Here is a 288,358-nt window from a genome sequence, read left to right on the forward strand (position 1 = left end):
ATGCAGAACAGCTGGCACAAGACCGCCAGCATTGGAAAAACCTGGTTCATCTGGTCGGCTCAACGCACAGGGACGGGACCCCCCGACCTTCGCTGGAGCAATAAGTAAGTAAGTAAGTCATCATAGCACTATCGTTATTTTATCCATGTGTGGGATATTTGTTCATGATTTGTTCCGTTACAGCTAATTATTGTCCTGTGTTGTCTTCTTTTAATGTTTTGTTCAGTTAGAGCTAGTGTCCCACTGTTACGGATAATGTTCCAACATATTCTGCATTGTCTTTCTTTTTTGTTTTTGTTCAGCAAAAGCTCGTGTTCCAACATATCCTTCATTGTCTTCCTTTCATGTTTTGTGTTCAGTCTGAGTTAGTGTTTCACTGTATACTGTAATTTCTTACTTCCATGGGTTGTTCTGTTAGTCAGTGTTCAAACACATTCTGTATTTATTTCCTCGCGTGTTTTGTTCAGTTAGACTTAAGGTTCCGATATATCCTGAATTGTCTTTCGTTCTTGTTTTTGTTCCGTTAGAGTTCCAAAGTACCCAAACGTTCCTTTAATGTTTTGTGCTTAGAGAGAGCTAATTGATTTTCCAAAATATTACGCATCGTCTCATTTTTTTTTTTGTTCAGTTAGAGCTAGTGTCCCAACATATCCCTCATTGTCATTCTTTCATATTTTTATTCAGTTGGAGTGGTCCAACCATGGACGAAACCAGCCCAATTTTAGAGGCGTTCAAGCACACCCAAATTCAATCTCAGCCCCCCCCAAAAATTATAGCATTTTTAAAACTTTAATTTCCTTAAGAAAGGACAGGATGGGCTTAAATATGATGATAAATCGCCTGGGTACTGTCTCTTGCTGTGTATTACGGTGAAAGTATGTTATAAAGTGGTTATGTTGAACAACCATTTTACCACCAAACACCATGAGTTTTTTATTATTATCAACAGATATTAGTCCTCATTTTATCTGCATTGAATCGAATGCAACATCAAATGCGAACCACAAAGTGTCATGGGGTGTTCCTATATGGGAAGTGGCACTCCTGAACAATGTTGAATGATCCTAAATCCCTTGACGTGAAATGAAGAAAAAACAAAAAACAGCCAGACACTCTGGGTGCTCAGCACCCCCAAAGCTCTGAACCGAAAATCGCCCCTTTCCTTTATGGTTTTGTTCAGTTAGTGCACCCGCATTATACTTGATGGTGTCGTTGTACTTTAACCAAGTGGGAATGTTTCTTGTTTCGTCCTCCTTTCATGTTCTGTTCTGTTGAAGCTAGTTGGTTATGGGACATTATGTACAGTAGTTGTTGTAGTTGTTCCCTGTGTCCTTTTAATTTCGTTTTTTTTCCTCATTTAGAACCGGTTGGTTCTCCTCCTGTCATGTTTTGCCTGTTTATACCTAAATAATGTTCAAACATATTTTGTGTTGATTCTAATATTTTGATAGGGTCCCTGCATTATATTTAATGGTCTTGTTGTCATGGCACTCTTGTTGTTCGGTCCACGTGTGAGAATGTTTATTGAGTCGTTTTACTTTTATGTTTTGCTCTGTTATAGATTGTCGGTTTTGGAACATAGTGTTGTTCAATCCACAAGCGTGTATGTTACCTGTTCTCTTTTTATTCTGTATTTTGTTTAGTTATAACTGGCTTGTATTCCAACACACAACGCATTGTCTTTCTTTTATATTTTGTTGAGTGCAATTAATTTGTGTTCGAACATATACTGCATTGTTTCTCACGTAATGTTTTGTTTATTCATATCTAGTGAGTGTTTTAATATTATGTAACAGGGATGATGTCTTTGAATTCAAAATATTCTAATAAATGTCACTGTTCTGTTCCTGCACACTAGGGGTCTCCAACCATTTCCTGTCCTTAGGCGGCTTCATGTTGGAGACAACTGCTGTACACTATCCCAAACCGTTTCCTTTCCTGTAAATAAAGCTTTTTCTGAAGTGTAATTTTGTGTCTACATCCATGCGATCGATCTAAAAAAGGAATTTTTCCAAATATGTACAAGTAGTGAATAGTTACAGATTGCAGACTTGATGCTGAGCAAGTAGTCCTCCTTGACTTCAGTGAGCAACAGGTTGAGCGTTTCGTTCTGAGTCTTGAGGTGATTAGGCACCTTTCTCATGATGTTCTTCACCCAGGAGTCTTGCAGAGGAGTTAGATTCTCCAAATTGATGCCATTTTGAATGTAATGGTAATATTTCTGTGACAAATTGTTACAAATGTTAGCCAAATGGACATTAGATAGATAGATAGATAGATAGATAGATAGATAGATAGATAGATAGATAGATAGATAGATAGATAGATAGATAGATAGATAGATAGATAGATAGATAGATAGATAGATAGATAGATAGATAGATAGATAGATAGATAGATAGATAGATAGATAGATAGATAGATAGATAGATAGATAGATAGATAGATAGATAGATAGATAGATAGATAGATAGATAGATAGATAGATAGATAGATAGATAGATAGATAGATAGATAGATAGATAGATAGATAGATAGATAGATAGATAGATAGATAGATAGATAGATACTTTATTTCATCCCCGCAGGGAAATTCACATTTCCAGCAGCATCCCTGAACTGAGAACAATACAATAATAAAGCAAAAAGAATACAATATACAAATACCCAATATGACGTGCAAATGCCCACTGTAGCGTGTTATATAGAATATCTAAATAGTGCTACACAGAATACTTATTGGAATAAAATTTGGTAATATGCAATGTAGGGGGTGTGGTTTAATTATCTGCAGTTTTACAGTTTTTCTCAATTGCTTTAGTACTGTAAGGCATTCAACTGTGGGTTAGTATTCTGATTTGCATTGTGGGAAAAGTCACACAGATATAAACCGCCCCTGCTCCCCCTCCACTTTTCCTTTCTCTCTCCTACTACTCCAGCTGGACTACACAAGAAACAACCTAGCTGTGTTAACGCACTAGAAAAAACTTATCGTTGAAAAATTACCTGTTTGCAATGCCAAAAAATAATGCAATAATGTTAACTCATGTGCATTGAATCTCACAATATCTCTAATTAAATTATTTAAAGTGATTAAATTGCCTGAAGTGGCACTGGGCGTGAGGTTTGATGTTATCTTTAATTTGTGAAACAAAAGACACTACGTGGTAGCCAGGAGGCCGTACCTGACGCCTCACACCAAAAATTGATTTCTGTTGTAGACAACGAGGGTGCAAGACGGACAAGTTTACTGAGAGATCAAATGTTCTGATCCAGCCAATGGCAAGCAAGGAGAGAGAACATATTGCGTACAAGAAAGTCTCTTTTAGCAAGAAACGAAAACGTTTTTGGGAGTGAGCCGCCAGCCAGCCAGGTTTAAACTGAACAAGCAAAGCAGCAAGAGACAAAAAGTCCTACTGGAGCCATCAACCTCAAAGGCCGAACCTGCTAGCTAAAAACCACAGCTTTAACGCCTTGCATCCAGTGATTCTGGTCTCAACCTAGTCTCCAGGCTTGCAGCTCTACTGCCTGGATCATCACATAAAGTTCAAGCAATGGTTACAGGTATTAATTGGTGCGGTTAAAGGGGAATTAGATCAAATTACAATAACGCCCAGTTGCCTTAAATTCTATCTACAGTAAAAAGTTAAGCCGATCACGTTGTTTTTCTATACAAATGATGCCAGCCAAGCTCCCAACTTCTAGCTTTGTTGTCTTTATCGTATCCTTATTTTGTTTTGTGCTCTATTCAGTTTCCTCTGTATATAATTGGTAAATAAAATTCCTTAAATCCAAGAGTGCGTGTCTTGATTTAAGTATGTTGAAAAAAATTCACTTAAAAATGTTGTGTATCCAATCCTTCAGATTAACTACAAGGTTTTTCATCAGTTTTCCTGATTTAAACACGTATTGTATATGGTGCTCCTAAAAGGCGAAGCGAGTTTGAAAGAATGAACTCGCCTAAATTCGGTGCAGTATGTTTCTCAAATAGCCTTGGAATAAGTCAAGTCGTCATTTTTATTTGTATAGCCCTTAATCACAAAGAGTTTCAAAGTGCTGCACAGGTTGTTGCACAGATTATTAAAACAACACATTGAACAAGTAGCAAAGCATCATGGATTACCTGCAAAGGTTTGAGATCAAAATTCTTCCAAAGTCTATCGCTCAAAATTAAAGGTGTCAATTAACAAAGCAGTTCTGTCCAAGTCCTTGTTTCATTCTATACCGACACAACAGTCAATTCGGTGAGACACGTTCTCAGTCACGCCGGTGGAAGGCTTTAATGCTGAAGATGGTTTACCTAAGTTTTTATGATAATTGTAAATTACAACTTTGAGTGTGAGAGATTGATTTCAAGTGACTGGACAAGAATCAGATTACACCCCTGTGACGTTGCCTTGCAGTGCCAAGTAGAACAAGAAATACAAAACACAAAATATAAAATATCATTGAATAAAACATATATACTGTATTTTGTATGTAGCATAATTGTAAAGAAAGTATACAGTATCATAATAACTGTTAGATTACATCCCTATTTTGTTGGCAAAAAGTGAAGAATGATGGACGACGCGATTCATCTCCTAACTTTTGGTTGCACGTTTTTACCAGCCTCAGTTGTTGTAAGGCCATGGTTAAGAACATGGTGTGATCTAATTAGGAACTCGCCTATATCCTCCGCCTCTTCCGCCCCGTCTTCCAAATCTTTCACCAGGCAGCCTCACACCTCTTCCCCATCGTATTTTCCCCGGCTGTTGACCACGTCCAATTCCTTGTCCTTGTCAGACATCGCAAGATTGAGGTCTGCTCTAGCTTTACTCTACATACTTGCCAATAGGAACATGCACCTTGGACCTATCTCAGAGTACCAACTGGTCATTGGTTGATCTGATGGTTACCCTTCTACTTGTTAGTGAGAGAAAGCTATTTACCTGGTAGCAAATTATTCATTCAAGACTGATTTCGAAAATGAGTTAATGACTACATGTTGCGGGTGGTGAGACGATTGAATAGTGACCCATGATAATCCATTGTGACCAACATGACACATGCAGCTGATATTGTAAGAAACAGCAGAGAATTGTACCAAACCATTCGCATGGATGTATAAAAAACATCTACAACTTCTTCAAGGAAATAAGAAGCTGCTTTTTGCATGTGCACTAGTGATACAGTGTTGTGAGAATGCAAAAAGTAGTTTTGAGAATTTCAAATCTGATCTGAGAAACTTACAAAAGCAATGGAGAAATACCGTCATTGATTATATTACCTTTTCAAAGTCACTCTTTAAAGTGTCGTCAATTTCATCATCTGGCAGTTGGTGTTGTTGGCTAAAAAATAAATAATGATTACAAATAAATCATCGTTTTTATATGGTAACCTACCATATGTATTTGACTAGACTCCTCCGTAAACTCCGCCGTTTTTTAATGGGGAGCATGCGGTCATCGTTGGAGGGCCTTTTCATGAGACATCGTCCCAAAATGGACTCTTCGCCCATAGGCTCGGCACAGACTAAAGAAAAAAAAATATAATATTTAGAAATATGAAAAACAAAATAACAATATATAAATATCCATCCATTATCTGTGCCGCTTCTCCTCAGTAGGGTCAGGGGGGTTCCTGGAGCCCATCCCAGCTATCTTGGAGCAGTGGGCAGGGGAGACCATAAACTGGTTGCCAGCCAGTCGCAGGGCACACAAAGACAGACAACTCACTCGCTCATTCACACCCAAGGACATTTTAGACCGGCCAATTAACTTGACATGAAATTTTTTGGGAATGTGGGAGGAAACCGGAGTGCCCGGAGGAAACCCACGCAAGCATGGGGAGAATATGCAAACTCAGATGGAATTGAACCCTGGACCTCCGCACCGTGGGACTGTGCGCTAACCACCCAGCCGCCGTGCCGGGCAATAAAATAAATGTATAGAATCTAAATATTTAATGTTTTTTTTCATCTACAATCCAGAATATCATGGGCTGCTTTCAGCCCTGTCTGCACCATGTCTAATGTCTTGTAAACCATGTTCACTCCATTGTTATCAAAGACATTAAGTACATTTCTAATTCGTATAGAACTAACTTTCTCCATCTGCTCCAGTAGACTCTGAATTAAGATTTAGCCGAGGTGAAAACGAAGGTCTCGATTCGGTCCACATCTGGATTTTGTAGACCCTCTGAAAGACAGAAAAATTATGGAAAACGGGATCAGAATTTACCCAGAAAGCATTTTTGCGCGTGTAACTTACTAGGTCATTTTTGTGAGCTTCTAATCTTCAGAAAATCCTTCATGGACGCCACTCAATATTCAATGGATTAAAAGCCCTAAAACGTAATTCAAGAGTTTTATGTTTTAAGATAAAGACAGTAGGCCCCTGGGACACGGTGTCTCAGTCTAATAAGATTCTCAGTTTACAGATGGGTTTTCGGCCACTCAATATAGCATATTCATACTTTACAACATCATCAACAAATTATTGCCCCAAAACTTTGTGTGTTTTTGGGAACTGTGAGCTCAGATGTCTGTTTGCAATCAACATATTAAATGCTGTTCTCAAACCACACGATCTATCCCACTTTTAATTAAAAGTTAACTTTTTAGGAATGAATGAATGAATGAATGAATGCATGAATGAATGAATGGCACTTTATTTCGAACATGATAAAAACAAGACTACAAGTCCAAAATCAAAATAACAAAAAACATGTAACATGCCCAAAAAGCAATAGAAATAAGCATATGCTTATTTAATCTTACCCCCGGACTTCCTTAATAATTGTTTTATTGCTAGATCTCTTGTGTATTTACATGTAACAGACCCTCATGAATATACACATTGACATTGGTTCTGTGGATGCACAGTCACTTCATCATCATCATCACCACCATCACTATTTTCACCGTCATAATTCTCATCATTGCTGTCTCCAAAATAAAAACATAATTATCTATATTTGTATAATATTCGTTTTGACTAAAAAAAGAGCGCCGACAGATACATTTCGATCAAGATTATGAGCAGAATCTGCTGTTCGTTAGAGAAAAATACATTTATTTTACCGGACACAAACCTGTTACTATGGTAGCCAGAATAATCAAAACGCTGGTCTAATACTTATAAGTAAAATAACAAGACTTCCCCCACTTTAAAGTAAGTTATGTATCTTAAAAATGTTTTAAAACGCTAATTGTTTACTAATAATGCAATAAGAGTGGCGACACTTTTTGACACTTATTATGAGTGATATATTTTTGTTCGTAAGAAAAAAAAAATGTACAGTACTGGCCATTACAAGTAAAACAACTCGATATGCTCCATTTTAAGGTAAAAGTGGGTTTAAAAAATACATATGATTTGTTAATATACAATTTAAATATAATACATAAATACATAATTGAAAATAGCAGAATCTGTTGTTTAATCTTACTGGCCACAAACGAGTTGCAATGGTAGCTTAACAAATCTTTTGATATACATTACGGTATGTATATATTTCTGAGGGAGGGGGTTGACCAATACTTACGGTTGAAAGATCAGAATTTACCCCATTTTTAATCAAAACAAATGCTTCTTTATAAAACGTTTTAAAACACTCGTTATCCTAGCAACGGAGAATTGCATGACTAGAAATGGAAGAGACTGACGTCGAAGATGCGTTTTTACCCAGGAAAAATAGTTACTATGGTAGCTAGTTAAAACAGAACACTGTAAAAGCTTACTGGTCCGAAGATAACACAATCGTGTCAAATTATTTTCATGGACATACGTGTGAAAAAAAAAATCGAAAAACAATTTTAAAAAAAAATGCTTTGCAGTTATAGTATAACAGTTTGAGAGTTGTTTTACTCAACTATTCGAGGAGCAAGTAAATGCAGCAAAAATCAGTGAGGTCCAAGTCAACACAGTGAAAAAAAACTGAACACCTTTTAAAAGTCAACTTGATTAAAAAAAAAATCAAAAATGCATTTCAAACGTGACGTTCGTAAAAATGTATCAAAAACGCATACTTCAAAGTCCAAAAGCAGAGAAAAGCGAGTAAAAATATTACGTTGCGTTCAGGTGAATCACGGCAAAATATAGGTGACGTCATATTGATATATAATATATATCGTTTAAAAATTAGAAAGTGACTAAAATGAGCTTATAGTTTAGTGTATTTTGACTCACGTGTGTGTGGTGATTTGGTTGCAGAAAAAAGGGGGAAAGTTTGCAAAAAAGTTGTTGTCATTCAGACATTTCGGGACGGATTCCATTTGTGTTGCCATGGTTACTAAACGTCAACTTTCTAAAGTTTGTGTAAACGACAACTTCACAGTGACACTTAATTGTGCAAGCAGGAAGAAAACTTCCAAATAAACTTAAAAACCTCTATAGTTTAATAGTTAAGGATATAAATAATGGAGTTGGAGTTTATGGCATGAGATTATGGAAGCCCATAGGTGCCAAAATACAATACGTTTTTTAAGATCTCATCTCATCTCATCAGCCGTACCGCTTATCCTCATTAGGGTCGAGGGGGGGGGCTGGAGCCCATCCCAGCCATCTCCGGGCAGTGGGCAGGGGACACCCTGAATTGGTTGCCAGCCAATCGCAGGGCACACAGGGACAGACAACTCATTCGCTCATTCACACCTATGGACAATTTGGACCGGCCAATTCACCTGAAATGCATGTTTTTGGATATTGTATCTTATTATATTTTGTCACTCATTAGACTTCCATTGTATAAAAAAACAAAAACACCTTTTATAATATCTTTATACATAACAGTTATCATTTTGGAATATGTACTTACTACTCTTCAAAATATATCAATTGAATAGTGCAGCGGCTTCAGGCTATCCAGTTGATTACTCATCATAACAAAATATTAAATACATATTTATTTTTTCTCTTGATGACTTTTTATAATTGAGACCTAAATTACAAATTACATTAACATTGCAATTTTGATCTGCCTGGCTGCCTATTTATTTGGGCCTAGGAGGAACAAAATGTAATATTTATTTTTTAAATAGTGTATTTTATTGTGTTTTTTTGGCACTCTTAGGCTTCAATACTAAAATGGCTGACCCCAGGACAGGGAAATAACGAATAGATTATGCTGCCATAATAATAAACTCATGAACACAGTAACACAAATAAAATGCATTCTGGCAATCTTGGGATTCCATTTAAGATCTGAGAAATTGGGGCGGCAGTAGCTCAGGAGGTAGAGCGCTCGTCTTGGGAACAAGGGATCCCAGTTCGAATCCCGGCTTGTCCATGTTACATGTCGAAGTGTCCTTGGGTAAGACACTGAACCCCTAATACGCCCAATGAGCAGGTTGGCGTCTTACATGGCTGCAATACAAGGCCGCTATTGGGAAATGTGAAGCACACTGTAAAGCGCTTTGGGAAGTCATTGACTTGAAAAGCGCTATATAAATGGAGATCATTTCATTTCATTTCATTGGCTACAATTTTAAAATAAGATGAAAGCAATATTCTTAAGAACTTGCTGAAACTGAATAAAACATAAACAACAACCAAAGAAGCCAGACATTTATTTTCTTTCTGCATTATTTTGAAATATAATTTGTATTTTAAAAAAAAAATCTAAGTTATATCGGGAAAGGTAGATTTATTTTCTAGGTCGTCTTCTTGCATCCTCGGTCGATAAAATGGAGATTTATGGGTCGGTCTGGAACGAGAACGGTGCGATTGAGGCATTTCACCTCGGGGGCGCCGGGTTCTGGCTTGATCTTGTATGTTCGGATGATCTGAAAGAAAAAAAAAGCTCAATGTAAATGATTAATAAGAGCATGAATAGCTTTCAAATCCCGCTTATTTTCAGGGAATTTCAGTAGCAGTGAGGTCCTGTTGACTTACTTCCCAGTGAATCGTGGAAACAAGTCGGTCACAATCAAACGAAATTGTGCGACCCCCAAAAAATAAAAACACTTTAACAACAAAACTTGATGCCCCTTCATTCACAATATACCGGTACTTAGCCTTAAAACTTATTAGGGCAAAGTGCTAAAATTCCTTGCACACAGTACGAAAAGCAAACCTGTCAAGCTCCAGGGCTCCATGCCCTTACAAAATGTTGTATTTTCCCTTACAAAATACATAATTATCTTACACAATATTTCTTTTTCAAACGTGTTTATTTATGTAGTTTAACATGTTATATAGTACATGTGTTTCGTTATATCATATATATTGTTAATTAACGTTTTGTTGTGAGATCCTGAGTTGCTCGACATGAACCAGGATTATTAGAAAAAAAGTTCAAAAATGAAGTCGCTTGGACGTTCACTCTAAAGGAAAAAATACATGCAAATACAAGTAGAATAATACATTTTCTTATTCAAATCGTTAATTCATTTTCTGCATTAAATTATTGTTTGTAATATACTGATTAGAGGAATAACCACAAAACTGTCTTTTTTCATTTTCTCTTTTTTAATTTCCTTTTTTTCTTAACTTCTTTATACAACAATAATAATTAGTAGTATAATGCATCAAAGCAAGGGAGCCGTTTGACAGCTGGCTCTCTTTAATGAGTTGAGCCGAAAAAGCCGGTTCTTTTCACTACATAACTACCACATGAAATCCGAGGCGGCAGATGCATGCGCACAGTAGCATCAAACCGCTCGCTTTGTTTGTAACAAAAAAAACAATACCGAGTAGAGGCTACCGCGGCGAACTCGTTTGACTTGATTGATTTGCCGTTTCGTCATAGTCGGTGTATACCGGATTGTACCCATAATTGACAAATTTGCCTTTTTCCGTACAGATTTTCTTGTACGTCGTACACGTCTTAGAATGCATAAACAAACGTACTTTGTACGGCAAAGACGTACAGGTTGACAGGTATGGAAAAGGTAGTGAGGGAACACGACCAAGTTGTGTTTCGCATCTATAGAAAATCTAAATACATTCTAATGAAACACATGAATGCTTAGAATCTTAGAAGTAGTGTCGTTGCATATTATGGCGTGGGGTCGAGTTGAGGATGATTTTGTCTTTTTTTTTCTATCACTGTTGGATCCGGAACACAACTGTCCTCTAGAGAGTGCCAACAAACAGATGAACAAGGGGACCCTGCACCTGTTCATCATTACCCGCACCTGACTCTAATCGGGAGATGAGAGTTTAATGACTGTGTCGACAGCAAAGGCGTGTACTTGCTTGCCTTTTTAATTTATGTTTTTTCACCCCATTTGATCGATACTGGACTTCCTGAACTTTGTCAGCCATGACATTTTTTCGGTGTGTTTTGTTTATTGTTTTCCTCCCATGTGCGGAGCGCCTTTTATTCATTACATATACCTCCAATGAACTCTTGTCACTCAGCTCAGAACTTCCTTATTGTGTCTAGAAACAAGCAGACCGACTGGAGGACACCTCATGATGATGCGCACCGGACTCTAACTGGGATAGTGGTATTCAAGGACTGTGCTAGCGCCAGAAGTGGTCGGTTTGTTGCTTGTCTTTTTGATGTTTCTGCTCGCGAAACTTCCTGGATTTTTTTCAGCCGTGAGTTTTTTCTGACCCGTGATTTGAGTTTATCGTTTTCTCGCTTTCACACTTGAGTGGAGGGCTTTATGTTAATTACCTTTGCCGCCAATAAACCCTTGTCCCTCAGCTTGTGGGTCTGCGCTTGGGTCTGCCTCGCCAAAACTTAACAATCGTGCCTATAACAGACATTATATTTTGCATCGACCCGATAGCTATTTGCTCGATGATTATTTAATGCACTTTAAAGATAATCATGTAAGATTTGTGTCCATTTGTGTATATGCAAAAAAACTATATACGAAAAGGAAAATGGACTAACTTGAAATATAACCAGGTACATTTCCAGCTCGGCAATCCTTCGCCCGACGCAGCTTCGCACACCGAAGCCGAACGGAATCGAACCGAAAGCGTTGGGCCTTTGCCGGCCGTCACGGAACCATCGCTCCGGCTTAAAAGTGAACGGCTCCGGAAACGTTTCCTCGTCGTGACTGATAGCGTAGTGGCAGAAGGTAAAAACTGTCTGTTGTGAAAAAGGAGAAAAATGTCTTAGTGGAGATTAAACCCGGTTTTGAGGAGACGACTCACGTTTTTGGAGAAGGCGTATCCACCAACGTGTATACTCTTTTCTGTCATGACTCTCGCGTTGAAAGGAACGACCGGATACATTCTGTAAGAAAATAAAACAGTTATTCTGATTATACAGTAGACCCCCGGGAAATGGCAACCCCGCCCTAAGACATTTTAACTTTAGGGTGTTGAATAAGTTGTTTTTGTGCCTCTTTTTACAGCATTTTCCCCAATATATGAAATCGACAACGAATTCCCTCGCATTCCCCAAAACTTTGCATTTTTCGTGTGTATGTCTCTGAGATCCCTGTCTATGAGTCGACGTCATAGGAGATGCTGGTTGGCTATTAGTTTGCATCATAGCATCATGAAATTACAGATATGTTATTGGCTGAACTCACTCCCACAATGCCTCTCTCTCTATTTTTCAGTTTAGAATCTCGTGTGTTTCGTAAAGACTTTACAAGTCTGCGGTACATTACTGTATTTTTTGTACTATTTTTATTGGATTGGCTATGAGTGCCAAAGCTTGCAGTGATGCTAAAGGGAGAAACAAAAAATGATAACCTTTGAGATAAAATTTGCGGTTATCAAGATACTGTATATGAAGAAGGAACATAAATTGCTTGGGAATATGGTGTAAGGAACTTTAATTTGTCTAGCTATGGGTCCCAAGGCTTGCAATGACGCAAAAGGGAGAAGCAAAAACATGATAACCATGAAAACAAAGCTTGGAATTATAAAGAAATATAAAAAAGCATGAAAATTCCTTCAGAATCTGTTGTACAAAGTTGAATTTGCAAAACAAGAACCTAACCATGGAAACGAAGCCTGCGATTATAAAAGAAGATATAAAGCAGACACATCAATCGCTGCTATTGCCAGGTGGCATGGCCATAACCAAATGATGATCAGGACTTTGAGACTTTTGTGATTAAGGACTACACAAATAAACATGACTTGACTATTATTAAAGGGGAAGCAATTAAAGCAAGAAAATCTTATAAAGGAATGAAAAAAAACAATTTCTTTTTTAATTTGCTGTCACCATCTTCTTTTCTCTCTGCATCCACTGACTACTCTACTGTACCAGCTCAGGTAATTTTAATGTTATCCAATTAAATGCTCGTATACTAAACGCAAATAATACTTACTATACACTATTAATATCTTGATATATTATATATCAAACGATTAATATTTTGTTATTTGAATATTTCTATCTGGGAGACTGGGGGTTCGGATAGGATTAGCTAATTAGCATTGGTTTCTATCCCCCTCTATAAGGCAATTGACCTTCGTGATCTCCCCTCTCGAAGGTCTACTACAAATGCCAAAAAACGAACCTTAGCGCCTCCTTAACGACAGCTCTTAAATACGGCATGTGTGTAAAATCCGCTGCAGATAATTTTCCATCTTCTATTTCTATTTCGGAGACTTCCTGATGAAGTTTCTCTTGGATTTTGGGGTATCGAGACAGGAGGTACAACGTCCACGTCAGAGTGTTGGAGGTCTGGAAAGAAAAAGGTTGACATGATGATCATCCGAACAACTTATGAACTTGGTTGAATTTATCAAATGTTAATGCTATAGGTCCCAATCCAAAAATTAACAAGCTATTGAAAAAAAAATTTGGACCAATTCAAGTTAAAATTGTGATAAATTTATTTTATCCGGAGGCACGGGGCCGGAGTGGTTAGCGCACAGCCACACAGTATGGAGGTTCAGAGTTCAAATCAAGCTACCGCAGCCTCCCCGTGTGGAGTTTGCATGTTCTCCCTGTGCTGGGCACTCTGTTTTAGATTCCATCCATTATCCTCAGTAGGGTTGCGGGGGATCTGGAGCCCATCCCAGCTATCTTCGGGCAGCGGGCAGGGGACACCCTTCACTGGTTGCACACGGAGACAGACAACTCACTCGCTCATTCACACCTAGGGACAATTTGGACCAGCCAATTAACCTCACATGCATGTTTTTGGAATGAAGGAGGAAACCGGAGTGCCCGGAGGAAACCCACGCATGCACGGGGAGAAAATGCAAACTCCACACAGGAGGTTTAATCTCATGACCTCAGAACTGTGCTGCACACACACTAACCACTGCGCCGCCGTGCTGCCCTCTGTTTTAGATTGTTTTCTTTTATTGTTTGTTTGAATTACCGTGTCCACCCCAGCTAAGAGAAGCTCGGCGATGCTTCCATAAACGTCTTTGTTGTCCATCTCTGCAGTGGACAACAAGTAGGTCAGATATTCTCCTTGCACGTTCTGCTTCAGCTCGAAACGCCTTTGAATGTCCTCCAACTTCTTGTCGATCAACGGTTTGGCTAAAATAAAGATAATAAAAATAATATGTGATACATATATATCTAATATGAAGCCATGAAGTTAAATCAAACTGGCTATTTAAACTTTGTGATGTCCAAGAGCAGACAGGAGAGCAAACAATCAAAAACAGGTCATAGCCGGAGACAGACAGGGAGATCAGGAACGGACAGATGGAAAACGGGAGCAAAAATACGGGACAGGCAGGAGTCAGGGTCAAAAAAGGCTTGCCTTGTATCAACAGAGGTTCGCAGACGGACTGACAACCAGAGTGACAGGACTGGGTTTAAATAGGGAGAGGGAGCCAATCAGAACCCGGAGCGGCTGGCGCCAAATGAGCAGGCACAGGTGATTCACATCGGTAATCATGACAAAATCAAACTGGGTATTTAAACTTTGTGAAGTCTTCATACATTTACCAAGCCAAAACCTTGTTAAAAGATCGCCCAAAAACCAGATAGGCCTGGGTTCTTGAGAATTTTTCATGTTTTCTTTTAATGATTCTACCAATTTTGTGTCAATAAAATTGCATCCCTGAGACTTTTTGGGACAATAATCCAGGTGTGGTCAATACACAGCCTGCAGGCCACATACAGCCCTTTAGGGTTTTTAATCCAACCCAATGAACGAAAATACAGGATATTTCACGACCAGAACGGAATAGGGACCCAATTGCGCAACGTTTACCACAAGTTTTATTGAAAGAAAGAGGAAGGGCTGCGCCCAAGGTCCGGTGTTCGCTGGACGCGGGAAGCAAGTCGCTCTGGCAATCAGATTGTGATCCGAATACGGAAGTGGATCTTCCGTAGCGAGCGATGGCGGTGTAAGGGACGAAAAAACAGGTCGGTAGCCGGGACAGGAGAGCAAAAACGTGGTCTGGGTCAGAAACGGGTCGTAAGCCGAGACGGGAGAGCAGACGTGATCGGGATGAAAAAACGGGTCGTAACCGGACACAGACGGGGAGAACAAGAACAGACGGGTGGAAAAACGGGAGCAACACAGGACAGGTGGGAGTCAGGGTCAAAAAGGCTTGCCTTGTATCAACAGAGGTTCGCAGATGGACTGACCAAAAGTAGAGTGACAGGACAGGGTTTAAATAGGGACAGGGAGCCAATCAGATAGCCCGCAGCGGCTGGGGCCAAATGAGCGGGCGCAGGTGATTCTAATCGGTAATCATGACATTATAACCCCAAGATATGGCGACCCAGCTTTACGATATTTTCACATTACTAAGATGTGAGACAAAGAGAGAGAGGGGAAAAACTAAGAGTAATAGAGAAAGAGAGAGATACAGAGAAAGGAAGTGGGAAGAAAAAGAAAGAAGATATTGAGAAAAAGAGAAGAAAAACAAGAGGAAACGGGAGAGAAGGGGAGAAATAGAAAAAGAGAGAGAGCAAATGAGAGATTAAGAGTTTGAAAGATAGGGGAAGAGAAAAAAGAATGCGGGAAGAGAAGATAAAGAGGCAAATACTGAAAAAAAGATAGAGAAAAATAGAGAAATGGAAAAGGGACAGAAAGAGGCAAAAAAGGGAGAGGGGAAGAGAGAGAGAGAGAAAAAGGAAAAAAAGTAGTTTGCAATAATCTGTGCTATGTGCAGCCCTTTGAGACTCCTTGCGATAAAGGGCTATACAAATAAACATGACTTGACTTGACATGTTTTTCAGCCCCTCTTGTTGGCATTTTTTTACTATAAGATAACGACAAAATAATTTCAAGTCTTCAAAACGTATCAAATTCCAACTTTGCAATGTTCATGCGGGTGATGAGTTGCAGCTCAAAGATGCTTCTCTGCAATTGGTCAACACTATAGAAAATACTGGTCTGCTATTGGTTCGTGTCACAACATTATGAAAATTCCAATATAGTAATCCCTCGGTTATCGCGGTTAATGGGGACCAAAACCACCCGTGAAAAGTGAAAATCCGCGAAGTAGCGACGCCCCTTAAAAAAATGCTTAAAATATATATATATATATTTTATTTTTTTTATTTTTATTTTATTATTATTTTTTTTTATACCAGCGAAGCTCTGAACCCATGAACGTGGAACCACGAACGTGGAACCACGAAGTAGCGACGCCCCTTCAAAAATGCTTAAAAAATAAATTAATTAATTAATTTAAAAAAAATTTTTTTTTTAATTATTTCAGATCCCAGAGTGATATGAAAGAGAGAAGCAAACACATGCTAACCATGGAAACAAAGCTTGTAATGATCAAGAAAATGAAGGAGGGACACAAATTGCTACTTTTGCTAAATTGCATGGGCGTAACTAATCGACAATCGGGATTACTCTTTGAAAGGAGGCGATTAAAGCATGGCATGACAAGCATCGCAATTGCAAGTATTAAGTATTACGGTCCCTGTGACTCCAAATCTTCACCCACCCCTGATGTCATGGCTTTTTTACCAAAATTGAAGATGCCTTCCCATCCGTCGATGTAGCGTCCCCAGTAGGGAAGCAGATCGCGGCTCCACTTGGGCAAGACCACTACGGCCAGGCTGTTGGAAAACATCTTGCCGATGGAGTCGATGAACTGCTGCGTACCTGCCGGAATGTCTTGCTCAAGAGCGCCCAATCGGGTCTCAAACAGTATTGTGGCTGTAGCTGTGTGAAAAAAAAATTCAATTCAAGTAGACAAAAAATAAGATCTTAGAAAAGGTTTATCTACAGAAAAGGAATCGGTATCAGATATTTCACAGAATAAGAACAAGAAAGTTTACTCGGATCTTCAGAATTAAATTACATCAGAGCTACTATAACACAGACTCGACCATGCAACCCTGCTGCAACGTAATTTTGAAATAATGACTAGATCTAAATGAACAAAACGTGAAAGGAAGAAGAGGTCGGGTGTCGTGGAATACCAACTATTTAAAACAGAAACAAAACACAAAATAGAGACAACGGAAGGAACGTCATCACGTGTGGATAGAACAACTACATAATGCTCTACTAAAAAACATCTCTAACAGCACAAAACATGAAAGAGAGACGACACAAGAAACATTCCGTCACAGGTACAGAACAGCAATGACATTGAGATGACAACAAGACCAAGAAAGGCAATGCAGGCACACTTAACAAGCTGTAACTGAACCAAACTGAAAGGAACACAACACAAATATTTTGTAACACTAACTCTAACTGAAAGAAACAAGAAAAAGGACAACATATATTATAGTTGGACACTAACTAGCTATAACTGAACGAAATATGAAAAAAAAGAAAACGCAGCATATGCACTCTCGTCTTCTGAATATAACAATAACGACAAAGCCAAGATGACGAGACCATGAAATATAATGCTAAAACATGAATTGGCTCTGACTGAACAAAACATGAAAGAATGACATCATAGATTATGGTGGGACACTAACTAGCTATAATGTTCCCTCTAAACTTCGTGGGTGCGCAATTGCGCACTGCCCAGAGTAGGCAATAGAACAAAAAATAAAAAAATACCAAATTGAAAAAGCAGTGAAGAGCTGGGAAAAAAGAAACAAAAGGACAAAAAAAGAGAAAAAAAAGAGCAGGAAAAATTCAGAAAAAAGGCCAGAAAAAAAAACAAAATTAAACAAATAAAAGGAAAGAGAAAATAGAGAAAGAAAAAGCAAGAAAAAAAGTAACAGCTGGGAAAAAATAAACACAATAAGATTTTTTTTTTAAAGGAATTTTAAAAAAAGTAGAAAAAAACAGGGAAAAAGAAGAAAAACTTTGTGTTGCATTTGAATAATTTCCAATTATATCAAGTCAATTTTGTTGCCACCATTGAACTTCCACTAAAAAAATGTAATTAAATACAGTTCTGTATCGTGCAACCAACTAAATCAGCCCCCGAAAATGTTAGTATTTTGCGACAAAAGATACCAGGGAAAAAAAACATGGAAATCTTGTGAAATAATTGTTGTCAAAACAAATGACGTTCGTCGGCCGTATAACCTTTGCAATAGTACATGAGTCAATTCATTCAAAAGTGAAAAATAATTTTTCATTGCAGGAACTCAGCAAAATGTAACTTGATGTCAAGTTTGGGACATGTTTGATAATGATTTAGTTGCCACACTTGGGATTGCTGTTTCTCACTGTTGTTTCAAGCGTTGCTCACCGACTTTGTGTGAACGCTCATACCTGCGGAAAATTAGAGGGAACATTGCCTATAACTGAACAAAAAATTTAAAAATGAAAACGATATAAAAGGATATATATATACTCTCATTTCCAGAAAAAAAGAATACAAATATTTTGAAACACTAACTCTAAATAAACAAAACATGAAAAGGAAGACAACACAGAATATGTTGAGACCCTAAGTCTAACTCAACATAAACTGGAAAGCAAGACAACTCAGAATATGTTGGGACACTGTTTAACTAACTAAATAAAACATGAAAGGGGGACAACTGAAATATTTTACAACACTATCTCCACAAAACATTAAAGAAACAACACAAAATAGGTTGAGACACTAAGTCACTCCAACTGAACACAGACAAGATAGAAAGATCACGGAGTACGTTAGGACACCACAGAACAAAACATGAAATGAAAAAAAACTGATATTCAAAAACCTGTTTTTTTAATCTATTTTTGGGGTACTATATTTTGATATGTCAGGCTGATTTAGAGAGCGCATAATAAAAAGGTCAAATGAGAGTCTTTAGAGGAAAAGACAAGAACTGTACCAACCTTCCAGTGAAAAGCGATAGAATTCATTGGACAAATTCATGACCAAATCTCCGGTTTGGCTACGGAGGCGTACGTAGCGTAGCCTAGCCATGAAGTCGACGACCACTGCGTTGAGGACCCCGCGATATAAGGCCGAATCTTTGGGGTGCATCATGCGCTTGTTCAACGCCGACCTCAGCTTGTACCAGGCCTCACCGTCTCTTAGAAACCAAATTGCGTAAAAGTCACAGAAAATAAGACAAAAAGCAAAACTGCATTGGATAGTTTCGCTAAAGATTAACCAAAGTTATAAGGGTTGCACAAAATTTTCGGAACTATGTTTTACATACCTGTCAACCTGTACGTTTTTGCCGTACAAAGTACGTTTATTATGCATTTTAAGACGTGTACGACGTACAAGAAAAACGCATATTTGTCATTTATGGGTACCATCCAGTATACACCGACTATCACAAAATGGCAAATCAATCAAGTCAAACGAGTTCGCCGCGGTAGCCTCTATCTCTGCATCGTTTTTTTTCATTGCAAACAAAGCGAGCGGTTTGATGCTACTGTGCGCATGCGTCTGCCGCCTCGGATTTCATGTGGTAGTTTGTGTAGTGAAAGGAAGTCCGTCTCTTTTTAGAGAACCAGCTTTTGCGGCTGAACTCATTAAAGAGAGTCGGCTCCCAAACGGCTCACTTGCTTTGATGCATTATATTACGAATTATGATGTTGTATAAAGAAGTATAAAAGGAGAACATGAAAAAAGACAGTTTTGTGGTTATCCCTTTAATCAGTATATTACCAACAATAATTTAATGTAGAAAATGAATTCATAATTTGGATAGAAAAATGTTTTATTCTACTTAAATATATTTGCATGTATTTTTTCCTTCTACAGTGAACGTCCAAGCTACTTCATTTTTGAACTTTTTTTTATAATAAACCTCATTCATGTCGAGCAACTCAGTATCTCACAACATAATGTTAATTAACAATATATATGATATAACGAAACACATGTACAATATAACATGTTAAACTCTATAAATAAACACGTTTGAAAAAAAAATATGGTGTAAGATTCTTTTGTATTTTGTAAGGGAATATACGACAATTTGTAAGGGCATGGAGCCCTGGAGATTGACAGGTATGGTTTTCTCTGCCGAAAATCACCAAGACAGTTATGGTTTCGGCTGAAAGAACAAAGAAAACTGAAGAAAAAACACTCATGTGAGGTGAGCCGTGTGAAACTGGCTTTCACTCGCGGTCGAGCTGGTGCACAACTGCTTATTTTACATGTTGAACTTAAAGGATTTTATATGATTGAATACAAGTTACATTTATTGAGTTTGACGCTCTAGTTGTTTACTGACTGTGCCTTTATTCAATGAGCAGTAAAGGTTCAGGACTCCCTGGTAGGAAATGTTGTTTACAGGAACAGCGGGAACGGGACGTAAGGCTGATAAGATAATCATAAGTGGAGCCGTGGGGCCACGTGGGGTTTTTCTCTGGCCCGCCCATGGGAGGAGCCGGCACACCAGCCGGCACACCAGCCTGCGGAGAGACATGGGTCGAGAGAAGAACTTGAGAAGATCGAGGGAGAATCGAGAAGGCTTGATGAAGACCCGAGCGACACTAATTCGGCTAATTTGATGGAGTTCACTTAGTTAAATTATTTAACAAATTAAATCTGCCTCCATGTGAAAATCTCGGCTATTCTTGTCCATTTTTTCCCAAAGAGAAACAAGCGCGCATTGTTAGGTGGTGTTCGGTTAATGGAGTCAGATAACTAATTCGAACAATTTGGTAAACCGTACATTTTTAATATTTGATTCCTAACACTACTTTTTTGTTTTTATTATGTATTTTCACCCTAGCTTGTGTGACTGCATTTCCAGCCCGCTCTCACACAACAGGACTTTGCTCATGCTCATTTTCTTTTACAAGCCGTTGTTTCTCGTGCTTACACAGTAAAAGGTCCGTATCCGAATCCTTTCATGTCTCGATAATCCTTCCAAAACGACATGTCGCCTCTTGTAGGGAACTTCTCATCACATCTCAAAACTTCTTCCAGGAGCTCGGCAGTGTTCACTGATACCGTCTTTAGTCCGTCCCTGTATATCGGCCCGTAGAGCTTCTTTTCATAAAGCTGAGTGAACACAAATTGTGAAACACCGTAAGAGAAAAGGACATTCGAAGAAATACGTTTGTCCCGTGTACTTTGTCCACAATCGGAGTAAAGAATGTACCGTAGCCTCTATCATCAATGTCACCTATCTACTGAAGGATTTTATACATTTGACTATAAAGGATTTTATGCGATTGAATACAAGTTACATTTATTGAGTGCAAAGAAGATTTTAAACGATTAGGCTTAAGTTCAATGAGGAGTGAAAGTTCAGGGCAACCTGGTATATGAACACCCTGCTATTTTGCTATTTCTCCCACTAAGAAATCATGAAGGGGTCTGAAATTTTCATCGTAGGTGCAGATCCATTGTAAGAGAGATAAACTACAAAATAAAGGCACAGAAATCACAATGCATGATTTTTCAACGATTAATTTGTGTGATACAGCTTTGCAGCTTTATTGAACACCTGAGAAAATGAATCTTAATATTTGGTACACCAGCCGTTGTTTGCTATTACATTGGTCAAACGTTTCCTGTAGTTTTTCACCAAGTATATCAGTCGGGTTTCTGGGCTGTCGCTGAGAAACTCTGAGTTTGAGCTCCCTCCAAAGACTTTTGATTGGGTTCATGTCTGGAGACTGGCTGGGCCATGCTAGAACTTTGATGTGCCTCTTACGGTGCCACTCCTTGGTTTTCCTGGCTGTGTACTTCAGGTCGTTGTCGTGTTGGTAGTCCCAGTCAGGACCCATCTTCAATGCTCTGACTCAGGGAAGGAGGATGTTCTCCAAAATCTCACAATACACGGCCCTAGGCATCCTCTCTTTAATGCAGTGCACTTGTCCTGTCCCATGTACAGAAAAACACCCCCAAAGCATGATGCTACCACCCCTATGCTTCAGACCAAGGAATGGTCTTCTTCGGATTGTACTCTTAATTTTTCTTCCCCCAAACACGCTCAGTGGAGTTATGACCAGAAAGTTCTATTTTGGTCTCATCTGACCACAAAACGTTCTCCCATGACACCTCTGTATCATCCAAATGGTCATATGCAAACTTTAAGCAGGGGAACCTTTCGTGCCATGCATGATTTCAAATCATGACGTCTTAATGTATTACCTACAGTAATCTTGGAAACAGTGGTCCCAGCTCTTTTCAGGTCATTGACCAACTCCTTTTGTGTAGTTCCGGCCTGATTCCTCACCTTTCTTAGACTCATTGAAACTCCACGTTATGATTTCTTGCATGGGGCTCCCCTCTGATTGAGATTGACTGTCATGTTAAGCTTCCTCCATTTTCTAATGATTGTTCCAACAGTGGACCTTTTTTCACCAAGCTGCTTGGCAATCGCTCCGTAGCCCTTTCCAGCCTTGTGGAGGTGTACTTTTTTGTCTCTGGTGTCTTTGGACAGCTCTTTAGTCTTCGCCAGGTTACAATTTTAAGTCTTACTTATGGTATCGGGTGGACATGTGTCTTTATGTTGCTAAGGACCTCAAACAAGTGCATCTGATTCAGGATAATACATGGAGTGCAGCTGGACTTTTAATGGGCGGACTAACAGGTCTTTCAGGGTCAGAATCCTAGATGACACACAGTTGTTCAAATACGTATTTGCAGCTGTATCACACAAATAAATTGTTAAAAATGCATGCATTGTGATTTCTGGATTTTTCTTTTTAGTTTATCTCTCTCACAGTGGACATGCACCTACGATGAAAAGACTGAGCTCTACAGGGCCCTGCACACATTTCTAAGAAGTAGAGAGGAGACACAACCCAGTTTGCCTTCAAATTTTATATAAAAACAAAATAAATGCTTAGAATCTTTCTAACCAGTCGTGTTGGCTGAGTGAATATAACAGTGTCATGTGACTAATTCTTGTGTTTTTCTTGTGCCTTGCGCAAATTACCAAGAGGTAGAGGAAACACGACCAAGTTGCGCTATTACTTCTGTAGAAATTCAAAATATATTCTAATGAAGAACACAAATTTTCAAACAAGCATTGTTGCTGATTTAATATTATAGTTTGCCGTCACAAGACTTGTTATGGGGTCCCTCCGGTGTTTTACGCACACTATAAAGAGGTTGAGAGGAGACACGACCAAGTTGCGCTACTACTTCTATAGAAAATCAACCTATATTCTTATGAAGAACATGAATTTTCAAGTATTGTCAGCTGATTTAAAATTATAGTTTGAGGGGACATGACCAAGTTACGCTATTACTTCTCTGTAAAATGAAAATATAATCTAAAAAGAACAATAAACTCTAAAAATATTTCTAACAAGTTGCGTCAACTGATGATGGATGAGCTCTCCAGTGTCGTGTGCACATTATGAAGAGGTCGAGAGGAGACACGACCAGTGTTCCCTCTAAGATGCGCGCGTGCGCAATTGCGCACTGCTCGCACATTCTCTGCGCACAAGAAAATCTAGCCAGCGCACAAAAATGAGGGCTCAAAATTACTAATTAAGGAGCGACTTAAGTCAAAGTTACAGTGCATGAAGGTAAAAATACACGGGTTCCCCTGACGTTGTGTCCTAAATGCGGTATTTTGAAGTCGAACGAAGTTGAGTAAAGTTAGTAGAGTATGTCGAGAACCGGCTTCTTCGGCTCGGCTCACTAAAAAGGAATCGGCTCTTTCGGGTCCTATACGGCTCTTCGGATTGTTTTTGCTTCTTTAATCCCAACATGACCAAATATTAAGTAAAATTATGCACAAAATGACTTCAAGGAAGGGGGGAATAGAACAAAAAAGAAAAAAATACCAAAATGAAAAAGTAGTGAAAAGCTGAGAAAAAAAGAAACAAAAGGAAGAGAAAAAAAGAAGGAAAAATTTAGAAAAAAGCCAGAAAAAAAGAAAAGAAAGAAATGTAGGAAAAAAGTAAATAGAGAACAAAAAGAAAAATGTAACAGCTCGGAAAAAATAAACACAATGAGATTTTTTTTAAAGGAATGTAAAAAAAAGTGGAAAAAAACACAGAAAAAAGAATAAAAGGTTTGTGTTGCATTCAAATAATTTCCAATTATATCAAGTGAATCTTGTTGCCAACATTGTACTTCCACTAAAAAATGTGATTAAGTACAGTTCTGTATCTTACAACCGACTAAAAAAGCCCCCAAAAATGTTAATATTTTGTGACAAAATATATCAGGAAATAAAAAGAAATGGATATCTTGTAAAAGAATTGTAAGAACAAACAACGTTTGTAGGCCGTACCGCCTTTGCAAGAGTACATGCGTCAATTCATTCAAAAGAGAAAAATAATTTTGCATTGCCGGAAGCTCAGCAAAATGTAACTTGATGTCAAGTTTTGGACATGTTTGATTATTAATTATCTTGCCACACTTGGGATTATGGTGGCTCACTGTTGTTTCAAGAGTTGCTCTCCGACTTTGTGTGAACGCTCAGACCCGTGGAAAATTACAGGGAACATTGGACACGACCAAGCGCTACTTATTTCAGCAACTAATTGATTATTTTCTTTTCAATCAGGCCTATAACTGTGACGTCATATTTGGCAGTTATCTGTTTGATACCCATCGGCCCAATAATTATCGTGCATCCCTAGTTACACAAGACTTTTATACAGCACCTGCAGCTCATGCGCCCGACTGTAAAATCCCTGAAACACCATCCGGTAAAGCAGCTCCAAAACGCTGACATGTGGGAGATCCTTCACAGTGAGAGTGCCGGAGTCGGAGGTGGTAACCCTCGACCTTTTGGAGAAGATTTTGGCCCAGGTCGTAACCCTTGACCCTCTGGAGACGATCCCAGCCAAGGTGAGCAGGCTCCTCTGCAACAGTCGTGCGGTAGCCATGCTGGGTAGAAAATAACTTTGTGCGTGGGAGTTTATATTACACTTAAGAGCGCCAAGGGAGGGGCTGTTCCACACAGTTTAACCCTAGCTTGGTCTGTGTAAAGGATCTGGTAAACACTCTGAAACAAAATACTAATTTTATCCACGCACATTTTTTTGTAATTATCGAACTTTCTGCAGAAAAAAAAAACATATCCATTGAAGAATATCTATATTGTAGTTGATCTTAATAACGTGCTTATCCCCTTTTGGTCTTCAGTTTTTTTCAGGGATAAAGCATCACTGCCTTACAATATTTTTACTTTTAAGTGTTTTTTGGCTCTTCTTTATGGCATTTTCCTCACCAGACAACATCAACAATTATTTTGTGTTGCAAAATACTTATCAGATTCAAATTTTGCAGTTTGTACATATGTGCCTCGTATTTCAGAGAGGCCTGTTTGCTATTGGTCAACACCTATAACATACTGGTCTGCTATTGGTTTGCGTCATTACATCATGGAAAATATAATACACAACTGGCTGAACTTACCTGCCATCACACCTTTCTCTTTATTCAATTCAGAATCTCATGCGCTTCATAAAAAATGTTTGAGTTATTGTGATATAATACTGTATTTTTGTACTGTATTTATTCCCTATGGGTTCCAATACTTGCAGTTATGATAAATAAGCATAAAAATGATAACCATGGAAATGTGCTTAATAAAGAATACAACGAAGAGACGCTTGGTAAGTTTCATGATTGTAACAAATGGATGATCGGAATTATTATTACAAATAAGGAGGCAATTAATGAAAAGGAAATATTCTTAGGGCATGACAATCCTCATAAATGGAAGTTTTTACCTTAGTTTCATATTTATTCTACTGTCTTGTCCTACGTCTGCATCCAACTCACTCCACGGTACCAGCTCACGTCACACCAAAGGTCAATCAAATTTCAGTCTGCCTTTACATTTATTGATAATGTTATTTGACCATATGCATGTATATTAAAGATGACAATTATTATGGTAGATGGTAAATGGTCTGCATTTATATAGCGCTTTTCATGTCAATGAAGACCTCCCAAAGCGCTTTACAATGTGCTTCACACTTACCCTTTCACACACACACTCACCAATAGCGGCCATGCAGCCATGCAAAGCGCCAACCTGCTTATTGGGGGAATTAGGGATTCAGTGTCTTGCCCATTCTATCTTAAGGTATTTTTTATCTGGGTCACACGGGGTTTGGAGCTAATGAGCATAGGTTTTTGTCCCCGCTATACGGCAATTTCATGTTGCAAAGGTCTACATCTCATTTTGCTGCAATACCCATAGTTTTCCAATAGATAGCACAATCAAATCAAATAAAACTATTGGTGACGGAAACTACAGTGAGGCCTTTGCCCATCCTCAGACCTGTTCATGCAGCTGGAATGAAGTTTATCTTACTACTTTGTTATTAAAATGGGTTACCATAGGTTTCGATCACCCCACTGTATGGCTATTTCACTATGTGATCCCCCCCTCAGAGTATATTATATATACTCTGAGTATATGTGGAATCCCGAAGTTTTACTGTATTGGGTTTAAGAAATCTTTTAACACTGAAATGGAAATGTCACATTTACTTGGGGGGGACGTACAGAAGCTTGACGGTTAATTTCAATAAGTCAAACAAACAATATGGTGCATGGATAAGAATCTCTATCGAGCTTTTATTTTGAAATCATCAGCGGACTTGCCTTGGAATGGATGCTGTCCCACTCAAAACTTTCAAAGCACACAAAATGAAGTTGAATATAGTTTTGTGCAGTAAGATCGTTCTTACTTTTCTTCCCTGATCATGTTTAGTCCTCAATTACAAACACGGAGTCATGAGTCATTCAAAATCCTCTTCTTCCTTTTATTCCTTCATGTGGGCGACGTTTGCAATGGATCCTGCAGGGTCTGTTTTATGCAACAGAAAGTGTCCTTGCACCTGAGCGGCGCTGATCTCTGCCCGAGCCGCCAGGGCGCACTTTGCAAATCGTTCCGCCTCCGAGACGTCCCGATCGGGATAAAAGCGTCGGAACATCTGGCTGAGCTGCCAGTGCGTGCAGTGGCCGATGTACTGCTTGAGATCCACGCGGCCGGGTCGGATCAGCGCCGAATCTAACCTGCGGGAAACGATCGAGGCGGTGTTGAAAACCGATGACGATTGTGTCTGAATTCTTTAAAGAATACCTGTCGATGTAATTGGTGGTCATGAATACGATTCTGGCCTCGGACGAAGCCACTCCGTCCAAAGAGTTTAACAGACCACTGAAAGTCAGTCTTCCCATTCCTTGGTAGGCTAACGGATCTGTTATGAAGGGGGGAAGAGTACATACATGAATGAATGAAAACTTTATTTCGAACATTAAAATAAAAACAGGACAAAAACAATGAGTCAACAACAAAATAATGTCACATGTTTGAAAAGGGGGAGTCAGAAGCAGATGTTTATTTTCCCTACCCCTTTATCTTCCCTATTAAATACATTTTACAAATCCTCTTCTCTTGTGTCTAATATAACAAAATCTCATAGATATACTTATTACATAGGTCAGATATCAATAATTATAATAATTACAATAATCACATATTTTATACATTACCAGGAATGCACGTTACCTATTGGGACGACACTTATAGGGCTCAGAACAACCAAATATCGTCGCAGTTATTGGCCCCATAGAAAAAAAAGACCCGATGATCAATCACTTGACGCCATGCTAAAATACTCAATACATGACTTGTTTGAAAGATTCTAAGCATTCATATTCTTCATTAAAATATATTTTTTATATAAGTACCGGATGGAGCACAACTTGGTTGTGTCTCCTTCGTACCTCCTTATAATGTGCAAGAGGCACCAGAGAGACATGATAAGTCACTTAATACCGCGCCCCAATATTCTATGCACTAAAAATATTTTAATCATTTATGTTCTTTGTTTGAATATATTTGGATTTTCTATAGAAGTAGTAGACAATCCGGTCGTGTCTCCTCTTTACCTTTTCGTAATGTGCACAAGGCACTGGAGAGCTTGGCCATGATCAACCGACACTACATATTGGAACGATTCTAAGCATTTTGTTTCTCGTTACAATATATTTTGATTTTTAAAAAAAATAATAGTTCTCGTCTACACTCTACCTCTCAATAACATGCAAAAGGCATTGGAGAATTTGGCCAGTATAAGCCGACCCTAGTAGCAAAAAAGATTTGAAGCATTTATGTTCCTCATTAGAATACATTTGGTCGTGTCTCTTCTCTACCTCTTCATAATGGGTGCAAGGCACTGGAGAGCTCGGCCCTAATCAGCCGACAGTACTTTTTAGAAAGATTCTAAATATTTATGTTCATTGGAATATATTTTGCTTTTTTATAGAAGTAGAAAAGAAAAATGTGGTCAGGTCTCCTCAATACCTCTTTGTAATGTGCACAAGGCGCTGGAGAACTCAGCCATAAAGAGTTGTAACAGGCTTCTAAACCTTTACCAAGTATCACTAAGAATATTAATAGCACAACTTGGTTGTGTCGCCTTTCTACCTCTTCGTAATTTGTGTGAGGCACTGGAGATCTCAGCCATGATCAGTCGCATGGTTCTAGCAGTTGTAATTGTTCTTAACTTTAGAGAGAAGATTGAGTTTTAGTAAATTTTTCGGATTTACTTCTTCTGTTTTTTTCTTGCACTCCTGCGTGTTTGTATGCAAGTACCATCTCATCTCATCTCATCAGCTGCACCGCTTATCCTCAGTAGGGTCGCGGGGATGCTGGAGCCCATCCCAGCAATCATCGGGCAGTGGGCAGGGGACACCCTGGACTGGTTGCCAGCCAATCGCAGGGCACACGAGGACAGACAACTCACTTGCTCAGTCACACCTAGGGACAATTTGGACCGGCCAATTCACCTGAAATGCATGTCTTTGGAATGTGGGAGGAAACCGGAGTGCCTGGAGGAAACCCACGCAAGCACGAGGAGAACATACAAACTCCGCACAGTAAGGCCGGGAGCTGGATTTGAACCCACTCAGGAGGTTCCCACGACCTCAGAACTGTGCCGCACATGTGCTAACCACTGCACCGCCATGCTGCCATGCAAGTACCAATTAGATCAAAATGAGCAGCTTGTTGATTTAGATTGGCAGTTTCCCAACCAAAACTACAATCGAGTGGATTAATGGCAACACAATGTGTTAATTTTGTGTATGCTTCATACAAAAAAATATCTATTTTATTCTATACATAGCATGCAATTAATAAAAAATAATGGTGTTGGTCTCCAGAAGCAGAATTTTATAAGTATCGGTAGGATTTTCTTTTCGTGTTTATCATGCATCCCTTAAAATTACAATATATGATAATAAGGCTAGCCTACATAGCCACCAATAACCAAAGTACTGTACTGCACAAGCTACAGGTGCTCCCCTACTTACGAAAAAACGGCAGAAACAAAGATTTTTGGGGGATTTTGAAAAATATCCGGACAATGCTCTAAGTTAGATTTGGTATTGTGGGCACGTTTTTCAGAGTACAGGATAGTACTGTAGTGTTTCTACCGGCGTGTGGCGCTATGAGAGGTCACCCAGCATCCACCCTGAAGAAGAAATCCGGCTTCCTCTTCCCAGTTCGTGTGTAAACATACTATACTGTATCTCCAGCGCGCTAAGAACATTTTTATTTTTAAATATCTTGTGCATCCATTCAATATGGTGTGTGTAAACTGTAAAGAAGAGGCAAGCTGTTTCTTTTGAAAAGAAAGTGAAATAAGAAATCTTGATGCGTTTGAGAAAATGGTTGTATCGCTTTTTTTCAGCCACTTTCTACCATGGAGGAGGAAGGCGCCTAACTCTTTAAGCCCATCTTCCAAAAGTAAGTTCAATTTAACTTAATGTATCTTTATAGAGCATATAATTGTATGTTGTTTTTTTTAAACAAAACAATTCAGGTTACTTATACAAGCCTTAAACATACTTATATAAACCTTAAACATACAAAATATAGCACTGAAGCAACTTACAAACAAACTCAACTTACGAACGATCATCCGGAATCTCGTTCGTAAGTAGGGCAGCTTTTGTAATGTGTAAAACGTGAAATATTGCGATTTATGAGCATTTATGACTCACTCTCTGTCGGAAGCAACTCCCGACTAACAAAAGCGGCATCCACATCCTCCAACAAAACGATGCTTTGCTGCGGCGCAACGCTCAGAAGATGGTTAAGTCGATCGTCCGACAGAGTGCGGTCGCTCAAGCTCATCAGGCAAATACTGTAACCAAGCTCGCCGGCCAGAGCTGTGCTGAAATTCAAACCTGTGTTAATCATCCATATATAAAAATAGGTAAAAAAAAAAAAAAGAACTTACATAAAACTGCTTTTTCCACATCCTGGGGGTCCATATAATAGATACCCTCTCCTGTAAGGGATGCCTGTGGGGAAAGAATTATTCATAAAATCAAGCACACCCCCAGGAAACGACATGAATCCTATCAGAGTTGAGGATTGCAGGATAAAACTGCTATAGAGCGGGGTACAGATAACTACAGTAGGTAGATAATCCATTCCAAACACAAAAACATGAACATTAAAATATAGTGTTTATTAGGTACTACTTAATGTGTAATATATGTGCATATGATTAAATAACACTATTAATAAATATGCATGTAAAGGATGAATTAAACTTAATTCATCTTGTGATAAGTTTATACTGTTTTCAATATTGGACATCTGAGGGGAGATTGCATACGAGGCCAGTTTTTTGTTTTGACTATTATTGCGCACTGTTGTTAGTTGCTTTGATTATTATCAATTTTTCATCAGTCATTGTCACTATCGGCCAATCATGTTGCTGTTCTTGGATAGCCTCACCCTTTAGGGCAAATCAGCTTTGTAACCTAAGGGATTTAAATAAAAGAAAGGGTTGGAATTTTGTATCTGAGGTTCTCCTTGCAAGTTAGTTCAAAATCCAATGATATCTTCTCAACCTATTTTCAGGGTCTACAAAAATTTAAACTCATCACTCTGGTGTGACGTGACTTGAGCTGGTACAGTGCAGTTAGCGGATGGATGCATGAGGGACGGGATGTTGGATTAAAACTATATCTGATTTTAAAAACTTCTACCTGTGAGGATTGTCATGCCTTTAGAAGAAATTGTTGCTTTAATAACTTTGTTATTTTTAATAATAGTCACAATCGTTGATTGGTTACAGCCATATTCCTTAGCGAGGTCAACCACTTTTGTGCCTTGTTCCTATTTCTTGATTATAACAAGCTTGTTTCAAATGTTATCGTATTTTGGCATCACTCCAAGTCTTGGGACCGATTGCAAATGAATACAGTACAAAAAATGCATTCTTGTATGTGCAGTCTTTACGAAGCACACAAGATTCTAAATAAATAAAAAAAATCGGGAGGTAGTTCCACCAATAGCATATCAGACACAAGCCCCAAAAGCAGACCAGCATTTTGTATGAGGTCGACCAATAGCAGACAGGCATATAAGTTTGAATTTTATACATTTCGGGCCCGCATTCATTTGATGTTGATGTTATATAGTGAGGAAAATGCTGTACATCCTATTCCACACCAATAATGAAAGTCATCATAAGGCAGGGACACTGTACTGCACTCCAAGTTAGATTTATGGGGTTCTTTATTGGTCTCATATAGAACAGATTTTTCCAGGGTTGTTCTTGTACTTATTTTGGGGGTTTATTCCGCAATCTGCTGGATATGAGGATTTTATTTTTCTATTTCCAGTTCCCTGGATACTCTTTAGCTCACACTGTCAGTTCAGAATTTTGTTGATCCATGAAACTGGCATCAGGGTTTTTTTTTTTTTTTAAATTGTCATCCTGGAAGGGGGTTACCTCATGTGCGGGCCCTTCTCAAGGTTTCTTCATTTTCCTCATGTTAAGGTTTTTGAGTTTTTCCTTGCCCTCATGTAGGTTTTAGATCAGGAGATGGTGTAATAGTAATCTGTGGTCTGAGCAGCCCTTAGAGACTCCTTGTGATTAAGGGCTATACAAATAAACATGACTTGACTTGAAAAGAAATCACAAATGTCATACCTCGATCTGTGTACCACTTGGGGTTCCCGATAAACTCCTTCACATCATCCACAATCCTTTCGGCCACACCGGAATCCAGCACCACAGAGGAGAGAGGTCTACGTCGCCGAGGGAAACCGAAAGGTCGCCACTCGGCTCCCATGGCTGTGTACATCACCGTGCGCCCTTCTTCTTGCTTTAGTGCCAACTCCCTTGCTGAAAACACCATCAGAACATTGTCTCACCTTACATCGTGAGAGGGCGACTGCAGTGTTTACCTTCTTGTAGGATATTGAAGAATATTTTTCGGTCCTGGCCCAGTGCCGTGAATGTGACGGACTCCCACGGGGTTCCCGTATGCATGTCAATCATCTGTTTCTCTCTGGTCCTCTCCACCCGGATCCACTTGTGGCCATACCTGGACAAGACACACTTTGATTCGTTTGCATTTATAACGATTTCACAATACGATTGTTTTACTACTACAGTTCACAGTGACCGGTTCATGGATTCCTTAACCACCTAGGTTGTGACGGTGTTTTGAGTCAGGGTTTGCTCCCCAGAGGGAATAGATAGTAAATGTATATATAAAGCACTTTTCAAGTAAATGAAGACCTCCCAAAGCACTTTACAATCTGCTTCACACTTACCCACTCACACACCGATAGCAGCGTCAGCCATGCAAGGCAACTGCCTGCTTATCGGGGGCATTAGGGGTTCAGTGTCTCGCCCAAGGATACTCCTACATGGAGGAGCCAGGAATCGAACTTGCGACCTCTTGATCCAAAGACGAGCGCTTTACCTCCTGAGCTACCTTGTTTAAGGCAGTATGTCCGATCCTTAATCGTGGCAACACAGTCTCTACTTTCCTGCCTTCCACATCAGCCCTTGCTGTCCTATTCGTGCGGCTCCTTTTGAGTTTTACCTTACCATCATGAAGGTTTTAGATCAGGGGTGGTTGGGTGTTGAGACTACTTGTGATAAAGGGCTATACAGATAAACCAGACTTGGCCTAAAGGAACCCTCGCAACCCTGACCCTTAAAAGGCACATTGGACCCTACGAACAACTGTTTTTGACTTTGCAGACGAAAGCAGTATTTCTATGGTCACATCAAATCATGTCTTGTAATCATTTTTGGGAGTATCGTGTTCCTGGAATGCAATGCTTTTCTCAGTAACAACTACTGCAACGCGTTATTAATAAAATTCAGTACTCAACTGTTATTTCAACATGTGTCTTTACTCAGCTACTGTTTAAAAGCAGATATTGTATTATGATGTCATCTGTTTTCCAACCATTTCTCCTTTGTTCACAAAGTAACATACCATACAACCCTCAATCTAAAAGGATGGGCATGTTTATATCCACCAACAAAATACAACTGGATACAGTTATTGTGGAGCTGTCTCAAGCTCAGAGTTTGAGAACATGTAATTGCATGGACTTGCTCCCTCGTATCTTTCAGATTTAATTTCCCCCTGTGTTCCGGTCCGCAGCCTTCACTCTGAAAAGGCTGGTCTACAATGCTCTTCCCCCTGAGATTCGATCTGCAACCTCAGTGGAAATGTTTAAATCTAAGCTTAAAACACACTTCTACTCTATAGCATATAAATCATCTATATTTTATGTTGATAATATGTGTATTATTTGTCCTCACGTAGGTCTTAGATGAGGGGATGGTGTCATAATAGTCTGTAATAGATTGCAATAGTCTTTGATCTGTGCAGCCCTTTGAGATAAACATGACTTTACTTGACTTAATTTCTCCCTACTAATGCTATGATATAATCCCTACTGTATATACTTGCATCCAAACCATATTTGAAACCAGTGGGTCAGTTTATATGTGCATATTTGGTTCTATGTCACCAGTAGCAAGTAGACAACGCAAGGGAAGGGGGCCTGGTTAATACGGGAACAACGAAATCAGTGGGCAAACGTAAGCACAGAATATATACGGTGAAGAGAGCTGAATTTAGGTATTTCGTATTTGTAAAATTATTAATGCAATATGCTATGCCTGGAGAATAAAGAAAACATAGATAGATAGATAGATAGATACTTTATTCATCCCCGAAGGGAAATTCACTTTTCCAGCAGCATCCCTAAGCTGAGAACAATCGAAAATAACTGAGAACAATCGAAAATAACACGGGAGCTGCTGGAGTGGCTGCCATTCGTGACGGCGCCGGAGAAACGATTCAATTTGAATCATGTACAAACAAACAATTGAATCATGTACAAGAAACGATCTTGGACATTATACAGAAATGGAGAAGGAAATCTGTGAGTGGTCTGAAGGCACAATGGATATGGAGTGTCTCAGCTGTGTTAGTTTGCAGGCTATTAAGATTGGACAAGCCTTCACAGACTGTTGTACACGTTTTCTTTTTCATTTATTACAGAAGCTATATTAGGATAGTTTTAGGGGGTCGGTTTCAATGTGGAGCAGCACAGCTGCGCAGTGGCTAGTGCGTGTGCAGTTCTGAGGTCATGAGATCGAACCTCCTGTGTGGAGTTTGCATATTCTCTCCGTGCTTCCGTGGGTTTCTTCCGGGCACTCCGGTTTCCTCCCACATTCCAAAAACATGCATGTCAGGTTAATTGGCCTGTCCAAATTGTCCCTAAGTGTGAATGAGCGAGTGAGTTGTCTGTCTCTTTGTGCCCTGCGACTGGCTGGCAACCAGTTAAGGGTGTCCCTGCCCACTGCCTGAAGATAGCTGGGATGGGCTCCGGCACCCCCGCGGCCCTACTGAGGATAAGCAGTGCAGATAATGGATGGATGGATAGGGGCTATATTCGGATAGTTTTAGGGGGTCGGCTTCAACGTGAGTAATTAGTATCTTGATACCAGGGTTGGGTAGGGTTACCTTAACTTGATCACTTTCAATTACTTTTGGATTACTCCAATACCAAATATGCTAATAAAAGACAAAAGAAACTAAATATGAATACAATTATGACTCACAACACATGGTAAGCTTTCTCTCCTGGCTTTGATCTTTTTGCTCTCCGGCACAACTAACATAAAATGCGACAGAAACAAAATAAAAACCTTCCAGCTTGCCAACATCAGTTTTGCCGCTCCATGTATTCCGTTACTCCCCAAGCCTGCACAAAATTTACTAATTTTATTCATATTTAGTTTATTTTGTCTTTTATTAGCATATTTGGTATTGGAGTAATCCATAAGTAATTGAAAGTAATAAAGTTAAAGTAACCCTACCCAACCCTGCTCGATACATACTTTCAGGGTACGTTTGGGTGTCAGTAATTTGGGGTATAACACTGTCACTTTATAAATGAAGTACCAATCAACTTTATCAAATGAGTTTTTTCACTTTTCTACTTGATATGTTGTAGTGTAGGGCAGCGCGGAAGCGCAGTGGTTAGCGCGTGTGCGGCAGTTATGAAGTCATGAGATCAAACCTCCTGAGTGGAGTTTGCATTTTCTCCCTGTGCTTGCGTGGGCACTCCGGTTTCCTCCGACATTCCAAAAACATGCATGTCAGGTTAATTGGCCGGTCCAAATTGTCCCTAGGTGTGAATGAGCGAGCGAATTGTCTGTCCCTGTGTGCCCTGCAACTGGCTGGCAACCAGTTCAGGGTGTCCCCTGCCCACTGCCCGGAGACAGCTGGGATGGGCTCCAGCACCCCCGCGACCCTACTGAGAATAAGCGGTACAGATAATGGATGGATGATGGAGTGTAAGCATTTGTGGACCTGACCAGATGACGTGATTCCCCGGACTAGGATGGAAGTCGAATTGGGTCTGGACGCGTCCGCTCTCGTGAGCCATGTAGGACGTCTCCACGCTCAAGTGCTGAGTTCGAGTGGCGTGCTTGGTGATCCAACTCAGGAGCCAGTGGTAGCTTTTGTCCTTGCTGGGCACCTCCAGGGTGATCATGTAGTGTCTGCGGAAAAACACCATCCCCACCTGGGCTCCTTTCCTGGCCAACGCTAAGGCGGTTCCGACTCCCACCAGTCCGAAACCAGCGCCAAAATAAGGGTTGTCCTTCAAACTGTCCAGAAGGTCTGACAGTGGCATTGCAGTTGTATTTAGTCCACCGAAGAGCTCACGCAACTATTGATTGTTTTAAGATATCATTTTGGTTGCTTCTTGTCCGACAATGAGCAAATTAAGTTGTTGTTTTTTTAACAGAATATTAAAAAGAACGTAAACATACTCTCCGGTATGTTATTAACTAGTGCGGAAGTATCGTGACGGACCCGGAAGTGACGCAATGTCGTTCTTTTAAGCATATCACGTTTAAATAAAATGTGCTTAATAATTTACCTCTTTTGTTGAGTTGAACATGAAGTATTTTTTTACTTGATTTATTTTATTTATTTGTGTATTTGTATGTTCGTTTTTGTTTATTTATTTATTTGTTTGTTTATTTTTTTTCTGTCCCTTAGAAAACTGTTAACTTTGTATACTTATTCGACTGTTTAATGCCAATTTTGTTTGTAAAGATAACATTTTTAATAAAGAGTTAAAAAAGTTTGGGGTTTTCTTTTCCTCTTCCTTTTATGTATTGCGTGCTTTTGTTGTTTATTATTAAAAATAAAATAAAACGTAACACCTTTTTGACTGTATAGTGTTCTTTACATTGTTCTGTTAAATAGTATGTGGTTTTCTTGTTCATTATTTAAAAAATACTGGATATTGAGAACAAAAGATGAAAGTGTAACGGTACCCAGATGGATGGTCTTTCTCCAGCGGGTGTTGCACATATGTTTTATATATTTTAGTTTTTGTTGTTGTTGTTGTTGTTTTACCTCATCTGCAAAAAAGATGATTAATGTCAGTCTCACACGACACCATTTACTTGTTGACATTAAGGATTATTTATTGAGCAAGTCTCATTAAATCACGTGAGGTCCCGTGAGACTTGGCCCAAGCACCCTTCGCTGACCTGTGAGACTTTGCCATCTAGTGGTGATATACTGGTACTTCACTTACTTTTTCCTGCTTTGCAAGACTCAATACCCTTAAAAATACTAATACACTTCCCCTAACAGTCAAATACGGAATTAAAGATACCGATATAGAGGCTACCACGGCGAACTCGTTTGACTTAATTGATTTGCCGTTTTATCATAGTCAGTGTATACCGGATGGTACCCATTAATTGACAAATTTGCGTTTTTCTGTACGGATTTTCTTGTACGTCGTACACGTCTTAAAATGCATTATAAACGTACTTTGTACGGCAAAACATACAGGTTGACGGGTATGGGATAGTCACATATTATTGTTTTTCTTTTGACTTTTGATGTGAACAAAATATTTTAAGTGGGTCTCGGCCAGGGTGCAATTTAGTATAGAACCGCCAGTGATTGTTTTTATGTAACGGGTGTAATAATAACTTTTATTTTATTGAAATTCCTGCTAAAATATGTGTATAGTTTTTGGTAAATGTCCTGCAATGCTGAGTCCAACAGTGCCATCTGCTGGTATGGGGTGGGGTTTGGTTTTGGCTTCTAACATGTGACCAGGAGGCGGGGTTTTGTCAGTTTAACCAGAGTACTACAAAGAGATCAAAGAGATCAAACCCAGCAGAAAAAGCTAATGTTGTGACTCATCCATTTGCAGAACTGTAATAATAAAAACCTCATCATCCAGTCCAGCGTGAATGTGGATCTTTGGTGGGACACGTACAACGCGGTTACATTGGTGCCGTGACCCGTGACTTCTATCAAACTCGCCGAACCGAGGACTGTCCTACCTGCCACATGAGCTCACAGTATTTGAAATTTTAGTTACATGAGCGATATTGTTTAGCTCATTACAGTGCAGTGTCACAGTGATACGAAGGCTGCTGATTTATTTTGTGATTTTGACTTATTTACATTTTTTTCTGTTAATCTTTGAAACATGTTTAATCAGAGCAATGTGTTAGCTCCACAATTTGACACACCTATTCACTTTGGCAGGGGCAGGGGCATGTTTACCCCCATCCCCTCTGATAATAGTTCTACCCCAGGTGGTGCGACACATAGAGTAGAGGCAAGTTCCAGTGTGAGCACCCATAATGCAGCTGACCAACATGCTAGCCTACCTTCACCTCAGGTCAGACCCACATCTACGCCAAATTCCGCGAGTGAAATTTCTGAGGGTTTAGCTGATCACATGACAAATATTATTCAGGAGATAGGACATAAATTGGCTGATAGCATATTCTCAAATATACAGTCACATAATATAGTAGCTCCTAACGCTGCTGCCACACAAGATGAAGCAAACAGATTGAGTCAGGTGGTAACGCAGAGAAAGGTTAAGGAACCGCCGTCATTTATTGGGGATGGCTCAGACTCAATAACAATACATGAGTGGGAAGATCTAATGAGGACATTTATAAAAAGGAGTGATGTGAAACTTGAAGAGCAAGCAGAGGAAATCCTTATACATTTGAGAGGAAAAGCTAAAGATGTAGTTAGGTTTAGCATTAGAAACAGTAATATAGACGTCTATACCCGCCCTGACATGATTTATAGTCTTCTCAGGAAATACTTTAGCTGTACCAAGTACTCTGCTGTCCCTTTAGCTGACTTTTATTCAACTTTGCCCAAAGACCAGGAAGACCCCTATGACTACTGGCTGAGACTAAACAGAGCAGCTGACCTTGCCTCTGAGTGCTTGAGAGAGCAGGGCAAAACATTTGACAACCCTGAAATAGAGGTTACTCGCATATTTATTAGGAACTGCCCATGCAAGGAACTGGCACTCACTTACAGATCAAAAACCATCGAAAAGTGGTCAGCATGTGAGGTACTAGAGGTGCTGAATGAATACCACGCTGAGAAGAGCTACAAAGCAGATTCCCTACAACAACCTGCGAATAGAGCGGAAATTGCCGTACACAAAGCTGAGGTGAACCATGGTCCAACCCTCGTGCACGAGCCACCTCAGACTTCGAGCCCACAGTATGTCTCTCTAACGGACGTTATTAGTATGTTGGAGAAAGTTCTGATACGTGTTACCTCGAACCAGTTTCAAGAGAGAGGGGGAGCTCCAACCAGGCGACCTGGAGCCAGAATAAATGGTTTCACTGCCAAGCCATGTATCATTTGCAAAGAAGTCGAACACAGTGCTCTCTCTCATTGCCGAGACAAAAACCTTTGCTTTCACTGCCATGCCCCAGGGCATTCTCGACGTGATTGTCCAGTGACGAAAGTTGTCCCGCTGCCTCAGGGAAACTAACTGATCTGCGCTTAGGGGAGAACAGTGCAGATCAACTGAGTATACCTCCCACCACTAATGTGAAGCCTGACATGCAAGACAATAAATCAATTTATGAGTTGTATAGCAACAAGATACCTCCATCGAAGAAGCTGATCTTTCAGGGGTTTCAGAGAATAGCGGAGACTGACGAACTGTTTTACACACCTGTACTTGTGCAAGAAGGCCCCACTTTCAGAGCGCTGTTGGACAGCGGGTCGATGGCTTGTACAGTAAGTGAGGACACAGCTAAGTACCTCCTGCAGCAATTCCCTGATATGATGAGTTACACGGCCGATGATTATGTCATTGTAGGCTGCGGTGGACACCAAGTTTCTCCCAGAGATATGTACGACATTCGCGTCACAGTTTACGGGTGCCAAATGATAATACCAGTAATGGTGGTGCCAGGCCAGACAGAACAGATGATCCTTGGCAGCAATGCCATCAAATATATTTTGACTCAATTGAAAAGTACTGATGGCTATTGGAGATTAGTTTCCACTCCTGACAACGGTCTGTCCGATAACCACAGTCAATTCCTGTCAATGCTTTCCAACACAGAGAGATGGAGAGGTGATTGCATTCCAGACAAGGTAGGGACAGTAAAGATCAAGAGTTGCGTGACGCTGAATCCACGGACCGAGTACGTTATTTGGGGCAAGTTACCTGAGTTGGCCGGGGCATCAGCGGGCAGCACAGTGGTCGTTGAGCCAACCCAATCTAAGGCTGCGCCCAGACAAGTCCTTGTCGGACGAGTTGTTACTCCACTCTGGGGAGATGGATGGGTGCCTGTTAAAGTCTTTAATCCCACGGACAGAGTTGTGGTGCTGAGAAGAAACAGGAAAATTGCAGATGTGTCTCCTTGTATCGCAGCGGAAGACCTGCCCAATGCAGAGGAGGTCAAGTGCAACGTGCAGAGTGTACAGAGCAAAGAGGTCCGACCCAGGTCAGAAGAGGACATGATGCGTGCATTGGAAGCTCTGGGACTGCAAGACATTGACCTGAAGTCATGTGAGGTTTCGCTGCAGTGTAAAGACAAGCTCCTTCATATCATCGAACAATTCGAGTCAATCTTTTCTCGCCATAAAATGGACTGTGGAGAGGCCAAAGAGTTTGTACATCGTATCCACCTTGTTGATGATAAGCCGTTCCGTCTACCCTACAGACGTATACCACCAAGTCAGTATGAAAAACTGAGGACGACTCTGAACGAGATGGAAGAGAAAGGAATTATTCAGAAGTCGACTAGCGACTATGCATCTGCGCTTGTTCTCATATGGAAGCGGAATGGAGAACTAAGGGTATGTACTGATTTCAGAAGGCTTAATGCAAGAACCATAAAGGATGCCTACCCACTACCGCATCAAGCTGATGCTTTGGCCGCACTTGGGGGAAATGCCTTTTTCTCCACAATGGATCTGACGTCAGGCTACTACAATGTCCCCTTGCACCCTGACGACAAAAAGTACACGGCATTCTCCTCACCATTCGGCCTTCACGAGTACAACCGGCTCCCTCAGGGACTTTGCAACAGCCCAGCAACATTTATGAGGATGATGATGTCAATATTTGGTGATCAGAATTTCATGAGCCTATTATGTTACCTCGACGATCTGATGGTGTTTGCCCCCACAGAGGAAGTTGCACTCCAACACCTGCAGATGGTGTTTACTCGCCTTAAGGAACACAACCTCAAGCTCGCACCCAAAAAGTGTTTTTTCCTCAGACGGACTGTGAAATTTCTTGGGCATGTCATCAGTGAGGATGGAATTCGGACTGACCCCGAGAAAGTGAGAGCGATAAATGACGTACAAGTCACTGATCTAATGGAGTCGGATGGCAAGACGCCATGCCCTAGTAAAATCAGATCTTTTCTAGGCATGGTGATGTATTTCCAAAGCTTCATTGAAGCATGTTCTGCGAAGGCAAAACCTCTGTTCAGGCTCACATCTGAATCTGGTGACAAGCATAAGCGCAAGAGAGCCCGCAAGAAAGGTCAAGTGAAGCTGACGCCTGCAGATTGGTCCGATGCATGCCAGAACGCCTTTGAAACACTGAAGCACGACCTCGTGACAGGTGTCACTCTGGCCCACCCAGATTTTGATGCGCCGTTTATTCTGGCTGTCGACGCATCCTTTGATGGGATTGGAGCAGTCCTGTCACAGCTGCCACCTGGTGGAAAAGTAGCCAGACCAGTCGCCTTTGCAAGTAAGACGCTCTCTCGCTCCCAGCTCAACTACCCTGCACACAGGCTCGAATTTCTTGCCTTGAAATGGGCGGTATGTGATAAATTCAGCCATTGGTTGAAAGGAAGACACTTTACCACGTGGACCGACAATAACCCACTTACATACATTTTGACCAAACCAAGACTTGATGCGTGTGAACAGCGGTGGGTAGCGAAGCTAGCTGCATACAATTTTGACCTGAAGTACATTCCCGGACCAAAGAACATCGTAGCCGACGCTCTGAGCCGTGAGCCATTTGTACGGTCATGTGTGGGTCATCGCCTTGTTACCGAGCCCTATACTTCGCTCTTGGACCAAGTCAACAGGGTGAACAACAGTACTGTGCAAGAGGTGTTCAGAGTATCCAACAATTGTCACGCTGTTGTAGACGAGAGTGCTGGGACATCAGACGAGTCAGTAAAAAGGGCAATTCCATCAGGCTCCAATGGTTCTGTGACATCAGAAGAGGTTGCTGCTGTCTTCAGTGCTCAGTCCACTGGTGGCGTGGGTCAAGTGATGGGAACAGACGCCAACTTCAATCTTCTGCAGAAGGGAGATCAGTCAACGGCACTCCCACAGAGTCAGCTTGTTGGTTTACAAGAACAGGACAACACAATAAGCAGGACCATGTACTTTGTGCATAGACACAAGAGACCTACCAGGCGTGAGAGAGCTGTCGAGTCGCCTAGTGTGATGAAACTACTGAAGCATTGGAGCAGACTCACCATACAGAATGGCATGCTCTACAAAATAAGGAAAGATCCTCACATGGCCAAGAAAATCTTCCAGTTTGTGGTGCCTGATTCATTGAAACAGAAAGTCCTTCAAGGTTTACATGACTCAGCAGGTCACCAAGGCCAGAACCGTACTTTGTCTCTGGTGCGGCAACGATTCTTCTGGAATGGCATGGAACGTGATGTTGTGAATTATGTCAAATCCTGTCAGCGCTGTGTAGTAGGGAAAACACCGGAACCACACAACCGTGCACCACTCAAGAACATAGTCACCTCTGAGCCTATGGAGTTGGTCTGTATAGACTTTTGGACTGCTGAGCAAGAGAACAAGTCTGTAGATGTCCTGGTCGTAACTGATCATTTCTCCAAGATGGCGCACGCCTTCCCTTGCAGAAATCAAACCGCCAAACAAGTTGCTCGCCGTCTGTGGCAGGATTTCTTCCTTGTCTATGGTTTCCCACGGCGTATCCACTCTGATCAGGGAGCTAATTTTGAGAGCAAACTGATCAAAGAGCTTCTAGAGATGGCAGGGGTGCAGAAATCCCATACCACTCCGTACCACCCCATGGGAAATGGCATCGCAGAACGATTCAACCGAACATTGGGAGATATGATCAGAACCCTTCCCCCTCAGCCCAAAGCAAAGTGGCCACAAATGCTGCAGCAGCTCACATTCTGCTATAACTGCACAGAGCATGAGACAACAGGGTTTGCACCGTTTTACCTAGTGTTTGGTAGGATCCCTCGTCTCCCTGTCGATGTCATGTTTCAACATGCTAATACCAATGATGCTGTTGTCAGCTACTCTGACTTTGTACGCCATCTGAAGAAAGATCTACATGAAGCTGCTCAGATTGTACAGAGGAATACTCTCAGAGAACAGACTCGTCATGCCAAGCTGTACAACCGTAGGGCCAAAGGATCACCTCTCGTCGTGGGAGACCGGGTGTTGATCGCCAACAGAGGTGTCCCGGGGAAACGCAAAGTTGCAGACAAGTGGGAGTCAACCCCGTATGAAGTCATATCAGGCAAGCCTGATCTCAATGTCTACAGAGTCAAGGATTGTCTGACGGGCAAAGAGAAGGTAGTTCACAGGAATTTGCTGCTCTCTGTTAGCTTCTTGCCCTGTGAGGATGATCTGGCCAGCGAATCTGAACACTCAGAGTCTGACGCTGCTATGCATGGAAGTGATGTATGCCCTGATTTACCTGACGCGGTTGAAGACAGTGATGTCCGTACAGTAAACTGGGTGATACAGGCAGGTGAAGAGCAAGTTCATCCAGAGGTAGAGGATAACTCACTAGACAGCAGATCTGATGCCCAGTCCGACTCTCGCAGTGTTGATACATCCAGCCGAGGAAGTCAGCACATCCCCGAACAAGATGTTGACCATACTTCAAGTGACAATACGGAAAGCCCATCACAGTGCTCTGAAAACATGATCCCTTTGGGTATGGGTCTCCCAGACGAGACCCCATTGAACACTGACCATCTGGACGCAGACTCCCCTGATACTGACTGTTTAGACTTGACTGCCCCAGACCTTCAAGCTCAGGTTATTTGTGCTCAACCTAACCGTTATGGTCTTAGGGTCCGCCAGTCCATCAGGCCTCCTAGTCGTCTTATTTGTCAGATGAATGACCATGTGGTAGGTGACAATCATCTGTCCGCAATATCTGCAAGTTCCTAGTTTAAGTTCAGTAGAGATGCACTTTCAGTTTGAGTAACAAAGCTTGAGTAAGAAACAAGAATTGTGCCTATGTGAGCACTTACAACTACAGGAACAATGTTTGATATTTCAGAGATGTAACAGGCATCTTTGAGTCTGTGCTTAGTTAGGAGTTTGCTCGCCTCCTTTCTTTTCACACTCCTTTTTGGGAGAGTTTTAGAACTGACATGCACTTCAGTTTGTTCCTTGTAATACTGTACCAGTTTTCGTGTCCTCTTTTTCATCAGTATTTGCCTTTTTGGCATGTGATTTTTTTTTCTTTTTAGTGTAGCACTCCCATATTTAGCAGAATTTCAGGGGGGTGTATGTAACGGGTGTAATAATAACTTTTATTTTATTGAAATTCCTGCTAAAATATGTGTATAGTTTTTGGTAAATGTCCTGCAATGCTGAGTCCAACAGTGCCATCTGCTGGTATGGGGTGGGGTTTGGTTTTGGCTTCTAACATGTGACCAGGAGGCGGGGTTTTGTCAGTTTAACCAGAGTACTACAAAGAGATCAAAGAGATCAAACCCAGCAGAAAAAGCTAATGTTGTGACTCATCCATTTGCAGAACTGTAATAATAAAAACCTCATCATCCAGTCCAGCGTGAATGTGGATCTTTGGTGGGACACGTACAACGCGGTTACATTTATACATTGTGTTTTAAATTAGTTGTTTGGACCCTGGCGAGAGACCACGGCCCGTCAATTTCCAGCATATGTGGTGACCATCTTTTCGCTATGGATGGGGTTGAGTGCCAGTGAGCCACCAATGTTCTACCTTTGTTTGACGTCATGAAGATAATGATTGTTGCAACGTCTTTTCCTTTAACTTCAATAAAAGACGAAAAATAATTCAACTCGCTTCATTCAATTTTGAGATATGTACCACACATGGTTTGGCCTGTAGATGGCGTTCATGCAATGTCTTGAACATTTATTGTTTTATACAGCACTTTTACGTTGAAGTTAATTCAATTGGCTTTCATATATGTTTTTTATTACGTGGCCTACTAAAAAGGACAAATCGTGAACTTAACTCTCTAGACCTAATCTAGGTTGGGGATTATGTGTGCTCAAATCTTGATTAGGAATTACTTAAAAATTGCGGAGATGCCAGCCAGTCCAATCCAAAGTAAATTGAATGCTGTTCTTGAACCGTTATGATAATATGGACGCCTTTGGCCTCTTTAAAAGGTAACACACGAAAGTTTTGTCCAATTCTGTGTAAAAAAAAACCAAAAACATTGCAAGTGAACTTCAAGCCTTCCCAAAAGAACAAAGAATTTTGTTTTGAGATTGGTTTTTCCTTTTCTTTAATTGTACCTTAACCTAGATTGTTTTTGAATTTAATTTTGATGAAGGAACCACACAAGGGAAAAATATACAAATTAGTTGAAAAGTACTCTCCTAGGTGTTACAGTACGATCGGAAAAGGGTCACAAAGATTCTTTGGTGTGACTTTTCGGCAATGGAAGATAATTTGGTGACGCTGCTGAATACTTTTAACGCCAGCGCCTCCTTGCAAAGGAGCATCACGCCAGCATCGACCCTGAATGTCGATGCTGATATTTTAAAGATGCTAACTGTTTGTTAGGCTAGAATGTTTCTAAGCATATGTTATGACCAAAGTTGATCAACACTACTATGGCTATAAAATTATTTATTTGAGATGAACTGTACTGTACAGAGAGAGACAATAGATCTTGATATACCTCGTCAATTCGTTTAGCAGCTGCTTCATCTTTGCCCAGGGTCCGTAGGCCTGACGTTTTGTGTGTGTGTTTTTTCTCTTTTTTGTGCGCGTGCGTGTTAACAGAAAAAATGTAAATAAGTCAAAATCACAAAATAAATCAGCAGCCTTCGTATCACTGTGACACTGCACTGTAATGAGCTAAACAATATCGCTCATGTAACTAAATTTTCAAATACTGTGAGCTCATGTGGCAGGTAGGACAGTCCTCGGTTCGGCGAGTTTGATAGAAGTCACGGGTCACGGCACCAATGTAACCGCGTTGTACGTGTCCCACCAAAGATCCACATTCACGCTGGACTGGATGATGAGGTTTTTATTATTACAGTTCTTTGTAGTACTCTGGTAAAACTGCAAATGGATGAGTCACAACATTAGCTTTTTCTGCTGGGTCTGATCTCTTTGTAGTACTCTGGTAAAACTGACAAAACCCCGCCTCCTGGTCACATGTTAGAAGCCAAAACCAAACCCCACCCCATACCAGCAGATGGCACTGTTGGACTCAGCATTGCAGGACATTTACCAAAAACTATACACATATTTTAGCAGGAATTTCAATAAAATAAAAGTTATTATTACACCCATTACACTAATATTGAATGATCTGAATTGGAACACACAGGTTTTTATTCTCGCCATAAATTCTTTGCAATCTAATGCCTGCAGATGAGTGTAGCATGGGCATCTCAGCTGGAACCAGGGGAGACAATAGCTTGAAGCCTTACCTGGTGCCTTGTCAAATTTGATCACAATATGAAAAACTAAACATATTTTACACATTTTTCTTAGGGCAGGAGAGCCGTTTCTAAAAGTGGCCATTTGGAGACAAAAAGTTTGCAACCCTAAATCCTCTGCTACTATGTATTTTACTGCGGCCATTTTTTAGACATTTTAAAAGAGTTGTAAATGTTTGACTTCCCTCTCCAGAAGTCATTCAATGATTGTACTCACTTTGAGTGAAAATGAATCAAAATTGGCGTTTGATATGTTTATGTTAGGGTTTAATTTGAATACACAGTGAATATCTGCCTATCGTTCTGTTCAGAATTTCATTGGCTGACCAAAGTTTCAATCATCATTTGAATCAGTTAATACTGGCTAAAGATATTCGGAACTAAAGGAGGCTATTTCGGTTTGATCAATTATCGGCTAATGCAGATTGTGGATCGTAAAAAAAAAAAAGCCTGCCATTGGCCGAGAGTGAAGTCAATCAAAAGGTCAGGGGGTAATGGCCGTATAGGAAAGTCTGTTTATTTGTAAACTGAATGTATGTGTTGAAACAAATAGATTGCTACAAGGAATGTCCGACGATGCAGAAATTCTTCTAGGATTTTTGATATCCGTCAGCACTATCGTGTTTTGGAATAAATATTTCACACGGTTGGATTCTATGGATTTTCATTGATGTAACAAAGCCATTTTCCCAAACATCCAAAGAAGTTGAAGACGGACAGGGGACCTCTGCTTTATAGTTTTTGTGTATCTTGTTTCAGATTGATTGTGATGTTTCTCTGAGAAGTATATTTTGAAATTTTATCATCATATCCTGAATCCCAAGCTTTCCAATGATATGTGGCAAGACGGATTTCAGTGACTGGTGACATCATACAGACACTTACAGCATTTGCTTCGCCTCAAAACATTTTGTCCTTGGATCTACACCAGGCCTGCCCAAAATCCGGCACATGATAACATTTCTACTGGGCCGTGGCCTTTGTCATGACATAAATAATATGCGGCCCGCCAGTTTTGTTGACTGCAGTATAAAATAAAGTAATACCAAGAAAGAAATTCACCATTTCGCCGGATGATGGCAGTAGCCCTTTGGCCACCTTGTCCTTGGCTTTCTGAGAGAATTTTAGCCCACCCCATTTCCAACATAACGACTGTCAATAAAAAAGGAAAGTTGACTGTGAGGTCCACCAGAGAATTGCAATCCTTAATGATGGGAGAAATTAGCTGAGGTTGACAGATATGCAAGTGCGTTCTCTGGTGTAGTGTTCCAGTGACACATTTGTAAGTATTGCGATACACAACAATGTACATTAGATTGAGTTTACAGTGTATGTATTGAAATGTTTTTATTTTAAAAGACAACATTACACATTAAATGACAAACAAATGTTACAGTATGACGAGCAGTGTCCCTTGAGGTCCAGTTTTCTGCCCCATAAAACCAAAGTTGTCATGGTTGTCAGTCTACTTATGTTGCTGGGAGGGGACAAAACACAAAACAACTTTTTATCAACAATATTTTGCTGATGGCAACAACACACATAATGACTGACAAATATGCTCACGATACACAAAGGATTAAGTTTGGGATATAAAAAAGAAGTTGACTTATACCACAAATCAATTACACCTCAAAAGTCTGCCCTAGATTGACAAGCAGAGATGATGGAAATGAAGGAATCTTTTACAAGTAATGAAATGCTTCAGATGACTACGCTGTTGTTGCTAACGGAGCTTCTATCCTAAGGAGAGAATTGAAATAGGCGTGGTCAGATCAAATGTCAAGAGAAAACATGCAAACAAAGTAAAAAAGGAACCTGTTGTATTACCCCATTCCACAATACTTAAAGGTATTTCCCAAACTGAAATGTATTTTATTTTTTAATTAGGCACAGAACGGGTAGTGTTCCTCCCCAAAATTTTGCAAATGCTGTATATGTTGATAGATATTCCACTGAAAGTTGAGCCATCTGGCTTGTTTTCTGTAGAGCTGTGACATTATTGAAGGAAAAAGACACTTTCAAAATGGCGAATACCATTAACACAACATATGAGGCCAGCTCCGAAACAGACAGCGATTGTAGTGAACGCCATTTGAAGACCACTCATTTCTCTCTGGAGGTAAGCGATAGTGGCTTTTCATTGTGGTATAATTTTGTCCAGCGAGCTCCCCGTTAGCTTTGAGGCTGCTGAGGGTGTTTCTGTTTGGTTTGCTCCCGTCGGCTGCCCACCGTGTGTTGTTTGATCAGCTAAAGTGGCATTAGCGCCGGTTTTGCCGTGCGACTAGGTTTCTTCCCGACTGTCTTCGCGTTTATCGCCGTATCCATTTCTTTTTCTTATTGTTGATTCCTGGTTAGCATAGCTGCTCACTGCATGGTTCTTGATCTGCTAACCAGGCGTTAGCGCCACTTTTGCCCTAGTACTTAGTTTGTTTATTCCCTGCTGACTTCGCGTTTGCCGCCACGTGTTTCGTTGGTTCCCCATTAGCCTGGGTGCTCACTCGCGTTTTTCCGCTGAGGCCGCAGCTGCCTTTGGTGGCTCAGTCCCGGTTAGCCCCCCATTGACACCTTTCTGTGTTTTTCTTGCCAGTTAGCCCTTTTTTGCTGTTTGCCCTTCGTTGTAGTATAACTGCATCCATCTGCAACAACAGCAAGGCATTCTCCACAAAAAACACCAAAACTTTGCTTAAAACACTCGTAACCTTTTCAACCATCCATCCATCCATTATCTGCACCGCTTATCCTCAGTAGGGTCGCGGGGGTGCTGGAGCCCATCCCAGCCATCCTCAGGCAGTGGGCAGTGGACACCATGAACTGGTTGCCAGCCAGTCGCAGGGCACACAAAGACAGACAACTCACTCGCTCATTCACACCCAAAGACATTTTAGACCGGCCAATTAACTTGACATGAAAGTTTTTTGGAATGCGAGGAAACCGGAGTGCCTGGAGTAAACCCACGCAAGCACAGGGAGAACATGCAAACTCCTCACAGGAAGGTTGGTAGCTGGATTTGAACCCATGACCTCAGAACTGTGCCGCACACGCGCTAACCACTGCTCCGCCTGCTGCTCACTTCTTCAACCAATTAACACATAAAACAAAATGGCGACTGGCCTAATAGAGTTCTGGCGTTCCTCTGATGTTGTCACAGCTCAGGATGAAAAAGACAAAACACCTTGTCTTCACAATTTATAATTGGAATATACCGTTGAAATATATATTGATTTTATGCATAAAACATGTACGATTTCCTTAATTTTTTAGCAATTTGGGAATACCTTTAACGGAAAAGTATAGACCCAGAGAATAGAAGAAAGCGTTAACAAAAGAGGGAACGTGTGTTAGCATTGCTTACAGAAAGATAGATCTGGGTCCTACGGTCATTAGCGTGTCCTTGTTGACTCTCCACCGACGAGTAGCTGGGAGGCTTCTCGGGCCAATCCTTCCCTCTGACCGCCTTGCGCCTACCACTGACCTCTTCGTCCGAGCTCCACGATGATTTATGGCGTGGAGGAGAGTAACTCCTCTCCCTCCGTTTGCTCCTGCTCCTCAGCTCCTCCATCAGGTCGTCCCGGCTGTGGGTACGAGGTCTTGATCCGCCACTGCTGCGCTCCCTACGGGTGAAGTCAGAGGTCAGAAAACCCAACTTAACCCGATGCAGGCCCGCAGGTATTATAGCTAGACCCAGCTCGAACCTGACCAATTAATTTGATTAACAGGACCGGCCTCGAAGCAAACCCCAATTTATGTATTTTATTTGAGAACTTTGGGGGAAAAGAGCTAATTTATCATACCAAATAAAGACAGTCTTTTGAAACAAAATCTTCCATATTTATTTGTGTATTAGGCGCATTCGTGTATAACGCAGACACTTAGTGTTTGATCGGTATGAAAATCTTTTTCATGTTTTCTGCGTTTTCAGGTTTTAAAGCCTAGCGGATTATATCACGTAGCGGAAGCATATAGATACTGAAAAGGAGGGGACCAAGTAATGAGCCCAGTTGAACACCACAGATAACACTAAAAAGCTAAGAGCTCATATCACCATACATCTAGCACAATAACTTCTACCTGAGAGGTAGGATTCAAGCAATCAGAGACCAATCAATTTTTCCAGCCCCTTCTCAAGATATTTTAATTTCCTCAAGCTGAGGTTTCTGAGTTTTTCCTTTCCCAGATGTAGGTTACAGATCAGGGGATACAGTAATGGTCGTCTGTGCAGCCCTTTGAGACTTTTTTAAGTAAGGGCTATACAAATAAACTTGACTTGACATGGAGAAAGTGCCGAACTTTAACCATCGGAGTACAAGCGAGATAGGTGACATAAGAAAAGACATAGGGTTTTATGCAATCATCACACTTTTAAGTTTCAGTTCCAGGGACAAATGTTGTGCATTTCACATGTTACAATGACAAAATAAATCCATTTTTTTCTTCTATTCTATTTTAAACATTGTGAAAAATGCCATTTCAAATATCTGTATCACTTTTTATGAGGATGGCGCTCTCACCTTTTACAACCAGAATTCATATTCTGTTACAACCAAAACCTTGTGTATAAACCACACGCTGAGTGATTTTTTTTTGCACAATTATTACAAATTAATACAGTAGGTTTAAAAAGGCTGTCCAAATATTTACATCTTTTGGATTTCGTTGTCAGCAGAGGATATATTAACCGAGCATTTCCCATCATTGACTTTTTTTTAAGAGTTGACGGTAACATTTTAAGGCTTTGCGTCATTTTGACAGATTGAAAATTGGGCCATAAACCACAGCAGCATTATGTTCTTAAGAATCTAAGGCGACACAAGCGAGAGCTAGGCAGAGAGACGAATAAGAAATCAAAGGTAAATAAAAGAACGAGGAACGCAGAAACTAGGTGAACCTGGGGCGAAATCAAATAGTCTCGGAGTTGCATAATTTCTGTAACCCATGTGAGACATTTCTAATTACATTCCTACCTCCTAAATGGGGAGCCAAAACATCTAGTGTATGGTCGGCAAGAGTAAAAGCGTACTTTTTTTTTTAATTATTCTTCTCTTTTTTTCAATAAATGTTTTAAAACCACAGAAGCAGTACCTCCTTAACTCATTCAAATGGGAAGTGCCGGTGCCAGCCCATTTATGCTATTTCGACTCATTTTTGAAGGCCTACAGAAAACTTTGACAAAAAAAAAAAACGTCTTTTTTGGAAAGATGTATTTTAAGCAGAACTTTCACTTCCGTAATTGTTTTTCGAATTCCCCTACGGGGATGAATAAAGTATCAATATCTAACTGTCTAAGCTCCGTTCTGTCACCACACTGCTTTAGTACGCCTACTCGTAATGTGGGGCCGCCCACAAACTCTCATTCGGCTGATACAGGAAGCAACATTTAAAAGTGGGAGCTCCATAGATGTGTGGACAAAGATTGTATTAAAGCCACTCCTGCCATTCAAGTGTTCATATTGAAATCATTCCCACTAGGCTTGACACTTGCTGATCAGCTGCACCAAACTTTAAGGAATAGTTTTTAAACCCTCAATGCTGCTGTAAAATTACCCTAAAATCCCAAACCAAGATGTACCTGAAGTAAATTGAATTCTGTTCTTGAACTGTTTGGAACATATGGAGGGTGTTGATCTCAGTTGAAAAGTAAGACTCTGAAATTTTGTTTCAACATGAAATGATCACTGCAAGTCCCACTAACATTGAGTAATCGGAGTTGGAACGCACAGACATAACTTTTTTTTCCCTCGACTGATTTTTTTTTTTCCCAATAAATGCCTGGAAAACAGGTGAGAAAATAGCTTTAAGCCTTACCAGGTACCTTGTCAAATTTGATCACAATCTGAAAACTAAACATTTTATTTTACACATTTTTCTAATGGTAGGTCTAGGCGTTTCCAAAAGGGGCCATTAAGAGACAACCAGATAACAGCCCTAAACACTTTGCAATTGTGTATTTTACTTTGGCCAACTTATAGACATTGCGAAAAAGTTGTAAAGATTGACTTCTCTCTCCAGGAGTCTATCAACAATTTGTGCACACTTGCGCGTGATAACCACACGGAAAAACAGATCCTGGGTTGCATTTACGCATGTTTATTTTCGAAAATTGCATCAAATTACGTTGGGAATTAATTGGGTAACTAATGTGTCAATACACATTTGAAACGGTTACTAATAGCAAAAGATTTTTGAAGCTGTAGTAGATCATGGCATTTCTTTTTTGGTTGTCACAAGCCAAGGACCATGAAAAGAAGCTTGCAATTGGCCAAGAGTGATGTCAATCAAAATGTCCAGGGGAAGTAGTGGTGAGTTACGCTGTCTTTATAGTTTTCGGGTATCTTTTTGCAGACCGATTGAGATGTTTCTCTGATGCATACATTTTGAAATCATATCCTGAATCACAAGAGGGTCAGCTTTCCAATGATATGTGGCATGACTGATTTCAGTGACGGGTGACATCGTACAGACACGTCTTCGTTTATAAAAAGTCAGATACGGCTTATGTATGTACAAAATGCACTGAGTGTGGCTTTTAACCATGCGCCCTATAGTCTGAATTCTATAGTATATATTTTACAGGGGTAGATTTACTGGACTCTCCTGAATGTAACCACACCATATTTGCGGGGAATTGAGTCATGAGTAGAATTCTAAGCATCTTTGGGTGAGTCATACCGGCTTTATAGTTTTTCGGGTAACTTGTTTCAGACAAATCGTAATGTTATTGGATATATCTTAAAATGGTCATCATATCTTGAATGCAAAGAGTATAAACTTGGCAATGATATGTGGCATGACGTACTTCAGTTACTGGTGACACGGTGAAGACACGACTTTTTACCAACAATCTGACGGCGGGCTGTCGGAACGTTAAGGGGTTGAAATAAAACAAAAACAAAAAACAACGTATTTTCACGTTTTAGCACTCCAGGGAAATACTTCTGAAAAGGCATTTATACGTTAATGCAATGAGTGAGTTAAAGATATAGCACACCAATTCATGAGAGAGAGAGACAAAAAAGAACAAAGATGGATGGGTAATCAAAACAAAAAGAAAGGCAGCGAGAGAGAAGCCTGGCCTGACTGGTACTTAAAAGATTGACATTTTAGACCGGACCTGGCTCAAGCTTACCTCTGGGTGAGGTGGTTCCCTCTCCCTCGCCTTGCATCCCAGTCAGAATCGTCACTGTATTCGCGCAGTGGCCCCCGTCTTGGAGGAGAGTAATCTCTGTATCTGCGTTCTTGTTGCACGTTCCTTCCAGAAGGGTTGGTACTACTGCTGGACTGGCTGGAGAACTGTACCCCCCTGTTAGGAGCACCTCCTCTTGCTCCCCTGCGAGAGGAGAAGCTGGGAGCACGTTGGACGATGGGAGGCAACGTGATCACCCTTCTCTCCGTGCCCCTCACACCCATCTCATCAAGGGCTGATAGCATACTTGGGGGTCCAGGGGTATAGGACACAATAGCGGGTGGGGGCTGAGGTTGAGCCACGTGTGGGGGTGCATTCTGAACCGGATGCATTGGCACATCCAGCCCCCTCATCTGATTTTCCAGGTAATCCAAGACTTGTCGGTTGCTTTGGAGGCTGCCTGCAGCGCTGCCGTTCAGAACGTGTGGCGGGGCGGCCTGCTGCGGAAGCATCACGGGGGACATTTGCATTGGCGCCATGGCAAAGTTCGGTTTGCCGGGGTCCGAGAACGAACCTGTAAAAAACGTAAAGTGCGGTCAAGCCTTTGTCCTAAACCACTCAGTAAGAGACTCTCCTTTTTATTGACATAATCAGAAATGTATGATGTGTAGGATGAAATTGTCCAACAGGCCGGGCTGTATGATAGGTATGGCTGGTGAAGTTCTAGTTAGGAAGTTAGGTTAGGTTTTAGTGATTAGGTAAGGTTTAGGTAGTCAGGTAAAGTTTAGTTAGGTAGGTTAATAGGTCGGTAGGTAGGTAGGTAGGTAGGTAGGTAGCTAGGTCAGGAGGTAGTTAGGTAAGGTTTAGGTAGGTAGGTAGGCAGGCAGATAGTTAGTTAGGTATGCAGGTAGGTAAGGTTTAGGCAGGTGGGTCATGTTGAGGCAGTTAGGTAAGGTTTAGGCAGTTAGTTAAGTATGCTGTAAGTAATTAGGTAAGGGGTAGGTAGTTAGGTAGGTATGGAAAGAGGGAAAGAAAAAATCAAGGAAAGAAACAAAATACGAAGGAACATAAACAAGGAAAGAAAGGGAAAGGAATAGAGAGAAAGACAAAAAGTCAGAAACATGGATTTGCCGCGTTTAGGCTCACCGTTGTACAGCAGGGGCACACCCTGAATCGAGTTGTTCGAGCTGATGGGAGCGTAAATTGGTTGGCCGTGCATCCAGGGCGCCATTGCTCTTTTTGCCTCACGCAGCATCCTGTGTTGCATCACAGCTACGAGCAAACCGAAACGGAATCTAGTTAAGTCTTTCAAATGATAATGCGGACAAAGCTAAAGTATAGCCATTCATTTATCATAGCTTGAGACAGGTAGGCAACTTTGACGCTTTACGTCTTGAGTAAATGCCAGCACGGTGCCCAACATGTGCTCTAGCATACCTTTTTCCGGGCAGCAGCAGGTCTTGGGACAACAAGGGCAGCGAACGTAGCAGCAGCACTTCTGTGGGCAGCATTGACAGCAACATATGCCCAAAAGGATGATAAGCAGCAATGCACCCAGGATGATTAACAGCACGGTCAGCCAGTCTGGAACAAATCACAAAATACTGTATTTTTATATACAGAAAAGCCATATCGATAAATATTGGGAGTAGGGCTGCAACTAACGATTAATTCAATATTTTGATTATTTTCTCAGATTTCATCCAAGATTTAGATTTTTTAAAATACAATTCTAATTTCCTTCTTTTTATTCAAACCTTAAAGTTTTGGACTGGCAAAAAAGTGCACAAAACAAAAGAATATTCTGTAATATAAAACAAATATTCCATTTTTCAAATAGCTTAACAATTAACAAAAATACATACACATGTATGCTATACACCAAAAAGTTTTTTTTTTTAATCGAGTGCAAAAAAAAAAGGCAATATCAGAGGACAATGTGAGTTCTTCGTTGGATCAAGAGGACCTCGAGCATCAAAATGTGGTCTTGAGGCACCGCCTGCCGAACCAAAGAGCTACTACAAGTTTGTCGCCGGATCAAGAGGATGTCGGGCAATAAAATTATAAAAAAACTCTTCCCGCCCCTGCCACCACCTCTTTGACCTGTTGCTCTTTAGTAGACATTACAAGTCCTATAAAACGAGGACTAACAGGCTGAGAGACAATTTATTCCCCAGGGCCATCACCACCCTAAACAAGCAAGAAAAACTGAAACTATGTATCTTGCGACTTATTTGTGAGTTTTTTTTTTATTGCGGCTGAATGTTATCGCAATACTTTTTATTGCATTACTTTTCTGATGTACTATTCTTTCATTTAACTATTATTATGACTTAGCCAGTCTCTTATGAATACTTTGTTATTATTTAAGTGTATTTATCCTGACAGTCCTTTATCACATTTTACCTTTAAAGTCTTTATTACGTATTTCCATTGCAAATCTCATTGCATACAAAGTTAAACAACGTTAATATCAACAACAATAAAGACACATTAATTGAAAATGTGATTTTAAGTCACCCTTTGATGGATCAAAGTGGTACTAAGACCATGTCTCCTTCGACGTCACAACAAAATTCAATGCACTCCTAATTGCATTGAATTAACATGCTGAGTAGACATAAATCGTACAACACAACGAATCAATGGTGACATTTGTTGCCAAACTTTAATCCATTTTTATCAATTTGTTGTTGCAGCCCTAATTAAGATGTGGGGAAAGTTCTCTTAGAGTATTTACTTCTTAAGAAAGTAAATCATACAGTTTGTATTTCATTTATTAATCATATGAGTGCTGTTTGTAAGATTAGCACATCCAGTATGTCACACGTCATGATATTAACATTATCACCGTGTTTTGGGTAGATTGCCAATATTAAAATGAGCTCACAAATGGGTAAAAAAAATTAATCATGAATGCTAAAAGTGATTGTGAAAAAATAATTTGAACTCCATAGCTGTAGCGCTGTCATCATAAGGCATTTCTGGAGATGATTAACTCCACACAAATAATCACGATTGACCAATATATTATAAATTTGCTTTACCCTTTCCATTATATGCTACTATAAAAGTATGAGCATGCTATTACGTACACTGTACACCTTAAAAAAGAAGAGCAATTTAATGGTCAAGAAATCAAATCAAGAAAAAAAATTATAACCTAACATACTGTTCAGTGCAGGATTTCAGCCTGTCAAAGCTAAAACCATTTGAGGTACAATGCACAAAGGAGATATCGGTCCGTGAGAACTTTGACTCAAGTTTTCAGCAATAAAGTGCAAAACTGAGGTGCACAGATTAGAAAAAATACTCTAGTTTCAATCCACACACATAATAGTAAATACAGCAGCAAAACAGATAAATGTCGCTTTGCTTTAAGTTACAAGATTTGAATACATGTCAAGTGAATGCATCTAAAAGTAGCACACAAATCTCTCTTTTTGAAGTTTTTAGGCTTTGAAAACAAAGACTAGTACACAGTGAAAATAGGTAAGTTACTAAGTAAACATACAGTTGCAGAGGGTAAACAAAAATATATCTTGGCCTTTTGGACTCATAGTTTAGTGTAATAGCTCTGTGTGACAATGACATTTTTCTAGTTGCTAGTAAATGTAAATAGAAATACAACACAATTGGTCACCAATAGGGGTGGAGAGAAAAGAAGACGGTAACCGCAAGTGTAAAAAATATTCGCGATTAGATCAATGTTATATTCGCGACAGCCCTACATGTCATGACAGTTGTTATAGTGAGATCCTCTGATTGGTGGTACAAAATATTATGTTCACTGTACAGTAGTTCAGTGGTCCACTACCTTTTCTGTATCACGGTCCAGTTTGATGTATGACAACATTCTCTTGGCCCGGTTCAACAATAACAACAATAAGCCTAAATCCACTGTGTAAACACTAGATCACTGCGGATGTAGATGACATGGAAAAAGGCATTAGATTTTAGCTCATCATCACACTATTTTTACTCATGGTACAACGTTGATGAATACGTGGGGCCATAATTAAAATAATTAATTGATAACGTAAACTATCTGAATGAAAACGGAATAATATGTTGTTTATAGTTCATAGTGTTCATTGTTAACATTGTCAATGAGTGATTGTATTCATGGCCCCACGTATTCAACAACGTAATATGATGAATAAAATAGTAAAATAAAGATGAGATACAATTGATTACCTTTTCCTATGTTGTCTACATCCCTACTGGTTTAGTGGTTAGGATTCGGGTGCTCAACACTGCGATCCTGGTTTGATTCCCCTTGCATCCCATGTTGTGCAAATGTGGTCTGTGATATTTTTTGGACTGATCAATCATTGCTCAAGTATACTATGGTAAGACCTGGTGAAAAACACAAACACCAAAACTTTGAGTTATTTTGTGGGTAAAACAAAAGTGCGTTCTATAAGGTATTGGCAAAAAATAAGGCAACTTTTATTCTTTTCTGGGCGGTCTGGTACCAATCGACCCACTAGTACCATTCCGCGGGCCTGTGGTTGCTGACCACTGCTGTAGTTAATGCTTTGTTTGGCTTATGCTATTAAAAAGTGTTTTTTTAATGGATGTGACGGGAAAATAGAATCACCTACAGTCATTAAACTAAAATGAAAAAAATGGAGGGAAATATAAATACATAGACCCCTCGCTACTTTCTGATTCAGTTATCACTGTTTCACTGCTTTGCAGATTTTGTATTGATTGAATTGTCTTCATTGTCAATGATATCTACGTAACGTGCATTGTATTTTTCAGCAGACAACACACAGAAAATGCAATCACGAGGGCAGGTTGTGTCCGTTTGTGTTGGGTGGGCGTGATTGTATTTGTGCGCAAATTGTGATAGGCTGGTACAGTGTATGCTGACAGTCAAACAGCGGGGCAAGCGCACAAGTCAAAATGGCCTCCAAAACAAACTGCGAAAACGCCACAACAGGAATTTGACAGAGACTGCAATAATGACTTAAGCCAAAAAATGGCATCAGGGAGTAGAACATTTCCGGATTCTATACAGAACCTTTAAGTAATGAGTGACGTAGACACATTTTAAGTTATATTTGTAAATATGGGATACAGACATTATTATTGTTTCAAATATTTTACAAAATCATAAAATGTCACACAGTGAAATAAAATGCATGGAAGAATTAGCTTTTGTCTGGAGATCAGGTTTAACAACTTAGTTTGATTTTTTTTTCTTTAAATATATGGTGTGGCTTTCGCTGACAAAAAAAAATCCCAATATTTGTTTTTTATGGGTCTTTGAGTCAAAAAGGTTCCAGATCCCTGCTTTAAAGCAGTGGTTCTCAACTGCCCTGACTTCAAGACCCACCATCTCACCCAAATTACTAGCTGAGACACAAATCAAGTAAAAAATTCCACTTCTAAAATGTATTGAATTTAATAGTTGTGCAGTTTAAATCAGGTGTAGTAGAATATACAGTTCTTTTTTTTCTTTTTGTTCTCTATTTACTTTTTTCTTTTGTTTCTTTCTTTTCTTTTTTTCTGGCTTTTTTCAGAATTGTTCCTTCTTTTTTTCTCTTCCTTTTGTTTCTTTTTTTTCCCTCAGCTTTTCACTACTTTTTCATTTTGGTACTTTTTTCTTTTTTGTTCTATTCCCCCTTGCTTTAAGTTATTTTGTGCATAATTTTACATAATATTTGGTCATATAGGGATGAAAGAAGCAAAAACAGCCTAAAGAGCCGTTTAGGACCCGAAAGAGCCGGTTCCTTTTAGTGAGTCGAGCCGAAGTAGCCGGTTCTCGAAAAACTCTACTGACTTTACTCAACTTCGTTCTACTTCGACCTTGACTTCAAAATACCGCATTGAGAACACAGGGGAACCCGTGTATTTTTACCTTCATGCACTGTAACTTTGACTTAATTCGCTTCATAATTTGCAATTTGGAGCCCTGATTTTTGTGAGGCTGGCTAGATTTTCTTGTGCGCGGAAAAGCTCTGTGTAGTGCGCAATTGCGCGCACACACGCAGCTTAGAGGGAACATTGAACCCATTACCTTAGATCTGTGCCGCACACGCGCTTATCAATAGGTAAATACTGAAAATTAACAGTAATTATTTCCACGTTAAACACTAACTTGGGTTTGAAGGAATTAATGGAAAATTGGGCATGTTTTTATTATCATCGCCATCTACGTTACAAAGTTTAATTGACTCACAGACTATTTTGCCAAAACAAAGGTCTGCGACCAACTGAAAACAGATTTGTGACCCACTTTTGCGTCCAGAACCACCCGTTGAGAAACACTTCTTTACAGGACTAATATGAAAGGGGAAGAAATGAATATCCTTAAGGCGGGATGCTTACGATACACGATGAGTTTAACCTCTCTATCAGAGTCGCCCGTAGTGTCGCCGGGAGCGTCAATGGAACAGAAGTACACGCCGTTATCCCACCACATTACCTCGGTGATGACCAGGTTAGCGTCTGTGAAGCACCAAAACAAGGTTTTTTCAAGAAAGCATTCAAACATGACTCTTAGGCTGCTACAGTTCAAACTTACTGTTTTGGATTGTAATTTTGCGGTTGCGGTATTCTGAACCCAGAATGGGCTCATTGAGGCCTCTCTTTTGGACCACAATGCGAACTGTGCGCTGGCGATCCGGGCAGTCGTTGGCAGGGTCCTGACCAAGCTGAAGTCCAGCCTGGTAACCTTCACGGACACACATTTGCAGCAAACACATTTGTCCAAAAAATGTAGCAGATGATACTTACACATTTACTATGTAGAAAGAAAATTACCGTTAAAAAGTAACTTGTTTCTTTCAATTTGCCATCTTCTTTGTGACAAAATTCAAACATTTTTTAAAGGCTTTCAAAGCGTCTTTTTAATTTTTCCAGTACCATTAAAATAAGCAATCCGGCGTGAATCATGTATTTTGCAGATCCACAATTACGTCTACTATTTACATGTGTAATATTTAATCTTACATGTTCATTTTAAGACATAATTTTTACATCTTGAGAAAAACCCGAAAAGTTGGTGGATTTAAACAATATGTATGTAAATATTTTCGAGACAAATCTCTCTCCATAAAGGTGTTGGATAAAATGACGGTAAAATGTAGGTTTCAGTTACAGGGAAATCTTCCCATTACAATTTACCAATGGGAAAGGCTACCTTAATTTTTTTGCATGGCTCATAATAAATAATTGATGCGGAACCCTTGCACTAAAAGACCTTATCCTCTTGAGCACAACCCGTAGCGAGCAATGACGCCTCTTAGGACAATGCCATACAAACTAACACCAGCTGCCGTTAATCACAAGGGAAGAAATTGCAAAGCACAGCCATCAAGAGTACAGTGTCAGCATCATTTTTAAAAAGTTGCGTGTAACATGGCAAACATTCCAAGCATTTACAAGCATTTCACAAAAATTTTCAATTATTGAAAACACAACATTAAAATTCAAGTATTTCAAGGATTTCAAGAACCCATACATACCCTGTAACTAGTTTGTCTAACAAAGGGCATATCTAAACAATTGGTAAACAGAAACTAAGCAATGGTGGCCGCTGGCGCTCCTTTGCATTTGTGGGGACCCATTAATGCACACATTTAACCCTTTGTCTATTTGTGACAAATGTGTTTATCAGTGAACACACACACACACATATATATTAGTTACAATAATTTTATGCTGAAAAATCGATTCTCAACTCCAGCTAGCAGATGTATTACATAGATCAGAAGAACTTGAGACTGGGTTTACATGGAGACAATAAATCAAACCCATAAACTAAATATTTTCAAACTAGAGTTATATTATGTCAAAACATATTGTCAATGACAATCTACCAGGCCACTTTCATAAGTGGCCGTCAATTCGATACATATCTGATCCTTTGGAATGAGACTGCTGTCTGAACGATCGAGATGCATTCATGCAACCTGCACTGCCACTCAGCACCCAGAAGTTTCACCGGACAGACGTAGCTGCCACCGCCCCATAAAACGCCACAGTCAAAATCCTGGTTCTCTTTCTTCTTAAAATGATAAAGTTGTACAATTGCTTCCTCCAGTAGCACAATAACTTTAAAATTGTTAGATTCACCCCTCAGTGACCATCCATGAGTCCTTCCGCAAACACTGAGGGCACGTGTCCTCTTTTGCGCATGCGAGTCACTTGTGGCGTTTACACATGAGATCACATACAAGTCACATTTAGTTGGAAATGTGAACAATCTCACACAAACATTGGATAGAACAAAATTAATCTGATTTGAGCACTAGGATTAGCAGTGTGACCCTAGCCTTAGACCCCATCATTATTGACACACAGGCAGACCTGGGCACTCCGGTCTTCGAGGGCTGCATGTCCTGCATGAATTTGGAGGTTTCTCTTCTTCAACTCAGGTGATACACATTATGAGCTTGTTAAGAAGCTGGCAGGAGCCTGTATCGGAGCAGAGAAACTTCAGCCAGGACATGCGTTGGGGACTGGAGTTCCCAGGTCTGGTTTAGCCAATCACGATGCAGGACACATTGCCCGCTAAAAATCAGTCAAGTACGCAATCGCGAAAAGTAAACCATGATATTGCGAAGGAATACCTTAGTAGCAGCGAGAAATTTTCACAAGCCAATATATATTGTGTGTATTTGTATTGTGCTGCTCAGATTTTTTTTAATTGCTGTTGATCACAAAAATGGAAAAAAATCAGATCAAGGTTCCAAATAATCCAGTAGTTCTTGCAGAAAGAGGCAGTAAGCAGGACTCACTTGTGGAGTAGTACTCGAGAACGGGGTCTTTACAGAAGGATTTGAATCTCCAAGTAACCAGCACATCCTGAGGGTTGGCAGAGGTGGAATACTCGCAGCGAAGGATCACAGATGCAAACAACATGGTACTTCTTTCCGTTTCCGGAACGATCACCTGGATACACAGCAGTTCTAATAGACAAAGAGAACAGAGGATTTAGAAATGATTCTAAGGTGTTTGTTCTGCGTGTTTACTCAACACTTTGATCCTCAATTCTGGATAGCTGCAAAAGTGACTGAACGGGTTTACACCCCATGACACCATTTCAAGAGGAACGTTGACAACTGACAGTCATCAAAGGCATATAACAATTAGATTAGTAGCGAGTCAAGAAAAAATGCACTAATGATTTTTAACACACAGAATAGAAATATGTATCGCTTGTTGCGGTAATATTTATACTGTGACTGTAATCAGAAACACAGGATTGGGTTGTCTTGTTCAGCGTTTCTCAAATCTTAATAGTATCAATGGTCCAAATTATAATATTTACACAGGAAAGGGTTCGTAAACCTTTTCATGGCCAAATTCAAACACTATTTATGAACTTTCAAAGCCAATTTTGCAATATCTCCAGTACCATTAAAAAGGCCACTGGGTGCTGTGTGTAGGAAAATGAACCAGAAAATTTGATAAATCCTAACCGAAATGTTAAACCAGCAGCTATAATTGAATGAATGGGACATTGAACTTGTAATTGAAACATGGTTTCTGTGGCCCATTTCTTTAGTGTTTGCTGCTGTCTCTGTCTGGCATAAAAATATATTTCACTCGTTACTGACTCAATAGGGAGAATCTATGTGTAGCAGATCGAAATAACTTTTTAAAAATATTTTGTTGTGGGGTTTGATCACTAAAATAAAATTGCTCTCTTGCACATACTTTGTGCTTTTTTGAGAAGTTACGATCCACAATCTTTTTTTCGCTGGAATCAACTGACCTTAATTGTGCCCTTCTACCTAAACAATGCGCGCACAGCTTGGCTACGTCACACTTGTAGGGGATAGGGCGCATAGTGGGCAATGACGCTTTACATGACAAGGCCGTAAAAACTAATGCCAGCTGCCGTTAATCACGAGGCAAAAAGAAATGTAATAGCAGACCAAAGCAACCAGAGAGCAGTGTCTGCATCATTTTTAAGCAGACTTGTTTTATTATTTCCTCATTTAATGCGTGGTCTATCGAGTCAGACTGCCGACAAACATGGCAACAATTTTCAGCATTTACAAGTACTTCACCCCAAATTCCAGCGCTTTTCGAAATCTTGACAAATTTCAAGCATTTTGCAAGGATTTTTAGAACCCTGATATAACACACAGCGATCACATATTACACAACCAATAAACCAACACCAAAGCAGATCCACAGCCTAATAGTGTGAGGAGCACTTTTTTCAGCACCTCACAGTAAAATGTACAGGACAAGATTAACAAAGACAATTATGTTAATTATTTTACCAAAATTATTATCCTCCAAGTACAACTGAAGAAGATTTGGTTGGGGATTACTGCACACAACAAAATTAAGTCTCGAATAAAGCTGGTGCTGTTTATTTAAAATAAGACGATTTGGCAATATCTGTATCGGATCTGTATCGATCTTTACTACCCTGTATTTACTTGGATTGGATCGATACCAAAAATCAAAGTATCGCCCACGCCTAATTCACATCTTATTCACCGATTTTTTTTTTTCTGTTGCCAAATGTTATTGCACTGTTTATACAAAATGATGATGCACCATTTGTCATTCACGAATGTTCTTATCCACTTTTAACTTAGGCCAGTCTCCCAATACCTTAAAAAGATGTTGTCTATTTATTTTGACATTCTTTTTTTTTTTAATCTCTTAAGTCTTTATGACGTGTTTATCCCAGAGTGCCATGTCCAATCTCGTTGCAAACAATGTTGACTACATTGCTATCAATGACAACGAAGACAATTTTGAATTCTTAAGTACAGTGATAAAACAAACGCATTTAACAGTTTAATCTACAGTTTTTACAAACTAAATGCAAGTTACTTTATAGCGTTTTTAGCTAATAGATCACGTGACCCAAGCTGCCTTGCCCTAGTTCCCACTGTTGATAATTAACTTTTAAGGCTCGACTGTTTACTTTAGGGAATTCTCCCAACATTCACGGCAGTCAAAAGAGGAAAAAACGGACAATGGCTGAAAAAAATAAGAGGGAATTAAGGCCGTCAAATATATTTATAAGGCTCACCTGCCGGAAAGTACAACAGCAGCAGAAGCGTCGCAGGTATCGAATTTCCCATCACAGCGTTTTTCTTCTGCCCTTCCGCTTTAGCTTGTTCTTGTTCCAAAGTCCGACAAAAATACCGTCAGATGGACTGTAACAGCATTTCGACATCACAGTCTGACATTTTCCCCACAGAAAAGATGTTTTTTTGAGTGTAATGTCTCTGAGGTGGAAACAAAAACACTCGTGTGTTCCCACAGGTGCACAGGAGGAGGCGGGTGAAAGACTTTTGTTCCACCCCCTCCCATCGTGACGTCAGCTAACTCTGTCTCCCACAATAACTGCAATCCCTCGCTACTTCGCGCTTGGGTTATCGCTGTCTCCTTGGTCAGAACTTACAACAATATTTGATAGATAGATAGATAGATAGATAGATACTTTATTCATCCCCGTAGGAAAATTCCCACTTCCAGCAGTATCCTTGTGTTGAAAATAAAACAATAATAAAGTAAAATGAATATAATACATAAATACCCAATGTAACGTGTTGATATAGAGTATTTAAATAGTGCTACATAAAGTACACACTGTAATAAAAATAGGGTAATATGCAATGTGCTGGTGTGGTTTAATGTAGGCTTTTACTCCCCCGGGTGGGGTTAAAGAGCCACATGGCATGAGGAATAAATGATCTCCTCAGTCTCTCCGTGGAACAAGACTGTGACAGCAGTCTGTCGCTGAAGCTGCTCTTCTGTTTGGAGAAGATGCTGTGTAGTGGATGTAATGAATTGTCCATGATTGACCGCAGCTTGTTCAGTGCCCGTCTCTCAGCTACAGTTGTCATTACAACATCATGTAGGAAGTGGTTAATGATTGATCAGTCCAGAAAGAAAACAGTAGAGACACACAAATAAATAATGTAGGTGTTTAATAATAACGATTGATCAATATGAACACGAAAAAACAGCCGAGTCACATTTGGGTGGTAAACTGAATTTTAATATCATATTTTATTGATCACAGTTTCATCTGATATTAGTAAAAGGTATGGTGACTGCGAATCCAACAAGGAAGGGACGGAGTTCTTGGTCCTCTCCTAGACCAAAATCCCCTCCACCACTAGGCTCCCTGCCTCCCTGACCGTCTTCTTTTCTTGATTGTAGATGTGAAAGACCAGCTTTACACTTCCCTCAAGGAGGGCAGCTGCTTTCCCATCACCAACTGAGGTAATACGTAGTAGTAAAGTAACAAAGATAATATTTTAAATGAATAACGACATATGTGAACGGGAGATCATTTATTTATCTTTTTATTTGTTTTATTTTCGTTTACAACGTCAAGTAGTCTCTGAAAAAAAATGTCACCTGTGGTAAGTCAGTGAAAATAAAATGTTGAGATACACTGAATTGCGTTATATGAAACATACAGTACAAAATTTAAAAATAATTGTCCGAAGTTAGCTGGGATGGGCTCCAGCAACCTGTAAACATCGGAAATGGATTGTACATGTAATGTATAAGCAGGGTTCGTACATCTTTTTCATGGGAAAATTCAAGCACTTTTTAAGGACTTTCAAAGCCAATTTTCCTATTTCTCAGGTAAAAGAAGAAATCCAATGTGAATTATGTATTTTGCAGAGGCACAAATATATCTGAGATATACTTATGCTATTTTAAATAATGCGTGAGCATTTATTAAGACATGATTTTTAGAAATTATGTATAGATAGATAGATCTCATCCCGTATAGGTGCTGGGTAAAAATGAATACAATGTAGCTTTTATTTTCAGTTGCAGGAAAATCTTCCCATTGCAATTTACAACTGGGAAATGCTATCTTAATTTATTTTGCATGGCACATAATACATGCCCATAACAGATTTGTAATCCTTGAACTAATACACATTTCACAGTGCCTTGTTTAGGTCTAGCATGCACCTGTCCTCATGGGGGTGACCCATAGGGGGCGAGGACGCTTCATAGGACAATGCCATACAAACTAATTCCAGCTGCCACAATCACGAGAGAAGAAAGCAATGGCAAAGTGAAGCCACCAGAGAGCAGTGTCAACGTCATTTTTAAATAGACTTGTTGAGAAACATGGCAACAATATACAGCATTTACAAGTACTTAAAATTTAAGCACTATTCAATTCTTGAAAACACAGCGTTAAAATTCAAGCATTTTCAAGGATTTTAAGCATCCTTACGAACCCTGTATATGGATTCAATAACATGAAACAAGGGTTGCAACAAAAACATTACATAATTTAACACAATATGCTGTCTTTTAATTAAAGCGTGACAAAAATACATTTCAGTGTTCAAAAACAGGAAAATCTGTTTTGATACATTACACAAATACAAAATAAACCTGAGTTGCACTTCAGCATTCAAAGGTGGCACTAACAAAGTCCTTCATATCTATTAAGTCTGTTGTATACCGTGTGGTGGGAAGGATGGCGTTAGTTCCATCAGGACAGCTGTGAAGTTATGATCACACTATGAGATTGTTTCTGCTCATTGGGGTGTTCTGTCCATGAAAGAAAGTGAAAGAAAGCCCCGTGTTAGACAACATGCATTCATGCTGTAGACCAGTGGGATGGATAGCAAAACAGGGTTTACGGTATTCCCAAATTTTTAAACCTGCAAAATATGAGAATATGGTACATGCTTCTTGCATAGAATCTATATATATTTCATCGGCATATTACAATTGTTTTCAGAGATAATGCATTTTTGTCTATATCATCTGGAGCTGTGACATCATCAGAGAAACATCAGTAACCTAGCAATCGCTGTCTGTTTCCGAGCTGCCTTAATAATGATAATAATAATAATCATTCTTTGTAACAATGTACACAGAACGAAATGTCGATACACCTGACCCGTTGTAGCGAGTCGATGCAGCCGCAGCCAGAGGGCGCCGCCATTATACCAATTAGGTATGTCTCGGTCGAGGCGCGAACCAGCGACCTCCCAGTCTCAAAGCTTACATGTTGTGTTAACGGTATTCACCAGTAACCTAGCAAGCCAGTCAAATTGTTTTACGTGTTAAATAGTCGAAAACGTCACTGGTGTTTTAAGCAAAATTTAGGTAGGGTTTTGTGGTTATGCCAAGCTCTTGTGTCGCAGGTGGATGCAGTAATGCAGTAACAAAGGGTGAGCAGCCGAAAAGGGGCTAACTGGCAAAAAATACACGCAGAGAGACACCAACAAGGGCCTAACCGGGTCAGAGCCGCAAAATGCAGCCACGTCCATCTTAGCAGAACAATGTAAGCTTGGCCGACCCAAAAATACGCATTGAGCAGCCAGGTTAATCAGAAACCAAGAACAAAAAAGCAGCTATCGCAACAAACGCGAAGCTGGCCAGGAGTAAACAAGGGACATGGCAAAACCGGCAGTAGGGTGGCCAAACACGGTGGGCAGCCAACAAGTGCCAACCGTGAACAAACCGGGAACAAACAAAATAGGAGAGCCCTCGGCAGACCCGATGTTAACGGGGATCCAGCCAAACAAAATTATACCAAACGCAACACACGAGGCGAAAAATACAAACGAAAAGCCACAATTGCCTACCTAAAATGAGAAGGCAAACATGGAACACACATTGTAACGGCGGCAGGTAAACTTATCCAACGAAGCTTTTGGAGCAAGCAAATCTGACAAAAAGGCCCTCCTGCAGCAGGGTAAGCAAAGTTCAATTTTTTCCAAGCAAAAATAAGCGATATGCAATCACTGTTCACTACAATCGCCCTCTGTTTCGGAGCTGACTTACATGTTGTGTTAACGGTATTTACCATTTTGAAAGTAATGTGTTCCTTTAACAGGGTTCGTACACTTTTTTCATGGCCAAAGCTAATTTCTAAGTTTCTCTAACATCATTAAAAGAAGAAATCTGGTGTGAATCATGTATTTTGCAGATCCACAAAAATATCTGCGATTTACATGTGCTATTTTTAATCTTTCATTTGCATTTATCAAGACATGATTTTTAAATCTTGAGTAAGTCAGGAATATATTTGTTGATCTGAAAATTACGTTTGTAAATATTAAATATAAATCATATAAGACGAATCCCTACCCATATAGGTTTTGGCTAAAATTACGGTAAAATGTAGCTTTCAGTTACAGGTTGTTCTTTCCATTACAATTTACCACTGGCAAACACTACCTTAATTGGTTTGATAACCTATAATAAATGTCTGAAATTGATACGCTATCCTTGCAGTAATACACATTTCAGTGCCCTTTTTAGGTATAGCATGCACCTGTCCTATTGGACGCAACCCATAGAGAGCGATGGCGCTTCACAGGACAATGCCATACAAACTGATGCCAGCTGCCGTTAATCACCAGGGAAGAAAGACACATCTGAATGATTCGCGTGGGAAAGGTAAACAAATAAAAACTTGTTCGACTCTCAAATATTATTAGTCAGCTGTTTGAATCTGAGTGGACCGTGACCTCTCTGGCAAATTTTATATAGGGGGCCAACTGAACCCAGCGACCATTCCCTAACAAAACTGACTTGGGCATGATGGAAAGGAAATACTCAGCCGATGAAACCTTGCATTTGGTTATGGAGGGAAGATCTGGACCAGAGGATTTATTTTTCCTCTGAAATCCCGGACTATTCCGATGAGGATTTTGAACATGATTGTTTGGCAGAAGGGGAGACAAACGGAAGAGGTTTCTGACGACGATGAACCAGGTGACAATAGGGAGGAAGAGGACATGGAAGAGGATCTGGGTGACAAGAATGTGCAAGATGATATGGAAGAAGACGTGAGTGGACAAACATTTGGTGATCCTTAAAATAAAAATAAAGAAATCATGCGGTCTCCATCACACTTTGTGCCTCTGGGCCAACTTAGTTCAGGATTGCATAAACCAAGAAATATGAAGGCTTCACTGCTTCCACACGTTGGTGTTTTCTTCTATTCATTTTGTTATGTGGCATTTAAATGGGCCACCGGCCATCGGCTTCTATGCGAATATGTAGGGTAATTTATACCTAGATAGTTACTTTTGGAGTAATGTGCTACTTTTCAGTGTCCGTAATCTGGGGAGGTAACTTAGTTGCTTTTTAAATAAGGACTGTATTTTCCGCACTATAGGGCGCACCAGGTTATAGGGCGCACCCCCCAAAAATAGTTTTTGGTCCTATATCTTCCATAGATAAGGCGCACCGGATTATAAGGCGCTACAATGGGAACGTCGACAAAACAGTCAGATGATTCAGTCAAACTTATTACCCCCTTAACATTCCCAAATATTGCAAAGAAGCAAATACGTGTCGTAGACACGCGCGGATGCGGTGTCCGTACGATGTCACTCAAATGCATCGTTTCAAATATCATTCGGAAGGTTAAAGTCTTGGGATTCAAGAAATGCCAACCATTCCTTAGTTTCTATTTTCTTTTTCGCTTGCAACTTTACTGTGCATATGACAATAAACACTTGGAATTGAGTTTAATTTAAAAATAGACACTCCATTCCATCCATTATCTGCACCGCTTATCACAGAAACATCGAGTTCAGTCTGAAACAAGATACTGGGAAAATATATAGCCAGAGTAGCTCACCGAAGTCGTTGTGTTCAATAATAATGTGCAGCCATGGTCCTCTTATATCCGTGAGTTTAGTAAATCCAGGAGAATAAAATATTTACAAATACAGAATAGTAAAAAAATGCTTTCTGTATGCCGTCAAACCACGTGCTATACGCATTCATCTTTTTCGGCCAATTGCAGGCTTTGTTTTGCCGCTTCAGCCAATGCCAGCCTGTAAATGATAAAAAGGATCCTCTCCTTGACCTCAGAATAACTTTAGCCAATAGTGATCGATTCAACTGATGATTGACACATTGGTTAGCCAATGAAACGTCGGTAAATAAATCCCAGCATACCACGCGGACTACTTGGCGTTCGGGGGAAAATCTAGTCGGCGGCTGCAAGTTAGTTGGAAGACTTTGCGATTTAATATTGATCCATAAATAAGGCGCACTGTATTATAAGGCGCATGGTCAGCTTTTGAAAAAAATTAAGACTTTTAGGTGCGCCTTATAGTGCAGAAAATATGGTAACTAGTGACTGTTACTACTATTTTTTCCGTAACGTGCCCAACACTGTATATAAATAATCCAAAGTACACCACTCACATGGGGCAGAGCTTAAACTCAAAGTTATCTAGCAATGCCATATATATTCAAACAGGGGGTTCAGACCCAAAAGTGGGTCGCAGGCCGTTGCCCTGGAAAAAAAATGCTAAGAAGAAAAAAGCACAGGGTCATTTACACTTTTTAAAAGTAGATGGTGATAATGCCCTGCTTGATCTCTTCATTCAATTTGAGATGGACTACATCTCATTTTATTGTGAATTATTTGGGTGTATTTCCTTTTCATGCCCATAATAATGGTTAAAAGAAAGTTAGTGATAAGGGTAAGGAAAAGTGGGAAACAGTAACAATGATCGATTCGAAGGAAGAAATCATTGCAAAATACAAAAAGGGTGTACAATTGTCTGCCATAGACGCGCTTCTGGAAGATACTGTAAATGGTTTAAAAATATTTTGTTTTTAGCTTATTACCAGAATAATAATCTTTATCAACAACATGATTAAATTATTATTGATGTTTAAGTACACGCTTTATTAACATTTAAAATTTATTTTAAAGCAGTTTTAGGGGGTCACTTATAGTTGATGTCATCGTATGTGTAAGTATATACGGTGCTTGGTCTTTCAAGTCATTTTGTTATTTAACAAAAAGGTGAATATATTGTACTATCTGTGATTTAGACTGCACAATCCTTTCATTGGATACATTTGAGATGTCGAAATGTTTTCTTGTTTGAGTCACAGCCTGGCATTGAGGTGGTTGGGTCCTGAAGTCAGAGCAGTTGAGAACCACTGCTCTAAAAAGATTAAAAGATTTGGAGTAATAGTGATGTAAAGGCTAAACTACAATTTCGAGGGAGAACAGATGAGATTTCCTCCTGCTACAAATAACTCACCAGGTTGCACCTCCTGTCTTTCTCCAGAGGCGGGAGGGGCATCCCTGGCTGGTGCCGTGGGTGCGAAGGAGCTCTCATAGTGGTTTCTAAGGTGTCCAAGCGCTCTGTTCTGAGGGGGTCTCTGGTCCTGTGCCTGTCGACGCTCCTGCGATAACGTTCCGCTTCACACTCGGAATACGGAGGCAGGGGGTCGTCCTCCTCTGGACGGTGGCTAGGGGAGCGGCTGTACAAGCTGTTACCGGCCTTGCCTCTGGAGCTGCCTTTGGAGGGAGTGTCGCTATCCTCATTGGGGCTTCTTTCCCCTCTCGCCTTGCTCTCCATCACGTGTGTGAGGAAAGCGCTGTCATAGTCCACGTAGCAAGGCTGTCTGGAGGCCAGCTCGCTGTCCCACGTGCCCCTTCTTTTCTGGCGGGGAATCGGAGGGCTTCTGCGGTCCCAACTGTCGTCTCTGTAGTGACGCCTTGGTGGAGGGCTGTAATCAGGAGCATCTGGAGGCTCGGCTCGACGGCTGCGGGAGTCGTAGGAACGCGCAAACTCCTCCAGCTCATCCAGTGAGCCGGTGCGGCCCCTCCGATTTAAAGTCTTTCGCTGGAAATCTTCTGAGCGAGCGTTCCACCTGTGGGAATGGACACGACATGATGGGGTCACTTGAGTAAAAAGACTTGGAATGAGCAAGTACCAATACAGTAATTCCTCACAAGGCTTGGGGAGTAATTGGATACATGTAATTAAGATAAGGACTGCAACAACGAACCGATAAAATCTATTAAGATCAATTCTTAACTCATTCAATGCCAGACGTTTTTCTCAAATTGAGAGAGCCGGTGCCAGACAATTTTAGCCATTTTAACTCATTTTTGAAGGCCTACAGAAAATTTTGTTTTGTAGCTATCTAGATAAATGAAGGTTTGAACCCTCATCTTTCACTTAAAAAGGGATGTCTAGCTTTTACTATTGTTTAGTAAAATTAGTTGAACAACATTAGGTTTCTTAAAAAGTTTTGTTTCTAAGAAAACTGAGACAAAACAGCTCTTTGTGAAGGGATGCATTACAGGCTTTCATTTTGGTGCTTTTTTGGCATTTGTGATACCTCCAATATCTAAACAATTCTTTCTGTAAACACAATGCAAGTGGGCAGCACGGCGGCACAGTGGTTAGCTCGTGTGCAGCACAGTTCTGAGGTCATGAGATCGAACCTCCTGTGTGGAGTTTACATGTTTTCCCCGTGCTTACGTGGGTTTCCTCCGGGCACTCCTCCCACATTCCAAAGACATGCATGTTAGGTGAATTAGCCGGTCCGAATTGTCCCTAAGTATGATTGAGCGAGCAAATTGTCTGTCCATGTGTGCCCTGCAACTGGCTGGCAACCAGTTCAGGGTGTCCCCTGCCCACTGCCCGAAGATAGCTGGGATGGGCTCCAGCACCCCCGCGACCCTACTGTGGATAAGCGGTGCAGATAATGGATGGATGAAATTTAAGTCAAAGTGCTTTATAAAAACATTGGTAAATTTATAAAAGGTGATATTCAATAAAGTACTTGCATTCTCCTCCAATGTTCTTTCTCTTTTTTTTTTTGCAGTTCTTACATATTTGCAGGTGTTTAGCATACATATGTATTTATTTTTGTCTATTGTTAGGCTATTTGACAAATACTTCGATTTTTTTATTGTTTTATATTACAGAATATTCTGTTGTTTTGTTGTTTTTTATGAGTGAAAAACTAATATTTAAATAAAGAGTCATTGATTAATAGATTGATTAATAGAAATAAATAATTGAAAGATTATTAATATTATTGTTAGTTGTAACAAAAGGAAGCAATTTTATTTTGATATATTGTATAAAAATATTTGGTTTTGAAGTAAGAAAAAAGTCACTGAAAGCAATCCATGGCCGATTTTGATTTTTTTTGTGTGCCCAGGGGGTTTGTACACCCTTTTCATGGCCAAATTCAAGCACTTTTAAGGACTTTCAAAGCCATTTTTTCAATATCTCTCCTGTGAATCGTGTACTTTGCAGATCAAAAAATATACTGTATCTGCGATTTACATTTGCGATCTTTAATCTTGCGTGTGTATTTAACATATGATGTGATTTTAAGCTATGGAGTAAATCGTGAATATATTTGTGGATCTGAACAATTTGTGTGTAAATATTTTTGAGACGAATCTCTCCCCATACTGGTATAGGTGTTGGGTAAAATGACGGTAAAATGTAGCAGGAGGTTCTTCCCTTTACAATTCACAACTGGGAAACACTACTTTCATTTTTTGCATGGCCCATAATAATTGTTCATAATTGATACTTAGTCCTTGCACTACTACACATTTCATTTGTGCACCTATCCTCTTGTGCACGACTCGTAAGGAGATGACACTGCATAGGACACCATATGAACTACATCAGCTGCCGATAATTATGAAGGAAATTAAGTCAAGTCATTTTTATTTGCATAGCCCTTAATCACAAAGAGTCTCAAAGGGCTGCACAGGTTATTGCACAGACTATTATTTCAGACAGGGCAGCATGGCGGAGCAGTGGTTAACGCGTGTGCGGGCACAGTTCTAAGGTCTTGGGAACCTCCTGTGCGGGTTCAAATCCAGCTACCAGACTTCCTGTGCGGAGTTTGTATGTTCTCCCTGTGCTTGCGTGGGTTTCCTCCGGGCACTCCGGTTTCCTCCCACATTCCAAAAAACATGCATTTCAGGTCGATTGGCTGGTCCAGATTGTCCCTAGGTGTGAATGAGCGAGTTGTCTGTCCCTGTGTGCCCTGCGATTGGCTGGCAACCAGTTCAGGGTGTCCCCTGCCCACTGCCCGATGATTACTGGGATGAGCTCCAGCACTCCCACGACCCTACTGAGGATAAGCGGTGCAGCTAATGAGATGAGATGATGAGATTATTTCAGACTATTATTACACCATCCCCTGATCTGGAACCAACATGAGGGCAAGGAAAAACTCAAAAACCTCAAAGTGAGGAAAATGAAGAAAAGAGAAGGGACCGCACATGTGGTATCCCCCTTTCAGGAAGAAATGCATTGGCAAAGTGAAGCCACAAGAGAGCAGTGTCTGCATCATTTTTAAGCAGACCTTTTGTCAAACATGGCAAACATTTCAAGCATTTACAAGCACTTCCCCCAAAATTCAAGAACTTTTAAAACTTTGAAAACACAAGAATAATATTCAAGAATTTTCAAGGATTTCAAGCACCCAAACAAAACCCTCTGCACCTTGAAGTCTGGAATATTGGGTATTTTTTCTCGTCTCTCCCGCTCTTCAATTACTGATTCAAATAGTCACTGTGTCCATTCTCAATTTCTACACAGGAAAACACACCTCCTGTCAAGTTCATCGTCGGAGTAGTTGTCTCTTTCCCGCTTATGTCGGCTACGGTGCTTGCGTGGAGCCGTTCTGAGCAAAGACCGGTCGTCAGCGTCTGCGATGGGCGGAAGTGCCTTGACTTGGACGGTGTGGTAGGTGTGTCTGAAATTCAGGTTTCCTCCCTCATGAAGAGAGCTGAGTTCTGACATGCTTCTGCCTGCAAAGACAAAGGCACCTCAACGTCAATATTGCTACCGTAATTTCCAGGACTGTAAGGTGCACCCAGAATCCCCTAATTGACCAAATATTCGAATGTGCGCCTTATAATCGAGCGCACCTCATACGTGGACACAGGGATATTACCATTTGTGAGGCACTTTCTCAAGGTATCTTATTTTCCTCACTCTGAGGTTTTGAGTTTTTCCTTGCCTGCATGTTGGTTTAAGATCAGGGGTTGGTGTAATTGTAATCCTGTGTAGTCATTTGAGAAATTTTGTGATTAAGGGCTATATAAATAAATGTGACTGACTGACTGAAATGCGTTACCATATTTGTAAATTACAGATCAGTCGGATGGATAATAATGGTGACAACGGAAATTGAACCAAACCAGATGCCAATGGTAAGAGCTCTGATTCCTAACCACCATTCAGTTAGGGACATTCGCTCAATTGCATCACAATGAATGTAATATATAATGTAACAGAGTAAGGATTTATTTTTTGCTGTGGATACTGTTTTGTAGTTTTATTTTTTTACTATAATTCTTCTTTGACCAATGTCAGTTTCTTTACACCAAAGGCGGGCAAACTACAGCCTGGGAGCCCGTAAAGCTTTTTCATCCGCTCCGGGAAATAAAAATGTAAAAGAAAATGACAATAGATATATATAAAATGGTTTAAAACCACTCTTGTCCCCCAGTCTCCTACATTGAAACAGACGCCTACATTTAAACTCACTTGATATGTTCATCATGTATTATTTATATTTATCAGGATTTTAATCAGGGCCGCACGGTGTATGAGTGGTTAGCGCATCTGTAGCACAGTTCTAAGGTCATGGGTTGAAATCCAGCTACCAGTCTTCCTGTTCTAGGTTCGGATGTTCTCCCACATTCCAAAAACATGAATGTCAGGTTAATTGGCCGGTCCAAGTTGTCCCTATGTGTGGATAAGCGAGTGAGATATCTGTTTCTGTGTGCCCTGCGACTGGCTGGCGACCAGTTCAGGGTGTCCACTTCCCACTGCCCGATGATTGCTGGGATGGGCTCCAACACACCCGTGACCCAACAGAGAATAAGCGGTGCAGATAATGGAATATGAAAGGTTTATTTATAGACAAAAAAAATATATAACTTACTGTACTTACTGTAAATGTCTACATGTTTATTCTTAAAATAATTACTGTATTTATTTGTCTATAACGCACATTTTTTGATTCCTACATAAAAACTCAAAGTTTGGGTATGCGTTATGCACAAGGTTTTACAATAGTTTTAACAGTTTATAACTGTACTGTATTTGTGCAATAATTGATCAGTTGCAAAATATCTCTGACCACAATCTCAATACATTGATTGTGACAAGAATTGAACTAGAGTCACTGCAATGAGAAGAACGAATGTTAACCACTACACCACCAGTGCTAAAGATGACATACGAAAGGCATTAGATCTTATCTTATTGTCACACTATTTTTATTCCCGGTACCAGAGATGACTGTTAGAGAATGAAGACAGCGAGTCTCTTTGGTGTATCTGATAATGAATCGGACTTTAAAAGGCCCTAAATACATACAATGTATATTTTATGTTGGTTTTGTGTCCATCGTTTACGTTGTCAATCAATGATTTTAACCATGGCCACAAAGTAGACAACCTTTGTTGTGTATGATATATATTTTAAGTTGAGAAAAAGTGAAACAAAATTTTATACCGATTCTTATGGAAAAATAAGGATTATTATACACGGGTGGGCGTTTTACATGAACAACTTTCTCCACTGTTTGTATTCTTTTATTTCTCCCTGAATGGAATGTGCAAAAAAATGAAGGAAAAAAAAAGATACAGTAATTCCTCGGTGATCTCGGTTAATGAGGGACGAACCACCGCTAGACGTATAGTGAGTAGAAATCTTTATTTTTTTCATTTTTTTATTACTCAAGAACAAACCCAATTTACAGGCTCAAGTATTTTTTAACAAACAAATGTACTGTACTTTATACAAATTTTTTTACAAAAAAAACTAACAACTGTACTGTCAAATTATTGTTAAAATTCGTTTTTACTGTTTTATTGCACAACTTTATGAATTAAAGACTTGATCCACTTCACTTTAAATAATAATCAGAATCCAGAACACAGTGCACAATTGAAATCCGTAAAGCAGTGAACCGACAATAACCGAAATGCGAAGTAGCGAGGTGTCTTTGTACAACATTTTGAAATGGCAGCAATGAGAAAAACCTAGATTATATTTACCTCATGTATTCCCGCAGTATCAAATTTGAGATTGCACACTTAGATGCAAATGAAATAAATCTTTTTTTTTTTCCCCTCTCTGCCATTTTTCCATTTTTTTAACCCAAAGCTGCCTGCTACTCAAATAGTTTGCCCACCCCTGCTTTACATCATAGTTGTTCATTATCATTTATGTCACTCACCTGCGGCTAGGTTATTTTCATTTGATGGAATAGGGGCTACCGTGGGCATCGAAGGAATTGAGGGGATGGTTGTTAGCTTGGGATCCACATCTGACGAACGAGCAAGTGGCACCAGAGTGGGAACCCCAGGAATGTAGTAGGGATACATTTGCACCTGAGCAGGCAGCGCACTCCTTGCCTTCTTCCCTGCTTCATACACTGCGTAAGAAACAAGTGTCAGAAAATAGAAAATCTTACTGAAATCTGGAAGCGATTTGTAAAGTATCGCACAGTGTCTGGGGCAGCAGCAAGTCTCAGGGCAACAGCAGCATCTCAGGTAGCAGCAGCAGGAGTGGGGGCAACACTGGCACCAGCAGATACCCATCAGCACCAGGAACAAAACGCTGCCCAATGCCACACAGCCCACGAACGTCCACTCTGAAATAAGGACAACAAGCATGTACAGATACACCCAAAAGACTGACATAACAGTCGGAATATGATAATCTTTATCTAAAGTGCCTTGCAAAAGTATGATGGTTTGATGGTGATTGTGCACTTTTTTTTCAGATCTTTCCAAGAGGTCTGGACTTTGGCTTGGCAATTCTAAAACTTTTATATTGTTAGTTTCGAGACATTACAATGGAGGGTTTGCTTTATGTTTTGGGTCGTTGTCCTGATTGGAGGTGAACCTCCGCCCCATTCTCAGGTCTCTTGCAGACTCTAACAGATTTTCTGTCAGAATTGCCCTTTATTTGGTTCCAGCCATCTTGTTATGAACTCTAACACTGGTTCTATTCCATGCTAAAGAAAATCATAATGCTGCCACCACTATGTGTGACAGCGGGGTTGGTGTTTTCAGGGTGATGTGAAGTGTTACTTTTACGGCAAATGTAACACTTAGCATTCATCCCAAAAAGTTCAATTTTGATCTTATCTGACCAGAGCAGCTTGTTCCACATGTTATGTGTGTCTGCCATGTGGTTTCTTGCAAATGCAAAATGGGCCTTTTTATGGTATTCTTTCATAAAGGGCTTACCAATTTTGTAAAACGACAAGAGCAAAAACATAGGTCAGGAGCCACAAAAATGTAAAAGCATTATGTAAGCCATACAAGAAAGGAAACACAAACTGTATTCATCTAAATTCTTTGGAAATAGTAAAGAATGTGCCCTCTTTTGTCCTACAGAAACCCTATATGTTTCCATTATCAAACATTTTTGAAAAAGCGCCAGTGAGCCACTGGGGCAAGCCAAACCCCGCATGTGTTTCAGACTTGTAAGTGGTCTATTTCTCAAACTACAAACTCTCGTCCTCTTGCTTGGTTGTACAGCATGATGCCTCCAACATCTCTTGTGTTCTGGTCTGTTTGTGCTGTTCTCTAAAGGGAGTAGTACACACTGTTTTAATAAATCTTCAGTGTCTTGGCAATGGAATAGCCTTCATATTTTAGAACAGGAATAGACTGTTGAGTTTCACACGAAAGTTCTCTTTTTCTGTCCATTTAGAGAGTTTAATCCCACCTACAAATGTGATGCTCCAGATACTCGATCGACTATAGAGGATCTTAGGCCCAAGCCCGGACGGAACAAGGCCCAAAATTCGGTTCCAGTTTAAATGTCAATCATTCGGTTAGGGTTTAGGCCGGGCTACTCTCTCGCTGACTTTTTTTTTTTTAAGTATTCACCTGTCATTTTTCAGCGCAGCATGTACACTTTGCAGCGCGCACCAGACCCAGAGTGGGCGCGCGGCTGGTGGAGGGGAAGAGGCCAAAATCACACTTCTTTCCTCCTCCCGAGTCCTCACATAATAAATATGAAAATTTGGGTTTGTTTGGCTTGGTCCCTCAAATGACGGTAATTAGTGGGGCTCCAATTAGGTCGAGCTTTAATACCAGTGGGCCGAGTCGGGCAGATGTTTTAGGCCTGATCTTAACTCTACTGGACTAGCTCAAAGAAAGATCAATTTTATAGCCTCTATAAACAGCTATTATAATTGTTTTAAGCTGTGCTAACATGATTGCACAAGGGTTTTCTATTCATCTATCCTAACGCACTTAGAAAACAGAATGTACTATTTGAACACTGAAGTGCTGTTGCAGGAAATGGGCTTTTAAACACCTATGTGGAAATAATTAAAAACAGAAATTTGCAGCTAAAATAGACATTGACCACATTACCAATGTATGTACTTATTGGTTGACCAACTGGCCAATTGCAGCAAAAACAAATGAAGCAGGTAAAATTGCAGAAAGAGCATAGAGCAGAAAAGTGTTGAAAATGTACCTGGCATAATCTCCACATCAAACTCAGGTAGGATATCGGCCTGCTCAGATGTCCTGCCTGTAGAGAGACGGAGATAAAGAGGGGAGGTCCGCAGAGGGAGCATGAAGCAAGAGTGCAAGTCAAATAAATTCAAGCCAAATTGGAAGCTCTTGCTGGAGAGATGCTCAGCAGAAATAATCAATAATATGCCAGCATCACTAATAAGGACTCTTTACATTTGCAAGTTTCCACATACACAAATGAAGCAATTGTTCCTATATGAATAGAGTTACAGCAACTAATATATTAATCGACAACCGATCGATGATCAAATTAATCGCTATTCATTTTTTTAAAAGCTTTAATAATTAAATACATTTTCGATAGCTTTTGGAGAAAAAAGTCTTTGACTCTTTGATGGTAAATATCTACACATATCTAATGTCCGTCATGATCTATGACCGATTGTCTGAAGTTGAATTAAAATGGAACAGAGGTTAGGTCACAAAACAACAGTGTTTCCCATACCATTGAAAGTCTCTGGCTGATGGTTTTATTTCTCCAACCAGAGTCTCATAAGCATATTTTTAAACATATATAAATGGAACGTTAATCAAAATTACTTTAAGATATCACATCTAAAAAAGCTCACAAATGCCCCTATTTTTGGTCAACTGGTTAATATTCGTGGTTTTGTCTTTGTCACTGCACTAATTTGTTTGCTGAAGTGACCATAAGACAAAAAGACTGAAAGGAAATAAAAAATACGTCAAAGCAGGAAAGAGATCCCGATTTGTCTGATTTTAATTATATGATGGGTTCCAAGGCAGAGTGCATTGTATATCACTAACTAAAGAACCCAAAACAGTTCCTTAAAGTTTAGGTGCATGGTGTTCCTAAATGCCAATATTCAGGAGAGACTAAGGATATTTTTCTTTTTGTTTTACACATTTGTATCTCTATTTTAGTATGTCGCTAGAGGTTCTGTGTTGTTTGATTCAACATTGGTTTAAAGTTGAATTGCGATTAGTTAAAAAAAATTTAATAGTCTCTTTAGAGCATTGAAGAGTTCATATTTTAATGGTTACTTTGTTGTACTGTCTATTTAGTTTTTCAGGGTTTCTGTGTTGCTTGACATTAAACTTACATAATATAAAAAGGTTCACATTTGAATGAGTTAGAAGTTCACTGAAGAGTGAAACAAATAATGTTATATTATAATTGATAATATATCGGTTAAGGCAGCAAAAAAAATCTGAACAGGTGTATCAAAAAAGACAGCTCATAGTAGTTAGCTAAGCTGAAAGAGTTGGGCAGTTCTCTAAAATAGCCTGAATAGCCCACACTAATAGGTTTCACCATACAATAACATACTTATCAACTTATATGGATTTCCCATATTTTACACTATTCTTGATCATTTCAAATTGTGTAAAACAAATAACAATTTCTGTATGTTTGTATATTAGTATTACTTTATTTAGCATTACCGTATACACGAAATATTGTCAGAATATTTTGACTATTTTCGTTTGGAGGGCCGGATGAAAAAGCCTGATGGGTCGCATGTGGCCCATGGACCGTAGTTTGCCTAGACCTGCAATAAAGTAAGCCTTACCCCTCCCCTATGTAAGGCAACACAACGCATTTAGGTTTATGTGAGAAAGGACAGAGAGGGTCTCTGTGAACATGCTTCATTAAAGACTGACCTAAAAGCAAAAATTGGCAAGCAGCAAAGGTGTTAGTCCACCAACTATGAAGCAACAGGCAAATTTTAAAAATTGTTAGTTGTCACGGTCTGATAAAATGTAATTGAGTCGAACCATTCATAAACTGAAAGATTTCAAAACAAAGAGAGTGGAGGAGTTATGAATAGAGTCAAGAAAGATGAAGGAATGTGGAAAGAGAGGTGAGAGCATAGTTGGCAAGGCAGAAGGCGTGAATGTTATAGTACAATGTATCCGCATAAAAAGAGATTTAATACAACTACAGGCCCTCCCGTAGTAACTAAAAATGCCATGAGTTTTCTTTATAGTGGATACAGTGCTCTTGCAAAAAAAAAAACAAATGCCCCATTTTTTTTCTAAGAGTCAACAACATGTGAGATACAATCCTAAAAATAGAAAAAAAAAAATGTATTAAACATTTTATGTTGCGCTAAGAAATAAAAAAAAAGAAAAGTAGGTGTTGCAATATTGACCCCCTTTGAGTTAAGTCTTTTTCGGTATGTCTCTATAATCTTTGCACATCTTGAAACAGAACTATTTGCCCATTCCTCCTTACAAAACAGCTCAAGTTCCTTAAGGTTTGCTGGTGATCCTTGTGCACAGCATTTATCGGATCTTTCAACAAATGCTCTATAGGATTGAAGTCTGGAGTTTGGCTTTGTCAATCTAACACTATATTGTTAGTTTTAAACCATTCTATTGTATATGCTGCTTTATGTTAACGGTCGTTGTCCTGTTAGAAGGTGAACCTGTGCCCCATTCTCAGTTCTCTTGCAGACTGCAACATATTTTCTGCCAAAATAGCCCTGTATTTGGCTCCACCCATCTTCCCATCAACTCTAACGTTCTTCCCAGTTCCTGTTGAAGAAAAGCCACCTCACAGCATGATGCATCCACCACCATGTTTGACAGTGGGAATGTTGTTTTAAGGGTGATGTGCACTTTTACTTTTACAGAAACATCTGACAATAGCACCTTGTTCCAAATGTTATTTATGTCTCCAATGTGTCTCCCTGCGAGCAACAAACAGATCTTTTCATGCTATTCTTTCAGAAAGCGCTTTCTTCTTGCCACTCTTCCATACAGGGTAGATTTGTACAGAGTACAACTAATAGTTGTCTGATGCACTGATTGTCCCAACTCAACTGAGTATGTCTGCAGGTGATTCAATGTGATCATGTCCCCCTTGGCTGCTTCTCTGATTTTTTTATCTTTGTTTGGTATGTTTGCAGTGGTTTTACGGTCTCGCCATTGTGATATTATTGGTCCCACAGTGCTTCGGGAGAGGTGTAAAGTTGCGAAATCTTTTATTCCATTCCTGATTTGAACTTTTCCGAAACTTTATCCCGGACCTACCTGGTGAGTTCCTCGGTCTTCATAATGCTGTCATAATGCTTCACAATGTTGTCTGTTAAGGTGCATTTAAAGTGAGACTTAATAAAATATAGGTGCACTCTGTCATTGTCAGTCATTTAAGTCAAAATTGGATGATTCAGAAGTCATAAGGGGACTTGTGAAGTCAGTTTGCTGAGCTAAGAGAACCTGGGGCCAATTTTTAGAAATACCTATTTTTCAGTTTTTTTTTTAGATGTAAATATAACAAACGGTTGAAATAATTTGGTTCCACTTCACTATTGTGTCTTATGTGTTGTTGATTCTTAGAAAATATTTTCAGTCTTTTTCCTTTAAGTTTGAAGCCTGAAATGTGGCAACATGACAAAATGTCCTTGGGGGGCAATACTTTCGCTATTCACTGGAGTGGAAATTTTCAACATGTACTCTTAAATGACCCAAATTTTGTCAAAATAACCCGAAATTCACAAATTTGAGGGGATATTTCTAACAAAATGTCTTAGTACAGTGGTTGATTTCAGTGCCGGCGGACTGCCAAGATTGCCGTATCAATTGCCGAGCTGCTACGTGGTGCCAGACATTGAATTAAAAACTGTCCTAGCTCAGGAGGTAGAGCGCTCGTCTTGGGATCAAGGGATCCCAGTTCGAATCCCGGCTCGTCCGTGTTACATGTCGAAGTGTCCTTGGGTAAGACACTGAACCCCTAATACCCCCAATAAGCAGGTTAGCGCCTTACATGGCTGCAAGGCCGCTATTGGGAAATGTGAAGCACATTGTAAAGCGCTTTGGGAAGTCATTGACTTGAAAAGCGCTATAAAAATGCAGATCATTTCATTTCATTTACACGTCCACAGTTTTTCAGAGTCTCTCAACTTGGCCTCCTCCTTCTGTTTGCTATACAACTGCTTCCTTTTGGATAGATCAAGGGTTAGCAACCCATGGCTCAGGAACTACATGAGACTCTTAGGCAATACCGAATGGCTCCCTGGCGCTTTTTCAAAAATCTTTACAAATTAACAAAAGATGGCAGATGGAAATAAATATTTTTTTAATATGGTTTCTGTAGGACAAACATTACACAAACACTCTTAACATTTTTGAATGCGGTGAAATATTGCATTTCAACTAAGAGCGTAACTATATAACAATGAGACATGAGGGAAGATCAGCTGGTACGAGTTCTTGGGTGGGAAGTAACGGGCTTGAATGTCGCTCTTTCACTGGTATCAGGTTATTAAAACAAGGGATACAGGTTGTCGCCTCAAATGCAGCAAATTCATATATTGTGACGTGAAGTCGTAACTCTCATAGTTGAACACCTGCCTCGAGAACTTCAATGCAAAACTTCGGGGAATCTATCCTCTACTTGTTTTCCTTTTCCTCCTGTGTTAAAGCTCAGCCTTGTAAGTCCAAGCTCTGCCCCTTTTAAAGCGGCAGCATCATAATGTAACTCAACCAATCATGACACCCCTGATTTTATCACAGAAGTCATATTAAATGGGTAAGAAGACAAACGTGCCATAGGCACTTATTTAATAACAAAGTAGCTGTTTTTATGAAGTGAATTCTGATTTTTGCCAGCATATATTTGCAATGATAATTAGGATCATTGTTTGTGTTTTGTTGCTAAAACCTAAGGATGTATTTTTTCTGTTGACGAGCTGAATAACGTTTTCAACTAATGAGGCGTTTTTCCTACCTAGCACCAGTAACTCCAAGTGGGCTTCGTCTGTTCCCTCCAAGTCATCCGAAACGACGACTTTGCAGAAATAAACTCCGCTGTCGCCCCACTGCACTTGCCCAATGCGCAAATCTGCTTCTGCACACAAAGATAAGAAAGCAGGTTTTATTATGAAATATTTGACTTGGAAACATATGAAATTTATGATTGACAACATTATCATATTTAAGTAACATGCTGCGTTTGTTACATTTAATCAAGTACCGTATTTTCCGCACTATAAGGCGCACCTAAAATTCTTAATTTTTTTCAAAAGCTGACCATGCGCCTTTATAATACAGTGCGCCTTATATATGGCTCAATATTAAATCGCAAGGTCTCGCAACTTACGCAACAGCCGCCGACTCGATTTTCCCCCGAACGTGGAGTACTCCGCGGTGTATGCTGGGATTTATATACCGGCGTTTCATTGGCTAACCAATGTGTCAATCATCATTTGAATCGATCGCTATTGGCTAAAGTTATTCGGAGCCTCGGATAGGCTAGAGGGCCGAAACAAACCCTGCAATTGGCCGAAAAAGATGTGTCAATCATCATTCAAATCGATCGCTATTAGCTGAAGTTATTCGGAGCCTCGGATTGGCTACAGGGCCAAAACAAACCCTGCAATTGGCCGAAAAAGATGTGTCAATCATCCGTTAAATCGATCGCTATTGGCTGAAGTTATTCGGAGCCTCGGATTGGCTAGAGGGCCAAAACAAACCCTGCAATTGGCCGAAAAAGATGTGTCAATCATCCGTTAAATCGATCGCTATTGGCTGAAGTTATTCGGAGCCTCGGATAGGCTAGAGGGCCAAAACAAACCCTGCAATTGGCCGAAAAAGATGACTGAATAGCAAGCTTGCTAAACTACGCCATAAAGAAACATGTTTCATTAGTCTGTATTTGTAAATATTTTACTCTCCTGGATTTACTACACTCACGGTTGTAAGACCATGATTGCGTATCATTATTGAACGGGAGAACTTAGGTGAGCTATGCGGCTTTATATTTTCCCGGTATCTTGTTTTAGAACGATCTTGATGTTTCTGTGATGAGTCCATTTTTAAACTAAATTCAATTCCAAGTGTTTGTCGTATGCAAAGTAAAGTTGCGAGCAAAAAAGAAAATAGAAACTAAGGAATGGTTGGCATTTCTTGAATCCCAAGACTTTAACCTTCCGAATGATATTTGAAACTACAGGGAGTGCAGAATTATTAGGCAAGTTGTATTTTTGAGGATTAATTTTTTTATTGAACAACAACCATGTTCTTAATGAACCCAAAAGTCTCATTAATATCAAAGCTGAATATTTTGGAAGTTGGAGTGGGGCTTTTTTAGTTTTAGCTATTTTAGGAGGATATCTGTGTGTGCAGGTGACTATTACTGTGCATAATTATTAGGCAACTTAACAAAAAACAAATGTATACCCATTTCAATTATTTATTTTCATCAGGGAAACCAATATAACAGCTCAACATTCACAAATATACATTTCTGACATTCAAAAACAAAACAAAAACAAATCAGTGACCAATATAGCCACCTTTCTTTGCAAGGACACTCAAAAGCCTGCCATCCATGGATTCTGTCAGTGCTTTGATCTGTTCACGATCAACATTGCGTGCAGCAGCAACCACAGCCTCCCAGACACTGTTCAGAGAGGTGTACTGTTTTCCCTCCTTGTAAATCTCACATTTGATGAGGGACCACAGGTTCTCTATGGGGTTCAGATCAGGTGAACAAGGAGGCCATGTCATTAGTTTTTCTTCTTTTAGACCCTTTCTTGCCAGCCACGCTGTGGAGTACTTGGATGCGTGTGATGGAGCGTTGTCCTGCATGAAAATCATGTTTTTCTTGAAGGATGCGGACTTCTTCCTGTACCACTGCTTGAAGAAGGTGTCTTCCAGAAACTGGCAGTAGGACTGGGAGTTGAGCTTGAGTCCATCCTCAACCCGAAAAGGCCCCACAAGCTCATCTTTGATGATACCAGCCCATACCAGTACCCCACCTCCACCTTGCTGGCGTCTGAGGCGGACTGGAGCTCTCTGCCCTTTACCGATCCAGCCACGGGCCCATCCATCTGGCCCATCAAGACTCACTCTCATTTCATCAGTCCATAAAACCTTAGAAAAATCCGTCTTGAGATTTTTCTTGGCCCAGTCTTGACGTTTCAGCTTGTGTGTCTTGTTCAGTGGTGGTCGTTTTTCAGCCTTTCTTACCTTGGCCATGTCTCTGAGTATTGCACACCTTGTGCTTTTGGGCACTCCAGTGATGTTGCAGCTCTGAAATATGGCAAAACTGGTGGCAAGTGGCATCTTGGCAGCTGTACGCTTGACTTTTCTCAGTTCACGGGCAGTTATTTTGCGCCTTGGTTTTTCTACACGCTTCTTGCGACCCTGTTGACTATTTTGAATGTAACGCTTGATTGTTCGATGATCACGCTTCAGAAGCTTGGCAATTTTAAGAGTGCTGCTTCCCTCTGCAAGATATCTCACTATTTTTGACTTTTCAGAGCCTGTCAAGTCCCTCTTCTGACCCATTTTGCCAAAGGAAAGGAAGTTGCCTAATAATTATGCACACCTGATATAGGGTGTTGATGTCATTAGACCACACCCCTTCTCATTACAGAGATGCACATCACCTGATATGCTTAATTGGTAGTAGGCTTTCGAGCCTATACAGCTTGGAGTAAGACAACATGCATAAAGAGGATGATGTGGTCAAAATACTCATTTGCCTAATAATTCTGCACTCCCTGTATGCATTTGAGTGACATCGTACGGACACCGCATCTGCACGTGTCTACGACACGTATTTGCTTCTTTGCAAGCTTCGGGAATGTTAAGGGGGTAATCAGTTTGACTGAATCATCTGACTGTTTTGTTCACGTTCCCATTGTTGCGCCTTATAATCCGGTGCGCCTTATCTATGGAAGATGTAGGACCAAAAACTTTCTTTTGGGGGTGCGCCCTATAACCCGGTGCGCCCTATAGTGCGGAAAATACGGTAACTTTGCATATACTCATACCTGCCATGGAGGTTTTGACAAACAAATCATATATTTATCTTATTTTATGCAGAGGTGGGTAAACCTTTTGAGGCTTGGGCTGTATTGATTGAAAAAAAAATGGCAAAAGGGAGAAAAAAGACATTTTTTGTATCTACCTATACAATCTTGAATCTGATAATTTGATAATACGAGGGAAAAATATCATGTAAGCCTATTCAATGTATCATATCATCCCTGTCATTTCAAAAGACATATCTCTGTTTTTAAGCTTTTTCTCTATCCTTAAATTGACATTCATGCAAAAAAATTGAAAAAAAAATGACACAAAAATTGAGACAGTTTCTGGCTCGCTACAACGGGTCAGGTGTATCGACATTTCGTTCTGTGTACATTGTTACAAAGAATGACAATACAAAGGAAATTATTATTATTATTATTATTATTATTAATAACAGCAATGATATGTATTCGTGGATAAAAGAAAATACGTAGCTGAGAGCTACTTTTGGTTACTAATTAGCACAAGTTTTATTTCCATTTCTAAATAGATAGATAGATACTTTATTCATCCCCGAAGGGAAATTCACATTTCCAGCAGCATCCCTGAGCTGAGAACAATACAATAATAAAACAAAAAGAATACAATATACAAATACCCAGTGTGACGTGCAAATGCCCACTGTAGCGTGTTTTATAGAATATCTAAATAGTGCTACACAGAATACATATTGCAATAAAATTCTGTAATATGCAATGTAGGTGGTGTGGTTTAATGTGGGCTTTTACTCTGCCGGGTAGAGTTAAAGAGCCTCATGTCATGAGGAAGAAAAGATCTCTTCAGTCTGTCCGTAGTACAAGATAGTGACAGCAGTCTGTCGCTGAAACTGCTCTTCTGTCTAAAATAACAACTTATCATGCTATTACTATGATGTGACTTTGTTATTACCACATTAATTATTCGAAGTAGGGTTAAATAGATTTAGTCAACCACTATAATCACTATATTATTTTAATAGAAAATCACTATGACCCAGCACTGGTGAGCTATTTTAAGAACAGGTGTGCTGCCAACTCAGTGGGCCAGATTATGTAAACTGTAAATATGTGAGGGCTGACTATTCGACATGGCATTCTTTAAAACGTCTTTGATAAATTCAGCCTCCGCGAAAGGTCTGCTGTGCTTTGCGATCAGCGTCACGACATTGTAGTTCGCCTTTGTCGCATTTACATTTGACCCGCAGGGTCTCGTAAAAAGGGGCTGCTGTGCCGTTAAAACAGCTTCCAGTTGCTTCATCTTTTCACAGTGTCCCTTTACAGTTAGCTATTTTTAGTCAGCATGTTCAGTCTGGCAGTGCCTTTTAAAATTAAATTATCTGCAAACAGCCAGTCTCTTGGCAAATTCGGCAGATGCTGTTGTTTTGGATTTCTGTGAAAAAATACTCAAATTTCCAGGAGCAACCCTTACAGTCAACATTCCATTTTGTATTTACAGTGGTCAAGTTGGAAATTGAGTGGGCTAAAAATGTCTCAGGAATCAACTGGTGAAATTGTGATTATTTTATATGACAGAGGCCGTGGGCCAGTAAAAATTGGATCACGGGCCGTAACTGGCCCCCAGGCTGTACTTTGACTTGGGGCCTTAGGAGCCCGGGGCCACAGCTTTGGCCCCCCCCCAGTGTAGTGCGATCAAAAACAAGTACTTAAAAAAACAAAAGGAAGAATACAAACTAGAGAGCCTAAAATGACCAAAAAGCCAGGTCAAGTCTATTCATGTTTATTTGTATAGCCCTTAATCACAAAGAGTCTCAAAGGGCTGTACAGATCAAAGACTATTGCAAACCACGGACTATTATTACACCATCCCCGGATCTAAAACCTACATGAGAGCAAGGAAAAACTTAAAAACCTCAACATGAGGAAAATGAAGAAACCTTGAGAAGGGATCGCACATTTTTGCCCAGCTTTTCTGGGTATCCATAGCAGCAAGATTGCAGATAATTGTGTCACCTCCCTCTAGGTGAGCCTCAAGTTATGTAATATCACTACAAATTTTTTGACCAATGAGTATCTTTAAAAAGGCATATTTATATAATAGTTCATGTATTTTTGTTTGTTATTTAAATCAATATTTGTTTTCAACAAATTAAGCTGTCAACCACTAAGGTGTTAAATAATAAACAGTCTCATTAAATATTTATTACTTTTTTTTTTTTACTATGAAAAGATATTTTCAAAAATAGGGTTTAAAAACACCCTGAAGTCATGCACATTCGTATATCATGTCCCTTTTTTTAAGCACTAAATTTGATAATATGCATTAAAAATCTTAAACTACTATAGGGGTAAGCTCAAGTCTTTTTTGCATGATTTTTTTGATAAAATCAAATGAATACTTGCAATTTTTTATTAATTATGTAAAGATAGTTGTAGCCAGAACAAGTGGACACAGAAAATAAGTGTGGCACTAAATCAAGATATGTTTTTTTTAATTAATACTTTTTTACTCACTATTTTATACACATTATCATTACATTTTTTAAATTTAGCAGGCTGGTTTCAGAAGCCCACCCCACCGACCGTAGTTTTCCCACCCCTGTTCTAACAGAACTGGGGTATAAAATAATAAAATGATGACAGCTTCAATTATACCACAAAAAGTGTTTGCATTTTCGGTAAGATTTATTTCCATATATGGTAACTATGAAATTACAATTTGGACAACTTGAGGATTGTTGAACCTTTTTGTTTCTATTGTTACCTGTTTATACCTGCCAAGATAAAGTTGGTGGGCCATGCATCACCCTCTGTTGAACACTATTTGCATATAATGAGATGTGTGTCTTGTCCTGATAAGGATTGGTGTGTGAAAGGGGTACATGGTTGAATAGAAGTCATAAAGTTGGGGGGAGAGGTCGTATTCATGGGTGGTCTGGGCCGATAGTCTTGTCAATACAAAAGGAATTATTTTAAGGCTTTGAAAGTGGGCCAACTAGTTTGCGAGTGACCGATCATCAAGAATTGCCTTCCAACAATTTTATTATAGGTTGGTAGGGTTACTTTAAAAATATAATCCGGTACAGTCACTACACTAACCACATGAAAAATGTAACCGGTAACGTAATCCGAATACTGCAATATTTCTGTTGCGTAACTAGTTTACTTTTGATTACTTTGGGATTACTTATATACCAAATATGCTAATAAAATACAAAATAAACAAAATATAAACCAAATAACAAAATTTAGTTTAAGATAGATGAACAATGTAACATTGAAAAATAAATAGAGGAAACCAACAAAAAAGTGCTCACATTTTAACCACTTAGTACAGACGCTCCCCTACTTACGAACATTCAAGTTACGAAAAACGGTAGATACGAATATTTTTTCAGGATGTTGAAAAATATCGGGACATTACTGTAAATTAGATTTTGGATTGTGCATCTTTTTCCGAGTACAGGACAGTACTTTAGTGCTTCTTTCTGCCGCTACTGTTGCGTGGCGCTGTAAGAGCTCACCCAGCATCCACCCCAAAGAAGAAATCCGGCTTCCTCTTCCTAGTTCGTGTGTAAACATACTAAAGTGTATGTCCAGCGCTCTAAGAACTTTGACATTTTTTATTGTTTAATATCTCTTGCATCCATTCAATATGGTTGGTGTAAGGTGTAAAAAAGAGGCGAGCCGTTTCATTTGAAATGAAAGTGGAATAAGAAAGCTTGATGCGGTTGAGAGAATGTTTGGATCGCTTTTTTTCAGCCTCTTTTTACCACGGAGAAGGAAGTTACCTAACTCTTGAAGCTCATCTTCCAAAAGTAAGTTTAACTTGACTTTACATATCGATCTTTAGAGAGCATATTATTTTATGAAATATTTATTTCTTAGTCCAGAAAATACAGGTTACTTATACAAGTCTTAAACATACGTATATAAACCTTAAAAATACAAAATATAGTACTGAAGCAACTTACTAACAAATTTAACTTACGAACGATCGTCCGGAACGTATCTCATTCGGAAGTATGGGAGCGTCTGTATATCTGTATAGTGTATTGAGCAAAAATATAATCTCTTTAACATGGCAGATAAGATATCCTTTCTTAAAGTTCAAATTGAAAGCACATCAAGAACCTCAAAGTGAGTGCACCGCTGCATGTGTGTGGAATAATGAGGCAGCAGAAAGAGAGAGGGGCGCGATGGGACGTGGCGACTGTAAACAAAGCTATTCCATACGTACAAAATAATAAAAAGAGTTCAAACTACACTACAGGGCACAATATGAAAATGTATTTAAATACAATTGTAATCCTGCAAAGCAATCCTTATTTGTACAAAATATACCTGTAATTTGATTACTTCTTTTTTTTTCTAAAACTGTAAAGGAATACAATTATAAGTTTTTGTAACGCTGTTACATTTTTTCTTTTACTCACCAGGCCCAATTATATTGCTATTATGTACGGGCTTAGTATTCAATCAAACAATAAATTACAAAAATGATGCCTAAATCAAAGGATACAGCAACAATAAATATGAAAAAGTGAAATTACTGTTTATGATGGAGATGTCCCTGTTCATGTAATGCTCGGCTAGCGTCAAGGAGGATCCCTGCGCCGATGCCACCACTCGAACCGTTCTGCCGCTGTCGGCGCAGTCTAAGTGGGATTTGTCGGGCGCCTTGGAGGATTGCGTGCCCAGCAGACGCTGAGGAAAGTTGAAGGAGTCGCTGGTACGGTCATGGCAGTAAGACTTGTACCACCACTGAACCACTGGCGCCTGTAATGAAGATGTCTGGTAGTGACACGGTAGGACCACCGACTGGAACAGCATGGCATACTGCTGCTTCTCCGGCACCATCACGTGCATGCCATCGCACAGGCTCACTAAAAAAAAACGGCATTACAATTAGAATTTATTGCTATCAATCCGATTTTCCTTTACATCAATGGTTCTCAACTGGTCTGACTTGAGGAACCACCATCACACCCTCATTACTAGCTGTGACCCAAATCAAGAATAAATTTTCCACTTCTCAAAATTATTGAATGATTGTGCAGTTTAAACCAGACATAGTAGAATATTCATCCGTTATCTGCACCGCTTATCCTCAGTAGGGTCGCGGGGGAGCTGGGGCCCATTCCAGCTACCCTCAGGCAGTGGGCAGGGGACACCCTGAACTGGATGCCAGCCAGTCGCAGGGCACACAGAGACAGACAACTCACTCGCTCAGTCACACCTAGGGACAATTTGGAAGGGGCAATTAACCTGACATGCATGTTGTTTGGATTGTGGTAGGAACCGGGGTGCCCAGAGGAAACCCGCTCAAGCACGGGGAGAACATGCAAACTCCACACAGGGAGGTTCGATCTCATGACATTAGAAATGTGCCACACACCCGCTAAACACTGCGCCGCCGTGCTGCCATAGTAGAATATATATTTATGTTTAAAAATGACCATCAAAACCCAAATAATATTCACTCAATTGGCTGTATTTTTAAAGGAACAGTGGGTAACATTTAATGCCTCCTAGTAGTACAAAAAACCTTCAATCAGACAAAATACCATTGATTTGAATAATAAGCAAAAAGACCGACCAATGTTAATTTTTATAAATATTCATAGGTCGAGAAATTTGTATTTCTTTTACACAGCTGAATCCGTACTTAGTAGTCGCCGACATGTTTGTCTGTTTTTGCTGCTACGCTGTACTAACTAAGCACTGATTTTCGTTCGCATTAGACAATACAGTGCCATCTAGTAGTTAAATATGACACAATGTTGATTATTTAACGCCCTTAAGTGCTTACAAATCTTAATTCATAACAAAAACAACCAATATTGATTTAAATAATAGGCAAAAATACATGAACTTTCATATGAACATATATTTTGTTAAATGCTGTATTTTCCAGACTATGAGTTGCTCCAGAGTATAAATCACACCAGACAAAAAAATGCATATTTAAAAAGGAATAAACATATATAATATAAGTCCCACCTGGATTTTAGAAGGAAACATATTTGATAAAATCCAACACCAAAAACTTACTGGTACATGTCAATTCGAAATAAAGATAAAAGGCAATTAGAAATTAAAATAAAATAGAGAACAACAGGCTAATTAAGTGCACTGTCTACTAAAGTCAATAATGTCAGTAGCAAGGTAACATATTAAGAGTTATAAAAAACATGCCTACGAAACCATCAGTCCTACTCCAGATCACTAAATCCATTGAAATATTCACCCCGTGTCACTGTCACCAGTAAACAACTCCCCCAACTCGGGAGGTAGCCGATAAGCAGCTTCCTCTTTTAGGTTGCTTACATCAGACTCAGTCACTTCTCTGCTTCTCGCCAACTCCCAGTTTTCTTTCTGCTGCTCAATTATCTTTTTTGGCTGTGTATTTCACCATTTGCACCTAGTAATCTGCAGAATATTATAGTCTTTTAGGGGCCATTTTTGTCCAGCTCAAACATGAACACAGACCTAGAGCGCCCTCTTGTGGTTTAATGTGAAAGTAACATGTGAAATGATATACCGGTAAGGAAATCAAGTAAAGTCACATTCATTTGTATATCCCTTACTTACAAAATGTCTCAAAGGATTACAGGACACAATCACACCATTCCCTTATCTGAAACCAATACCCGGGAAAGGAAAAACTCAAAAACATGAGGAAAATTAAAAAAAATCTTGAGAATGGGCCTCACAAGTAGGAATCACCCTTCCAGGATGAAGATTTTGCATTGGGTCACAATACACAGAACATAGTGAACATTAATAATAATAAAAATAAAACATGGTTAGTATGTAAAAGTTTTCCAATGCCAGTAAAATTGTCCAAAAAGTCCATGATGGCAAAGACGTTTCACTTTCACTCAGTAGCTTTAGCCATTTCTAACAGACTCAAGATGCACTAACATGATATGAAAATGTGCTACTGAGATGAATATATATTGCACAAAACACACTGAAGTATTTGTTCTCCTTTGTCTTAAACATAATAAAATTCATATTTCATAAATTTGTAACTCTACCATGCTCAACATACATAAGAAGAAAAACAAAAACTCTACCCTTGTTTTACTGTGAAATTGTGGGTTTTAACTTGCATTTGCAGGGCATTATCGCCATCTAATGTTAGGGAATGTTATTGACCCTCGGTTTTATGCAGAACATCATTTTGGCATGGCAAAGGTCTGCGACCCACTGAAAATGGGTCCACGACCAACTTTTAGTTTTCGACCCACCAGTTGAGAAACACTTCATTATATTTTCAATACAAATATTGGACGAGTCATCAACTCATGAATTAATCATATTGGTTCACTACCATTTCTGACAGTATTCTCGCAGCCTGGCTCACAAAAAACATTAGTGATTATAACAATAAATATAATAATAATTACAAGCTAAAATCTACTGTGTAATCACTGGACCACTAAGGATGTAGATGACATAGGAAAAGGCAATATGTTTTACCTCATTATCACACTGTCTTTAGTCACTGCATCGTACTGAAAGATATAAACCCAAAAAAGCACGTACTGAAAGATATAAACCCCAAAAAGCAGGACAAAGGAAAATACTCTTTAGTGTATATGACAACAAAGGGGTCTTTGAAGTACATTAAATAAATACATTGTAAATGTTAGTATTGTGTTCATAGTTTATGTTGTCAACAAATTATTTTAATCGTGGCCCTACATATTCAATAACGTGGTATCATAAATATACAGTGATAATAGTGGTGTGGTGCAGTATTTTTAGCTGGTCGGTAGCGGGCATTTGCCTTGAAAAAATAATGCTAAAAAAGAAAAAACAGATGGTCAATTACACTCCTTAAACAGTGGATAGCAGCGAAAATACCCTGCTTGATCACTTCTACCTGTTCAGTCAATCAGCGTGTTTGAGAGGGACAACATCCTATATTATTGTGATTTTGTCGGTTTTAGTTCTTTTTCTCCCCATAATGGAAAAGAGTGACAACAACGATCGAGTCGCAGAAGGATACAATTATGAAAATGTGTACGACCGTCTGCGATTGAAGCACCGCTGGAACGTAGAGTAAATGGTTTGAAAATGTTACATTTTTAGCTTTTTTTTTGCCAGAGTATTAATCTTTATTAACCACATAATCAAATAATTATCGATATTTGCGTACACATTTCATTAATTATATTTAATTTCTCTCATTATGTGTCCATTTTAAAGCAGTTCTAAGGGCTCGCTTATATTAGATGTAGGCTTATATGGGAGCATTTATGGTACTTGAAGTTGTTTTGGTTTTTCTGATTATTTGGTTCTTTTTTAAAGGCAAATATATATTCTACTATCACTTCTTTAAACTGAACAATACATTTGAGAAGTTGCATTATTTTCTTGATTTGGATTGCAGCTTGTCATAAGGGAGGAATGGTGGTTTCCTCAAGTCAGAACAGTTGAGAAACAGTGGTCTTGAGGCTAAAATTCAGTGCTCTCACCACTGCTATCTGGGTTCGATTCCACTTTTATCCAATATTGGTGAAATGTGTCAGGGATATTTTCAATCATTGCTTAGAGACGGCTTATGTACTACTGTAAACATTCGTGTAACGGGTACCCAAATTTAAGATATTTCTTGACAAAATAAATGGTCAATAATCATGAATAAATATTGTATACACAAAAAATAAGGCAACTTATTGTTCTTTCTGGCTTGGTACCAAACAACCCATAGCCCGGTACCAGTCAGCGGCCCCGTGTTTTAATGCACTAATGTCAAAAACTAAGGATAAGTGGCCATTAGTGACCAACCCCTTTTTAGGGAACCCACAATCAAATATATAGGTGATTTTAATGCTTAGTTTAATGTAATCTGGTCAGCCCAGAAACAAATAAAATAAACTCAAATGCAACTCTATTTTAACCACAGTCCCTTCAAGCAACCATTCCTCCACTTTTCACCTGAACACACAGAATCAGTAGATAAGTAGTCCAGTATCAAAACGAACGGCAGGCATTTGTTGGGTGTGTTGGGGGTAGACTAACAGGGTCAGGAGGGTTAAATTCCAATATGTGTGGGGGAAGTGGGCGCAATAGCAGAGGAGGGTAAAAGAGGAATGGGGGAGTCATCTTCGAGGTAGGCGGCGGATGGAGTGGGCAGACACTTGTTGTTACTTTCTGCTGTGTTAACTTCAGGAGGGGCAGGAAATCTCTGTAAACAACTACTAAAGGCAGGAAATGAAAAAAAGGAAAAAAAGCAACCGCCCTAAAAAGAAATACCTGATAGCAACGTCAGTTTTAAAACCTTCCCACACTGCTTAATCATAAATAACATGATGATAGCAAGTATATAGTAATGCAGCACTAGAAATGTATGAGAGGCCTTTGAGAAGTAAATAATTAATGCTCTCACATATAAAATAATTCTCTCACACATGCACAACTATAGTCTCATACAGACACAGTTATACCATGCACAACCACTACTATACTCTCTCACCCATATTAGTAATTATACTCTCTCACACTGAACAATATACTTTCAGACATATATTACTAGACTCTCATACACACACTACTATGCTGTCACACACATACTATTATACTCTCTCACATATACAGTGGTACCTCGGTCCTCAACCTAAATGCGTTCCTGGTTGTTGGTTGACTACCAATTTGGTACCGCAAAAGCACAAACTAAGCACAAACTAGGAAAAAAATTACTTTAAAAATGAAGAGCATTCCACAGCACCGGGGCCTGGATGGAGAACGCTCTCGAACCTGCGGATCTCTTCTTGGTTCTTGGGATCACTAGTAGACCAGCGTTTTCAGAGCGAAGGCTCCGGACCGGAACATAGGGGGAAATTAAATCTGAAAGATATGAGGGAGCAAGTCCATGCATGATTTTGTATGATACCAACAGAACTTTAAAATCACATCTTAAGCGAACAGGGAGCCAATGCAGGTTAGCTAAAATCTGGGTAATGTGATCAAACTTTCTTGTCTTAGTTAAAAGCCTCGCTGCAGCATTTTGTACCAGCTGAAGGCTCTTGATTTTGGACTTAGGGAGACCGGAGAGTAGTGCATTACAGTAAGATGATGTCATAATAGTCTGTGATAATTAGTTTGCAATAGTCTGTGGCCTGTGCAGCCCTTTGAGACTCTTTGTGATTAAGGGCTATACAAATAAACATGACTTGACTTGACCTTCACTCATTGACCAGATAGAAGTGGTGCTAAAGCTAGGTCAACTCACGCCGCCTATGGCATCTCGACTACACTTGGCTCCACTCGTTACGCGCCAAATCTCATTCGATTATATTATTTTCGGCTATTTTGACTCACTATTTTGGGTTGGGCAACGAATTCCGTGTCGAGCATCGAAACAATTTTCGCGCACATTTTTTTTGTTGAACACCGATTTGGTTGAGCATTGAGGCATTTGAGGACCGGGGTACCACTGTACTACTATACTCTTTCACACATACAGCTATACTGGATGCAACTCCAGATTGAAGTTGAATTGTACAACAAGGACACACCGATCAGTGTGCATTGCCTTGGTTACAAGAAGTAACTAAAGGAAAACAACAATGAGAGGTGAGGTGATTATTACACTAATTGTGAAAAACCTCGACAGTAATAGCAATTTGGTGTGTAATAAAGAATAGTAGAGTATGTGAAATAGTAGTGTATGTGAGAGAGTATAAGAGAGGGCAAATGATGTATCTCTGGGAGCATAGTAGTATGTGTGTGCGAGTGTATTAGTGTGTATATGAGAGTGTAGTAGTATGCGTGAGAGAGTATAAAAGTGTGTGTATGAGACCATAATATATGTGTGAGAGAATAGTAGTGTGTATACAAGAGTACAATATTGGTTGTGCATGGGTATGACTGTCCGTAGGAGAGTAAAGTTGTGCACGAGTATGATAATATATGTGAGAAAAAGTATGATTTACTTCTCAAACGACCTCTCGTACAAATGACCGAAATTCCTCCCACAAGTCTTCGCTTTGTTTCCCTTTGTTAGTAAGCAGTAGCCCCCCTTTTTCTGTCCCACTTGAGGACCAGAAAGGGGCTGGAGTTTGCTTCTTTTAAGCCAATGAGCATATAGCTCAGGCCTGGCCCAACTGTGTTCAAACAGACCAAGTGACTGCTGAGGATTAATGAGGAACCGTTACATCCCACCAATACAGTCAGCAGTGTTTGGCACGTAGCCGAAAAAAAGTGATTAATTAAAGTTGCTTTTTACTTCATTTGAAAAGTGATTGCAGATAAGGAGTTAGCATGTCAAGTGAAAAAAACACTATCAGGTTAGAATGTCAAATAAAAAAAGGCAAAATCCTGAGTCAAAAAATGTATACATATTTCTTAACTTGTGCAATTTTGAGAGCTTGCAATTTAACAGCTGAGACAATCCATAGCCATTTTTTCTTTTGTCTTAAAACCACTCCAGTATTTCCTTCTTTATTCCTGTATAATGTCCATTGCTGCGGCTGCATCGGCTCGCTACAACGGGTCAGGTGCAATCGACATTTCGTTCTGTGTACATTGTTACACAGAATGACAATACAAGGAAATTATTATTATTATTATTATTATTTCTCAGTACAAACGCTCCGCTACTTAAGACCATTCGACTGACGCAAAACGATAGGAACATTTTTTTCGGGATATCGAAAAATATCCGGACATTGCTGTAAGTTAGATTTTGTATTGTGTGCACCTTTTTCCGGGTCGAGGACTGTGCTTTAGTGCTTCTTTCCGCCACGTGGCGCTGTGAGAGGTCACCCAGCATCCACCCTGAAGAAGAAATCAGTCTTCCTCTTCCTAGTTCTTGTGTAATCATTCTATACTGTAGCTCCAGCACGCTAAGAACATTTTTATTGTTAAATATCTCGTGCATCCATTCAATATGGTTGGTGTAAAGTGTAAAGAAGAGGCGAGCCGTTTCTTTTGAAATGAAAGTGGAATAAGAAAGCTTGATGCGGTTGAGAAAATGGTCGGATAGCTTTTTTTTCGTCCAATTTTTACCACAGAGGAGGAAGTCGCCTAACTCTTCCAAAAGTAAGTTGAAATTAATTAACTTTATTTATCTTTATAGTTAAGTCATGTTTATCTGTATAGCCCTTAATCACAAGGAGTCTTAAAGGGCTTCACAGACAACAGAATGTCAATGCCTAATGTGTAGCTTTGTTTTTCAGTACTATGCTTTATCATTAAGCCTGCTTTGTAACGTTATAGAGTATATTATTTTATTAAACGTTTATTTTTCAGTTTCAAAACAATACAGGTTACTTATACAAGCCTTAAACATACTTATATAAACACTAAACATAGATTCCTTAAAAAATATAGCACTGAAGCAAATTACGAAAAAATTACGAAAAAATTACGAAAAAATTACGAAAAAATTATGAAAAAATTAAACTTAGTAAGTAGGGCAGTGTCCGTGCTTAGAACCTTCAACTGCTAGGGTCATCGGGGAACCGCTTGCATTGGTGTGTCTTGGGCAAGTATAGCCTGACGGTTCCCAAGTTTTTTGGGTAGAGGTTTCCCCCCCCCACAAAATATACATTACAGGAATAATAAAGATAAAAAACTAAACTAAAAATATATTTTAAAAAAATTAAAAAATAATCAAATATGTTTCTTCTTATTGTAATAAAATTGGTTTAAAATGACATTAGTGCAATGCAAAACATTTTAATTTTTTTGAATGAATCATAAATTTGAAAAATAGTCCAGAAGAATTTTTATTCTTTTGGAAAAAATCATGTTATCCATCCATTATCTTCACCGCTTATCCTGAGTAGGGTCGCAGGGGCGCAGGAGCCCATCCCAGCTGTCTTCAGGCAGTGGGCAGGGGACATCCTGAACTGGTTGCCAGCCAGTCTCGTTCTCTCTTTTTCTTATTTACTGTCTTTTTCTTTCTTTCTCTTGGTTTTCTCTCTCTTTTGCTCTCTTTCATTCTCTCTTTGTTTATTTATTTTTCCCTCTTGTTCTTCTCCTTTTCTTTCTTTCTCTATTTTTTTCTATTTCTCTCTCTTGCTCTCTTTCTCCCTCTCTCTTTCTTTCTCTTTGTCTTTTTTTGTTCATCTGTCTCTTTCTTTCCCTTTAATCTACTAGTCCGACCCCCGTGAGAGTTTATTTTCCTCCCATGTGGCCCCAGGGCTTAAATAAGTTTGACGCCCTTTATACAAGGTGTGGGTGAGCCAAACGGTTGCTATTGTGCTTTTATGTCAAAGAAGTTTGAAAATTTTAAGTAAGATATAATAAAGTCTAACATTTCTTGTCCGCTGGGAGTTCTTTGGGAAAGATTACAGCTTCATACGACGGATAAACCTGTTTAAAACATGTATATCGGTCACAAAGCAGCAGGTTTCCTGTCACTCTTTTCCTTTCCAAGTTTCCTGCTTTTTACGCAGTTGAACATTCCTTAATATTGACTCATTTGTTCAACAAAAAATGGTAAGAGTCACACTAAAGAAGAAAGAATATGTTTAGAAAATGCCATGCAATCAAATTTGCTAGAGGTGAAATGACCGTATTACCGTAGGTTTCCTTATTGGATCATTTGTTTTTAATTCTAGAAAATGCCCCAAAATTTCGTTGTGTTTTTAACAATATATGAACAGGTGCTTTTTTTAAATACTTGTAGGTTGAGAAATTTGCATTTATTTTACATAACATGAGAGGGAGTTGACATAATTGTCGGCCATCTTGCTGCTTTGATTACCCAAAACCTCGTGAAGGTTTGGGAAAGTAATAATAATAATAATAAAATGTGAAGATGGGTCAGTTCTCGTTTCTGTAGTTTGTGTTTTTGCTTGTGCTTTTTAGCACGGAAGACACATCCACATTTAGTGATCAAATAATGCACAATGCCCCTTTAAAACATTTTTTATTTCTAATATGCCGACATAATATTGTGGTTACATTATTTAAATTGTGCGTATTACTAATAAAATTGAGTAATTACTTTAAAGTAATGTATACTTAATTTAAAACAAATGTTTAAAAACACATTTGAAAATTGGTATTTGTCAAGTGGGTAATCATGAATCATAATTTTTGTGACATCTACAAATAAAGCATAACACTGTAGTTATTAAATACAGGTATTGATACTTCAAGGCACTTCAAGGGACATTTAAGATATGAGAATATATAATAAAGAGCAACATCTAAGCTAAGTAAAACCTCCCTTCTCATTGGAAAATGATGAAATAAAATATTCTTTATGACATTTAAGTATTATTTTACTGATAAAGTGTTGAAAAAGTGCTTAAGAAAAATAACATAAAATGGGCGTTTTGTTTTACTACAATGGTTGGTTGGTTGGTTGGTTGGTTGGTTGGTTGGTTGGTTGGTTGGTTTATTGGTTGGTTGGTTGGTTCCCTTAGCCACAAGGGTAGTAAAAGCACCATTTCCTACTGTGCTACAATTTCTATTGCAAGTACAGCCTGGTGGTTTACTACAGTATGAATAAAGATTTTAAAACACTAAATCAAATTAAACTATTATGTTAAGAAAAATAATGATCATAATTAACATTGTTTTAGAAAATTCTAGAGGTTCTTAGTCAAACCTTGGCCAGGGGGGAACTAGGCTGGAAAATATGATCGATGCAATGATTCCTGCATTCTTAAAGGTGTTCTAAAACACTGGTTCTCAACTGGTGTGACTTCAGGACCCAACATTCTACCCCACTGACAAGGTGTGAACCAAATCAAGAAAGATAATTCCCATTCTCAAATCTATTAAATGAAAGGCACTTTTAACCAGAGATAGCAGAAAAACAAAATGACCAGCAAAACCAAAAGGACTTCAAGTAATAATATTCTGTTAAATGTGTAATTAACTGCATTTTCAATGAAATCCGAAACGTTTCATATCAGTAGCTTCGGACATTTTTAACAGACTCAACATGAACAAACATGAAATTAAAAATTGCAATATTTTCGTTGGTCTTGGTTTCTTTTCTGGTGTTCAGTCGACCCAAAAATTGAAACTGCCCTCGTGAGGCCATGATCCATTATCCCTGATTGCATATCACTGTGAGCATTGACAGGCAGAACACACTTGTTACGGAAGTCGTGTTGTCCTGGTCCGCCTACAATGAAATGCACTTTGATGTCCACGATCCATTATCCCCAGTTGATTATTTCTGAGAATGGTGGCCGAGAGAGCAAATTTTTGTCAAGGTTGGCAGCTATTGTTTGCTGTTCTTACCGCCTAAAATGAACAGCACCTGTGCGGATGCGATCCATTATCGGGAGGGCTACTTGGTGGATTTTTGCATATTGCTGGGGTTCTGGTCCCCATTAACCCTAACAAAAGGCTTACAGTATTTGGTTTTACCAAGCACGGAACATGTAAACAAATTTTACCAGTCGTTTTCTGTGGTGTGAATTGACAGGTGTCAACTAGCATTTGTACGGCATTATCGCCATCTCATGTTAAGGAGTGTAATTGACTCTCAGTTAATATTTTTAGCTTCCCGGTATTATTTTGCCAAGGCAAAGGCCCACAACCCACTTTTTGGTTCCTGTGCCACAAGGTGAGAAATATTTAATTAGATGTTTTGGTGAAAATGTTACCTTATCTATCACGAAATTATTCGATTTCACCCCTCTAACTCTATAGAAAATATAGTTAGTTTGTTACGATAACTTTTTTCGTTTTTGTTTTATTTTTAAACCGTTTTTCTTAAAAAGTAAAAATTCTCGTTCATCTATATAGGTGTTTTGAGGAGTGGGATCATGTCATGTTTTATTGTATTTATGTTTTTAATTCTATTTTGTGTGCGTGTACTTTACAGTACCGGTACTTGTTTTTTGACGTTCCGTTATGATGGGTGGGGAGTGGTGATTTTCTTATTGTGTATAATTATTTTTATGCATCACTTTGAGTTATATTTGGGTGTCCAAAAAGTTCTGTACAAACACATTTTAATACATTTGATTCGTGTTTGAAAATAAAACCCTGCAAATGTAAGCTTGAAAGCTCTTTGATGTGTCGTCTGGCTGTGAAGTGAATGAACCTGTTGCGTTGAAGTTTTAAAGACGCTCAATAAAATCTGTTATTGAACCAAAAAGAAAACAATAGCACTCACCTAAAGCTCCTGTTAAAACAGCCAAGTGATAGAAATTCATTATTTATTCCGTCAAGCGCAGGCATTTATTGACATTTCTAACGGTCTTGACGAGGCGACTGCCAATAAAAAAATGGGAAACTCTGATTGTCCTGAACTAACGGGACGGACCGTACCACTTCATGGTGAGTGGGGGGTGAAACTGGGGGAAGGGTTTCTTTGATTAAAAACGTTTACACTCGCCAAAACCAAAACGACGCCAAACAAAAAAATAAATAAACATATCGTAGAACAAACTTTCTAACTGTGGGAAACTCTTTTCATCGCATTAGGATCATCACAGACAACGACAAGAAAAGGGAAACATAAATTAAATGATCCGAGTGTGGTGAACAAACAGTTGACCATTTTCTAAAGATTTTACCCATCCTTTCGAAGGTTTTTGGATTTTTGTGAAACCGTCGTAGCAACCTGCTCCAACGTTGTGCCCGCGGACACCAAGGGTGCCCCCTGGGGACAGTTGAGGTGCCTGCAGACATTCCCTGAAAATAGCTCACCAGTGCTGGATAATTGTGATTTTCTAGTAAAATGATTAATTTTCTTGTTAATTGGTTGGCTGAGTCTATTTAGCCCTATTTTAAATATTAAACCTGGTAAGAACATAGTAACAACATAGAAGTAGCATGATCAAGTCAAGTCACATTTATTTATATAGCCCTTTATCACAAAAATGTCTCAAAGGACTGCACAGGATTACAATTACAAAATTACACAATTACCTGATCCTAAACCAGCATGACGATAATTTGTTATTTAAGAATTTCAAATGAATAAATTCCATTCACCGGTTTCATAGACCAAGAAATGTATTCAAGTGTTAACAAATATTTTTAAGCAATTAATTAAGAGAATATGACGTGTACTTTTCTTTCTTTTCTCTTTTTTAGCACAATAAAAAATATTGAATACATTTGGTTTCTTTTCACGATTGTGTCTCACATGTTGTTGATTATTAGAATTTGTATACTTTTGCGAGGCAATGTAGCACTTGTCAGACACCGAAATGCAACGCAAAGTTTTGTATAAAAACATCTAATTGAGAAATCAGATGACATACGACAAAGTACTCGATGTTGCCTATCTTTTCTTTACACTATGTATCTTACAAATTTTACAAGTGTATAAAATACATTTGAATGTATTTTTGTTTATTGTTAGGCTATTTGACAAACCCTTGGATTTTTTTATCTTATTGTATTTTAGAATATTGTGTTGTTTTGAGCACTGTTTGTGTATCTGTCCAAAACTTTAATATTTGAATAGAGGAGGAAATAGTATATATTTATATATTTTTAAATCCAGTTCATCAAAAAACTAAAGAACTGATTTATCGATTTTTAAAATAAGCATTAGTTACAGCCCTAGAAAATAAGAATGAACCTCAGAACCTGTGTTTAAAATCGTCGGATCAAACGGATGTTTTCAAAGCTTTTAATGATATTGAGGTCAATTCCACAATTTTTGAAAATATCACAGCAAAGGTCAAGTCAAGTCATGTTTATTTGTAAGCCTTTAATCACAAGGAGTCTCAAAGGGCTGTACAAACCACACATTACTGCAAACTACAGATTATTATAAATGATGGTAAAAACTAGAAACATACCTTTTTTTCTAATGAAAACTTGGGGTTCGAGCTTTCATTTCCTTTGCCTGTATGGCCACAGAATTACATTTTCTGCAGGCCTTCAAATACGAGTCAAAATGGCAAATATTAACCGGCATCGGCCCTCCAAATTTAAAAAAAAAACGTCTGGCATTGAATGACTTTAATGTCGAGTAGAGAAACTATTAGTAGTCACAGTGATCATTGTGGCGATCACGACTTCCCCCATAGCGAAATGGTTGATCTTCAGAGCTTTCACGACCTCCTCTGTAGTTGTTTCCATCTTCAAGGCGATCTCCGCTGCCGCCATAACGTTTACGCTGATCGTTGAGCCTATCGTTGCTGTAGCGAAGGTGCTGCTCCTCAAGCCTCTCGCGAATCCCTCTATAGTCCTTCTGATTGTCCAGTCGGTCCCGACTCCCTCTGTAGTCCTCCTGATTGTCCAGTCGGTCCCGACTCCCTCTGTAGTCCTTCTGATCGTCCAGTCGGTCCCGACTCCCTCTGTAGTTCTCCTGATTGTCCAGTCGGTCCCGACTCCCGCTGTAGTCCTTCTGATTGTCCAGTCGGTCCTGACTCCCTCTGTAGTCTTTCCGATGTTCGAGCCTGTCACGACTTCCTCTGTAGTCATTCGGGTCAAAGTGGTCCCGGGCTCCGTGGTACCGATTTGGCTGGCTATCCTGGTCTCGATCGCCGAGGTGCATACCACTATTGGACCCATGACAATTGTCCTCTTCCTGTGTGATAATGGCAGTTCCAATGTTCTGACCGCTTTGAGGAGCGGAATCTTTGTATTCCAACTGGCTTGTTTGAGCATGAGACTCTTCATCCTGATATCGAGTTCCCGCTTTAGGAGCATCTGAAAATTCTATTTCTCTGGGCGGACTGAATCACGAAGAACAAAAACAGCAAAAGGTTAAGAATTGTTTAGTGAGGCCACCTTTCAGATTCTGGATTCAACGGAACCAACCCTTCAGGATCCTTGCTCTTTTTAGACCTTTTCTTGTAGCAACAGAAGATGAGAACCCCAAGAAGAAGAAATCCAGCGACAACACCAACAACAATACCCGGAGTGGTCCCGTGATTCATGCTACCTAAAATGTATAAGAAGTGCAGTTATATACATACAGGATATTTTAGAATAGAATTGTCTCTATTTTCATTGATATCAACACGATGAAACATCATATGCAACAAGATAAGACACAGCACTCCATGGAAATCATGTAATAAAGTCTTTAAAGAGAAAAATAAGATAAAAGACGGTCAGAATAAATTGGCAAAAATATTTACAACGTAGTGCTTAGAGATTGGCCCAAGTTATAATAAACATATAATGAAAATAGTGCAATTAAAAGAAGTGCAAAAACATTAGCAGCAACAAGTAAATTACAGATAAGTTGCAAAATACATATTTTCACAGTTTTGCGCCCTTGTTAAGTGAGGTGATGGCCGTGGGCAAAAAACTGACATGTTATTTGTTTTGTGACGCCTTGTTTGTTTGGCACTGTTTGTTCCCATGGGGAAGCCCTCATATCTCTGTCTCGAGAATAAAGCCCCACGGTCGCTTCTGATTCCTGTCTCGGTGGTGAGGATGAAGCCCCTCGGCGGCTTCTGGTTCCTGTCTTCACGGAAAGCTGGAAGCCCCTTGCCCACTTCTGGTTCCTGTCTTGGCAGTGAGGGTCAAGGACCTTCAGCACCGGAGAGGGCCTGTTTATTGTGGATTCTGAAATTATTTGTCTGGCTTTTAAGGGTTGGGTTATCTCAGGATCTGGCACGCCACCTTCCCCGTGATGGCGCCAATTGGGTGTGAAGCAAGACACACCTGAGCCCAATCTCCAAAACCCTTTCCATAATAATCTAAAGACTTTATATTGACTGCCTGGACAGCCCACTGGGACGGGCCATTGCATTTCCATTTTGTTCCTTGTTTCTGGTTCGGATGTTGTCAGGTTTGATTTTGTTTGAACATGTTATTTTTTCTGTGACCCCTTCTTTGTTACATTGTTCTTGGTTTGCTTTTGTCCGATGACATTGGTTTTACGGTTTTTCAAGGAATTTGCTTTCTGGAAGCAGTTCACAATAAAAGTTCTAGGCTCAAAGTACTTCCAGTGGTAACTAAAATGAAGCTAAATGTTACATGCCCTCATATTACAAAATGGCGAGCAGGATATTGATACTCACTGGGCATCACTGCTAATGTGAAGTTGCAGCTGTCGGAGCCAACTCGATTGGTCGATTCGCAGATATAAAATCCGGACGTCTCTCTTGAAATGTTAAATAGAGAAAGCGTTCCATCCTCTAAAACAAAGAAAAGGTCAGGAAAAGTAAATGGTTGTAGTTTGTTCTTTGTTGAATACCATGACTTGATAATTGTTTGATAGGTTTTTTTGACATGTTAGGACTAACAAAAGTTAAGGAATGTGAATTATTGCTGATATTACTCATTGATGGTCACTTTAGATACCATTGAAAATGTCCTCAATGTATACATACTCTCTGTAGTCTTGGGTGGAAATGCTCTGGGCTTGTTTTCTACGCTGTAGCTTTTCCACATATAGGTAGGTTCTGGGGAGCCTTCCTCAGACATGCAGGTGAGGGTGATATTGTGCCAATATTCTGCTGTTCCCTGCAGTCTGCATGAAGGCTTAGAGGGAGGAACTGAAAGAGGAAAACAAATTAACATTATAATTTTATAAAACCAGTACCGGGCTGTGGATTCTACACCTAGGCCTTCAGCTCCAGTCTGAATTAGCGATTCCTATTCACGACCAAACTGGCTGTATGAAAAACCCAAGTTTTTCCAGGTCTTGGAAGAGAAATTTTCTATTTTATCTGTGGGCCCTAGGGGAAGGACTTTGGCCGTCCTTGGCCCCGTCACGAGCCCAGTTCTGTGGGTCTGGCAGCGCTGGACGCGGAGCGCAGTCCGCTCTGGAATCCGGCAACAACGTAAACTGCTCGAGAGGGGAATGGGAGAAGGGGAACACAAAGGGCTCCGCACCACGCCGCGCGCAACACTTAAGGTCTGTCTTTTGTAACAAAATCTAAGTTAAACAAGACTGTATAAACAGAGACAAAAAAAAACAACGAAGGGTGAATTAAAAAAAGTTAGCGAAAAGAAGATTGGCTTTACACCAACGAAAGAAATTTGGAGTCGAGTCGGGCTTGGGCTCTTGCATGAGATTTTACCTCGAGGCTGAAAGTGGCGGACTATATATTTTCTTGCTTGTGAAAGGCTTACTCGCTTTGGAGTTGCCCAACCTTTCGCTATTAAATCAACAGAACAATATATTTCTTTGTGCAGCTCTGTTTCTTCAAGTTTTACAGCTGTTGGCCCAACCCTCGCCAACCATAGTTTGAGAAATTGGTGACATTTCCCAAAGCCTGCTAATAGGTGCTTAAACGCCAACTCGAAATCTGATTGGCTAAACAGACAGCTTTCTTGAACACTGACGTTTTAAGTCTCACTGCCTTCAGAAATCTGTGAAGGACTCTGGGTGGATTACTGAGCCTAGCAACAACTAACGGCTTAAATGTGATTGGTTTCATGCTTCAGCATGAAAGCACAAGTCTGGAAGTAGCACAACCAGGGAGAAGCAATGAAAGGAAGTTGATGGACAATTTGAAATTATTTATAACTTACTAATGGACGATTATAATCATTGAATCGGATATTTTTCAGGCCAGCAGATAAGGCCTTGCAAACCCTGACGGCTTACTAATGCAATGTAATATCATAAAACAAGTCAAGTCAAATCATATTTATTTGTATATTCCAGGGGTGGTGAACAAGTTTGACACAAAGAGCTGACATTTTCGACTGTAAGAGTCAAAGAGCCACACCACGCACTGACCTGCCATGACAGACAGACACAATTAATCAAGCACACACAATTAAAAACATATTATTTCCCATAACACACTCCTCTCCTTACAATACAAGTATTGTTCTTGTGTAGATTTCAAGGAAAGGAAAGTGTCCAACCTCAATACACACACACAACAACAACAAAAAAACTGAACATGAAACAATTCAAAGAGCCACAGTATATATAAAATATGATGAGGCTCAAGAGCCACGTGTTCGCCACCCCTGGTATAGTCTTTAATGTCTTAAAGGACTGCACAGGCCACAATAACACCATCCCCTGATCTGAAACAACTATGTGAGCAAGGAAAAACTCAAAGACCCCAGCATGAGGAACAAACAAACAAACCTCTTACCCAGCACTAGAAGGGAAGCAGAGGCTGCGGTGATTCCTTCGTCATCATTTGGTATTTTGACGCTGCACTGGAAGTGACGGCTGTCCTGTACTGTCAGCTTTGTTAGACGCAGTGTGCTTTGTCTTTTGTCAACATCCACCTCCATAAATGCCCGTCCTTCATACGGTGGTGCTATGTCGACTGCGTTGTTTAAATAATAGGTGGCCACGGTTTTCTTGTGAATGGAAAGTATACATACAGAAGAGTATTAATGTAACGCACACACAGCTTTTTAGCAAAAATCAAAATGATCCGAAATCCTCAGTCACTGCAGAGATTTTCTATGTCAAAATGGTGTAAATACATGCTGTCCCTTAAAGATCTAAAAGCAATGAATAGCACCATTCTTCGTCAACCGTACCATTCTTCACACCAATCTGTTGAAAGCACCTTGTTAATTGTAATATCAAATGTAATAAATGTAAATATGGCTCACCATTGGATCATCAACCACGTCTGGATACGCTTCCCAAGTCACGAGCAGAAATTGGAAGTCAGGATTTGCCGGAAGAAAAGAACAAGTTATGGAAATATCGCCACCATCTGCTGCCTCATATTCGTCCTGTGGGATTGAAACATGCAAACTCCTGCACGTAGGAAGTACTGGAATGAAAATGAAACAAAAACGGTTATCTTGTGTCAATTTGAAGTCAGACAGAACATATTTCTATACCTAAATTTGAATTGCATTGTCCTTGCTGATTAGTCAAAAATCCATAAAAAAGATATATGTCTCGAAACTCTTTGTTTGATGGCAGCCATGACAAACATATGGCCTGCGGTCTGGACCCAGACGACTCGGAGATTTAATCCGGTTTACAATGAATCCAGCTCCAGACTTTCTGTGCGGAGTTTGTATGTTCTCCCCGTGCTTGCGTGGGTTTCCTCCGGGCACTCCGGTTTCCTCCCACATTCCAAAAACATGCATTTCAGGTGAATTGGCCGGTCCAAATTGTCCCTAGGTGTGAATGAGCGAATGAGTTGTCTGTCCCCGTGTGCCCTGCGACTGGCTGGCAACCAGTTCAGGGTGTCCCCTGCCCACTGCCCGAAGATGGCTGGGATGGGCTCCAGCCCCCCCGCGACCCTACTGAGGATAAGCGGTACGGCTAATGAGAGATGAGACAATGAATCTCTTTGTATGTCAAATAATTAAATAAGTCTCCGTGTCATTTTTATTAAAAGATATAATTTTTTTAAAGCCCCAATATGTAATATTTTACCACTAGATGGCCCTTTTTTTCTGGTACGAGCAAGGGCCAATGATACACGGCACAGCGTGGCAGCAGATATCAGGCAAATATGGCGCCAAATTAACTGGGGATTCCACGGTGTAAAAGAAATACAAATTTCTCGACCTAGTATTTTTTTATACAAATTAGCATTGGTATAGTTCATATTTTTTGCCTAGTATTAATCCATCCATCCATAATATGCATCGCTTATCCTCAGTCGGGTCGCAGGGGTGCTGGAGCCCATCCAAGCTATCTTTGGGCAGAGGGCAGGGGGCACCCTGAATTGGTTGCCAGCCAGTTGCAGGGCACAGAGAAACAGACAACTCACTTGCTCATTCACACCTAGGGACAATTTGGACCAGCCAATTAATCTGACATGCATGTGGGAGGAAACTGGAGTGCCCGGAGGAAACCCACACAAGCACGGGGAGAACATGCAAACTCTGCACAGGAAGGATTGTAGCTGGATTTTATCCCATGACCTCAGAACTGTGTCGCAGATGTGCTAAACACTCATCTGCCGTGCTGCTGCCTAGTATTCAAATCAATATATTTTTCGAAAGTGTTTTTGAACCACTAGAAGGCACAAAATATTACACACTGTCTCTTTAAATAGATGAAAACCAAACGCTCTCTCCTGCTGCTCGAGGCTATTGTTAAGATTGTATTACACAGGGAGATTTTTAAGGTATATAACTGCATTCACTAACTTACAAAAAAACAGTAAACACATTCAATGCTGTGATTTTAATACCTAAGGTACAGTATGTTACTAATGTAGGCTGAATGATAAAGCGTGATACTGAAAAGCAAAGCTAAACATTTGGAGTTGACATTTTACTGATGCGCACCCCCTGAGAAAAGTAAGTCTGGATCCGGCCCCAGAGCCAAACTGAATTTGACATCCCTGTTTTATAGAAAAAATATATATATGTGTGGATAATGACAATATAAAATAATTGAGTAATCCATTTGCTTTACAAGTCTTTTCATATAAAAGCAAATTCACCTGCTTCCGGTCTAGTGCAAAACCGTCGGGTTGATAATTAACAATCAGGATCATATAATCAAGGAGTGGTAAGGATTTTGAGAGAAGAGCGCAAAAAGAAACAAATTGAGCGTACCGGTTAATATCAGAAGTAGATATCGCCATTCAAGTCGCATCTTTGCTGACATTCTTCAACTCAAATGAGAAATAATAAGAACAAAGTTTGTTTCTGTTAGACAAAGACTTCTAACCTTCTCAGTGATCTTTCAGTCTGAGTCAAGTGTGGAGTGCTTGACTCTTCCAGGTAATAAGTGAACTCTTATGAGTCACCTGACACCCAACCACCAATAAGAGTTTCATAGAAACTCTTCCACTCCTTGCTCCTCAAAATAAAACTGTAGAACTTTCACTATATCTACAACTATATCTGTGGATTGACCCGGTCAATTCAAGTACAGTATTATAATTTTGTGTAGTTACACGTATGCAGTAGGTAAAACACTAGATGACGGTCCAAACTTTTGCCACCAGATTGTGTCCATCCATTATCTGTGCCACTTCTCCTCACTAGGGTTGCGGGGGTGCTGGAGCCCATGACAGGTATATTTGGGCAGTGGGCAGGGGACGGAACTGTGCTTCCTCTAATATCATTAAAAATGTATAATGTATCATATACAATGCGTGTATTTTAGATTTACCAAGTTCTGGGTCGAATTCCACCTCCCAAATGCTGTTTACCTGTTTCCTGGACTTGTAAGATGCTTCTGAAATCGATTCTAGTGACCTGTGTAAACTTGTATAGTATGCCCTCGCTTACACAAGGTTCACTTCACACGGTGTTGCTACCTCACTGGTTTGCATTGTGCATTTGTCATGATTACTGATGTGACTCAGCTGTGCCCGCTCATTTGGCGCCAACCACCGCGGGTTCTGATTGGCTCCCTGTCAGTATTTAAACCCAGTCCTGTCTGTCCCCTGTTGTCAGTCCGTCTGCGAACCTCAGTGTATACTATGCAAGCCTTTTTTCGACCCTGACTCACAGCTGTCCTCTTTTTGCTCCCGTCTGTCTCTGGCTACAACCTGTTTCGATCCTGACCATGTCTACTCTCCCGTCCCGGCTTACGACCTTTTTTGTCCCCGACTACGTCTACTCTCCCGTTCTGGCTTACAACTCGTTTCCGACCCCGACCACACCTTGCTCTCCCAGTACCGGCTATCAAACAGTTTTTCCGTCCCTGTCACCGCCGTCGTTTGCTAAGGAAGATCCACTTCCGTATTTGGATCACAATCAGAGTACGAGAGCGACTTGCTTCCGGCGTCCAGTGAGCATCAGATCGCAGGCGCTGCCTTTTGTCTTTCTTTCAATAAAATTGTGAGAAAATGTTGCGGGATTGGGTCTACCCTGTGTGCTTGTCGTTCTGTAATCTGATTGGCTAAAGAGTCAGTTCCCATTGATGACTACAATTATTATTTGACCTTAGAGTAGTTTTATTTAAAATAAACAAGGTTTATTCAGACCTTTTATTGGGTATAGAAAAAGGGAGAAAGGAAGTGTGAGAGAGCGAAAGAGAAGCAAAAATGAGAAAGACAGAAAAAAAGAAAGAAAGAGAAAGAGAGAGAGAAAAGAAAAAGAGAGAAAACGGGGGGAAAAAGAGAGACAGAATATTAAGAGAAAGAAATAAAAACAGAAAAAATAGATCTGTGAGGCCCTTTGAGACTCTTTGTGATTAAGGGCTATACAAATAAACATGACTTGACACCAATGTTCCCTCTAATTTTCCACGGGTCTGAGCGTTCACACAAAGTCGGTGAGCAGCCTTGAAACAACAGTGAGCAACCATAATCCCAAGTGTGGCAAGATAAAAAATTATCAAACATGTCCAAAACTTGACATCAAGTTACATTTAGCTGAGTTTCCGGCAATGCAAAATATTTTTTTCTCTTGAATGAATTGACTCATGTACTATTGCAAAGGTTGTACGGCCTACAAACGTCGTTTGTTCTTCAATTCTTTCACAAGATATCCATTTCTTTTTATTTCTTGATATCTTTTGTCGCATTATATTAACATTTTTGGGGGCTTATTTAGTCGGTTGTAAGATACAGAACTGTACTTAATCACATTTTTTTAGTGGAAGTACAATGTTGGCAACAAGATTCACTTGATATAATTGAAAATTATTTGAATGCAACACAAACGTTTTCTTCATATTTCTGTGTTTTTTTTCTACTTTTTTTTAAATTCCTTTAAAAAAATCTCATTGTGTTTCTTTTTTCTTTTTGTTCTCTATTTACTTTTTTCTTACATTTCTTTCTTTTCTTTTTTTCTGGCTTTTTTCTGAATGTTTCCTTCTTTTTTCTCATCTTTTTGTTTATTTCTTTCTCAGCTTTTCACTACTTTTCATTTTGGTATTTTTTTTCCTTTTTTGTTCTATTCCCCCCTTCCTTTAAGTCATTGTGTGCATACTTTTACATAATATTTGGTCATGTTGGGATTAAAGAAGCAAAAACAACCCGAAGAGCCGTTTAGGACCCGAAAGAGCCGGTTCCTTTTAGTGAGCCGAGCCGAAGAAGCCGGTTCCCCGACAAACTCTACTAACTTTACCCAACTTCGTTCTCCTTCGACTCGACTTCAAAATACCGCATTTAGGACACAACGTCAGGGGAACCCGTGTATTTTTACCTTCATGCACTCTAACTTTGACTTGAGTCGCTTCTTAATTCACGTGTATTGTTAGGTAGTAATTTTGAGCCCTCATTTTTGTGCGCTGGCTAGATTTTCCTGTGCGCTGAGAATGTGCGAGCAGTGCGCAATTGCGCACGCGCGCAGCTTAGAGGGAACACTGCTTGACACCCTGGACTGTTTGCAAGCCAGTCGCAGAGCACACAGGGACAGACAACTCACTCGCTCATTCACACCTAGGAAGAATTTAAACCAGCAAATAATTATATTTTTCCTTGCACAATTCTCTGGGAGATGTGTAAATGTTGCAAAATCTTCTTGTATCCCATTTGAACTTTTCAACAACTTCATCCCGGACCAACCTGGTGGGTTCCTTGGTCTTCATAACACTGTCATAATGCTTAATAATGTTGTCTGTTAAGGTGCAATCAAATTGAGACTTAATAACATATAGCTGCACTCTGTCATTGTTACTCATTTAGTCTAGGTCAAAATTGGACAATTCAGAAGTCATAAGGGGACTTATGGAGTCCTTTTGCTGAGCAAAGAGAATCAACGGCCAATATTTTAGCAATACCTGCTTTTCAGGGTGTTTTTTTTGTAAATATTATATAGAAGGTTGAAATAATTTGGTTCCACTTCACGGTTGTGTCTCACCTGTTGTCGATTCTTAGGAAATGTTCTTTTTTTTTAGCTTTAGGTTTGAAGTCTGAAATGTGGCAATATGACAAAGAGTTCTTGGGGAGCCAAAACTTTTGCTAGGCACTGTATTTACCTTTGGGTTGACATGTCCTATCATGCCTTGTGCAAATTTTGGTATTCACCATTTTTGAGGGCACGAGCGCAGAAAATTCAGGCGGTAAAGCAAAGCAAATGCTTTAGAGCAGACCTGGGCACTCCGGTTCTGGAGGGCCGTATGTTCTGCATGATTTTTGAGGTTTCTCTGATTCAATACAGGTGATTCCAATCACCAGTATCGTTAACGAGCACTTGCTAGCTTGCTAACGATGTTATAATTTGTATCACCTGAGTTAAAGAAGAGCAAACTTCAAAATCTGGCAGGACGTATGGCCCTCCAGGACCGGAGTGCCCAGGTCTGCTTTAGAGTTACAGTAAAGTATTTATATTTTGCACATATTTTGTGATAACTCTGTAATTTCTGTGTATCTTTATGAGTAAAAATACGCCAAGAATAATTTTCAATCCCAAACTATAACTAACTTAATTAATTGAGTGTTTCAATGAGAATTATAAAATTAATAAATTAAACACAGCAGTAGGTATTTTTTTTATTCACTGCCGTACTCTTCTACTTTGTGTTACTGTATCGTCTAATGCAAAAACCAGTGCCAAACGAGCACAATGTAGCAGCAAGATGAAAGGCAAACATGGCGGCAACTACTTGGTATGGATCTCACTATTTAAAATAAATACAAATGTTTCAAACCTATGACTATTTAAACAAATTACAATGGTATTATAGTTCATGTGTTATTGCCCGATATTCATATCAATGTTTTTATTTTTACTGAATTAAGGTTTTTTTGTACCATGAGGAGGCGCTAAATATGACACACTGTCCCTTTAAAGATGAGCAGGAATGTAACATTGTCCGAAATTTCAATGGGGTAACAAAGCAACGTTTGCTTCCTGACAAGTATATTGGCAGTGAATCTTGCCCCTTTTTAGAAAAATCTTGATTTGTTCATAGGTTTCACGAGATATGACTTCAATATGACTATTTTGTAATAAGCATGCTACTAACACAGCCAAATACCATGCAGCATTGATAATGTTGGCTTGTTTATGGGGGCTATCGTTAGCTTAGAATGGCAAAAATATTTTACAAATTTAGGAAACTAAAATTCCTTAATGTTTTGGCAAGATTCTTAATTGTTTTGTGTGTTGAAGTCAAGTCACAGACTTGACAGTGTTGTGCCAAGAAGTAGTAGCAAATGTGGGCCATAGTGACCCTCCAACCCTGTGATGAATACTCTCTTCAGTACATTGTGTTTGCACTCTGTTGCCCCCAAGTTCTTCTCAAATACTGTAGCTCTCCCACACTCTACTGGCACCACTCTGCTTATATAATAGACTTTAGTGGGTGGGGTGTGTGTTTCGTAGGGTGGTGTTTCTTGGGGGAAGTACAGCCAGGTGGCACCCATCCCTCTCCGGGCCAACAAATGTTTCAATCCAATCTCGAACAGGATACCTTTAGCACATTAGCCCGATGGAAACAATAGGGGCACCATTTCCTGTGGTGTGTCTTGGGTAAATAAGTAAGTACAGTACAGCCAGTGTCGAACCAGGGACCTTTAGCGTGTTGAGCGAATGTGCTAACTGCACAAATTGCCTTACCACTGAAGGATTTTATACATTTGACTATAAGGGATTTTATACAATGGAATACAAGTTACATTTATTGAGTGCAACGAAGATTTTCACTGAGTGGGCTTCAGGTCACGCTGTTCCAAATGCGGAATGTTTTAGCTGGGGAATTTTGACAACAGGACTCTGACAGAGGACGGCAGATGTTTTGAGAACAAGGCCCTGATGACATAGAAACGCTCTGTGTTGTTTTGAGTTTTCCAGACATCGAGGCAAGGTGGTGGAGTCGTGGAGCCCACGTGGGGGCTTTCCTGGCACGCCCATGGGAGGAGCCGGCACACCAGCTTGCAGAGAAACGTGGGCCGAGAGTAGGAAAGAGGAAGAACGAGAGAGGAGGCTTGACAGAGACTCAAGTGACAATAATTCGGCTAATTCGGCCATATTCTATGGAGTTCACTTAATTAAATTGTTCAAGAAATTAAATCTGCCCCCGTGTGGAAATGCCGGTCTCTTGTCCATCTTTTCCATCAAGAAACGAGCGCGCATTGTTAGGTGAATGTAGGTTGTGTTTGGTTAATGGAGTCAGACAACTAATTCGAAAAATTTGGTGAACGATACATTTTAATATTTAATTCCTAACACCACCAACAAGGGGGAACATACGTGTCTATTGAGGTTTATTAGGAACGACACTTTGTTCGATAGTTTCTATCATTGCACTCTAAAATGATATTTTGTTGCTATTCCCGGGGGAAAAGATAAGGTGTAGAGTTTTTAGTATTACAATTAACTATAAGGCGACATAATCACGTTTCGATTGAAAATAGTTTGCCAGCCATCAATTTTCTTTATGCTATTGTGCTCAGACCTTGCACTTTAACTTCCATTGTCGCTTGCTCATCAGTGGGTATGAACATTGGGCACCAAGCGATCAATTGGAAACACCGCACAGAATACAGCGATTTTATTTTTTTAAGCCGATAAGGATAAAAGAACAAACATTTAAAAAGTTTCTTAGCTGCAAATCAAATAGTAGAATACAGAAGACTCTTTTTGGTATGTTGTTGGTACGTTGGATCCCTTAACTCCTAGGGTCATTGCATCATTTCCTGCGGCGTCACTTGGGCAAGTACCGCCTGGTCGCGCCTGTCCCTCTCTAGCATTGTACATTTATCTTTTTTACCATATCGAAAAAAGACCTAAATCAAACAGTATGTTTAATGTTGTAAAGAATTTGTTGTTCCACTTTTCTATCCACATACTGTCACGGTTGCCGTGGCACCCAATTGGCCCCGCCTGTGTGGCGCCAGCTGCAGCTTGTTGTCGGATTGACTCCCTGTCCGTATTTAAACTCTGTCCTGTCAGTCCCTTTTAGTCGGTCTGTCTGCGAATCTGTTTTTACAAGCTCTATTTCTCCTATCCCGTGTTTTTGCTCTTGTTTGTCTCCCGCTACGATCCGTTTGATCTGGACCACGTCTGCTCTCCTGTCCCGAATTACGTCCTGTTTTGATATCGACCACATCTATTTTCCCGTCCCGAAATAACGACCCGTTTTTGATCTTGACCACGTCTACTCTCCTCTCCTGGCTTTCGACTTGTTTCCGATCCCGATCACGTTTTTGCTCTTCTATCCCGGCAACTGACCCGTTTTTTCCGTTCCCGACACCGCCATCATTCGCCACGGAAATACCACTTCCGCGTCTGAGCAACCTGCTCCCCGCGCGCAGCGATCTCCGGATCGTGTGTGCAATCCTTTCCCTTCTTCCCAATAAAACTGTGAGAAACGTTACGCGAGCGGGTCCTGTTTCCATTCTGGTCCTGACATACACCCCGATTAATCAATCAACCAACCGACCGACCAATTAATTAATCAACTGACCAAACAATCAACCGACCAATTAATTAATCAAACTATCAACCGACCAATTAATTGATCAAACAAACAAACGACCAATTAATTAATCAAACAAACCAACAAAGAAATCTAAACTACCTCATGAATCCAGATTTGTTTGTGTATACGTGACGTATAGGTTCCGAAACGGCTGGGCCAATTTTTGTGAAGTTTTACACAGTTGTACTTTAGGGCTCTGTGGGTGTCTTTAACTAGGTTTCATGTCAAGGCACCCCCAATAAATACCAGCAAAATTGATTAACATCTACTTTCGTGTGGTCTGGTTTTGTGGGGCATCTGACGCTCCCTGGCGGACAAAGTAGGTAATGCAGCTACAGACAACATGGCCGAGTCCTGCAACGCTTACTTGTCTCAGAGAATAAATTCCAACCTATTCTAAAAGCCTTTTCCATCAAAGCAACCAAAAAAAAAGAAAGAACAACCATCCATTTTCTGTGCCGCTTATCCTCACTAGGATCGCAGGGGCGCTGGAGCCCATGCAGGGCACACAGATACCTACAACTCACTCATTCACACCTAGGGACAGTTTGGACCGGCCAATTAACATGACATGCATGTTTTTGGAACACACACATGGGGAGGACATGCAAATTCCGCAAGGGGAGGCTGCGGTAGCAGGAATTCAATCCTGCACTTCAACATCATTGGGCACATTTGATAGGTAATGTAATGTATTATGCCAGTAAATAATTTGACATTAAGCAGAACAAAGTACAAAGTCCAAACTCAACAAACTCAACATAATAAAGAAACAAGACTTACAGCCCAGAGACAGTTTCTTCCCAGAGCCATTAACCACCCTAAAAAAGTGCACAAAACTGTAAAAAAAATATTTGTCTGGTGACTTATTTGGGTTTTTTTTCTGCTAATGTTATTACACGACTTTTAATTACACTATTATTACGATGCAATATTCTTTCATTGAAATATTATTAGAACTTGGGTCGTTCTCTTAGCACTACGTTGCAGATGTTTTTTTTTTGCCTAATTTCCTGTTTTATTTACCTTACTTTTCTCTATAAAGTCTTCATTTCATGTATACTCTGGAGTACCATGTCTAATCTTGTTGCGTACCATGTTTCACCTGGTTGATACCTACAGTGGTGGGAAGGTCACTTTAAAACTTTAATCTTATACCGATACTAGTTACCTATTGAAAAATAAAATCAGCAACGTAATCCAAATACCATATTATTGCAGTGATGTAACTTGATTACTTTCAATTACTTTACTATTACTCCAATACCAAATATGCTACCAAAACACAAAATGAACATAATGTAAATACAATTAGAAATTTTTGTTTTAGATAAACAATGTATTGTTGAAAAATAATTGTAGGAAACCAAGGTCAGGTATTTTCTTGAACAAACTCCCAAAAAATGTGTTTTTATTAATTTTAACATTGAAAACTCAACATTATTTTAAACAATCCAACTGTTTACTTTCCAAATACTATCAAAGTCAGGGATGTCATCTCTTGCTCTGTCTCTTTGGAGTCAGTGATTGAAATTGTAATAGACAGAATTCGTCTATCGGCGGATTATAGATATGTAAATATACTGTTATATAAAATTGTAATCCTGTAAAGTAATCCTTATTTTTACTCAACGTACCTGTAATTTGATTACTTCTGTTGTGTAACTATTACAGAATACAATTACACTTGTTGTATCCTGAATACGTCACACCGTTACATGTACTAGTCTGTTATTCCCTAAGCCGTGATATTTATCACAATAAACACAATTATATTCTATTGAATTGACTTTATATTCTAGTGAATTGAATTGTCTGCATTGTCATTGATATCAACCTTGCGAAACATTGTACACAACGAGATTAACCAATACATGTCACTCCTGGTGCATGTGGAATAGAGAATTTAAAGAGAACAAAGAGAAGAGACTATCAGGACAAAAGGCAGAAAAAGAAAATCTTAACCACATAGTGCTTGGAGACTGGCCTAAGTCAGGGGCGATTTTGGGTTAAGAGTTTTGGGGGTGCTGAGCACCCAGAGTGTCTGGCTGTTTAAAAAAGTGTTTTCATTTCACTTATAGCTCCAGTGTGTAATATTTGACCACTAGAAGGCACAGTGGTCTAATGCAAAGCAAAACTTTTTGGGTGTAAACATTGCCCTCATTGTCACTTTGTGGTTCCACTCAAAAATACCGGTACTTCTACAGAAATACATAAAAATAAAAACTACACAATAACTACAAAAATAAATATCAAATCTAGTGCTTAAAAACAGGGACCTCGTATAATATTTTGCTTTCATCCTGAAAACAAAAAAAATAGGATAGAATTTGCTACAATTACAATTCCAATTAGTACTACATTAATACTTTATTAGAAAATACTAATACAGAATTGTTTACTCCAAAAATACTTCAAGAAGACAACTACAGTAATATGACAAAGATACTACTATGGGAATACTAAAGAATCTATAAAAAATAATACAAAAATACTTTTTTAGAGATACATCAATTATACTTCTACTAAAATACTAAACAATATATACATACATAATACTAGAATAGAAAAAAAACTACTTGAAAAATATCACTACAAGAATACTACTATAAGAGGTCTAGAACAGAAATACTGCAAATTACACCCATGGTGCTACTACAAAAATTCTCCCGTGGAAATATCACAGAAATAATACTGTAACACTGTAGTACAAAAATACTACAGAAATACAACAGATATACAAAAAAACATTCAAAATAAAATAGAGATCGTGCAAAAATACAAAAAAAAAATGATTATACAGTAACACTACAAAAATACTATATTCAAAAAATTACTGTAATAATACAAATATACGCCAGATATACAACAAAAAATCTACTTTCAAAATACAACAAAATTACTATAGATATAATAAAAAATAATACTATGGAAATACTACAAAAATACAATAGTACAAAAATGAAAGAACTGTAAAACTACCAAAAAAAACCTACATAACTTCAATAAAAAAAACAGACTTCAGAAATACAAAAAGAAACTTGAAAAACCTACAGTAATACTTCAAAACTAAATAACAAAGGAAGTGCTTAAACAGGGACGTAATAAACTGTTTTGCTCTAATCGTAGTGCGTTTCAAAACCAATTTGATGAAACTGCTCTATTAAATAAGAGGTAAAACATGTCTCATGCGCGCCCGACTTCAAATAGTCGCCCACCCCTGGAGTAGAACATGAGTTCTAGTATGGATGCAAACTTGTCACGAAGTGGAAGGGGTGAGACCGGACCAGAACGGAGGCAGGAGGCAGAAAGGGAGAACTCAAGTGCGAGACGATCAAAACTTTTATTTACCAAAATAAAAGTTTTCCAAAAACTCCGGGACAAAACAGAACAAAAACATTCTTACACTCAGAATGGTCAGGTACAGGTTTCCTCCGACTTAAACTAAACAGGACAAGGCATAACAGAACAGAAAAGGTGTAATGAGCCAACACCCGCAATACCCACCACCCAACCTTAAATAGCAGCCACGCAATTAGCTGATCTGCTTCAGCTGGTGCCCAGGGGGCGCGGCAGACCGGTCGCCACGGCGACCATGACACAAACTATCAAGTAATAGGGGGCCTCAGAGCAAATTTTGCTTAGGGCCCCATGAAGGCTTGGGACTGTTATGGTCACCATGTATATATTTTCACAGTTTTCCTACAAAAACATTAAGCAACAACCAAAAAACTGAGAGAGAAATCCAGATAAGTCGCAGTTATTTGCACTTGTCTAAGGTGGCGATGACTATAGGGGGGAAAGCTGCATCCGAGCCTATTCATACCTGTCAACCTGTACGGTTTTGCCGAACAAAGTACGTTTATCATGCATTTTAAGACGTGTACGACGTACGAGAAAATCTGTACGGAAAAACGCAAATTTGTCAATTACGGGTACCATCCGGTATACACCGACTATCACAAAACGGCAAATCAATCAAGTCAAACGAGTTCGCCGCGGAACCTTCTATCTCGGTATCATTTTTTTCCGTTGCAAACGATGAGAGCGGTTTGATGTAGAAAGGAAGTCCGTCTCATTTTAGAGAACCGGCTTTTTCGGCTCAACTCATAAAAGAGAGCCGGCTCTCAAACGGCTCATTTGCTTTGATGCATTATATTACCAATTATTATGTTGTATAAAGAAGTTAAGAAAAAAAGGAAGTATAAAAGGAGAAAATGAAAAAAGACAGGTTTGTGGTTATCCCTTTAATCAGTATATTACCAACAATAATTTAATGCAGAAAATGAATTCATAATTTGAATAATAAAATGCATTATTCTACTTAATTATATTTGCATGTATTTTTTCCTTCTACAGTGAACCTCCAAGCTAATTCATTTTTTAACTTTTGTTTATAATAAACCTCATTCATGTCGAGCAACTCAGGATCTCACAACAAAATGGTAATTAACAATATATAAGATACAACGAAACACATGTACAATATAACATGTTAAACTACATAAATAAACACGTCGAAAAAAAGATATGGTGTTAGATTATTTTGTATTTTGTAAGGGAAAATACGATGCCTATTTGTCCTTGTTTTGAGGGACATGCAGCGCCTATTCTAGAAATAAAATAAATAACAAACGTTAAATCAAGGTAATTTCCTGGAATTATTATTTGTTTTACCCTATTTAACTTACAGGACAAACATTTAAAAAAGATGACTATTTATGTATGTAAATAAGACACTCCCTTTATTTACTTTGCACAGGTTGCGCGTGCTCGTCTGGGTGCACGCTCCCAGCAGGCAGGACTGTTGGGATTTTCGGGCTAAATATTCAAAATGGCGGACGGAGGAGCAGCGAGTCAAGATGAGAGTTCAGGAGCAGGTAATGATTACAGCATTTTACATATTCATAGTCATATTCAAACGGCCGCCACAATTTACCAGTAACGACTATACACGCGGGAAGCGAACGTCACCCCAACTACAACAATACTCTCCCGGTTCATCTTCCCCTACGCTAGCCAGCTGAAATTTGACATAGCAGGAAACAAGCTATTGGCCGTACGAAGGCAAATTACATGGGGAAACTTGCCTCCCCCTTTGTGTGATTAGACGCTCGTACGGTTCCTCCATATTCATACCTCTGTCGATAAACACGACTTAACATATTTTATTCATAAACACCACTGTGCGTTTGATACGTTTCTGTATTCCATTAACACTCGCGGTTTGGTTGAAATGGCGAACGAGCTAGCGTTAGCCGGGAATGCTAAACGCTGCTAGGCTTTGTGTTGACGGGAAACTGTGTGTGGCGCTTTTTGAACGATCTTTGCATATTCATATTTGAAAGCCAGGCGAGCATTGGGATACGACGCGTACGTTGTGCTGGAATTAAACCACCGGTCATTCTTTTTACGGTGTGCGAATAGTACCGGGCGACTTTCCTTACGCTTGTTTGGGGGGTGTTTTTTTCCTCTTTTGTGTGAATCTACAGTAGCCTGTTGTGTTATTCATGTGGGGCCTGGAAGAGCCGTTGTGCGGTGTTGGATACATCTCATCCCAGCTGGTGCTAAAACAAGCCGAGGAATCGGCTCAGAATACGGCAAACGTTGTTTAAACCCCTCATGTTGTCCCCGGGTCAGAATGATCCTCAATTGTGTTGATAAAACCTAGGAAAAATATATTTTATTTAATGTGTTTTATGATCCGCCTCTTCGTGGTAAAACACTCATTCATTAAAAACAATATTGATTTGGATATTGAGGAAAAAAACACGGACTGTCCATCAGTGTCGGGCGTGCTAATGAAAAAAGTAATTATCTACTGTTACTAGTTCCTCAATTTGAGTAGTTGATTACTTTATTACCAAATATATGACACCCTAAAGGAGCGTGCTACTCTGAAAGTAACTAAGGGTTTGGAAGGGTGCTTGAAATTCTTCAAAATGCTTCAATTTTATTGTTGTAATATCAAGGTTTGATAAGTGCTTACATTTTGGGGGAGGTGCTTGTAAATGCTTGAATTTTGCCATGTTTCACAGCAAGTCTGCTTAAAATGATGTCAAATCACATGTGTAAATTGTAGTTCAAGTTGTGGCTTTGCCAAATACACGAGTCTCTCCCCTGGACTTGGGAAATTGGTTTTTAAACTTCCTAAAAGTGCTTAAATCTGGCCATGAAAAAGATGTACCAATCTTGGTGACTATCTAGTTAGAAAAACCTTGCATTGAAGCGGACATCCTAAAACTGCTTTAAAATAGCCAAATAAAAGAAATTGGGGCAGAACGGTGGTTCAGTGGTCACAGTTCTGAGGTCATGAGATTGAACCTCCTGCGTGGAGTTTGCATGTTCTCCCTGTGCTTGCGTGGGTTTCCTCCCACTTTCCAAAAACATGCATGTCAGGTTAATTGGCTGGTCCAAATTGTCCCTAGGTATGAATGGGCAAGCGAATTTTATGTCCCTGTGTGCCCTGCGACTGGCTGGCAACTAGTTCAGGGTGTCCCCTGCTCACTGGCAGAAGATAGCTGGGATGGGCTCCAGCACCCCTGTGACCCTACTGAGGATAAGCGGTGCAGATAATGGATGGATAAAAGAAATTGAAGAAAATGTAAAACACAACCTGTGGAAGCGGTAAAGCCTTCATATTTCTTTGGCTGTCTTGTGCAATCCGAAGAGCTTGCAAACGAACACTCCGTATCCATTTTGTTTCAGACCACTCTCAGATTTACATCTCCATTTCTAACACAAGTCCAAGGCATTTTCTTTTTTTTCACCAGTTTTGGTGACTTGCAAAGATAATTCTACAAATAAAGACCAAAATCCAGCACACTTTTATTGTCAATTTAGTGCTCACATGAGGGTTTTTTTTAGCTCAGGAGGTAGAGCGCTCGTCTTGGGATCAAGAGATCGCAGGTTCGATTCCCGGCTCCTCCGTGTTATATGTCAAAGTGTCCTTGCGCAAGACACTAAATCCCTAATGCCCCCAATAAGCAGGTTGGCGCCTTGCATGGCTGCACGGCCGCCATTAGTGTGCGAGTGTGTGTCAATGGGTAAGTGTGAAGCACATTGTAAAGCGCTTTGGGAAGACTTCATTGACTTGAAAAGCGCTATATAAATGCAGACCATTTACCATTTGTTGGTGTTCGTGTGTAAGCGACACCCCCTTCACAGAGAGCTGCTTTCCATTCACTAATGGCCACTTACAACCAAATATGCTCATACAACTTACCCCTGATTTCAGTATTTGGTTTTATAGTTTTAAACACGCCTAAGATGTGAGTAAGTTTGGGAGAGCATCTAACTGACAAAAAAAAAATCATTTTCCTCTTATTCTGTGCTTGACACAGCATCACCCTAACTGTAATCAGATGTACTTTGAAGGTACCGTATTTTCAGGACTATAAGTCACATTTTTTCCGATAATTTGTTTGTTGTGATTAAAAGACCTATAGTCCAGAAAATACGGTATATAACCTGCTGGTGAAAACTGATCTTTGAAGTGACAGTTGAAGATAAGAGTACATAGTCAAATCAAGTCATTTTTATTTGTATAGCCCTTAATCACAAATAGTCTCTAAGGGCTTCAGTACATAGTGACTAATGATTAGCCATTTGTAAGTAGCGAAGTAACGTAATTTCAGTTACAATATTTTACTAATAACACCTTATATTACTCGTTACTAAGAAAATAAATTGCATTCGTAATGCGTTAGTACCAACACTAATTATGATACAATCGCGCACTTTTTAAAATACTTGTAGGTGGAGGAATTTGTATTTATTTGACATAGCATGGGGCTCACCAAGAGGGAGCTGACATGTTTGTCGGCAATCTTGCTGCTAAGGTTACCGTCAAAAACCAAAAACTTTGTGACGTAATTTTTTTTTTTTTTTTTCCGCATGCATTTTTGGTTGCACGATACAATACAGAGACATCTAGTAGTCAAATATTACTCTCTGTCCCTTAAACTTTAAACGTCATGACTTCTCCTAGATTGGTCCCAAACGGTAGAAAAATATGATTTTGTTTTATTCCCATTTCCATGATAGCTGTATAAAAAAGTAAAAAAAAATGTCCCTAATATAAATGGTAAATGGTCTGCATTTATATGGCGCTTTTCAAGACAATCAAGACCTCCTAAAGCGCTTTACAATGTGCTTCACACTTAACCATTGACACACCAATAGCGGCCATGCAAGCCGCTGACCTGCTTAGGACAACATAAGAGTTAAATGAAAACTTAGCTGTGTGTTTAAAGGAGTAGATACATTTTTTTCCTTTTTTTTTTTCCTGTGATAAATGTTTGCACACATTTTGTAGCTTGTGTTTTAGGAGTTTTTAAAATGAGTTGCATTTCTTTTTTTGCCTGCACTTTTGTCTCATTGGACAGGTAAAAAACACCGTACCTGTAATCCCCCCACACCACCCACACTTTCTTTAGCCCTCTCCCCACCCCGGGGCAATCATGAGGCCCACATCCTGCAAAGGAACAATAATAACAGGCAGTCAGGGCATTCTTAACTGTTGACTGGGCAAGACACAGCTTGATGGCAGTGTTTCCTGCTGCTTTTTTAAAAGGGGTGAAAATCTGTTTATTTTACACGTTGAGACCAGTGATGTGCGGTGAGGCACAGTCAGATTTACAAATCAATAAAGCTTTATCTCATTCATCATTTGATTGGCAGAGCAAGTAAGATATATACAAACTGTAGAATATATATTTTTTATTTTCCCACCATAGGACATTCGCCTAATAAGCAAAAGGTCCCCGATTCGAGACCAGGTGGAAACATTTGTTGGCCTGAGAGGTATTGGTGCCAGCAGGCTTTATTTGCCCATGGCATACCACAGAAAATGGTGCCCCTGTGACCCTAACCAACCAACCGTAACTTGTAAACTAAGTTTATGCACTGCTCCTTCTTAATGACAGAGCAAGAAAACAATAATAATAACTGAAACATCGGGAAAAAAAGTTTATATTCTTACTTTTAACTTTTAAATTAAGTGTATGCTTCTTTTGAAAACATAACATCAATGGATGGGTTTTCCTCTTGTAAAAAAACGAGAAAATACTTACTAGATAGCTTGATTTCCCGTCAGTGATTCTATTGTTTGGGTCTGTCGTGTGTGCCAGATCAAAATCCTTGGTCTCATAATTGCCCTCATCTATTGCAGCCTGGTCATCCTGGAAGGGGGAACTTTTCCTTGCCCGCTTGTCTGTTTCAGATCAGGGGATTGTGTAATTGTGGTCCGTACAGTCCTTTGAGACATTTTGTGAATAAGGGCTGTACAAATAAATGTGACTGGACCCTCTGCCATAGAGCAAAATAATTGCTTGTCTCACTTTTGCTGACGCTCGGCACAGGAATACTTTACATACTGTTTCTTTTGAATAAAAGCACCAATAGGTAGTCCTTCATTATGAAAACAATTCTCTGCAACGAGAAAAAAAATTCTGGATGGATTGACTTTTTATTAGCTTGCCAATACTATCACTAATGACACCAGCTCAGTAGCCTAGATGGTAAGGCGCCCGCTTTGAGACTGGGAGGTCGGTGGTTCGCGCCCCGGCCGAGTCATTCCTAAGACTTAAAAAGTGGTCGGCGGCGCCCTCTGTTGGCTGCGGCTGCATCGGCTCGCTACAACGGGTCAGGTGCAATCGACATTTCGTTCTGTGTACATTGTTACACAGAATGACAATTCAAGGAAATTATTATTATTATTATTATTAATTGTGTTGGTTGCGGTTGTGCGTCTCATCAGAATCCCTTTTTCTCACTATCGCCCCCTGCCTTACTCCGCTGCTGACACTCAGCATAGTAATACGTTACATACGAATTGTATTAATAATATTCATAATAACTTACCTCACTGGTTTGTTTGCCTAATTCAAAACATGGTGATAAATAATGAAAGCTTTCAAAATGTATATTTTTCAGTTACAGTGGAACCTCGATTCTCGACCATAATCCGTTCCAGAACCCTGTTCGAAAACCGATTTGGTCGATCACCGAAAATCGTTTTTCCCATTAATAGTAATGTAAAATCGTTTTAATCCGTTCCAACACCCTGACTGTTTAACCAGAACGTAAACATGAAGGTAACCCAGGCTAATCGTACGTTCGCGTTAGCGTAGTCTTCCGTACGAAAGATTACGCTAACATGAACGTGTAAAAATAAAAAAAGGATTATAAATAGGATTTCTTACCTTTGTGGTGGACGGTGGGGAGAGAAAAGTCCTCAAAAGTTTTTCAACCTCTTCCAAAACTTGCGGCAGTTGCTTGCTTATGGCGCTAACTTCCTTAGCCGCATCACTCGATTTCACAGCCTCATTATTCTTTACTATCGTACTGATAGTAGATTTAGCCATGCTGTATTAGATAGCAAGATCAAAAATTAGTACACCTCTTTCATATTTAGCTATTATGTCTTTCTTAAAGGCAATAGTTGGATGAACAACTTGTCTTTTTTCACTTGTCCTGCTTGCACCGACCTTCTTCGGAGGCATAATTAGGGGCTAAAACGCCCGTACGCTGCTCAGCATCGCACCCTAGTGACCGAACAGCGAAGCAAGAATTTCTCTAAATTTTTGGTCAAACACCGATTTGTCCGAACTGAGAGGCGTTCGAAAACCGAGGTTCCACTGTATTAAATTTGTAAATTATCTAAATGAGAAAATATTGATAAGATGAATCAAATAACAAAATAATCATTAACATATTTAGGTTTTGCTATTTTGGTTGTATTATGCAATTATTGGAAAATTAATTTAGATTAAATCTTGCCCACACATACAGTTATAAGGCCTTTTTATTTATTTTCTTTTAATACTGTGTGTGCTTCAAGTATAGCAATGCCAATTTTGCAGTGAAATCAACAGTTGTTGAATATAACCAAAAAGTATGCTTTAAATCCACGCTAGGGCATGTGCAAGAAACATTTTGTTCATGTTAGTTACTGTTGCATACATTTTTTTTTTATGGCATGGGAGGACTGCTGGTAATAACATTCTCCACCCATTGCACATGCATGTTTGTGTGTGCGCAGAGCGCGGTAACAATATGCAGTGACTTTGCAAGTCAAATTGGGATATTGAAAGGAGTTTTTGTATTCTCCTGTTTTACTGAATTTTGTTATGTAAATATGGCTTGCATCAATCACTTAAAAGTTATTAGAGTGATCTAACAAGTAAGTATTTATAAAGTAGCTTAATAGTTTTGATTTGTTACACAACATCAATTTGTTTTACCTTCTCAGCTAAAAGCTTTTGTGCTTCTGAATATCCTTTTGAGTTCAACTGGATGCCTCTTGGCGTGTTCCATTTATAATTGGCTGAATGTGCATGGCCAAAAGTTAATATTACTTAGACAGTTGGTACCGTTCAAAAAAAGAACATTAGTGTAATTGGATAACACGCATATAGCAAATTATTCTATTTGACACAAGTGAAATGATACAAACACACAATTATTACCATCACAGTTGCGGTACGTTGTAGTGAGTAAGTGGTACTTTTACTTTCCATTGCGCACAACAGCAAGGCTACAAAATAATTGTCTCAGGTGCTTGATTCCATTTATATGGAAATAGTAGAGAGCTTACTTGGATTAAACAAGATTGTGTTTTTTTCTTATTTTGTGAAACCACTCAATGACGTCAATGATTGATCTTGTAAATGTTGCCATCGTAGGCACTGATCATGTACGTAATGCCAGTCATCACAATCAAGCCACCTGATCTGCATGATATATTTTACATAGAGACACTGCATATATCACATTTTATTTCTACAGGGGGGAAAAATCAGAAGTTTGAAAATATGGAAATGAAGACAAATTGTTCTAGAAGTAAATTTCAATAGATTGTCAGCCCTAGAAACCAAGCAACCCTAAAAAGCGACTTATTAAACTCCTGAATATTTACGTCAGATGGGAACTCATTTGCATCATCTCCCTCCCCATTTAATCAGTTATACCGCTCACCCTGATTCCTGCCTTGTAGTTGCGTCATGAATATTCATTGATGTAAACAAGGGCGTTATGAATAATGCATCATCAGTGGCTGTAATGAATTCAGAACATGCCTTTCCCGAAGGTACAGAGAAAACTCCAGTCGCGCACACTTTTTAGCCACAGAGGTCGAAAATTGTAACAAATCACAATTGAGTGTACGTGAAATCAACAGATAACTCTTTGCGATAATAGATCTCATTTAGGCCCGAAAGCTACAAGCTATTCCTTTCCACTGCTGTTTACTTGCTATAAGTAATGTTTAGAATTTTGAATCCATGTTTTGAGTACGAAGTAGCCTGGCCATTGGGCCGCTCATTCTCATTTCCTTTTCCATAATGGTAATTACATTACATTTTTGCCTATTTATTCTGACCGTCCCTGGACTGCCATGTCTAATCCTATTGCATTCAATGTTTCACCAAGCTGATATCGATGACAATAAAGACAATTCTATTCTATTGTCTTATAATGCATACCCTTTCATTTTTGTGTATCCTTGTTGACTTGGAGCAGCATCAGTCAGTCACACTACACATTCAGATAGCCCATTCACATCGAAGTATGATTTTTTTCTTCAATATATTGAGTTACTATGACGAAATCATTAAATGCGCCATCCTGATTGAAAGGCCCCAGTAGGGCTGTCACGATTAGGAATTTCTGGAAATGATAATCTGTTACACAGAAAATCACGGTAGACAAAAATGGATTGTCTACCCCTCCTTTCAGAAAGTGACTCTGTCTGAACCTGACCCGGAAAGTGAAGAAAGGGAACCTTTTAATGGAGATTTAGCGAAGCTGTTCTCATCAGAAACAGAGGATGAGGCTTTTGATGTTATGGATTAACTGTTAAAAAATGTCAATGCCAAACTGTTTTGAACCTGCTTTTATTTTTAGTTTTGTTTGTCAATGTGTTTTACTTTGTAATCCATGCTCAAACAAACCACAGCGAAACTCAGGTTTACTTCTGTTGTAGTTTTAAATTCGCACACATGTATGCTTGCTTGTGTTGTTGTAACGCGTACCCAAGCACAGGGTTCCTGCCCCCTATCGTGGAGTGCGGCTTGTCTATGTGTTATATACGTAAATGGAGCGTGCGCTATTTTAGACTGTCTTGTTTGTATGTCGTAACTTGGGTGTAAACATCATGTATATCCAATTGACAAGTTGTAACCCCTGGATTGTTTGCCATTCATCATTAGCCGACTAGCTCTGCGAATTGTACTGGGCTGGGCGCCTGGACTCAGATGCTGCTTGAGATTGGTTGTGTTTGCTCCCTTGGCCAGCACCCTCTTGAGACAAAGTTGGCAGACCACTTCTTGGGTATTTTGGGGCTTACCACAGTTGCTCGGTGTGTACCCCAAATGTGTTCAAAATACTGTAGTGGTGCATAGTTTTGAAACCAAAAACTGACCTGCTATAATGACTACACACAGAGAGCCAGTCTTGTGTAGTTCTGCATCTGCGCTGCTTCACGTTGATGCCAATTCCTCGACATTTCAGTCAAGGGGTGGTCCCAAACAGGAGTGGAGAGAAAAGGACGGTAAATGCGAATGGGAAAATTATTCGCGATTAGACGAATGTCATATTTGCGAAAGCCCTAGCTTAAATTGACACAATTAACTACCACAAGCTTCTGAGTATTTTTTTAGTCAGTTTACTGCTTCAACATACACACATTTCACTTATTTTGTGTGTATAATGATGACGACGGGCACCTGAGGAAAAAGTGGGTGAACTAATTAGGTTTGGTCTCTGTCTTGTGTCGAATCTCTCTGCGAAATTTTGAACCACTTAGAGCCTGTGTCACATAACTACGCTAATAAGAGCCATTTTAAAAATCTTTTTGCTAGGCTCTTGCCTCCTTCTGTCGCTACCTCTCTCACACGAAATCATGTAAAGAAAAATATCTTCCAAATTGAAACACTGTACAGCTAGCATTTACTTTTTTTTTACTCATTTTACAGCACCTCTGCCTAAATAAGTTTTATTGTTGCTTTATTATTTTTAACTGTAAACAACACCAGAAAGAGCTGAGAGTTGGAGAGTTAGACATTGACAAAATTCTTTCTTCATCATTTTTGCAATGTACTTCTACAATTTTTTTGTGTTTACCTTTTCCATACACCTTATTTATTACTTTTACAACTCATAGCCCTCCCTCTTCTCGGCTATTACCTTACTTGATTTCCACTTATTCTGTAATCAATGTTTACCATCTTCTCCCATCTTCTTTAAGTTCCTGTATATTGCTATTCAGTTTTTTTACTCCCCAATCACCCCTTTAACACAATTCCAAGTTCCACCTAGACTTGAATAAGAAATTGATCTTTTCACGCAACCACCTGTTTGGGTGTCTTGCAACTGCATTTTTAAAGTTTAACAATAAACATCCTTTTAGGATTATAAGGCACACCCCCCCAAAAATACTCTCTTGTCAAATATTTTCCATGCATACGGTGCACTAGACTATAAGGCGCTACAGTAGAAACGTCACCAAAACAGTCAGACTGGTCGGTTAAAATGTTTTAACCCCTTAACGGTCTGGCGGGTCGTCGGACTATTGAGAAGCAGATACGTGTGTCCGACGCGTACAGACATGCTGTCTGTACGATGTGACCAGTCACAGAAATACGTCATGCCACATATTATTGAAAAGTTTAAACTCTTGGGATTGAAGATGTGTTGATCATTTAGAAATGTACTCATGACAGAAGTGTCACGATCAATCTGAAAGTAGATACCCCAAAATATTAAAGACTGAGTAGTTCACCAAAGACCTTGTCTTGAAGCCATCACGTTCGATGATAATACGCAACCATGGTCCCCTTATATCCGTGAGTGTAGTGAATTCAACTGTTAAAATATTTGCGTACTCCAAAACACTCAATAATGCCGACAAATAAAACAAAATCAGCCAAATAGCACCTCTGCATTGATGGACGTTGCCTGATGCTATCTGACGGTTTAGCCCTTAAAAATATTTCATTTAGGCCGTAGACCAACATAACTTGTGATTCAGATGTTTTTCGGCCAATTGCAGGCTTTGTTTTACCCCGCTTTAGCCTATACGAGCCGGTAAATGCTAAAAAGGACCCGCCTCCTTTACCTTCAAATAACGTGAGCTAATAACTACAGATTTAAATGATTGACACATTGGTTGGAAAAGCATGCACCGCACGCTACTTTTACAGGGGAGAAATCGCATCGGTTGCTGCTAAACGTAGTTGCGAGACTTAATACTGATGCATATATAAGGCGCACAGTATTATAAGGCGCATGCTCAGCTTTTGAAAAAATTGAAGACTTTAAGGTACGCCTTGAGTGCAGAAAATACGGTGCGTCAAAGGTAATGCTCGACAGCCCACAGCATTTTTGAAGTAAAAACTAAACACGCCAAATAATTTTGGGAATGGTGAAATGGAATGCAAACATGAGTTGTGTTAATTTAAGAGCGCCTACTGTCGTAGGCTTGAAAAATTCCTTTTTTATATTGACCATTATTTGTGCTGGAAATTATTTATATACCACAAATAACATACATTTTCAAAGTATGTGTTCTTTGTAAATCAAATGAATGCCACTGAAATTTCGCTGAAATTTTTTAGGTTTTTTATTTGTACGAAGTTCATTATTATCTGAGTGAGTACTTATTGTTATAACATTTTCCATCCATCCATTATCTACACTGCTTATCCTTGGCAGGGTCGCGGGGGTTATAACATTTTAAAATTTGTATTTCATTGGTACTGTTGGGTTTCTTTACCTAGAATGCAATAGTGTTTAGGTTTTTAGACAAATTAAGTTGGGGGACTTAAAGTTGATTAAAGAACACAGTTTAATTTAGCTCCTCCTTTTGAGGACTCACATTCCAATCTAGTGGTTGGGCTCCACTGGATACAAGTGCACTCTGCACACATCAACACACTCTTCACCCACTGAATAAAAACAATGACTAAAACAAATTTAAAGTGCTGTCAAAATAAAACTAGGGAAATGTAAAAGCTTATCTAAAAATGGTAACCCCCTACCCTCCTGCCATTTTCATACTGAGGAATGCTTAAATAATAGCATGGTTGTGTTGCAATAATGTGAAGTTATTTCTTTCCAATTGACTGAGTACCCTCTTGCAGCCATCCTAATAACCCTCCTTCCCTGGGGTCCACGTATTCTGAGAATTCTGAGTTGCCACGCACCCTCTAATACAGCCTGTCGACAGAACCTTGCATTGCTGTCTGGATAGCCTTTTGCCTTTACTGTCTCTTTCCTAATTAATTTTTAGAAATGCTCTCCAGTTTCTTCTCCTCTTCACTGTCCTCCTAATTTCGTGCTTTTTTTTCCTATCGTCCTCCAAAAGACATCAAATTAATATGCTAATGAGCTGATAAATATTTATAGGGGGCCTTTGAATTATGCAGGAAGCTTTCATTTCGTCCCGGTGTGCAATGCGTCACTCGTAGGACTTCAAAGTCTTGCATCGCTAACGAGGCGGCTCAAGATTTGCATACGGCTTTAATCAGCTGAATACTGATAATGCTTCATTATAAAGATGGGAGAAGTGGGTTGGGGTGGAGTGCGGCAGTTGCACTTGTCATTTGTTTCATTCCAGCAAAAGAAGGAAAACTTTTCTCTCACAAATACACGCAAAGCACACATTCATTCATTCATTATCTGCACCACCCATCCTCAGTAGGGTCGCGGGGGCGCCGGAGCCCATCCCAGCTATCTTTGGGCAGTGGGCAGGGGATATCCCAGACCGGTTGCCAGCCCATCACAGGGCACATAGGGACAGACAACTCACTCGCCCATTCACACCTTGGTACAATTTGGACCCTCCAATTAATCTGACTTGCATGTTTTTGGAATGTGGGAGGAAACCCACGCAAGCACGGGTAGAACATGCAAACTCCACACGAGAAGGTTCGATCTCATGACCTCAGAACTGTGCTGCACACACGCTAACCACTGCGCCGCCGACATCGCACACAGTTGCTGTATATTCATTCAGAACAACTTTGCCTTGCGGGAATAAATCCCAAGAGAATTGATGAGCAGCGCACGCTACTCCAAACTGAAAACTTCTAAGAAAAACAGCCTTTTGTGAAAGGATGTATTTCAAACAGAACTTTCTCTTCGGTGCTATTTTTTGCATTTCTGACACCTTCAATATCCATACCATGGGTTAAGGGCAAGCCATATACGGCGCTTTTCATGAGTTTGTATGGCATGCGAGCCAGATATGGCTCTTTTTATGATAACGTATGGCTCGCGAGCCAGATACGGCTCTCTAAAAAAAAAAAGAAGGTTGCTGATATTTTTGAGGTTTTTCATTCGTACAAACTTCATTTTTATCTGAGGAAGTACTTTTTTCATATAGGTCAACCCTTGTAACTCCCTGCAAGACATTATGTTGACATTGAACGATGCTCCTGCATGGTAGATTGTAACGTAACACTGCTGAGTCAGCAAAACAAAAAATGCCAAGTTCGCTTATTCCAGTTTTCACATCTGGAGTAACCTACGTATGGCTCAAGAGCCATATTCGGCTCTAATCATGAGTACAAATGACTTGGAGATAAAATGGAAATTGTGCAATTATTTAATACATTGTTCCATGCAGAGCTGATTGTCGCACATGTGAAGCCAAGCCAAGCCAATTCTGGTGCACCTCAGTATATATTGGACACAATTTTAACTAAGGTTTACAGTCAAAGTGCAGGGTTACTTTAAAAAATATTTTTTTATTGTTACTCACTACTTCTTCCAAAAAGTAACTGAGTTAGTAACTGAACTACTCTGTAGTAAATGTTACTAGTTACCAGGGAAAGCAACTATTTCTGTTACTTTTAAAATAAGTTGTTGTATGTCAAAGACTTTGACATTTTCTGAGCCGTATTCAAGTCATTTGAATAGACAAGGACAGGTACTTGTGTTATAGAACCTTGTAATGTTTATTGCACCTCACCAGCAACAGATTTATCCTACACTTGAAGTCCAATAAAAATAAACGGTAAATAATATAAAGTGAGTCTACTTAATTAAACCTAACTCTCACAACATATTACAACTGGTCAATTAGACATGCTATTTTTCTTTACAACAAAAGTCAACTGTAAAACAATATGAAGTTTCACTCTATAGAATAAATCACAATTTCTAGTCAGACAACTGCTGAAGTAGACATATGCTACTGTTAGTATTTTTACACAAGAGTAACATGCATGTTTTTCGAATGTGGGAGAAAACCGCAGTGCCCGGAGGAAACCCACGGAAGCACGGGGAGAACATGCAAACTCCTCACAGGAGGTTCGATCTCATTATCTCAGAACTGTGGCGCACACGCGCTAACCACTGCTCCGCCGTGCTGCCCGTTAAAAACATGTTTTTCGCAAAAGGGCAAAGAGGACACGGTCTTGATGTTTGTGTTGCAGTTTCCTTCATTATAAGGCTTATACAAGGGCTTTAATTTTATTGGCTTCAGACATCTTTTACCATTTTTTAAAATTGTCCTATATGGCTCTGTCTTTGGGATGCAACCTAAAAATAAATGCAGTTTTAATAACTTGCACACAATAGCGATAAAGTATAATTTTTAGTAAAGTGGATTGCGTCCTTAATACAGTTGTGCAATAGACCGGAGTGATTATTTTTAAAATTATGATTCGACTTTTATTAAGTACATTGATATAATAATAATAATAATAATAATTTCCTTTGTATTGTCATTCTTTGTAACAATGTACACAGAACGAAATGTCGATACACCTGACCCGTTGTAGCGGGTCGATGCAGCCGCAGCCAGAGGGCGCCGCCATTATACCAATTAGGTATGTCTCGGTCGAGGCGCGAACCAGCGACCTCCCAGTCTCAAAGCGGGCACACTACCATCTAGGCATTATTTGCTTAGCAAATACTTGAGCCTATAAATTGGGTTTGTTTTTTTGGTTTCAATGTATAACAGCGTATTTAATAAATTAATAAAGGTTTTGACTATTGCGGGACCGTTTCGTAATGCATCCCCTGTGAAAAACGAGTGATTACTGTACTCTTTGGGGGTTGAGGCAGGCGCAAGCTGAGAGGTAGATTCGGGGGTTTGTGAAGAGAGATCCCGAAGAGAGGGAGACTATGAGACACAGCGATAGAGAAAAAGGGTAATGAGGGAAAGACAGAGAGGGAGCAAGAGAGGCAGAGCCATGCAAAAGAAGATTGAGGGTGTGAGTGCTGTTGGCTTAAACCTTGCTGGAGTGCCAGTCTGCGTAGTCAAGTGTTGCATAGTAAAGCTGAACTACTCTAGCTGCTGACTTCCACTTGCAACCTAAAAGAAGGGACATTGTGAGGAGCATCCCATTGGACCCCCACTGTTGGTGGGGTTAGCCCAACCAAGATCATTTTTCCCGAGATAACCTCTGCAAGCATGCTTGAAACCACAGGTGGAGCTTGTGTTGGTGAGTTAATGGGCTGTGATCAGTGTTTTTTTTTTTGGGGGGGGAGACTTTAAAAGCACTGACTTGACCGTTTTTAAGTACTTGAAAATAATAATTCCTTTTCTGTTGTAAACGGTTTTTTGAATGCTTTGGTCTGCATTTCTTTTATCGTGAACATCATACCCAGATCAAATTTATTCAAAGTACTAAGAGTATAACAGAATATTTTTAAACTGGATAATCAGACTGTGTTTTTTTTTCTTTCTTTTGTAGATATTAAAGTAAATAATCATTCAGAAACTACTAAATGTGCAATGGAAAGTGGTGACAGGAACACTGGTAAGTGACCTCTCCATCGTCATGATTTTGTTTTTTAAAAAGGCATACATACTTTTGACGGTTATCTAACTCGATATCAAATTCTGTTCTTTAATCTTTTAATTTCATTTTCTCTGCTGCTAATGAAACTCATGGGTTTTATCATGTATTCAAATATAAATATTTATAACACGACATTTGCGATCCTATGCTTGTAGTCATGGTTGTATTGATCAACATTGATATTTAGTCTGACAACTAATGTCTAATGCCCTGGACAAGAAAACAGCCTTATTCTGGACCAACTTGCATTTTGTAGGGATACATGGCATGTCATGAGTTGTCCTGATGTAGTAGTGATCATTTAGTGTGATATGCTCAACGATTTATCAGCTTGCATCCACAATGCACCATGATAAAATTCTGGCGTCAGAATTTTTGATTGTCTTGTCTGACAACTTTAGATTCTTTTCTATGTATTTAGAAATGGGAACATACCAAATGTGCAGCATTTTTCAGCTTATAGAAGTAACTACACTAAATAAAAAATGTGATATCGTTAATATGGACATCTCAGCCGTTCTGTGATGGAATTTGGACTTAGAAGATCAGTATATAAGGCTGGGGTAGCACGATCCCTGCCTCTTTGAAATTTGTAGTTGGTTATTAAGTCGGAACTGTGCATCTGTGCACCATGTCCATCATTCAAATAATTAAAATGACTGCTATTCATATTTTCTTTTTCGTTTGCATGTGCCAGATTGTAGATGTTATCCATATCGATGTTCAACAAAGTACAACTGCTCGTAGTCACTTCCGACACGCGTACATCATTGGCCTGGGAAATGTGACAACAGCTTGTCCCTGATTGACAGCTGCTTGTCCCGCCTCCACAACTACTTCCACCGCTGTGCTTTTGGCATGACCGTCCGTAGGCTCGGAAAGAGTAGCATGTCAAGCATACAGCTCGCGGGCTGGATCCCTTGTCATCCAAGTTTTTAGTATGTGGGACTAGGTTACTTATGTAGGCTGAATGATAAAGCATAATACTGAAAAACAAAGCTAAAAAGTTTGAGTTTACACTCTTTTACTGAGTTTTACATCCCTCGGGTAGAGTCTTGTTGATTTCAGTTATATAGTATGGTGGTGCTGTTATAAAAGACCCCAACATTTGTGTTGTGATTTTCTGGCATAAGCCAAGTGATTCTTTATTTTGGGCTTACATACCTTTGTACTTTGTTTAAAAACATCCGTGAACTCCCCTGATGTTGATTGACTACTTAACCACTTTGCAGGAAACCCAATCAATGGATTGGATTTTCAGAGGTCAACAGTGCCAACTACAAGTGCGATCACCAATGCACACGCACAAGCTCTCCTCCAACAGGTATAATATGGTTACACTAGTTTAATTTTGAAAATCCTTTTAGAATGAGTTGCACTTATTGATTGGAATGAACTTGAGTAACACAAGTCAAAGATATTCGTAATATTTTAGAATTTAATTTAATTTAAATGTAGTTTTCCATCAACCATTATATTGTCTTTTCGTGTGAGGCGATTTTCTTTAATGCACAAAACAATATGAAGTGTGCCGGTGCACACTAGTGTGCCGTGAGACCTTGTCTAATGTGCCGCTGGAATTTGCCCAATTTTATTTTACCCAAAAAATCAGTCCATTATTCAGTATTTTTGCTATCTTCAGACGAGAGACTGTAATAGCCATCCATATCAGTCTGTGGCAGTAGATTTTTACATACTTTTGAATACTAATTATCTGCTCATGAGGTAGCACAGGACATTTAATACCTTAATTTGTTTAACAAAGCGTTTTAAGATTGCACTGTAAAAAATAAAAACATAAATAAAGCACATAATTCTTTTTTAAGTATTTTCTTTTTATGTACTAATTACTACTTATGAGGTAGTACAGTGAAATATTTGACATAATTTCCTTTTCAAACATTTTCGACGGAAGGTGTGCCTCGATATTTTTTTTTATAAATAAAAGTGTACCTTCGTTCAAAAAGGGTTGAAAACACTGCGGTAAGTCACCTGTCTTGCTTAGCCTGAATTAAAAGGAAATTTTGTACTTTTTTAGCAAATCATTTAACTCTGAAATTACATAAACTGCTTTTTAAAATCCAATGGTGTTTATAAGATAGTACAATAGAATGCTCAGTAAGCCCTGAGCAATTTTGCTTCAAGTTCACTGTTTTCATGCAAAGTTATTTAATTCACATGCCTTAGAGGAGGCTAAATCCTGTTTAAGCAAGGTTTAATGATGTTGTCAATTAATATTGATTTATTGATGTTTTACAAACTTGGGAGCCACCCAGTATCACAGATGGGATTTTAGCATTCCCGCTTCAGTGGAAGAGGGAATTTAAGTTAAGTTTGAAGAGGTTTGCCCTTCAGCGATCATGTACACACACAGGCTGAATGAGCCCATTTAAATGAGCTTCGGCTCCTTTGGCGTCGCCAGGCAACAAGGCAGATTAATCAAGCCTGTATGCTAATTAGCTGCTCCTGCCGTTGCCCGGAAACAGATGGCAAGGAATATGCAAATCTATGCAGGATTTACATTCACTGCATAACAGCTATTTTAATTAGCAAAAGCAGCTCCTCCCATCCATCGCCCTTCCCTTGTCTCAAATGGCTGCAGCACATTTTTAAGTGCTCGATATTGTACGCTTCTCCTTCGACCTGAATGTCTTTCTCGTACTCAAAAAGGGGGGTCATTATATTTGATAAGTCATTTAATTGATTGGTAAAAACAAATGAGGTCAGTAATTTTTCTGGGCTAGATACATTGAATGTGAGACAAGAATATAAGTGTGCGTATACAGCAGGAGCAAAATTGAGTTTGTTTGTGGTTTATTTAGGTATTAAATTCAAAGTAAAAACATGGACAAAACTCATCTTGAGTCATTTTTCAGCTTCCTCCTCTTGTGAACTATCGATTCATCAATCTTCAATTCTCTCGCAGATGCTCGGTTTCCATGTTCTTCACACCGTGCCTGTCTGAAACACGGATAGCATTCAATGGAAGGATATGTTTTAGATTTCATTGATAATTCGTGGCACAACTATGTTCAGCCTCTGGTATCAAAATAACTTTCAAATTGCTAGATAGGCTATGGCTTTAGCATCCATGAGTACTTCCGCAAACTATGGACGCATTGCGTGTGACGTCACTTGTCTTCTCTGCGCTGGTGATGGATAGAAGTCATAGGAGATCGAATGCAAGTCACATCAGAACGTAGTTTTTTGAATGCACAAACTAGATGAGCAGTGAGCAGTTTTGAGCTGTCTCTAGTGGTAGCCTCTGGGACTGCTCGTGAACTAGATTTTCCTTAGTAAAGCGTGGTAGATTTTTGTAAAAAAAAAAATTGTATGCCGAAATTTTTCCGTTTGGTGGTGTTCATATAAAGTGCGAACCACTGTATTATATTACCTCTCTGTAATTATAAATTGATTTTAAATTGTTTGTGGTTATGAGATGCTTACAAAGCACCAGTTAAATACATATCAACAAAAACTGAATTCATACTGTAACTGACTGAAAAGGGCTCTGCTTAATAAAATGATTATGAGGATAATAATCCCCAAAACAATCACTATAATTAATCATCATCAATATTGTTCTCCTTACCACAATCCTACCTTAGTTTCATTAATTTTCAGGTTTATTGTAAGACATTTATAGACTGCATTATTCATGGGGTAATTCTACTGTTGACTTCTCCCTTAGCTGACTCTGACCCCAGCCCAGCAGCAGCTGTTGCTCCACCAGGCACAGGCTCAGCTCCTGGCTGCAGCCGTGCAGCATTCAGCCAACCAGCAGAATGGCACCACTGGGGCCAGCATTTCTGCTTCTGCAGCCACGCCCATTACCCAGCTACCCCTATCACAGCCCATCCAGATCTCTCCTGTAAGAAATTATCACTATTCCCATCATTTTTTTCTCATTTTTATTTCACTTGGATATTTGTTAATTGAACAACAGTTAGCTGCTAAGCAAATGATTGTGACCTCGCTATTTCAGTACAATATTGTATATACTGTGTGTATGTGTGAATGTATGCGTGTTTCCACATCTCTTATTTTAGATAGTTTTGCCACATGTCCTGCATGAAATAAATTCTGATTCGAATCTGTTACCATATTTCCGAAACTTTAAGGTGCAACCCAAAAAAAACCCAAAATTTCCCAGAAATTTGAAAGTGTTCTTTATAAACTGATGTGCCTTTTATGCAGACAAAATTAAAAATGCGTTACCACGTCTGTGCAATCATTGATAGGCCGATAAACTTGATTGCAGACCACAATTGCATAACAAAAGTGGTAACACGGATTGAACCTGATAGCAATGATAGTAGCACCGGTACGTGACCACCAAGCCACAAGGGACATGGATGGTTGTTCACAGTTGCATAACGTTGAATGCAACAGGAATCAAAGGTACAGTAGATGGCGGCATGGAGTGTGCCAGAACCAATCCACTAGACCTCTAGGGATACAACAACACATTCAAAGGCATTAAGTCTTTTCTGATTATTACAATATTTTTAGTCACGGTGTCAGATATAATTGAGTAGTGAGAATGTTGTTTCACTTTTCTCCTGCTCAAAATAAGCATTCTAAGTTAGAAACGTTTTGATAATGTACGGCCACGCATTTATTTATATTTTTCAGGACGCCCGAATTACTTACCACAATGCCCTTATCGTCATTCAGTTCAGCATCTCATGCACTTTGTGAAAACTTCTCTAAGTTGGCTTTACCCTAGACCCATTTAATGTCTGACAATATTTCTGCCGTCCAGCCAAGTAATAAAATCAACTATTTGGCAATGTGACTAAAAATAGTCTGATGATGAGATGAGCCTTTTCATGTGTTGTCTGCAGAGTGTAGTGTATGGGATACGGCGGCCTCCACGCAATGATCTGGGTTCGATTCCTGTTGCATTCAAAGTTATTCATTTGTGATTAGAGATAAATTCTGACTGATCAATTAATGCGTAAATACGGCCTCACAATCTGGTGCACACTATAAGGCGCAAGACAAATGATGCATCAGGCAAATTGTGTAAACCCTCTCGAAAAGTGGTCTATCTTTGCCAAACATTTTTCTTGAAGTATAGTAGATTGAGTCTTGTTGCACATGTGCAGACACAATGTTTTGTAGTGAACTCTGTTTACCAATTTGCAAAGTAGATAGAGTAGTCACTTCCGCTGACTCTTGATTTTCAGGATGATCACCTCCTCTTCCACTCATTGTCACTTACAGAGTTTCACTGCAAATGACCGCTTGCAGTTAACACATTGTTGTAATGACAAATATAAGTGATAGTAGCTCTTTTATAATTAAGGGAAGTAATAATTGACTCACTGCAATGGAAGTGAAATGGGTTAGTGTCAGAGTGATATCCTTTTAGAGGAAATGCTCTTTATTTGTAATGTTACATCCTTTGCAATCTTCAGTCCATTCCTCATCAATGGCCATAAACCCAAATGGCTCCCAATCATCACATTATCAATTTTTTTCTCTGCAGCTGCAGCAGCAGAATTTAAGTCTACCCCAGTTTGTACTTGTGCAACCTGGTCATCATATTGCAACCCAGTTGCAACCTGCACAATTCATCATCTCTCAGACGCCGCATGCCCAGCAGAGTAAGTGCACGACAACTGCACAGGGAAATGTTTTTTATTTGTAACTGATTTATTATGATTAATTTAATTATCTGACATCCCCTTGGTTTTTGTTTACCTCATAGGCATATTGCAAGCGCAGAGTCTTCTCACTCAACTACCTCAAAGCCAAGCTAACCCCCTGCCAACGCAACCTAGCATCACCCTTGCAACACAGGTTGGTGTTTTATTCCATAAAATGGGTTTTCACAGAACCGTTTTTAAAAATAATTATTTGAGGCACCCATGCTCCAATCTAATTGGCATTACTTTGTCCTTTGCAACAACAAGCCTGCAACTCCTACGCGTACCATATCTGCCACACCCATGCAGACGCTGCCCCACAGTCAAACACCGCCCAAGCATCTGGATACACCTACTCTCGAGGAGCCAAGCGATCTGGAGGAACTAGAGCAGTTTGCCAAAACATTCAAACAGAGGCGGATAAAACTGGGGTTTACACAGGTACCTCCCTGATGCAATACATTTGACGGCACCTGTGATATTGAGTCTTTCATAGCATTACATGCATTATCCCTCATGTTGACCAGGGGGACGTTGGCCTGGCCATGGGTAAGCTCTATGGAAACGATTTCAGCCAAACAACGATCTCTCGGTTTGAGGCCTTGAATTTGAGCTTTAAGAACATGTGCAAACTCAAACCACTGCTGGAAAAGTGGCTTAATGATGCAGGTTTGTCCCTAAACCTTTTCACATTTTTAATGTGTTTCTGGGTATTAGTGATGTGCCTTGCCTTTACCTTCCTCTCCTTTTGTTTTCCCGGTGCTGTTTGTGCAGAGAATCTGTCGTCTGACCAGGGGCTTTCTTCCCCCAGTGCCCTTGGCTCTCCTGGCATGGGCATTGAGGGGATTAATCGCAGACGAAAGAAGAGGACTAGTATTGAAACCAATATACGTGTGGCCTTAGAAAAGAGCTTTCTGGAGGTTAGAAACATGTTGTAGTCATTTAAACTATTTTATACAGTTAGTTAAATGATAATGTCTGGTCGGACAAATTTAGATGTTTAAAGATGTGGTGGTATCGGTTGGTGTGTACTGACAAGGTCTCTCTGGCGTCTTTGCCCTCTTCAAGCAGAACCAAAAACCTACCTCTGAAGAGATCACCATGATCGCTGACCAGCTCAACATGGAAAAGGAGGTGATCCGGGTCTGGTTCTGCAATCGTCGTCAGAAGGAGAAAAGGATAAACCCTCCAAGTACAGGCAGTGTAGGCGGTACCCCCATCAAAAGCATCTTTACACCCAGTAGCCCATTGGTGAGGAAAAACATGGATAAAGAAACCCATTCACATTTGGATCTAGATTATTTTTGGAGTGATTTTAGCATAACAACTTATTCTTATTTTCAAGGTGGCCAGCACAGCAGGCCTAGTGAGCAGTCCAACTATAAACACGCCCACTACACTGACTGTAAATCCGGTGATGCCTCTTACCAGCACCAGTGTCTCCAATTTGTCTTTTACAGGTGCGTGTAATACTGTTGTTTCCTTTTGAAATCAAATTCATTCCTTACAGTTAATAGAATGATTAATGGGTCATTTGACAAATTTCTTTATATTTGCGTTATAACATAAAATGCTAAGATGCGCGAAACACAAAATGTTGAACTGGTGGCGTATGCAATTTGCTGTTATTTTAGCACACAATTTGTACACGTTATGTAAATTATAGTAGATAGATAGATAGATACTTTATTCATCCCCGCAGGGAAATTTACACTTCCAGCAGCATCCCTGTGCTGGAGAAAAAAACAATAATAAAGCAAAAAGAATACAATACACAAATACCAAATGTGACGTGTTAAAACCCAGTGTAGCGTGTTATATAGAGTATCTAGATAGTGCTACACAGAATACACACTTAATAATAAAGTAGTAGTAATAGTTTCGATACTGCATATGTCAAACTCGTGGCCTGCGAGACAATGCTGAGAGAACCTTGAGAGAAAAATTAGCGTCAATGACTTGCAGCTTTAAATATGTCCACTAGATGTCACCAAAGGTATCTTACACTCCCATAGCTGTATTTGCTGACTACCCTTAATCAACTCAAATTGAATAAACCTACCATGTCATTATTTTACTTAAAATAAGTCACAGATTCTTATTTAAGGCAATACAAAAATTTGCGAATTTAAAAAAAAATAGCAACTTGGTCTCTTTGCAGATAATAATAAACTTTAGCTCCTTTCTATAATAGATATGAAATCTAACAGCGGAGTTCTCATAATCAGGAAAATATTTTTATTATAAAATAAAAAGCAAAAAGACTTCATTAAATTGATGTTTTGAATTAGCTCTTTGTGTGCTTATTTTGTTTTTTTTCCAGTCTCTATAGTTTCCCTGAGTTAAATCAATAGTGTAAATGAATTCATTGGTTTTTTTGGGGGGTTTTTTTTGAACGCACGGTTGAAAAAAAAACAAAAATATATCGATGTGAACAAAACCCTCAAAAATCGTTTTATAACCAAATCTTGCATTTGTGAATCATTTAATTGTGAGCCTCAAAAAAGACACCCAGCTCTTCAGATCAGGCAAACTTTTGATGTCATTCATTTACTTGTCTCTTCCTCGTAAGAATGTTTTTTCTTCCATGTGGCCCTCAAGGTACATTAGTTTGACACCCTTGTTCTAGACCTTCAAGGCCCTTCACAAGGGGGGATGTCCTACTGAATAAATATTACCCTGCACTCCAAGTAATTTGTAACAACCTCCCTTACTTTCAAGGCACAACAGTCGGAGCAACAAATACTGCATCTGTCATCTCCACGACACCTGTGATTACTGCACTTACCTCTATAAGTTCGCCCTCGAAGTCTGTTCAGTCCACCACCACAGAGAATAAGGTCAACACTCAAGCGCAGGCCATCGTCACTCAGGCCCCAACATCCATAGGCACGACGCTTGGGACAGGCCAGGTGATGGTGGCCACTCCAAACTTGTCCACAGCGTTTCAGGGGGCAGCCCAGTTGCCCACCAGTGCGAGTTTTGCAGCCATGGCTGCTGCGGCGGGGCTGAATCCGGGGCTAATGGGCTCTTCCTCCTTTGCTCCAGGGTTTGTAGTTCTAAGCAATCATTTTAAAGGTATTCCCAAATTCATGCAAACGTGTGGGAATGGTACATGGTTTTTGCATTCTATAAAATATATAATTTCTCAGTTATATTCTAATTACCCGAGGAAATGCATTTTGAAGACAGCATGTCTTTGTCATCCTGAGCTGTGACGTCATTGGAGGAATATCAGCACCGTAGACAGCCAGTCGCCATATTGTTTTACGTTTGGATTTGTCTTAAGAGGTCACGTGTGTTTTAAGCGAAATTTAGATAAGTTTTGTGGAGAATGGCTAGGCATTCTGTCGCAGGTGGATTCAGTAATGGCAGAGATGTGTAGAGTCGCCGGAAGTTTTACTCAAGTTAAAGTACTGTTACTTGAAAATAATACTACCCAAGTAAAACTAAAAGTAGGGCAGCACAGCGGCGCAGTGGTTAGTGCGGCACAATTCTGAGGTCATGAGATTGAACCCCCTGTGTGGAGTTTGCATGTTCTCCCCATGCTTGCGTGGGTTTCCTCCGGGCACTCCGGTTTCCTCCCACATTCCAAAAACATGCATGTCAGGTTAATTGGCCAATCCGAATTGTCCCTAGGTGTGAATGAGTTGTCTGTCCCTGTGTGCCCTGCGACTGGCTGGCAACCAGTTCAGGGTGTCCCCTGCCCACTGCCCGAAGATAGCTGGGATGGGCTCCAGCACCTTCGCGACCCTACTGAGGATAAGTGGTGCAGATAATGAATCAATGAATGAATAAAACTAAAAGTAGTCATCCAAATACTTGAGTAAAAGTAAAAAGTACTTGGTGAAAAAAATTGCTCAAGTACTGAGTAACTGTAGCCATGTCTTATTGTTTTTTTTTTAAAACAACCAATCAGATCATCAAATGAAGTCCATCCAATTCAACAATAAATACATTTAATTTAAAAGTAGAATAAAATAATCAATGTAAATTCAAGTGCTTTAATAAACAATGAATTAAAAATAGTATAAATTAAACTAAAAAAATTAAAAACTACAAAGTGGGCGTGGGTGTGGGTTCTAGCTAAATTTATATGCACTGCGCATAAGGCACAGTAAAAAAGCCTTCCCATATATGTATTTAATGTAAAAAATAATTTTTAAAAGAGGAAGGTTAAACCAAAAACGGCGGATGGTTGAGGATAATAATTATAATACATTTTACTTTTAAGCACCTTTCAGGACACCCAATAAAACAAGCAGGTAACAAATAGCAAATAAAACCAAAGTCAAGTTGAAATTTGAATTTCGGAAACTTACTGCTACATGTTTCCTCAAGTTCGAGGTTGAATACTTGAATGCAGAAATCTCCCTTTGTTTAGGCAAATAAAGGAGACATTGCGTATTGTAGCGGGTGTTTGGCACCCTTTTAAGGGGAAAATGCTTTTGAGGTGAGGCCAGGGGTGCGCCACCTCTTCTGTGTTTTCCTAGTCTGTATTGCTAAGCGACATTTTTTTATCTGTTTCATCCGTAAACAAAAATCCCCCCCCCCGCTGAAGTTGAATATGGTAACGTGACGAGGCTGCTATGTTTGATTGGTTAGACATGGTTGAAGCTGGCGGAGGTCTCCGTCATAATACAGACGCGTACCTACGTGGAGGGAATTTATTAAGTAACGCAATAACGACTTCAATGTTGCCTAATGTAGCGGTTCAAAAGTACAGTTTTTTTCTTCACAAATTTACTCAAGTAAAAGTATAGGGATTTAAAAATACTCCTACAAGTGCAAAATTTCTCAAAACTTACTCAGGTAAATGTAACAGAGTAAATGTACTCAGTTACCACCCACCTCTGAGTAACAGTACAATAATATGCAAGCAGCCAAATGGGTTACTTGGTACACACAAAGCGCCACCAAAAGGGGCCTAACTGGGACTGATCAGCAAAACGCCTCCGAAGCCTCAGCGAAAAACGGCAACATTTTTCCAATCACGACACACGTGGCAGAAACCACAGACAAAAATCCTTATTTGTCTACCATTTGTCAATCATTGAGCGGCCTGCAATTACTTTTCATCGCTGTCTGTTATGGGGGTCGCCCGTTGTGTTTATTGGATTCGCCATTAAGCAAGTGTGTTCCTTCAATGACGTCACAGCTCTAGGTGCTGAATATTTTGCAACATATTTGCATAAAAATGTGGAGAGGAACAACTAAATGTTCTGTACCCAATTGAAAATACAATTTTGTTTGGGAACACCTTTTATTAACTTCTATTGTGCTGCAGTGTTTTTTACCCAACAGTTAACAACTGACTTTTTAATCTTGCTGCATGTTTGCAGTGGGGCCGTGCTCAGTTTGACTCCTGGTGGCCTTGGCAGTGCTCTGAGTCCTGCTGTCATGAACAACAACATGTTGGCCACGATTCAAGGTGAGGGTTATCATGATTTACTTTGCATTTACAAAAATGTGCTGATGATGTCGTATATAAATACATGCATTATATTTGGAAACAAGTCCCCAAAATTCTTGGACGGATACATTTTTAACAAAAAGCAGATGTAGACCCTTAAACAGTGATCAGAATTTTCCGCGGATCCGCGGATTTCCGCTGTTTTTGAACCCCAAAGGTCATTCCCGTAAATTGTCTAAATTCGATGAGAAAATATTTTGGGGGGGTGAGGTATGATACGTGACTGTTTCATCACCCCAAGTTAGCAGTTCGCGTGACAAATCGGCAAAAAGAAGCACAGTGCATTAGATCTATAACACACAACAAATAGATCGACTCCTACCATTGGTCAATAGGTTCGCTGATAACCTATCAGCGGAGCTTTTGTTCAGAGCATTGGCTTTCTCAAACATGGCGCTCCTTTCGGTCTTTTCAAACGGTGAAATGAGTGTTTGAAAAAGTAAATATGAAAATACTAAGAAAAGAAGACGAGGCTTTTGTCTCCGAGATTGATAAAGGAATCAAGATAAGCATGTTCAGTTTGTGCATTCTATTTTCAAATTAATGATGAATGGTTATTAATGTATATATTTTCATATATATTGTTGATTAGTAGCTAAATACAAGGTCCATCTTCATCATCAAAACACAACAACAATGGTGATGGTTGTAACATTGTAATCCCCCAGTTGTTTTAAACATCTTAAAACTGAAAAAAATACATGGTTTCTGTTTTGTTGGATTTAATTCATTCTAGTGCAATTTTCACATAGCAAATAAGATAAATGCCGTTGGCTTCGGGTGGGTTTGCCCCCCTGAGCCCCCCACCGGGCTCCGCCCTGGACGTGGCCGGGGCCTGCGGCCCCTGGACCCTGGCTATTTCAGCTGAAAATGAAAATCTCCATTCTGATCCCTGCTTAAAAGACAGCTCAAAACAACTCTCATTGATTGCTGCCGTCGATGTAAAACTAACAAATGTCAGAGCCCCAAACAAGAAAGCAGGTTCGCTGTTAATGGACATTATCTGAGTAGTCTGACTTTTATTCACAGTTGACTGAGAGTAACTATATGGCAGTCCTCTGAGATGAATAAAATGGGTTCCTTTGTTGCCAAATTCATACAAACACATTATTACTCACACGCCTTCTAATTATCTCTTAAAATTGTCCAGCTAAATGATGTTTTTACTCCCACATATTTGGATAGCAGATGATGAGGCTTTGTATTGTGTGTGCCTGGATGGTTCATTCTATCTATCTATATATCTACCTTGGTCATATCCCTCAAGAGGGGTGACCGACAGCAAGACACACACTTACAATAACAAAGAAAATAAAAGGGAAATAAATAGCAAAAAAAAACCACACACAAAAATTTTTGGACCATGGCCAACCCAATTGCCCAAACACCCAAACAAGTTGGGCACCTCGGCACCCAAGTTGGTCATGCTTTCATGGAGAGTATGGATGAGGAGCGAATGTTGAAGAGGATCTACAGAGCAGAATTTAATGGAAGGAGACCAAGAGGATGGTTCATAAATCAAAAAAATCTATTAGAGCAGTTGAGAATTTTCATGAGATGAATGTGTACATGACGTATAGAGAATTTACATTCCATTACAGTGCCATTGCGTTCACTATCATACCCTTGCATGTTTAAAGATTATTTAAATATTCCCTCCAGACAAACAATGTACCTCTTCTTGGAAATGTAATTTGAGTCTGATGGATTTCCACACTATAAATGTAATCATCTCATTAAAACGACATCTACAACTTAACGCCTAATTAACAATACATAAACAATGAATATGCAAATAACCGTTTCAGAGAAAAGGTCAGCTGATAAACAGATGTCTCCTGCCTTAGGGAGAACTCATATATTTTCATTTAGTAACGAGGTTAGGAGGCTCACTTAAAAAATGTTTACAGTTGCTAGTTACCTGTTGAAAATGTAATCGGTATCGTAATCCGAATACTATGATATTGCAGTAATGTAACTTGATTACTTTTGAATTACTCAGATACCAAATATGCTGATAAAAAGACAAACTAAACCAAAACGTTACTAGGGTATTTTTAACTCTTGTGTGGTTCTCATTTTAAGGTCCATTTTTGTCCTTTTTTTAAACAGTTTACATGGAGATATGTACTGCTGTTGGGAGCAATCTACGAAAGGTCACATTTAAAGTTAAATAAAACATAATTTATGGGGGTTTTTTTTTTGGGTCTCTTAACCACACAGTGGTGGGTCATTTGGACCCGAGGACAACAGGAAGGTTAAGATAAATGAACAATCTAACCTTGGAAAATAATTGGAAGAAACCAAGGTCAGGTAGTTGCTTGTAGATATGCTCTGTTTTAATTCACGTTAAGAGCACAATAAGGATGTAATAATGTTTAAGACACACTGTTAGCTTTCTAAATTTCCAACAAACCCTGGAATGTCTTGTGCCCAAGTTCAAGTTTTACTTGTTTGAAGTGGGGATGCCAAACCTCTTGACAATTTTCAGATTTACTAGGCTTAGTGAAACATTCTCACAACATAACAATACAGTGATTGTATAGTGGATTTTGAACAAAAATAATTGGAAAATACAAAAAGACTGTCAATTTTACTCAATTTCCCTGAACACATCACTAGGGCGCAGCTACGCTGCTCAGTGCTTAATACGCTGCTCAGTGCTTAATACGCAAACACACAAGCAAAATGAGTGCTACATTGAAGGAGAAATGAAATGCAGACAAAAAGAAAAGTGCTTTTACTTGCTACATAGTGGGACAAACACAGTGATGAATGAGTGCTGTATATACTATCTGTGCAACGGCTCGTGCACATCGTGTGTATTCTCTGTCTCTCTAGTATCAGTGATTGAAATGATGACTGACACAATTGCCCAACGGCGCATTTTGTATATGTAAATATACTTTTAAATAAAACTGAATCCAGCTAAGTAATCCTTATTTTAACTAAATGTACCTGTAATTTGACATATGCCGTTACATGTATTCCATTACTCCCCAAGCCTGTTCAATAGCATTTAGCCTCATCCACCCATCTCCTATCAATGCAATTTAACTATTTACGGGTTCACAAATTTCCTTTCCTCATCCCTCCCCCTCTGTTGGCTTACTTAGAGGTGTTTATTTTTTAATATGAAAAACAACAATCAGCAATATATCGTATTCATGAAAATGTGTGCACCCTTAATTTTTGATTAAAAATTGGTATAAAATATTGTTTGACTTTTTCTCAGCTCAAACTAAGCATTGTAAGTGACAAACTTTTTAAATACGTGCAGCCATGTGTTTCTATCTTTCAGGATGGCCAAATTACTTTCTACAAGGGTTCTCTTCAGTTAAGAATGATATGCGCTTCATAAAGATTTGGAGAGTTGGCTGTAACTTGGGCTGGTTTAATGTCTGACAATATTCTCGCGGCCCGGCCCAATTATATCAACTATTTGGTACTGTGACTAAAAAATGGTGGGATGTTAAGATAAAACGTAATAACTTTTCTTGTGTCATCTGCATCCCTCGTGATCTAGAGGATAAGATCCGGCGCACTCAACACCGCGGTCTGCGATTGATTCCCGTTGCATTCAATATTGGCTTAGACGTGTGCTTGAAATCTTTGAAAATGCTTTATTTTCAATTTGGTGTTTTCAAGGTTGAAAAGTCTTTGAATTTTGGCTGTGCTTGTAAATGTTTGAAATTGTTTTCTTGTTTCTCAATAAGTCTGCTTAAACACAGCCCCAACACTCCTCTCTGGTACCTTCGCTTTGCCATTGCAATTTGCAAACGCGGTACTCTTATCTTTTTTGTGCAAGCCTAGCCCTCAAAGTATTTTTTTTAATTCCATGCGTCTTATAGTCCGTTACGCCTTATATGTGAAAAAAATATCACAATAGACCCATTTTTTGTGGGTTTGCCTTATAATCCGGTGCACCTTATAGTGCAGAAAATACGGTATGTTTTCTTGAAATTTGTTGTTGACTAAGTTTTGATGGTTTTTTTAACAATCTTTAGGAATATATAAATCAATGTTCGCATTCATCTGTGTTTTTTTTTGTTTTGTTAATCAAAAGGCAACTTTCTCACTTTTCCACTACGTTATTTTCACAGCCCTAGCATCGAGTGGCTCCATCCCGATAACGGCACTAGACGGCAGCAACCTGCTTTTTGCCAACACATCTGGGAGCAGCACCCCCAACCTGGTGACCACGCCGCTTTTCCTCAACCCCCAGAACCTGTCGTTGCTCACCAGCAACCCCGTCAGCCTGGTATCGGCTGGAACGGGCGGGTTGCAGGTCACCGCCGATACCCATCACCAGGTCTCCACGGCCGCTGTGCCTGTGCAAGCCACGACCATCACCACTGCCTCCAAAGCGCAGTGAGTCCGGCTGCATCCAGAATGAACGCACTGTTTCTCCAGCTGTGCACTGCTCTCCTCAAACACGGCGCAGAAACGAGGCAATTTTGTTTGTTGTTGGGCTCTGTGCTTCACTAACACAAACGCCTCCACTCCATTATATCTGTTATTATTATTATTATTTAATCGATTTAATTTTTCTATCACAAAATCAACCACACAGGGTCTTCCTTTATCCCGATGATCCTTGAACACAGTACCAAGACCAGGAAGAGGATTTCTTCTTGTTAACATAAACCTATTCACATTTTGAACATATGTCCTTCAATTTCATGCAATCTCATGGTTTAAATGTTTTTTTTCCCTGACTAACCAAACAAACATAAACATTTTTACTCTAAACTCAATAACAGTGGTACCTCTTCATACGGGCTTAATTCGTTCCAGGATCGTGCTTGTAGTTCGAATTGCTCGTGTAACGAGCTATTTTTTCCCAAAATTAAGTATTAAAAACTAAATAGCTCGTTTCCTACCTTCCCAAAGCATTAAAGTAACGCTAAATAGCTAAAACATAAAAAATACAGTAATATGATAAATACGACATAAGATTACCCAATTCAACTTTAATCTGCATTGAATCTGTCACTAGTCATCGTAGATTGGTAATATTCTTGAAGTATTCTACATACACTGTCTTGCTGTGTATGTAGTGTGTTTGTAAGGTTTATTATTGCTAAATAAGGATTTTTGGTCATTAATAAGGTGCATATTTGCCAAAGGTTGACCGGCATGAGATCAAGAGTCTGTTGATGATACGTGAGCACCTACTGTACACTTAAATTTAAATTGCTGTACTTTAAATGAAGATACACATAAAAAGAGAGTCATAGCACAATTGTTGATGATCTTTTTCCCTGTGGTAGTTTGCTTGCGCCAACTGGACGAGCTGATGCCAGCGCTAAGCAGTCACAAGCGTATGGGACTGCTCATGAACTGGATTTTCCATTGTATAGCGAGGTACATTTTTGTAAAAAAATCAAAACTCGTAAACTGAAATCCTGGTGTGTGAAAGTGCTCGTATACAGGGGTACCACTGTATCTCCTATTTCGAGGTTTTTTTCTGATCCACTAAACAAAAGATGTTTTGATCCCAAATTTAATGCAAACCTCATAAGACATGATCACCTATTACTTTTTGGGGACATGCCTTGACTTAATTCATATCAAGTTTATTTTCATATTTTTCTTAATGTAATTAACTTTTTTTCTTTTACTTTTTTTTTTACATTTTACAAACTTTACAAGTCTAATATTTAAATATCTCTTTTAAATGTGGTTGTAAGGCTTTAATAACAAGTAATAAGTGGCCGATATAAAGGTTATCTTGCTTTAAGGAGTGCAGGGACCTATTGAGTCTCGTTGAGGTTCTCTTTTTGGAAACACTGACTTTTTACAGCCTCCACGGTTGTTTAAAATGTTGATGCCGATTGTCGACACTGATGAGAAAATGACTGAAATGTTCAACAGCTTTAAAACAACGAAAACAAGGAGTGATGACACAAATGGTTAGAGATGGAGAGCAGACCTCTACATATGTTGTGATAAGTTTAGAGCGACATTGAGACTTAAGTTACCAAATGATCCACAAGGCTCAGCTGTTTGAGCTAAGGTCACCTGTAAGGGGGTGTGGTCTTCACACCAAATGTATGGTGATGTTGGCGACATCAGTTTCACCCCCTTGTAAAGGTAGTACCGACGTATCTACTTGTGCACAGTATCTGTACCAAAAAACTGGATTGATGAGCTGATGTGAGAGACATGACCTTTTTCTTTTCTCTTTTGTCTGAGGGTTTGTGAGTGGGTGCGTACTTATACCAAAAATATTTGTTAAAATAACTGTAGTCGCTGTAGTCTAGTCAATATATTTATGAACAGAATCTCTTTTCGCTTTGTTAGCAGAATATTTGAATGCAATATTTACATTGTTTTCCAAAGATTACTTTTATTTGAAAATGTTTTATAGTTTATAATTGGCAGCACAATTGACCAAAAAAAGAGGAAAGGGCTGAGTTGGAGCATGACAAACCTGTTTCCTATTTATTTCACTTGGCCTGGCACTATCGTATGCTCCCAGCGCCATTGGATTGTTGTGTTTATAACTCTTTCAGTAGCAGCTTTTGGGTGTCTGTGAAGCAAGTAAAACTCATTTTGGGGAAGGGGTTTGTACCAATACTTCAGCCATGAAACAACAGCTTGAACCAAAGTGGTTTTTCTCAATAGCAGTCGTGCCTATCTGAGCACCGGTGAGGCCGTCCACATATTTTTGATCTGGTGCAGTTGGAGGAAAAATGTACTACCAGCTTTAACGGCCTGATTCTCTGTTTTCTTAATAGCTTTATTTGCGCCTTCTGTGACAAGCAGGCATCGTGGCTCTGGTGATGTGGAATCCACTCCACTATGAAATAGGCATTTGAATTAAGAATTTGGTGCTTACTCATCTAGAAGCTATTAAAATTAATTTTTGCAAGATTTGTTTTTAAATACAGGGTATTACAAAAGTCTTGGGAACATTCGAAGACCCCTTACCTCCTTAACTATGAATGGTAGTAAGATATAATTTGTGCCATTCCAAAGCCAATGCATAACATTTTTGTAAGGCTATTGATTATTTACATTTCTTTTCAGACCCATTAATGGCGTTCACTCAACCAGAAAAGACGTTGTGGGTGCTTGAATTTGCAAAAACATGGACTGTTGTTCAATTCCACCAAAATATTCGAAACTGGAATCCCCAAAGAAGAAGCCCATGGTGAGATGGTGAATTAATAATGGATGGGTGCTTATGCCCGGATATAAGAATGGGGGACGCCTCTCAACTTCACAAGATGTGATTAACAAAGTTGGAACTGCTTTCCAGGGAGCCCCCTTAAATCAATTAGAAGCACCAGTACCAGTAGGGAACTTCAGTATTCTTCCACAACTGTTTGGCGTGTCTTAAGAAGACGACTGCACATAGCTCCTTACAAGTTACAGTTAGTCGAACAGTTGTAGACACTTAAATCAGCTCGTCGTGACTTTTGCATTGGAAGATGACCAATTTGATGACTGGCTTGTTTTTAATGATGAGGTGTCTTTCACATAAATGCCCAAGTTAACAAGCATAACACTCGCATATTGGATACTGAGAAACCCACATGAACTTCTTGAGCATTACCAAGATTCCCCAAAGGTGACAGTGTTTTGTGCTACGTCTAAGAAACCTTTCTACAGACCATTCTTCTTTGAAAGACCAAGAGTCAATGGTGATACCTACCTTGACATGCTAGAAAACTGGTGCCAGGATAAATTGAACGAGAAAGTGGTTTGTGAAAGAACGAAGGGCCCACAACTCTGGGGCATCAGGGTTTGACCTTTTCTGAACACAACTCTGTCAGACAGATGGATTGGACTGTGCAAAATGATCACCTTCTCATGTTAACCCAGATCTCTAGATCTCACACGATGTGATGTTTTTGTGGAGATATGTGAAAGGATTGGTCTATGTGCCCCCTTTTCCACGAATAATAGAAGCTGTTGCGATAATTGACAATGCAATGCTTGGACGCGTTTGGCAAGAATTTGACTGTTGAATTGATATGTATCATGTGACCAGTGGTGATCACATAGAACATCTTAGAACATTCCATGTAAAAAAAAAAACAGATTAGAAACTTTTTTTATTTACCAAATGTGTTATATCTTTTCAATAACTTATGAGATATTTAATGTCAAAATGTTCCCATGACTTTTATGTATTTTGCTATCTGGGGAAATACGACCATTTAAAGAAGAATTTTTATTGTTTGGAATTAGACTAGTGAGCTGCAAATGGCAGATATGTTCAATTTAGTTATAAACGAGAATTTAAGTTGTTCCTAGAGCATTTTCAATTTCTGTAGCTTATGGTTATCATATTTGTTTAAACACTTGTCCTCTGCTCATTTCATCACATTGTTTTATTGATCACTCATTGACCAATTTAAAAGGCAGATTTATCAAATGCCTGTTCGTAGTGGACACATACCATTAATCTAACCTTTGCGCCAATTTAAACCAGCATTGAAGCATTGCTATTGCCCCCAAAGCGTCCTCAAAGACTGGCTTGGCTTCTTTTAGTCGGCTCACTAAATCCCATACAATAGCGTCTGTTCTGCTTGTTTTGACTAACAAAATAGCAACAATTACTTAAGGACATCACTAAGCATGTTGGCAGTGAGATTTTCTCTTGTACTTTTCTGTCAACAACTTTAAATGAATATACCTCAGAAGTGCTGATTTTTTTTTTTTTTCGAAATTTCTTTGTATAGAACAGGTTGGAATGTATTAGTAACGTTCAAACGTTATATCGCGACATAGGAACAGTACCTAATAGGACAACTACTGTTTTTTCTAGTACTACTATTTAATTTTTCTCTTCGTTAGTTCCATGGTGATTGAAGAAGAGCTGGTTCTTGCCAAAGTAATAGCCTTTCTCTTTGCAGCTCGGACAGCGTATGGCTACTTGTGTCTTTGAAGCAGCCCCGCACCGATGGAGGCCCGTTCTATTCCACTCCTGTTTGTAGTCGCGCTACATCTGAGGATGTTAGCGATGGAAACGGGAAGCCATCGGTGCCATAGGATGTTATTGATATATTTATCTGAGGAAAGACCTAAGAATCAGAAGAAAAAGTCATTTTCCTTATTCTATACATATAAATATATATTAACGTGTAAGATATTCATATTTTATATCTGAACCTGTATGTTACTAAGACCGAATGTAGTGTAAATGACTCAAAAGAAATTCACCTCCAGATCTTTTTTCCCCTTCCTCCCCCTTAAACTGTCGAGACCAAAAACCAGATCACTGCAGTGGGTGCGTATCAGTCATTTGATCTTCTTGGACTGTCCGCTAGGACGAGGCGCACCGATGCACAGTTTGTCATGCTGATCGGGCAGAAACTCTGAAGTATCTTTATTTTTAAAAATTATATATAAATGTTTTGAGTTGAGTCAATTTTGACTGGATTTGCTGTGCTGTTCCAAACAATCATTTGTTTTTTATATTTTTTTTGTTACTTTATGCCTTTTAACTGATTTGTATAGCATGAGAAGGCACGATCACTGGCTTTCGTAGTTTGACAAAGACGGTAAATGTTATCATTTATGCCTTATTTTTGAACTAGCTAACGTCATTGCATTGTAGCATATATGTGTGTGTGTGTGTGAGTAAATGTGTGTGTGTTGCCTGGTGCATTGTCACTGACACAATACAGAGGACTTGAGGCTTATTGTGAGTGAGGTGCTTGCATTGCTGCCTATGTATTGTAGGTGTGACTCAGATTATGCCTGTAAGAAAAGCTTTACTAATAATTCAAACAGGCATGGTACATTGAAAAAAAGCATGTTGAATTTACTCTGTTTTGTCAAGTGGTTACATAAAATGAAATGTTTACATCCGATAGAAGACTATACATCAACCAAAAATATCTGTTTGGATCCTGATTATTTTTTTTGGATCCTGATTATTTTTTTGTGCAAGCACATGACAACATTGAGTAAATCCGCTTTTTTTCCAGTGTATGTGACCATATTAGCGTTGTTTCATATATAAACGTTGACAACCCAATGTGCAGCTTTTCGCCACTGACTTTTTAGAAATTTGATGTGGATTAGGAACGACTAATGAATCGTAAATAATTCACATTTTCAAGATGTTTCAGATAATCTGGGGCAAAACAAAGTTCAATATAACTTCCACATGTATTTTTGGTTGTCTTACCATCAGTATCAAATGTACATGGAAGTTTCAAGTTACTTTGGCTGTAATTGCATTTGCTTGTGGAGTGCCTCAAGGCTCTTTACTAAGCCTTTTATTGATACATATTTGAAAAGCTAATGTTACTTTGAGAAGAAAAATTCAATTGAGGGTTTTGGTGATGAACGCTGTTTTGTTGACTGGCTTTGCTTCGTTTTATTTTGATCACATGTTGCAGATTCCCGGTGGATCTTTTTTTGGAACCACCATCACGTGTTTTTTTATTTTGTTGACAGACTACGCGTGGGTGCACCAGTATACCTCATTTCTAACTCCGAACTGAGTGAAAACTGCTTTAAACTTTGTAATGAAATGTTTTTAAAAAATGAACGTGTCATCAGAGAAGCCACTCACTCGATATGAAATGCCCCTCTACACACCAGTGCTCATGAATGTTTTCCTTTGTTCCTCACAAATATTTTACATTTTAATTTTTTTTTATTAATTGCTACAGCCTTATTTAAGTTTGACAATCTTGTTTCTGTTCCATCATTAATCTGGTGTCTATGCTTTGTTAGCCCCTCCTCTCCCTTACACACGCTTTGCAAGGTGGCGCCATCCTGTGGTAACAACATTAACCAAAGACTAATAACTGATTGTACATGAATGTGGCCCACCCACCTGCCTCGCTGCTTCTCATTGAGTGCTCAATGGCGTTTGGAGTTCGTTAGCTTTGATTGCACGCGAATGTCTTGCCCGCCGGGCCGGTGCTGCAGTTTTCAGTGCCTGCGGTTGGGCAGGTGTACCAGGAGAGGGGCAGGAGCAGGTTGGTTAGAGGGCTTCTTTGATGGACACATTTTGTGGTAGCTGGGTGATGTTTGTTAATACACACTGAGGGTAGATCCTGTGCACACTATACATGCTCAGGACTCCTTGTCCATTGTTGGTCTCTGTCTGTAGCGCTGATGCATGAATCCATGCTTTGCCCTGTTTTTTTTCAAGGTCTGGGGTTCAGGGGGACACAAGAACTATTTCCGCATTATAAGGCGCACCCCCTAAAATTTTTGTCATCTATTTTTCATATGTAAGGCGCATGAAATTGGGAGTACAGTAAGAGCTACCAGGTTTAATTATGTATAACTGTAGGGCTATTCACACACTAACTGTATATATTAGTGCAATGATTGATCAGTTGATAAGTGTCACTTACCAAAATCTCATAACATGGCATTCAACGGGAATCAAACCCTGGTCCCGGTGGTGAGGGGCCAACACTAACCACTAGGTCACCAGTGATATAGATGATTTATGAAATGGCATTATATTTTATCCCAATACCACACTATTTTACTAACTGTATTAGAAACACTGATTTGCATTTTGTTCTGCATTCTGATAGGTTAAACCAGCTTGTCGCAACACAGGTTCGATTCCCCTTTGCATACAATGTTTTACAAATTTGTTCAGCGAAATGATTTGATTAATCAATCGTTTCACTAGTAACTGTACGCATTTCCAATGTTATTCACTGTATTTTGCGGCATATATGGCACATGGGGTTATTAGCCTCACTCACTTCTGGCCAATATAGAATTTCTGTGTGCGCCTTATAGTCCTGAAAATATGGTATTTGTGTATCCAAGAGATTTCAATGCTGTAAACATATGTCATGCTCTTTGCGTAATTGCCTCCATGCCTGCCTCTTTCCCATTAGTTTATTTTTTTTACCTGTCTTTCCTTGCCTGCTTTCCTTCCTTCCTGCCTTTCTGACTTCCCTCCTTCACTGCAGACTGATCAACTGTGACACTATGCATCCCCAAACGGGGAATTCGGTGGCACTGCTCAATGCTTTACTCCCGAGTGAAGTGTTGGGAATCCTCACAAGCGCTATCTATCCCAAAGCAAAACTCCAAATATTTTAAACTTGCGTGCGTTTGTATGTGTGTATGGACAAAACAACGCATATACCAAAGATATCTCTTGTCAACTGTCTCTCTCTCTCTTCCTAACCGCCCTGCAGCATGTGTATTAAGAGACAAACCCAGCACGGGCTTTGAGTCCAAGCCTCAGAAATTCCAAAGCCTAGATGTATATTTTGATATATTTGTCGAGAAAAAAAATGTTAGTGGAATAATTGTCCTTGTTGTCATTTTTATTTCTTTTTCTGTCTCAGCATGGAACTAATTGCAGAACTGTCTTACTAAGTTCAAGACATTGTATTTTTGTATGGTTTTGAGTGGTTTGTGTGGTATCAGGCCAAATGATAATGGCTTTTATCCATAGAAATAAAATACAACAGAAAAGGTTTAAAAAAAAAAAAGAAAATATGTAAATATTCTGTCTATCTTCAGAAAGGCGTTGTGTAAAAGCTGACACTTGGCCTCATCTAAAGAATGTTTCCTCTTTTTTTCTTACTCTGCATTCTAATATTTCTAACAGAACTCTTAAGGGTTAAGAGTTACCATCTTGGACTAAAAACACTGAGGGACACTGTTCCAAAATACTAATAATGAAACAAAAAGGACAAAAACGCTTCCTGTCAAGGTGGCTCGGAACTGAAAGACTAAGAGTCTCTAGTATGTGAATCAGGATACATTGTAGATTTTGATGCGTTTGTCTGCTGTATTTTGTTTTGTTTTTTTACACATACACAAATAATCTTTTACTGTAAGTGTACAGGTCTCTTTTGTTGTAAACATCATTAAACCATTTTCAAGTCTTTTAACACGTGCTTGTCTTTGTCTTACTGAGGTGGAAAGTAGACATTTTGCATTAAAAAATTATTATGGTGTCCTTGGTTTGTACATTTACATGCAGTCAATAACTTGAACAATTTTCATTTTGGTTGTGAAAGTCTAGGTAAATGTTTAGAAAACAAATGTATTTGCTTATTTAAAAAAAAATCAGATTCCCCTTTGATATAATTTCAACTTAAATATGCGCTTTAACAAAAATGATTGTGCATTGTTTTGCATGTGAATCTGAAAAACTCAAACTCCAGCATGAGAAAAATTAGAAACCTTCAGAAGGGGGCACACTTTCCAGGATGAACAGGCTGCAATGGATGTTTCTTGGGAAACAATAACGGGTAATTATTAAAAGTGTTCAAGAAGTCCGAGACGGCGACGTCTAGGCGTCCTATCTCAGCCAGCTGATCACTGCAAATTATGACATGTCTCAGGTCCAGGTGCTAGTCCGCTGCTTCATCCAGGTTCGTCTTACTCCCTCTACCACCAGCCAGGCAGCAGAAAAGGACAGGAAAACAAAGGTACGAGGTCAACATCAATCATAAGCTCTAGAATATAAGTGTGTCTTAAGTCTGGATTTAAGCACTTCCATTAAAGTAGTAGATCTTATCTTGGGGGTGGAGCATTCTACAGCACCAGGGCCTGAAGGAAATATGCTCTCGAGCCTTCAGATTTCTTCTTGGCTCTTGGAGTCACAATTAGACCAGTATTTTCTTAGCGGACCTCAGAAGAGTCCATGCAAATGTTTGGATGAAAGCAACATAACGTGCTGTACAGAACTTGAATATTTGTTTGGCGTGGCTCATCAGTAAGTATCAAGCCTCTGTGAATTGGTATTAAATCTTTGTCCACGCATCAAGGAAGCCCTTACCTTTTGTAAGGGCATGGAGCCGTGGAGGTTGACAGGCATGTTGACAGAGTTAAAAAACAAACTTTTTTAGCTTCCATGTTTAAACTTGTATATCTTTTTCATGTGGACTTTTGAAATGTAATTGTTAGTCCTATCTATTTGTGGTATTAAAAATTAATTATGCTAGCAAATGGTTTGGAAACCGGCGAAAGGCCTACGGAGGAAAACATTGATGATTGACTTGTCCTCTGTCAAATGAAAAATTGTCCTTTTCATCACGTGACTCCAAGGCGTTTCATAAGCAAGAGTCACATGATCGTGTTGTTAGTCTTTGGCTGTGCTCCAGTAAACGTCACAAGAAGAAACGAGGCTAGCAGTTTTTGACATCATTAAACCTTTGCACGTCATTCGAACTGATTACAGTGCGCTTTGTTGCTTTTCTGACAGTGCCAGGGGCTTTTAACTGCTCTCCGGGGTAGGTCTTTATGCTAAAGCTAGCCTCCTGTCAGTTAGCTTACTAGCTGTTTGCTTCATCAAGTTATTGTCCAGCTCAAATTTCCAACACCGTTTTTAAAGGAATCAACTGGGAGACAAACATGACGACTGGCGTTGCTGTTCGGGCAATGTGGCTGACTTTTAGCCTACATCTTTTGGGTATGTACACTAAACATTGAATTGATTAGTGACGAGGTCACAAACTTGTGTGATCAATAACATGATCCAATGTGTGTTTACTTTTATGGGGGGCTCATTTAATAGTTAAAATTACTTCTTGCAATGACTGCAATTATACCACGTTTTAGAAAGTTTCTTATTTTCTTGATCGTTCAGTGCCTCATTTTCTCGGACCAATAGCATACCTGTCAACCTGTACGTTTATTATGCATTTTAAGACGTGTACGACGTACAAGGAAATCTTTACGGAAAAACGCAAACGTGTCAATTATGGGTACCATCCGGTATACACCGACTATCACGAAACGGCAAATCAATCATGTCAAACGAGTTCGAGTTGTGTAGTGAAAGGAAGTCCGTCTCTTTTTAGAGAACCGGCTTTTCCGGCTCAACTCATTAAAGAGAGCCGGCTCTCAAACGGCTCACTTGCTTTGATGCATTATATAACGAATTTTTGTTGTATAAAGAAGTTAAAAAAAAGGAAGTATAAAAGGAGAAAATGAAAAAGACAGGTTTGTCGTTATCCCTTTAATCAGTATTTTAACAACAATAATTTGATCCAGAAAATGAATTAATAATTTGAATAAGAAAATGTATTATTCTACTTAATTATATTTGCATGTATTTTTTCCTTCTACAGTGAACGTCCAAGCTACTTCATTTTTGAACTTTTTTTTTATAATAAACCTCATTCATGTCGAGCAACTCGGTATCTCACAACAAAATGGTAATTAACAATATATAATATAACGAAACACATGTACAATATAACGTGTTAAACTACATAAATAAACACGTTTGAAAAAAAAATATGGTGTAAGATTATTTTGTATTTTGTCAGGGAAAATATGGCAGTTTGTAAGGGCATGGAGCCGTGGAGGTTGACAGGTATTCAATAGAGATCAAATCTTGAGTTGACAGGCATGTTGACCGATAGATAGACTCTAATAGAGGCACAGTTATATTTACAAATAAATGAACCTACATCTCCTTTATCCTTTGCTAAGCGACATATACACTGCAGCATATATAAAGCGTTTTATTGTCTAACCTAACTTTAACTTAGAAATGAAGTTTATGCGCTGCTCCTTATGAATGAAAGCACCACTAGCAAGGCAATCCTGGAACAAAGTCCATGCATCGAGAAAACTTGTGCCTTGGCTTGCTCTTCGCTTGCGCCAGGGTTCAAACAGGTGCGTGAAATGCCTGGATTTTAATGTGTTTTCAAGGATTAAAAAAGTGCTTGAATATGTGGTAAAGATTTTTGTAATCTCTTGAAATTCTAGCCATTTTCTGAAGTCTTCTTTAAAATGACACCGATACTGCTACGTGGTGGCTTCACTTTACTTTGTATTTCTTCCCTCAGGATTAACGACAGCCGGCATTAGTTTGTATGGCATTGTCCTATGAAGCGTCATGGCCCTTTAATGTCGCACATATGAGGACAGGTGCATGTCACACCTCAACAGGGCACGATGAATAGTGTATTAGTGCAATGATTATATATCAATTATGGACATTTATTATGCGCCATGTAAAAAATTAAGGTAGTGTTTCCCTTTGGAAAATTAAAATTGGAAGAACTCCCTGCTGTTGATAGGGTAAGCTACATATTTTTCACGATTCACGGAACCCTTTACTGCCTGGGTTTTCAGGGCACTAATGAGGACTCAACTCTGGACAGATTTCTTTGTTTGCGGTTTTCTGTGGTATCGCATCTCTATGGCCTGGATTCTCTTTTTCAGTTTTGCTGTGAGAGTCCATGTCTCACAAGCGTAAAGGAAGATGGAAATAACCAGAGCTTGCAGAAGTCTGATCTTTTTTTTTTTCACTGCCATGTTCTTGTCCCTCCACATGGGTTTAAGTCTGGCAAGTGCAGCTGTGCTTTGGGTTATCCTGGCCATGAGTTCTGATTCTGACCCCTCTTCTGATATGACAGCTCCAAGATATTTAGACTACATATTGCTGTAATTTTTTTACCCAACACCTTTATTGGGGGAGATAAGTCTAAAAAACAAATGTATTCATGATTTACTCAAGATCTAAAAATCATATGACTTGATAAATGCAAACGCGAGCTTAAAAATTGAATATGTAAATCGCAGATTATTACATTATTACATGATTCACCCTGGATTTTTTCTTTTAATGGTAAATTTGAAAAATTGGCTTTGAAAGTCCTTAAAAAGTACCATTACAAAGGTATCTGAACCTTGTCACTTTTGTATCTGCTGAATTTGATAATATTAGTAGTGTTAACATTGGATAAATTACATTGTGTTATGTTAAAACATTTTGTAGTTTCGTCGATCATCAAAATAGGAGAAGACATCAATAGATTTTGAAGGTGCAAGGATGACTGGAGAGGACTGTACAAAGAAATCCCTCATGATGCAAACATTCCAATTTGTTTCTAAAGGTCCTCCCCTGATTTAATTGTATTAAATCTCCTAGGTTACAATAGCAAAACATTCCTACGGGGTGTGAAATCAAAGAACAGTATCTATGATGTAAACTGTGCCTAACCGTCAAAATAACAAAAGTGAGCAATAAGTCAGAGAACAAACAACCCTAGCATCCTATGCAATCTCTTGCAGGTGTCCTATATTAAAAACGGTACAGTACTGCATTCTTTTGTATGCCAGCAGAACAAACTTTTTAAATGTTTTGTATATATTGTGTGATTGGGTGAAGCTGCTATCGCCGTACACCAGAGTTCGGCTTCCCTGGTGCCGTCCACCACTGAGGCTCCACACAAGGAACCTGGCAGACCAGAGACTGGCCACTACCAGGTGACCGGTGTCAATGGCAGCGTGTGCTTGCTGGCATTCATGGGCCTGCAGCTAAACATCAGTTTCAACTCTGTCTCCTTGAACCAGGTACATGCAGCCTAACCTGACACTGTTTATTTCAGGGGGTAAAATACTTAAGGTAATGCCACATTTTTAAAAACATGCCAAATGTAAGGAAATAATGCATGGTTTATGCATAAAATCAATATGTACTTCTTTGCTTTATTCCAATTATTTTCTGAGATTGCATTTTGAAGACGGTAAATCTTTTGTCACCCTGAGCTCTGATGTCACCGAAAAACACCAGCAACCTAACAAGCCAGTCGTCATATTTTTTTACATGTTCATCATTCAAAGGTTACAAGTGTTTTAAGCAAAGTTTTAGTAGTTGTTGTTGAGAATGCCTCGGCCAGTGGTTCTTAACCTAGGTTCGAATGAACTCGGTGTGTCATTCTCAGGGGTTCAGTGAAGCCTTTTCCCTGAAGGTCAAGACCAGAAATAGTAGTGAATTCATAGTAAAACAACTCAAGTAAAATGTAGTCATCCAAATAATTACTTCTGTAAAAGTAAAAAAGTACTTGGTGAAAAAAAAAACCTATTCAAGTACTGAGTAACTCTCTTGTTTATTCCTTTTCTTTTTTAAACAACCATTCAATCACATCATCAATTCATCAAAGTCCATTCAATCACCAATAAATCACATTTATTTTATTCAAGTTAAATTCAAGTAGTTTAATAAGCAATAAAATAATCGGAGTATAAATTAAGCACAAGTAGTAGTGGCTAGCACATTTGCCAAACGGGCAAAAGGTCCCTGGTTCGAGACCGGGTAGAAACATTTGTTGGCCTGGAGAGGGATGGGTGCCCCCAGGCTGTACTTGCCCAGAAACACCACAGGCCAAACAGGAACCGAAAATGAAAAGTGGCAGAGGCGCTTAAACGCAGGTTAATTCAATGCAAATAAAAGTGCATGCTTGAAGTACCTCTTTGGTCCGACAGAGGGCGCCTCAAGACTGTATTTTGATGCGCACGCTTATTCTGAGCCCAATCCAAATATAAATTATAATAGCAATTTCAGATAGCAAATTCAGATACCAAAATGCAACTAGCGATACTATTATAAGTGTGAATTTATTTTGTTTTTAATTTTCCTTGTGGGGTAAAGTTCTGTTTTCTTGTTTTGATTTTGAACATATCTTCCCTGTGCGGAAAATAAAAATGGAACAAGGGAAGGCCCTTAAAACTTTAGCCTCAGCCTACTTCCTTTAGGCACATGTTTCAGTTCTGTTTTTTTTAAATATTATACAGCAGTTAGTGCGCAAATAGTATGTTTTCTTTTGTTAATGTGTCAAGGGTTGTCAGGCGTGTTTGTCTTCGGGGGAACTTTTTTTTTTTTTTTTTTTTTTAAATCTTTCTCAGAATAAAGCGCAACTACACTAGGTAGCTGTGGCGTTCCCATTGTCAGTGTTTTGTTTACATTTAGCTTACACGCAGTGCAATGAGCACAGAGTATAAACATATTGAGTATGAGGTGTAGACACGAAGTGTAGCAGACCTTCAAGTGACCTCATGGAAAAGTATTTTGAAAGACATGTTCCTCCACTGATGTCACATCTCTACAGGAAACAAGCCAGATGGGTCAACTTTGAGACTACAGTTTGGCGTGTGGAATATTTAGCAACATATTTGTATAACTGGGGAGGAACACTACACATTCTGTGCATAATTGACTAATAAAATCCTGTTTGTGAATACCTTTCTGTGCATTTTAAGACTGTGCAGGATGTCATCAACATCCAACCCAACACCACGAAGACCTTCGGCTCATGTGACACAGATAACGCCATGCTGCAAATCTCAATGGAGCAAGATAAAACCAACCTGACTTTTTATTTCACTCTGGTAATATTTATTCAGCTTATTTTATTGTACATGGGCAAAAAGTGGTGTCAGGTTTGAACTGCCTATTACTTTCTACCTAGAACACAACATCCAATAAATACCACGTGAGTGAAATTTCTCTGTCTGCAGCTTGGCCGGACATGAAAGGTAAGTTTTTCGTCCCTAACAATCGTAATAATAAAATGTGTCTCTGCGTATACACAATCGTGATTTGGTGATTCCTACCTTTATAACTTAACCAGTCATTTTACTACAATTATTCTGTCATAACTAATTTGCATCAAATCAATTTATTTGTAAAGCACATATCAGGCAATAAATTGCCCGAAAAGTCCTGTATAAAACATTCAGTGTACAAGAAGACAATAAAACAATCCTCTTCTTATCCCCACCCACAGGCACACACAATGGTTAAAATGCAATAGTAATAGAAATAAAATCTAATTATGGCAAGGCACAGACTAAAACTTAGTGAGGAAAGGGACCTAACCGAAGCTTTTCCACTCAAAGGCATGGCAGCAGTTGGCCTCAGGAGTTTCAGCCATTGAATATATGTTGTGGTCCCCACCTCACATGAGGAAACTCGGAAATAATATATTTTTTTTCCATTCATTAAAATAAAATTATTCACACCTATAAATATCTCCCTTCTTAATATATCCATCCATTCAGCTGTTATCCATCCTGGTGGTGTTTTTAGGTTGCAGTTAGAAGAATATCTTGTGTTTTAGCATCCATCAAGCACATGTACTGATTTCTACACAAAATGCTGGTGTGAAGCATGAATGTCATGCCCCACCTCGTAGTATAAAAGCGATAGTCAGCCATTTAGACTGCGCACTTATGAATCAAACAGCTTTTTCTGGAGCTGTGTTTTCCAACCAGTTTTTGCCAAGGCACCCTTTTTTTCATTAAAAGTTACTAGGCACAAGTCAGTCAAGAATGTTTAAAAATAATTTCCCCAGCACCAGTTTTTTTTTTCTTTCTTCTGTTTAAATGAGGCAGCACGGCGGCGCAGTGGTAACCGCGTGTGCGGCATAGTTCTGAGGTCATGAGTTCGAACCTCCTGTGTGGAGTTTGCATGTTCTCCCCATTCTTGTGTGGGTTTCCTCTGGGCACTGCGGTTTCCTCCCACATTCCAAAAACATGCATGTCAGGTTAATTGGCCGGTCCAAATTGTCCCTAGGTGTGAATGAGTAAGCGAATTGTCTGTCCCTGTGTGCCCTGCGACTGGCTGGCAACCAGTTCAGGGTGTCCCCTGCCCACTGCCCGAAGACAGCTGGGATGTGCTCCAGCACCCCCACGGCCCTACTGAGGATAAGCGGTGCAGATAATGGATGGATGGATGTTTAAATGATCATGTTGCCTAAATTGACAATCTCGCTAGTCAACGTGGGTATTCATTTTGGTTAATATTTTAGCTGTACTGTATTTTTACCTTTGCTTTTGTTTTTCAAGACATATGCTCGTGCAATTTCTTTTCTACCCTCGTGCTAACGTTTTCCTTTCATTTGCCCTTGTATCAGAGCCATTTTTGGCACGAAATAGCAGCCTGGACTATTTTGAGGGAACACTCGGCTACTCCTACATGTGCCACCAGGAGCAGACTCTCAATGTGGTCCAGACCTTGTCCATCAACACCTTCCACCTTCAGCTGCAGCCCTTCAACCTCACCAAGAACCAGTTTGGCACAGGTAAAGCATCTCAAGCAAGACACATTTTGCCACACTCCATTTTGCCCTGAATATCATTTTGCTTTCAAAACAGCTGAGCAGTGCCAGCTCGACGAAGACGACATGCTGATCGCTATCATGGTCGGGGCGGCCCTCGCCGGCCTAGTCCTCATCGTGCTGGTTGCCTACCTCATCGGGAGGAGGAGGAGCCATGCCGGCTACCAGACCATTTGAGGTGGCATCGGCTTGCAAGTTACCCAACTACTCCCTCTCTTCAATTACCGTATTCATTCGTGTATTACCCATTGGTTTTTAAGCAAAAAATGAACTCCGTTTGGGTGCGCGTTATACACGAGTTTTTGCCATGTTTGTGTCAAAAATACCGCTGACCAGAATCTCAAAACATTGGATGCACCGGGATTTGGAACACAGATCGCGGGAGAGCAAGTGCTGGATCCTAATCACTGGAAAACCAGACACACAAAAAGGCATTCGATTTCATCTCATAATCACATTAGTTTTAGTCACTGTACCAGAGATGAATGTTAAGGAATAGAGAAAACAGAAACTCGTCCGTAAAGATTTAAAAAAGGCACAACAAAGTAAATTTACTTTTTGGTATATCTGTTGATGAATTGGACTTTGAAGGACATTAAATAGATACATTGTAAATTTTCTGATGGTATTGTGTTTATAGTTCACATTAGCTCAGTCGTCTTGGAGTAGGGCGCCCACGCTAGACTGGGAGGTCGCTGGTACGCGTCTCGGCCGAGTCATACCTAAGACAACACCGGTACCCATTGCCTCCCTACCTGGCGCTCGTCACCTAATGACTCAGACGACAGGCTTTGCGACACATCTGTTGAGTAGAACTGTCGCAGCATTGTTTACTGTACGCAGTCACACGTGTGTGTGTATAAGAGCGGACCCCTGATAAATCAGGGATAAGGCGAGGAAAAAGAAAGATTGTATAAATTCTACTCAACATCGTTTGTCACTTACGATGCTTGGAATAGAATACATTGTCGTTGTAACATGTGAAATGCACAACAAAGTTAACATTCGTCTATGGTACCATGAATTAAAAGAGTATGAGATAATATCAAATTCATTTTTTGTATGTCCTCTATATCAGTGGTCTGCAACCTTTTCTGTACCATGGACCAGTTCAAGATCTGATGATATGATAATAATATTAATAACAACAATATTTATCAGAACCATAATCATTATATTAAACCCAAAACCATTTCGTTATCACTAGGGATCTTAATGACATAGGAAAAGCCACTAGATTTGATCTCATCACACCATCTTTACTCGCAGTACGATGTTGGCTCACCTTTTATCTTAAAGGCACACGTAATTGGGAATCAAGCCCAGATTGCGGCAAAGAGAGCGCTATTGATGACGGGGATGGTTACATTTATCATGCACACTATTTTCTTATTACAACGCTGTCTCTCCTTTTTTATCTTGAAGTTGCACGTGAATAATTACTCATTATAAAAAAGGCAACGTTGGAGAACGTTGTAATAGAGCATTATGGGGATTCACCCAAAACAACTCTTGTACAGTTGACCAATCGTGTGCGCGATAGAGATCAAAAAGGCAAGACAATGTGGTACTGTGAGTAAAAATAGTGTGAGATAAAATGTCTTTTCCAATGTCATTAATTTAGCTCTGATTACTGTGAATCTGGGCTTGAATCCTGTTGCATCTAATAGCCAAATACTTTAATAGATCGATGGATACTTTATTCATTCACAATATTAGACCACCACATAACCTCATAAATTGATGTTAATACTACTAAATTGCGCCTGTAAATAAATACAATATAAGCAAGGGAAACTTAATGCAATTTTTTCCTTCTGTGGGGCCCAGTACCAGTCCCCGGTTGCTGGCCACTGGTCTTTATCACTGGTGGTCCAGTGGTTAGGATTTGGCGTTCCCACCCCCGCAACCCAGGTTTGATTTCCGTTGCATCCAAACACAAAATATTATACTGGATTATCATAAAAAAATGAGTGGAGCCGTTATAGACGCGTGCGCATTATACACGAACAAATACAGTAGCCCGTTGTCACATTGAACACATCATATTGTCTTCTCGTGCTGCTGACATTTAGCCTTCCCTAGCACTGGAAGATTGAATGCTTTGATTCATTATCCAAACAATAATAATAAAAAGGGACGCTATGAAAACATTGATAAAATTGCCGGTAAGCAAAGGAAGATTGTTTACCATACTCGTTTCTGTTCTATTTGAGTTTTTTTTTTTTTTTTTTAAGGGAATATTGAGATTTCAGGGCAGCTGTTGCATTTTTTGAGGGGTGACCTATGTTGGTGTGTTGTAGTTTGCAGGTTGAATTACATATTTGTATTTGTTTTTGTTTTGCTTAGTACGTTAATGTCACATGTTTGTGAAGTCTCAGGAATGTTGCTGCGTCTGTTACAAACTAGAGGTGGTCAATATGGCAAACCTATTATATCATGATTTGAAAAAGTGAAATTACAATCTCAATTTTAACGGACATAAATGATTGCTAATAAGCACATTTCTTTCATTTATTGTTTGGTTTACTAAAAAAAAAACATGTTTGACTGATTAGCATTAGCATGCTTTCGCCCATTTTTCACGTTTTTCTAAAAAGGAAAAAAAAAACCTTTTAGAAAAGAATCAATTTTCTTGACACGTTTTTATTTGAATAAAGTATTTTTTTTTTTAAATCTAACTTTTTTTTTACGCATTTGTGGCAGGTTTGTGTCTAGTGAGTCAGTCAGATTTACTAATATCTAGTATCGATCATTTGATTTGATTTATACACAGTAGCATAGGAATAAAAACATTTAATCACCTAAATTTATCAATGAAGTTAACACGCTGTTATAAAATAGTCTATACAACCAGAAAATAATTATTAGATGGCTTGACTTGTTGTTGGCTTCCTGATCACATTCACCAACTTATTTTTTAGGGCTAATGTGTTCACCATATCAGAATTCTTGGTCTCACTATCGCCCTCTGCCATAAGGCAAAATAATTGCGAGCCTCACTCTGCTTTTGCAGACACTCAACACATACAAATTTAATTAATGATAATCATAATGTGAAAATTCAGTGATTTTAAAAAAACATTATCCTGAAATGGTAAAGTTAATTGCGAAAGAACTTTAACACTGACTAAATTTAACCGCCACGTGACCCTAGTGTGAATAAGCGGTGCAGAAGATAGTTGGACAGATCTCACCAATTCATTTATTTTTAACTTTATATTTCCATTTCCTAAGCCTCATCTGCCTCCCTTAGAATAGTTGCCATGTTTCTCAACAATTCTGCTTCAAAGATGACACGGTCACTGCTCTGTGGTAGCTTCGCTTTGCTATTGCATTTCTTCCCTCGTGATTAACGGCAGCTGGCATTCGTTTGTATGGCAATGTCTTATGAAGCGTCACCTCCCTCTTCGGGTCACTCCAATGAGGACAGTTGCATGCTATACTTAAACACGGCACTATAAAATGTGTATTAGTGCAAGGATTACGTTTTAATTATGGGCCATGGAAAAGTAAGGTAGTGTTTCCCAGTGGTAAATTGTAGAAGAACATTATAAGAATAACTTAAAATGTAGGCTACACATTACTATAATTTTTCCCTAACAATTAAATGGGGAAACGTTTGTCTCAAAAACAAATATATTTGCAATGTCTTGATAAATGGAGACGCGAGATTAAAAATCTCATGTGATCAGATATATTTGTGGCTCTGCAAAATACATGATTCACACCAGAGTTTTTCTTTTAATGGTACCGGAGAGAGTGGAAAATTGGCTTGAAGTTTCATAAAAACTGCGTAAATTCTGCCATGAAAAAGGTGTGCGAACCCTGTTCTAAAGGGAGGTTAATCGCTAAAGCAAGGCTTGCCACCAAAATGATGCGATCTGCTAATGCGGCTACCAAGTGCGTTGGCAATACTACGGGATAAACCTAGACTAAGGACTGCCAAAACAATAGAATAGGCCCCAAATAACTTTTCTTTTTTTTAAAGATTATAATCTTGTTAAAGTCTGTCATGATCTGATATCGTTATATTGCTCACCCCTATTACAAACACTATAAATGCAGAACTGCTGGTCGCAGAAAAAGGTCATTTTGAGTGCAACGTATTTCTCCAAATACATATAATTGATACTTAAAAGGAGCTTGGATGAGAAAACATGCAAAGGCTAGCCTAAAAAAAACGCTTCAGTGTTTCAGATGAGCCAATACAGTTTTCAAATATTCTACATTTATTGCCATGCGGCTTGCCCGAAGGCTATGTTCCATCCGTCATTATGATATTTTACCTCTTCAAAATGTGTTCAGTATCCTCTTAAAGTGAAGGTTAAAAAAAAGGAACCAAAATATCGTGACATAACCTGGATTCTTTACGCACTCATTAGCTATTTGACAAACTTGAGGAAACTGATCATTATTCAAGATTTGTCATGAAAAAAGCTCAAGGACTTGAATATAGAAATGAAACCGCTTGCTACGTTTGTTGACTTGACAGTAAACAACGAGATTGGTATGATTCAGTGAAAATTGGATTGAACCTCATGCCAAAATGGCAGTACCGACAAAAAGTGTTTTTGGAGAAAAAGGGTAAAAACTGTTACATTCATATCGTATTGATACCACATAAGGAGTTGGTGGAAACAATCGCTAAAAAGCTAATAATTAAAACATTTTTCCATGCGATAGTGTTTTATTGTTTAGAGTAGGCATGTCAAACATATAGCCTGCGGGCTGGACCAGGCATGTTGGATGATTTCATCTGTCCTGCCATAAATTACTCAGTATGACAAAAAAATGAGTCTCTTGGTCAGGCATGTAAAACTGGATTCAGACGTTGGGTTTTCAGTAAAAAAAAAATGGCTATGCCAAATATTTAGTTTTGAATTCCAGCACTGTGTTTTATCATTTAGCCTATGCCTAAGTTGTAATAGCAGATGAAAAGGTATCCTTTCTAAGCACAACCCATGGAAAAAATGATTTTCATGCTTGGCATTGAATGTGTTGACAACGAGTCGAGTAAATGGAGCTTTACATCTAAACCACAAACAACAAACTTAAGTGGGAGCTATGACTAAAAATGTGCTTGCCTTAATCGTCACACTGCTTTAAAATAAATAAAGAAAAAAATATACAAAACAGTTTTAGCAACGAACGGGTGAAAAGATCAGATCAAATTACTAGGCTGGGCCTACTAAAGCTGAGGAATTACTGCGTAATAGTGGATTGGACGTCCGCTCATTTACACCTATACTGCCCTCTAGCAGTGGAAAGGAGGATTTGATTTGTACTTATAAGAAATCATAACGAGATTTTATTTTTAATATACTCTGAAATGCGGGCAGCACGGCGGCACAGTTCTGAGGTCATGAGATCCAACCTCCTGTGTGGAGTTTGCATGTTCTCTCTATGCTCGCGTGGGTTTCCTCCAAACACTCTGGTTTCCTCCCACATTCCAAAAACATGCATGTCAGGTTAATTGGACGGTCCAAATTGTCCCTACGTGTGAATGAGTGAGCGAATTGTCTGTCCCTGTGTGCCCTGCAACTGGCTGGCAACCGTTTCAGGGTGTCCCCTGCCCACTGCCCGAAGACAGCTGGGATGGGCTCCAGCACCCCCGCGATCCTACTGAGGATAAGCAGTGCAGATGATGGATGGTTGGATGGATGGATACTCTGAAATGTACTGTTGGGTCAAATGAATTCAGCCAACTTGTTTCTAGGTCTCTTCTATCAAAAGTTATGATTTTTTTTTTTTTTTAATAATTTCAAACCAAATGCTCCCTCTAGCCACTAGAGGTCATTGTTTAGTTTGTATAGTGTGGTGAGTTGGTTCAGGTGTAAAACTGCTTTCACTCAACTGATCAAATAAACCAGTTGACCCATTTAATTCCAAATGTGCCCCCCACCACATACCCACTTTGTGGGTAAATGTGTTCAGGAAAGGTCCTTTGTAAATTGTGATTATGATAATCGTAAAAAAAAAAGCTAACATTTTGGAGTTGGCGTTTGTATCTTGATCTGCCCGCATCAGAACAGAAACATCCAATGGGCCGCGTTTTTGTCATTCATGCAAAAGTTATGTTGTTTTCTTTTTTTTTAAGCTAAATGCAAACCAAATGCTCACTCCAGCCAGAAACATCTGATGAATTTGTAGGAAACAGTAACGTAAAAAATACTGGATTTCCAAATAATCTCATGTGATAATGGCCTTACAAGTACGTCAATAAGGCCATGATCGCGTACTAGGGATGTACGCCATTAAGACAATTATTAAAGGCTAACATTTAAATTATGGAATTTGCAATCTATTTCAATACTTAGGCCAATGAAAATGAATTACTGAGACAGTCCTTCTACATCCCATGCATAAAACAAAAAATTGACATTTTCGCACGAGGTGAATGATTTTCTTCTTGACCTTTTTTTGGGTGAAACTCAATTTGGGGTCCACTTTAGATTTTGGGGGACTTTAAACATGAATGTCCCCCAAACGCCCACCCCCCATATTATTTTTTGGAAGCTTAAAGGCCCATTTTTTATGTATATGGACATGCTTAAAGTTACCTGAGTTAAGCATGAATCCTGGGAACAACTGCATTTTCATTTTCACTGATTTTTGTAGTTCGTATTGACGTATCACACACTGCTTTGTGCTGCAATTTTTTACAAAAAATGAAGTGGCCATAATGTTTTTCATCAGTGTTTATCTTTTTCCTGTGCCTTCTTAGCTGCTAACTACAAAACAACATAAATCTCTTGTTATGTTTCTCCATGTTGTTGTACACAGTTGCATACCTGTCAACCTCGAGGGCTCCATGCCCTTACAAACTATTTTCCCTTACAAAATACAAAATAATCTTTCACCATATTTTTTTTTAAACGTGTTTGTCATTTAACATGTTATATTGTACATGTGTTTCGTTATATCATATCTATTGTTAATTAATATTTTGTTGTGAGATACTGAGTTGCTCGACATGAATGAGGTTTATTACAAAAAAAATCAAAAATGAAGTCGCTTGGACGTTCATTGTAGAAGGAAAAAATACATGCAAATAGAATTAAGTAGAATAATACATTTTCTTATTCAAATTATGAATTAATTTTCTACATTAAATTATTGTTGGTAATATACTGAGAAAAGGGATAACCACAGCCTATTCTTTTTTCATTTCCTCCTTTTATACTTCTTTCTTTTCTTAACTTCTTTATACAACATCATAATTCGTAATATAATGCATCAAAGCAAGGGAGCCGTCTGAGAGCCGGCTCTCTTTAATCAGTTGAGCCAAAAAAGCCAGTTCTCTAAAAAGAGACGAACTTCCTTTCACTAAACAACTACCACATGAAATCCAATGTTTTTTAAGACTTTGTTCACGTGTGATCGGAATGATGCATGATGGGAAATCCCCAGGCGGCAGACGCATGCGCACAGTAGCATCAAACCGCTCGCTTTGTTTGCAACGAAAAAAACAATACAGAGATAGAGGCTACCGCGGCAAACTCGTTAGACTTGATTGATTTGCCGTTTCGTGATAGTCTGTGTATACCGGATTTTACTCATAATTGACAAATTTGCCTTTTTCCCTACAGATTTTCTTGTACGCCGTACCCGTCTTAAAATGCATAATAAACGTACTTTGTACGGAAAAACCGCACAGGTTGACAGGTATGTGAAAACAGGAGAGAGGCGAGATTATTCTTTACATTTGTCACTTTTCCTCATCTGGATCCCATTTTGTGTTTTTTTTTTCTTTTGTGTGTTCGGTTGCAGTGGATTGTTTAAGATGTTTTCTACATGACGGTCAATAAATGCTGTTTGAAAGTTGCATTTCACCGAAATTGTTTTCACTCAGACTGAATATGCGGCCCGCGGGCCGAATCTGGCCCGCCAAGGGTTGTGATCTGGCAGTGTCGAGAGAAGAGCGAAAGAAAAAGGAGCTGCAGTATTGAATGTGTCCTCTGGATGTTGCTAAAGCCACTCACAACAATTGGAGTTGTATTTTTTTTCTCTCTACCCCTCTGTCTTTTTGTCCTCTCAATTGTTCTCTCTCGTACTCTCTACTGCTCTCTAGTACTCTCTCTATTGCTGCTCTCTAGTGCTTTCTCTCTAGTACTTTCTACTTCTTTCTCTAGCTCTAGTACTCTACTGCTCTCTCTCGAATTCTCTACTGCTCTCTTGTACTCTCTCGTGCTCTTTCTCTAGTACTGTACTGCTCTCTCTCGTACCCTTGTGCTCTTTCTCTAGTACTGTACTGCTCTCTCTCGTACCCTTGTGCTCTTTCTCGTGCTCTCTCTAGTACTGCTCTCTCTAGTACTTTCTCCTGCTCTCGCTCTAGTACTCTACTTCTCTCTCGTACTCTACTGCTCTTTCTTACTCTCTCGTGCTCTCTAGTACTCTCTAGTGTGCTCTGTAGTACTCTCTACTGCTCTTGCTCTACTGCTCTCGGTCTAGTACTTTACTTCTCTCTCACTTTAGTACTCTACTGCTCTCTCTCTAGTACTGCTCTCTCGTACTCTTTACTGCTCTCATGCTCTCTAGTACTCTTTAGTGCTCTCTCTAGTACTTTCTACTGCTCTCGCTGTAGTACTCTACTACTCTCTCGTACTCTACTGCTCTTTCGTACTCTCTCGTGCTCTCTAGTGCGCTCTCTAGTACTCTACTGCTCTTGCGCTACTGCTCTCTCTATTACTCTACTGCTGTCTCCTATTTTCTCTGTTTCTTTTCTTTTTCTATTCTCTCTGGCTTTCACTTTCTTTTTTTCACCTTTCTGTTTTTTGCTCTTTAACTGTTTCGACTCCCGTGAGAATGTGTTTTTCTACCATGTCGCCCTTGAGGTAAAATGAGATTAACATACCTGATTTAGAGCCTCCTAATTGACAAAAAAATCATAATAAATAAATATGTTCAAAATATATGGATTTGCAGTAGTAAGTAAATAATTATAGGTTTGAGTTGTCAAGTCATGTTTATTTGTTTGGCCCTTAATCACAAGGAGTCTCAAACGGCTGCACAGACCACATATTATTGCAAACTACAGACTATTATTACACCATCCCCAGATTTAAAACCTATATGAGAGCAAGGAAAAACTCAAGACCTCAACATGAAGTAAATGAAACCTTGGGAAGGGATCGCACATGAGGTAATCCTGTATAGTAGTGCAAGAGTAGCTGAACAGATGTGCAAAATGGTCAAGTCAGGTAAACATGTTCAATAAACACTAACAATAGAATTTAAAAACTAAATTGTTAAAAAAATAAAATCTGATTGGTACGATTGCTATATATGAGATTGACCGCAAAATCCCAGGGGGACAAAGCAGTTGCAGAACCTCACTCCAGAAGCTAGCAGAGTGAATAGTCCATGATAGGGGTGAGAGGGGCCCCTAATGATGTTTGTGGCTCGGGATAGGCAGCGCTTCTGGCCAATGTCCTGAATGGAGGGGAGAGAAGTCATACTAAAGAAGTCATTTTATAGTTGACTACCAAAAGTAATAATTTAACCTGCCTGGTTAACTCTATTGAAAAGTTCACTATAATTCCCGGACCATAAGGCGCAACTCAAACCGATTATTTGCCAGACATTTGATGCACCTGTGTGCTTTATAAACCGGATATACAGTAAATAAAAGAGGAAGTACTACAAATCTTGTGTAGTTTACTACACCAATTTATTGCAAATTACGAAATACACATTTTCTACAAAACTACAAAATTTAGGGGGGGGGTCAAAATCAAACTACGCAGTTTTTTTATTGACAAATCTTATTGTTCCTTGGTTATTGTGCGTCAGTGCCATCTGCTGGACACTTGCAGTAACAGCGGTTTTGACGTGCGGTTTGTTATGATAAATGAAACAATAAATGATTGAATTAAGAAATGAATCGTCTTTATTTCCATTATACAATAGTACAACAAAATTGGAGGGATTCTCCTTCCAGTAAAAGAAAGCAATGTAGAGAAGGGCCAGCTGCCTGTTGGCATCTGGTTGAGGCAGGTCTCCATGATTAAAACACAAAAGTCGTTTGTTCACGTGTTATAGCTCCAGGTCACTCGTTTCATAGGTTATGGATCTGGTGTTGGTGAGATACAGGCTCAACACTGCTCAATCTTATGCAGCCGCACGTAATAATTCAATTTTCGACAAATGACATGTTTACAGAACCTGGTATTCCAAGACGGTCTCCCATCAGAGTACTAACCAGGCTGCTTGGCTTCTAAGATTGGGCATTCTCAGGTTGGTATGGCCATAAACAGTAGCTTTTGCTACCTCTCCTGATGAAGCCTCTGTCGCTTCCCGGACCCGACAACAACCCACAAAGCAACCGGCGGTCTTGACAATTCATCGTTGATTTTGTATTGTGTCGGTGACCGATGTGGTGTGGCTAGAATCCAAAGACAAAAAACCCCACAAATTAAACAAAAGCATTTTGTTCATAAATAATGGTTTCAAAACAAGGTGCAAGCAGAGGTTTAAAAAAAGAAATGTCACAAAATACTGAAAACGAGGATACAAACGTATTTACCGTCGGGGCGCTGTGTGCAAAACGCGGTTCATATCATCTCCAATTAATATATGTACACATGAAAAGAGAAATAGGTTCCCGACCCCGGTCTAGTGGAAGATAAAATACTAAGGTTTGAAAGTATTTTCCAAATATTTAGCAGATGCATTTCAAAATATATCAATGATGACTACTTCTTAAGCAGGGGCGATTTTAAGTTCAAAGAGCACCCAGATTGTCTGGCTGGTTAAAAACGTTGGTTTCATTTCACTTAAAGTGATATAACATAAAATAGAATTAAGGTAACATTTTAATCTAAATATTTAGCTAAAACTTTCTTTATTTTAAAAGGTTTTTTATTAATTGATTGTTTAAAGGTTATTTTTTATCAATTAAAGGATTAGGTCGCTGGTTCGCGCCTCGGCCGAGTCACACCAAAGACTTATAACATTGGTAAAATGGCGGCGCCCTCTGTTGGCTGCGGCTGCATCGGCTCGCTACAACGGGTCAGGTGTATCGACATTTCGTTCTGTGTACATTGTTACACAGAATGACAATACAAAGGAAATTATTATTATTATTATTATTATTTTTTTTTTTTAAGAGAATTTTAGCACTCTCTGGCTTTCATAATAACATACTCTCACCGTAATACACCGGAGCCTCCACAGGCTATGCCGCAAGCGAAAGTATCAGAGTAAAGAGCAAGATTAGGAAACAAATGGACAACCATTTCAGTGGAGTATTTCTGACATTTTTATTATCTTAATTTTTATTCTAGCTAGCGTTTTTCATTATATCTAAGCCTATCCTGTTCTTTATTATGGAAAAGAGTTTTAAAAAGGCCACAGCTCATCATCCTCCATACATCTCACTAAAGCCGCTGTGCATCTCAGCTCCATGGGAAGCAGAGCTTTCAGACGCTCTGCCCCCTAGCTCTGGAACTCATTGCCGCCAGACCTCAGGAATTCAGCCACCCTGTCCACCTTCAAATCCGGACTCAAAACTCACCTCTTCAGACTTGCGTTTACTTGATCATTTGCCTTACAGACCGCTCCCTTTTATCTCTACTGTCTTTTTATTTGCCATTTATTACTTATAAGTGCTTGCGTGGGTTTCCTCATGCATGTCAGGTTAATTGGCCGGTCCAAATTGTCCCTAGGTGCAATTGAGCAAGTGAGTTGTCTGTCACTGTGTGCCCTTCGACTGGTTGGCAACCAGTTCAGGGCGTCTCCTGCCCACTGCCCGAAAATGGCTGGGATGGGCTCTAGCACCCCCGCGACCGTACTGATAAGCGGTGCAGATAATGGATGGATGGATATATATACTGTACATGAGTTTCAGTGTTGCTGGTTTTACTTGATGCTGCTATCAGGTCAGCCTACGGTAGCACGTCTCGAGAGGGCAGAACGTTTATCTGGGATGGGCTCCAGCATCCCTGAGACTCTACTAAGGATAAGCGGTGCAGATAATGGATGTTTAGTTCTTGCTTTATCGTTGTTAGTGAAGGATTTGATACATTTGACTATAAAGGATTTTGTACGATCAAATACAAATTACATTTAAATGCAAAATATATTCACTGGCTGAGCTGTGGGGCGAGGTCAATGCAACCTGGTGAAGAATGATGTTTACAGAAACAATGGGAACTGGGACAAGGGCTGATATAATAATCAGCACTTCCCGGCGCAAGAGGGGCCCTGGTGACTCAGAGACGCTCGGTGTCCAGACATCGAGACGAGGGGGCTTTCCTGGCACGCCCATGGGAGGAGCCGGCACACCAGCTGGTAGAGAGACGTGGGTCGAGAGAACTTCGGAAGATCGAGAGGCAGAATTCGAGAGAGGCTTGACGGAGACTCAAGCGACACTAATTCGATGGAGTTCACTTACTTAAATTATTTAAGAAATTAAATCTGCCCCCGTGTGGAAATGCCGGTCTCTTGTCCGTCTTTTCACATCAAGAAACGAGCGCGCATTGTCAGGTGAATGAAGGTTGTGTTTGGTTAATGGAGTCAGATAACTAATTCGAACAGTTTGGTAAACGGTGCATTTTAATATTAATTCCTAACATTAGGTACTCTATGTACAGCGACCTTGGGTGTCCTGAAAGGCGCTTTGAAGTAGAATTAGATGCTGAGTTTGAAACTAGGGGTGCTTGAGCAATCCCAAAAACAAGCTGGTTCCACCCATGTTTTCAAGAGAATTACAAGGGAATAATTCACACTTTTGCGTTTTGTTTTTAAGGTAGTGGTGAAATTAGAACGACCGATAAAATCTAAATCCATGAATGTTGATAACTCAGGCTTTTATTGATCTTCAAATGGAACAATATCATGTACTTACAAGCATCCTTGTTTGTCTCTACCGGTAACAATGTTGAAAAACAGAACAATTGTATTATGAATAAGGCTTGTTTAGCATTCGTTTTCCACCAGTTTTCTAATTGTTATGCCGGAGTGTTTCAAAATGGATGACTACGCCTGGGTGGGTGTAAATCATTTTGGATTGTTTGAAACAAATTCAACGGACAACACGGTCGCAACCGAGATAATGGATCAGTTCCAAAAGCATGTCGCTGCTTTGAGGATCCCGAGCATTGTCAATTTACACAGAAAATGGGCAAATCAAGTAACAATATCAAAATACACTTAACAGAGGTATCACATTTTGAAAATGGGCTCTCAAATTTGATTTTAATGTTATAATCTGTTCTAAGTGCAGATATGTCGAACTCAAGTTTGGCTCTGTCAAGAAGGCGGGATCAGTTAAAGGGATCCTACTCCAAATTTTCAGCTCGGTTGTTCAATATTATGCTTTATTACTCAGAATTTAGTAGCCTACCCTACATATTATAATTACGGATGACAAGTGATCTTATTCACCAACAATGGGCAAAACCACTTTCATGTTTGGCACGGGATGCGTTAACTGGTCGATTTTAACAGTTGAGTAAATGCTTTTACACCTGAAACAACTCACCACGCTATACAATATTTGCTCTTTCGTACTGGAATATTAAATGAGACTGCCTCAGATCAAAGTACTAGGCTGTACCTACTAATGCTGAGTACATACTTAACTGCTGCTCTTTAGCGGCCAGAAGGAGTATTTTATTTGTATTTATTTTAAAAATCCAACTTTTGATGGAAATGACCTAGGCTTAATTTTTATTTTGATATAGTTGGAAAAGTATAACGGGCTGGATTGAATCATCCAACATGTTTGACATTTCTGTTTTAGTAAATCAAAGCAACCTTTTGTTCTTTGTAGTTTTGTGAGATCGTCACCGGGTAGAGTCAAAACCAAGAAAAATGACTTGCTTACAGTTACTATTGATACAGTGTTTTGCAAAAGTATTGGCCACCCGTAAACAACTATTGCCATCTTTTAAAACTCTTTTTTTTTCAGAATCAACATGTGAAAACACACATGAAAAAAGTACGGATTTATTAAACATTGTTCTAATAAATGAAAAATTAAAAGGTAGGTGTTGCAAAAATATTGGCTCCCTTTGAGTTAGTATTTTGTTATATTTTGCTGCAATCCCAGCCACAAGTTTTGAATGCCTGCAGGTCATCCAATGTTATCATAGGCCATTTGGTTGCTTCTCAGATTAGTTTTTTCCTTAACAGGTGCCGAAGGTTTAGAGGCACAACCAGGTCTTGGTAGGTTTGCAGTCCTCTTATGCGCTCTCCATTTTGATGTTATTGCTCTCACAATGCTCTGGGAGATGTCTAAATCTTGCAAAATCATTAATTTATAACGGTATCCTGGACCTGCCTGGTGTGTTCTTTGGTCTCCATAATGTTTGACAATACTGTCTGTTCTGGTGCATTTAAACTGAGACCTAATGTCATGCACTCATGTCATTGTTAGTCATTTAGGTCGACATTGGATCACTCAAAAGTCATCAGGGAACCTCTGGAAGCAGTTTGCCGAGGTGAAAAAAAACAGGAGAGTATATTTAATATATTTGCAAAACCTACTTTTGAGTTTTTTCATTATAAAAACCTGAAATGTGGCAATATGACCAAACATTCCGAGGGGGAGGGAGAAAATACTTTCGATAGGCACTGTACATCAACCTGTTCCTTTGTTATTTTTTTGCGAAATTTACTACCAAATGGATAAGATCCGGTTCACAGCCTTGGCACAACACCAAGACATCACATCAAAACCCATAAGACATCTTTAAGTGTACATAAAAGAACGATTTATAAACAGGATATTTATATTATTCTTCATATATTTCTCTTTTTGTAAATACAGTATGTACGGTCAAGTTACGGCGCTGGTGAGGTGAGCGTTCCTTTCTTTGTCCTTTCTGCTTGGTCTCCGTGCCGCGTCGGCGTCCTTCCCCAAGCGGGTTTTTCTGCGGGATGGGGCTTGAAGAACCGGGTCGGTTCCGACAAAGTCCCTCTATCCGCCCTCCAAGTGCTGCTGTTGTCCGCCGTTATTTAAATTAAAAATAACAAAAATCCTCCTTAAAAAAACTATGAAGTCTCTGTAAAAGAAATGTTCTTCTTCCCAGTTGTTTGTTTTCTTCTTTTCTTAGAGAGTTTTATGTTTGCTTCCTGTTACGATCGGTCGGGCAAATTCCACAAAGTCGTCTATAAGCACTGGCCAGGCTCCTAAAGAGGGTAGAAAAAAGACCCGCAGATGAAATATAGTGCATTTTACGCACTTTAAGGCGCACAGGACTATAAGTCATGGTCACAAACACATTTCCAAGTCCCCTGTTTCGGTGTAGCATGCACCTGTCCTCTTGGGCGCTACACGTAGGGGGCGATGATGCTTCATAGCAGAACGGCATACAACCTAGTGGCCGCTGCGGTTAAATCAAGAGGAAAGGAAAAAATGCAATGGCAAAGCGAAGCCACCAGACAGCGGTTTCTACTTCATTTTTAAGTTGACTTGTTGAGAAACATGGCCGCAATTTTATGTATTTACAAGAACTTCACCCAAAACTCGAGGACTTTTCAATCCTGGAAAACACAACATTGAAATTCAAGAATTTTCGTAGATTTTAAGGACCTGTGAGTATTCATTTTTTTAAAGAAATACTTGTGCCTGTAAATTGGGTTTGTTCTTGAGTGATGAATAAATAAAAACTACTCTGCGGGTTTTCATGTTTTTGGGGGAGTTTTTGCCCTCCATTAACTGCAATTACTGTGAGATTACGCAACTCAGAAATTTATGGCGGGCTGGATGAAATCAACCAGCCCAGATGCAGCCTGCGGGCCGCATGTTTGACGCACCTGCTTTGGATATTGGGCACAAGAGTGGCACTAAAACAAAAACATACAGACGCTGTCCTACTTACGAACGATATAGGTTCTGGACGATGGTTGGTAAGCTGAATTTGTTTGTAAATTGCTTCAGTGCTATATTTTGTATGTTTAAGGTTTATATAAGTATGTTTAAGGCTTGTATAAGTAACCTGTATTGTTAGGTACTAGAAAATAAACATTTCATAAAACAATATGCTCTATAACGTTACAAAGCAGGCTGAATGATAAAGCATAATACTGAAAAACCAAGCTACACAGTAGGAGTTGACATTCTGTGGTCTGTGAAGCCCTTTGAGACTCATTGGAATTAAGGGCGTCACAAATAAACATGACTTGACTATAAAGATAAATAAAGTTAATCCACTTTTGGAAGAATTAGGCGACTTCCTCCACACTGGTAAAAAAAGCGATCCAACCATTTTCTCAACCGCATTAAGCTTTCTTATTCCAGTTTCATTTCAAAAGAAACAGCTCACCTCTTTTTTACACTTTACACCAACCATATTGAATAGATGCACGAGATATTAAACAATAAAAACGTCAAAGAACTAGGAAGTAGAAACCAGATTTCTTCTTCGGGGTGGATGCTGGGTGACCTCTCACAGCGCCACACGGCGGAAAGAAGCACCACAGCACTGTCCTCTACTCGGATAAAGGTGTACACAATACAAAATCTAACTTACAGTAATGTCCGGATTTTTTTCGACACCCCGAAAAAAATGTTCGTATCTACCGTTGTTCGTAACTTGAATGTTCGTAGGTAGGGTAGCGTCTGTAAACAATGTTCACTTTGTTGCTATCCAAGACATTATGTAGTCTTTTTTTTCTTGTCTTCACCGTGCCAGATTAAAAAGCTTGGCAACCCGTGTTAGCCATAGTGTTCCCACCCCTGGCCTAGGGGCTTACCTTCCTCGTCATAGTTGGACAAGTCGTCCGCTATCATGTTCCCAAAGTCCAGCAACAAGTTCCAAGTGTCTTTGGGGATGGAGCGTTTATGGTGTTCCTGAAACATGGCCATCAGAGAAGTCTCGATTTGGAAATCTCATTTTTTTGGGGCCGCTTCAACAACTGTGCCACTGAGGACTCACCAAAAGAAATCGATTCCAAAGATCAAGGAACTTAAATCTTCCTAAGAGAACCAAATTCCAGTAAGCTACAGCCATCTCCAAGTCTGCAGGGGGGAAATAAACGAGAAAAAAATGATTGTTAATTTCAAATAAGTCATGTGGACTAGGGCTGCACGATTAACCGAAATCTAATCGACATTGCGATGTGAGGTAGTGTGGTTGTGCAACCGCATAACCCTGCAGTTCTTTTCAAGGATTTATGGACAGAAAACGCTAAGAAAGCTCCCCGGAAGAGGGCGTTGTTTACTTCAATTTTACCTTTAAATAATCCTGTGATACAGTATTCATCTAAAACCCAATCCAAAAAGGAACCAAAGAAAATTGAATGCCGTTGTCAACCCGTTTAGAGAATATTGGAGTGTTTTGGTCTCTTTTGAAAGATAACACTGAAGTTTTGTCCCAAACTGAAATAATGACTGCAAGTGCTGCTAACATGAGCAATCTAAGTTGGAACACACACAAATAGTGGGCTTTTATTCTCGCCTGACTTTTATTTTTTGCAAATTACACGCACTACTAATTTAGCATGGTCATTTTAGCTGGAAAACAGCTGGTACACACGCATGTAGGTTTACCCGGTCCCAGGTCAATTTTGATTACAAACTTTTCTCAAGGGTATTTCTAGGAGTTTCCAAAAGCTGACTTTTGGAGACTCCAAAATGACCAGTGACAAATACCTCTTTGCTTCTCATATCCTGACGGCTCTCAGGCAGGTTGAATCATGTCACTAGAATTAACCCTTGGATGAATAAGCGGTATCAACAATGACCCCATGGGTTGTTATTCTTTAAACTCTTTAAAAATATAAAAATATATTACAGTAACATTTTAAGTATTCCTCATAAAACATGTGTGTGACATGATACAATTAAGTATCCCCCCAACTAATAATTGACCCCACTCAGGGAAAATTCCATGTACTGGTAGGTCATGCATCCAAGAGTTATGTAGTCACTAAAAACTAACACAGAAAATACAATTTGCTTTTTAAATCGAAAATCGCAATACTGGTCTGAAAAATAGCAATTAGGTGTTTTTTTTTTTCCACAAAATCGTGCAGCCCTAATGTGGACTACATCTTGTTTTTATTTCCCTCACAATGCAAGGGCCCGTGTAAACCCGAAATGATCACTTTGGCACCAAGGTACAGCGAAATGAAACAACCAAATGGCACCAAAGAGTAAATCATATTCTGCAGATTGCATACATATTTGGCCGAAAAGCAGAAACAAAGTTTGTTAATCGTGTAAGCGATAATGGCAAGAAGCGGAAATGACGAAGTGCCTGTGTAATTGTCGGGACAGAGAGGGATGTTTTGTGCATCTTGATCGCCATGATGACCCGAATCATGGCGATGGCGTCACCGGAAACATCAAGGCTGAAAAGTTCTTGCAAAGTTTATGCACAAGTTTAATTTTGTTGCAATAAAATGTTAATTTGGAACCAAGTTATCTTGTGTCAATAGAAAGCATTGTTTATATAGTATAGGTCGCACAAATGTATTTATATATATATATATATATATATATATATATATATATATATATATATATATATATATATATATATGAACAAAACACTGAAGTGAAAGTTCTGCTTGAAATACATCCTTCCACAAAGAAAAGTTTTTCTCAGATTGATAGATGGATAGATATAGATAGATACTTTATTCATCCCCGTAGGGAATAAGTTAATTCAAGACATTCAGGAACATGCAACTGTTGTTTACTACACAATGATGAAAGCTAGAAGCACGCTTTTAATCTAATGAAAGATGATAAATTAAGCTTTCTTCTGAATGGTCCTATGCCCATATAGCCACATTTAACATTTTTAATTAATTTTAAAAAATTTCTGTCGGCCCTCAAAAATGAGTCAATGTGGGGGAAATTGGCTTCTCATTTGAGAGAAATGTCTCGCACTGAAAGAGTTAATGGCAATATCTTATTTGCTTGACAGCACTAGACTGTGATAATATTCCAGGAATCATACTCCTTTAATGGCCAAAGTCAAGTACTTTTTAGGACTTCTAAAGCCATTTTGCAAATTTCTCCAATATATTTGAAAGAAAAAAATCCGGCGTGAATCATGTATTTTGCAGAGCCACAAATATTTCTGCGATTTACAATATGCAATTTTTAATCTTGCGTGAGCATTATTAAAGGTATGATTTTTAGATCTTGAGTATATTGCAAAACCATTTGCTTTTAAGACAAATCTCCCCCTTATATGTGTTGGGTAAAATGTCAGTAATAAGTAGTTTACATTTTCAGTTGCAGGAAGTTATTCCCTTTACAATTTACTGCTGAGAAAAGAAACCCTTTTTTTGCATTGCCCATAATAAATGTCCATAATATATATGTAATCCTTGCACTAATACACATAGTCTGCGACAAAGCTTCATGGCGATGCAATACAAACTAATGCCAGCTGCGGTTTATCACGAGGGAAGAAATGCTATGGCAAAGTGAAGTCACCGAAGATCCATGTCGGCGACATTTTTATGCAGACTTGTTGAGAAATACGGCAAGAATTTCAAGCATTTACAACCACTTGACCTAAAACTCAGGCACTTTTCAATGCTCGAAATCACAACATTTAAACTCAAGCAGTTTTAAAGATTTCAAACATCCGTACAAACTCTGTTAGCACAAAAATAGATATTTTTTAATTTCCCTCTCCAGCTTAATTCTCTCCTCCTTACCTAAACCTTTCTGGCCGGGATTTTTGGCAAAGTTGAAGGTGAACTGATAGAAGTCCTTGAACTTGTTGCTGTCTTTAAGCTCCTGCTCCAGTCTTGGCAAAAGGGCCTTCAGTTTGTCGGGGCTGTCGCACCTACAAAGTGGAAGGGTGAGACCCAAACATGAATTTCCTTGCTTAATTGCAGAATAAATGTGATACACAGACCAGGAATGTCCAGATATTGGTAATTTGATGCCCTTTTCTGGCATTTCTTATATTTATGTTGAGTTTACGAATGCTGCCAAATTGGCTGAAGTCCTCAGTTCATGAACACCACCATAGTTTAACTCATTTGGAAGATTCATGCATGCCAACATAAAAGCCTCCGTCACATATTTTATCTGTGGTCCTGACATTATTTTCACAAACGCTCTAACTGGCTGAGGAAAATATGACTGGCCATCAGGCCAACAAAATCACAGCACAGGCTATTTTTAAAGTCAGCTTAACGTTAGGGCTGCAACGATTAATCGGTGTCGTCAACAACAATAGGCAACAGACACGTTTTTCAAGCGCAAAAGCGTCTGTCTTGAGCGGTAACATAAAAAAAGACGGCATCAACATCAAGTATGTGCACCAAAACTTCCAAAGTGAGGGAGCATTTTAGCCTGCAATCTGTGAATGAAAGACTAGTTGCAGAGTTTTCAAAGCAGATTTTGCGTATCGTGACGCAACAACACTTAGAGAGAACAGTCCAAAATTGAAAAAAACGGAGCCTGACTCACCTCGGTAAGATTCAAGTAATGTTCAAGCAAATACGTTTTTGATGACATGCATTGTACATTTTTTGCGTGTATCCTTCGTCATAATAGAGGGCTTGAATGGTATGTCAGACTGTGCTTGACAAAATTAAATGCATCCAGTCTGAGGACAGTCGTTAAGTTGTTGAAATCATTTGATTATAAACTTGAGAATTGTTACGTACTTTTGTTACAGACTTTGCAATTGACCATCACAAAATGCAAATATTTGTTTAATTTACTGTTCTTTTGCTGCTAATAAGCCTGTTCTTGGTTTACAGAAATGAAAATGTTAACTTGATTTTAATGATTTTTTTTTATTTGGCTGTGCATAAAAAATAGACAGGTTTATTTATGGATTCAGGCCTTTACTGACCAAGCTATTGGTTTTAGATGGTGATTTTTATCTATTTTTTGTACGAATCTGTATGTACAATATAAAACTATTTGTAATATGTATCAATAATTGTACCCATTTTCTTGTCTTTATTATTTGCCACATAATTAAATCAACTCCACGCAAAATCAAAGCAAATAATAATAATTATTATCCATTGATTCGACTAAGTTTCAATAGTCTGCAACTAGATGACTTTTACAGTAGTGGGTAGTTGCAGCCCTACTCAACATTGGGATTTCTGGGTGGAAAAAAAAAACTACTATGGTATGATAGTGGTTTGTGTGTAAAACGTAGAAGCGATCTGCCAATAGAACTAGGATTCAACCAAATTTTATTAGGGAGAGATATTTCTTGGATGCTGATAGGTACAAAAAGTCACCGGTTTTATCTGTATTTCTGAAATAACAATTTATATCATGTTGTTATTGTTGTTACTATGCTAATAGTGTTTTAGCATAGTTATCATGAGTGGGGCTAAAGCAGTCAACCACAAAAAAGTATTCATCATATTCAGTTATTAAGACTTGATCATGTATGTAAATACACAGATCTTGTTAATATTTTCTTATACCAGTAAGAACACAGAACCTGCCAAAATCACCAAAAGTATTTAAGGGATATACCTCTTTGTTACTGATAAGTGGAAGGAGTCACTGTTTTTATCTGTATTTCTCAAATAAATAACTAATATTGTGTTATTATTATGTTGTTACTATGTTAATCGTGTTATTACTAGGTTATCATGAGAAGTAGGGCTAAAACATTGATCATGTATGTAAGTGGCCCCTTAAGATATTAATTTGTTCCCAGATCGAGCTTGTATCTGGAATTTCTCGTATATCGGACAAATTTTCCTCGTAGGAAAACTGAAAAACAATCAGTTCCCGGCCTCACCAAAACATCCAAGTTAACCCTAAATAGCTATGAAACACACCTTACTGATAATTCAAAGCACAGATAAAAGATAAAAATAAAGTAATATAATAAGTAAGATATTAACAAAGTAAAATGCGAGTTGGCAGTTACTGACGTGGTAGTGGTGGAATGAGAGAGAGAGGTGTGGGAAGAGTATGTTGGGTAAGATTTTTGCTCTAAAGACATCTCATATGTCAAATTTATTGAATTAAATCGTGCGCAGAGGGGCCACTATACTACCAATATCAATATTTGCCATTGTTTACATTTTCAAGTTTCCAACAAAGTCAAAATGATAACACGTACAGTACCCAGGTGTTCTTTGGGCACTACCTAATGCCCGTGGGCACATTTTTTACCCTAACTTGGACTTTTACTTTCCCACTGAGCCACTTACCCGAGTTCCGTCATGCCATCCAGGAACTCCTTCTTGGAAAACTCGCACTGAGTGGCGGCGCGAAACTTCCAAGCCACCACCAGAACACTAATACTGGCCGGATCCAGCACCAAGTCATCGCAGAACTGCTGGATGCCCTCAATGCCAATCTTGTTGTCATCATGGGGATCTGTTGGCAGTTTTTCATTTTAAATACGTAGAGTCATGCACTCTTTTATAGCAAATTATACATGTATAAAATGTACAATCATGTCATCAAAACCGTATCGGCTCGAAAGATACTTAAATCGTACAGAGGCAAGTCAGACAGACGTATTGAGATTTAAATGAATACTGTTTGAAGAACAAACATCAGAACCGTTTGCATCAAAACTGTTTGCATCAAATGCCCCGCATTGCACAAACAAGGTGCAAATGCTCCGTGCTTTACTGTTCTATTACGTTCCTCGAAAATTAGATACGATGGCGTTTTAGTAACGTTTGCGGGAGGGGGGTGATTTCATGTTGGTGGGGGGCATCTTTTGGCACAACACCACCTTAAAATACAGACAAGCATTCAAGTGTGCGTATTTATACAGCGGTAGCAAAACTGAGTTTGTTTGTGGTTTGTTTAAGTGTTAATTACAAAGTAAAACACTGATAAAAGCATCGCGAAGTTAGATATTCAGCTGCCTCCACTCGCAAACTTTCGATTTATTAAGCTTCAATTATTTTGCGGCTGCTCGGTTTCCATATTCTTTTGGGAAGTGTAGAAATCAACACACCATAGTGGACAAAAACACAGAGAGCATTCAACGGAGGGGAAGTAAGGTTTTGGATTTAATTAATATTTAGGGATACTACTCTCTTTGGCTTCCTGTAGCAGAATAAATCCAATTGCTACATATGCTTCAGCCTTAGCACCCATGTGCTCCTCTGCTAACAATACATTGAGTGTAACCTCACGTGTCCTCTTGCGCACAAGCGGGATGTGTGGGTCCTCACACGAGAGATGGTATAAAATGCACATTAAGTTAGAAATGTGAACGATCTCACAAAAACATCGGATTTCAGCCAAAAACCTGAACTAAGCATTAAGCTCTGAAGTGTGAACAGCAACCTCACCGTGCCCTCAGCTAAACAGACGTCATCAACATGAGACATAGGTCAACAAAGTGCCCTGTGTAGGTGTAGCAAAGACCTCTTGGGCACAGCCCGTAGGGGGCAATGATGCTACATATGACAATTAATGTCAGCTGCCACCAAAAGGGGAATAAGTAATACAACAGGAAAGCAAAGCCACCAGAGCAGTGTTGATTTCAGTTTTAAGCAGACTTGTTGAGAAACATGGCAACAATCGCGCATTAACAAGCATTCATTCATTATCTGCACCGCTTATCCTCAGTAGAGTCGCAGGGGTGCTGGAGCCCATCCGAGCTATCTTCGGGCAGTGGGCAGGGGACACCCTGAACTGGTTTCCAGCCAGTCGCAGGGCACACAGAGACAGACAACTCACTCGCTCATTCACATCTAGGGACAATTTGGACCAGCCAATTAACCTGACTTGTTTTTGGAATGTGGGAGGAAACTGGAGTGTCTGGAAGAAACCCACACAAGCACGCGGTGAACATGCAAGCTCCAGGAAGGTTTGATCTCATGACCCATTTACAAGCACTCTACCCAAAATTCAAGCGCTTTTCGATCCTTGAAAAACCAACAATACATTTTAAACATTCCATGTGATTTTGAGCACTTGTACGAACCCTCAAATAAACGTTGTAAGCTTAAGAAAAAAACAATCACCAACCGGATATTTGACTGTTTTAATAGACCATTAAAACAGTCATCAGTAGCAGTATGTGGTGCAGTACCTTTGTAACGGTTGAAGAGTTGCTCCAGCTTCTTCCGGTCAACAGACGCTTTCATGGACTCTTTACAGTAGAGATCTGGGTTCTGAAAGTAGTTGTCGGTGGCCACCTCCAGCTTCCAGTCATTCTGCGTGAGACAGTATACGGCAGTCTTCTCGCCCGCCTGCGTGAAGGACATGAACTGCCGCACTTTGTCCCTCTGCGACGACTTCAACTTGTGCTGCTCGGGCGACAGTGCAAGCACGCGATCGCAGGTCAGCAAACGCCACAGCACCCACAACAAAAATAGAGAGAACAGCGCGCAGAGACAAACGAGCGCGCACAGTACTCCGTCCCAAGGCATTCAGGATACATGAGTGACTAGTCAACACTTGAGATTGTCCTTAAGGGGGTATGGATCCTCACATGACTATTCTATGGGGAGACAGCCAAACTGATTGCAGGGGTTTAGGAACAGCACACCAACAAGGTGGCATTTGTTTTTAGCCTTGCTCTGAGGCCCACGAGCCGCAGCTTACCCACCTCTGCGCTACAGCTTTAAACGCAACGCCCATCGTGCTTTAATAATATGACACCAGACTGTCATAAGTACAATTACGTCGGGGCGTGCGCTGTAATACAGCAGGTATAACAAAGGCGCAATAATAGGGATGATGAGAATCGCCGGTTAGCATTGACGAAGCTACTGACTAGCTGATACGAAACTAGGTTCATGTCGTTCTTAACGTTAATGCCACGTACGGTCTCGTGACATTTCTTTTTCACGTATTGTGGTTCAGAAGTCACATTCGTTACGTTAGTGTGCATGACTGGCAGACAAGGAGGCGTTGCGGTTAGCTCAACAGCTAGCTAGCTGCTGCTGCCCCCAAAATATCAATCGACCTTCCGTTGGGAAACAGCAAGCGAGATGATACTAGTTGAACAAAATGGCGTTTGGGAGCGACGCGAATGTTATAAATGAAAGCGACAAAGGCGGACGTGAGTTAAAGCCTTATGGCCCCGAAAAAAATTATCCGGGATGGTGTTTATTTTGGTTACCTACCATTTTCGCACCCGCTTGTTCACCAGTTAGGGAGCCGTTCGTTGTGCGCATGGGCGGAAGTTGATACGCGAAGGGCGCAATTTTACGAATCGAGAGTTACCCCTTCATATGAGCTAAATTCGTACCAGGAATGTCCTCGTAGCTCGAATTAACCTTGCAACGAGGGAATTTTTAAATGAAATCATTAAAAACTAATTGCTTCGCTTCCGTTCTCCCAAAACCATCCAAGAGAACCTCATTCATATATTCACCTGTCAACCTGTACGTTTTTTGCCGTACAAAGTACGTCTCATCTCATCTCATTAGCTGCACTGCTTATCCTCAGTAGGGTCGCGGGGGTGCTGGAGCCCATCCCAGCTATCATTGGGCAGTGGGCAGGGGACACCCTCAACTGGTTGCCAGCCAATCGCAGGGCACACAGGGACAGACAACTTGCTCGCCCATTCACACCTAGGGACAATTTGGACAGGCCAATCCATCTGAAATGCATGTCTTTGGAATGTGGGAGGAAACCGGAGTGCCCGGAGGAAACCCACGCAAGCACGGGGAGAACATACAAACTCCGCACAGGAAGTTCGGTAGCTGGATTTGAACACACACAGGAGGTTCCCAAGACCTTAGAACTGTGCCTGCACACGCGCTAACCACTGCGCCACCGTGCTGCCCCAAATTACGTTTACCATGTATTTTAAGACGTGTACGAGGTTCAAGAAAAGTTGTACGGAAAAACGCAAATTTGTCAATGATGGGTACCACCCGGTATACACCGACTATCACGAAACGGCAAATCAATCAAGTCAAACGAGTTCGCCGCGGTATCCTCTATCTCTGTATCGTTTTTTTACGTTTCAAACGAAGCGAGCGTTTGATGCTACTGTACCCATGCGTCTGCCGCTGTAGTGCCTAATTTCGACTCCCCTGCAAAACCCTCCCCCCTCGCGTGAACGCGCATTCTGCTGCGCTTCCGACAATAGCAATCGTATTCTATATAATAAGCTTATTAAAACAAAGCCCTTCCTCTTTCCTTCAATAAAACTTGTGGTAAACGCAACACAATTGGGTCCTGTTTCTGTTCTGGTCCTGACAGTAGCCAAATACTCAACAGTGTTCTAAACTGCCAATACCAGAAACTTATACCAAAGGCAAAAAATATGTGATACCTACTTCTGTGTAGTGATAGGACCTCAAAAGTAGCAGTTGAAAACATTAGTGAAACCTAATTTGCAAACGAAGAAATTGTGTCTGCAATTTTTCAGTGTTGTACACAGTAGCTCAGAAGGTAAAGCGCTCGTCTTGGGATCAAGGGATCCCAGTTCGAATCCCGGCACGTCCGTGTTACATGTCGAAGTGTCCTTGGGTAAGACACTGAACCCCTAATACCCTCAATAAGCAGGTTAGCGCCTTACATGGCTGCAAGGCCGCTATTGGGAAATGTGGAGCACATTGTAAAGCGCTTTGGGAAGTCATTGACTTAAAAAGCGCTATAGAAATGCAGATCATTTCATTCATTTTAATAAAATTTAAAGAAAAAGGCTCCTTACTAATGCTTTCATGTCAGTGAGTATCCAAAGAAAAAGCACTATTGAATATATCAAAACTTTATCTGTCATGTCCGTTTTGTGTCCAATACATCATATATCTCATACTTATTGAAATTTTCAAAAGGGATGAGTGAAAAAATACCACATTCACCCTATCCAACCATTATTTTGAAGGGTCTTGGGTGGAATTATCGCATTGAACTTAGATCTTTATTTCAGCGGGCTTTAGGCAACAGGCCGACCACACCCTCAATTGCTTGGCGTAGGACTCAAATAGTGACAGGAGGTTCATTAAAATCAAGACAATGTTGCTAGCGCTTAATTATGAAGTAAATAAGTGTGTCACCTAAAAATGTATTTTAAACATAAGTGGAATAAAATCTAGTCCTCAAAGAAACTCTTCATCTCGGTTGAGTAGAACAGGCCGTCAGGAGGTTTAACTTTATCTGTATACATGCACGCTGGAACCAGGGTGAATGACAAACACAAATGTTGCTGATAGACTATCTGCCGGTGCCAGTGTTTCCTATGTTTTTTTTTTTTCGGGTTATCGTAAAATACATAATTTTCTTCATGTTATTTTAGAGGAGAGGACAAATGAAAGACAACATAGTAGTACATAGGCAACATGCACGTTGTCAAACTGAATCAGGCATGTCAAAGACTTAGCCCGCTGGCCAGATTCGGATCATTGGATGGTTTAATCCAGCCTGCCATAAATCTCAGAGTATGTCAATAAAAGAAGCGAGTCTCTAGGTCATTTCTATCAAATGTCATGTGTTTTTTTAATAAATGAAAACCCACTTGTCTCTCTGACCGCTAGAGGACAGTGTTGGGTTTGCTGCGTGTTAGATCAGGTGTAAAATTGCATCCATTCAAATGTTAAAATAAACCAGTTGACACATTCAATGTCAAACTTGAAAATATATCTCCCCATGGATAGAGGGTGAACGATAAAGCATAATCCTGAAAAATTAAGCCAACAATTTGAAGTTAACATCCCTTACTTACCGCCTCAGAAAAGAAAGTCTGGATCCGACCCAAGAGCCAAACTAAGTTAGACATCCTTGGATTCAAGCAACAAAAGCTAAAATGGCTGTGCTCCATTAAAGCAGAACCTACGTAGCGATGTGAAACAATTTTTGGGTGGCATTTCACTTTTTTGAAGGGTCATTGGCATTTTCACCTCTAGAGTGATCTACTTGATTGGTTATAAACGATTGTTATCCTAGCCAAACCTCTGGCCTGAGAAAGTAGAGAGTCATTCTGGGAATGTTGCTGAGTCAAACCAAAGCAAAAATGCAGTCAGCTTTTTTCAGGGCAGTTTTCACATTTAAGGTAACCTATCTGACTGCCTATAAAGGTAAGTGTTGGTATTCAATGCCGTTCTCGGCTGGCAGAGTGAAGTGTCTTGAGAAAATACAGAGTTAACTGAAACAAAGGTGGTGAGTCTAAATAAAGGGCAACCACTTCTAACTGCAAGACATTGTGTTCATATTGAATGTTGTTCTGGCCTGGTAGAGTGTAACATAACACTTCTGGGTCAGCAAAAAAAAAGACGCTAAGTTGCCTTTTTTGTCAGTTTTCACATCTGGGGTAACCTACCTAACTGCCGGTAAAAGGGTGTTGATATTTAATGTTCTAGTCTGGAAGAAGCCAAGTCAAATTAAAACTGCTAGGTCAGCGTTTTGGGACAGCGGTTGAGTGGTCAGCGCGTCCACGGCACAGTTCTGAGATCATGGGCTCAAATTCAGCTACCAGCCTTCCTGTGCAGAGTTTGCATGTCCTCCCCGTGCTTGCGGGGGTTACCTCTGGGCACTCCGGTTTCCACCCACATTCCAAATAATTGCACATCGCTGATAGCAGTAAATACTGAGGATTTCCATTTTCTTAGTCTGATTTGACTCACTACTGTTTTCTGACGTAACTTTTAAGCCTGGTGTGTTTTTCTGTTGTGGCTTGCAACATGGTGTTTGTTGACTACGGTAATCACACCGGGTATGCATGCCAACCCTGGTTTTATTTCATCAGTAAAAGTTGTGTTTGCAAAAAAATTGAGGCTTTCATAACAACATACTCTCACCGTAATACACCAGAGCCTCCACAGACTCCGCCACTATGCCGTAAGTGACACTAGCTGAGTGAAGAGCAAGATTAGGAATCAAATGTACTCAACCATTTCAAGGCAGTGGAGTATTTCTGACATTTTTATTATCTTAATTTTTATCCTAGCCTGCGTTTTTCATCATATTTGAGCCTATCCTGTTCTTTATTAAGGAAAAGAGTTTTAAAAAGGCTACAGGTCATCATCCTCTATACATCTAACGATACCCGCTGCACATACCAGCTTCATTGGAAGCAGAGCTTTCAGCCGCTCTGCCCCCCAGCTCTGGAACTCATTGCTGTCTGACCTCGGGAATTCAGCCACCCTGTCCTCCTTCAAATCCGTACTCAAAACCCACCCCTTCAGACTTGCCTTTTCATGATCATTTGCTTTACAGACCGCCCCTTTTAACTCTACTGTGTTTTTATTTGCCATTTATTACTTGCAAGCTTGCGTGGGTTTCCTCCCACATTTCCCAAAACAAGCATGTCAGGTTAATCGGCCTGTCCAAATTGTCCCTAGGTGTGAATGAGCGAGTGAGTTGTCTGTCTCTGTGTGCCCTGCGACTGGCTGGCAACCAGTTCGGGGTGTCACCTGCCCACTGCCCAAAGCTAGCCTTGAATGGGCTTCAGCGCCCCTGCAACCGTACTGAGGATAAGCGGTGGTGCAGATAATGAATGGATGGATATATCTCATCTCATCAGCCGTACCGCTTATCCTCATTAGGGTCGCGGGGGGGCTGGAGCCCATCCCAGCCATCTCCGGGCAGTGGGCAGGGGACACCCTGAACTGGTTGCCAGCCAATCGCAGGGCACACAGGGACAGACAATTCATTCGCTCATTCACACCTGGGGACAATTTGGACCGGCCAATTCACCTGAAATGCATGTTTTTGGAACGTGGGAGGAAACCGGAGTGCCCGGAGGAAACCCACGCAAGCACGGGGAGAACATACAAACTCCGCACAGGATGTCTGGAGCTGGATTTGAACCCACGACAGGTTCCCATGACATGAACTGTGCCGCACAAGCGCTAACCACTGCGCCGCCGTGCTGCCCTTGGATGGATATATATATATATATACATATATATAGGTCAGCCTACGGTAGCACGTCTCGAGAGGGTAGAACGTTTCGGCAGAACACCTGTTCACTTAAATCACGTTTGAGCAGGTAAAATTTTTATTTTGCCCTTTTCCATTCAATTTGCTCGTATTGAAACTGTTATGCACTCTACCATAAAGCTTATTTCAGCATAATAAGCTTTATGGTAGAGCATAACAGTTCTCAAAAGTGATTTATATACGGTGTGCATTACCGTTCGATTGAATTCACAACAAATCCAAAGACAGAATGGTTTAAGATGTATTGCATTCCCAACAAAAGCAAGACGAAGTGGTTTTGGTTGTATGTTCGCTTTTACATTCCCGAAAAGTGATATAAAAGTGAGATAGGTAAAAGTGCTTACAGTAGTTAGGGGATGCAAATCTCGCCAAAGATGCATTTCTCGGCATAACACCGGAACTCCTATTACGATTCTTACAATGAAACGCAACATATATGTTATATGACCTCCTCTGCAACAGGTGGCAGTGTTCTCTCCATTAACAACTCTACACCGTCCAATGAGAAATCTCATCGTAGTTAGTGGGCGGGGGGTACATTGAGTGCTTTGCTTTCGTCTCACGGAAAGTGACCAATCAGAAGCAAGTGAAGCCAGACACCGCCAAGATCAGATTGTTAGTTGCGCTGCCGTCCCAAGGCTAGCGTACCGTGGATAAGAAGAAGCTAGCGACACTTGCTAACTTGTGGAGTGCGCCGGTAAGCAACTCCTTAAACCTTTCCACGGCCTCCCTGTTGACTTTGTTAAGCTCCACGCGTGTCGGAACCTGCGTGGACTCTGTAGAACAACTCTACTGGAACTGCCAATCGACTTTAAAAGTGGTTTTGCTAGTGACAGCTGTGCTTAGCTCGCTAGCTAGCGTAGCCCGTTCGGCTAACAAAGCGCCGGTGGCTCTTCATTGACAACCGCGAGTTAGCACCTCGCTAACAAACTTCATCATCGTCAAGTCTCCAATGTTGGTTGTGTCACAATGTAGTCGGGAGTCGTTTGTACAAGGACTCAAATTCGATTAAAAGTGCCCGAGTTTGGAATTTAAGTGTTTCTAGTGCGTGTCTATTTAAGTGTAAAAGGTTGAAAAACAGCGGTGCCTCGAAAGTCTTAAAAAAGTTGACTATCGGAACTTAAAAGTAAACTGGAAAGTGGCGATGGTGGTTATGTTCACAACATTGTTGTGAATGATGAAATTGTAGCGGTCACTGAATCAATGAGCCACCATTTGGCATTGACAGGTGTGCGTATGTCGATTGTGATCGTCCGATAAAAGTCCCATTTCCATATTGCACTCCGTATGCGCCCTCCCGCTTCCCTTCACAATCAAACACGCGATTAAAAAAATATAGGGGAGAAATCCCTACAAGATGTCCCTAAAGTATAGTTTGACTCTGCTCGCAATGTTTCCTGTTTGCTAAGGATTTAGACCTCCTCTTCCTCCGCTCTCAAATGCCAACAACAACGGCAGCCGTCGAAGCAGGAGCTCAAATTCGCTCGTAAGTGCACATCATCTCGTTCGGGTTATTCCTTTTTGAATCCCACGCGGGCTGGAAGCCCTCACTGACTTTTCTGCTTTCGTGGCGAGGTAGGGAAAACGGGACCAAATGTAGCCCAGAATCGCTTTCAAAGCGTGGCTTAGCTCGCTAGCTAGCAGCGGGGCTCTTCCCAGCCACGGTGGGTTAGCGGGATGGTTTAGCTAGCCGCACTGCAACAAAAGAGTGTTCAGATGGGGGATACGGGCCCAGTATGCGATTAATCGTTCGATGGATGTCGCGATGTCGTTTTTTTCCGGGGTTTGTTGTCCTATGTGAAGTTTTAGGCGGATCAAAAACCTGTAACATAAGTTCGTCTTCTTTCTTTCACCTGCAGTAGGCCTTGTGCACCCACAACCACGAAAAAGTTCATCCCCTTAATTTCAATGCGACCACCCTGTGTCAATCATTTCACACAGAGATCTAAACGAGTAGTCTTTATTCAAAAGGGGCTTGATCGTAAAATTGTATTTGTTTATGGTGTGTTACATGAAGCTACTAGATGCAATATATATTTTGCACATCATTTTCTGTTGATATAGTTTTTCTTGTTTGGTAATAACATATGTTAATTAAGTCTAGTTTAGTAAATGTGGCTCTTAGAGTTAGGGGATGGGCAATGCTTAAAACGTTGGTATCCATCCCATCCAAGTACATACAGGGTGGTATTGATTGATACTGATCACCACTGTTTGAATGGAAATGTTATCATTGTTCAATAATTGAGAAACCTTTAGTTAGTTTATGATTATGACAAATGCGGGGCAAAGGTTAAGGCACTAAATTATTATTTTTTGTTTGTTTTGTTAAATAACAACATTGCAAACCTTAACGGTATATAAAATAACTATTTCTACAACAACTGTTTCAGAACCGAAGTCAATAAACAGAACAGCAGCAATGTCACAAAATATAACTATGTCATTAAGACAACTATATCTTCAATTGCACAATATTTTGAAAGTTAGTAATACAAATAAAGTGTTGATTGTCTCTCGTCGGCTCTGTTCCTGTTGTGACAACGGATTTCCAGTTTTGTTTTTTTCAGTAACAGTAACATGTTTACATTTTTGGTTGCAGCTCGTCGCTCTCAGCAGGTTTCTTTTTCATGTCTCATCTCATCTCATCAGCCGTACCGCTTGTCCTCATTAGGGTCGCGGGGGGGCTGGAGCCCATCCCAGCCATCTCTGGGCAGTGGGCAGGGGACACCCTGAACTGGTTGCCAGCCAATCGCAGGGCACACAGGGACAGACAACTAATTCGCCCATTCACACCTAGGGACAATTTGGACCGGCCAATTCTTTTTCATGTGTTTCTGTAAATTTGTGGTATTGCCTCGGTAGCAGAACACTTTACCCTGCAAATGTTTTCTGCATTGTTCTTTTCCGTAGTTAAAAAAAAGTCCTTACTGCGCTGCTTTTTCTGTTTTCCTCAGTCATTTTTTAGCTTCTAATAAGGGCAGTTGCATAGATTTAGTCCTCTCTTCTGCCTGACAGGCAGGATGTAGCAGCATGACAAGTAGGAAGAGGTGCTCAAATGTGCCTGTTATCACACCCTCAGGCCTACATATAGACTGGCCGAGGACACTGGGTGGGAGAGGGTCTACACTACGTGGGGAAGCAGCGCCTTGAGAAAATTAGTGTGGAGTGAAGTATTGATCCCAGGACAATAGTATATATATCCAATCCAAGTACTTGCTTTGTATCTATAATATCAATATTTGTGGTGATCCTTCCACCCCAACTTGGGGGAACAACCATTTAACTGAACTAGTTTTGAAATATGTCTTTTAGATTTGGATTGTTAAGTTCCAGTTTAGATAAAGTGCTTCATAATCATTTTCTGTTAAGTCAGTGTTAGAGAATACAAAATGATCTAGAAAGATTAGTATAACTGCATGACACAGCATTCTTAAAACAAAGAATAACCTAACAGAAAAATTAGAATGTTTACTAATTCACCTGTTTGTATAAAACGTCCTACTGCCACCTACTGAAGTTATGTAATTCATTTTTTTTTAAATAATGCAAAGTTAACATGTTCACCAATTAATGTGCACCTTCTGGTGAATAACGGTTTAGTAAAACTGTAAAGTGCTAATTTTGTTATAAGTTTCTTCACCGCAAGACATTGGAAACTATTTTGCGTGAAGTAATAACTGAGCAAAATTGTGGTGGTATTACGCTATTAAAATGGCAGTTCTATGTGACCTTTTTCTATCACACATGCGAATGTAAAGACAATGCACTGCATAGTTTTGAGATCAAGTAATTCTAAAAATGTTGATGTTTTGAAATTATGGGCTTTTGCTTTTATAAATTGCACCAGTTTCTGAAATCATCCAATGTCATTTAAATATAATGTTGCTTTATTCCAAAAATATAAATGACGTTGCTCTATTGAAGCCTCTCCAATAAGTGTATTATTAAATGAACCACTTATTAAAATTGCACTTTAACAGCAATAATGCAATTAAATATGTCAAAGACATTTTTAACAGTATATCAAAATACAACTGAAAGCACATTGTATGGCATCGGTTTCTATACCAGGTTGCATGCTCTCCCTGACCTGTGTGGGATTTCTCCGGGCACTCAGGTTTACTCCCACTGTCCAAAAACATGCATCACAAGTTGATTGGTGACAAGAAATTGTCCTGGATGTGTGCATGGGTGCTTTTATGTTTGTATGCCCTGCAATAAGCTGGCAATCAGTTCAGTCAGATGGGATAGACTTTAGCACCCCCGCCTCCCTAGTGACAATAATTGAATGAACAGTTTTGTTTCACTTTCTTTCGGGTGTGGTTTATGGTTTACAAAGAATATGATACTTATTCTGCACCTTTGGATGCAGAGGTTATGTGCTCAGTCTTTGAACACACTCTTTCTTGAGAACTTACGACTGTACTAAAAGTGATGTAAAAAAAATAAACCAAGTAATCTTAAATTGCGTAAAAGCTAGGGTTACGTCACTGCTGTAGGAAGAGAACTTGGTTTTCAGTAGAGCAGTCCCTCTACATGGTCATGCTAATATTTCACCAGCCTTGTAGATTGCAACATGAGGGCTGTAAATGTAATTCAATGGTGTCATTGACACAGAACCCAGTGTGGGCGGGAGTTGCCCCAAATATGTGCTTTCACACTAAGGCACTAACCAGCACAATGAGATGATTGCCGTGTTGTGTAGAACAGCTAAAATACTTGTTTGACAGTGACTGTTAACACAAAAGGACAACATACGTTTTTGTGTGTTGCAATCAAACTTCACATCTCCGTTCAGGCATTGCCACCAATGCTACCCTTACAAAAGGGTGTCATTTTTTTGTTTTGTCGGATTGATTTTTGTGACTAAGTCAATTGCAGGTAGATATTGTAATTTCACACCACAATGCGTTAACATTCATTTACCATTATTCTACCTTATTAAAGATGTGCTATCCATTTATTTCTATCTTAAGGGTCTAAAACGGAGAGAGGCTCAACTTCCCCGGTCCCTTGGGATCATGGCTAAAGATGTAAGTGTTCTCGCGTCCATGTCATGGCATGACCTACTTTTGTAAGATCGGATTATATGGAGATTCTATTTAACATTTATTCTCTTTACAGGCTGGTCTAATAGAAACAAACGGAGAGTTGAAGGTTTTCATTGATCAGAATCTGAGCCCCAGCAAAGGTAGAAGTTGTTTTTAAATGACCTTGTACTAATAACTTATCTTTCAATTGGGCTGCAATGATTAGTCAACTGTGTTGACCAAATTCGATAGAATTAGTCGAAAATGGAATTGATTGTCGACCATTGACCCCAGACACTTTTTTTCAACGGAGTGAGTCATCGTTACATAGGGCCGCACAATTTTAGAAAACAAAGCTTATTGCGATTATCCAGACCGGTATCGCAATTTCGCCGCGATTTTCGATTTAAAAAGCAAAGTGCATTTTCTGTTCTATTTTTTTGGAGTAGTTATAGTTACATGCTTTAACCTTGAGAAAACGGCACCTCTTCTGAGAAGGTCTGGTAGGGTTGCCGTCTGCTGACCATCATTTACTTTTTGATTCCTCAATCGGAAGTATCTAGTTGGTATAAGCGTCAAACTTACCTCTTAGATTGCATCATTACTGAGTGTGAGTATACGCCTTTAACAAACCAACAACTATGGATCTACAAAAAATAACACGACTGCAGTTGATTAAATAGTCTTAATTGTCCTCACACAAAAGTAAAACACAATTTCGAGGCCTTCACCTTTCAGAGTAAGAAAGCAATTTAGAGAATGGCTAGCTAGCTGCAGGCGAGCATCGAGTAACCGCGGCTTCAGCAATTTCTCCGCGATGATTAAAATACTAGTCACGAATGTAGCGGTTTTCCACGAGTTGTAGCTCCAAGTCATCGTTTTCATGGGTAATGGATCTGGCATTTGTGAGATACAGGCTCCGCAAAGGTATCTTGTGAAGGTTTTTACGTAGCCGCTTTGGTTGGTCAGAAACGCAGCCTCGCTATTGCTTCTCTCCCGTACGACATAATCCACGGAGAACCTGTTGGTTTACCACAATTTCTTTGCACACTTCTGACTTTCCTCAGAGTCCGATGTACTTGATTATTTATCTTCAATCGAACAATAAGCTAAAATTTACTAGCTGTCGATTTCTCTGTCGTTTGTGTTTGAGGCCAGTTGAACACCCGCCCACCCGGCAGTGTGACAGCTTACATCAGCCTATTACAGTCATGCTCACAGCGTAGCGTAGCGTGTTGCTTGCAAACTTTGTCTCGCCTTTATTGGCTAGTGCTGTTAAAACTTGCGTTTGATTGGCCTGCGCCATTAAAACCTGAAACTGTGACGATTCTGGTTGTGTGGTTCTGGTAGTAGTTTTGTCACTCACCAACATGGAGCTATAAATCCTTCAAAGAAGTGAAGTGCCTTGCATTACCCAATTGCACTACGTCACATTGCAATATCAATTGGATTTCGGTTAAAATAGTGGTTAGTTGCAGCCCTTTATCAGTGTTATATATTAAACATTTGTGAGGCCAAATACAATAACCAGGAAACACATGAAATTGCATGAAGTGGAATTATATAAACGCAAATATTTTGAACTGGTTGGTGTTCGAAAACTGTAGTGGATTTAAGACAAAAACCTTAGTTAAGGTAAAATGTTGAGTGTTTGTCAAATTTTCCAGTACCTTTTTGTTCTTTTTTTGTTTTGTATGTGAATGGCTGGTATAACATAATTTAAGCCTTTGGCTTACCTGTTAATATATACTGTTTGATATCATGTGTTTTGTACATTTATGTATTTGATCTTTTCTACCAGGCCTTTAACAGCATTGTGGACTTTTTGTATTCCAATGTGTCATGTTAGGCGTCCTATCTTTGGTTGCTGTCCAGCCTGCGTCTGCCCCCGTGGCCAAACAACTTCTGCCCAAAACACTTGGGCCATCCAACGTGAATATTGCTTCACCCATGCAACATTTGTCACACATGGTAAGTCAGCATTTATACATGTTTTTAACTGGTTTTACCACACTTGCTTAATATTAATAAAAAAAACAACATCGTATACACATTATAAACCTGCTAATATTTAGTCACAAGTGATGCATAAAACTGCTTGCTGACCTTCTCTGGCATCCCATCCTTTTGCGTAAGCCCCCTCCATTATCATTGTGAGGTGACCTGACGGGGAGTGTAGCTCGGAGTTGATCCTAAGCTTATCAATCCCTACAGTCAGCAGGATTAAAATGATCATCCCATTATATACGTGGAATCTATACACCATATCACCTCTACCTTCACTAGGCCTCAGTTCCAGGTCAAGTGAAATATTACCCCTGATGGTGGGATTTGAGCGAGACAACACCTTGACCTTTTAAATACTGTACTGCCCAGAAAACATAGTGCACATAAATCTTATGGACTGAATTGGGGCTGAACTGACTTGTTTTTCAAACTGACCGCAATTCAATTAAAAACTAGTCTGTCTCTGATCAAGGCATTTTTACTCCCAAGCGATGATAATCAATGAAAGCATCTTCCGCTCTGTTTAACGTTGTCATCAATGTTTAAAAAGCCCACGTGTAAGCTTAGTTATAATGACAAATGTTTAAGGATTATTTGTGTTTATCCTCATATACTGTAAATGATAGTTGGTAATCTATGGTGATGTCAATATTTCCTTGTAGGGTAAAACATTTGTGTTTTGTGAAAAACATGATTTGAGCAAGGGGGGGGGCAAGCAATGTTCATCAGTTTTGAATTTGATCTTTTCAAATGAGTTTAGCTGGAGGTTTAAAGATTTTGCCAATAACTTTTAAAATGTTATTTTCATCTCACTTCATCCAGCTTCAGAGAAGGGAAATTTATAAAGTAGATGCTGTCTTAGGAAAATTACGGTTTAGGTTTGCCTCAGGTGGTTAATGGTCGAGTCATATAAAAATCTATGTGGTTAATTGGATAAGGTTGCATTTCGTTACTATTTGGGGAAAAAAAGATTGAGAAGAACAATATTACCTTCTTCAGGTAATCGGAACTCCTCAGAGGCCAACTGTATCCAATACAATACTGGTAAACAGCCCCCACACACCCAATTCTCAGTTCCTCACCCAGACTCAAGCTTCTGATGCCTCTCCTTGGTCGTCAGGGTAAGTCCCCAGAATTTTGTAAAGGGATTTTTTGTTGTTGAAATAAATAGCATGGACTGATGATGAGCACACTTCCGCTTCTAGGAAGCGTGGAAAGAAAGGCGAGAAAAACGGAAAAGGCCTAAGGCATTTCTCGATGAAAGTGTGCGAAAAGGTGCAGAAAAAGGGAGTCACCACCTACAACGAAGTGGCAGATGAGTTGGTAGCAGAATTCAGCTCAGGCGACAACCTCATGTCACCCAACGACTCGGTGAGAACTGCGTAAAGATTCAAACCGTCGTACCTTGCAGACAGGCAACAACAAAGAACTTAATTTGGCTGATGATTGATGTTGTGTTTTTTGTTTAGCATGTATATGACCAAAAGAACATCCGGCGGCGTGTTTACGATGCCCTTAATGTCCTCATGGCAATGAACATCATCTCCAAAGAGAAGAAAGAGATCAAGTGGATCGGCCTGCCAACTAACTCTGCACAAGAATGCCAAAACCTGGAGGTGCTGATACAGATTTCATAAGTCTTAAACCCGTTCACTTTTGTAACGTCTCTTCTGTAAACATTTGTCGATGGCAGGTGGAGCGACAGAGGCGGCTGGAAAGGATCAAGCAGAAACAGTCGCAACTACAAGAGCTGATACTACAGGTAAGTGTGACTGAGGGCCTCTTTCCACAGAACAATACCAATTTGTACTGCATTTTAACACAAAATAATAAGTATTAAATTGGAATGACTGTCCTACTTGTATCTTAAGCCGACACCTAAATGTAAAATTGTGTTAATCGGTATTCTATTACCACACTCATTCAGAGAAAAATCTGTTTTTTTCCCGATTAATAATCTACACTCACATAGAAACGATTAAGTCAATAAATCAATCCAATCGGATTCAATTGCCTTTTCCGATGAGTGCGAGGGTTTAAATTGTGTGAATATAAATTAAATACATGTTGAGCATACTCATGTTTACATATGGCTTGAACAACTGCACCAGCTATAAAAGATAAATGTGGCCTTCCTGGGATTTGACAAAAACGGAAAAAAAATCCTTCACTGTTCAGTGCAGCTGACGGGTATAAGGTACATTCTGATAAAAATTGACACCCTTGTACAAAACACATCCACTTAGTTTATTGTACGCTAAATTTCAGAAAAATATTGTGAAATCAAGGTATTTAAATGAACATGAGTCTTCTTATTGAATCATTTATTTTGTTCAAACAAAACAGAAAATCCAGCGCATTTTTTTTAATCTTTACATTTGAGCAATGACATTTTACTGGCAAACTATCAGTAGAACAAACCTCTTGGCCTACTCTTATAGACCTTTGTGATAATCAACACCGGCTGATACCATTTTAAGTTGTATTTTTAATGGTAATGATCATTTCTCAGAACACAGTGAATCAATGTTTTTTTTTTTTTTAAATTCTTAGACTTGCCTCTTCGGACTGCTCTGTGCTTGCAAGGATTTAAAACATTTAATATGAGGTGTTTACCTTTAGTTATCACCCATATACTTCACTGTGGCCATTCAAGCAATTACCCCCCCCCCAACACAGACACCATTAATACACACACAAAAATAATGGCCCCCAGGGACTTACTGAAATTGTAACTTTTTAAAACCACAGCTCAAATCTGTTATTGGGGGTGCTTAAGATAGACTCTGAATATGTTGTTGTGTTGTAACCATAATCTTTATATATTCAAAGCAAGTGGATGTGTTGCAGCAAATAGCCTTCAAGAACCTGGTTCAAAGAAACAGGCAGAGTGAGCTACTGGCAAACAGACCTCCACCACCCAACTCAATCATCCACCTTCCTTTCATCATCGTCAACACCAGCAAGAAAACCGTAATCGACTGCAGTATCTCCAATGACAAGTATGTCATTCGTCATTTTTTTATTGTTTTGAGCAATGCCTGAACTGGATTTGTTAAATGTTTTTGTTTGGCAGGTTTGAGTACTTGTTCAACTTTGACAGCATGTTTGAGATACATGATGACATTGAGGTTCTGAAACGTATGGGTATGGCATGTGGTTTGGAGGTGGGCAAATGTTCTCCAGAGGATTTAAAGGTGGCCCGCAGTCTGGTGCCAAAAGCTCTGGAGCCCTATGTGATCGGTCAGTCTTTCACTTTGATCCTACATAGCGTAAAAAAAAAATTGCAATTTCACATAATGATGTCTTGTTTTTTTTTTTTGTTTTTTTTTTTTTTTTTAGAGATGGCAAAGGGTCCCATCAGTAGCGTGTATATAACTGGAGGGTCCTCGGTTAATGGAGCCAGATACACGTCCAGGTGAGAGACATTTTATTCCTGCGAACAGTTCGTCAAATCAATCTCCAACGATAACCATATTTATGGACTATAAGGTGCACCCAAAATACCGAAATTAAATGGAAATTTGAACGCACGCCTTAGAATCCTGTATGCCTCATTTGCAGACAGAATTGGAAAAGCATGACCATATTCTCGCAATTATTGGGGATCTAAATGGATAGCAATGGTAAGGACACTGATTTCAAACCACAAGGCCGCGAGAAATATGGATGTTTAATAGCGGTGGGGAGAGCGCCGAACCTTTTCATTAGACGACTAGGGATACAGACGACACATGAAAAAAGATCACATTATCACAGTATTTTTAGTCACGGTATAAGATATTTTAGAGAAATGAGTGATTAAAAAAATCGGTATAACATTTTGTTTTTCTCAGCTCAATCTGAGCATTGAAAGTGACGATTTTATATATATATAATCTTTAATTTCCCCCTATGTTCCGGTCCGGAGCCTTAGCTCTGAAAACGCTGGTCTACTAGTGATCCCAAGAGCCAAGAAAAGATCCGTAGGTTCGTGAGCGTTCTCCATCCGGGCCCCGGTGCTGTGGAATGCTCTTCTCCCTGAGATTCGATCTGCAACCTCAGTGGAAATGTTTAAATCTAAGCTTAAAACATACTTCTACTCTATAGCATATGAATAATCTATATTTTATGTTGATAATATTTGTATTACTTGCCCTCGTGTAGGTTTTAGATTAGGGGATTGTGTCATAATAGTTTGCAATAGTCTTTGATCTGTGCAGCCCTTTGAGACTCTTTTGTGATTTAGAGCTATACAAATAAACTTTGAAACCAAATTACTTCCCACAATTCTCCCTCTGAAAGACTGCAAGATGACAATACTGTATTCAAGTAAAATGTAATGTTAAGTGTAATGAGATAAAACCTACTGTCTTCATCTGTTGTCTGTGTCCCTGGTGGTCTGGTGGATAAGTATGATTTGCGTATGGCTGCAACAATTGGTAAAGTTGTCAACAGAAATCGATGGTAGAAATAGCCGTCAATGGAATTTCTTGACGACTATTGTTGCTAGACACGTTTTTCCCAAATGTTAACTTGATTTTATTATTTATTTGCCCGTCCCTAAAAAGGGTCAGGTTTATTTATTGTTTTATGACTGATGACTGAGCACTGTGCCAAATTTGTTTTGGATTTCTATTTAATTTTATACAAATCTACAGTATGTTTAAACAGTTAGATTTTTCATTGTACCCAGTTTTCTTGTTTTATCATTTTTCCACATAAATTAATCAACTTTATACTAAATATAAGGGGAAAAAAATCGGATTATTTGACTAATGGTTTCAATAGTCTTTAACTAGTCGATTATAAAAATAATCGGTAGTTGCAACCATGCTTTCGGTCACCCCTCTCGAGGGTTATGACATGGGTAGGTGGATAGATGGTTGCAGCCATTAATATGTCACAAGTTTGGTTGGTTGGTTGGATCTCTTAACCACTAGGGTCGTAGGGGCACCACTCCCCGTGATGTGTCTTGGGCAAGCACAGCCTGGAACCAGGGACCTTTCAAGTGTTAGACAAATGTGCTACACTTGCAATCATTGCTTTTCTCTTGCATTTTATTTTGACTATTGTCTTAAACATGAACACCTTTCTGTCTTTGATCCAGCGATGGCTGCCCTGATGGCACCATGGCATCCAGCTCAAACGACTCTCATTACAGCGGATCTCGTGTAGAGACCCCGGTGTCCTACATGGGCGACGACGATGATGACGATGAGTACGACGAGAATGATGACGAAGACTAACCTGTGTACACCTCGCCACTCCAATAAGCACAGTCTCAAAAGCGACAACGTGAAAACGTTGACCCCTCCCTCCAAAACACATACATCCGCACACCTACTCACTCTTCCCCTCAAACTCCACTTTTTTTCACTGTTCTGCCTTGCTCCCCCATGCCTGTTTTTCTGTCTGGCTTTCTCAGGGCTGTAGATGAGTTTCGATAGAACACGGGGAGCCTCGCCTGAGGCGCTCTTTCGCCTCTTGATTCACTTGTACATATTGCCAGTCCTCTGGAGGAGGGTCTTGTCCCAGGATCAGTAGCGTGTGGCCTTAGGGTGGTCCATATTTTCGAACTTTTGATTTTTCGTCAGCAAAAGCCTGAATTTTTTGTGAAACCACGAGAAAACCTGTAAAGTTTCACATCGAACCAAACGGCCTGAGACCTGCTGTCCACGTGCGTGGACATAAACGCAAATCAAACAAGAAGCTTGGGTCTAAGGAGGTTCAAAGGTGCCCCAAAGCTATTTTGGTACAGTAGTCTAATAGGGTGGTCCTTTATATGTAGATAGAAATCCCAAAACGAATATTTTGACAAAGGAATGAGTGAAAATGGTGGGAAACCATAAGAAACACATCAGGGATCCCCCTTAGTATGGTCTGACCTTAAAGTTAATGTGTTTAGCTCCTCTTCCCCCACAAATCATCTGATGAGAAAATAACCCATTAAAAAAACGTACTGCTGTTTGAGAATGACCACAAAACAATGTTGTATTGATGTACCACTGTTATAAAGGTCAGCAAGATCTCTAATGTTCAACCATGGTCTAAGTATTCTTTCACACTGGTTGCCACAGACTGATAAAGTTGACATCCTATGATAGAGCTCCGTCATGCATGATAATGTATTTTTTTTTCTGGGCAAGAGTTTAAAATGGTTTTCCATTTCTCAATTGATTTGGCTTCCTCCTCCTTTGTAGGCAGCTGCTTGCTTTTTCTTATTCGCTAGACTTTGTGTTGGTTGTTTTTCAGCAGTGCCCGAGTAACATCCTGGTAGTGTTTACAAATTAATGGCACCAGCAAGGTTCATGTTTCTTAACAGAGGTTCCCGATAGGCAAATAAGCTTCGTTAATGACATGTATAAACTATGTTGATGATTGTAGCTTGTAGTATCTTTTAGAGGCCAGTGGTATCGATACTAGACCATCAGACAGTATCCATGTAATTAATATGTGGTTGTATGGGTCTTTGTATATTTCCGTCAAAGATCTGTTCAAAACTGAGCAACACATGTACCGACTTCTTCCAAATACCCTTTTCTGTATTCTAATATAAGTTTTCAAATTAAATATAGATTGTTTTAAAAGTTCGGTAAATGGTCTGAGTAATTTGTAAATGTGTAACTTTTTTTTCTTTTATGGGAAGGGCTGTTTGGAGTTTAGGAATTCTTTACTAAGAATGATGTTGTGAAATCAACTGTGTAGCAGGTAGTTTTGATTTCAGTCCTGATATGCTGCAGACAGCTCACATTAGTTTTCCAAAGCAGCGGGTTTTTTAGAGACTCTTTATTATGCGTAACCACTTGCTGCACACTTAAAATTAAAGTTACTGTAATGTTGAATTAGCTTACACCCATTTTATGGCTCATTTTAAAATAATTTTGCTTGTAGCAGTTTACATGCGCAAACTGGACGGGCGGATGCTGGCAGTGAGCAGTCACGAGCGTTAAGCGGTCTCTAGGGTAGCCTCTTGGACAGCTTAAGGATTTTCTTTACTTTAGTGAGAAATATTTTTGTTAAAAATAAGACTTGGTCACCATAATTTTTGTGTTAAGAGGTGATTGTATAAAGAAGTACCACTGTACTTGTGGCGCAGGCATGGACCCGTCGGCGGAGGAATGAGTACGTGATTGACTATCACACTCCCAGTGCAGACGTACGCGTCAAATTTCAAATCTGCAATGGTGATGCTATGGTTAGTATTTAATAGGATGTCCTGGTGGCATTTGAGTCACATCCTTTGGCTGAATGTTTTCAGTACAGAAAAAAGTAAAATCTGACTTAGAAAAGTATTTATTAGTATTACTCCACACATCTGGCTGGATTCATTTTTGTACTTTGACACAGATAAATCACTCAGTGACTGACTTTAGTACATTTCAGGCACAGAACAATCAATGCTGTATAAGCAAGGCTGAATTCATCAATTTGATCTAACATCGTTTTAGATTAATATCTTACATGATCTTCAGGAAAAGCCCAATCAGTTTAGGGTATCAGCAGTGTTGGGAATGTGACTTAAAAAAGTAGATTTTTTTTTTTTTTAGGTAACTGTTACTCCGCAGATAACTTTCACCCAAAAGTAGCACATTACCTTAAAACAATGTAGTTACAAATTACAGTATATACTCACATTGAAGCTGCCCACCTGAAACTGCTAAAAGATAGCCACATAATAAATGAAATGGAAAAAAACACATACCCCTACCCGTGGAAGCGGTTAAGACTTCATATTTCTTGGTTTGAAATCTTAAGAGCTTGCAGATTTACAGTTGTCTTTAGTCTTCGAACCTCTCTCAAATTTCCTTCTTGATTTCTGGGTCATGTCCAAGATGATTTTTTTTCCCCTGACATGGTGTAATGCAAAAAAAAAAAAAACGTATTAAAAGACCAAAATTTAGCACGCTTTTCCTGTAAATTCACCTGTATAATCTACACCCCCTCCCCATGAGCTGGTTAACGTTCGCCACTGGGGACACACAACCATATGCTTATTTAAATAGACCCCTTATTATTTTGTAAATACGGCTAAGATGCAAGTAAATACGGTAGGAAGAATATCAGTAGGGAGAAATTGCATGTCTTAGTACTGTGTGCTTGAGACAGGGCTACCATCACTGTATATAGTTGTATTTTTTTTTTGGATACATGTATATAAACGCCTCAGCCTTGCCCATTTTTCAAGCTGCGATGTGTTACTGGTGAAAGAAAGGTTGTATATTACCTCATGGGGGAAGTAGAAACTGCCAAATTGCTATTGATGGGAATTAGATATTAAAATTTGTCGTTTACCAAATTGTTCTAATTAGTTATCTGACTCCCTTAACCAAACACAACCTACATTCACCCAACAATGCACGCTTGTTTCTTAAAGGAAAAGATGAACAAGAAAAGCCGACATTTTCACACGGAGGCATATTTAATTTCTTTAACAATTGAAATAAGTGAACTCCATCAAATACGGTCGAATTAGTGTTGTTGGAGTCTCTGGGTAGCCTTCTCTGAAGTCCTCCCGCTCTCTCCTCTCGGCCTGCGTCTTTCTGCACGATGGTGTGCCGACTCCTCCCATGGGTGTGCCAATGAAGCCCAACGTGAGCCCCACCACCACCTCGCCGCGATGTCTGGAAAACTCAAAACAGCGGATAGTTTCTCATAACAATGCCTGCCGTCCTCCGTCATCGGGGCCTTTCTGCTTTGTCGGATGTGCTGATTATCTTATCAGCCTTACGTCCCGTTCCCGCCATTCTTGTTATCAATATTCTCCACCAGGTTGCACTGACCTCGCACCACAGCCCCACCAGTGAATATCTTTTGCATTGAATTTGTTATTTGTATTCTCTCGTACAAAATCCTTTATGGTCAAATGTATAAAATCCTTCACTATAGAAATTATGATTCAACACCTGCTTTTGAAATAAAATGAAGTAATGCATCGTGATGTAATAACAGTTAAGTTTCAAAATTTGATCAATAACGTGTTGCAGTACCCGTTAGTGAGAAAAGTACCTCCGTTCCAGGAACGCTTTCTTTCGTTGCACGTTAGTCCCAACACTGATAAAGAGCTAGTTTTCATTTTATGCCAATCCCGTCGCAGCAAGTGTGAAAACGGCAATCACAAGCGCTTTGGCAAACATTTTCTGCATGTCCTTTGCGAAAGTGGCCCACAGGCGGTTCATCTGTCAGCGGCAGTCATGTCACAATTGGCGAAAAGACAACACAAGAGTAAATGCTGGAGCAGAAATTGGCTTATATTGTCATGAGTTTAAGCTCGGTTTTGAGCTAACAAAAACTAATTTCCATAAGGGCATTTCATGTATTCTTACCTGGAAACCCCAATTTTTTGCATCGTAAAACTAGAAAAATTTGAAAAATATCCAGAAGTATTTTCGTTCTTTTAAATTTCATATTCCCAGCCAAGAATCATTTTGAATTTTTTGTAACTACTTCTAATGGCGATGTATTTTTTTTAATTTACAGAAAATGATTGTTCCTTGGCTCCTAAATTGTTTACACACTCGTCTACAGGAAACCACTATCGGTCAGCAGCATTCTGATCTTTACATAACAAAACATAGACGCCACACTGGTTCAAGCACTATTGAATTGATTTGTCTTTATTGTCATATCAACATTGTGAAACATTGTATGCAATGAGATTAGACATGGCCCTCCTAAACATGTGGAAAATACTTAGAAAAAAAAAGACAGCATAAATGGGCAAAACTATTTTTAACGTTGAGCTTAGAGATTGGTTTAAGTGAGAATAGTGCAAAGAAAAAGAATAGTGCATCATAATAATAGTGCAATGAAAAAAAAGTGTGATACCATTTAGCAGCAACAAAATAAGTTCCAAGATATGTTTTTTAGTTTAGTGCGCTCGTTTAGGGTGGTCATGGCCCTGAGGGAAGAAGCTGTCTCTGAGCATGTTTGTCCTTGTTTTAAAGGACCTGTAGCACCTACCAGAGGGCAACAGGTCTAGGTTGTGGCCAGACTAAGAGTCCTTTATAATATTGATGGCTCTTCTGGGGTCTAGAATAATTAGCAATCGACATATTCTGATAAAAGCTCACTATTGACGGGTTGTTGCGATTGTTATGAGTGATTGCTAGCAAAAATGTTTTATCGGTTGCCTTCCAATAATTGCAACCTACTAATAACATAGTATGAATGCGAGTATTACCAAATTATTTTAAAAATTTATACCAAAATGGTTGCACTTTGTTCCATTCAGTAACTAGGGTTCCCATTGGTGCTCAAAATCCTTGATCATGCTTGACTTTTAATCTTGTGTTTTCAAGGATTGAAAAGTGCCTGCATTTTAGGTGAAGAGCTTGTTAAGAGTTGAAATTGATGCAATGTTTCATATCAAGTTTGCTTAAAAATGACGCCGAAACCGTTCTCTGGTGGCTCGACTTTGCCATTGCATTTCTCCTTGCTTTGGGATTAATGGTAGCTGGCATTAGTTTGTATGGCATTGTCCAATGGAGCGTCATCGCCCCCTACGGGTCACGCCCAGTCAGACTGATGCATGGTAGGCCTAAACAGGGCACTGGGAAATATGTATTAGTTCAAGGATTTTGTTTCAATTATAGACATTTATTTAAAAAATTGTAATTAAAATAACTGAAAATGTAAGCTACTGTCATTTTACCCAACACCTATATGGGGAAACATTTGTCTCAAATACAATATTTTTGCGATCTACTCAAGCTCTAAAAAAGCATGCCATGATAAATGCACACTCAAGATTAAAAATCACATATGTAATTTCTAGATACTTATTTTTGCGACTCTGCAAAATCATGATATACGCCGGATCTTTTTATTGAACACTGCTGGAGAAATCGAAAAATTGGCTTTGAAAGTTCTTAAAAAGTGTTTGAATTTGGCCATGAAAAAGTTGTATGAAGACGAAATAGCGCTTAGCTTCAAAAAGTTTGTGACCCTGGTCTCGATGCTTATTTGAGACAATATCAAATGATTGGATGAGAACAAACCATTACAAATTTGAGGTTAAAGACCTGATTAATAACATAAATATTGTACCAAAGTACAGTAGTCACAATTTATAAATCAAAATGACTATAAGACCAACAACTTGTTTTTAGACTTTTTTTTCTGTTAAAAAATGTAAGTTTACAGTAAATATTTCTAGTTCTGCATCGGTTTTATCCAAATTGACTGTACGGATGGACTCAAACTAAGACCGTCTTAAATCTCATTGTGAAAGTGTCTCCTGCTGCCCCTCTTGTCCTCTTCCAGTATGCGCTCGCACTCATTGTCTGGGGCATCGGGGTTTTAGGGGATTACCGAAAGGTGTTGACTCAGGTGTGTGCACAGTTGCCGTGTCCACCCAGAGTGCTGGTTGACAGTTTCCCTCCCTAGTCTCTCTCCACTCGCTACACAGACGCCTTGCCATGCACCCCCGTCGTGTGTCCTAAAGGTCGAGCATGGATATCGGCGGGCTTACAACGGTGGTAGCGAATTCCGCTTACATCAATGCCCGCGGCAGCATCGACGGCTCCAACCCGGCAGCTGCTCGAGACAAGAAGTACCATTCCCGCCTCAAGCTGCCTCACATTACCGTGTGCGAGGGCCTGAAGGACACACTCGACTTGGCTTTCGAAGGCATCTGTGTCGAACAACCCATCGGTAAACGTCTCTTTAGGGAGTTCCTGGAAACCAACCAAGAGTATCACGGTGCCTGTCGGCTGTGGCGGGACATTGAGGAATATGACCTGGCGGAAGATTCGGATCGAGCCAAAAAGGCTTCGAAGATCGTCCAGCGCTACATGGAGGCCTCGGCCAAGCACTTCTGCATGTTCCTCTCCGAGAGCGTTATCGGCAAAGTGAAAGAATCCCTGGAGGCTGTAGGTGATGACTTGTTTGCAGCGGCTTTGGCCGCCACTCTGGACTACTTACGAGAGGCGCCTTATGTGTTCTTCCTTGAGAGCATGTACTTGAAGAGGTTTCTCCAGTGGAAGTGGCTGGAGATGCAACCCATGGACGCCGACTGGTTCCTGGATTTCCGTGTACTCGGCAAGGGCGGCTTTGGCGAGGTGTCAGCGTGTCAGATGAAGGCAACAGGGAAACTTTACGCCTGTAAGAAATTGAACAAAAAGAGGCTGAAGAAACGGAAAGGCTATGAGGTAAGTTCTATTTGCTATCGTCAAAACACTATTCATGACATTGTGTGCAGGAAGTGAGTCAAAAAATTGATCTTTCTATGAAACCTCAACTATATAGATCCATACCTGTCCCCTTATGTTTTCACTTTATTTTATATTGTATAATTGTGTACGCCGTTTTTTTTGTTGAAACGATCGCGTCCTACCCATTTCGACTCTCAATCCGGATGGTTTCGGTCATTGGCAGCAGATAGAAAATCTTAGGCCCGAGCCTGACCCTACTCTAATCTCAGGTCGGGCCTAAAATGTCAATCATTACGTTCAGGTTAAGCCGGGCATCTCTTGCTGTCTTTTCTTTTATTATCCACTCAGCATTGTTCTTTGTCTTTGATTCTCTCAAGTGCCGCACTAGATCCTTAGAGACGTAGTGCTTCTGTGGTGAATGGTCTAATTTTCAACCCATTAAAATGACGGTCACAAAACTTTCCCGTCAATTATTTTCTGTCTGTCTATCTACCCTGGTCATATCCCTCGAGAAGGGTGACCGACAGCAAGACAAACACATACACAAAAACAAAAAAAAGGGAAAAAGTAGCAAAAAACACAAAAATTTGACCATGGCCAACCCAAATATGTCAATGATTGAAAATTGTCAGTTTATAACCTCTGCAGATACATAAAAGAGGTCAATGTTAATACAGTCTGGTTTAACTTAGATTTCGTTACTAAAGAAGGGCTTTAATTTGATCATAAATTAACTCTTCTCCTCCCGAGTCCTCACAAATAATTTAGGACGAATATTACTTCTAGCAGCTGACGATATATTGTTGTTGTGATATTCTAATTAGTCTTGTTGAGAGTAAATGAGGGCCGTGTTGTGTTTGTATGGTTTATTATTGAATTTCAATCATTAAGGGCAGCTATTGGCTGAGATTGACAGGTATGTACATCATAACTATTGTTAGGAGTGTTGCTATAAGGCTACTAAGCATCATTCCCATATTGATAGCGCAGATTTTTAAAATTACACATAGTCTTTCATTGCCATTGCTAATCATATTTGTCCCTACCATAGGCTGCAGTATTAAACCCTAAGACAGGGATGGAGTGATTAGTAGGGGCTTTACTGAAAAGCTCCTCTGAATGGAACTGCTTGGCACACTTCTACCTCGCCCTTGACTTGTCTGAGGCAATCGACAAATGATGACCAAGAGCTTTCAACTTGCTTCTCCTTCTGCTTCCCCTAGGGGGCAATGGTGGAGAAAAGGATTCTGGAGAAGGTGCACAGTCGCTTCATCGTGTCGCTGGCCTATGCCTTCCAGACTAAAGAGGAGCTGTGTCTGGTCATGACCATCATGAATGGAGGGGATCTCAAGTAATTGGGTTCAGAAAATATACAGTCAAATCATGAAATGACAGTCACTCCAAAAAACAATAATAATATAGAGTTTTTTTTAATCTAGTGTCCCCAAGACGATGTCTTGTGTGTCACAAATATTTGTTGGATTTTTATTATTCTAAAAGTAATTATAAAACCTAAGCTGCTGTTGAGTATCTATGATGTTGTAAAGCAGGGGTATCAAACCTATTAATGGAATAAAGTTTTTCTTCTTCAATATATATTCAATATATATTCTCATTCACTAAAATTTAATCTCTTGCAGTGTTTATCAACTGCATATGTTAAAAGAAATTCAAAACAATTGAATTAGTTTCTACTACAGTTTATTTAACTCTGGACAAATCATTCAGACTGAAAAGAAGAACGTTTAACATACGAACTCTCATCCAACTGATTGATCTGATGATTTAAAAGTATTTCTGCTTATTTTCCATAAAATAAGGAAACTATGCTATTAGATTTTCTATTTATATAGAAAGGAGACAAAACTTTCTCAAAGTTCAACAAAGACTCCCAGGTGTTTGTTTTTTTAAATTTCTGTATTTTTCATTTTGCCCAAAATAGCATCTCGACTTTTAAGTAAAATAACCTTGCGTGGGTTTCTTCAATGTTCTCTGGTTGATAAATGGTAGTCAGTAGATGGCAGCAAATCTTGTGGTATGTATATTGTTTAATCCTTATTCAGGAGGTTGTGCGGGTAAATCATTTAGGTCACTTTAATTGTTTTAACTTTACACTTGAGCCTAAAAACGCTAAGGAAAGTCTTGTTCCATCGGCGGGTAATTTTGACTATTTTAAATTATTTTGTGTTTTACTAAAAAAAAAGGTTAACGTGTAGTAAAAATGAGTTCACTGGCAGATAGTTCACTAAATAAAATGATTGGAACTAGAAAAATAACAATTAGGAATACAGTATAGTATAATGCATAACAGCAAAGGTATTCATGTGTACTATTACATGGATCGCTCAAATGATTAATCTTATCCAAGGATCTTTGACGAGGAAAACTTAGAGTATGTAATTCAGCGCCTACAAGTCGTAATATAAAAATCCGTCATTATTAAAGTATTGATTTGAAAAGAAAATGTTTGAGAAATTTTCAACAGGTATCCTAAAAGCCAAAAATTTGTCCAAAAGCTTGTCAACAAAAATGAGAAGAAAAAAGGTGTGATTTGTTCACTTTGATTCTCCGTACTTTATATTCTCCCTTCTGTTTTTTAGCAATTGTTTTCGGTTGCACAACGTAACAGCGACATAAGAAGTGGTCACATAATCCACGCCGTCCCTTTAATATGGCAACCTAGGCTAAATTGTAGCCTGTCTCAACAATTAAAGTATTGAAGAAGAAAACCGGAAGTAAGAATTAAGCATCTTTGGTGAATGGAGAGTTTTTATAACGAAAAGAGAGAAATGTTCACTGGAACCATATATCCACACCATGCAACACATTGAGGGCTATGAATCCCTAATATTTCCCTATTTCCTTCTCAAAGATACCACATCTATCTAGTGGATGAGAACAATCCAGGCTTCGACGAATCGAGAGCCTGTTTCTACATAGCTCAGATCATCCAAGGCATGGAGCATCTGCACCAGAAGAGAATCATCTACAGAGATCTCAAACCTGAGAATGTGCTCCTCGATAATGATGGTAGAGTTTGGGAATCGCACAACAATAAACGCTTCTCGATGTTATCATGATTGATTGGTGTGTTTGTAGGGAATGTCCGTATATCAGACCTTGGTCTTGCTGTGGAGCTGAAAGAAGGGAAAACTATGACCAAAGGCTATGCCGGAACCCCAGGTAACTCTTGATATTTTTGTCATGTTGCTCAAATACATAATTTTATCAATTAAGTGCCTTAATTAATTTTTTTTTTCAGATTAAAAAATGTGCATTATGCACTAATAATTACGTACATGTCTTCTGTCAATAAGCTGTATTGTCATTATACAAAGGTACTAAAAAATTGGGGGGGGGGGCTTAACCTTTCAGTGTAAGAAAGCGATTTAAAGAACGGACGGCTAGCTGCACGCTAGCATTTGGTATCCTCGGACTGGCCCAGGTCTCCGTCATGGATAAAATACAACCGTCTCGAATTTAGCTGTTTCACACGAGTTGTAGCTCTAGGTCATCTGTTTCATGGACATGCAGACTTAGCAGGGGTAGCTTGTGAGAGCTGTTATGTAGTTGAGCTGCAGTAGGCTGGACCTACGCCACCGCTATTGCCTTCTCTCCTGACACTGCCTCAGATGCTTCCCAAACCTGATATTGCACACAACTCACAATTTATTTGTGCTCTTTTGACTTTCTCAGAGTCCGATTTAATTGAGGAATATATTTTCAATGTGACAAGCATCTTAAAGCTAGCTGTCGCCATCTTGGCAGTTTGTTTAGGTGGCCATGTTTACTTGTGCGCCCATCCCACTGTTTGACTGACAGTATGAAGCCGGCCTATCACAGTCGCACACACAGGCAGTCCTGCCCAACCGACACACACACACACATAGAACCTGCCCCCTGATAGCATCTGATGTCTGCTGAACACAATGCACTATAGGTGATATCAATGACAATAAATGTGTTTCTATTCAATTCAAAATCCGCGAACCAGCGACTAGTTATAACTGAGGCGTGAAGTAGCGAGGGATTGCTGTATTGTAACAGTTTTACATTATAATCAGTCTAAATCTTTCTCATGTGTGTTGCAAGGCTACATGGCTCCCGAGATGCTGAAAGGAGAAAAGTACGACACTTCAGTCGACTACTTCACCCTCGGTGTGACCTTGTTTGAGTTCATCGCTGCTAAGAACCCCTTCAGGAACAGAGGAGAGAAGGTTCTGTTGCCAGGATTTGAAATCAGATCAAACGGGTGACACTTTAACGCTGGGTTCGAGAACCTTTTTGACTCAGAGCCATGAAAGCAAAAAATTTTGAGGTTTTTTTTTTGACAAAATTCGACGAAACCGCCAATCCGCTCTCCAGACAAACGGATTCTCCTGCACATTTTATTTCGCATTTGATGAAACCTATGAAATAATAATGCCACTTAAAATCTGTTTTCCTCCTGTCATCATTTAATATGGTGGATGCTCATTTTGACAGTTATTTTTGTCCTCAATAATGGTTAAAAAAAAAAAAAAAGGTGCAAGCAGAGTTCGTAAAAATGTCACAATACACTGCAAATGAAAAGGATACAGATGTAAAGTATTTAACTTGTGCTAGGTGAAGTGGCATCAGTTCCTCTCTCTGGAATTGAGAAGTCATCTTTTGTCCTCCATTCCATTTCATAGAAGCTAATCTTAAAAAAAATGGAATCTATGAACATTCATCTTAAAAGTCCCTATTCGAATGTTTATCTGAAGTCTTTTTTTCTATAACTTGAGCAAACTGCGCTTGAAAAAATATGGTAGAAGGCATACGCCACACTAGCATTTGTATTCTACTGTACTGTAACAATGTTGCACTCCTGGCCTAAATGCGTTAAAATCTTGAATTTTATCGCCAAGTTCTCACGAAAAGAGCCATACCTGGCGCAGAGGCCATTGGGTGAGAGAGGGGAGCTCTCTATGAATGCGGAAATCCGCCTACCCTATTGCTCTGAGTGCTTGACCGGCGTTTTCCAGTGTTTATAGTTTGTTCTGTAGGTTGTCATCCTTAAGTGTATCAACAGTGAACATTCGTTGTTTGATAGGCTTCCGCATGCAATATTCTATAGAGACGTACTGCCAAAACAGGGTGTGTTGGTGTTACACCTTGACTGTAAACTGTAGTTGGGAGGTTGCCCTGTATATTCTGGACCGAACCACTTGTTTGCTGTATTGTTTTGGATTCATACCTACTAAAATTAGAACGATCCAATGAAGATCAGTACAGAAATTCTTCGGTTAAAAAAGCCACCAAGGGTCAAATTTACCTGGAGAATACCTCCTTACTGCCAGATACTATAAGACTAACAAAACAGCAAATATAGATCCACGAATGAAACCAGAATTGCATTTAAAAGAATGTTCTTCACTGCTATTATACAAAAGTACGACAAAATTGGACGGCCTCTCCTTTTCTGATAAGAAAGTGATTTAAACAGTGGCTGGATAGCTGCACGCTAGCATCGGGTATCCTCTTCGCAATTGTTAAAATACAACCATCGCAAATGTAGAGGTGTACCAAAAGTTGTAGCTCCAGGTCGTCTATTCCATGGGTAATGGATCTGGCTCCGCAGGTGTGGCTTGTCAGGGTTGTTACGTAACATTTGGCTGGACCTGGAGCCTTGCTATTGCCTTCTCACCCGATGCCGCCTCAGTCGCTTCCCGGACCCGATAACAATCCATGGAGCACCCGCTGTCGATCACTATTTCTTTGTGCTCTTCTTTCATTCCTCTGAGTTTAATTTAATTAATACATTTTAGGTCTTAGCTGCCGACATGCTTGGCAGATTGTTTTGGCTGTTTGACAGACAGCAAACACCCAGCTATCACATTCACGCACACAGACGGTCACACCTACCAAACACATAAAGCCTACCATAACCTGCCCCGTTGATGGTATTTGCTGTGTACGGTCTGCATTGAACACAATGCACAATTTGTTTATCAATGACAATGAAGACAATTCAATTCAAAATCCACAAAGCAGTGAATCAGATATAATTGAAGCACAAAGTGGCAGGGGATTACTGAACGCATGAAAAGAGCCATAACATCCCTATCCCTGCTTTAACACATGTCTTGTGTGATATTTATTCCAGCTCGAACGTGAGGAGATGAAAGAGCGAATGCTGACCCGGGAGGTGATCTATACGGACGACTTCAGCGAGAATGCCAAGTCGCTGTGTAACGGGCTGCTGGCCAAGGAAGTCAACAAGAGGATGGGTTTTAAGAACGGCACTTGCGACGAGATCCGAGCGCACCCTTTTTTTAGTGATGTCAACTGGAGGAAGCTCAATGCAGGTATGCTCAAAAATGATGCCGGGGATGGGGAACAACTTAAGACACGGTCCACCTTGGGTTGGATAACTTCGGCATTAGGGCAGGGCCAGTAGGAAAATAATGATTGATTTGATTTTTACATTTACTCAGCAATACATGAGGAAAAACAAAGGGACACTTGGGACAAGATTGTCACCAAAACAACACCTTTTTTTATTAGTACTGTATTTTCTGCACTATATGGCGCATCGGATTAAAGGACGCACCCCCATATATTTCTCATACATAAGGCGCACTGAACTATAAGGCGCATGGAATTAAAATAACAGTAAGAACTACCGTATTCTTTAATGTATGATTTTTATACACTTATGATATATATTAATGCATTGATTGAACGGTTGAAAATTATTGCTGACCAAATCCACAAAACATTTTCTAAAACCTCCTTGAAAAGTCTTAAATGGCATCGAATTCATTATTCCTAATTTGCATTAAAATGTCTTAAATCCAAAGTCCAAAGTCTTAAAAATCTCAATTCATTAATAAGATTTATATTTGTTTGAACTGTAAAGATCTAGTAATATGTATCAATTGTATTTTTTGATAATTTACGATTTACTTTCTAGGTAACGTGACCATAATAATGGAACTGTCAAAACGGTGATGAGGTTTCAGTCGGGCCTTTCAGAGCAGACACATATCTTAGGTCAACCCACAATACACATATCAACTTTGGACGTTTAGTTTGGACCACGTGAAAGTCTTTATTCGATGAGAAGTGGCTGTTCAACGAACATTTTCCGCCAAGGCTAAAAGCTGTGCCAGATAATTTGCACGAGGCACAACGTATTGTGTGCAAGAAGTATTTGTGTTTTTTTTATTGTTTTCTTTAAAAGTCTTGAATGTAACTTGCCTTAAGCTGTAGGAACCCTGGATATAGATGACATACAAAAAGGCATTCAATTTATCTCATTATCACGCTATTTTTGCTCATGGTTCCAGAAAAGAATGTTAGAGAATGGAGAAAAATGAGTTATCTTGAGAGATCGAAATAAAAATAACGACAGGCAAAACGATTCTTTGATGTATATGATGAAGAATTGGACTTTGCGTTCATTTATTCCTTAAATTTGTTTTCTCCATTCGTTTCCGGCACCCTAAGTATAAAAAGTGTGATAATGATCATCTCAAACATAATACTTTTTTTGTATGTTAACTGTGTTACTGGTGTTCTTGTGGTTAATTGAGTGCCACAAGCTTCGTTCAATTCCCATTTCATACAATGCTTTTCGATTATTGTCAGCAAGTTTTTCAATTGATGAGTCATTGCACAAATACAGTAGTACACCGTAAAGAGATTTGTAGTAACACACGTGTAGAAATACTGCATGCATTATCAATCTTATCCAGCGTATTTTCCTGTATATAATGCGCACTGGGGTTAGAAGGCGACTTTTGAATTTCTGGACAATTTAGTTTTTCTGGTGCGCAGTCTGGTAAAAATGGTAATTTATTCACCATTGTCTGTATTATCATTAAATTTTCACCATTTTCTAGGGTCTGTACAGGTGCTTGAAATACTTGAAAATGCTTGAATTTTGAGGAAAGTAATTGTAAATGCTTCAAATTTTTGCCAAGTTTCCAAACAAGTCTTCTCAAAAATGACGCCTACACTGCTCTATGGTGGTTTCGCTTTGCCATTGCATTCCTATTTCCCTCGTGATTAACTGCACCTGGCATTAGTTTGTATGGCATTGGCCAATGAAGCGTCATTGCCTCCTATGGGTCACGCTCAATAGGACAGGTACATTCTAAGCTTAACAAGTGCAAGGATTACTTATTAATTATTAAAATGTATTATGATCCATGCAGAAAATTAAGGTAGCGTTTCCAAGTGGCAAATTTCCTGTAATTGAAAATGTAAACTTCTTATTACTGTCATTTTAAGCCCACACCTATTTGGGGAGTGATTTGTCTCAAAAACAAATATATTTGCGATTTACTCAAGATCTAAAAATCATGTCTTGACAAATGCACACGCAAGATTAAAATGGCATATGTAAATCACAGATATATCTGTGCCTCTGCAAAATACATTTTTCTGACGGATTCTTTCTTTTAATGGTACTGGAGAAATTTGACAATTGGCTTGGAAAGTCTTTAAAAAGTGCTTGAATTTGGCCATGAAAAAAGTGTATGTACCCTGATTTTTGTTCAGCAGTCCTAGATTAGTGAGTTGCCTGTAGGCTGTAGTTTGCCCATCCATGGATTATCCAGAGTGAATTACTAACCAATTCCAAACTGTATTGAATCAAATTCCCTGTGCAGGCATCTCACCCCCGCCGTTCATCCCCGACCCTCGGGTGGTTTATGCCAAAAGCCTGGACGACGTAGGGGCCTTCTCATCGGTCAAGGGCGTGACGCTGGAGGACCCCGACAAGAGCTTTTTTGACGAGTTCTCCTCGGGCAACATCGCCATCCCCTGGCAGGAGGAGATGATCGAGATGGGCATTTACGGAGAGCTCAACGTGTGGGGGCCCCAAGGCACCGTCCCCAACGACCTGCGCCGGGAGTCCATTCTGGAGCAGCCCAAGTCGTCCACCTGCTGCGTCTCCTAGGGGCCCGCTCACCAGCGGGGTCGAAAATGATCAGGACTGTTTCCTTCCTGACTTTTTTGGGGGACTACGAGAGCAACAGTGAGGCAGATCACTAAGCCCCCCCAGTATCAGTCATTGTTTGTTTCGGTTTCGCTTCTGTTTAGAATTTGTTTTGTTTATTTGGTAGTAATTTGGAGTGAGCGATATTGGAAATTTTGGTATCGATACGTTCCGAATAAATACATGGTAGTATCGATCAATACTGATCCGTTACCTATACTTTTTGTTTGGAAATGTCATGATCATTGAATAATTTATCCCCCCCACCTCTTGAGTTAGTTTATACTTACGGTTAACACTGCACAAAGATTTTAGACCCTAAATATGTTTTGTTTTTTATTAAATATCTATTCCAACTGTTTCAGTACAAAAAGCCAAGAGTGTCAAACCAAAAAAGCAGCAATGTAACAAAAATACAACAACTGTATAAAAATTTCAACTAGTTCAACTAAAATACCTTACATTGCACAGTACTTAAAACAAATTCTGTAATGCAAATAAAGTGTCAACTGTCTCTAGTTGCCTCTGTTGCCATAGTGACAACAGATTTACAGGTTTTCGTTCAGGAAAAGCAACATTTTTACATTTTTGGGTGCAGCTCATGAATTTTTCTAATTTCATGTAAATTATTGGGGTTTTCACAATAGCCGACTACTTAACCACACAAATTACACCTGGCATTGTGTTTTGCGGTAGTTGAAAAGAAGCTGTGTATATGTTTCTCTGTCATTTTTAGCATCTGGTAGGGTTGGGCATGTAGATTTGTCCTTCTCCGCCTGGGAGGCGGGATGCAGCAGCAGGCCAAGTAGGGAGAGTTGCCAAAAGTGCCTGTCAGGCATACACCCAGAATAAGCTTAGAAAGTTTTCATGGGCGCTGGTTTGGAGCAAGGACGGCTCTATCTACATAGTCAAGCGGCACTGTGAAGAAATAGGTGAAAAACTGAAAGATTGAACCCAGGAATGGATCAGATCCAAGTACTTGCTTAGTATTGATAATATAGATATTCAGATTGATCCACCCACCACTATTTAATACATTTTATTTATCCAGTGACGTGCGGTGTGGCTCTTGTTTGGTGAGGCACAGATTTACAAATAAATGAACCTACATCTTAACATATAAATGAAGTTAATGTAGTTCTCCTTTTGAATAAAGGCATCAACAGATACGTAATCCTCCATAATAATTTTCTCGAAGGTTGTTGGCTTGCTAAAACCATCACTAATTGCAATTGTTGGGGCTGGCTTGTGTGCCAAATCAGAATCCTTGGTCTCACTATCGCCCTCTACCATGAGGCAAGAGAATTGTATGCCTCGCTCTATCTGCTCAGCACAGTAATACCTTACTTACTAATTGTATTAATAACATTCATAATATGTACAGCCATTTTTGCAAGGGAAATCAAAAGTTAAATGAAAATAAAGTTAAACACAATACATATAACCATTTTATATATTCTTAATTTTAATATTTCCATGATGACAGGTGAAGCAATACCTGCGTGCATGTCATTAGGTGATAGTAGACTCTTGGGGGCTGCAGTAGCTCAGGAGGTAACGCGCTCGTCCTGGGATCAAGAAACAGGTCGCAGGTTCGATTCCGGGCTCGTGTTATATCTGAGTGTCCTTGGGCAAGACACTGAATCCCTGATGGTAAGCAGGTAGTTGCCTTGCATGGCTGACGCTGCTATCAGTCTGTGAGTGTGTGAATGGGTAAGTGTGAAGCATATTGTAAAGCGCTTTGGGAGGTGTTCATTGACTTGAAGAAGACCATTTACATTTGAATCAGCTACCATCTTGAAGTGTTCATTAAACATTCAAAAACTTGAAAATTATTTGCCATTATATAAATGGATTATTAAGCTAACCTAATATGATTTTAAGTTTCCACTTTAAAACATTTCAGTCATTTTTGTGGGGGCAAGTGACTATATCAGCTTGAAAAAAGTTACATAAGTATTGGCGAGTTTGGGGACGGTACTAATGTTATTGGTATGGGTATCATAAAGACCTAAATATGTTTAAATCACAGATTTTGAATTTTCACCAATTTTCCTTACTAAAATAAAATCCCTCCTAATACATTGTACTCTGTTCAATATTATGTTAAGTTTACGTAGTGTTCAGGTCCTCAGTGACTCGTTTCAAGTTTATAAAATGTAATAACTGATGTGTTTCAGAGTTTTTAAAATCAAATTACAATGGTATTCTATGGTTATGTATGTATACACAGTAACGTTAATGTTGTTAACTATATTGAACAATACTTCCTTAACTTTAGTTGTTAGGACTGAGCCATTAACAATAGTTAGTGGTGCCAATTCCTAACATGTTGTGTTAGTCTTATACTAAACACTCGAATAATGGAGAGAAGACATCAATGGATTTTCAACTTGCCAGGAGGACATGGATAGAAGTCTTCAGATGAGAAGTTTCGATACCCTTTGTTAGCCCTTCTCCTGAGCTCTCCATTTTTTTTTTTTCAAATCGGCGTGGTTACAATGGGTGTGGAAATCAAAAAACGGCAACATGATTGGCCAATAATGTCCCATGTATTAGTCAAAACAATGACCACTAGTGCGCAATAATGGTCACAATGTGGAACTGGCACCTTATGAAATTTCCTTGCAGGTGTCCAATATTAAAAAGAGAATATAATGATCACACAACCACCATTATTAACTCATTCTCTGCCATTGACGGCAATAGTGGCGGAGAATGACTTGAATACATGTTTGACGGACATTGATCATACCTGTCAACCTCCAGGGCTCCATGCACTTACAAACTGTCGTATTTTCCATTACAAAATACAAAATAATCTTACAGCATTTTTTTTTCAAACGGGTTTATGTAGTTAAACATGTTATATTGTACATGTATTTCGTTATATCACATATATTGCTCATTAACATTTTGTTGTGAGATCCTGAGTTGCTCGACATGAATGGGGTTTATTATAAAAAAAGTGCAAAAATGAAGTAGCTTGGACGGTCACTGTAGAAGGAAAAAATACATGCAAATATAATTAAGTAGAAAAGACATTTTCTTATTCAAATTAGTAATTCATTTTCTACATTTAGTTATTGTTGGTAATATACTGATTAAAGGGATAACGACAAACCTGTCTTTTTTTCCATTTTTTCATTTTATACTTCCTTTTTTTCTTAACTTCTTTATACAACATCATAATTCGTAATACTGTATAATGCATCAAAGCAAGTGAGCCGTTTTAGAGCCGGCTCTCTTTGATGAGTTGAGCCGAAAAATCCGGTTCTCTAAAAAGAGACGGACTTCCTTTCACTACATCAAACCGCTCGCTTCGTTTGCAAAGAAAAAAAAACATTCCGAGATAGAGGATACCGCGGCGAACTCGTTTGACTTGATTGATTTGCCGTTTCGTGATAGTCGGTGTATACGGGAAGGTACCCATAATTGACAAATTTGTGTTTTTCCGTACAGATTTTCGCGTACGTCGTAAACGTCTTAAAATGCATAACAAACGTACAATGTACAGCAAAAATGTACAGGTTGACAGGTATGATAGATGTCATTGGCAGTGGAAGATCCATGATTTCCCCGTTCAACCATTGTATTTCGCTGTTGCCGGATATTTTCGTTTGCAACCGTGTGAGGCTGAGGAGGTTGCACCACTGGCTCCTTTGTTCACCAGGAAGACATTTATGAACAAAGGCCTCAGATAAACCTTGGGACACCCTGGAGCTAGGGTTTCCATCCACTGGCTTACATGTAAAAGCAAAACTTGCACTTATTTCATGGTCAAGGCATGTGTAATAGCCAGTGGAGGCATTAGTAGATATCCCTGACGGTGGGATTACATGGGGCCCTATTTCGATTGTCCCCCTGCCGCACGATGACTGATTTACAGCCATAGAGACCCTACACTGTTTTAATTGCTTATTTGTTATCAACCGACAACACGCGATTCTATAAACACGTCAGTGGTCAGCAATGTTCCCTGTAATCTTCCACGGATCTCTGCACTCACACACAGTTTGTGAGCTTCACCTGGAAATAACGGGCAAATCACCCAAATCATTAGCAAGCATGTCCGAATCCTAAATCTAGTTTTATTTTGCAGTTTCCTTCAATGCTGAATTCTTTTCACGTTTTAATGATTTGACTAAAGGAAGTGTTGCACAGCCCCACAGACGTCAGTTGTTTTTACAACTTTCATATGAGATTTCCATTTTTTTCATTTTTATTATCTTTTTTTTTACATAATACTAACGATTTGGGGATTTATTTAGTAGGTTGAACAAAAAAGAACTGTGTTTAATCAAACTTTTTAGTGAAAGTCCAATGTTGGCAACAAGATTGACTTGATATATTTGGAAATTACAGTATATGAAATCGTCACAAGACCGATCAAGAGACCCCCCAAAAAACTGTTTTGGTTTCCCCCTTCTTTATTGGACTTCTTTTCCATGCTTTTTTCCACATTTTTCCCCTCTTTTTCTCATTTTTTTTTTTTGCTTTTTTCTCCTTTATTTGTTTTTTTTTATTTTATTTGTTTCTTTATATCTTTTTCCTTGAGCTTTCTCTTATTTTTCCTCGATTTTTTTTTCCCCATTTTGTCTATTTTCCCTATTTATCTTTTCTGCTAAGCTTTTGCTTCTTTTTCATTTGGGTATAATTTTCTATTCAAGTCAATTTGTGCATAATGTTTCATAATTAATGCATTACACCCCCCGCGATCCTACTGAGGATAAGCGGTGCAGATAGTGGATGGATGAATGGAGTAAAGCAACAAAAACAACCAAAGGGCCGTCTGGGAGCCGGCTCTTTTTAGTAAGCCGGGCCAAAAGAGCCGCTTCGCGAAAAACTTAAATGGCTTTTTATATATATATATATATATCTCATCTCATCTCATTAGCCGTACCGCTTATCCTCATTAGGGTCGCGGGGGGGCTGGAGCCCATCCCAGCCATCTCCGGGCAGTGGGCAGGGGACACCCTGAACTGGTTGCCAGCCAATCGCAGGGCACACAGGGACAGACAACTCATTCGCTCATTCACACCTAGGGACAATTTTGGACCGGCCAATTCACCTGAAATGCATGTTTTTGGAACGTGGGAGGAAACCGGAGTGCCCGGAGGAAACCCACGCAAGCACGGGGAGAACATACAAACTCCGCACAGGAAGTCTGGAGCTGGATTTGAACCCACGACAGGTTCCCATGACATGAACTGTGCCGCACAAGCGCTAACCACTGCGCCGCCGTGCTGCCCATATATATATATATATATATATATATATATATATATATATATATATATATATATATATAGTAATAATGAAAACCCCCTTTTTTTTTTACAAAGAAATTCCTTTAAATCTCAACACAATAAAATTCCATCAAGGAACATTGTACTGTACAGTATATTATTTAGCGCTACCTGGTGGTAAAACAAATCATTAAAAAGCAGTATTCTTTTTAAAAAATGAGCAAAAATTCACAAACTATCATATAGACTTGCATTTAAAAAACTGTTTTTGGTTGCACTACACTGTGATGGTGGGCAATTGCTCTTCTCCAACTCAACTGATTCAAATTGTCAGCTCGTTGACAAGCTTGATAATAATTAACACTGTCCCTCTATGGGAATTTACCATTCCATTATTTTTAATTTTCCTTATTAAATTGGCGCTACAAGGTAGGCAACACCAGTATCAGCTACCATTTTTTGTCCCAATGCCTTTAAAAAGGTCTGGTTTTTGCACCAATTACAATACCTGGTAGAGGACATACTGTACATATTCGAAGATCCTATAGGTACAGGCGTTCGTGTCTTTGTGTGTGTTATTCTATGAATCTCATACCTGTCAAGCTCCACGGCTCCATGCCCGTACAAACTGTCATATTTTCCCGTACAAAATACTAAATAATCGTACACCGTATATATATATATATATATTTTTTTTTTTCGGAATGATGCATGATGGGAAATCCCCAGGCGGCAATTGCATGCGCACAGTAGCATCAATCCGCTCGCTTCGTTTGCAACGGAAAAAAACCACAGCGAGATAGAGGCTACCGCGGCGAACTCCTTTGACTTGATTGATTTGACGTTTCGTGATCGTCGGTGTATACCGGATAGTACCCATCATTGACAAATTTGCGTTTTTCCGTTCAGATTTTCTTGTACGTCGTACTCGTCTTAAAATGCATAAAAAAAGTACTTTGTACGGCAAAACCGCACAGGTAGACCGGTATGGATTCTGTTTGTTCCTAATTGATCTTGTGTTTTTGTGTAACAGCTAGATAGTTTCGTCATGTAAGCTATGTAAGTCTGCTAAATAAGATTGTCATTATTATCGCCCGCAGCAAACAATAGTTGTTATAATGTTTTTGTTTGGAAGTTTGTATGCATGTATATATGTACGTACGTATGTTCTTATGTATGTATGTATGTATGTACGTATGTATGTGTGTCCTTATGTATGTATGTGTGTATGTTTGTGTGTCATACCATAATGAAATGAAATGATCTGCATTACATAGCGCTTTTCAAGTCAATGACTTCCCAAAGCGCTTTACAATGTGCTTCACATTTCCCAATAGCGGCCTTGCAGCCATGTAAGGCACTAACCTGCTTATTGGGGGTATTAGGGGTTCAGTGTCTTACCCAAGGACACTTCGACATGTAACACGGACGGGATTCGAACTGGAATCTGGGACTGGGACTTGATCCTAAGATGAGCGCTCTACCTCCTGAGCTACTGCCGCCGCAAATTAATACAAGAAAAGGGGGAATGAGTTTAGATGTGAACACCATCTTTCACAGGAAGTCAGGTCGGTTATGTTAGGTTTTGTAGGTGGACCTAAGTGAAGGGAAGGGGAAACTGAGGCTGGAGTGCTCAAAACAGAGAAGGTATTTCATAATAATAATGAAAAAAGCAGGAACTACGTAAAAAAAACAAATATGGGGTCACAAAACAATGACATGAAAGGCTACTGAAACAGAAATGCATGGGGCAAATTAACAAACAAAAGAAAGCGGACACTAAACTACTCACAAAATGTCCAACCAAAAAAACAGAAGCAAGAAAAAAAAACATAGTGCGACTGTGGAAATGAATGTACAAAATAACAAACACCATAAGTAGGCGCAAACTTAGTGGGTGCCCTCTGGGAAAAGGTGGTGTAAATGCCCAAAAATCTGACTCACCACTCACCCAGGGCAGAACCACATTGTATACCAACACCTTATTTTACTGGCTGAAAGGTAGGTTAACCCCAGATGTGAAAACTGCCAAAATATTTGGCTTTTTTGGTTTTGCTGTCCCAGCACAAAAGGGAAATGCCACTCATATATGATCTCGCGTAGCAACACGAGTGATGTTCTAATGGCGCAGCCCTTCTAGTGCCATTATCAAGTTTTAATAACGTTTTTATTAGGTATGTTAAAATAAGTAGATGTGTTGCTCAAGCTGGGTTTAACCTTGCTTGTATACGACTCCCTACCAACAGGGCCATCACTACCCTAAACAAGCGCTGAAAAGACATACAATTTCTTTTACTGCTAGACGTTATTGCACGAAACTGAAAAATACATACCTTGTGACTTATTTAGGGTTTTTTCTTGCTGATAAATGTTATTGAACATGAATGAATGAATTTTATTTCAAACTTTAGAAAATAAAAACAGGACAAAAACAATAACAAAAATAATGTTAACATAACATGTTCGAAAAGGGGTAGTAAGAAGCAGACGCTTATTTCCGCCACCCTTTTATCTTCCCTATTAAATGCATTTTATAGATAGCTCCACTTTTGTGTCTAAATATAACACAATCTCACAGATATACATATTACATAGGTCAGATATCAATAATTATGATAATAACAATAGTCACATATTTTATACACTAAACATCGTAGTACCCATCTATTAACGTTATAATGCTACTAGTCACTAAATATCCTTGTAGATAGATAGATAGATAGATAGATAGATAGATACTTTGTTCATCCCCGAAGGAAAATTCACATTTCCAGCAGCATCCCTGAGCTGAGAACAAACAATCGAGAACAATCGAAAATAACACGGGAGCTGCTGGAGTGGCTGCCATTCGTGACGGCGCCGGAAGAAACGATTCAATTTGAATCATGTACAAACAAACAAACAAAATATTTATGTTTCAATAAGTGGAAAATGGGGGGAAAATAATTTCTCATACTGAAATAACCAGGTAAAACTAGAACCTGTGACACCAATGATAACAACAACATTAGCAATAATAGCAGTTATGATGTAATAATAGTAACAATAACAACAAAGTTAACTATAGTTGTAAACGCAGTATTTCCAATCTCTCGTATCACTCATACCCCATTTCTTCATCTCTGTATTCTGGCAGTAATGTTTTTTTGTATTTCAATTTGAACACGTGAATAGTTGGACATTGTTTGATCTCGTCTTGTAAATTGTTCCAAAGTTTGACTCCACACACAGACACACACCTACTTTTCCTGGTGGTTCTCACCTTTGGGATTTTGAATTTACCACAGCCCCTTAAGTTATAACTTCCCTCTTTCAGAGTGAATCATTTTTGGATGTTTTCTGGCACTGTGTTTTTGTTGACCTTAAATAGCAGTTGTGAAGTAAAAAATGTTACTTATTCTCATTGCACTATTGTTACGATGCACTATTTGTTTTCATTCATAATCATTGCACTATTCTTAACATTTAGGCCAGTCTCTAAGCACTACGATGTAATCATGTTTCTTTCTGCCTTTTCTCTTTTATCTCGTTGTCTTCATTAGACGTTTACCCTGCAGTGCCACGTCTAATCTCATTGCATACCATATTTCGCAATGTTGATATCATAACAATAGAGACAATCCAACTCAACACTATGACCATTTACCTAATTTAAAAAAAAAAAAGCAATCAAAACATAAGGAAGGTCTCTCCACTCTCCACCATCCGTGCATTGGAGGTCGTCCATTTGTGCACTGGGACCTGCTGGCCTGATGATTTGCTTACAAGGAGATTTATGAGATGTGAAGCTGTGCAACAGTCCTGTGCAAAGTGTCATGTTATAAGCCTGTGCGTACAGTGTGTGTGTGTCCCCCGCAGGACGACAGCTGCCGGGGTGAACAGGTGCCCCCAGCGAGATTTGTTGCGTCTTTGTGTGTGCGCGAGTGTGCATGCGCAATTGGCCCCAAATGTAAGCATGTGCTACGAGCGACAATGAGCGCTTGTGTGAGCCATGCGGGGAAGGAAACTCAATATGTTGGAGCACGCTCGCAGGCTCAAGCTGCAGCTGCTTCTTCTCTGCCTCTCTTGCTGTACTGCCAAATCCTGGCCTCAGATCAGTACCGCCAAATGCTCTGCTGACCACCGGTTCAACTATCACCAGCAAAGTACTGTACATCTATCTATCTATCCATCTACCTACCTACCTACCTACCTACCTACCTACCTACCTACCTACCTACCTACCTACCTACCTACCTAACTGTCTTTCTATCTACCTACCTGCCTCCCTACCCAACTGTCTTTCTTTCTACCTACCTACCTACCTACCTACCTACCTACCTACCTACCTACCTACCTACCTACCTACCTACCTACCTAACTGTTTTTCTATCTACCTACCTAACTGTCTTTGTAACTACCTACATTACTGTCTTTCAACATACCTACCTACCTACCTACCTACCTACCTACCTACCTACCTACCTACCTACCTACCTACCTACCTACCTGTCTTTCAACCTACCTACCTGCCTACCTACCTAACTGTCTTTCTATCTACCTACCTGCCTCCCTACCCAACTGTCTTTCTTTCTACCTACCTGCCTAACTGTCTTTCTTTCTACCTACCTACCTAACTGTCTTTCTTTCTACCTACCTACCTACCTGCGTACCTACCTACCTACCGACCTGTTTTTCAACCTACCTACCTGCCTACCTACCTAACTGTTTTTCTACCTACCTACCTGCCTACCTACCTAACTGTTTTTCTACCTACCTACCTGCCTACCTACCTAACTGTCTTTCTATCTACCTACCTGCCTAACTGTCTTTGTTTCTACCTACCTGCCTAACTGTCTTTCTTTCTACCTACATACCTACCTAACTGTTTACCTTCATAACTGTCTTTCTATCTACCTACCTGCCTACCTACCTAACTGTTTTTCTATCTACCTACCTGCCTAGCTGTCTTTCTTTCTACCTACCTACCTAACTGTTTTTCGATCTACCTACCTGCCTACCTACCTAACTGTCTTTCTACCTACCTACATACCTAACTGTCTTTCAACCTACCTACCTACCTACCTACCTACCTACCAACCTACCTACCTACCTACCTACCTACCTACCTACCTACCTACCTACCTACCTACCTACCTACCTACCTACCTACCTACCTAACTGTCTTTCTATCTACCTACCTATCTACCTCTCTAACTGTCTTTCAACCTACCTACTTACCTACCTACCTACCTATCTAACTGTCTTTCAACCTGCCTACCTACTTACTGACCTAACAGTATTTCAACCTACCTACCTACCGACCTACCTACCTACCTATCGAGCTATCTATCGAGCTATCTAGCTATTGCACTCCATCAACCTCCATCGCCCCTTCTTCACCACCGCTATCCTCCCTACACAATCTCTATCCTCATCCACAGCCTTGTCACCTGCCACCTTGACTATTGCATTTCCCTCCTCTACGGCCTACCTCTAAGGCTCCACCCTTGACTTCAGCTGGCCAAGAACTCTGCTGCCTGCATTTTCACCAAAACCCCTTCTTGTCACCACATTACCCCAGTCCTTCAGAAACTCCACTGATCAACCAACAAATCACCAAAAAAATGCTTCTGTACACCTATAAGGCCTTCCAAAACTTTGCCTCCCTACCTTCTTGGCCTCCTTTACATCAAAACACTATCCCGCACCCTCAGATCTTACCTCCCCCCTCCATCTCACTGTAAATGCAACCCGTCTCAGCTCCATGGGGAGCAGAGCTATCGAGCTAGCTATCAAGCTATCGAGCTAGCTATTGAGCTATCAAGCTATCGAGCTAAATATTGAGCTATTTAGTTATCGAGCTAGCTAATGAGCAATCAAGCTAGCTATAGAGCTATCAAGCAATCAATTGAGCTTTTGAGCCGTAAATAGCGCTATTGAGCTATGGAGCTATCAAGCTATCTATCGAGCTTTCGAGCTATATACAGAGCTATTGAACTATCCATCAAGCTAGCTATTGGTTGAGCAATCGAGCTAGTTGTCAAGTTATCAAGCTGCCTATTGAGCTATCAAGCTTGCTGTCAACTTATACATTTTCCCTGTATTATGTAGGTTTTTTGATCAATTAAAATTGCGTAGGTCTTTTACCAATATTTGAAAAAAGAAAATAAACTTTTTTTGTTTGACCGATCTCGCCTTGCTAGTTTCAGGTCTATGATATTGTCAAATCTTATTCTCGATCAAGCATTTTTTTGTCAATAAAGCATGATATGTGCACGTTCGTTCCCTTATATCTGTATCTATATAGAGTAACCCCTCGCTACTTTATGCTTCGGGATTGGATAGTCTTTATTGTCCTTGATATCAATGTATCATGCATGTGTTCTGCAGCAGATAGCACACAGCAAATGCTATCACAGGGGCAGGTTGTATGTGTGTGTGTGTGTGTGTGTGTGTGTGTGTGTGTGTGGACTGGGCGTGACTGCCTTGACTGTGATAGGTTTGCGTAATCCGTCAATCAAACAGAGGGGTGGGCGCTAGAGTCAATATGGCCACCAAAACAAACTGTAAAGAATGGACACAGCTAGCCTTTTGCAGATCGCTACATTGAAAATAAATGTATCAATTAAATTGGACTCTGAGGAAAGTCAGAAGAGCGCAAAGAAATTGTGATCACCATCAGACTAAGATGGCTTCGGGAGAAATGGCTGTGGTGAAGCTGCAGGTCCGGCCTACTGCTACAGCTAGGCTACTCAACAACTCTCTTAAACCATCCCAGCAGAGCCTGTATCTCATCAACACGAGAACTACGGTAACGGATTACCTGGAGCTATAACTCGTGGGAAATCATTACAGAGACCTGGCTCATCACGAGGTTACTCGATGCTCGTGTGCAGCTAGCCAGCCCCTGTTTAGATGTCTTACTTACTGTAGTTGAAAGGACCAGCCCTTCATTTTTGGTTGCACTTTTGTATAATGACAATAAAAAACATTAATTTAACTTATTCTGTCGTCTGTCTTTTCATTTGTAGATCTATAGTTATTTTCTTAGAGGGTGGCCTTTTATGAAGGTTCTGGTCCCCGCAATAATCGAGGGATTACTGATCTTACCTCTGACGTGAAAGTAAGCGTGGAAAAACCGTCAAGAAAAAAGAACTCAAGGATAAGGTTGACACAAAAAATATAATGGGAATCTCTCCAAGGCAAATATCATGAATAGATCAAATCGTCAACAAATTGTCCTTATTTCTCATTCTGCGCTCGTGTGAAAAGGTAATCAAAGTTGCTTGCTAGTCGACCGCTACATGTAATAAGCAACACTAATTTACTGTAAGTGGGGAAAGAACTAAGATGATAAAGAAATTGTTTGTGTTGTTTATTTGGTAAATAAAAGAAACTCGTTTACACAAATGACCTTCGTTTTTGATTCAACATCAGAGTGCCAAACATGCGGCGCGTGGGCCGGATCAGGCCCCCCAACCAGGCGCTACTTACAGAGCAACTGTAGCTGGATTTCTTTCTCTCTTTGTCTCATTTTGTCTTTATTTCTCTTTCTCTTTCTCCTCCCTCTTTGTTCTTTCTTTTGCTTTTTCTTCTATCTTTTAATCGCTTCTCTGTCTCTGTATCCTCCCATTTTGTTCTCTCTTTGCCCTTTCTTCTATTTTTTAATCTTGTTCTCTCTCTGTTTTTGTCTCCTCCCATGTTCTGTCTTTTGCTTTTTTCCCATCTTTTAATGTCTTTCTCTTTATGGATCTGTCTCTCTGTCTCTTCCACTCTTTCCCTCTCTCTCTTTCTCTCTCTCTTTCTGTTTCTCTCTGTCTCTTTGTCACTCCCTCTTTCTTTCTTTCTGTCTTTCTCTCTCTTTCTTTCTGTCTCTTTGTTACTCCCTCTTTCTTTCTTTCTGTCTTTCTCTCTCTTTCTTTCTGTCTCTCTCTCTCTTTTTTCTCTCTCTCTCTCTCTGTCTCTCTCTCTCTCTCTCTCTCTATCTGTCTCTCTATCCCTCTCTCCCTCTTTCTCTCTGTCTCTCTCTCTTTCTATTTGTACCTTTGTACCCCTATCTCTCTTCCTCTACACACCCTCTCTATTCTTTCTCTTTCTCCCTCTTTTTTTCCTCTATTTCTCTTTAACTTAATGTCTCTCGTTTTCTCTCTCTCTATTTATTTCTCACTATCTCTTTCTTTCCCACTCACTCTCATACTTATTTCTCTTTGTCTCTTACTTTCTATTTTCCCTATCTCTCTCTCTCTCTCTCTCTGTGGCCCCTAAGCTAAAATGTGATTGACACCCCTATTCTACATAGTCCGTTTTACTACGAATAAACAATTGTGTTTTATCGAGGTAGAAAAGGGGAATTGGAATCATTAATAAGGGGTAGCAATTGGCTGGGGTCGTTCTGTAAGTGAAGGAAAAGAGAGTTTCGTCACGGTCACGTGCCGTCATTTGCTCCACGACCCTGGTGCGCGCCTATTTTTTCTTTTTTTTGTGTGTGTAACTCAAGAAGGTCCACTTAACACACGCACTTCAACGCAAACCCACGCGTGGCGGCGCACGACGAGAACAATGAAGATTCTAACGCTCCTGTTTCTACTCTGCACACACTGTGAGTGTTTTAAAAAAAAACTTTCGGAGGATTTTTATTTGTTTTTAGAATCCAAACTTGAACTTCTAGCAAGTATAATAGTGTTTGGCGATACATGGTGTCGGGCTAATCCAAGTAAATAAATGGTAGTATTGATTGATACCGATTCGATACGTTTTGCTTGTTATGATATTTAAATAATTGAACCCTCCTTCATTTGAGTTAGTTTATGATTACGATTAACACAGGATAAAGATTTTTGGAAGAATTTTTTTATATAACTACTTTGCAAATTTGAACTGTGTATAAAAATGAAAAGAAATATTTATATTAGAACTGTTTCAGAATAAAAGACAAGAGAGTCAAATCAAATCAAAAAGCAGCAAAGTAATGGATAAGCAAATACTGTAGAATAATGTCAACTAGAGAACTAAATACCCTCCTTTGTATAAGATTTTGAAACTAAAGTCAGTAATCCAAATAAGTGTCAATTGTCCATCATTGGCTCTGTTGCTATAGTTTAGACACAGTAGCATGTTTACATTTTTGGTTTCGTTGCTCTCTACAGCAGTGTTTTTCAACCTTTTTTGAGCATGTTTTTTATATTGGAAAAATTCTGCGGCACACCACTAACCAAAAATGTTATAAAACGACACTGAACAGAATGTTTACGTATGTTTAATTACAATATGATTTATAATACCCCCAGTTTTTACAGCACAGACACTTGACAATGACATAATATTTGCAGAAAATGATTCATAAATGTTTTATAAAATTGTAAATTTTAAAAAGTGACATTGGATATTTTTTCACGGCACACCTGACGATCTCTCACGGCACACTAGTGTGGTTGAAAATCACTGCTCTATAGGGTGAGTTTTTTTCCTGTGTTCATCCAAATTTGTGGTTTTGCCACAGTAGTAGATCACTTTACCACACAAATTACACCTTGGATTGTCCTTTTATGTAGTCTCTTTGTAGAAGTCACTCTCACCTAGTGACTTTGGTCACTTTAAGCTTGAGTTAATGACTGACAGGCACAATTTTAGCACCTCTTTTTACCTGGCCTGCTCCTGCATGCTGCCTGAAGGGCAGAACAGATGGCCAAATCTTTGCGACCATCCGACCAGAGGCTAACAAATAGGAAGCCGTCTCAGTCTGGACTTTTTTCTTTCCAATCACAAAAAAGTATGATGCCTGGTGTTACTTGTTTGGTAAAGTGGTCTACTACTGTGGCAGCTCCAAAAATGACATTAACACCTGGAATAAGCTCACCTTGCAGAGAGCAAAGAAATGCAAACAAAAATGGAAACTTTTTACTCTTCCTGAACAAAAACGTGCAAACCCATTGTCACTATGGCAATGGAGCCAATGAAATACAATTGATACTTCATTTACATGACTGACTTTATTTTAAAAAAATACTATTGTGCAACGGAAGGTATTTTAGTCCTCTAGTTGATATTGTTACACAGTATTTGTATTTTCATTTCATTGCTATTTTCATTGCTGTTTTTTCGGTTTGACTTACTTGGCTTTTGTTTCTGTATATTTTTGTATACTTTAAAGTTTGCAATATAGTTATTTAGTAAAAAATGAAACATATTTGGTTGTGTATTTCAAAAAAACACACACTTGCTACTTTACTATATTTTCACACATATACTTTTATGCTCCAATACACACACTTCTATACTCTCTCACACATACGAATATGTTTTAACACAAATACTACTATACTTCTACACACACACACTAATGTAGATTCACACACACTTCTGTACTCTTTTACACAATCTATTTTTCTCTCTCACACATACTATTATGGTCTCATGCACACATTACTATACTCTCTCACACATACTATTATGATCTCAGCACACACTTCTGTACTCTCTCACACATACTGACATGTTTTAACAGACACTACTATACTCCTAAACACAGTAATATAGATTCTCACTCACACTATTGTACTCTTTCACACACACTAGTATAGACTCTCACACACATTATTATACTGTCTTGCACACGCTATTATTTTTTTCTCACACACCCTTAAAACCCCTATTCTAATTGTGCATATATGAGACTTTTGTTATATATCTGATATATTATTGTAGTGTGAATGAGAGAGTATAGTGGTTTGTGTATCAGAGTATATTAGAATCTGTGAGAGAGTATAATAGTGTGTATGAAAGTATAGTAGTGGTTCTGAGAGAGTATAGTGGTGTTTATAAAAGGGTATGGCTTTTTCTATGAGAACGTAAATGTGCATGTGTGAAAGAATGATGTTATATGTGAGAGCAAGTATGTATTTTTCTCGAACGGCCTCTCATACTATATGTCCCCTACTGAGCTCACTTTATCAGGATAAACTTTCCTTGCTTTTTGGTTGCTTCTCTGAAATAGAATAATTTTTGGAAGCAGTCTTGTGAGTAGGAAATTATGCATTCTTTCAGCAGAAAGAATCCCTTTACGACATTGGTACAGACGTTCAGGCTCGAGTGCAGATTTCAACGTTCTGGGAACTGTACTGTTTGATATTATAACACAAAATATTTCTTCTTCGTCCTTTGTTCTACTTGGGACCTTTCATGCGCAAGGGAGTTCTTAAGAAATGAGGTTATCAGTATGGAGTTTAAACCACTCCTTCGGAAAGTCGTCAATCACTTTTTACATTCCGAACCAGCAGCTCTCCTGGTACTACCAGACACAACGAGAACCCACAAATGCACTTAAGCACATGCACAGGCGCACACCAGCATGTGTTTCATACATTGCGCCTTTATGTTAGCTTGAAATATCCACCAAAAATCGATCAGTGACCATGCATTTTAGGACAGTCCCCCCAAAAATATCATTTTGAACTCGATTACGTTGTTTATGACATACTCGGTGTTGCTTGTGGTTCCCCCAGGGGTCATTGTTAGGTCCCAAGATTGTTTAAGTTGAGATCATAGCCCTTAAGGGACATTGTGTAATATTTGACCAATAATCGTCGCTGTATTTTGTAGCACAACTGAAAATGAGTTCTACAAAACACAGGGAAGAACACAATCTACAGAGACGCATTGTGACCAAACCGCACCATTTTTTTGTTCTACTTTGTTTGCCCCTTTGTACAAAGGGTTACCAGTTTGATACACATTCAAAAAATAACTTATCATGTTGTTACAATGTTGTTACTATGTTATAACCTGCCAGGTCCCGTCGGTTTATCTGTGATGGTGACCTCTTCTAAAACCAAAGTGGAAGTCCATGAACACACAGGTAACAGCGCTTCGTTTCCATCTTGTCATTTTGTTGAGTAATTAATGAATTATCTTACCTTTAAGTATTGCGTGGGCTCTATTGGATACAATTGTCTCATTATAAATAAATGCAATACATTTTAAACCCCCAGATGCTGTCCTGTCCTGCAACTTCGGCACCGAGAAGGACCAAAACCCTCGAATCGAGTGGAAAAAAAAGGGGAAAGCTGTGACCTTCGTTTACTTTGATAATAAATTTACCAGTAGGTGCTGCCAACTAGGGGTGGGCGATCCAGGGATTTTTGGTATCGATCCTATCCAATTTAATACAGGGTGGTGTCAACTGATACAGATACCTTTTGCTTGGGAATCTCGTGATCATCAATTTAACCCCTTACCCTTGAGTTTGTTTAGGACCATGATAAAAAAGAAAGCTGAAAATTTACGATTTTTCTAATAACTAACTACAATGACAGGTACAGACGCTTCCCTACTTACGACCATTCGACTTACGTAAAACAGTAGATGCAAACATTTAAAAAAAAATTTTTTCCTGATGTCGAAAAATATCCGGACATTGCTAAAAGTTAGATTTTGTATTGTGTGCACCTTTTTTCCGAGTACAGGAGAGCACTGTAGTGCTTCTTTCCGCCGCTACCGGCATGTGGCGCTGTGAGAGCTCACCCAGCATCCACCCCAAAGAAGAAATCCGCTTCCTCTTCCCAGTTTGTGTGTAAATATTCTATTCTGTATCTCCAGCGCTCTTAGAACTTTGACATTATTATTGTTTAATATCTAGTGCATCCATTCAATATGGTTGCCGTAAAGTATAAAGAAGAGACGAGACATTTCTCTTGAAGTGAAAGTGGAATAAGAAATCTTGATGCGGTTGAGAAAATGGTCGGAGTGCTTTTTTTGGCCACTTTTCACCACGGAGGAGGACCTCTTGAAGCGCATCTTCCAAAAGTAAGTTAAACTCAACTTTATTTATCTTTATAGAGCATATTATTTTATGAAATGTTTATTTTTTTTAGTACAAAACAATACAGGCTACCTATATAAACCTTAAACATACAAAATATAGCACTGAAGAAACTTACGAACAAATTCAACTTACGAACGATCGTTTGTAAGTCGGGCAGCGTCTGTACCTCTATTCTAACTGTTTCAGAACAACAGTCAACCCAAAAAAAACTATAATGTAAGTACAAAACAAATATAACAAAGTCAACCTGACAAATATATCATGTTCCATTGAACAATATTTCTGAAGTCAAAGTGAAAATAGTGTAAACGGTACGATGCACGAACCTTCATCGGTGTAAAAATTCAAAACCTTTTACGACAACAATTATTTCAGATGAAAATTCAAGAGAGTCAAACCAAAAAGGAGTAATGTAACAAAAAATACAAATATTTTACCACAAATTCTGTATTTTCCAGACTATAAGGTGCACCCAAAATCCCTATAGATCCCCATAGATTCAAGAGTTTTAGTGTGCCTTTATAGAGCCAAAAATACGGTAAATATATCCGGCAATGCATAGTTATAATGCAATGCTTCTATGTAACCGTTTATGAATAAATCTTTCATTTTAGTTGTGAAACATGATTCCCTAATACTTATGAACTATGCAATACACTGTTTATCTTCTGTTTTACAGTAGGCCACTAAAGTGAGTACACCCCTCACATTTCTGAGATTTCATCATAATTTTTAATTGAACAACAGTAAAGAAACATCGCTTTGACACAATGAAAGGTAGTCTGTGTAAAGCTTATATGGCGGTGTCAATTTAGTTTTCCCCTAAAAAAAAACTCAAAATATAGCCATTAGTAGCCAAACCTTTGGAAACAAAAGTGAGTAAACCCTCAAGTAAAAGTTCCTGAAGTTCAATATTTTGTGTGGCCACCATGATTTTGCTGAACCACTTTAATCCTCCTGGCGATGGATTTCACCAGAGCCTCATACATTCCACTGGAATGACAACATGACTGAGCTGTGGGATATTCAAGATCTTGTGCTACTCCACTTTCCGATTGAGGAAGCCCCAGATATGTTCTAATGGATTTAGATCTGGAGACAAGCTTGGCCAATTCATCCCTTTTACCCTTAGCCCCCCATTTTCTCAACTGCATCGAGCTTTCTTATTCCACTTTCATTTCAAAGGAAACGGCTCGTCTCTTCTTTACACTTCACGCCAAACATATTGAATGGATGCACGAGATATTAAACAATAAAAACGTCAAAGTTCTTCCTAGATACAGCACACATAGTACTGTATGTTTCTGTAGTACTGTATCTTAGAAGCGTATTTGGTGTCATTGTCAGGCTCGAACATTGCACTGCAACCCAGTTTCTGGAGGGAGGGGATCAATCTTTGCTCCAGTATTCCACAGTTCATACTTGAGTTTGTGTTTCCCTTAATGAAATGCCTCTTCCCAATTTCAGTTGCACTCATGCAGCCCCAAACCATGACATTCCCAACACCATGCTTGACGATACAAACATGTTAGTTCTCCTCACTTAGTTGCCGCCACACTTGCTTTACACCATCTGAGCCAAATAAATAAATCTTTGTCTCGTCAGACCAGAGGATATCTTTCCAGTAAGCCATTGAAATACTGGTACTTCTTTTTATTGTGTCAAAGTGATGTTCCTTTAGTGATGTTCCATTAAACATTAGAATGTAATCTCTGCAGAAATGTGAGGGATGTACTCACTTTTGTGACATACTGTAAATTTATGAGCCTTATAGTTTGATGCGCCTTGTATATGAAAACAAATCTTTCACATAGGGGTATTTTTTTAATGTGCGCCTTATAATCAGGTGTGCCTTATAGTCCAGCAAATACAGTACCTTTTATTGCACAATATTTTGAAAATAAAATTAGTAGTGAAAATGAAGTCTAACCACATTTTAAACGAATTTGAAAGTTGCAATGTATGTATAATCTTACGACACACTAGCAACATTCTTATCGTTATAGTTAAAATGAGAAGAGCATCAATTTTAGGACAAATGTAACGATCCAAGAACTCGCTGAGAATCGATAATATCGATATTTGGATTGGTCCGTCCACCCCTTTTTATTATCTGGCCAAGGAAATCCCTTGATTCTTTGCTCACCCTCCACTCTGCAGTGTCATATGCAGGCCGGGCTAAGATAGAAGGAGCTACTTTGACCATCCATGCAGTGACGCAGAAAGATTCCGGCGAGTATCGCTGCGAAGTTACTGCTAGCGATGACCACGTCAGCTTCGGGGAGGCCACCGTCACGCTCGATGTACATGGTATGTGGCCTTGAAGTGCAATATTAGGCTCACCTAGTGCGGAGGTCCAGGGTTCTATTCCAGCTATCGCAGCCTCCCTGTACGGACTTTGCATGTTCTCCCCATGCCTGCGTCTTGTGGGGCAGAAGTTCGTTTGACGGGCTGGCAACCGAAGCAAGAGAACGCTGAGCTTTATATAGACAGAAATACAATCTCTCAACGAGCCGCAGCTCGGGGCCAATTGGGCACCAGGGCAACCGTGACACACACGGGCGGAGCCGATTGGGCATCATGGCAACCGTGACACACACGGGCGTGGCCAACTATGACATAAAGATTAATAAATGTAACAGTGTAGTTAAAATGTTGCATTATATATTCTGGACCAAACAATTGGCACTATGCGTTGTTTCAGTTTTGCATACGCCAAATTTGGAGAGTCACAGAGGGGATCGCGATGGCCCTCATTTGATCTCAGAGCCACACAAACCAATGAAAAGAGCCATATCTGGCTCGCGAGCCATACGTTCCAAATAGCATGATGCTCATCATTGACAACATTTTGTGTGTCTTACCAGTGCCACCCTACATCCCGTCTTGCGAAGTGCCCCGCTCGGTGTTCGTGGGCTCCGACCTGGAGCTCCTGTGCAGAGACCAGCAGAGCATACCCCCGGCTACGTACAGCTGGTACAAAGACAACACAGCCCTGAAAGTCTCGTCCGACGCCCCCTACAGCATGGACACTCAAAGGGGAACGCTGGTGAGTGAGCTGGTTGGCTGAAATACGTTGTATAAATTGAAGAATGTCTTTTATTGTCATTATTGAAGTAAAGTGGTACCTCTTCGTTCGAGCTTAATCCGTTCCAGTACTCGATATGGAGTCATTCAAAAGCAATTGACCCGTTCCTGACCTCCCAAAAGCATCAACGTAAAAATATCTGTAAAACACATCTCCCTGAGCACTTAAAACACATTCAAATAGTAATTATACATCGCCGTCAAGTACTTTTTATGATTGGAATAGGCGGGACAATGCTTTTTCTGCTGCCCTGATACTGTACAAGCTAACTTGCAGGCATGAAAATCTCTCCCCTTTTGGAGAAATTCACCGCTTTAAAGTCAAAAAGTATGACATACCTGAATTGTGTATATCTAAAAAGAAAATGGTATGAGCGGAGGGTAGATTGGTTATAAAACTCATTCATTTTTCACCTACGAGACAGTGGAAGTGCCATATATATCTCTAGGGATAACCATAGCCTAGCTGTTAGCTTGTTCAGGGGCAAGCTAGCTGTAGACATGAAATCAGCACAGTAACTGAGCCTGGCAAAATGTAACCTTCTTTCATGCAAGCGACTTGAGGCTAAATTAAGACAAGATTTTAAACATCAATATTTTGTTGGGTTGTACAGTGAACCGAAGCATATCTCTTTCACGTCCTTCTCAATTTTTTAACCGCCGACTCATTTTCATACCTGTAGTTGGGGGTGACACCTACCGTGCCGTGAAAAAGTATTTGCCCCCTTTTTTGCATATTTATCACTCACAAAGGTTTCAGATCATCAAATTAATTTCAACATCACACAGACCACACAAGGAAATACAAAATACTGTTTTAAAATGTTGATTCCATTTACTAAGGCATAAAAAAATATCAAAACCTATATTAAAACCTGGCTATATGTGAAAAAGTAATTGCCACCCAAACCTTTGGCAGCAAGAACAGAAATCAAACTTTCATGATAATTGTAATTAGTCCTTCAAAACCCTTTGGAGTAACTTTGGCCCACTCTTCTTTTCAAATCTGCCATATTGGTGGGTTTTCTAGAATTAACTGCCCATTAAAAGTCACACTACAGCTTCTCAGTTGGATTTAAATCCGTACTTTAACTTGGCCACTCTGGAACCTTAGTTTTGTTTTTTTGAGCCAATCAGACGTGGGCTTGCTGGTGTGTTCTAAATTGTCGCCCCGTTTCATGATCCAAGAACGCTTGGGTTTGATTGAACGGACTGATTATTATTTCTGTTCAAGACTTCACTATAAGAAAGACACTGGCCAAAAATGGCATCCATGGGAGAAATCCCCGGCAAAACCCACTGCTGTCACAAAATAACAAAAGCATCTCAGGTTTGCCAAAAAAGCATCTTGATTGTCCTCTATTCTTTTGGAGAAACATCCCATGGACAGTGAGTGAAAAAATTAACTTTTTGGAATGTGTGCAGCCTGTTACATCTGACATAAAAATGGCACAGCGTTTGACAAAAACAACATGATGCCAACAGTAAAGCATGGTGGTGGCAGTATGATGATCTGGGGCTGCTTTACTGCCTCAGGACCAGGACAACTTGCTGTGGTTGAGGGAATAATGAATTCTGGTGTTTACCAGAAGATCCTTAAGTAGATCGTCCAACCATCAGTTCGTGCCCTCAAACTCAAGCACTCTTGGATCATGCAGCAGGACAACAATCCGAAAACACCAGCAAGTCCACCTCTGAATGGCTCCATTTAAAAACAAAACAAAATGAAGTTTCTGGAGTGGCCAAGTCAAAGTCCAGATCCAAATACATTTAAGAGGTTGAGGTCTAACCGTAAACAGGCAGTTCATGCTAGAAAACCCTCCAATATACAACGCAACCAGGGAAAAAGCAATGAAAGGAAGCTGACATAAAATTTTGAATTTTTAAATTTTTTTAAAATGTATTTCGTTAATAACTATTCATGGAGAAAATATAACTAACATCACATTTTATTAAGCCAGCAGAGAAGGCCTTACAGGCCCTAATGGACCACCACTGCTGGTTGTGACTTGTCCTTGATGATGTCTTTATTGGCAACTGACGCTCTTTTTCTCATGTTTGTTTTTTGCAGAAATTCTCCAGCGTTTCCAAAGTGGACTCTGGGATGTATCGCTGCGAGTCCTCCAACAACTTGGGGGCGCCCAAGAGCTGCATAGCACAGCAATTAAAGGTTATTGACTGTGAGTTGAGTGTTCCCCCCGTGTCCTCAATGCAATTTACTTATTTACTCATCAGACGATTTTGGTTGGGGGGCTGCAGATCCGATGGATGTCTCCATTTTGATTGCCGGAACTTCGGGTTTCGTGATTTTCACGCTCCTCTGCTGCATCACTTTGTGTGTGTGCCGACGTCGAGGATTCTGCAAGCGTGAGTTATTCTTGAGAAACCCTCTGGAAACCATGTACATTGGTACCTCTATTTACGAATTTAATTAGCTAACCATTTGTAAGTAGAGACGGATTTTGAATGTAAATGCGCTAATCCGTTCCAAGCCCCGCAAAATAACAGTATTTTTGTAGGTAAATCATAAAAGAGCATCAGAACATGAATCAAATACATGTTAGTATTACATTACTGCACAATAAACATAAAACGAGAGGCACATAATGTAAAAAAATAAAAATAAAGAAATAATAAAAATATTAATTGATCTTTTTGCCTCGCCTTTCTTGATCAAACGATGTCTGCTTTTGCCGGCTTTTGATAATGCGTCGGAAATGAACGATAGCCTGACTAGTCAATGCTTTTTTTCGAGTGATTCCTTTCTAGAAATTCCGCGACTTCATGGAATTTTGCCAAAATGTTTGATTTGGGCTAATTGAATGATGGCTGCGTAATTCCTCCCCACCATCCTGCTGGAACCCTTCCTCCTTGTCATCTCTGAACTATAATGGTGACACAAAGAGCATGCTGGGATACACGCAGCCCGTTTGCTTATGTCCGGGGAAACTCTGGGAGCAAAAAATAATAGCGCGTACTGTACTGTATTTTTGACTTCGTATCCTGAAACGCCTTTGTATCCAAAAGCAATATTTTACCATTCAGGTACTTCATAACCTGAAACTTTCGTATGTAGTCATTCGTAAGTAGAGGTACCACTGTACAGCTAACACAGAGGTTGGCACACTACAGCTTGTGGGCCATATGCCAGCTCACGAAATGCTAATATGTACAAAATTCAGTTTGGTTCTTAATTTTGAGCATGAGGCTTTTAATTGGGTGTGCACCGTAGTTTGAAATTCAAGGTGAAATCCAAATGTCTGACCCTGTTTTTTTTTTTTTTTTGTTAACTAGAAGAGAAGAAAACAAACAGGTGAGTCCCATTTTTATTTTACAGACGCTGCCCTACTTACGAACGATCGGTTCCGGATGATCGTTCTTAAGTTGAATTTGTTCGTAAGTTGCTTCGGTGGTATATTTTGTATGTTTAAGGTTTATATAAGTATGATTAAGGCTTGTATAAGTAACCTGTATTGTTTTGTACTAAAAAAATAAACATTTCATAAAATAATATGCTCTATAAAGATGAATAAAGTTAAGTTTAACTTACTTTTGTAAGATAAGCTTCAAGGGGTCCTCCTCCGTGATAGAGAGTGGCCGAAAAAAAGCAATCTGATCATTTTCTCAACCGCATCAAGCTTTCTTATTTCACTTTAATTTCAAAAGAAACGGCTCGCCTCTTCTTTACATTTTACATCAACTATATTGAATGGATACACGAGATATTAAACAATAAAAATGTCAAAGTTCTTAGCGTGCTGGAGATACAGTATAGAATGTTTACACACAAACTAGGAAGAGGAAACAAATTTCTTCTTCGGGGTGGATGCTGGTTGACCTCTCACAGCGCCACACGCAGGAAGAGGCGGAAAGCAGCACTACGGTAATGTCCTGTACTCGGAAAAAGGTGCAGACAATACAAAATCTAGCTTACAGTGTCCGGATATTTTTCAACATCCCGAATTTTTTTTCGTATCTACCGTTTTTCGTAACTCGAATGGTCGTGAGTAGGGGAGCGTCTGTATTTTGTTTTTTTCCGCTCCTCTCGGTCATTTAAGCAACTTTGTTTTCCAGCAGCAAGTTGTACAACCCTCCTCCCCCTCCACCCATCCACAATGTGAGTGTCCTTTATTTTTTGAGTTACCATCAATGCCTTGCTCATTAACCAAACAAATGATTGTGCTTCCACAGATCAAGACCTACAAACCCACTCAGTCCTTCATGATCTGATTCCTACGACCAAATCCAAAGACCAAAACCTGAAGCAGCTTTTGTCTTCATCTTTCCCGGATTTCAGACACGTATGCAGCTTAAAGCCAGTTTTTAAAACCTAAAAAAAAAGTGCCAGTATAACAATTATGCCCTGTCACTTATTTTGGCAACTAATAACAATTCCTACTTCATTTGATATTCCATTTTTCATTTTCCACACAAATATTTGTTTCTTTTTATGTTCATATTCTCCATTTTACAAGCCTGTATTGCGTTTGCATGTAAATAATTTATACTGTAGGGCAGGCATGTCAAACATACGGCCCACAGGCCGGATCTGGCCCGTTGAAGGATTTAAACTAGCCCGCCATAAATTAACTAGAATGTCAAAAAGGTCTCTAGGTCATTTACATCAAATGTTATTTTTTGGAATAAATGCAAACTAAATGCTCTCTCCGGCCACTAGAGGGCAGTGTTGAGTTTGTATAGCGTGGTGAGTCGGTTCAGGTGTAAAACTGCATTCACTCAACTCAAAACATAAACCAGTTGACACATGATTGTGAATTATTTTGTTGTGTTTAGAAAAGATCCCTTTTTATCCATCATAATAGCTTGGGTAGGTTACTAATGTAGGCGGAATGATAGACCATTTAGTTAAAAACGAAGCGAACAATTCGGAATTGACATTCTTTTACCGATCCGGCCCCAGAGCCAAAGTGAGTTTGACATCCCTGTTGTAGGGAAGTAGCTATTCTCTTTCACTTTTGTTATTGTGTGACTTAAGAAACGAATGAGCAGGTGTCTGCAAACACTGTTGGGTCATTACTGTATGCATTATTTTCTCACAAGGGGAAATAATGCTTGATTTTTTTTTAAAATTCAAGTTCAAGATAAAAAAAACTCACCCCAAGTTGATGTTTTTAAAGGGGTTTGTTTTAAGATAATCAATAATTTAAATATTGAATACAATCATCACATTAGTCGTTTTTAGGTGCTCTTACTTCTTGGAATAAGGGTTAATAAAAATAGAAATACATGAACAAACAGTATGAAATTCTAATTACTGGTTACATTTGAACTAACGAAATAATTACATCGGATATCTTGGAAAAGAGTTGGTTTTATCTCTTTTTTTGGTTAAATTACTAACAATTATTATTTTCATCTATTAAAGTATTAGAGATAATATGAAAAAAATCCCACTCTACAGTGCCTAGCTAAAGTATTGCCCTCACCCCCAAGAACCATTTGTCATTTTCAGGCTTCAAACTTAAAGCTAAGAAAAAATTGAAGAAGATACAACATGTGAGACACAATCGTGAAGTGGAACCACATTTATTTTCAACAATATTAGATTTACAACAAAAAGCGTTGGTCACCTCAACCAATTGACTCCCCCGATGATTTCTGAATGATCCAATGTCGACCTAAATGACTCTCAATGAATGACGGTGTATTAAGTCTGCGTTTAAATGCACCTGCTCTTTGATGAGCACATATATCTGTGAAAGCAGAAGCTGGAGAACAAACAGTATTATTTTGATCAAAGAACACACCAGGCAGGTCCGGGATAAAGTTTTGGGAACGTTCAAAGCAGGAATGGGATACAAGACGATTCGATACATTTACTCATCTACCAGAGCACTGTGCGAGCCATAATATCAAAATGGAGAGAGCTTAAGACCAGTGCTAACCTACCAAGACCTAACCATCCTTCTAAACTCATGGCCCAAACAAGAAAACTAATCAGAGAAGCAACCAAGAGGCCCATAATAAAAAAAAAGCGACAAGAAGAAAAGCCCTTTCTGAAAAAATACAATACAAAAGGCCCCTTGAAGCCACTTGCGAGACTCAAATAACATTTGGAACAAGATGGGCAAAACGTATATAGACATTCCCAAAAAGACATGTGGGCGTGATCACGGCAAAAGGAAGTGGTACAAAGTATTATCTCAAATCAAAGAGGGCCATTATTTTATTAACACCTACTTTTCAGTGTTTTATCTGTTAGCACAATATAAAATGTTTGATACATATGGTTTCTTCTTGGGATTTAGTCTCACAAGTTGTTGACTTTTAAAAAATATTTCGATTTTTTTAAATCTGTTTTTACTTTTTAAGCCTGAATATGGATTATTCGAATGTAAATATGGCAATATGTCCAACACTTGCAAGGCACCGTACGTTTACTTTTAGATACTGTTAGATGGAATAAATGCTTGGTAATTGGGTACATTATTCAACTTCTGGAACAAAAAGGCCTTTAGCAACCAGTGATTATGCCCTTATTGTAAATAATAATAGTGACCATCATTAATTTGTAAACATTACTGCAAACCGAGTTAATGGATTGTTGTAGTACTATATAACAGCCACAAGAGAGCATCATTGTACTGAATGTTTGTGTGCTAGCGTTTTCTTCGTTTTGCATGAACTTTGATGATTAAGTAAATACAGTATTTCATTTTGTTTCGATTTCACCTCTGTATTATAGTAATAATTTCTTTGTTATTGTTGTACCGTTCTATTAAAACGTTTGATATGCATTGGTCTTCTCGTTCATTTGTTTCCCAGCTACACACTATAAGTCAACTATTTTTTCCCCATGAAAATAGGAAGAACATTTATAATGAAATTTACAAATAAAACTTACTTTTAAATAGAACTTTAATTGTAATACAAATTATGTATAAATATATTGGGACATGTAAGAATGTAGTAAAATATAATGTCGTGTAATATAATAATAATATACCATGAATCAAACTCAGAGGTGGGCAGATAAGCCAAACTGTTACCTCAGAATAATATGACTCAAGTAAAATATAGTCATCCAAATAACTACTTGAGTAAAAGTAAAAAAGTACCTGGTGAAAAAAAACTACTCAATTACTGAGTAACTGTACTGCTAAAGTGTAGCAACGTCTTATTTATTGATTCATTCATTTTTAAAACAATCATTCAATCAGATCATCGAATGATCAAAGTCCTTCCAATTGACGATAAACTACATTTAATTCAAATATGCATTAAATAATGAAGGTAAATTAAAGTACTCTAATAAACAATGTTATCCATCTATCTATCTATATCTATATTTATCTACCTACCTACTTACCTATCCTGGTCATATCCCGAGAGGAGTGACCGTCAGCAAGACAAACACATACAAAAACAAATAAAATAAAGAAATAAAATAAAAAGTAATATAATATAAATCAAATAAGTAATTTAAGTACAAATAGCAAATAACCCCGGGGTCGGCAACCCAAAAAAGACATAAAACAAATTTGTCAGGAGCCGCAAAAAATTAAAAGCCTTATATGAGCCTTATGATTAATGCAACGCTTGCTGTATGTATCTATATTGGCCTACTAACGAAATGACTAAGTTTGATGCAGCACTTGCTGTGGAGATTGACGTGAATACAGTGGAACCTTGGTTCTCGACCCAAATACGTTCCAGAACCCTGTTCGAAAACCGATTTGGTCGATCACCGAAAATCGTTTTTGCCATTAAAAGTAATGTAAAATCGTTTTAATCCTTTCCAAATCCTTGAAGGTTTACCATGAACGTAAACATGAAGCTAACCCAAGCTAATCGTACGTTCGCGTTAGCGTAATCTTCCATACGAAAGATTACGCTAACATGAACGTGTAAAAATAAAAATATCAGGTCGTTTACACGTCATTTAGCACCGGGGTCTCCACAACAAGTGGTGAGCGGTTAAAGGATAAAGAAAAGATTTATGAATCGGATTTCTTACCTTTGTGGTGGTCTGCAGAAGCCATGCTCTATTCCCTCGAAAGAAAGGAAACTCGCACATCTTCATATTTTGCTATTATTTCTTTCTTAAATGCAATAGTTGTACGCACTACTCTTCTTTTTTCACCTGTAGCAACTTTGCTGCTTGCACCGACCTTCTTCCGAGGCATAATTGGGGGTTAAAACACTCCGTTCACCGATAAAAAAAAACAAAGCAAAAAGAAGTGCGCGGTCACGTGACAACATTTCTTCACGAGGGGTTGGGGCAATCTACACCCGTACGCCGCTCAGCATCGCCCCTAGCGTACAGGCCTATTTTTTGAACGAAAAGCGAAGCAAGAATTTCTTGATATTTTTGGTCGAGAAACGATTTGTTCGAACTGAGAGGCGTTCGAAAACCAAGGTTCCACTGTACTCGGTTGTATGATACTGCCTCAAGTTTAACTTTGTTATTATAATAATGATTTACAGAATGATTAATTGTTTTAATAAAATTAAAGTAAGGAATCCAATTTATGATTGCATTTGAATTTTTAAAAATTGGAAAAAACAAAGAAGTTTCGTCATCACATATCTACTCAAGAAAAAGTAGAAAATACAGTGATATAAAAATACTTCCAGAAGTACAAAATGTCCCAAAACTTACTCAAGCAAATGTAACTGAGTAAATGTTTATCATGATCATATTTTCTCCATAAAGATCATACATCATCACAACACAAGGGACATAGTAACAACATTAAACCTGGTAAACTAACAGTATGGTGAGATCAACAACATCAACACTGGAGGTCATCCGACTATCAGACAGGCAGATTACTAGCACCCACATCTCGGAATCTGTACCCTTATATGAGTTAATGCCAAGCTTAATTTTATTTTCTGCACGGTAAGTTTTTGTTTTAAGTGAAAGATTACTCATGTTAGTTGTGTTAAAATTCTAATCCATTTACTGTCAAATGTTTCAGAGAGTTATTAAAGGTTTATTTGAATTTATAACAGATATTCTTTGTTTCTTTTTGCATTAATAACAATTCCTTACAACTATTTTAAGCTTTTACAGCAAATGGTATCCGATCCAAGTATTGGTTATCCGCCTCCTCTTAATACTTAGAATCGGTATCGGCCATGAAAAACCCATATTGGTCGATCCTCAATGAACACATTTTAAAAACTCTTTTACGTTTTATTTCAATTATTTTTCTTTTCCACAAATTTAGAGAAAGTGACATAGTAACAACATTGGCTTGCCAAACAAAGATTGGCTAAAGATTCTAAAAATAATTAGAAAAAAAACCACTATCTGCAGAAATCTTGGAAAACGATGGCTTAAACACGATCAAGACAAGAGAGTGAAGCGGACTTTGTTGCCTGCTTTCAAATGCCCTGTGGCCTCATAGACCACAAAAAAAAGAAAAAAAAAGAAAAAAAAAAGGAGTCTTTGGAGCTTGCTACGTGTGTTCCTCCTAAGGTACTGGTCAGCTAAGTCAGGTCATGTTTATTTGTATAGCCCTTACCACAAAGAGTCTCAAAGGGCTGCACAGACCACAGATTATTGCAAACCACGGACTACTATGACACTATCCCCTGATCTAAAACCTACAGGAGGGCAAAAGAATAGAAGGAAAATGAGAAAATTACAGGAAAAAAAAAGAAAAAGAGGAAAAATGCTAGAAAAAAAGAAAAATGCTTGGGCAAAAGACAAAGAAAAAAGAAATGAAAAAAGAAAGAAAAAAAAAGCAGGTCATTTCACAATATAACCTCTTCACAGATGCCTAGTAAGTCCTTGGGCCAGCATATAAGTTCCTGCTGACCCTTTCCTGTACTCTGGTTGCATGTGAGCAAAGTTTCTCTGCTTTAAATGGTGTAAAAACTAGGCTAAGGAGCTCGCTGTCTTCAGTCTCACGGCTGGAGGAATATAGCGCTGTCCAATCATGTGAAGTCCCTAATGAGCGGCAGGTGTGGGTGATTGGCTGCAGGTGTGACGATACTCCAATAAAGGTGGCACACTGAATCGTGACAACTGGAGCTTTAAGAAAATGAAGTTCTATACACTCCAAATGGGGCCGATTTCATCAAACACACCATAAAGTACTCAAGCACGAATCACGACACAGCACACAAAGACAAATCGATAATCTTTTATTACAAGCTAGCACTTTGGTAATTTGAATCTTTATTGTACATCTGTAAAGGCTGATCATCTCTTGGAGCCATCGTAAATGGTAAATGGTCTGCATCTATATAGCGCTTTTCAAGTCAATGAAGACTTCCCAAAGTGCTTTACAATGTACTTCACACTCACTCATTCACACACACTCACACACCAATAGCAGCCGTGCAGCCGTGCAAGGCGCCAACCTGCTTATTGGGGGCATTAGGGATTCAGTGTCTTGCCCAAGGATACTTATATCATGGAGGAGCCGGGAATCGAACCTGTGATCTCTAGATCTCTAGATCCCAAGACGAGCGCTCTACCTCCTGAGCTAATGCCGCCCTATAATAGCCCAAAAGGACTGAATCATTTAATAATATTAACTTATTGCGTTATTCTGTAGTGGTTTTTGCCAGAGCTACTTTCCTTGCTGCCGTTTACCACATGGCGCTACCGGAAGTCCCATTTTTGATCTGTTTTTGAATTACTTTTAGCACAGCTGTTTGAGGCGGAACACGTTAGGTAGGAGGAACGTGACATCATACTTGTCCCCGTGTTTTTTTTCCCTTTCAATTTGTTGGTGTAGCATGAAAATGGTGATTGTAAAAAAGGCTTATACCAAGTATAGTCCAAACGCCCAAAAACCCCAAAAGATAAAAAAACAAATGAATTTGTTGGAACAAGTATAAGAAATGCACTAACTCGCACGCGCATCGTTAACGAGCTGGTATAGGACGGAATGATGGCACGATCAAGGAGATGGCACCAGCATAAAAACCGCGTCAGTGGTTCATTTCATTGTTGGCGTGGAAAGAGGGGTGTGGAGACCACGTCGGTAGGCGGGTGTGGTTCTGTCCATCGCATGCGTCTGTCAGGTGGCTTAGGCGGTCCAATAACCCGAGAAAAAGTGTGTCTTGGGGGGGGGGACAAATGATGAGTCTTATGAGCCCCCTTCTTTTTGACAGAGTCTGTAACTGGAAAGGGAGATGTGTATTCGTAGAGTAGGGATTCGCCCAACAACTTGCTTAGTATTGATAATATACTTAGGAACGACATGCATTTTTGAAGGATGTTCCTCACGGATTCCATTTAACCACGGCTCTTTACGTTCCAAATGCGTCGAGCGCGTGAGTGGAAAGTGATCTGTCGGAGAAGGGGCCGAAAAGTGTGAAAAGAATTGTGGGAAAACGACAGCTTATGTGTGTGAGTGGGTGGCGGCTGTCACACCAAATCAGTTTCAGGACTGCTCTTTTATTAAGACGCGAGGAAGAAAAGATAGAAGTGAGATCAGCTGCCGCATTTGGGAACATGTTGGCGAACTTCATAATGGAGCTACTTCTTGTGTTGACTAGGATTCACCGAATGGTATTCGTTGACAAAAACTCGAGGTATATACACTGTAATATCTGGGGGATCAAAGGCTTTTTCTCCTCTGCGTGTTCTAATCAACATCTGGGTTCGTGAGACTAGACCTATGAAAACAAGTGCTGGAGCGGTGCAGTTCATTTTAGTTTTTGAAGTAGCGAGACTGTTTAATCTATCAGAATGAATCATTCAGATCAGTGTTATTTGCACCGTCAGGGACAACAGTGTGATAATGAAATAAGGTCTAATTCCTTGTATGTTATCTGGTGGTCTAGTGGTAAAGTATTGGCACTCTCACCACTATTACTCGGGTCCGATTCCCATTGCATAAAATAATTTCCAATGTTTTTGATTTTATTATTCGTGCCACAGTCATTCTTCAGAAACGGTATTATACTGTAAAAGCATACGATAATTTCTGATACAATTACAAATCTTATTCTGTGGTACATAATACACACTTTCAAATTTCGGGCCAATTTGGGGTTTTTAGGTGCACCCTATATTCTGGAAAATGTGGTAAACGTCCCACTGGACAGTTTGGGTTGTCAACTGCTGAGCGTGAGCAACTTGTAAATCTTACATCGCATGGACGTGAATGTGTGGATGCCCGGAGGGGATTGGTGCGATGAGAACAGGAAGTGGATATAGTGGTGATGGGGCCTGGAAAATACTTCCTTCCTGCAAATGCAGGAAGGAAGAGCAACGCTTCAAACATTTAGAAGTTCACAGTTGGCGTCCCCCACTGCTTCATAAAATCTTCATGCCGATGTGCAGTCACAACGCCAGGAGACCAGTTGAGTGATACTCGCATCTAAAGTCTGTGTGATTTCTTGTAAAACAACTCTCATGCCCAAGTCTCTCCTATACAGCAATGGTCCTGACTGGTCTGACTTCAGGTCCCACCACCTCACCCTAATGATAAGCTGCAACCAAAATCAAGAAAAAAAAATCCACTTCTCAAATGTAACCAATGAAATGAGTGCGCAGTTTGAAGCAGATAAATTAGAATATAAAAACAAAAACAATCCAAACAACTTTAAATACTTTATATACTCTCATAAAAGCCCACATGGCATATAGGCAACCCACTAAAACTGCCTTAAAATGGCCACATCCTAAAAAGAAATTAAAAATATTAAAAAAGTGTAATTCTAAACATCAGTCATTTTTCAATTATGTCTATCTATCTATCTATCTATCCTGGTCATATCTCTCGAGAGGGGTGACAGACAGCAAGATAAACACAGACACAACAAAGAAAATAAAAAAGGAAAAATGAAGCAAAAAACACACACAAAAATGAAAGCCTAGGCATTGCGTCACAGGTGGATGCAGTAATGGTACAAAGGGCGGGGAGACAAAAAAAATCTGGCAAAAGTACGGCAGATAATCAGGAACAATCAGTGCAATGCAGCTGCAGCCTTGGCAGAAAAACACAAGGCTTGCGAACCAAAAATTAACTAGTGAGCAGGATTGGCGGGAACCAAACTACAAAAGCAGCTACAGCGACAAATGCGAACCCATCCGGGAACAAACCAATGGACACGGCAGGCTAAAAGTGTGCAGCTAAAAGGGGGCTAACCAAGTCCGATCAACAAAAGGCTGACCAACAATAAAAAACACACAGTGATCAGCCAGGCTAACTGGGAACCAACAACGAAATCCAGCTACAGCGACAAGCACGAACCCGGCTGGGAATATACCAATTAACACGACTGTTCAGTTAGTTAGCCAGCTAAACAACACTGTGTGGCAGCCCCGACACTTACGAGGAGATAGCCGGACAATTGTATACCAACCGCAACACATGCATCGAAAAAACAAACAAAAAGCCGCAATCGTCTACTCTACGGGAAGGCAAAAAATGATGACGCATGCTGTAAAGGTAGCAGGTAAACTTAGCTCGCGCAGCCTTTGGAGGTCGAAGCACACAACTCCGACAAAACTGCTACAAGACCCTTGGCGACAATCCAAGCAAAGTTTCACTATATCTAAGCAGAACCGAGATGTATCAAGCGCTGTTCACTACGATCTCGGTCAGTTTCGGAGCCCACCTCATATATTGTGTAGATTTCATTCACCATTTTGAAAGTGATGTGTTCCTCCAATGAAGTCACAATTTTAGAGGAAACGAGCCAGATGGGTCAACTTTGAGACTAAATTTCTCAATTTTTCAACACATCCGCGTAATCGTGGAGAGTAACATTACACACTCTGTGCCTAATTGAATAAAAATATTTGTCTCTGTGAGTACCTTTAAGAACCCCAACGCAAAGTCCTTTACTGCAAAAAGAGCCTTTACTGTGTCACAAAAGCAAAGGACGTTATATCATTGAAACAAAGGTTGTTTTTCAACAAAAATATGAATGCCATAAATGATGCAATGCATACAGTACGATATAAATGTGAACAAAACAGGTCTAGTCAAATATTTGGAACCAAAACGTTTTTCCTCTGTGATTTTTAATCAGGTATAAGTATCATCACACACGTACCAGAAGACTAAGGGGTCAAAGTGCGCTGTCAGAGCCTAACAGATGTATTTGTCGGGGCTGCTGCTCGTCATTTCCAAGGTCCGGCTCACCTCTGAATAGCGGGAGGATGATTTACACACAAAAATATGGCAACCTGATGATGAACGTATGTGAGTCAGATCAGGTTGCTACTCCTCCTACTACTACTACTAATGGAAACTAGTACTATATGCTTTATGTGGGGCAGTAAACCCTAACCCCCCAAAAATATGTCATTGAAAGGGATGGGTGCCACCAGGCTATAACATCCCAACACACACTACCAGAGGTGGTGCCACAACAACACAGGCAGTTAAAGGATCTGTGAACCGTGCACATCACAGACAAACTCACCTGGTCCGTGAACACTGCATCACTGGTGAAGAGGGCACAGCAGCGCCTGTACTTCCTGTGGAGGAAGAGGAGAGCCCACCTGACCCCACCCACCCTTATCATATTTTACAGGGGCACCATAGAGAGCATCCTGACCAGCTGTATCTCTGTGTGGTGTGGAGGCTGCAGCACCTCCGACTGGGGTAGAGTGAGGAGGGTGATGAGGACAGCAGAGAAAATCATTGGGACTTCTCTCCCCTCCATTGAGGATATTGGCCAGGAGCGCTGCCTATCCCGAGCCAAGAACATCATTAGGAACTCCTCTCACCCCCATCATGGACTGTTCACTCTGCTGGCCTCTGGGAAGAGGTACTGCAGTGTGCGGTGCAGGACCACCAGGTTCTGCAACAGCTTTGTCCCCCTGGCCATTAGACTGTTAAATGGTCAATCACACACACAGTAAGCCTACACAGCTGCTAATCTGTACATCTGTTTGTTTTGTTTTTTTGCACTACTGGCAGTTCTCTTATACCTAGCCACTCCTTTGCACATCTGTTCTCCTCTGCACTATCGTACTCCAGTGTTATTGTTATTGTATAGTGACTTGTTTACCTGACTGCCCATTTTGCACATCTGGTTAGCTGCTCCTCCTGCACTCTTGCACTACTGTATAATACTATACATAGCTATAATTATTTAGTTTATTAATAGTACTTCAATACTCTAACTCAGTACAACATTTTATTTATATCTGTACATTCAAGGAAACTGTGAGGGTCAGATGTATCAACATTTCGTTCTGTATACACGTGTACAAGAATGACAATAAAGTATATTTGAATCTGAATCTGAATTGATATGACTGTGCTGACAGCAGAAGCTGTCAGATCGTTCTTTTCCGTGTTGGTTTTCCTGACCTCTTGACCGGCCCAGGACATCTTGTACCTTGCCAGGAGTGAGTTTAGTCCGTAATTTGTTTTTTTATACCTAATTTTCTCCCCTCCTCTCATGTGCAGAGCACTTTTTTGTTAATTCCGTTTGTCCCCTAAATCACTTTTGCAAAGTATCAATAAACTCAAATAATGATGAACAACAATTTGGAAAGATATTTTTATGAAGTAAGAAACATGAATTCTGTTGAATTTTATGGTAACAACTGGTTTAAATTTTGTCAACATCATACTGTAGAAACAACCAAACATGGTACTGGGACTGTAATGGTCAAGGGTAAATTTGAGACTTCAGTGCCTGGACGATGCCCTGTAATTGCTGCAACCATGACTTCAGCATATATTTTGATTATAAGTTAAGCTAAGACAATAAAACATTTGTATTTTCTTTCCTATTGTTTGAATATTGCAAATATCACCACACACCTGTCCCTAATTGTCCTGTCCCTTTATAATGACTGGTTGGGCAGCATATGGGGTCGGGGTAATGCATCTGTATTTCGATCTTTGGATTTGGTTTGGACATTGTCAGGTTTGATTGTGTTTGGACATGTTATCTGTTTCGTGACCCCTTCTTTGTTTGTTACTTTGTTCCTTGGATTTCCATTTACAGTTCGATCTTTGTTTCTGGTTCACATATTGGCAAGTTCAATTTAGTTTAGACATGTTATTTATTTTGTGACCCTGTGTTTCTTTTACTTTGTTCCTGGTTTTGTTTTTAAATACCACCCTTATTTTGAGCACCCTTGCCTCAGATACATTTGGGGGTTTGGTGGGCATTTACATCCTCAGTTATAATTTTATCTTCTGTTGGGGATTAAATATCAAATGTACTGTTAACCAAATTGTTCGAAATGAAATGAAATTAAATGATCTGCATTTATATAGCGCTTTTCAAGTCAAGACTTCCCAAAGCGCTTTACAGTGTGCTTCACATTTCCCAATAGTGGCCGTGCACCCATGTAAGGCGCTAACCTGCTGATTGGGGGTATTAGGGGTTCAGTGTCTTACCCAAGGACACTTCGACATGTAACACGGAGGAGCCGGGATTTGAACTGCGATCTCTTGATCCCAAGACGAGCGCTCTACCTCCTGAGCCACTGCCGCTGATTTCATTAACCAAACACAACCTACATTCACCCAACAATTTATGCGCGCTTGTTTCTTGATGAAAAAGATGAACAAGAAAGCCGACATTTTCACACGGGGGCAGATTTAATTTCATTAACAATTTAACTAAGTGTACTCCATCGAAAACGGACGAATTAGTGTCGTTGGAGTCTCTGGGAAGCCTTCTTCTGAAGTCCTTTAACTCTCTCCTTATTGGCCCACGTCTCCCCGCAAGATGGTGTGCCGGCTCCTCCCATGGGCGTGCCAAGGAAGACCAACGTGGGCTCCACCACCTCGCCGCGATGTCTGGAATGTTCAAAACAACATCAGGGCCCCTCTGCGTCTGGATACGCTGATTATCTTATCAGCCCTTCGTCCCGTTCCTGCCGTTCCTGTAAGCAACATTTTCTACAAGGGTGCACTGACCTCGCACCACAGCCTAGCCAGTGAATATCTTTTGCATTAAATGCAATTTGTATTCAATCGGATAAAATCCTTTATAGTCAAATGTATAAAATCCTTCACTTTTCATTGCTCTCCTTTTCCCTTTTGTTATTTTGATATTAAAAGTAGTCTATAATCTGTGCAGCCTTTTGAGACTTCTTGTGATTAAGGGCTTTACAAATAAAAATGACTTGAGTTGACATGTATCTGTAACAGTCAAAGTATAAGTGGTATTAAACATCCTGAATAAATCAAGCTCTAATTTCCATGTTTCTCTTTAATGCCAAACTCACATGTGATTTTTTGCGTTCTGGGTGCACCAGCAGCCGTCTTTGTACGAATACCTACATGATACCTCTTTTGTCTGTGATCATTTTTCGAAGGTGTACAAAAGGGTCATGTGGAAAGCTAGTCGGACACAGCAACAGTAACTAAGTGGGGGTGAAAATATACACTTCATCCACATCCTTCAACTCCCACAGTACCGCAGGCTTGAGCTTCCTACTAGCGCTCAAATAGGATCAGTGTAGGCAGCGTGGCATCCCAATGAAATTCTCTATTTGTGGGTTTTGCGTGTGTACTTGAGTGTGTCCCCGTGTGCATGTGCGTGTATTCCATGGCCTGGATTTTTTTGATGTACCTCGGTGCAATGAAGCATGATAACCAAGCAGGTTTTTCACACTTTATAAAACCAAGGATGAATGTTACCAACAGTGTTGGGCAAATTATTAAAAAAAAAAAAGGAATTAGTTATAGTTACTCACTACTTCCTCCACAAAGTAACCGAGTTAGTAATTGAATTACTCTATACTACAAGTAACTAGTTACTGGGGAAAGAAGTTGTATGTCAATGAGTTTCAAACTTTCCGAGTAGTATTCAAGTCAGGTGAATAGAGAAGAACAGACAGGTAGTTTGTGTTATGGCACTTTGCAGTATTTATTGCATCTCACCAACAACAGATTTGCCCTACACTAGAAGTGCAACAAAAAATCACATCAGCAATATAAGAAAACAACAATCATCAGTAAATAATATAAAGTGAGTTTAATAAATAAACTTTAACACACAACCTGAGACAACAGGTCAAGTAGACATAGACTTCTGTACTTCACGTTTTTTTTGTTCACAACAAAAGTCTACTCTAAAACAATATAAAGTGAGTTTCACTCTATGGAATAAATCACAATCTCTAGTCAGACAACTGCTCAAGTAGACATATGCTACTGTACTTCAATTATTTTTGTCACGGACACGGAATGGAGACGGGATCCACTTGCGTTCGTTTACTCAGCTTTATTTAGAAGGAGGAAAGGACTTCCGATGATCGTTGGTGACGGGTAGCAGATAGCTGGGAACGCGGAAGTGGCACTTCCGTGATGAGTGAAGGCAGTGTCGAGAGCGAGAAAAAACAGGTTGATGGCCGGGACGGAGGATCAAAAACATAAATGGATCCAGAAAAGAGGTAGGCAACGGGAATCAGACGGAAAACAGGGCAGGATAGAGTCAGGAGTCACAAAACCTTGCCTAGTGTGTAGCGAAGGTTCGCAGACGATCCGCCAAATGTTGACAGGAAGGCGGGGGTTTAAAAAAGAGGAAGCAGGTAATCAGCGTCTGCGGCTGTTGGCGCCAACGGAGCAGACTCAGGTGCCCCACATCAGTAATCATGACAATTTTCACACAACAAAAGTAAACAGTTCAACAACATAAAGTGCGTTTAACACTGCAGTGCAAAATAAATCAATCAAACTCTCACAACGTGAGACACTGGTCAAGTAGAAATAGGCAACTGCCCTTCAAATATTTTGTTCACAAAAGTCAACAGTAAAACAATATAAAGTGACTATCCAATTCCTCTGTGTGATGTTATATGTTTAATAACATAAGAATTGCATTACCCAAAATGCCACAATATTACTGAGCATGCGCTGTGTGTCCCTCGATGTTGAGAGTTGTATGTTATGGATTATTTGCGAGTGACATGAAAGTTAACAACCCTCCAGGCCAACTTGGCTCGTCTCAATCTATTTAAAGTAACGCACTGCTTTTGATCGTCAGTAACAGTAATTGCGTTTCTAACGTTGGTTACATACAAAACATACATAAATTTCCATGGACTTGCCCTCTCTTATCCCTCTGATTTGATATTTCCCAATGTTCCTGCTTGGTGTCTTTGCTTGGATAGTTAGAAGTCCTGAACCTTTCCATCAGCTTCAAACTTATCTGTTTTCAAACAATGGCCACTGGTGCCCGTCCACCAAAATTGTCTATGGACTTGAACAACATTATTAGACTTCAGGTAGCATTTTTTATTACTTTTGCTTTCTTCAAAACCAAATCTGGCAGCCATCACTTGGTTTAATAGTTTCGGTGTGTAAAGAAATAATACAAATTTTTGATTATTAACTGCTAAAATGCAAATTGTTGGTCTGGCTCATTGTCGTGACAAATGCTGTCTCAAATTCTGCTCTGAACTTTGACAAATGTAATATCACCCAGGGTGAGTTGTTTAAAAATATAGGTGTCATATTTGATCCTAATATGTCGTTTCAGTTACATGTAAAAAATCTTGCTAGAATATCTTTGATCCACCTTAGTAATATTGCAAAGATTCACCCGATGCTGTCGTAATCAGACACTGAAATAAAAATGCATGCGTTTATTATTTCTCGTCTTGATTACGATAACGTATTGGCCCGTCTCATGAAGTATTGCATCAAAAGGACAAGAAAGTTTGATCACACCACTCCAATTTTAGCTCTCATGGGCTCCCTGTCCGTTTACGACTTGACTTTAAGTTTCTGTTACTAACATTCAAAAGGTTTGCTTGGGCTTCTCCCTCTTATCTCTCTGATTTGATTTACCTCTTAATTCTCTGCTCGGAAGCCTCCGGTTGTAAAATGCTGGTCTGCTTGTGACTCAGGGAGCCAAGAAGATATCTGCAGACTCGAAAGCGTTCTCCATTCAAGCCCAGAGCTGTGGAATGTTTTGGTCCCTGAGATAAGATCTGCAACCTCAATGGAAGTGTTTAATTCTAGATACACTTCTATTTTATAGCTTATGATTGATACTGACCTCATACTTTTCTTTTCCGTTCCTTTCAGGCTGCCTGGCTGGTGGCAGAGTGAGGGAGAAGGACGAACCGGGATGAGTCAGTGGACAAGCACCTGGACCCGAAGCATGTCCTCATCTGCTCGATCAACTGGCTGAGATGGGAATCTGTGCCGTCACTGTCTTCGACTTCTTGAACAATTTTACATATTACCTATCTTTATTTTTGGATGTTAACTAGATTTTGTGACGTCTATTATAGCATTCTACTGTGTAGGCCTCAGGTGTGCACAAAATCTGAATCCTAGTTCTCACTATTGCCCTCTGCCATGAGGCAAAAGAATTGCGTGCTTCACTCTGCATCTGTAGATGCTCAGCACAATATTACATTATATACTTATTGTACTAATATTTATGACATAATGTGAAAATTCTGTCATGATTACTGATTTGGGGCACCTGCGGCTGCCCCATTGGTGCCAACAACCCTGGTTGCTGATTGGCTCCCTGCCACTGTTAAACCCCCGGCTCCCTGTTGCCAGTGTCAGACCGTCGTGCGAACCTACGCTTTCAGCTAGGCAAGCTCTGTACCTTCCGACAATCTCCTGCCTGATACCTGTTGCTGACCTGTTTCTGCCCTGCTCTTCCGTCCCAGCCATCGACCTGTTTTGCCCTGTTGCCTGCCTGATACCTGTTGCCGACCTCTTTTCTGGACTCGTTACCGCCCTTGCTCTCCTGTTCCGGGTATCGACCAGTTTTTCCGGTGCCTACGACTATTCTCGCTTGACACAAAGTGCCACCTCCGCTTTCCTGCCATCAGCTACCCGTGTCCGACGATCATCTGATCGTGGAAGCAAGTACTGCTCTCTTTCTCAATAAAACTGAGTAAACGCTATTGGGTCCTGTCTGTCACAAACCAGAAACAGACACAGGACCCAATAGCGCTCGTTTACTCAGTTTTATTAATAAAGAGGGAGGGTAGGGCCTGCTTCCACGATCCGATGGTTGACGGACAAGTGTAGCAGGTGGCTGGAGACGCGGAAGTGGCACTTCCGTGTCGGGCGAGGAGGATCGAAGATTGGCAGGAAATACAAGTCGTTAGCCGGGACGGGAGAGCAAGGGCGGTGTTAAGTTTGAAACAATGTCGGCAACAGGAGTCAGGCAAGTAGCCGGGTAAAACAGGTCGGATGTCGGGAAGGCAGAACAGGGCAGAGTCATGTCCGGAAACAGGTTGGCAACGGGTATCAGGCAGAGAAAAACAAGGCAGGAAAAGTGAAAGTGAGAGCTTGCCGAGCTGGGAGCATCGGTTGGCAACGATCCGACAGGGATCTCATGAAAGTCGAGGCTTTAAAAAGAGTCTTTAGCCAATCAGCTCTCAGGGCTGTTGGCGCCAATTGGGCAGTCACAGGTGCCTTGAATCGGCAATCATGACACTGTCTCCATTTCTGGCTTACGACAAATTCAGCAATATTGAAAGGTAAATCCCCAAATTGTGAAATTAAAATTAAAAGTATTCAGCACAGAATAAATGTAACCATTTAATATATTTTAGATTTTGTATTTCCATGAAGACAGGTGAGGCAGAGCTTTTCCCTTTTATTTTTTTCTCAATTTAGGCGAGAACTTCCACTTCAGTGCATGAATACAGATACAAGTCATGTGCTTCAGCGCATACGTTAGCATTCAAGAGGCGTCCTCATGCTCAAGGGCTCTCTAACGCCGTCCGTTTTCCGTAGAGGCGAAAACAGCTCAAGGAAGATATTAATATAAGAGACATTTATCAGAATAAAATCCGTTTTTGTTCTTTGGACAATCTGTAGCTGTGTGCAAAAGTCTCATCACTCTACCAGCCACACACCCTTTGACATTTGTGGCTAGAGTGGTACCTCTAACAAGCTCAATTAGTTCCACAGTCGGGCTAGAAGCTCAAATTGCTTGTGTAACGAGAACAATTTCCCCGATATTAAATAATTAAAATATAATTGCTCAACTCCAGTCCTCCCAAAAGCATCAAGAGAACGATAAATAGCTATATAACACAACTTCCTGAACACTTAAAACATGTTCAAATTGTAATTAAACATAAAAAATAAAGTAATAGGATGAATCAGATAATGTTGATGAAATGAAATGTGAGTTTATTATGAGAGCCGTAACGAATTTGTGAGCGATATGGGAGGGGGAAGGGGTGGCAAGCAGGAGTCACAAAGATTGCATATATGTCAAAGTTTTCCTTGTATTTTATGTTATTTTTTATCCTTTCAAATTGTTTACACCGTTGAAGCATTTTATGCATTTTACTATAAAGGATTTTATACAAGTTACATTTATTGAATGCAATGAAGATTTTTCACAGAGAAGGCTTAAGTTCAATGACAGGTCACACGGGCGTCTTTTTTTCTTTTGTCTTTTTGTAAAGAATCATCTCGTCTTGCCCATTTCAGCTCTGCCCAGTTTCACAGCCTTGAGATTCTGGTGTGACCGGACTCCAAGCCCGGAGACCGGGTCAGTCATCTCCATCAGGGCCAGTGTGCGGCCCCGCCCCTTCCCTTTCTTTTGGGGCCTCCTGGGGCAGGGGCACGTGTGGAACGCCAGGAGCGCTGTCGGAAAGAAAGCGAAATCGTTTGCGCGTCCCTTTTAAAGTGGGATGAGGGCGCGATCGCTGGAGGTAAGTTCTGTAACAGGGTGAGTTCCTGTTGATGCTTTTCAAAATAAAGTCCAACAATTGTTTGATTATAATCATTACAAAAATTACAATTGTTTATAAAAGGCAAATTTGATTTTGGACGCACAGTAAACTAATTCCTGGCATGAACATGAGACACAGATGCAGACCATTAATCTTTTGATTATATATATAAACACTTTGGGGTTTCAAATCTTCATTATACAGCTGGCGAGTCTAGTTGAGTCAAGTCACATTTATTTAATCACAAAAATGTCTCAAAGGACTGCACAGGATTACGATTACAATTACACCATCGCCTGATCTTAAACGAACACGTGGGCAAGGAAAACCTCATAAAGAGTGTAGTCACTTCCTGTGAATGGATTGTTATGTGGATGAAGTCGGCTGAGGGCATCGTCCCTACACTGCTTATAAAGGAGGATTTGCAATCATTAATAAAAGCAGCAATTGGCAGTTGTTGACAGGTATGAGATGGATACTGTTGATAATATGTAAGCACTAACCCTAAAAATGAAAGTTAAAGTAGCTTTAAATGAAAGTACACAATTTTAAAAAATTGTTTCTCCTGTAGTAGTTTGCATGCACAGACTAGACAAGCCAATGCTGGCAGTAAGCAATCTTTAGTGGTATCTGGGACTGCTCATGAACTGTTTTTTCCTACATATAGCGAGCAAAATACTCATTTAAAAAATTGTATACCAAAATTCTCGTGTTTAAAGGTCCTCGTGAAAAGAGGTACCACTGTATTTCAAATTGGAATCACATATCATCAGTAGGAGGAAGAACAAGACCACCGACGGAAGGATTATTTACAGCGACCGTTTATGCAAAACAAGATCCAGCGGTCTGGCCTGATTGCGACTGTCAGGTCCTCGCCCGGCTCATCAATAACTACTCGCTGCGCCGAGATGAATATTAATCCACGCTATAAAAAGACTCGGCAAACAATTTATTCATTGCGCTCGACACAAAAAGAACTTCACATCTTCTGGCTACGTTTGTGAAAAGTGGGACAGTAAAGCACACAGTCGGCCGAACAAATAGTGGTTTTTGGGGGCTACTTAGAGATGAAGTGGTAAATGTGAAAACCGGGTCTATTAACTGAATAATTAAGACTTAAGACACTAAAAACTAAGGCCAGGGTCCACGTGCTACTTTTTAAAAAATGTTTCTCCTTGAGTGCCAATCTTGTTTAAAGCAATGTTCACTATGTTGTTATCAATGATAATTGTGACAATTCAAATTCCAGAATACATAGGTACAGTGCCTTACAAAATTATTGGCCCCCCAAAGAACTTTTCGACACATTTCCATATTTCAGGCTTCAAACCGCCAGAATCGCCCTTTGGCTCCATGCATCTTCCCATTAACTAATGGTATTCCCAGTCGCTTCCGAAGAAAAACCACCCCAGAGCATGATGCTGCCACCTCCATGTTTGACAGTGTGTATGGGGTTTTCAGGAGGATATGTAGTGTTACTCCTGAGCCAAACACAATGCTTTGCATTCAGCCTTAAAAATTATAAATCTTCGTCTCATCTGACCAGAGCACCTTGTTCCACATGTTATTTTCGTCTCCCATGTGGCTTCTTGCAAACGACAAACAGGCCTTTTCATGGTATTCTTTTAGAAAGGCCTTTGTTCTTGCCATTCTTCCATAAAGGGTATGACAATTAGAAGAGTTGTTATGCACAGTTTGTTCTACCTCAACTGGGCATGCAGGTGGGCCTCTTGGTTGCATCTCTGATTAATTTGATCCTTGTCTGGGCTGAAAGTTTAGAAGGACGGCCTGGTCTTTGTAGGTTTGCAGTGGTTTTATGATCTCTCAATTTTTGTATTATTGCTCGCACACCTAGACTTAATGACACATAGGTGCACTCTGTTAGACATTGTCAGTCATTTGGGTCGACATTGGATCACTCAGAAGTCGTCAGGGAACTTCTAGAGTCATTTGCCTGAACTGAGAAAACAGTGGGTCACTTTTTATCGTTGTAAACTGTTGGACAATTTTGATTCCACTTGATGATAGTGTCTCACATGTTGTTCACGCTTAAATAATATGTTCAGTTTATTTACTTTAAGTTTGAAGTTGAAAAAGTTTGTGTAGGGGCCGATACTTTCGCTAGGCAGTGTATATAGGCTAAACATAGCAAGTCAACAACTGAAATTCTAAAGAAACCTGAAAAAAAGGAGTAGAAATATTATTATTTGTTTGCTGTTTGGCACTTTACTACTATCCCTAAATGGTCGATATACTTTTCTGCACAAGCCCTTAACATTTTTTTATTATTGCAAATCTATCATAGAATAGAATAGAATAGAATAGAATAGAATAGAATAGAATAGAATAGAATATACCTTTATTGTCATTGTTACAAAATGGGTTGAACATATTGTGACAACGAAATTGGAGGTGGCACTCCAGTTTCACATTCAACAGTGAGGATAAAAGAAAACAAAGAAGATAAAGGAACAAAGAATATAAGGTTATAATCATACATATATTGGAATGTATAATCCCCAATACTTATTGATGTTACCAAATATTTGACCACAGTTAAAAAAAAACGGAACAAAACAGAAAACATTCACTGGAGACACCTTCAACCTTCGGGCGTACACATCTCATTTTGTCTTTTTATTGCAAGACCCTGCTCAACTTAACAACCCCCAGACGTCCTTGGTCTTCCGAATCCCCTCCGGTAAAAGTTTGTGCTGCAGTCAAAGCAGAAAGAGTATTTCCTTTGATTTGGCCTCATTTCCGCTCTTCTCCTTTTAAACACATTTTGCGCTTTCTTCCCTGACATGATGAAATCACAGTCTCCACCTGTTCTCCTTTTCTTTTTATGGCTCGCATCCACCAAAATACGACTTGATGTCCTCCGGCGCGTCTGATTAAAGGGTTGAGTTTTTTTTCCCTTTTCTTTCTCTACGCTTGTCTGCGTCTTTTCTTTCCGTCAAGGTCTGCGTGATTATAGCATGTTTCTTCGCTGATGATGACCTTTATTGGTTTTGTGGACCCTCCCCAGACAGACCTTGGCTTGAGAACAGAACCGGAGACACACTGGTGGGCCAAAACATTGCATTTTTACGGAAAATACAACTCAAGCCATATGCAATGTTTTAGATGAACAATTACAAAGGGGACACTGTGTGATATTAGACCACTGAATGTTCCTGTACTGGAAAACAAAACAATAAAACTCAATAGTACAACATCTTGTTGGAAAATAATACACACTTGAAAATGACTTGATTTTAACTGATTAATGTGGCCCGCTCAAACAATCATCCCGAGGGCCGCAAATGGCCCCCAGGCCGTGATTTTGAGACCCTCGCTCTAGGGGAAAAAAATCAATTAGCCATATCTTTGGCAAAGTCACAGCTTTGTTGGTACATTTCGATAAGGAATAAAATGTTCAACTATGCTCTTTATCACAGGCAAGCAAAGCGAGGGTGGTGTTCATGTTTTCGTTTGGGATTTTTGTTTATCTGTTTGTCCGTTTTATGTTTGTGTGTCTGTCCACCCAAGAAAAGGGGGGAGGAGTTCAGATATGACTACTATCTTTCATAGGCAGTCAGGTAGGTTACCCTAGATGTGCAAAATGCCCAAAAAGCTGATTTTGCATTTTTGGTTTTATTGACTGTGCATTGAAAAACAACATTGAATATCAACACCATCATTCACAGGAAGTCAGGTCATTTATCCCAGACTTGAAAACTGCCAAAAAGATTTTTTTTTGTGTTTCATTTTTTTGCTATATCGACAGCTTTCCCTGAAAGACTTTATTCTCTCCCAGGCCAGAACAAGTTTGGCCAGGATCACAATTTTTCTCAAGCAATCAAGAGGGTCACCACATTAAGTTTCAGCACAATGTTTTGCTGACATTTAGAAGAGTTGACCAATATGTAACAAAAAATGCCCCAAAAGTTTGGCATTTTTATCAGAAAGACGTTCAACTCTTCTAGGCCAAAACAAGCATTGAATATCATCATGAACCTTTACAGAGAGTCAGGTATGTTACCCCAGATGTGAAAAATGCCCCCAAAACAACTATGCATTCTTTGTTTTGCTGACTCAGCAGTTATCCTAAAGATTCTACCCTCCCATGCCATTAAAAAGGTTGGACGGGATCACAATCTTTGGGTAAGTCACTCTAGAGAAAGGGGTGTCAAACAGGCAGCCCGCGGGCCAGATCGGGTCGGCTAAGGGATTGAATCCGGCCCGCGAGATAACACTGCGGGAAGCGCAAAAGAAAAATGAGCTGCAGGTTGAAATATGTCCACTTGATGTTTCCAAAGTAAGGCGCCTCTCACAAAGACGCTGCAGTTGTATTTCTCTCTCTGTCTCTCTCTCTCTCTCTCTCTCTCTCTCTCTCTCTCTCTCTCTCTCTCTCTCTCTCTCTTTTTTTTTTTTTCTTCCACCCTTTTACTCTCACCCTCTATCTTTCTCTTTTTCACTCTGTCTCGCTTTTTCTCTTTCTGTCTCTTTTTGTCTCTGTGTCTTTTTACCTTCTTTTGCCTACCCTTCCTTTTTCCTTTTCCCTCCCATTTCTTTCTTTCTCTCTCTTGGTTTCCCCTTCTCTCTTTCTCCCCTTCTCTCTATCTCTCCTCTTTCCTCTCCTCCTCTCTTTCTTTCTTTCAATTTCTCTTTGGATTTCCTTCTTTCTCTCTTTCTTTCCCCCTCTTTCACAATTTCTCTTTTTATCTCTTTTGTTTTTCACGTCTGCGCTCTCTCTTTTTTTATCTCTCCTTCTCTTTCTCCCTTTCTCTCTTTCCTTGTATCACACTCTCTCTTTTTCTCTCCCTCTCTATCTCTTATTTCTTTCTCTATTCTTTCATTTCTCCTCAATTATTTGACCAGCCCCCGAGAGAATGTTTGTTCTATCGTGTGGCCCCGGAGGTAAAATGAGTTTGACACCCCTGCTCTAGAGGGTATTGACCCTCACAAATTATTTTTCAAGCTCAACAATGTTTTGTTTCTTGCCCAGACGAACTTCTATGGGTTTTCTTGCACGTTTGCCAGAAGAAAATCCGTTTATTCTTTGTCCGTGTCAAGGACAATCTGGAGCACTACGTTGATTGGATGTGAATCAATTAGGTTTTGTCCATGTCCTTGGGGGTCAAAAAGCACAAACTTGGTCTTACTGCTTCTGCAAAGAAATACTTAAATCGCACCTCAGACCAGAATTTCATTGTACATAAAAATAGTGCACGACATGCAAAAACTGAGGTTGAAAAATACAAAAAAAAAGAAGATTACTCTTGAACATCCTCATTTGAAATAATTACCATAATTAATACAAGTAAAATAAATCATAATAAATAAAATTTTATTTTAAAAATGTAAAAATACCCCCCAAAAATCCGGATTTGAAGGAAATTAAAAGTTAATCATTAAAAGATTACAAATATTAAATTAAGAACAGAAAATATGCTTAAAGATCCTCATTTTGAGAAAAAAAATTATGAAATGAATTATATCATATCATGAATAAAAATAATAAAGATAATGAAAAAAATAATCACACTAAAGAAATCATTTACTGAATAAGAATCAAATTAATCTTACACATTTTTAAATCAAAATAATGTATACTTCTTTTTGTGGTTGCAAAAATTTGTGTTAGAATTTAAGTGAAAATGTCTTGAATTAATGTCATGAAATGAGAAAATAATTACTGCCACCCACGATTATCCTCGCTCGACCAGCCACCCGTGTCCGACGATCATCAGATCGCGGAAGGAAGCACTGCTCTCTCTTTCAATAAAACTGAGTTTAACGAACGCTATTGGGTCCTGTCTCCGTTTCTGGCTTGTGACAATCAATGTTTAGGTACAAGGTTTATAAATATTTTCAATGTCTTTTTGTATGTGGCTATTTTAAGGCAGTTTTAGGGGGTCGCTTATAAGCGATGTAGGCTTATATGAGAGTATATCCGGTATTTGAGGTCATTTTGATTTTGTTTCATTTTGTTGCTTGAAAAAAATGTCAATATATTCCACATTGCACTGCTTTAAACTTCACAAACCTTTCATTGGAAACATTTGAGAGGTGGATTTTTTTTTTATTTGGGTCGCAGCTTGTCACTAGGGTGGAATGGTCAAGTCAGACTAGTTGAGAACCAGTGATGTAAGTAATAGCTTAATATGCAAAACTGTCCAGTTTACAGGAAACGAGGAACCATTTTCAGGTTGTTTGATTCTGAAACCAGCTGCAGAGAACAAAAGCGATTAAACCGAGCATACAGAAGTTCCCTCTACAGCAGGGGTGTCAAACTCATTTTAACTCGGGGGCCACACGATAGAACAAACATTCTGTCGGTGCCCGGACTAGTATATTAAAGAGAAAGAAAAAGAGAGATAAAGAAATAAGAGAAAAAGGCAGGGAAAAGGAGAGAGGGCTGGACAAAGAAAGAAAAAGAGAGAGGGAGAGAGCGTGAGAAACAAAAGTGCTAAAAAGTCATGAAATAGGGGGAAAAGAAAGGAGGAGGAAGAAAGAAATCCAAAGAGAAATAAAAAGACAGAGAGAAAAGAGAAAAGAGAAAAGAAAGGAGGAGGAAGAAAGAAATCCAAAGAGAAATAAAAAGACAGAGAGAAAAGAGGAAAGAGAAAAGAAAGGAGGAGGAAGAGAGAAAGAGAAAAGAGGGAAAAGGAAAAAAGAAATTTAGAGCAAAATAAGTTAAAAAGACACAGAGAGAGAAAGAAACAAAGAGCAACAAAGGAAGAGAAAAAGAAAGACACAGAGAGTGAAAGAGACAGACAAAGTGGGAGAATAGGCGTGGAAAAGAGGGAGAGGGAGAGGGAGAGGGAGAGGGAGAGGGAGAGGGAGAGGGAGAAATACAAGTACAGTGTCTTTGTGAGAGGCACCTGGCTTTGGCAACATCAATTTGACATATTTCAACCTGCAGCTTGTTTTTCTCTTGCGCTTCTCTGACTGTTGTCTCGCGGGCCGGATTCATTCCCTTAGCGGGCCTGATCTGGCCCGTGGGCCTTCTGTTTGACACCTGCGCTCTACAGTATATGTTTCTGCTTTTTGGTCATTTCAAATGTTTCATTGTTTATATCCATTTGGGCATTTCAACACATGACATTGCGTGTGCGCACTTTGCAGTCTAAAAAAAATAGCTGTGGCCCCAGGCTTTGCATACGTATAGCGACGTCTGCAGCCATATCACCGGTGTCTCGCTCGTCTGGCCCGATTGCGCTCGCACGCTTGCGAAAATCCATCAGAGCGAGAGTGACACGGGAGCAAAACATCTCAAAGGCACAGAAGGAAGTGCGAAAACCAACCAATTTCCTTGCGCCCGAGTCATCCCAGGAAAAAGCAATATGGCAGAGTTTCGCCACCATTTGGTTATCAGTTTTGAACGGTGCACGAGATAAAAAGCGACTGAATGCACATTTGATATAATAGAAAAAAAGGAAGGCGCACGCAGTGTCTGAAGGCATAAATAATAAATGAGCGTGCAATGCAGAGAAAAAGGCACAAGTGTACAGGTTGGTGCGGAGCAAAATAGGTGTTTTTTAAAGCTTCTCTCGAAAAGGAAGTCATTTAAAAATGGAACAGGCAGGCTGGTGGTAGTTAAAAAAGGGGTTCAATACTTGAGAGGAGACGGAGCAAAAAGTATGGGATCACCGGTCTTGGGCAAGCCTTCACTCAGACATTTTATTCTGTAGAAAAAAACTCAGATCACAAGCATAAAAGAATCGTAACGTCATTCCAAAGTGCAACATTTTGGCATTCAGAAACACTAAAAGAAATTGAGAAAAACATTGCAATGGTCAGTAAATGTTCCTTTTATGAGCAATTGCAGGGAAAAAACATGAAATCATGAAAAACAGACAAAGAAATAACAATCAAAACATATGACTAGTATTTAGTTGCAGCACCTTTGGCTTTTTTGACAGCTTGCAGTCTCTGATGCATGGACTTGATGAGCGGCAAACAAAATTCTTCATCAATCTGGTGCCAACTCTCTTTGAGTGCAATTGCCGGATCATCGTTGCAGGTCGGAGACTTGATGTGGACAATTTTTTTCAATTTCCACCACAGGATTTTAACTGGGTTGAGATCTGGGCTATTTGCAGGCCATGACATTGACTGGATGCACCTTTCCCCAGGGAATGCTTTCAGTTTTTGCTCTGTGGCATGATGCATTGTCATCTTGGAAAATGATTGGAAAATGATTGCGGATTTGACCACAGCCACCTCATCAGTGCCTTTGCATGACATACAGCCCCATATCATAAAGAAGTGTGTAAATTTTGATATTTTCCTTGTGCAGTCCTTTATGTAAATGTCACTGGAATGGCACCCAACAAAAGTTTCAGCATCTTCACCTTGTCCAATGCAGATTTGTGACTCATCAGTGAAGATAACCTTCATCTAGTCATCCAGGGTCCATGATTGCCTCTTCTTAGCCCATTGGGGTCTTTTTCTTTTGTGCTTAACCGTCAACGATGGTTACCTTTTGGCTACTACATATGGAAATCCTATTTCCTTTGGGTGATGTTGCACAGTTCTGTCACATACATTGACACCAACTTTCTCTGATTTCCTCTTCATTTGACTTGTTGTGCATTTTTTGTTTTCAAGACATATGGCTTTTAAGTTGTTTGTCTTGACGCTTACATGTCTTGCTTGGCCTACCAGTGTGCTTGACTTTTACAACCTTCCCATGCTGTTTGTACTTGGTACAAATCTTTGATACAGCTGACTGTGAACAGCCCACATCTTTGGCGACCATACGAGTAGAGTTACCTTCTTCAGGAAGTTTGACGATCCTGCCTTTGGTCTCAAGAGACATCTCTCTTGTTGGAGCCATGATTCTTGCCAATCCACTTAGTTCCGGAGCCCTCCAAGGTGTGATAACTGCAAAGTTTTTAATTGCTGCCTAACAAGCATACTTAATCTAGGCTAGGTGCCCAATTAAGGAAAGGAAATTGACTGGGTGTGTCCGTATTTTTGACTCAAAATGCACTGATTTATTTTAGCAGTTTATTGAATGAGGTTTTACACCTGAACCAAACCACCATGCTATACAAACTCAAGTGGGAGCGATTAAAAAAACATTTTTCCCTATTATTGTTCTAGTTTGAAATGAATAAAAAAGAAATACAAAATAACAGTTCAAGTAGTTCATGAGCAATAAAATTAGTCGGTATCAGATCAAGCTACTAAGCTGGGCCTACTAAAGCTGAGAGTTTATCCTCTAGTGGCCGAAATGGGCATTCGGTTTGCATTTATTTTAAATAATCACATCTTTAAATAGAAATTACCCATAAACTCGCATCTTTTTTGACATACTCAGTCATTTATGGCTGGCCGAATTAAATCATATAATGGGTTTGGTCTGGCTTGAGGCCATATGTTTGACATGCCTGCTTTAACATTAAAAACGGACGATGTGACAGATCAAGTGACAATCATGTGCAATTTTTTTTCTGGAACTTTCAGAAAACTATGAGGCCAAGGAAAAACTAAAAAACCTCAACATGAGGAAAATGAAGAAACCTTGAGAAGGGACTGCACATGAGGTAATCCCCCTTCCAGGGTGACCAGGCTGAAATGGATGTTGCATTAATAAACAATTCACAGACATTGTAAACATGAAATACAGGTTATTCATAAGCTATAGAATAGAAATGTGCATTAAGCCTAGATATAAACAGTTCCACTGAGGTTGCAGATTGAATTTTAGAGAGCAGAGCATTCACCAGCACACAGGCCCGAATGGAGAGTGCTCTCGAATATGCTGATCCCTCCTCGGCTCTTGGTATCACTAGTAGACCAGCATTTTCCGAGCGAAGGCTCTGAGCAGGAAAATAGGGCGAAGAAAAATCTGAAGGATGTCAGGGGCAAGTCCATGAACAATTTTGTATAATACCAACAGAACCTTATAATCACACCCTAAGCTGACAGGTAGACGATGCAGGTTAGCTAAAATCAGGGTTATGTGATCAAACTTTCTTCTCTTAGTTAAAACCATCGCTGCAGCATTTTGTACCAATGGTGATCGTTTGTGCGCAGCATTTTTTTAAGGTTTTTCCACATATGCTCTTGAAGATTCAGGTCTGGATTTCAGCTTGGCCAATTTTAAGACATTTTTATTGTTTGTTTTAAACCATCGTAGATTTTGCTTTGTGAATAGGGCCATTTCATTGGAAGGTAAACCTGCACCTTAATCTCAGGTGTCTTGCAGACTCCAACAGATTTTGTCCTGTGTTTGGCTCCAACCATCTTTCCATTAATTCTAACGATCCTTCTAGTCTCTGCTAAAGACAATTAACCGCAGAGCATGATGCTGTCACCACCATGTTTGACAATGAGGATGGTGTTTTCCATGGAGATGTGTAGTGTTACTCTTACACCTATTGTAAAGCTTTGCATTCAGCCTTAAAAGTTCAATTTTGGTCTTATCTGATCAGAGCATTTTTGTTCCATATGTTATTTGCGTCTCCCATGTGGCTTCTTGCAAACGCCAAACAGGCCTTTAAAGGTATTTTCTCAGTGAGGGCTTTCTTCATGCCAATCTTCCATTAAAGGGCAGGTTTTTTGCAGAGTACGACTAATAGTTGTTTTATGCACAGATTGTCCAACCTCAGCTGTGAATGCCCGCAGGTCATCCAATGTGATCATGGCCTTCTAGGTTGCTTCTCTGATTCATTTTATCCTTTTTAGAGGGACGGCCAGGTTTTGGTAGGCTTGCATTGGTTCTATCCTATCTCAATTGGATAATGTTGCTCACACAGTGCTCATGAAATGTGTAAACGTTGCGTAATCATCTTGTATCTCATTCCTGCTTTGAACCTTTCCACGACTTTATCCTGGACCTGCCTGGTGTGTTCTTTATATGTTCATGATGCTTTATGTTCTCCTTTCACAGACCTCTGATTTAACCTGATACTTAATTAGTCACAATTGCACTGTCTTTGTCATTGTTAGTCATTTAGGTCGATATTGGATCATTCTGAGGTCATCGAGGAATTTCTGGAGTCAGTTGGCTGAGCTGGGAAAACAGGAGGCCAATATTTTTGTAACACCTGGTTTTCTTTTTTGGTGTGTGTACATGTAATATACAACGTTGAAATAATTTGGTTCCACTTCACGATTATGTTTCATTTATTGTTGATTTTCAGAAAATAGTTTCAGTTTTTTAGCTCTAAAATTGAAGCCCGAAATGTGGCAATAAGATGATAAGTTTTTATAATTTCATTAGGCACTGTACCATTTCAAAATGTTGACGCTACAATGTTGTAAAGTGTAACTATGAAAAGAAATCCACAAAGATGTCACTCAGACATTGCATTCAACATAAACTTGTTTTCCCTGCCCTTTTATTCAATCTCAAAACACACTTTTGGCAATTTTGAGATGCTATCCTAAAGTGCTTCTCACTTCCCTGAAATGTACGAAATTATTCAACGCAACACAATTGGTCCAAGCTCTTTTATGTTGGATTCAAGTCCAGGATGTCTTTACAGGCTCCTTCCCGGTTGCCCGGCAACCGCACAAGTGCCGACAACCCTCCAGAGAGTCCCTTGCTTGCATAGGAAATATTCTCTCACCCGTTCTTAAACTCTTGAACCGTAGTACAATGGCCTTTTGTACATTATCCCCAATCAATGTCTTAAAAAATGCTAAATGAACGTTGTTTTTAATAACTTTCGTGTGGTAAGTGCTCGCCTCATTCCGTGCCCCCTGTTCATCTAATAACAATTAGGGTAAGGGGAAGGAGGAATACTTGGATTCAATACACAAGGAGGAATTTATTTACACCATTACAAAATTGTTTTTAACAAAGTCACACTTTTATTTATCATATGAGTTGTCCAATAACTGTGTTCTTTTGCCCATATTAATTAATCTCTTCCTTTTGTTGGCCAGTTTCAGATACCTTTTTCTTTGCCACTCTGCTTTGAAAGCCAGCATCTCTTTGTCGCCTCTTCACTGTAGAGGTTGACACTTGTGTTTTGTGGCTATTATTTAACTGAGCTCCTAGTTAAGGACCTGTTATGCGTTTACTTCTCAAACTAAAGACTCTAATGTACTCATTTTCACACTTCTCTTTCTACTCTGATTAGAGTATGTTTATGCAGTTTCTGAAGGGAGTAGTACATATCATTGAAGGAGATCTTCAGTGTCTTGGCAATTTCTCACATATAATAGCCTTGTGTCTTAGAACAAGAATAGTCTGCCGATTTCACTCGAAATTTTTCCTTTTCTGGCCATTCCAAATGTTCGAACACACCAACAAATGTAATGCACCAGAGACTGGAATAGCTAAAAGGAAGGTCAGTTTTATAGCTTCTCTAACCAGATCAACTGTTTTCAAATCTTCTAACATCATTACACAAGGGGTTTTCCAGTCAACCATTAGAGTTCTAATTAGCAAACACAATGCCCTATTAGATTGGAGTGCTGGTTGCTAGAAACACATCTAATTAGATATTGCATTAGGAACCAGAAATCTGCAGCTAAAATAGTAATTTACCATGTTAACAATGTATGAGGTATATTTTCTGCTGAGTTTAATGTTATCTTCAGAAATAAAGACATTTCTAAGTCACCCGCAACATTTTAACCGTATTGTACATGAGTTATTTCAATTCTTGTACGACAAAAAATTATAAACAAGATTATTTTCCTGATTATGAAAATTTTGATGAATTATTTGTTTACTTAAAAGTTGTAAAAGTAACAGTCTACTTTGTATATACCTCTTTAAATTTGGTGTATTGTTTAAATAATATGTTTACTCAATTTAATGTAATATGATACTTAATATAATAACGGTTACTGATACAGTGGAACCTCGGTTCTCGACCATGATCCGTTCCAGAACCTTGTTCGAAAACCGATTTGTTCAATCACCAAAATCGTTTTTCCCATTAAAAGTAATGTAAATCGTTTTAATCCTTTCCAACACCCTGTTCTTTCCGGTGAGTTTGCCGCTCCTATCAGCACAGAATGCAGTTAGCCCCACAATGCTAACAGCGTCAGCCGGGATAGATGAGTTTAACCATGTCTCCGTCAGAATTATAGCGCAGCAGTTCGTCATCTCACGGTTCGATGTTATTTCCAGTTGTAAATGGTCCAGTTTATTGTCCAGAGAGCGAACGTTGGTGAGAAAAATGGACGGTAGAGGCGTTTTGAAGGGTTTAGCCTTTAGCATAGCTGTTAGCCCGGCCCGACAACCTCGCTTCCTCCTCCGGTCACACCGCCTTCTCTTGCCACTCCGCTTCGCTGCTTCGTAGGCCGCTGGGTCTTGTTGACGTAGCACTCCGAGGCTAAGTAAACACTCCAGTGTGGTCGTCGCAACAAGCATTTGATTTCTAGATATCCAACAAAAAACTGCGATCGTATATTAATCTGCGGTTTGAGTTGACTTTGTTCGCTGTCAAAAACTGAGTCGAAGACTGGGTTTTATGACCGAAATGAAAAAAACTGTAGCGAGCCGATGTAGCCGCAGCCGAGCAGGGCGCAGCCTTCTTGCTTTAGCTGTTATGTCTTTCTTAAAGACAATAGTTGTACGAACAACTTTTCCTTTTTCACCTGTAGCAACTTTGCTGCTTGCACCGACCTTCTTCGGAGGCATAATTAGGGGCTAAAACACTTCCTATATCTATATTAAAAGCGAAAACAAAAAGAAGCAAGTGCGCACGTGATAACAGTTGGTCGTGAGGGGTGGGGGCAATCTACACGATCTACACCCGTACGCCGCTCAGCATCGCACCCTAGCATACCGGCGTTCGAACTCCGATTTTTTTGACTGAACAACGAAGCAAGAATTTCTGGTCGAACACCGATTTGTTCGGACTGAGAGGCGTTCGAAAACCGAGGTTCCACTGTATGATGTAAATATACAACTTCAAGATAAAACATCAAATTGTGATACTACTATTATAAAAATAATATAATATGGTTTAAGATAGATATTTAAAAAAATATTTGTATCTAATCAAATTTTTCTACTGCTTCTATTTGTTAAATATATAACATTTGTACAATTATATATTTAGCTCTAAATTAGGGATTAAGTTGTGTTTTTGAACAAATAACTTTAGTGACTACAAATTTATGGTTAGAGTAATATAGTAATTATTTACAATAATTAAGATTTTAATGATATCATGATAAATAACATGTAATGCAATATGCAAAATTATTTCATTCAAGTAATTCATTAATTCAATGGCAACCCTTTGGTACTGGTACTGATCTGCTGTAAGAGGAGGTCAGTCATCATCACGTAAATTTGAGATTAAAAATATATTAAACGGTAATGTGTATTCAGTATTAGTTATTTCTCATTTATCTTTACCATTTTTCGATTTTCTTTCTCAAAATCACTAAATGTCCACATATTATGAATATTATTCATTTAATTAGTATGTAACATATTGCTATGCGTGTCTGTAGATGTAGAGTGAGGCCTGCAATTCTCTTGCCTCATGGCAGAGGGCGATAGTGAGCCCAAAAATCGATTTAGTCATAGTTTTAGTAAACTATAAGCAATTCAGGCCATGTAGTAGTTTTTTCTTGTAGCATGGACTTTTGTTCATAATTGAGGATTATCCATCCATCAATGCTTGATCTTTGGACTCAAGAGATCACTGAAGATTCCAAACCTTATTTATGATAATCGATTCACCTAATTTAATTTTGTTCATTTTGTTGGCGTTTTGCTGTACCCCTAACTACTATACTCTCAATGCACAACTGCCATATTAGGTATTTTGGCAAATTTATGTTAAGCTAAATTGCAATACATGCTGTCGGTAGCTCCTATTCTAGCTTGCCCAGTCAATTCTGTCCAGCAAAATACGATTTCAGTGGTTTAGTAATGTTTAATGTAAACCACTATATAATTTAGTCAAATCTAAATCTTTTTAAACTACTTCATAAATCCTAATTTGTGTGTGCGTGTGTGTGTGTGTTTGTTTGTGACTTATGGACTCCAAAACACCTGAACCAATTTGCGTGAAATTTTACAAAGATGTACTTTAGGCCTCAGTGAGTGTCTTTTGCAAGGTTTCGTATTATGGAAACCCCAATAAATACCAAAATAATAGATAAACATCTGCTTATATTGGGTCTGCTTTCACGGGGTATTTAACTCCTTCTGGTGGCCAAATTGAGAGCTGCAGCAACCGACCATTGACCATTCAAGCAGCCAAATCTTCTATCAGACTGGCAGCGCAAATTACAGTAATTTAACATCAAAAGTAACCCATCCCTCAAAAATATCTTAATCTTATCTGTGTGACTTATAATCTTCGAAACAATTGTACCAGTTTATATGAGAATTTACAGAGTTGTACTCAAGGTGTCTTTAGTTAGGTTTTGCATCACGGCACGCTTATAAATACCAACAAATTCACTAAATATCTGGTTTTGTGTGGTCTGTTTTGCAGGGCCTCTAATGCCCCTGGTGGACGAATTGTGCACTGTAGATCCCGAAGACCGCCCACTCCAAGCAGACGAATGCAATCTTCTATCAGCTGAGCAATGCCGCTAAATATTGCTTGTTAACAAATAAAACCAAACACAGAGTAACCACAACTAACAAGGTAATCACATCGTGCTTGCTTTGTGTTGTTATTTTGAGGCTGGCGGGCCAGCAGGTGTCCACATCAAGTCCCGGTGACACGATGCTAATGATCCTCTCCAAAGAAGATGAACTGACAACAGAAGGCAACAGTTGAGCAAACAAGTCCACAAGGGAAGGAGGAAAAGGAAAGTATTCCTCCTGCCGACGGAAATGGAGGCCATTTATCATCCCTTCATTGCAAAGCATTACCAGTTATCAAGCATTGTTCTTTTTTTCCCATGCTGTTCTCTTCTGCCACCACATCCCATCAATCATCTGCCACCATCAACACCCTCTGTAGCCTTTTTCCGTCTACTCGCTCTTATGCCGCTGTCTGTGTTTTTCTCAGATTTGCAAAAGTAACTGATTTGTTTTGTAGGTTCGTGTTCCAAAATGATACAATTGTAGATTACTATGAACCTCAAAGTGAGACAAAAATACATCACAGAAAACGATTGAGCATATAAAAACTATCCATCAATGATATGCACCGCTTATTCACAGTAGGGTCGTGGGGTTGCTGGAGCCCACCCCAGCCATCCTCAGGCAGTGGGCAGGGGAATCCCTGAACTG

The 288,358-nt window shown here is 39.5% G+C and overlaps 11 protein-coding genes and 4 long non-coding RNA genes across 25 annotated transcripts; 6 read left to right on the top strand and 9 right to left on the bottom strand.

The window, feature by feature from the left end:
* Window positions 1-6,085: 6,085 nt before the first annotated feature.
* Window positions 6,086-7,586, bottom strand: LOC148352948 (uncharacterized). Its single transcript, XR_015852779.1, has 3 exons — window positions 7,528-7,586; window positions 6,252-6,327; window positions 6,086-6,179 (listed from the first exon to the last, which is right to left on the bottom strand). It is a non-coding gene; the product is annotated as an uncharacterized LOC148352948 (long non-coding RNA).
* A 2,041-nt stretch (window positions 7,587-9,627) lies between these two features.
* On the bottom strand, window positions 9,628-25,021 carry LOC148352949 (sterol 26-hydroxylase, mitochondrial-like). The gene is made up of 9 exons (XM_088353583.1): window positions 24,797-25,021; window positions 21,040-21,221; window positions 19,088-19,287; window positions 16,808-17,005; window positions 14,237-14,400; window positions 13,424-13,590; window positions 12,096-12,177; window positions 11,830-12,030; window positions 9,628-9,766 (listed from the first exon to the last, which is right to left on the bottom strand). Exons 1-9 carry the CDS (start codon window positions 25,019-25,021, stop codon window positions 9,635-9,637), a joined length of 1,551 nt encoding a protein of 516 aa, XP_088209709.1. The 3' UTR covers window positions 9,628-9,634.
* Window positions 25,022-26,698: 1,677 nt separating this feature from the next.
* On the bottom strand, window positions 26,699-36,314 carry bcs1l (BCS1 ubiquinol-cytochrome c reductase complex chaperone). The gene is made up of 7 exons (XM_088352577.1): window positions 35,822-36,314; window positions 32,371-32,510; window positions 32,114-32,308; window positions 30,404-30,467; window positions 30,165-30,337; window positions 27,235-27,352; window positions 26,699-27,167 (listed from the first exon to the last, which is right to left on the bottom strand). Exons 1-7 carry the CDS (start codon window positions 36,139-36,141, stop codon window positions 26,915-26,917), a joined length of 1,263 nt encoding a protein of 420 aa, XP_088208703.1. The 5' UTR covers window positions 36,142-36,314; the 3' UTR covers window positions 26,699-26,914.
* An 11,499-nt stretch (window positions 36,315-47,813) lies between these two features.
* ildr1b (immunoglobulin-like domain containing receptor 1b) lies at window positions 47,814-64,879 on the bottom strand. Of its 3 annotated transcripts, none has more exons than XM_088352557.1 (9): window positions 64,625-64,879; window positions 62,361-62,531; window positions 60,143-60,292; window positions 59,947-60,066; window positions 55,042-55,188; window positions 54,751-54,876; window positions 53,608-54,178; window positions 49,860-50,095; window positions 47,814-47,958 (listed from the first exon to the last, which is right to left on the bottom strand). In XM_088352557.1, the coding sequence occupies exons 1-9, from the start codon at window positions 64,674-64,676 to the stop codon at window positions 47,951-47,953; spliced, it is 1,581 nt and encodes a 526-aa protein (XP_088208683.1). In that variant the 5' UTR covers window positions 64,677-64,879; the 3' UTR covers window positions 47,814-47,950. The 3 variants fall into 3 exon arrangements, with proteins under 3 accessions (XP_088208683.1, XP_088208684.1, XP_088208682.1); XM_088352558.1 differs by having other exon boundaries at window positions 47,814-48,224; XM_088352556.1 differs by having other exon boundaries at window positions 47,814-48,224; window positions 49,837-50,095.
* LOC148352952 (uncharacterized) lies at window positions 64,531-69,435 on the top strand. The gene is made up of 4 exons (XR_015852663.1): window positions 64,531-64,660; window positions 65,764-65,826; window positions 68,857-68,994; window positions 69,088-69,435. It is a non-coding gene; the product is annotated as an uncharacterized LOC148352952 (long non-coding RNA).
* Window positions 65,892-103,888, bottom strand: ildr2b (immunoglobulin like domain containing receptor 2b). 2 transcript variants are annotated; one of them, XM_088352553.1, is made up of 9 exons: window positions 103,757-103,888; window positions 92,202-92,534; window positions 84,621-84,740; window positions 79,863-79,919; window positions 77,869-78,015; window positions 77,599-77,796; window positions 74,953-75,154; window positions 71,616-72,231; window positions 65,892-67,131 (listed from the first exon to the last, which is right to left on the bottom strand). In XM_088352553.1, the coding sequence occupies exons 1-9, from the start codon at window positions 103,794-103,796 to the stop codon at window positions 67,096-67,098; spliced, it is 1,749 nt and encodes a 582-aa protein (XP_088208679.1). In that variant the 5' UTR covers window positions 103,797-103,888; the 3' UTR covers window positions 65,892-67,095. The 2 variants fall into 2 exon arrangements, with proteins under 2 accessions (XP_088208679.1, XP_088208680.1); XM_088352554.1 differs by lacking the exon at window positions 79,863-79,919.
* A 1,448-nt stretch (window positions 103,889-105,336) lies between these two features.
* LOC148352954 (coxsackievirus and adenovirus receptor homolog) lies at window positions 105,337-138,172 on the bottom strand. 2 transcript variants are annotated; one of them, XM_088352946.1, is made up of 7 exons: window positions 138,028-138,172; window positions 110,095-110,261; window positions 109,620-109,833; window positions 107,892-108,056; window positions 107,580-107,696; window positions 106,366-106,489; window positions 105,337-106,280 (listed from the first exon to the last, which is right to left on the bottom strand). In XM_088352946.1, the coding sequence occupies exons 2-7, from the start codon at window positions 110,095-110,097 to the stop codon at window positions 105,584-105,586; spliced, it is 1,320 nt and encodes a 439-aa protein (XP_088209072.1). In that variant the 5' UTR covers window positions 110,098-110,261; window positions 138,028-138,172; the 3' UTR covers window positions 105,337-105,583. The 2 variants fall into 2 exon arrangements, with proteins under 2 accessions (XP_088209072.1, XP_088209071.1); XM_088352945.1 differs by lacking the exon at window positions 138,028-138,172 and adding an exon at window positions 112,015-112,139.
* On the top strand, window positions 123,571-162,575 carry pou2f1b (POU class 2 homeobox 1b). The gene is made up of 14 exons (XM_088352949.1): window positions 123,571-123,663; window positions 138,490-138,555; window positions 139,830-139,921; window positions 142,289-142,468; window positions 144,092-144,209; window positions 144,314-144,405; window positions 144,519-144,692; window positions 144,779-144,915; window positions 145,012-145,171; window positions 145,320-145,502; window positions 145,597-145,711; window positions 146,973-147,300; window positions 149,594-149,682; window positions 153,828-162,575. The coding sequence occupies exons 1-14, from the start codon at window positions 123,618-123,620 to the stop codon at window positions 154,097-154,099; spliced, it is 2,052 nt and encodes a 683-aa protein (XP_088209075.1). The 5' UTR covers window positions 123,571-123,617; the 3' UTR covers window positions 154,100-162,575.
* On the bottom strand, window positions 141,395-146,300 carry LOC148352956 (uncharacterized). Of its 2 annotated transcripts, XR_015852701.1 has the most exons (4): window positions 145,337-146,300; window positions 144,988-145,076; window positions 143,739-143,833; window positions 141,395-141,558 (listed from the first exon to the last, which is right to left on the bottom strand). It is a non-coding gene; the product is annotated as an uncharacterized LOC148352956 (long non-coding RNA). The 2 variants fall into 2 exon arrangements; XR_015852700.1 differs by lacking the exon at window positions 143,739-143,833.
* On the bottom strand, window positions 161,982-163,826 carry LOC148352957 (uncharacterized). 2 transcript variants are annotated; one of them, XR_015852703.1, is made up of 2 exons: window positions 163,469-163,826; window positions 161,982-163,282 (listed from the first exon to the last, which is right to left on the bottom strand). It is a non-coding gene; the product is annotated as an uncharacterized LOC148352957 (long non-coding RNA). The 2 variants fall into 2 exon arrangements; XR_015852702.1 differs by having other exon boundaries at window positions 161,982-163,320.
* Window positions 163,762-173,222, top strand: LOC148352958 (lysosome-associated membrane glycoprotein 1-like). Of its 2 annotated transcripts, none has more exons than XM_088352947.1 (7): window positions 163,762-163,922; window positions 164,024-164,101; window positions 166,817-167,001; window positions 168,688-168,816; window positions 168,897-168,963; window positions 170,343-170,510; window positions 170,584-173,222. In XM_088352947.1, exons 2-7 carry the CDS (start codon window positions 164,044-164,046, stop codon window positions 170,721-170,723), a joined length of 747 nt encoding a protein of 248 aa, XP_088209073.1. In that variant the 5' UTR covers window positions 163,762-163,922; window positions 164,024-164,043; the 3' UTR covers window positions 170,724-173,222. The 2 variants fall into 2 exon arrangements, with proteins under 2 accessions (XP_088209073.1, XP_088209074.1); XM_088352948.1 differs by adding an exon at window positions 165,189-165,315 and having other exon boundaries at window positions 163,768-164,101.
* A 12,021-nt stretch (window positions 173,223-185,243) lies between these two features.
* Window positions 185,244-195,607, bottom strand: LOC148352959 (DCN1-like protein 1). 2 transcript variants are annotated; one of them, XM_088352935.1, is made up of 7 exons: window positions 195,555-195,607; window positions 194,516-194,732; window positions 192,666-192,834; window positions 190,176-190,306; window positions 187,433-187,515; window positions 187,251-187,347; window positions 185,244-185,684 (listed from the first exon to the last, which is right to left on the bottom strand). In XM_088352935.1, exons 1-7 carry the CDS (start codon window positions 195,603-195,605, stop codon window positions 185,605-185,607), a joined length of 828 nt encoding a protein of 275 aa, XP_088209061.1. In that variant the 5' UTR covers window positions 195,606-195,607; the 3' UTR covers window positions 185,244-185,604. The 2 variants fall into 2 exon arrangements, with proteins under 2 accessions (XP_088209061.1, XP_088209059.1); XM_088352933.1 differs by lacking the exon at window positions 195,555-195,607 and having other exon boundaries at window positions 194,516-195,048.
* A 5,265-nt stretch (window positions 195,608-200,872) lies between these two features.
* On the top strand, window positions 200,873-213,941 carry LOC148352960 (transcription factor Dp-1-like). 2 transcript variants are annotated; one of them, XM_088353136.1, is made up of 13 exons: window positions 200,873-201,019; window positions 201,732-201,808; window positions 205,302-205,358; window positions 205,450-205,516; window positions 207,205-207,326; window positions 208,362-208,483; window positions 208,568-208,733; window positions 208,832-208,978; window positions 209,056-209,124; window positions 210,213-210,364; window positions 210,439-210,605; window positions 210,705-210,780; window positions 212,452-213,941. In XM_088353136.1, exons 3-13 carry the CDS (start codon window positions 205,347-205,349, stop codon window positions 212,588-212,590), a joined length of 1,239 nt encoding a protein of 412 aa, XP_088209262.1. In that variant the 5' UTR covers window positions 200,873-201,019; window positions 201,732-201,808; window positions 205,302-205,346; the 3' UTR covers window positions 212,591-213,941. The 2 variants fall into 2 exon arrangements, with proteins under 2 accessions (XP_088209262.1, XP_088209263.1); XM_088353137.1 differs by lacking the exon at window positions 201,732-201,808 and having other exon boundaries at window positions 200,880-201,019.
* A 4,707-nt stretch (window positions 213,942-218,648) lies between these two features.
* Window positions 218,649-228,662, top strand: grk1a (G protein-coupled receptor kinase 1 a). The gene is made up of 7 exons (XM_088352414.1): window positions 218,649-219,493; window positions 220,720-220,847; window positions 222,369-222,526; window positions 222,596-222,679; window positions 223,589-223,713; window positions 225,624-225,825; window positions 228,136-228,662. Exons 1-7 carry the CDS (start codon window positions 218,795-218,797, stop codon window positions 228,423-228,425), a joined length of 1,686 nt encoding a protein of 561 aa, XP_088208540.1. The 5' UTR covers window positions 218,649-218,794; the 3' UTR covers window positions 228,426-228,662.
* Window positions 228,663-242,157: 13,495 nt separating this feature from the next.
* On the top strand, window positions 242,158-256,360 carry jam2b (junctional adhesion molecule 2b). 2 transcript variants are annotated; one of them, XM_088352652.1, is made up of 10 exons: window positions 242,158-242,294; window positions 245,484-245,549; window positions 245,683-245,793; window positions 248,676-248,825; window positions 249,383-249,564; window positions 251,674-251,782; window positions 251,862-251,969; window positions 252,897-252,915; window positions 253,677-253,719; window positions 253,794-256,360. In XM_088352652.1, the coding sequence occupies exons 1-10, from the start codon at window positions 242,255-242,257 to the stop codon at window positions 253,830-253,832; spliced, it is 867 nt and encodes a 288-aa protein (XP_088208778.1). In that variant the 5' UTR covers window positions 242,158-242,254; the 3' UTR covers window positions 253,833-256,360. The 2 variants fall into 2 exon arrangements, with proteins under 2 accessions (XP_088208778.1, XP_088208779.1); XM_088352653.1 differs by having other exon boundaries at window positions 253,680-253,719.
* The last annotated feature ends 31,998 nt before the right edge of the window (window positions 256,361-288,358 follow it).

The sequence above is a fragment of the Urocampus carinirostris genome, chromosome 14, assembly GCF_059441175.1.
Source record: "Urocampus carinirostris isolate Australia breed hairy pipefish chromosome 14, RoL_Ucar_1.0, whole genome shotgun sequence".
NCBI classification, from domain to species: Eukaryota; Metazoa; Chordata; class Actinopteri; order Syngnathiformes; family Syngnathidae; genus Urocampus; species Urocampus carinirostris.

What these genes read in the sequence shown, in the direction of transcription:
- LOC148352958 (XM_088352947.1), top strand. Translation starts at nt 164,044, where the DNA reads ATGACGACTGGCGTTGCTGTTCGGGCAATGTGGCTGACTTTTAGCCTA. An exon ending in ACTCTGTCTCCTTGAACCAG is followed by an intron (nt 167,002 to 168,687) that starts GTACATGCAGCC and finishes GTGCATTTTAAG; the next exon opens with ACTGTGCAGGATGTCATCAA. An exon ending in CAAGAACCAGTTTGGCACAG is followed by an intron (nt 170,511 to 170,583) that starts GTAAAGCATCTC and finishes CTTTCAAAACAG; the next exon opens with CTGAGCAGTGCCAGCTCGAC.
- pou2f1b (XM_088352949.1), top strand. Translation starts at nt 123,618, where the DNA reads ATGGCGGACGGAGGAGCAGCGAGTCAAGATGAGAGTTCAGGAGCAG. An exon ending in CACAAGCTCTCCTCCAACAG is followed by an intron (nt 139,922 to 142,288) that starts GTATAATATGGT and finishes CTTCTCCCTTAG; the next exon opens with CTGACTCTGACCCCAGCCCA. An exon ending in GCATCACCCTTGCAACACAG is followed by an intron (nt 144,406 to 144,518) that starts GTTGGTGTTTTA and finishes TGCAACAACAAG; the next exon opens with CCTGCAACTCCTACGCGTAC.
- LOC148352949 (XM_088353583.1), bottom strand. Translation starts at nt 25,021, where the DNA reads ATGGCTACCGCACGACTGTTGCAGAGGAGCCTGCTCACCTTGGCTGGG. An exon ending in GGATACGGACCTTTTACTGT is followed by an intron (nt 19,288 to 21,039) that starts GTAAGCACGAGA and finishes TTGGTTTCTAAG; the next exon opens with AGACGGTGAGGCCTGGTACA. An exon ending in CTATCGCTTTTCACTGGAAG is followed by an intron (nt 17,006 to 19,087) that starts GTTGGTACAGTT and finishes TTTTTCACACAG; the next exon opens with CTACAGCCACAATACTGTTT.
- LOC148352954 (XM_088352945.1), bottom strand. Translation starts at nt 112,066, where the DNA reads ATGTCAGCAAAGATGCGACTTGAATGGCGATATCTACTTCTGATATTA. An exon ending in ACGTGGTTGATGATCCAATG is followed by an intron (nt 109,834 to 110,094) that starts GTGAGCCATATT and finishes TCCATTCACAAG; the next exon opens with AAAACCGTGGCCACCTATTA. An exon ending in TCCACCCAAGACTACAGAGA is followed by an intron (nt 107,697 to 107,891) that starts GTATGTATACAT and finishes TCTTTGTTTTAG; the next exon opens with AGGATGGAACGCTTTCTCTA.
- bcs1l (XM_088352577.1), bottom strand. Translation starts at nt 36,141, where the DNA reads ATGCCACTGTCAGACCTTCTGGACAGTTTGAAGGACAACCCTTATTTT. An exon ending in CTTCAATATCCTACAAGAAG is followed by an intron (nt 32,309 to 32,370) that starts GTAAACACTGCA and finishes TGGTGTTTTCAG; the next exon opens with CAAGGGAGTTGGCACTAAAG. An exon ending in TGTGGAAAAAGCAGTTTTAT is followed by an intron (nt 30,338 to 30,403) that starts GTAAGTTCTTTT and finishes TTTGAATTTCAG; the next exon opens with CACAGCTCTGGCCGGCGAGC.
- LOC148352960 (XM_088353136.1), top strand. An exon ending in TCATGTCACCCAACGACTCG is followed by an intron (nt 208,734 to 208,831) that starts GTGAGAACTGCG and finishes TTTTTTGTTTAG; the next exon opens with CATGTATATGACCAAAAGAA. An exon ending in TCTGGAGCCCTATGTGATCG is followed by an intron (nt 210,606 to 210,704) that starts GTCAGTCTTTCA and finishes TTTTTTTTTTAG; the next exon opens with AGATGGCAAAGGGTCCCATC.
- LOC148352959 (XM_088352933.1), bottom strand. Translation starts at nt 194,855, where the DNA reads ATGCCTTGGGACGGAGTACTGTGCGCGCTCGTTTGTCTCTGCGCGCTG. An exon ending in ACTCTTCAACCGTTACAAAG is followed by an intron (nt 192,835 to 194,515) that starts GTACTGCACCAC and finishes AACTGCCAACAG; the next exon opens with ATCCCCATGATGACAACAAG. An exon ending in GTCCAACTATGACGAGGAAG is followed by an intron (nt 185,685 to 187,250) that starts GTAAGCCCCTAG and finishes TACCCTCTTTAG; the next exon opens with GAGCCTGGCCAGTGCTTATA.
- jam2b (XM_088352652.1), top strand. Translation starts at nt 242,255, where the DNA reads ATGAAGATTCTAACGCTCCTGTTTCTACTCTGCACACACT. An exon ending in CTTTGATAATAAATTTACCA is followed by an intron (nt 245,794 to 248,675) that starts GTAGGTGCTGCC and finishes TCCACTCTGCAG; the next exon opens with TGTCATATGCAGGCCGGGCT. An exon ending in ACACTCAAAGGGGAACGCTG is followed by an intron (nt 249,565 to 251,673) that starts GTGAGTGAGCTG and finishes TGTTTTTTGCAG; the next exon opens with AAATTCTCCAGCGTTTCCAA.
- ildr1b (XM_088352556.1), bottom strand. Translation starts at nt 64,676, where the DNA reads ATGGGAAATTCGATACCTGCGACGCTTCTGCTGCTGTTGTACTTTCCG. An exon ending in GGTTAAACTCATCGTGTATC is followed by an intron (nt 55,189 to 59,946) that starts GTAAGCATCCCG and finishes GATTTGTTCCAG; the next exon opens with ACTGGCTGACCGTGCTGTTA. An exon ending in GGGAACCACCTCACCCAGAG is followed by an intron (nt 50,096 to 53,607) that starts GTAAGCTTGAGC and finishes CTTCACCCGTAG; the next exon opens with GGAGCGCAGCAGTGGCGGAT.
- grk1a (XM_088352414.1), top strand. Translation starts at nt 218,795, where the DNA reads ATGGATATCGGCGGGCTTACAACGGTGGTAGCGAATTCCGCTTACATC. An exon ending in ATGAATGGAGGGGATCTCAA is followed by an intron (nt 220,848 to 222,368) that starts GTAATTGGGTTC and finishes TCCTTCTCAAAG; the next exon opens with ATACCACATCTATCTAGTGG. An exon ending in AGGCTATGCCGGAACCCCAG is followed by an intron (nt 222,680 to 223,588) that starts GTAACTCTTGAT and finishes GTGTGTTGCAAG; the next exon opens with GCTACATGGCTCCCGAGATG.
- ildr2b (XM_088352553.1), bottom strand. Translation starts at nt 103,796, where the DNA reads ATGAATTTCTATCACTTGGCTGTTTTAACAGGAGCTTTAG. An exon ending in CTTGGAGTTACTGGTGCTAG is followed by an intron (nt 79,920 to 84,620) that starts GTAGGAAAAACG and finishes GTCTCTCTACAG; the next exon opens with GCAGGACATCTGAGCAGGCC. An exon ending in AAGACAGGAGGTGCAACCTG is followed by an intron (nt 67,132 to 71,615) that starts GTGAGTTATTTG and finishes TTTCATGGACAG; the next exon opens with AACACCCCAATGAGCAGAAA.